We start from the raw sequence: 208160 nt of genomic DNA on the forward strand, positions 1-208160 counted from the left end.
GGATGGCTCCTCTCACCCCCGCCTGGAACGCCCCTCCCCGGCTCTCTATATGGATGGCTCCTCTCACCCCCGCCTGGAACGCCCCTCCCCGGCTCTCTATATGGATGGCTCCTCTCACCCCCGCCTGGAATGCCCTTCCCTGGCTCTCTATATGGATGGCGGCTCTTACCCCCGCCTGGAATGCCCTTCGCCGGCTCCCTATATGGATGGCTCCTTCTGGCCCTTCAGATGCAGCACAGATATGAGCTTCATCCTCGATGCTCTGAAGCTGGATTTGAGCCTCTCCTTAGGCTTCTCCCTGTCCTTATCATGCCCACTGAAATGAACTATCTGCTCACTAGAGTCAGGGCTTCCTAAGGACAGGCATTGTTTACCTGTCTCCCCAGTGCCTAGCACAATAAGTGCTAGGAGATCAATTGACATCAGTTGGATTGATGAATGAATGAATGAATGAATGAATGAAATCCAAAGATACCAAGTTCTGACAACAAGAGCCAACATTATCCCATCATCCATTCAAACTTTTGTATTCCTTAACTTGTGACTGCTGTCATTATCATTTAGTTAAGTTGAGGCCTCTCCACCGGTAATTCAGGTATGACGTAGCCTAGAGAAACAGGACAAGTGACAGCCCAGCCACTGATGAAAGCCCAGGACCCAAGGACTGTCCCCCACAGCCCAGGCTGGGAACTGAGCAACTATCAAAATCCATAACAACACCTCGTTTCTCTAATCCCAACAGTCTATCAGAACATACCTGTGTGAAATGGTATAAGGATAGTCTTGAATTCACTCTATTTTTTTAAGTAAGTCATTTCTATTCTATTTCTAGCAATATGGCAGACTAGAGATCTTGAAACTCTCTACTTCAGAACATTTAAGATTGCTTAATAAATGTTTAAAAACCATCTTCTAAGTGACTGGATGGCCTGCAAGACAGTAAGGGGAACGTGCTGAATGCAGGAATAAAACAGGAGCTGCACAAGGGCAGTGACTGGGGACCCAAGGCAGGTACTGGACCAGCAGGCCGGCTGTTTAGGCCACAAGGGGACTGAGGGACAAGTGTTAGCCTAGACAAGCAAAGAACCCAACTGAAGACCATTTTCCAAAAGTAGAGTCCCAGGAAGTGTCATAATCTCAGGGAAAGAGTGAGTTAGGAAGAAAAATATCTACTTTTCAGAAGACAACAAAAACAGATATCGGCTTCCAATAGTGTCTGACTTGAGAACACCTTGGACTGACTTTCTCTTTCCCCTGTTGAACTCTTCTCAGTCTGTCACTTCTGTTCCTCAGGATCATGTCCTAGAATAAAATATGCACGTAAACCCATGTCTCAGACTTTGCTTTCTGGGGGAAAACCCAGGTTAAGACACTGCTATGGCTTATGTATTATGTGCTCCCAATATTCCTATGTTGAAATCCCAGGACCTCACAATACGACCATATTCGGAAACAGGGTCAGTGTAGATGTAATTGGCTGAAATGTGGTCATACTGAAGTAGGGTGGGTCCCTCATCTAATATACTGGTGACCGTATAAAAGGCAGAAATTTGGGCCAGGCATGGTGGCTCAGGCCTGTAATCCCAGCATTTTGGGAGGCTGAGGAGGGCGGATCATGAGGTCAGGAGTTCGAGTCCAGCCTGGCCGACATGGCAAAGCCCCATCTCCACTAAAAATACAAAAATTAGCTGGGTGCGGTGGCACACACCTGTCATCCTAGCTACTCAGGAGGCTGAGGCAGGAGAATCGCTTGAACCCAGGAGGCGGAGGGTTCAGTGAGCCGAGATCGCACCACTGCACTCCAGCCTGGGAGACAGAGTGAGACTCCGTCTCAAAAAAAAAAAAAAAAAAAAGGCAGAAATTTGGACACAGACATACACAGAAGGAGAACACCATGTGAAGATGAAGGCAGAGATCATGACGACACATCTACAAGTCAAGGAACAGCAAAGATTGACAGCAAATCACCAGCAGCTAGGGGAGAGCCCTGCAGCAGATTCTCCCTCACAGGCTTCAGAAGGAAGCCACCCTTGAACTTGGACTTCTAGCCTCCGAGACAATCAGTTTCTGCTGTTTAAGCCAAACAAGGGAAAAGTATATGTCTCAGCTCTGACTCTGTATAGCTATTGTACAAAACATCGTCCCGAGTGAGGAACCTATACTACTTGTATGGCCCTAACAACAGTATGCTTAGAGTCATAATTTAAAGTGGACCAGGTCTCTAGCACCTGTCAGAAACTAACATAAATCACACCCAGAAGAACACACTCACAGTCTGGTTTCAAAGTATTCCTGCAGCTAGAGTTGCAGAGCACAGAATTAAAAATTATAAAATACATAGGAAAGCAAAGTACCATGAACAAACGCCAAGAGAAATCCCATGAAAAAAGTATTTTTTAAAAAGGCCAACTAAATTGAGTCAGATCTGTAAAGACTTTAGATATTGGAATTATGAGACCCATTTTTTAAAGTTATATCTAATTCATTTAAAATAATAAAGACTGAAAACATGAGTAATAAGAGACTATAAAAGTTGGCAGAAATATTTTTAAAACATTTATAAATAAAAATTTTATAATTAATAAATTTTAAACTCAATATACATGTAAAACAACAATTTTTTAGACAAAGCTGAAGCAAGATTTAGTGAACTGGGGGACAGGTCTGAAGAAATCACTCAGGAAAGGGAACAGGGAAACAAAGAAATGTGAAATATTAAAAAAAGAAGAGACATAGAAGACAGAATAAGGCAGTCCAACATACATTTGATCAAAGTTTTAGGAAAAAAATAAAAGGGAATAGGGTAGATACAATACTCAAAGACATAGTGCTAAGAATTTGCCAAAATTAGTAAGAGAAACGAACCATTCAATTCAGAAAGTCCAAAAAATCCCAAGGAGGGTGAATTAAAAAAAAAAAATCCAGACCTATATACATGATGATACCATAGGCCAAAGACAAAGAGAAATTGTAAAAGCAGTCAGAGAAAAAGGAAACAGCAACTAAACTAGCAAAAATAACTGCCTGACAGAATTAGAAGCCAGGTGACAATGAAACAAAATCCTCAAGTGCTGAGAGAAACTCTCTGACATCTCAGAGGTGAATAACCAGGAAAACTCTCTATCAAGGCATTTTCAGCTTGACAGTGGTTACACCAAAAGAAGACCCACAGTAAATGAGCTTCTAAATAAGGATAACCTTCAAAAAGAAGGGTTATTGTCTCAGCAGGAAGATCCGAGAAATACAGAATAAATGATAAACATATGGCCAGACGTGGTGGCTCACGCCTGTAATCCCAGCACTTTGGGAGGCCAAGGCAGGCGGATCACCTGAGGTCAGGAGTTCGAGACCAGCCTGGCCAACACGGTGAAACCCCATCTCTACTAAAAACAAAAAATTAGCTGGGTGTGGTGGCATGCACCTGTAGTCCCAGCCACTCGAGAGGCTGAGGCAGGAGAATCACATGAACCCGGGAGGTGGAGAATGCAGTGAACTGAGATCGTGCCATTGGACTCCAGCCTGGGCAACAGAGTGAGACTCCATCTCAAAAAGAAAAAAAAAAGATAAATATATGGTTAAATCTAAACAAATACTGATGGTATAAATGAACAGCAATACTCTTATGTAATTTGTGAGTTTACAAAAGACATATTATATGGAATTAAAAGTTATGCATAGAAGCTACAAGAGGGACAGCCAGAGGTATTGTTGACTCACTAGCAGAGATGGAGATCAAGAGTTAAGACAAAATTCTGTGAATAGATTTTTGTTTCTATATGCCAAAATTTGTAAATAATATTTAGTGCCATAGATAAAATATTTCTAGCTGGTTCTCCTAGCATCTGAAAGCCACCAACTTAAACCATACATAAAATGCTTAAAGGGTCATATTCCTTTCTCCATCATATGAATTTTTAAAATGAATAAATAATACAAGAAGGATTTTTTAATCAATATTTTAAGTTGTTTCATAGCAATATTATACAGCATTTGTTGTCTTCCATACAACCTGGCTGTAGGATTCCTTGCCTAAGTGCTTGTGTTACTTACCTGTCACATCCCAAGCACAGGTAAAAGAAAACACGATACTTATTATGACCACAGTAAAATAGCAGCTGTTCTTTTTTTTTTTTTTTGATGTTCTTTTCTACAATAAAGGCTTACAAGTTATAAATGTAAGAAGTAATAAAATCACGGTTCTATCAAATTGTGTATCACATAAATCTGAGTGTTTTCCTAAGGATAAATCATTTTATGTGTCTGTTTTAAAAGTGTTATGATATAATTTCTTTTGAAATATTAGATCTGACCAAGGAGCAAGTTCCCTTTTAAAACAAATCACAAATGCATTTGGAAGTGAACCGGAAGACTGCAAGAGATAAAATAACCAAGAAGAGCAACATTTAGTGGCTAATTTATGAAGCTGGGTATCCGATGCAAGCTAGAATTAAATCAACTCGGCCTTCTAAGGACAGGCAACGGGGAGGGCAAAGTGGCCAAAGGGACAAAAAAATTCTCCTGACTAGAAAATGACGGGAACAAAAACTTCGTATTAAGAAATGGAAGGCATGCCAAGCTGGGATGCTTTTATTTCTTTCTTTCTCTCTGCCAAGCCCCAGGAGGGACAAAGGAGCTGCAATGCCAAAGGGAATCACTTCTGCAGTTAACTCAGGAGGAGACCAGAAAACCCAGGCAAGTCTCTCTCACAGCATAAAAGGCGTCAGGGACTCTAATTTCAAGCCCTGGAGATCAATTTTCAAGCTCTAAAGCATAGGTTCACAAAAGAGAGAAAGGTTCTCTCTTGGATGACAGAGAAAGGAAAGGGGTTGGAGTGAGATGGGTGCTTCTCGGACTGTGACGCCCGCCTGAATGACACCGGACCCTGGACTCCTGCACCGCTCCCAGCTGACCCGGGCCTGCCACCCACTCCAAGTAGCCAGCGCTGAGGCCTTTTCTCCATTTAGGCAGCAAACCCTTGTTCACTGGGAGCCTACCAGGCACCTGAACCTCACCCTGGCCAGGTTCTGGCCATGCTGGACGTCACAGCAGGAAACTGCCCCGCACTCTCACCACCAGGCCACACCGATTCCATGATTATACAGTAGTGAGGAAGAGGCCCAGCTGTCTCCAACACTTGTCTGTCTCAGACTCTCACAAGCAAGTCAAAGTGGTACCCTTACATTTTTTTTTAAGTCATGTTTTTCTATTTGGAAATCTTCCTGAACCATAGTAGTCAATCATGGAATCATGTACTTTTCAAGCTTAATAGATCCTTTAAGACCTAGGCCAATCCCTCATGGTGCAAATAAAGCTCAAAATAGCACCCCACAGGGCCAACACAGAAAGAGGCAGGTTCCTGCCTTCCCAGGGGCTGAAGGCTCTTCATACCACACTGTGTTTTGTCAAATCAAGCCACCAAATTAAAGTTGTTGGCAAGGAAATTTAGTTAAAAAACATGCTAAATGGCCAGGTGCTAGTGGCTCACCCCCATAATCCAAGCACTCTGGTAGGCCGAGGCAGGAGGCGGGAGGCGAGCGAATGGCTTGAGCCCTGGAGTTCGCCAGTCTGGGCAACGTGGTGAAACCCCGTCTCTACAAAAAATCAAAAATTAGCTGAGCATGGTGGCAACCACCTGTAGTCCCAGCTACTTGAGAGGCTGAGGTGGGAGGATTGCTTGAGCCCAGGAGGTGGCGGCTGCAGTGAGCTGAGACTGTGCCACTGCACTCCAGCCTGGGCAACAGAGCCAGACCCTGTCTCGGAAAAAAAAAAAAAAAAAAAAAAAAAAAGACTAAACTATGTTAGAGTACAATTGAGTTGAAAGCACTTGCTAAATTCTGTTACTAAAACTTACGGGCAGGCACACGTTTTGGACGCTGAAGCCCCACAGTCCACCTGGGGACAGCTCACAGCTGCGGGCACAGATGCTGGGAAAACACCTCCTCCTCTGAGGGCTGGCCTGGGAGGCCCAAGGGACAGCAGTGTCAAGTGTCTCTAAAGAGCTTTCATCCAGAAACATTACTTTTGCTTCTTTGCTAAATTGTGGAGTTTCTAAAACATGATGAGTCATCTCAAGTCTCTGTGGATATGAAATCTCCTACAAAACAGGGGCTCCTGGCCCCCAGAATTTCTAAGAGTTTACAAACAAAAGCAGTTGATCATTAAACCACTCCCCAACTTCGCAAATCTCCAGCAACTTTTTCCTTTTTCTTTTTTTTTTGAGATAGGTTTTGTTGTGTCACCCAGGCTGGAGTGCAGTGGTGCAATCTCGGCTCACTGCAACCTCTGCCTCTTAGGTTCAGCCGATTTGTGCCTCAGCCTCCAGAGCAGCTGGGATTCCAGGCGCCCACCACCACACCCAGCCACTTTTTGTATTTTTAGTAGACGTGGGGTTTCACCATGTTGGCCAGACTGGCCTCAAACTCGCGACCTCAAGTGATCCGTCTGTCTCGGTCTCCCAAAGTGCTAGGATTACAGGTATGAGCCACCACACCTGGCCAACTTTTTATTCTTCTTCTAGTTCTCAGGTTGTCCTAGGCAGATTTTTAGTGCCGTTACAAAAACCATCCTTTCCACTTCTCCACGTTCCATTTATCTTCCTGGTTTAGAAAAAAAGTGTCTTCCTCTTGTTTCTCCAACGCAAAATGTACACCAATGTCTTCTACCAAGTTACCTCTCCAACTGGTACTGGTTTTATTATCAAATATTAAGTAGATAATACTATTTATAAATATATATATAGGTTATGTAAATAATACAAAGAACACTTGAGTACCCATCACCCAATTTAAGAAAAGTACTACCCTTACCAGTGATGCTCCCAGTGTAACCCTTCCCAACTCCCTTCCTTCCCACTGAGGTAGCCACTATTTTAAATTAGGCATTTCTCAAATCTGTGCTATTCTTTATAGTCTGACCACAAGTATGTAGCCCTAAAGAATATATTCTTCAGCTTTGCATATTCTTAAACTTTATCAAAATGCAGTCACATTGCACATAATCTACTGCAACTTATTTGTCTCCATATTGGTTTTCTAATCTATGTCCTTTTTTGCACATAGCTATAATTTTTTCATTTTCACTTCAACATGAATTCCACCATATGAACAGACCAAAATTTATCCATCTACAGTGGATGGAGGGTTGGACTACTGCCAATGTTTGTTATTACAAACATTTCTGATATGAACTTTCCTACCTGTTTTCTGGTGCACATATTTAAAGTGTGTGTTATATACATGTGTGGATATGTATATATGTGTATGCATAAGAATGCAATTGGCTGGGCGCAGTGGCTCACGCCTATAATCCCAGCACTTTTGGAGGCCGGGTGGGCAGATCACAAGGTCAAGAGATCGAGACCATCCTGGCCAACATAGTGAAACCCTGTCTCTACTAAAAACACAAAAATTAGCTGGGTGTGGTGGCACATGCCAGTAGTCCCAGCTACTCCGGAGGCTAAGGCAGAAGAATCACTTGAACCTGGGAGGCAGAAGTTGCAGTGAGCTGAGACTGTGCCACTGCACTCCAGCCTGGCGATACAGCAAGACTTCGTCCTAAAAAAAAAGAATGCAATAGCAGATCAGACAGTATGTTCACCTGTAATTTCATTAAATTTCTCAAAGTCATTGAACCAATCTGTGCTCCTATGAGCAATATATGAGAGCTTGATGGCCACAAATCCTATGACTTGATAGCCCCAGACATCCACATGTTTACCAATCTGGCTGGTGTGAAACCTTGTGGTTTTAATTTGCATTTCCCTGATTAAAATAGATGGATCACCTTTTCAATATCTGCGGGCCACTCATGTTGCCTCTACTATTGTCTTGTCTTTTTTTTTTTGAGACAGAGTCTTGCTCTGTCGCCCAGGCTGGAGTGCAGTGGTGCGATCTCGGCTCACTGCAAGCTCTGCCTCCCAGGTTCACGCCATTCTCCTGCCTCAGCCTCCCGAGTAGCTGGGACTACAGGTGCCCACCACCACGCCCGGCTAATTTTTTTGTATTTTTAGTAGAGATGGGGTTTCACAGTGTTAGCCAGGATGGTCTCAATCTCCTGAACTTGTGATCCGCCCGCCTCGGCCTCCCAAAGTGCTGGGATTACAGGCGTGAGCCACCACGCCCGGCCTACTATTGTCTTTTCAATCCTACTGCCCATTTTTCTTTTGGGTTGTCTATCTTTTTCTTTCTGATTTAAAGACATTCTTTTTTTGAGACAGAGTCTCACTCTGTTGCCCAGGCTGGAGTGCAGTGGCGCAATCTCAGCTCACTGCAACCTCTGCCTCCCAGGTTCAAGCAATTCTCCTGCCTCAGCCTCCCGAGTAGCTGGGACTACAGGCACGTGCCACCACGCCCAGCTAATTTTTGTATTTTTTTTTTTTTTGAAACGGAGTCTTGCTCTGTCGCCCAGGCTGGAGTGCAGTGGCGCAATCTCGGCTCACTGCAAGCTCCGCCTCCCGGGTTCACGCCATTCTCCTGCCTCAGCCTCTCCGAGCAGCTGGGACTACAGGCGCCCGCCACTGCGCCCAGCTAATTTTTTGTATTTTTTTTAGTAGAGACGGGGTTTCACCGTGGTCTCGATCTCCTGACCTCGTGATCCGCCCGCCTCGGCCTCCCAAAGTGCTGGGATTACAAGCGTGAGCCACCGCGCCCGGCCTGTATTTTTAATAAAGACAGTGTTTCACCATGTTGGCCAGGCTGGTCTCTAAACTCCTGACCTCAGGTGATCCACCCGCCTCAGCCTCCCATAGTGCTGGGATTATAGGCATGAGCCACCACGCCCAGCCTAAAGGCATTCTTGATGTATAAATATACCTTTGAGATTTGCAGGTTTGGTCCTGGACAAACTTAATAAAGCGAATATCACAATAAAGCAAGTCACACAAATTTTTTGGTTTCCCAGTGCATATAAAAGCTATGTTTATACCATACTGTAGTCTATTAAGTACACAACAGCATTATGTCTTTAAAAAACAATGTACATCTCCTAATGTTATCCCTCTAATGTAAAGGACAAATTAATGAGTGCAGCACACCAACATGGCACATATATACATATGTAACAAACCTGCACGTTGTGCACATGTACCCTAGAACTTAAAGTATAATAAAAAATATATTTAAAAAAAAACAATGTGCCGGGCGCGGTGGCTCACGCCTGTAATCCCAGCACTTTGGGAGGCCGAGGCGGGCAGATCACGAGGTCAGGAGATCGAGACCATCCTGGTTAACACAGTGAAACCCCGTCTCCACTAAAAATACAAAAAATTAGCTGGGCGAGGTGGCAGGCGCCTGTAGTCCCAGCTACGCAGGAGGCTGAGGCAGGAGAATGGCGTGAACCCCGGGGGGCGGAGCTTGCAGTGAGCCGAGATTGCGCCATTGCACTCCAGCCTGGGTGAAAGAGTGAGACTCCGTCTCAAAAAAAAAACAAAAACAAAAACAAAAACCAACGTACACACCTTAACTAAAAATACTTCATTGTTAAAAATGCTAACAATTATCTAAACCTTCAGTGAGTTGCAATCTTTTTGTTGGCGGTGTTTTATCTCAGTGTTGATGGCTGCTGGCTGATGAGGGTGGGTGGCTGATGAAGGTTAGGGTGGCTGTATCTTAAGACAATGAAGTTTGCCTCATCAATTGATGCTTCATTTCATGAAAGACTTCTCTGTAGCCTGTGATGCTGTTTGATAGCATTTGGCCCACAGTAGAACTTCCTTCAAAATTGGAGTGAATCCTCTCAAACTCTACCAACTGCTTTATCGACTAGGCTTATGGAATATCCTACATTCTTTGTTGTCATTTCAACAATATTCACAGCGTCTTTACCAGCACTAGATTCCATCTCAAGAAACCACTTTCTTTGCTCATCCATAAGAAGTGACTCCTCGTCTGTTTAAGTTTAACCATGAGAGTGCTGCAATTCGTCACATCTTCTGGCTCTGCTTCTAATTCAGGTTCTCCACTCCATCTGCAGTGACTTCCTCCACTGAAGTCTTGAACGCCTCAAAGTCATCCATGAGGTTTCGCATCAACTTCTTCCAAACTTCTGTTGATATTTTGGCCGTCTCTCATAAATCACGAATATTCTTAACGGCATCTAGAATGGTGAACCCTTTCCAGAATGTTTTTGACGTACTTTTCTCAGAGACCCATGAGAGAAATCGCTACCTATGGCAGCTATATAGCCTTATGAAATATATTTCTTTTATCTTTTTGTTTGTCTTGTTTTGTTTTTTAAGACAGTGTCTTGCTCTGTTTCCCAAGCTGGAGTACAATGGTAAAATCATAGCTCACAGCACCCTTGTACTCCTGGGCTCAAGCAATCCCCCACAGCTCAGCCTCCCAAACAGCTGGGACCATAGGCATGTGCGACTACGCCCAGCTAATTTATTTTATCTTTCTTTTGTAGAGATAAGGTCTCACTATGTTGCCCAGGTTAGTCTCAAACTCCTGGCTTCAAGCAATCCTCCTGCCTCGGCCTCCCAAAGTGAGCCACCGCACCCAGCCATGAAATGTATTTCTTATATAGTAAGACTTGAAAGTCAAAATTACTCTTGATCCATGGGTTGCAGAATGGATATGTGTTAACAGGCATGAAAGCAACTTTAATCTCCTTGTCCATCTTGATAAGAGTTCTTGGGTGACTAGGTCCATTGTCAATGAGCAGTAACAGTTTGAAAGGAATCTTTTGTTCTGAGCGGTAGGTCTCAACAGTGGCCAGTCAGTAAATCATGCTTTACACAGATGTGCTGTCATCCAGGCTGTGTTGTTTCACTTACGGAATGCAAGCAGAGCCGACTTAGCATAATTCTTAAGGGCCCCAGATTTTTCAGAATGGTCAATGAGCACTGGCTTCAACTTCATGTCACCAGCTTCACTGGCCCCCTAGCAAGAGAGTCAGCCATCCTTTGAAGCTCTGAAGCCAAGCATTGACTTCTCTAGCTGTGAAAGTCCTAGATGACATCTTCTTCTCCTAGGCGGCTGCTTCATCTACACTGAAAATCTGTTGTTTAGTCTAACTGCCTTCACCAATGATCTTACCTAAATCCTCCGGATAATTTGCTGTTATACCTTGTACTTCTATGTACGGAGACAGCTTCTTTCCTTAAATCTCATGAACCAACCTCTGCTAGCTTCGAACTTTTCTTCTGCAGCTTCCTTACCTTTTTCAGCCTTTAGAGAATCAAACAGAGTTAGAGCCTTGCTCTGGATTAGGCTTTGGCTTACAGGAATGTTGCAGCTGATATAATCTACCCAGACCATTCAAGCTTTCTCCGTATCAGCAACAAGGCTGTTTTGCTTTCTTATTATTCATGTGTTTGTTGTGGTACTACTTTTAATTTCCTTCGAGAACTTTTCCTTTGCATTCACAACTTGGTGATCTATTTGTTGCAAGAGGTCAGCTTTCAGGCTCCCTTGGCTTTTGACATGTCTTCCTCACTTAATCATTTCTAGCTTCTGACAGCAAGTGAGAGACATGCAACTCTTCCTTTCACTTGAGCACCTAGAGGCCAACGCAGGGTTATAAACTGGACTAATTTCAAAATTCTTGTGTCTCAGGAGATGGGGAGCCCTCAGGAGAGGGAGAGAGACAGGAGAATGACTGGTGAGTGGAGCACTTAGGACATGCACATTTAATAAGTTTGCCTTTGTATATGGGCAGAGTTTGTGGCACCCTGGGACAAATTACAATAGTGACATCAAAGATGACTGATCACAGATCACCATAATAGATATAATAATAATGAAAACCTCAGAAATGTGAGAATTACCAAATTGTGACACAGACACAAAGTGTCGATAGACTTACCTAAGGAGGGCTGCCATGAGCCTTCCATCTGTAAAAAGTGCGGTATCTGCAAAGTGCAATAAAATGGGGCAGGCATACACCTGTGTTTTGGATCCTCATATCTTATGTCAGTTATAACTTCTCCAGTTCATGACTTGTTGTTTGATTTTTTTAATGGTGTCTTTGATGAACAGAAGGTCTCAATTTTGGCCAGACATGGTGGCTCACACCTGTAATCCCAACACTTTGGGAGGCCGAGGTGGGGGGATCACCTAAGGTCAGGAGTTCAAGACCAGCCCGGCCAACATGGCAAAAACCCATCTCTATTAAAAATACAAAAACTAGTCAGGCATGGTGGTGGGTGCCTGTAATCCCAGCTACTCGGGAGGCTGAGGCAGGAGAATCTCTTGAACCCAGGAGGCAGAGGTCGCAGTCAGCCGAGACTACACCACTGCATTCCAGCCCGGGTGACAGAGCAAAAGTCCCGTCTCAAAAAAAAAAAAAAAATGAAGGTCTCAATTTTAATATGGTCAAATTTATCAGTCTTTTGTTATTGTTTGAGATTCACGTGTATATATTTTAAGATGGAAGGTTTAAGAAATTGTTCCCGTCACTAAAAGGCAGTATGTTACTCTTCTATGTTGTCTTCTAACAGTCTTAAGGTTTTGTTTTTCACATTTAAGACCACGTGTTCCTGGAGGTGTGGGGTGGGGGGGAGGCATTGGGGGTGTGTGTGTGCAGGAGACATGAAGGCAGACAAGAGTGTCCTAACCCACTGTTACTCACAGTGTGGTCCACAAGCTTTTTGTTATGGGTCTGCAATGAGACAAGGTTCTTGAACCAGTATGGAAATCAACATACTGCCTTTTCAGAGAATAGGCCATGCTAAAATTAAAAATTAAAATTATAAAAACTAGACAGCATGCTCTATGAACAGTCAATTCATACTGTTGTGTAAGTTCTTTATTTTGTCTTAACTGGAAAACAAGAGTTTGCAGAGTGGCACATTCTGTGGCACTATATGGGCAAAGGATGTGGGATCTGTACATGGTCTCGGGGTTGGAGGCAGAGGGGCAGTACTAGGAATGCAGCCCACTGGAGAACACAGAGAAGGCCAGCATGTCTGGAAAGGAACAGAAAAAAAAAAATTTTTAAACTCTAAGGTAGAGTCAGAGAAATGCAGGAGACCAGACCATGCAAGGCTTGGAAGCCACAATGCTGAGGACACTGAGCAACTGCAGTGAGAAACCACTGAAGAAGCTATTTAAACTCATGGGAATGACAGGATCTGAAAAATGGTTTTCAAAAATCCCTCTTGCTGCTGTGTGCAGAACAGGCTAATGGAGGCAAGAGGAGATGTAGAGAGATGAGTTATGTGCTCACTAGAGTTGAACTTGAGATGACAGCGGCTTAGAGTGCTGTATTTAGCACTTTGCTCCTCAAGAGTGTGGTCGGCGGACCTTTAGCAACACCCGAGAGTGTTTTGGAAATGCAGCATGTCAGGCCCACTCAAGACCCTACGGAGTCAGAAACTGCTATTACCATGACCCCCAAGTAATTCATGCACTCATTCAAGTTTGAGAAGCACTAGCCTGGGATTTATTTTAGGGAAATTCACATGGTGAAATCAAGTATGCAAATAGATATCCGAGCCTGAGATAAACCTGCAAACGTAAAGAGGAGAAGCCAGGGAGACATGGGAAAACCAGGAACGGGAGGTGACAAGAAAACAGAAAATCGGTCGGTACTGGGGAAGGGTCGCTGTGCTGAATGACCCCGAGAGACCAGGCACGTGCAGGCTGGAGAGGCCCTCCTGGCATGCATGTTTCTCGTGGTGGCAGAAGCCAGGCTGACTAGTGAAGGGCAGATGAGGAAACAGGAGCTCCACGCAGTCAACTTCACGAGCAGTTTCACTGCGTGAGGCAGGGAAGGGAGATGGCACCTGGAGGGTCTGGGGAAGTCACTTGGTTCTGAGATGAGAGAGAAGAATCACCGAGGAGCTGGTTAAAGACGCAAATTTCTAAAAAGGCAAAGCAGCTAATGCAAAATGTTTCTTCCAATCATGAGGAAGCATCAGATAAACCCAGTACCAGGAATGTTCTATAAAAGACCCGACTTTCAAAAATGCCAAGGTCATAAAAGGCAAGAAAAGACTGAGGAACTGAGCAGACTGAGGAGCCATGACAACTAAATGTGATGTGCAAGTCTGGATTGGACTCCAGAACAGAAGTGGAAGAACTGGTGAAACCCTGTAAAGTCTGTAGTTTCATTCATGGCATTGAACAAATGCAAACTTCATAATTGTGGTAACTCCACTATGATCATATAAGATGTTATTATTAGGGGAAGCCGAATGAACGGTATATGGGAACTCTGTGCATTAATTTTCCAACTTTATGTCTAAAATTATTGCAAAATAGACCAGGCACGGTGGCTCATGCCTGTAATCCCAGCACTTTCAGAGGCCGGGGCAGGCGGATCACCTGAGGTCAGAAGTTCAAGACCAGCCTGGCCAACATGGCGAAACCCCATCTCTAATGAAAATACAAAAATTAGCTGGGCATGGTGGCATGTGCCTGTAATCCCAGCTACTCGGGAGGCTGAGGCAGGAGAATCACTTGAACCCAGGAAGCGGAGGTTGCAGTGAGCTGAGATCGTGCCACTGTACTCTAGCCTGGGTAACAGAGTAAGACTCTGTCTCAAAAATAATAATAGTAAAATAAATAAAATACAATTCTTGCAAAATAAAAACAAAAATAGGTCAGTTTCTCATCAGGAAGTAGTGTATGGGTTTTTGTTGTTGTTGTCATTCTTACTGTTGTTTTGGAACCTATAATTGGAACCAAAGGGTGACTCAAATGACATCAAAAGAGCGAGAGCACTGCTGATGGAGTAACGTAAAAGAAATGATGACACCAAGGACAAAAGGGCCAGCAAGGAGCCCACAGGGCTGAGAAGGAAGGAAGGAATGGAACCTGAAGAGGAAGTGGGCTTTGATCCTCCACAAGACACAGGGTACCTGAAAATTACTACCATGGAGGACAGACTGAGAGAGTGAGTCCAGAGACCAGGGAACTTTACAGATTTACTTGTGAGAATTTGTGAGAATTCTGGTTAGAGGGCTTCTCTGGATACAGTATTTCCTATTTAAAAAAAAAAAAAACAAGTCCAGGACATCCACTGAAAATAGGGAGTGGTTGAGGGATGGGGCGGAGCACATCAGGAGAGCGGAGAATTCATGAAAGACCTGGAGGGGCAGGGGAGAGGGAGTCATCCACAGAAATGAGATACGATGGCCGGGCTCTGCCTGAAACTAGAAGACAGGTTTCCCATGTCCATGGGAGGAAAACCAGCTATTCCCAAATCAGTGTTTTAGGCTGTAGTTGGATATGGGCACTTAATCTCGCAACACAGAAAATATCAGCCTGGGAGTGAATGAAAAGTAACTGACTGCAGCTCATCCCCGCTGCTCTAAGTTCACAAATATTCTTAAACTTCATTTTGAAGTCTTCCTTTGACATCCTTTGTTTCTTGAGTTTTATTAGGTCACAGACAACATTAAAATGTTTGAATTGCCATATGTCACATCTTTGATTCCTGACTCAAATAAGAGGCACCATAGTGTAATAATAGAGAGTGACGGAGATGAGAGCTTGCAGACCTCGGGCCACATCCCCGCCTACCTGGAGGAGCCATTTCACATTCCTGGGTCTCAGTTCCTTCATCCTCTAACAAGATACGTGGTCCCTGAAAATTACTACCTGAAAAATGGGTGTTGACATCTGACTTCCCAAGTGGAAGGAAAACAGGACCCTATGTATATGCTATGAGGTTTTCTCTAACCCTCAAACCATAAGGGGTTCCCCAGAAAGAGAACAGGGAGCCCCCAGATGATAAATGGCCATGATACCAGCAGTGGGGCAGCTTCAGTTTTAGCTGGAAAAACACCAGCTCATAAAAAGCACAGCTCTTCAGCACTGGCAAAATACAATCCCATCCAGAGAGGGATACTGGGGCCAAAGTCTCCAGAACATTCCACAGAGAACACAACTGGGCGCTGTTCTATCTCCAACTTGCTCAGTTCCCCTGGAGAAATCCCTTGTAATTAGTCACCCCTTCCATTTCCTCCTCTAAAGATGGAACACAGATAACAATTAGTGACCTCACCCAAACATAAAGAGAACTCATGTGGAACTTCAGAAAACAATGACTGCAACCGAACAATACTGAAATACTAATACTGCAAGGCTTTTAAAAAATCCAACTCTTCTAGCTAAAACATCAGTTTAGGCTTCATGGTGGGGTTTGGAGACTCTATTTCTGTGCATGACTTTCTCATTTGAGGAGCTAAGGATATTAAAATGTTGGTTTAATTGAAGGCAAGATCCAGAGTATTTACCAGAAGATGTTCTGTTTTGCTTTGTTTTGCTTTATTCTTTCCTAAATAAAATGCAATCCTCTTTCACCAACCTAGAAAGCAAGACTGTCAGCACTGTGAGTAACCAAAACAAACTAAACTACTCAATTCACTAAGAACAAAGGCAAAAAAATTTCTCTGTCAGCCATCTGTTTCTAAAATAATTTAATTTAAAACACAGTCCTGTAACAACAGGGAAAAGGACACCATCAGCTTCCAGATAATCTTCTGTCTCCTATTACACTCAGAGCAGGAGTGGCACACGACATCCCATGACTACGCATAGGCAGGCACCTTCCCTCCCAACAGCAGGAGCCAGCGGCCATGAACATCCACAGCGATGTCCAAGCTGCCAGGAGACACCACTGCCTCCCTGGGGGGTATTAATTCCAACAAACAGTAAACAGCTTATGTGGCAGGCTCAATGCCTTAATTCGGCTCTAAATTAAGCTTTTATTTTATATCAAGGGATCAGGAGGCTTAAGAGAGAGAGGGGTCACGCCAATTGGAAGCAGCGGCAAGGACAAAGGCAATGCGTCTGGACAAAGTGGGATGTGTCTGCAGTAGTTGGAGAGAATAATACTAGAAAAGTTGGCCCAAGAGTGTGAGAATGTTGGCAGACAATAGGAAGGAATAGGATATTTTGAGCAGAGCAGCTTTTTGACCAAAGTTATCCTGCAGAAAAATCAATCTGGCAGAGTGGAAAGAAGCATAAAATAGTGCTCCATCATACACACAGATATGCATGGTTGATGGGGCAAGGAGTATGATCAGGATGGTGAAGGGAACAGAAAAGAAGTTCCAAGTCAGAGAGACTGCACTAAGGTAAAAAAGATGATAAAACTCAGCAGCCAGTGGAATGGATGGGGAAGACAGAACAAAAAGTCAAAGGTGATTCTAAGTCACAGTTACAACTGTCCACTAGGCAATTCCACTTGAGTATCCAACAGGCTCCTAAAAAAACCCTGACCCTCCCCCATATGCCACTTAATAGCTCGTGCCTGTAGCCAGGTCCTGCCAGCGCTGTGGACCCTCACACATCTTCCTCCCCACCGCCACCAATTACTTTAGGCCTTACAAAGACCCGCTCAGAGCCCTGCCTCGCACAACTTCTGTGAGAGACAGGCTTTCCAGGACACTGAAGCGCAGGAAGCAGAGATGTCCTGAGTCCATGGACATCGCCTGCTTCTTCGCTCACTCTGGGTTTGGTTTGGGAACCACGAAAGGCCACAGCATCCACAAACATCCTTTCAAATGGCTTCTAAAGTGTTTCCTGGGTCGTGTCTTAAGCCCCATATGCAAAGGGTGGCAGCACTTCCAGCATGACAAGTTCCCACCTAGTCCAAACAGTGTCACTAGAGAACTAGAGATGTGTGACCCCCCACCCCCCCACACACACACCCCCCCACCCAAACGGTGGTGCTGTGGGCCAAGGGAAGTTGTGCTGAGAAACCCTGTAACTGCCCCAGCCCTGATCAGAGGTGTGTGTTCCCGGCCATGGTAATCAGTCAGGGCTGTGGTTATCTTAGGGTGCCATAACCCACCCTAGGCTCTGCAGCCTCCTCTATCCCCTCCAATCCATCTGGAATTTTCTAACATGCACAGCTGATCAATCCATTCCGTATATATGAAGTTCATCCAAAAGGAAAGAAACAATCAAACGATGTCACCCCATTCTCAAAATCCTCCAGTGGCTCTTAAAAGCCTTCAGAAATCCAAAGCCCTCAGCTGAGATACAAGAGCCTTCAGCTTCCCCGTTCCCGCCTGTGCCATTAGTATTACCCTCCCCTACAACCAGCCCATGCCCCAGCTATTCGACGTGCTCTCTGACCGCCATGCTTTTGCAAAGACTGTTCCCTTTACTGGTACTGGCCCCTCCTCCTTCCCGTAACTCCTATCACACCCCAGAACCCCCTTTTCTGTCTTCCCCAGAACCCTGCATGTGCTTCTCTCTTGACACTCAGGTTGTATTCTTGATTTACTTATTACTCACTTGCCCCCACCACCCTACCCCAGACTGTGAGCTACTTGAAGGAAGAGGCTGTGTCTTATCAGTGTGCCTCCCATGTCCAGCCCAAAGACTAACATGTCCATTCATTCATTCATAAGTCCAACAAACACCCACCAGTCATGTGAGCTAAGTGCAGGGTATGAAGTGTTAGCCAAGATAGAAAGGTCCCATGCTCACAACTTTATGGCTGAGAAGAGGAGACAGACAATAATGATGAACAGAGAAGACTGGTAAGGAAATAAGCAAGATGCTGTGATGGACAGCAAGGAACGTCAGCAAAGGATGAGGAGCCGAGAGAGAGACAGGAAGGCTGCTCCAGGCAGAGGGGGTGGCGAGCGCAGTGGCCTGAAGCAGGAAGGAGATTCACAGATGTGGAAATGGCTTGTACGAATGGTGCAGGGTCACCAAGAGGAGCCTGTCGTTTGAGACTCACACAGAAGGTGAGGAGCCAACTCGGGGTGGATGGAAATGTGACTCTAGGGTTTGAGAGAGAAATCTGGGCCAACGATAGAGATTGGTGATAATCTGCAGAAAGATGATCATTGGGGTCAAATGATACCATCAAGAAAGGTGGGGGGAGTTTGACTTCCAAGCCCTCCAGGGACATGTTCATTTAAGAGTGCTCTGCCAGTCAGGAGGGGCCACCTTTAGCAATCATACTGCTATAATCTGAATATTTGTGTCCCCCTAAAATTCATATGTTGAAACCTAACCCGAAGGTGATGGTATTAAGAGGTAGGGCCTTTGGGAGGTGACTAGGTCATGAGGGCCCCACCCTCATGAACAGGATTAGTGTCCTTCTAAAAAAGGCCCGAGAGAGCTTGTTTGCCCCTTCTGCCATATGAGGACACACAGAGGGCGCCGTCTATGAGGAACAAGCCCTCACCAGAAACTGAGCCTGCTATGATCTTCATCTTGGACTTCTCAGCCTCCAGAACTGTGAGTGATAAATTTCTATTGTCTATAGGTGACCAGTCCAAGGCATTTTGTTATAGCAGCCCAAACGGACTAAGACACACACCAAATTGAGTTCTGGTTACATATACTTCTGGAATCCAATTCAGTCAAGCACACATATTATTCATTCTCAACCTTACTTAATTTATTTCCATTCACTGGTAATCTTTCCCAAAACCCTGTTCTGCCTGCTTATTGGTATGAAGAGCCTACTGATTAGCAATTATCCATAGCATTAACTAAGTGTCTATAATTATGACTTATCTTGGTTTATTTGAGGGCTCTGTGGGAATCCATGATAGGGAATGACATGAAGTTAATGTAAATACTAATTTGACAAGAAACTAACCAGATCAAATCTATAGATAAGCCAGAAAGCAATTTTCTAAAACTGCAGTCCCTTCCATGCAGAGTTCTATGCCTGTTTTTGCTATTCAATAAATTATTTAAATACTGCCAAACAACCCAATTTTGGCATTTTAAACTTTTTATTATAGGCCAGGCATAGTGGCTTACGCCTATAATCCCAGCACTTTGGGAGGCTGAGGCAGGCGGATCACCTGAGGACAAGAGTTCAAGACCAGTCTAGCCAATACGGCGAAACCCTATGTCTACTAAAAATGCAAAAACTAGCCAGGCATGGTGGCACATGCCTGTAATCCCAGCTACTTGGGAGGCTGAGGCAGGAGAATAGCTTAAACCTGGGAGGCAGAGGTTGCAGTGAGCCGAGTGAGACTCTGTCTCAAAAAAAATTAATTAATTAAACTTTTTATTATAAAATTTTCAGACATACACAAAAGTTGAAAGACTGGAACCCATTACTCAGCTTCGACCCCATAAACTTTTTTTTAAAACACAAATAGAGCAAATCCCAGACATCATTAATTTCTGTAAATACTTTAGCATCTCTGATAAGGACTTTAAAAAATTATAACCACAATATAATTATCACACCCAACAAAATTAAAAATTATTCCTAATATCATCTAATTATGCATTTCAAACTTGGTTTTCCTTGCTGGCCTCAAAATATTTTTGTATAACAGTACAATTGCTTTCTTCAAACCAGGATCCAAACAAGGTACATACAATGCTTTTGCTTCATGTGTCTCTTAGGTCTCTCTTACTTTATAACAGTTTTCTCCTTTTTTTTCCCCCTTCTTAAATCTCTCACTATTTACTTGTTAAAGAAAGGTCATTTGTCCCTGTAGACAGTCCACATTCTATATTTGGCTGACTATATTCTCATGGTGTCATTTAACGTGTTCTTCCCCCAAATTTCTTATAAACTGGTAGTTAGATCAAGAGGCTTCATTAGATTCAGAATCAATGTTTTTGGCAAGAATACTCCCTAGGTGGTCCTTTGTATTTCCACTGTATCACAGCAGGAAGTGCCTGGTTTCTGGCTGTTCTATTCTGAGTGATACTAAAATTTATCAAGGACTTAAGAGGTGACAGCCCTTTTCATCCATTACAAGGCTCCTCATCAACTCTTCACATAACAACTAAGCAGTCACTGATGATCATTGCCTCCATCCATTATTTCACTAAGGAAGTTGGGTTTTTTAAGCCTGCATTAATTAAAGATATTCCAGCCGGGCGTGGTGGCTCACGCCTATAATCTCATCACTCTGGCAGGCCCAAGCAAGAGGACTGCTTGAAGCCTGTGGTTTGAGACCAGCCTGGGCAACATAGCGAGACCCCATTTCTACAAAAAAAATTTTTAATTTTAATTTAAAAATAATTTTTTTATTATACTTTAAATTTTAGGGTACATGTGCACAACATGCAGGTTTGTTATATATGTATACATGTGCCATGTTGGTGTGCTGCACCCATTAACTCGTCGTTTACATTAGGTGTATCTCCTAATGCTATCCCTCCCCCCTCCTCCCACCCCACAACAGGCCCCAGTGTGTGATGTTCCCCTTCCTGTGTCCATGTGTTCTTATTGTTCAATTCCCACCTATGAGTGAGAACATGCGGTGTTTGGTTTTTTGTCCTTGCAAAAGTTTGCTGAGAATGATGGTTTCCAGCTTCATCCATGTCCCTACAAAGGACATGAACTCATCATTTTTTACGGCTGCATAGTATTCCACGGTGTATATATGCCACATTTTCTTAATCCAGTCTATCATTGATGGACATTTGGGTTGGTTCCAAGTCTTTGCTATTGTGAATAGTGCCACAATAAACATACATGTGCATGTGTCCTTATAGCAGCATGATTTATAATCCTTTGGGTATATACCCAGTAATGGGATGGCTGGGTCAAATGGTATTTCTAGTTCTAGATCCCTGAGGAATCGCCACACTGACTTCCACAATGGTTGAACTAGTTTACAGTCCCACCAACAGTGTAAAAATGTTCCTATTTCTCCACATCCTCTCCAGCACCTGTTGTTTCCTGACTTTTTAATGATCACCATTCTAACTGGTGCGAGATGGTATCTCCTTGTGGTTTTGATTTGCATTTCTCTGATGGCCAGTGATGATGAGCATTTTTTCATGTGTCTTTTGGCTGCATAAATGTCTTCTTTTGAGAAGTGTCTGTTCATATCCTTCACCCACTTTTTGATGGGGTTGTTTGTTCTTTTCTTGTAAATTTGTTTAAGTTCTTTGTAGATTCTGGATATTAGCCCTTTGTCAGATGAGTAGATTGCAAAACTTTTCTCCCATTCTGTAGGTTGCCTGTTCACTCTGATGGCAGTTTCTTTTGCTGTGCAGAAGCTCTTTAGTTTAATTAGATCCCATTTGTCAATTTTGGCTTTTGTTGCCATTGCTTTTAAAAAAAATTTATTAAAAAAAATAAAAAATAATAATTTAAAAAGATGTTCCAACACTCAAATTATAGAAAGAATAATAATTTGGGGTCTGGAACAATAATGTTATTTGTGTTTTGTAAGAACATTTAATATGTCACCTGATTAGGAGTTCAATACAAAGATGCCGATTTCTGTACTGTTCTTTAAAAAGATTACACACAAATCACTGACCCTGTGAATGTATTAAAGTCCCCCTCCCCCGCCAAGGTTCACCATTCCATAAAGATAGTAAAGAATAAGGCAGATCTTGGAAATTATGACACTTAAGAAGGAGGGAAGGAGGAAATAGAAATGTCAGAATATCTCAAAGCAGTGCATTTATTACAGCACCTTTCCAAAGAACAGATTAAGAAGTACTAAAATAACCTTAAGATACAATGGTTACACAGTTTCAAATTCCTCTTCTTCCTATACTAGAGTTTCTACAAAACAGCAAAAAATAATCTGAATCCTTTTCTCCCTATCCCTTACTCAGAGAAGTGTTAATAAACAGTAAAATACCTGTGCAAACAGAAGAATCCTCCTCTCTTCAAAAACAGAGGCTAGTTAATGCCTTCTGCATAATCACTTACTGACCCTGAGAAACCCTCTATTAATAGCCAAGCCTCACAGGTACCTGCACTTCCCCCTGGGTTAGAGCACTTCCACTCAGGAGAGCGATTAGCGCTCTGCTGAACTGAACTGCCCAGCCTGCTGCAAGAAGGTAGGGAAGGGAAGCAGGAGAGACATCAGGGATAACCTTCAGGGACCAGTAAGATGAGGGAGACTAAACTCTTCCAAAGAGGAAATAAGGAAATGTTAAGAAACTTTGCGGCCGGGCGTGGTGGCTCACGCCTGTAATCCCAGCACTTTGGGAGTCCGAGGCGGGCGGATCACGAGGTCAGGAGATCGAGACCATCCTGGCTAACACGGTGAAACCCCGTCTCTACTAAAAATACAAAAAAAATTAGCCGGGCGAGGTGGCGGGAGCCTGTAGTCCCAACTACGTGGGAGGCTGAGGCAGGAGCATGGCGTGAACCCCGGGGGGCGGAGCCTGCAGTGAGCCGAGATCGCGCCACTGCACTCCAGCCTGGGTGAAAGAGAGAGACTCCGTCTCAAAAAAATAAAAAATAAAAAAAAAACTTTGCAATGAATGCCACTGAACTGTACGCTTAAAAGTGATTCAAATGATAAGTTTTATGTTACGTATATTTTACCACATTAAAAGTCACGATGCTCAATTTTTATAAGCTCATGTGGCCAACAGCCACCCTCTCCCACGTGCTATGATCCATTATCCTTCTCATGTCATTGGTGAAAAACCCAAGGCTCCAAAAGATTAAGTAACTTGTTCAAGTCCCACAACTAGCAAGTGGTGGACCCAGTATTTGAACCCGGATCCATCCGCTGCCAGCACCACACTGCCTCTGGGCACAGCACCACACTGCCTCTCTGAAGACGTGCACTGAGATCTTGCAAAAGAAATTTCCAGATTATCATTCTTGAGCAGCTCTGTACAAAAATTTTCATAATTGAAGGCAAACGAGAATTCTAAGTATTAAAAACCGCTTCCCGGCCAGGCACGGTGGCTCACGCTTGTAATTCCAGCACTTTGGGAGGCCGAGGCGGGCGGATCACGAGGTCAGGAGATCGAGACCACAGTGAAACCCCGTCTCTACTAAAAAAAAATACAAAAAAATTAGCCGGGCGTGGTGGCGGGCGCCTGTAGTCCCAGCTACTCGGAGAGGCTGAGGCAGGAGAATGGCGTGAACCCGGGAGGCGGAGCCTGCAGTGAGCCGAGATTGCGCCACTGCACTCCAGCCTGGGCAACAGAGCGAGACTCGGTCTCAAAAAAAAAAAAAAAAGAAAAAAAAAAAACCGCTTCCCAATTTGAAAACTCCGCTCACTGCATCTCAACACAGGCCCATCAACTTCAGGAGGTTTAAACAACATGTAAAAGAGCAATACGGTGAAAATAGTATCTCGGATGCTAAAGCCAGAGGGGCATGAGGCTAGCTCCTGCAATCAGCTCTGCACCATGACTGCATGGGGATGCTGCCACAGAAAGACCTGGAACCTGGTTCCGGTGGCTGAGGCCCACAGGGAGACCCAAAGAGCAGAGGTATGAAAAGTTGGGAACTGTCCCAGGCACCAGCCTTCTCAGGCACTGCACTGGTGATACATGTGCTCCCTTATCAGCGAAAGTAAGTTGGAGGCTGGGCATGCTGGCTCATGCCTGTAATCCCAGCACTTTGGGAGGCCGAGGTGGGCGGGATCACCAGGTCAGGAGATCGAGACCATCCTGGCTAACACAGTGAAACCCTGTCTCTACTGAAAATATAAAAAATTAGCCAGGCATGGTGGCGGGCGCCTGTAGTCCCAGCTACTCGGGAAGCTGAGGCAGGAGAATCGCTTGAACCCAGGAGGTAGAGGTTGCAGTGAGCCAAGATTGTGCCACTGCACTCCAGCCTGGTGACAGAGCGAGACTCCGTCTCAAAAAAAAAAAAAAAAAAAAGTAACTTGGAGGTTGGACCAGAAGCAAGAAAATTCAAGCAACAAACACAATGGACCAAAGAGCTGCCTCCTGCCCCCCAGCAACCTACTAAGGGCTGCCTGGGCCTCAAACAACCGATGAGCAATCAACGTGTGTCCCTGCAGACAGTCTGCCCTCCACCGCAGAGGAAGCTAAGGCAGCTTGCTAGACCCACATGAGAGAAGGAGGGAAATAATCACAGATCTCCTTGTTTGTGACAACAGTGGCAACAATGACTCCAGAGTGTTTGCTTTGTGCCCAGATGTGCCACGAGTCCCCCTCGAGTCCTACAAAGCCCGATGGTGAAGGCACTGTTCTCATCTCCATTTTATAGCAGGGCAGGCAGCACAGAGAGGTCTGGTTTGCCCAAATCCCTGCCAGAGAATCTGGACTAGAGCCCTGGGCTGTCTGCCCCCAGAGCCCACAGTCTCAGTCACAGCACGTGAAACTCATGCCTATGGAGGAAAACACCGCCTAAATGAATAACTTTTCAAAAATTATTTATTTCCCTTATTCTTTTTATAATTGACAAAATAAGCTGTATATGTTTATTGTGTACAACATAATGTTTTGAAATATATATACATTATGGCATGGCTAAATCAAGCTAATTAACAAATGCATTACCTCGCCAGGCACTGTGGCTGCCTATAATCCCAGCACTTTGGGAGGCCAAGGAGGGCGGATCACAAGGTCAGGAGATCAAGACCACCCTGGCTAACATGGTGAAACCCCATCTCTACTAAAAATACAAAAAATTAGCCGGGCGTGGTGCCGGGCACCTGTAGTCCCAGCTACTCAGGAGGCTGAGGCAGGTGAATGGCGTGAACCCGGGAGGCGGAGCTTACAGTGAGCCAAGATCGCACCACTGCACTCCAGCCTGGGCGACAGAATGAGACTCCATCTCAAAAAACAAAAACAAAAACAAAAACAACAAAAAACCAATGCATTACCTCACACAGCTTAGTTTTTGTGGTAAGAACACTTAAATATACTCTCTTAGCATTTTTTTTTTTTAATAGAGACAGGGTCTCGTTATGTTGCCCAAGCTGGTCTTGAACTCCTGGGCTCAAGCGATCCTCCCACCTCGCCCTCCCAAAGTGCTGGGATTACAAGCGTGAGCCACCAAGCAGGCCTCTCTTAGCATTTTTTTTTTTTTTTTTTTTGTCTATGGCTGCATTTTTTAACATTACCATATATTGTTATTAACTGGTGACTATCATCACTACGTTGTACAATAGATCTCTTGAACTTACTGCTCCTAAGTGAAATTTTATATCCTTTGACCAACACCTCTCCAGCCACCCCAGCCCCACACCACCCTAGCATCTGAATAAGTTTTCACTCAAAAGCCATATAATTGCCAAGAAGTACATCGAAGGATGCTTAATATCATTTGTCATCAAGGAAATGCAAATCAAAAGCACAATAAAATACCAATTCATACCCATAGGATGGCTATATTTTTTAAAGTGAAAAATAAGTGTTGGTGAAAATATAGAGAAATTGGAACCCTTATACACAGCTGGTGCTTCCACTGTGGAAAAGAGTTTGGCGGGGATCTGATCTCTCAACAAGTTAAACATAGAATTATCACACAACCCACTAATTCCACTCCTAGCTATATCCCCAAAAAAACACTGGAAGCAGGCGTTCAAACCAAAACTTCTGCTTGAATGCAGCATTATTCACAAAGCCAACAGATGATATCAACTCAAATGTCCACCAACTAATGAATGGAAAAAACAAAAGGTGATATATTCATAAAATGCAATACTATCCAACCACAGAAAGGAATGGAAGACCAATGCATAGTTCAACACAGATGAACCTTGAAAACATTATGCTGAAAGCAGCCAGACACACAAACACATACTGTATGATTCCATTTACATGAAATATCCAGAAAAGGCAAACCCACAGAGGCAGAAAGCAGTTAGTGGCTGCCAGGGGTGAGGAGGGTGCAATGGACCCCTGTCCATTACCCTCTGTCCAGCCAGTCCTGTGGCTGCACACTACTGTGGATGTACTTACTGTCACTGAATTGAACACTTTGAAAGGGCTAAAATTGTAAATTTTATGTTATGCATATTTTACCAAAAAATAATTTAAGGCAGTCAATTGAAGGGTCAAATACAAAAACCTCCTAGGTCCAGTTAAATACCCTTATCCCAGTTTAACGTGGGAAGCTATTATTTTTCTAAAGTTCACTTATTTTCTACCAGTATAGTGTCTCTCACAGAGGAGTCCGGGGGATCTTTTTTAAAAATGGATCTCCAGGCCTTTCCCCCGACTCTCTGAGGGGGTGGGGCCCAGGAATGCACATTTTAACACTCACCCCAGGTGCCTTAGCGCCAGCCACTGTCTAAGACATCTCATCCCCATCCTTCCAGGCAGTTCTCAGAGCTTCTTGAAAGGAGTGTGTTAATCACCTCCTTACTAACGCTCCAATCCAGGCATGCTGACAGCTGTTGTCTAAGTACTACCTCTGGGCTGTTAGCATCTGCTGTGTTCAGCTCTCAGCTGCACTTTGCAAACCAAGCCCCTCACCTGGCAGAAGCTGACCTTGACCCCACTAAGTACTTTGCAGCTCTATACCACTTCTGGTCCACACAGGTGATTATTTGCTTTTGAGTTGAGACTGTTTGGCTCTCTGTACTCATATTTCATATATCAATTTTATGTATTTAAAGCACGAAGTCACTTGTGCCATCCTGCCCAAGACTGTGACTTCTGACCACCTGTACTTTAAAACCAGAATGCTAACACTTTTTTTATACGCATATTAAAATCATCCTTTAATACAGACCACTTTAAAAGTAGATTATAAAAGATTGGTTTTTTTTCATATGATGTGGTGATTTTAAAAATATATCCACAATGGCTGGGCATAGTGGCTCACGCCTGTAATCCCAGTGGTTTGGAGGCTGAGGCAGGAGGATGGCTTGAGCCCAGGAGTTCAAGGCTGCAATGTGCCATGATTGTGCCACTGCGCTCCAGCCTGAGTAACAGGATGAGTACCCCTGTCAAAAAAAAAATAGAATTTCCACAACTGAGGCCAACAGGAAGCTTGAAAAGCAGTATGTTCAAGAGGGTTCTCTCAACTAAGCTTACAAGTTCCCCTTCCCCTTCTCTCCTCCCCTCCCTCTTTCCCCACCCCTAAGGTCTCTCCACCCTTTGCCTGCCTCTCCCCAGTCCTATGTTCTTACTGCCTCTCATCTGCTCCCTTTTCTCCTTAACTGGTTTAACATATCATAATAATATGAAGTCACATAATATATTACGTTCATTGTTACATTTACTGAGTGAGGCTTGTTATTCTCTGCTTTTAAACACTGGTTATAGTTTTCTCTTTAAAACATTGTTTTCTGCTTGTATGTAAGCCTTAGTTGATTTCTGCAGAGGAACCAGTGGCCTTTAAGAGAAAAAGACTCTTGATTACTGACCCTATTTAGATAAGAAACACAGGGCATCTTCAGTGAAAATTTAAACCACTCTACTGTCGTGGTACAATTATTCTTTCTTTCGCTTGGCTATGCGGAGAGGAGGAAAAGTCTCACAGACTAAAGATATTCTAAAACAGAATTTTTTTTTAAAAGGCCAGGCCGGGCACGGTGGCTCATGCCTGTAATCCCAGCACTTTGGGAGGCTAAGGCAGGCGGATCACTTGAGCCCAGGAGTTCAAGACCAGCCTGAGCACTATGGCGAAACCCCGTCTCTACCAAAAATACAAAAATTAGCCTGGTGAAGTGGTGTGCGCCTGTAGTCTCAGCTACTCAGGAGGCTGAGGTGAGAGGATCACTTAAACTCTGGAGGCAGAAGTTGCAGTGAGCCGAGATCACGCCACTGGACTCCAGCCTGGGTGACAGAGGCATCTCTATAGAGACCCCCAGTTCTTTGGAATCCCTGACCCCACCCCCGTCTGTAATGCCTCTCCTCAAACTATGATGACAACAACAAATGCTCGCAGGCATTGCCCAGCGCCTCTGCAGGTGAGACTGCCCAACTGAAAACCGTCTGAGACTCACTGCAGCTTTACTGCGTGGCCTGGGGAGACAGGCTGACGGGAGCAGGTAAACAACCCCTGGTCTCCCAGCAGCCCCCACTGCCAACGGGTGCAGAAAAACCACAGTAGAGCATTCACTGGGATTTTATCTACCTCCATGTTCTCACCAAGCAGGATAATAAGTAAACTCTAGCTCCCTTCCATTTTAAGTCCATTAGTATAGAACCACTGTTCATCCAGTTGAGCAGCTGAGTTTCTTGGGTAATTTGCAGCTCCATGTTGACCAGATGACCCAAGATGAAACGTTAATAAAATAAACTACCATGGAAAACAAGTTAACTTACTAGCATCCATGATGGCTTCTATGTACTGAATGCCTACTATATGCCAAATTCTGGGAGAAGCACCTTCTCCCAGAAGGAAATTACATAAGTACATCACTTAATTTCCCCAGCCACCCACTTTACAAATGAGGAAACGGAAGCTACAGAGGTTGAAAAACCCGAAAACGCTGAATGTTAGTAAGACGTGGAGCTGGGGTTTGTATGCACCTGACCCCACCAAGCAGCCAGCCCAGGGGGTGGTCTCACACTGCCTGGGTCCACACTCCATTAATAAAAAAATTCCCAAGCACACCTTCACATATATACTTTGTTTTAAAATTATGCACACAGACTCTTGTTTTCATATGAAGAATCTTACAAAACATATACAATACCAAGTTTTAAAAGAATGAAGAAAACATGCAATGACTAACCTCATAATTATACTTGCTAACATCTGAAGGCAAAACCAAACTTTTCTGAGATTCCTTGATAATAACTGTAGATGTAAACTACACTTCCAGTCATTTTGATGCAACTGAATCTCAATATTCAGGGGCCAACTTTTTTGTTTTTTTTGAGACAGGGTCTCACTCTGTTGCCCAGGCTGCAGTATAGTGGCACCATCTCAGCTCACTGCAAACTCTGCCTCCTGGGCTCAAGCAATCCTCCCACCTCAGCCTCCCAGGTAGCTGGGACTATAGGCATGCGCCACGAAGCCAAGCTAATTTTTGTATTTTTTGTAGAGACAGGGTTTCACCACGTTGCCCAGGCTGGTCTCAAACTCCTGGACTCCAGCAATCCACCGGCCTCGGCCTCCCAAACTACTGAGATTACAGGTGTGAGCCACTGCACCCGGCCTCAGGGACCAGCTCCTTATCACATCCGATTAATCTCATGGGAGGAACTGTGTACGCCAAAAAAGATATTTTGGAGTCCTAACCCCCAATATCTCAGAATGTGACCTTACTTGGAAATAGGGCCTTACTATAAGCAATCAAGGTAAAGTGAGGTCACTGTGGTGGGTCCTAATCCGACACGGCCAGTGTCCTCATGAAAATGGGGGAATTAGGACACAGAGACAGACACACATGGAGGGAAGATGGTGTGAACACACAGGACGAAGACAGCCATGTGGCTGGGGTGAGGCAGCTACAGGCCAAGGAGTGCCTGGGCCTGCCAGCAAATGCCCAGGCCAGCCAGACAAACAGAAGAGGCAGGAAAGAATCCTCCCTGGAGCCATCAGAGGGAGCGTGGCCCTGCCAGCACCTTGATTTTGGACTTCTGGGCTCCAAAACCGTGAGAGTAAACTTCTGTCATTTAAGCCACCCAGTCTGTGGTACCTTGTTACGCAGCCCTTGCAAACCAATAGATACTGTCACTGTTTTTATGGGGTAATGAGGTTGACCTCTCCCTATAGCCAAGCAAAAGAGTCATTGTTCCATGACAGTGCAGTGGTTTATGGGGTTTATACTGTTTTTTTATTTTTTTTGTTTTCTGTTTTTTTGGTTTTTTTTTTTTTTTTTTTTTTGAGATGGGAGTTTCGCTCTCATTGCCCAGGCTGGAGTGCAATGGCGCAATCTCAGCTCACTGCAATCTCTGCCTCCTGGGTTCAAGTGATTCTCCGGCCTCAGCCTCCCGAGTAGCTGGGATGACAGGCATGTGCCACCATGCCTGGCTAATTTTTTGTATTTTTAGTAGAGACGGAATTTCTCCATGTTGGTCAGGGCTGGTCTCAAACTCCTGACCTCAGGTGATCCACCCACCTCGGCCTCCCAAAGTGCTGGGATTACAGGCATGAGCCACCGTGCCCGGCCAGGGTTTATACTGTTTTTATGGGGTCATGAGGTTGACAAAGAGCTCATACTAGGAGTAACAGCTCTGTCATTTCTTACCTGCTTGTGTTTGCACTGTTAAACTATCTCTAATCTACAAGTCTCCACTCTCTCGAAAAAAATTGTTTTGAGCCATTTGTCCACTAAGGGAAAATTTGTTTATATAAAACCTGGAATTATTTCTATAATTTGAAAATTCACTTAACAGAGTAGTCAGTACCCTCATCTACCCCAAGTCACTGAAAGATAAAAAAGTGACAAACTCACCATCAACCCCTCCATGTCATGGGATTTGTCTGTCCTCAGGACACTTTACTCTTCATATGTGACACAAAACGTTCTGTCATATAGACCAAGTGATGTCACGATCGACCCACATATTAGGTATTAGTAAAATTTAATTTTTATTTTTAAATAAAAAATCAGTACTTTTTTTAAGTAAATGGAAGTTCTAGTGTTTTCTTCCCACATCCAACTGTGGAGACCGAAAGCCTATTCTGCTGTCTCTCGGCATACAGCTAATGAAGAGACGGGGTTCCAATGCCAGCCTGCAGGACTCCACAAACACCTAAACCAGTATTCAAGCACCAACCACCTGAGTGAACAGAAGTCCAATCTGGCTCAAGCTTAACAGGAGAGTACCAGGAAATGTTTGCCTCAAGGTTAAAAAATTCCTGAAGTCACCAAACAGTAGTGTGGCTTCGCATGACTGCAGACCCCAGGAGCGCTGAGGACCTACGACAGAACCCAGGACTGCCTATGACACGCCAGACTCTCGGAGACCCACAGGTGGGTCTCACACTCCGATACATCTGAGCCAACCCCAGCAGGGGCCAGGGGCAGTTCACGCAATGTCATGAGAGCAGTGAATACACCTGACTTCAGGTCGGTGCCAAGCCCCACAATCTTCCTAGTCGGTGCCAAATTTTCAAGGAGATGGCTGAGGCCACCTTATTTCAGATCTGCACAGGAACGAGTTATCCCAGCACCACGAGCTAACACTTCGTGGTCTCCATTGTGTTAAAATGTGTGTATGGCAGGACTGCGTATGCTGATTTAATATTTCAGCTGGGGATGGTAGTAACTGGAAGGGGACGTGAGAGCTTCTGAGGGGCAGGTCATGTTCTGTTTCTTGATATTGGTGTTGTTATACAGCCATTCAGTTTGTGAAAATTCATTGTATACTTATGAATACTCATATATTAATACATTACATCTTTTACTATAATTGTAAAAAATTTCAGAATATATATAAAATTTCAAAAACTAAATATCTATCAAATTTGCAAACACACATCTAACAGATCCCCCTAACAAAGTTTGAAAGCCACTCAACTAAGCTGCTCAGAAAAGGAAAGCCTGACTAATTTCCCTTCCAGCCTTCCTTGTGTTTCAAGAAAGGAGAAGGAGTTGAGAGCCTTCATTTAAGCGTGCAGGGAGATGAATTCCTGAAGAGCTATGTGGAAACCCACCTCTGGAATACAAATTCTATTAAGGTGGTTTAGGGGACTCTTGTCATTTAAAGACTATTTGGTACAAGAATAATCACTTCAGATTTATCTTCCATGCTCAGGGCAACCCTCATATAAGTTCGGTTTGCTGCAAAAGGGACGCATCTTCCATGCTGCTCCCAGGCACGGCTCCCAGGCACCACTGACAGCAAAGGCGGCCGAGGCCTGCCAGGTCTGGCCCAATCCTGCACGTATGTCTTGGTATGGGGGTTCCCACCTCACTGTGGCTCCAGGACTCTGGACCTCCCCGGGGGCTGAAACCTTTCATCAGATGCTCCCTCTACCCTGCTGAGGTTATCAGCATCATGTCACATGAGGTCCCTGACCACCTCGCCACACTTTCATCAGACGCTCTCTCTACCCTGCGGAGGTTATCAGCATCATGTCACATGAGATCCCCGACCACCTCGCCCTCACCTCGGCCCAGCTGTCACCAGTTACCTCCCTACCTACTCCTTCATCCCCAAGGTCAGGCCCGCCCTAACACTCCCCATCCAATGCACCCTCTCTTCTGGTTTCTTTGTTTTGAGACAGAGTCTTACTCTGTCGCCCAGGCTGGAATGCAGTGGTGCGATCTCGGCTCACTGCAACCTCCGCCTCCCGGGGTCAAGCGATTCTCCTGCCTCAGCCTCCCAAAGCGCTTGGATTACAGGCATGAGCCACCATGCCCAGCCGCACCCTCCCTCTGAAGGAACCTGAATCCCAGACAGGGCATCACAGGATGCAGGGTTCACGGACGCTTCCCTCCACCCGCGTCTTCGCCGCTCCCACTTCTTTAGATCTTCTCTCTCACCTTCGAACATCAGTGGTCCTCTCTCCCTAGCACAGTTTCTCCTTGACCCTGCCGCCACCCTGCCACTATTTCTTTTCCCTTCCCTTCCCTGGGCATTTCCTTGAGTGCACAGTTGCCATCCTCTCCCCACACGTTCTCTCTGAACGGTCTGCACACACTGCCTATGTCTGTCTCTGCAGTTCAGTGAGCTGCTCCCCGATCATGCTAGCTTAAGGTATAAACCCACGTGTCAGATGATGACACCGGCTTTCCCCACAAAACTAGTGATTTTAAATGAGCACAGATTTTTATAAAGTACCCAAAACTTAACCAGTCACTCCTCTAAGATCATTCAGGGAAAATCTGAGTTCATAAAAATGCTAATGGGGCAAATATTCTTGAACCAACAGAAATTCTATACATCATGATGAGAAAACTATACAAGAAAAGAACATAATACAGATGTCTAGGCAACAGCCAGGAATTTAAAAGCACTTCATAAATGACCATTGAAGAGTTACCTTTATAAATACTATGGAATGCAACTGCTTGGTTTTAACCAAATAGTCTGGCTCCAGTGCATTAATTAAAGAAATACTAAAAGAATCACCTCTGGAATCAAGCGATCTGGATTGGAATCTCCATGAATGCTAGGTTAACCAATCCCGTCCTTAGTGATTCCGTCTATAAAATGAGGAAAAGAACACACAGGGTGGTTACGTGGACTGCACGGGTGAACACACGGAAGGCACTAACGCTAGCCGCAGGTCAGAGCCCCCGGCACTTTACCCATGCCTGGATCCACCCTCAGAGGTTCTGACTCAATGTGGCTGAGTATGGTCTGGAATTTCAAAACTTCCCAGGTGATTATAATCTGCACAAGGTCAAGAGCCACTGGACTGACATGTGGCAAAGCTTTCAAAAACAATGCCAGCTGTTCGTGTAATTATTAATAACATGGCCTAGAAAAATAAGAATCCAGGATTCTGGATCTAAACAAGATGAGGCACATCAAAGAAATCAGGCTAAGGCAAGAGACCAGTATTCTAATAATCAGGAACCCTAAGGGGAAATGGGTTTAAGAGCACAAACAAACATGTTTTCTTGTTCCTGTTCTTCTCAGACAGTAAAAATTAGGAAAAATGTAGTTCCCAGGAATAAAGTGAGGACTCTGCATATCAAATGGTGTTCATAAAGGTCACTCATCTCTACGCAGTAGGAGCTGTGAAGGGCTTTTGTGAATTCCCAGGGCCTGAAGTTCCAACCAGCTGCTAATACAATAACCGCCTAATGAGGCCTCTTTAACAAAAGTTGCATACTCAACTCTAAAAATGTATTTTTCATGCATTGAAATTTGTACTTGGCATTGGAGACACTAGCTCTGGCTCTGATCACTTGTTACTTTGTGATATCTTGAGATTTTCAGATCCTGAGGAGGCGTTCTATCTAGAAGGTTCTAGAAGACCTTTAAAATAAGCATCACCACCCCTAATGAGTGGAAACCCTTGGTAAATAACAACCAATAAGGAGAAAGCCCGGCAAAGAGAGGCCTGGAGGCAAATAAGGAGCAAGTGAGTCTAGACCGAATATTCAGAATATTCTCCTATCACCATTCTCCTATCACCAAGTGATGGATTCATCCGTAAGGACAAATGAGTCAGCTCTCTTTTAAGATGAGAAGTGATCAAATTTTGTTGCTTCAAAAGTCTGTTCTGAATCACCCATTTTAAAAGCAGCTGTAGCTGGGCACGGTGGCTCATGCCTGTAATCCCAGCCTGTAATTGGAGGCCAAGGCAGGTGGATCACCTGAGGCCAGAAGTTCAAGACCAGCCTGGCCAACATGGTAAAACCTCGTCTCTACTAAAAATACAAAAATTAGCTGGGCGTGGTGGTGCACACCTGTAGTCCAAGCTACTCAGGAGGCTGAGGCACAAGAATCACTTGAACCCAGGAGGTGGAGGCTGCAGTGAACTGAAATCACACCACTGCACTTCGGCCTAGATGACAGAGCAAGACTCTGTCTCAAAAACAAAAACAAAAACAAGATAAATAATAAATAAGTGCAGCTTCATCTCTACTTTTCTTTTCAAGCACAGTAATAATAGGAAAAAGCAATGATAAAAATAAGCAATTATAAAAAGATACATTTTTAAGAAGAGTCATCCCTCCTATATAAAACACTGCCAAAAAAAAAAAAAAAGTACACAAAAAAGGTTAAATCTACAGTGAAAAAACAAAATATGAAAGAAAACAGGTGAAATAAAATGAGGGAAGCTTCCTAAAGAAAGAACATATACTACAAGTAAATGTGCTGAAATCAAAAGCTATGTGATCCATATTCCCAAGCAGAGACTCAACAAGAATTTAATTGGGAATGTTTAAGTAATAAAATGTTAAGGCCTTTTCTTGCCATGTTTATAAATTTTCTCATCTATCTTCCATACAATACAAATATATACACAATAAAATAAACAAACACTTGTTTCATATCTATTGTGATTCATCCATTCTAAGACCTGTTCTTTCACATTTTAAGATATCTGAAATCAGGGTGAATCTAGTTATTGGTGCATACGGTTTAAATGGAAGTATTTTTTCTTCATGATCTTTCTCAGAGGTACAGAAAATAAATGGTGCATCACACTATTGATGGCATCTTAGTTTCAATGAAATATTATGTTTAGTAATCAACAGTCATATTTCTATGTGCAAAATGCTAGCAAGGGGCTAGTAAGCTATTTAAGGAGAAAGGATATATGCACAAAAAGTTAGATTAATAATAAAAATTGGCTTCTAACAACAGCAAATAAATATACGATGGTAGACAGAAATTGCTAAAAGAATATGAAGCAGAGTGCATTCATGCAATTTAATTCTATTGGTAAAAATAAGAGCTAAACTTTGCTCTGAAGATGGCCAGAATTTAGAAAATTGGGGAACCTGGGAAGGCACTCCCTTTGGGGAAAAGAGCGTGGGTAAGATATTAAAGAAAGAACAGAAGGCCTCACGGGACATGGCTAAATCATAATGTGGGCCATTCCTGCAGGCACACGATGGAGAATGGGTGGGTACTGGGGTTAGACTACAGAAGACCTGAACTGCCAAACTAAGCAGTGTGGATTTTATCGAACAAGCTGGCATCCCTATCAGCCACCCCCTGCCAAAGCGCAGGCTCTCTACGATAGACTGGGAGAACTCCTCAGGCTCCTGTTCTCTGGCCAAAAATGGTCTGGTTCCTCCTCCTTGTCTGTCAGGTAATTCCTCTGCCTCCGTGGCACCCCCCCCACAACAATGCCATAGGCAGTTTTCCACTTGGATCACCCCTCTGGACGTTGTCTCAGACCACCCTCCGGGCTCACGGAAGCCTCTGCCACTCCTGGGGAGGTAACTGGCCCATGCAGAGCGACTGAAGCTTCCAGAGAAGGGTGCTTGTGCAGGAACTGCAGGAAGATTCCCGTACTGCAGAAGAAACTGAATGATCTCAGATCAGGTGGGGCGGACCAAAGAGAAGGCAGGGAAAGAAAAGCAGCAGATGTGAGGGGCATCTGGAAAGGCGACCCAGGGGCTGAGGATAAGGGGGACAGGGAGACAGTAATGTCCTGGGGCAAGCAAGCCACACCGCCCAAGAGGCTGCTGGCACCACACAGAGCAGCAGGCCTCGGATTAAGTCCCCCGACACACACCCCTCCTCTGAAGCACCCTCTACTGGCTCTGCCATGTCTTCATTCAAACACCGATCGGTGTCCTACTATGTGCCAGAGACACCACTAGATTTCGAGGAAACTGAGGTGAGTCAAACACTGTCCCTGACCCCCACTGTCCACAGTCTGGTATTAAAAACAGAAGTGAAAAAATAAATCACCGTAATTCACAATAGCCAAAAGGCAGAAGCAACTCACCAACTGTCCACTGGCTGACAAATGAATAAATAAACGGTGGCACAAACACACAATGGAATATCACTCAGCCTCAAAAAGGAAGGAAATTCCGACACAAGCTACAACACAGGTGAAGCTTGAGGTCATTATGCGAAGGAACAAAAATAAATACTAGATGATTCCATTTATGGGAGGTACCTAGAGGAGTCAAATTCATAGAGACAGAAAGTAGAAGGGTGGCTGCCAGGGGATAGGGGAGAGGGGAAATGAGGAGTTGCTTGACGGGTACAGAGGTTCTATTTTGCAGGATGAAAAGTGTCGTGGAGATGGATGGTGGTGATGATGGCACAGCAGGGTGAAAGTATATCATGGCATGAAACTGTTTACAATACGATGAAAACTGCAAGATGCAAATTGTATACATAGCATGATCCCATTTTATGAAAAAAGTAAAGTCTCGTATACATATTTTGAAACACTAGGAAGATGCATATCAAACTGTTTATATAATAGTTATTGTTAGGTGGCAGAAATAAAGATGATTATTTTCTACTAAATATACTTCTGTACTTTCCAAAGTACCTACAAATGAGGACCATTTATAATCAGAGACAAACTTTTTTTTATCCCAACAGAGAAGGAACCACCATACAGGGAACTCAGGCACTGACAGCACTGACGGTTTTTTGTTTTTGCGGGGGTGGGGTTTTGAGACGGAGTCTTGCTCTGTCACCCAGGCTGGAGTGCAGTGGTGCGATCTCGGCTCACTGCAACCTCCGCCTCCTGAGTTGAGGCAATTCTCCTGTCTCAGCCTCCCAAGTAGGTGGGACTACAGGTGTGCACCACCATGCTGAGCTAATTTTTGTATTTTTAGTAGAGATGGGTTTTCACTATGTTGGCCAGGCTGGTCTTGAACTCCCAACCTCAAGCGATGCGCCCACCTCAGCCTCCCAAAGTCGGCACTGGGTTTAAAATGACAGCTAATCACCCACAGGGATTTAGTTCATGGAACAGGTCTGGGATGAAGATGTAGTTCCAGGTGATCTTCAAGAAAGGAAGGAAGGTGTGAAAAGGCATTCTGAGTTAGGATTCAGGAGGAGAAAGCAGCTAAGGGGAAGAGAAAGATAAAGAGAAGCCCAGCTTTATGAAGCAGCTTACAAATCCCGGGAGAAGCCACAGTACCGAATTCACCAAGTGATATGGTTCGGCTGTGTCCCACCCAAATCTCATCTTGAACTGTAGCTCCCATAATTCCCATGTATTGTGGGAGGGATCTGGTGGGAGATAATTGAATCGTGGGGGTGGTTTCCTCCATACTATTCTCGTGGTGGTGAATAAGTCTCACGAGATCTGATGGTTTTATAAGGGGAAACCCCTTTCGCTTGGCTCTCATTCTCTCTTGTCTGCCACCATGTAAGACGTGCCTCTCACCTTCTGCCATGATTGTGATGCCTCCCCAGCCACATGGAACTGTGAGTCCATTAAACCTCTTTCTCTTTATAAATTACCCAGTCTCAGATATGTCTTTATCAGCACTGTGAAAACGGACAAATACACCAAGTCGCTATTAATTCTGGTCTACTCAATCGTTCATATGATCATTTACCTATTTAATTGTTAACTCATAGAAGCATTCCTTCCTATACCCACCCACTTAATGATTCAACAAATATTTATTGAGGGCCTACTCTCTGCCAGGCCCAGTGCTAGGTACGGGGGCGCTTTAAGAGTGAATAAGGTACAATCTCTGTCCTCAAAAAGCTAGTTAGGAACAATCATAACACAGTGGTCGGAGTTACAATAGGGACAATGAGCATCCAAACCATTCTGGGATTTCTGGAAGTCTTCCTGAGGGAGGTACAGAATCAAGCAAATGAGGAAAAGAAGTGCATTCCACGCAGAAAGAACAGCATGTGCAAAGGCACAGGGGCATAAAACAGTTCAACACAGTTCCCCATATGGGGAATGACCATACTGCCAGAGCAATATGGTAACAGGAGAGGCAGGCAATGAGGCAGGAGAGGGGAGAGGAGGCTGTTGCAGATCAAGAAAAACGAAGACTGAACAAACCAGAGACACTGCCACGTGAGGCACCACACGGTCCTAATCAAGTGAACTTAGTGAACACACTGGCAAGGAACTGAGCTGAGGGCCCAGCAATAAGGGAACAAACAGAAACCCAAAGTCAAATCCTAAATTTTGGCCTACTACTTTCTTTTTTTTTTTTTTTTTTTGAGATGAAGTCTTGCTCTTTGGCCCAGGCTGGAGTGCAGTGGCATGGTCTCGGCCCACTGCAACCTCTGCCTCCCAGGTTTGAGCAATTCTCCTGCCTCAGCCTCCCGAGTAGCTGGGACTACAGGTTCGCATCATGACACCCAGCTAATTTTTGTATTTTTAGTAGAGACAGGGTTTCACCACATTGGCCAAGCTTGTCTCAAATTCCTGACCTCAGGTGATCTGCCCCTCTCAGCCTCCCAAAGCGCTGAGATTAGAGGCGTGAGCCACTGCACCCAGTCAACTTTCCTGAAAACATGTATCTATAGACCCAACTGGTGTCCCAGGGTCACTTGCTGCTGCCTCCTTATCTCTACTGTCCCTTATTCTTTGTCCACTTCTTCTACTCAGCCTTCCTTCCTCTCCAAGCAACCGTGCATTTCGCTATGGGTGCATACTCATGAGTCAGTGTGTCTGTATTCATGCATTTCCTTGTATGTGCATCTCTGCATATATTGCTGTTAACCTATACACTTGTACTCATGCATCTATGTTTTGTATTTTCCTGTGACAACATCTGTGAATACATATTTGTCTTTCCTTGTCTTTGCACGACTGTCATCCTCTGGATACATGCACGTTAATGATTATGCATGTGCCTGTGTGTGTATGCTGAGCACAAGTGGGCATGTGACCCACATGCGCGGGCCACCAGAGGGGACATCTGTGGGTTCAGCCTGCCTGGCACCTACCCCCACCCCAGTCTTGCCTTGGGGAACACTCCTTCCACCATGGCACCGGATCTAGGTGCCACCATCACTCAGGATGCTCATTCTCTCCTGACCAAGGGATGGGCAACTATCCCAAGCCCCAGGCTCTCTCCCCAAAATATGAATCTCAAACAGAATGATTAAAAGGCTGAAATTCATCCTGTTGGCTATGCCCTAAAGGAACAGTCTTCAACTCCTACAGCCTGGATCCCCAAGCTGCAGGCCCTGAGGCATCTTGTCAGGGCCACAGAACTGGAAACTGACATATATATGAATATTTACATAACTTCCCAGCTGTAAAGTTCTATGACTCGGGAGCTTAACAGTCTCACTTACATCCCATGATGACAGCCTTGCCTGGGACTGTCATTTAAATCTCTTTCTCTCCCCCTGGTTTAGCTTTTTACTATCCCACTGTCTCACATCAGCTATTCTTCTTCCCTGGTATAGAGAGGACTGGTTTCTTCCTAGCAACTCCGAACAGTAGACAACAATACTTCCTCAGGGTCACTCAGCAACAATCCAAGATGATCCAAACAAACCAGTATGATTCAGAAGTTGTTCCTGTCCAGGTACGTACCAATTACACAATTCGAGATATACAGATTTGTTTTTGCACTATGGCCAAAAGTTTTTTTTTGTTTTGTCTTGTTTGTTTTGTTTTTGAGATAGAGTGTCGCTCTGCCACCCAGGCTGGAGTGCAGTGACACAATCTCGGCTCACTGCAACATCCGCCTCCCAAATTCAAGTGATTCTCCTACCTCAGCCCCCCGAGTAGCTGGGATTGCAGGTGCCCGCCACCACATCTGGCTAATTTTTATATTTTTAATAGAGACGGAGTTGCACCATGTTGGCCAAGCTGGTCTCGAACTCCTGACTTCAAGTAATCCACCTGCCTCAGCCTCCCAAAGTGCTGAGACAAAAGTTCTCATACATCCTTTTTTAACCAAATGACCTTAATATAATTCTAAAAATCTGCTATATATTCATTCATTCCCTCTTGGCAATCAACTAAACATCAAGACTTAAATAGCACCACAAATCACAACCATACACAACTAGGGAAAGTCCCATTTATCTACATATTCATGCATCCATCTCTCACGCAGTACATTGTGCTGGACATTGTGGAATAAAAAGATGACGCTAACGGGGCTCCCACCATTAGGAAAAGGGAGTGGGGGGTTATGGCAGAGAGGCCCAACCTGCATAGGACAAAGGGTCTTTATGTTTATTTCCCATAAAAAGCCTGCAATTAACCTAACCCACATTTTACGAATGGAGAAAAATGTCATCTTTGTTATGATCATTTTTAACCCTGACTGTTGGTTATCAATTATTTCAGCATGAAATATGTCAGGAAAGTTTGGTCATAATTATTATTTATTTAAATTTACATTAAGTTAGAAGCATTACTTTTTTCTGGATTAGAAGATCCATTCACAAATCTCTTTATTATACATTTATGTAGATTTAACTGTCAAAGAGGTGTAACTTGATACATTCCTAAGAGCTGAACTACTGGGCCAAAAGGTGTCAACCTAACTTCATTTGTGAGGATCAGAGAGCAACTGTGCCTCTTAATCAGACCCGACCCCTCTTTAAACAGTGCTCTCAAGGACTAACAATTTTCAATTCCAAATGTCACACCCGTGTGGGATCAGGTCAGTTCCCAGGACTGGAGAGCAAAAGATAGACTACTGGTCCCTTAACACAAACAAGCCCTGAAATGTGTCGAAAAATTACTGCAAGATAGAGTGAATCAAACAGCAATCAGAGTGACAGCCCAACTCCAGTTGGTCAAAGGCTGACTGGGCCACTGAGGTCCAGGAGAAACAGAATTTGTGCCCTGGAGCTCTGTGGCAGAGGAGATAGTGTAAATACTGTGTCAAAAAATATACACAAGGCTGGGCACGGTGGCTTACATCTGTCATCCTAACACTTTGGGAGGCTGAGGCAGGAGGATCACTTGAGGCCAGGAGTTCGAGACCAGCCTGGGCAACATAGTGAGACCTCATCCCTACAAAAATAAATTTTATTTATTTATTTATTTATTTATTTATTTATTTATTTATTTATTTTGAGATGGTGTCTCACTCTATTATCCTGGCTGGAGTGCAGTGGCACTATCTCAGCTCACTGCAACCTCTGCCTCCCAGGTTCAAGCGATTCTCCTGCCTCAGCCTCCCAAGTAGCTGGGATTACAGGCACCCGCCACTACGCCTGGTTAATTTTTTGTATTTTTAGTAGAGACGGGGTTTCACCATGTTGGCCAGGCTGGTCTCGAACTCCTAACCTCAGGTGATCCACCTGACTCGGCCTCCCAAAGTGCTAGGATTACAGGCATGAGCCACTGTGCCCAGCCACAAAAATAAAAAAGTTTTAAATACATGCAAGTGTTTCCAACACCAGCAAAGGGCTGAACGTCCTAGCACCCCAGGCTGGAGCCCAGTCTGCCACGGCAGGCACCTCACAGAAGTGTATCTGCAGCCACTGGGAGTAAAGCTGCTCTCTCCATATTGCACGTGCTTTTCTCAAGAAACACTTTCTAAGGCCCTGTAGGACTAGAAACACACAGGGTGGTGTCTTCTGGATTTTCCAAAGAGATCAAACTATTATGAAGCAAAGTCTCCACGAACATAAATGATAAGAATGCTGGGAAATTCTAAAAGCACTGCAAACTCCACACAATAAGGGACATGAAAAGAGATGAATGGGACACTACATGTGTCTTTCCCCCATACCCTCATAACCTCTCCCTGTGCAGTTCTGACAGAAGGGCCCCTTGCAGGCCATCGGACAGCACAGCCAAGGAGCAGGAGCCATCTGTCCCTCACTTGGATCTGGGTGGCGGTCAATGCCCACATCCTCTTGCCCACCAAAGAGTGGGGTCTCCTCTAGGCACACACTGGGAGGTTAAAACCCCATTCTAAGTTGCTCCTGTTGTCCTCGGAGCAGTCTCAAGACTTGAAGTTTGGACTTGGAAGGCACCCAATTAAAGGTCAAAGTACGTAGGAGGGCTCCATGCCAGGAGATCTTGGCGTTCTTCTTTTGAAGTCTATGACGGAAATGCTGCATTTTGAAAGCTGCTGGGGGAAGTGTTGTGAGACTGAGGCAAACACAGCAGCTGGGCAGAAAATAGATCTATTAGGCTCCTACCGTGGGCTGAGAGAGCTGCTTTGGGATCGGCCCCATGATGCGCTTTCCCTACCCTGCCACGAGGCTATCATCCCCCACAGGGACCACGGGAGGCTGCTGCTGTACACAAAAGGTCCTCACCTCCCCCAGGCCTGGCCCACTCAACAATCCTTTCACAGCCTCCTGCTCTATTCCTTCTTCTGTGATCCACAGATACTATAATTATAAACTACTTTTTTCATGGAACCTGACCTGCTCCTGCCCCATCTCATTTAAGTGATGACCATGCCACTATCAAAAAGAAAAACGTGGCCAGGCACAGTGGCTCATGCCTGCAGTCCCAGCACTTTGGGAGGCTGAGGCAAGAGAACTGCTTGATATCAGGGGTTCAAGGCTGCAGTGAGAGATGATCACACCATTGCACTCCAGCCTAGGTGACAGATAGAGGCTCCGTCTCTTAAGAAAAAAAAAAAAAGAAAGGAAAAAGAAAAGAAAGGAAGAAATAAAGAAAGAAAAAAGCTATCAGACATCAACTTCCTCAATAGCATCATCCTCCCGCCCCCTTACCTGCATGCACCTAAACCTGTAGCCATCACTCCCCCTTCCCACCTGTCTCAGTGGAAGAGGCGCCATTCTCCCCGTGCAAGGATGCAATGGAGTGTGAATCTCTCCTCTCTCAATTATCAGCTACGTGACCTGAGGTGAGTTGCTTCATCTCCTTATAATTGTACTGGATAGGGTTATCAGGATTACATGGCTTAATACAATTAATACATATCAACTTCCTAGAAGAATGCCTGACATAAGTGCACATCAATTTTAGTTACCTATTATTATGTCTATTATTATTATCATTTATCCTAGTCTTCTCTGACAGCTTTCTCAAGTAATTGTATCTTTTCCCTCCATTACCTTCAACCATTTTGTGCTTATGGTAGCTGCTAATCTCCAAAGACGACCACCATCAATGTCAATGTCTAGGCTATTTCACCACTCATCAGTGGGTAGCCCTATTTCCTCCTGCCCCTTGTAGATTAGTCTTGTGATTTTCTCTGACCAGCAGAATGCAGCAGAGACAACTTTTGAGCCCCTGATCTTAAGAGGGCCACTAGCTCCTGCTTCATTCCCCTTAGAAGCCAGCGGCCCCATATGAAGTCCTACTATAAGGAAGTCCAAGCTGGCCACCTGGGAAGAGAGAGGGAGGGCATGTGGTGGAACATGAAGGTAGGAGGGGGGGTGAAACAGCCTCAGCCTTCCAGCCCAGCCCTGGAGCCAACCGAACACAGCCAAGTGAGTGACCCCAGCTGAGTTTCACGGAGCAGGAGAATTATCCATCCGAGACCTGTCCGAATTCCTGACCCGCAGAATCATGAGAAATAATAAACCATTACTGTTTTAAACCATTCTGTTTCGGGGTGATTTGTTATGCAGCAATAGATAACCGAAACGAGGCTCCCCTTTAGCTTTAAAAGAATGTTCCATCTCATATCCATCTTCAAACATCCCCCACAGTTCTGCGGTCCTACATCCACCAACAGTGACTGCCCTCTTTGTATCACCACTGCAGTCCTCTACAATAGCACTTCACATGCCACTGGATAGTCATTTACGTACAGAACTACTTCCCCTTGTACACGGAGTTGCTAGAGGGCTGTGACTGACTGCCGTATTTCTCTTAGTATCCCAACATCCAGCACAGTGCTCAGCACATGGCAGTGAGTGCTCCATCAACGTTGGCTCAGTCATGCAGACACGTGGGCATGGAACCACCACACAACTGGCCTGCCTGCAGGCATGCCTTCTGGCACTGGCAAACCCAAAACAAAGATGGAAGAACGAAAAACAGGACCCAGGCAAGCACACTTCCCAGAACCAGACAAGATGCAAAAGGTGCAGGAGAGAGACGAAGGGCAAGATCTGCCGGTGGGAGTCAGAAGTCACATGTGGAAAGCCACTGAGATTTGGAAACTGTTTCCACAGCACTGCTGGTTTACCCGGACTGACAGGGTACACATTCTACAGGTATATCTTGTTTTCCTCTCAGGGGAACTGAACACAATTGGAAGAGGGAGTAGAGGAACCTGAAGGCTGTCAATGAGTAAAGTCAATATAAACTACAACGAACAAAACAGAACAGTTGCAGGTTCAGGATTTCTGGGAAGTATTCAGAAGGTTAAACTTTATACCAGATCTAGGCAAGAACTCAAGGCGTTAATACAGTGTGTTTTATGAAGAACCAAAGAGGCTCAAGGGGCATATAAAACAAACGAAGTAGGACAGCCGGCTGTACCGGTTAGTTTTTGAACAAAGTACTTATTTTAAGGCATCGACTTCCTCCCACCAAAATTCCAAAGTAAATAAGAAATTGATTTTAAACCAGTGGTATACACTAACTTAATTAACGGAGAAGATGTATGACAACCACACACTTGGCTGTCAGAAACAAACAACAGAAAAACAGCACAGTCAACACAAAGCAAAAATGGTATCAAAACCACAAGGAAATGATCCAGGACGTGATAAAAGAGGAAATGAGGCAAGAAAATGTCACTCGGTATTAAGAAAAATATTATCCTCACTGGTGGAGAAAATGGAATATGGCTCATCATGGAATTTTAACTTTTTGAGTTTTTTTATTGTTAAAATGTTTAATCTGCCGAAATAAAGTAAAATGCACCACCACACAACACTGTAGGTTTTGAAAGCCTGCTTCATTCATTTCTCTTAACCTATGTTTGGTGAGCATCTTCTATGGGCTAGGCCAGGGTGTGACTTCACAGTCAGGGCTTCTAACAGGGACAGGGAGCTGGCCAGGGGCCACAGGTGCTCCGACTGGGGCTCTGTCCACAGAGCTCACTCTGCCCTGCAAGCAAAGCCTGTGAGTGGGCACTTCAATGGGAGAGACCACAGAGTCATTCTCTAACCCAGACCCAGAACAGAGGAGACCGCGGCTGGGGGTGCACATGCCCACCCCCTGGGTGGGAAAAACTCTTGCTAGCTGTGTGACCTTGAGCAAGTCAATGAACTTCTCTAAGCTTTATTTTCCTCATCTGTAAAATGGGGATCCTTACAGTACCTATCTCATACAATTGTTGCATGGATTAAACAAGAGACACTGTGTCATCTCCTCACACAATGTTGGGCACACAGCACGCGCTCTGTAATTGTTGGCTATTATTATTATTCCCAGCTTGGCCCTGAGACTGCTGCAGGAGAGGACCAGAGAAAGAAGTGCAAAGAGAACCTCATTCAAAGGCCCAAATGCCAATGAACCATCAGAGAAATGCACCTTTAATGGAGATATTTTTTACCTATGAGTTGGGCAAAGACAATAAAAGACTGGTAACGGCCTGTATTATGGAGGAGAGAAGCAAGCTGGCACTCTGATGCATTGCTAGAGAGAATGTGGATTGCTTCAGCCTTTCTAGAGAGCCATTTGGCAATATGCATCAAAATTTAATATGTGCATACTGCCTAGTCCAGCAAATCTATTTCTGAGAATTTATCTTAAGAAAGTAATTGGAAAAGTGTGTAAAGATGTATACACAACGATGCTCATAGCAGTGTTTTTTTTCTTTTTCTTTTTCTTTTTTTTTTTGAGACAGGGTCTTGCTCTGCTGCCCAGGCTGAAGTGCAGTGGTGCAATCTCGGTTCACTGCAGCCTTAACGTCCTGGGCTCAAGCGATCCTCCCTCTTCGGCCTCCTTCAGCAGGCAGGAGCAGAGGAATTACGGAGGCAGTTGCTAATTTTTTACATCGGGGTTAGGGAAGGCCTCCCTGACAACATGAGATTTGCGCAGAGACCTGAAGGAAGGGGCGTCAACTGTGTCGATCATATCTGAGATGAGAAAGTTCTAGGCAGAGGGAACAGCAAGTACAAATGATTGCAATGAATGCATATCGTTTTTATAATCAGGAAAAAGCCAATGAAGATATTGTATTCTCAAACTACAGGTGCGTGCCACCATGGCTGACTAATTTTTGTATTTTTTGTGGAGATGGGGTTTTGCCATGTTGCCCAGGCTGGTCTTGAACTCCTGGGCTCAAGCAATCTGCTCACCTCAGCCTCCCACAGCGCTGGGATTACAGGCGTGAGCCACCACGCCCAGCAATGTTTTCTTATAACATTGAAAGCTGAAGACAATACAATCACCCATCAACAGAGAACCAGATAAATGAAGTGTGGAACATCCACAGTGTCGAATAAAATCATGGTGTGGATCTGTATTTCCTGACAACTAAAGATCCCGTGATAAAGTGTGAAGCGAAAAAAAGCAAGCTGCCAAACAACATGTAGAATATGATACCACTGCTTTCTGTGTATGCGCCTGTACATGTGAAAACAGTCTGAAAGGAGAGATACTAAAATGTCATAGCAGTTGTCTGACAGGTAGGATTTGGGGTGATTTTTGCTTTCTAATTTACACCTTCTTTGTACCACCTGACTTTATTCAATGTGCAAGAAATTTTACATTGTCTCATCACATCACCCTCTGATCAAAACCCTCTATGATCCTCCACCCCTAGCACCCACCTCCCTTCGCACCTGAGTGCCTGCTACCTCCCGCCTCCACCCTCTGCTTTAGGTGCACAGGCCTCCTCTGCCTCCCCCAATACCAGGCACACTCCTGCCTCAAGGCCTCTGCACTGGCCACATCGTTTGCTGGGAACACCGTTCCCCCCAATACCTGCTTGTCTTGCCCCCTTGCCTCTTTCAAATGTTAGTTTAAATATCACTGTTATGGGGTGAACTGTGTGCCCCCAAAATTCACATGTTGAAGTCCTAACCCTAGAACCTCAGGATGTGACCTTACGTGGAAACAGGGTCATCAAAAATGTAGTTAAAATAAGGTCATACTGAAGTAGGGTGGGCCCCTATCCAATACAACGGTCCTTATGAAAAGGGGAAACTTGCACACACACACACACACACACACACACACACAGAGGGAATGCCATGTAAAGACTGGAGTCACACTGCCATGAGCCAGGAACCACCTGTATTAGTCAGGGTTCTCTAGAGGGACAGAACTAATAGGATAGCTATATATATATACACAGAGGAGTTTACTAAGGAGTATTAAATTCACACGATCACAAGGTCCCACAACAGGCCAACTGCAAGCTGAGGAGTAAGGAAGCCAGTCCAAGTCCCAAATATGAAGAACTTGAAGTTCAATGTTCAACAGCAGGATGCATCCAGCATGGGAGAAAGATGTAGGCTGGGAGGCTAAGCCAGTCTAGTATTTTCATGTTCTTCTGCTTGCTTTTATCCTAGCCATGCTGGCAGCTGATTAGATTGTGCTCACCCAGATTAAGGGTGGGTCTGCCTTTCCCAGCCCACTGACTCAAATGTTAATCACCTTTGGCAACACCCTCACAGACACACCCAGGATCAATACTTTGCATCCTTCAATCCAATCGAGTTGACACTCAATATTAACCATCGTGACACCAGAAGCTGGGAGACAGGCCTGGAATAGATCCTTCTCTAGCACCTTTGGAGGAAGCACTGTGCTGCTGACACCTTGATCTTGGACTCCAGAACTATGAGACAATAACCTTCTGTTGTGTAAGCCACTCAGCGTGTGGTACGTTATTATGGCAGCCCGAGCGAATGAATCCAGCCCCATTTTCAACGAGGCTCCCTAAACACCCAGATCAAAATTGCAACTCATCAGTCCAAGCTGTTTATCTGCTGCATTTACACATGACACTTACCACGGAGTAACACATGATATCATTAACTTTGTCCACTGATGTACCCCAAGGGCCCAGCACAGTGCCTGCACAGAGCAGGCACTCAAAGATTTGTGGAATACATGGACAAATGACACTGAACGACACAAAGTCAGCCCTGGTGGGGCCTACAGTCCAGTGAAGGAAGGCAGAATGCACAGACAAATATGTAGAAGACAATGATAAGTGTCATGGAGAGAAAAAGCAGGCAGGAGCAGAGGAATTACGGAGGCGGTTGCTAATTTTTTGCATGGAGGTTAGGAAAGGCCCAGGAGATTTGAGCAGAGACCTGAAGGAAGGGGCGTCAACTGTGTCGATCATATCTGAGATGAGAAAGTTCTAGGCAGAGGGAACAGCAAGTACAAATGATTGCAATGAATGCATATCGTTTTTATAATCAGGAAAAAGCCAATAAAGATATTGTACTCTCAAAAGGCATTGAGATATTTAAAAGCCCAATTCTAGGGGCTAGGAAAACTAACTAATTTTTCAAATTCCTAAGACTCTCTTCAGGCCCAGGCTGAAAACTCCAACCCATTCCTGGAGCCACCTTCCCCAGCCCAGTCTCCCAGCCCATCTCCATCAAACAGCTGTCCAGGAGAAAAAACACTCAACAGTGCAAGGATGCTGAGGTGAGGTAAGGTGAAGCAGCTCCAAGGTGGAGAGGCCCCGAGATCTCTGCTGGTGCTACAAAGCCAAGGGCAACAATCCTGACCACTATCCTGGCCACCAGTGGCTGATTTACCCCCCAACTCCCATCCAGATCTGGCCTGTGCTGTCCTGCACAGATGCCCCTCCATCCCAGCCTGTCACCTGCCTCCACTGCCAGTTCCCAAAGCAAGCACCTGTCACATGCTCCTGCTCTGCACCAAGACCACTGAGGCTCCCAGCATTGAGCAATGTCCACTCCTGCTTCCCTACCGGCTGGTTCCCACTCCACTGGGCACGGATGAAGCTGGAAGCCATTATCCTCAGCAAACTAATGCAAGAACAGAAAACCAAAGACCGCATGTTCTCACTTATAAGCGGGAGCTAAACAATGAGATCACACGGACACAGGAAAGGGAACAACACACACCAGGCCCTCTCGGTAGGTGGGGTGGGAGGAGGGAGATTATTAGGAAAAAGAGCTAATGTATGCTGGGCTTAATACCTAGATGATGGGTTGACAGGTGTAGCAAACCCCCATGGCACATGTCTACCTATGTAACAAACCTGCACGTCCTGCACATGTATTCCAGAACTAAAAATAAAAGTTTTTTAAAAATTGTGGTTAAAAATATAACATAAAATTTACCATCTTGTGTTAAACAGAAATTTTTATTTAAAGGCAATTCATTGCAGCAGCGATATACGTTTTTAAAAGGAAACAAACTAGAGGTCAGATAGTCAACAGAGCTTTATTTTTCAATCCATCTAGTACAGCCAAAGTATAAAAAGCTAAAAACCTTGTGCTCCAAGGCCGGGCGTGGTGGCTTACGCCTGTCATCCCAGCACTTTGGGAGGCTGAGGTGGGCGGATCACAAGGTCAAGAGATCGAGACCATCCTGGCTAACACGGTGAAACCCCATCTCTACTAAAAATACCAAAAAAAAAAAAAAAAAATTAGGCAGGCATGGTGGCGGGCGCCTGTAGTCCCAGCTACTGGGGAGGCTGAGGCAGGAGAACGGCATGAACTCGGGAGGCAGAGCTTGCAGTGAGCCGAGATCGCACCACTGCACTCCAGCCTGGGCAACAGAGCCAGACTCCGCCTCAAAAAAAAAAAAAACCTTGTGCTCCAATAATATTTTCTTCTTCTTATTTTCTTTAGCATCCTTTTTTTTAAACTTTATTTTAGGTTTGGGGTATAAGTGCAGGTTTGTTACACAGGTAAACAGGTGTCACAGGAGTCTGTTGTACATATTATTTCATCACCCAAGTATTAAGCCCAGTACCCAATAGTTATCTTTTCTGCTCCTCTCCCTCCTCCCACCATCCAACTCAAGGAGGCTCCAGTGTCTGTTGACTCTTTCTGTGTTCATAAGTTACCATTTAGCTCCCCCAAATTGACCATCTTAACCATTTCTAAGTGTACAGTTCCACAGTATTGAGTACATTCACACTGCTGTGCAACTGATAGCCTGAACTCTTTCATCTTGCAAAGCTGAAACTCTGTCCCCATTAAACAAAAACTTCCCATTCCCCCCTCCTCCCAGGCCCTTGCCATCCTTCTACTTCCTGTCTCTATGGCTTTGACTACTCTAGGGATCTCATATAAGTGGAATCCTACAGTATTTGTCTTTTCGTGACTGGCTCATCTCACTTGGCATAACGTCTTTGAGGTTCATCCATGTTGTAGCATGTATCAGAATTTCCTTCCTTTTTAAGGCTGAATAATATTCCACTGAATGGCTAGACCACATTTTTAAAAATTTATTTATTTTCAATTTTGTGGGTACATAGTTGGTATATAGATTTATGGGTTATATGAGTTTTGTTTTTTTTGTTTGTTTGTTTTTGAGATGGAATCTTGCTCTGTCTCCCAGTCTGGAGTGCAGTAATGCGATCTCGGCTCACTGCAACCTCTGCCTCCCGGGATCAAGCAATGCTCCTGCCTCAGCCTCCCGAGTAGCTGGGATTACAGGCCTGCACCACCATGCCTGACTAATTTTTGTATTTTTAGTAGAGACAGGGTTTCACTGTGTTGGCCAGGCTTGTCTCGAACTCCTGACCTCAGGTGATCTGACCACCTCAGCCTTCCAAAGGGCTGGGATTACAGGCGTGAGCCACTGTGCCCAGCCCATGAGATGCTTTGATACAGGAATGTAATGCATAATAATCACATCAAGGTAAACGTTATGTCCATCCCCCCAAGCATTTATCCTTTGTGTTACAAACAATCCAACTATACTAGCTGTTGTTAAATGTGCAACTAAATTATTTTTGACTATAGTCACCCTGTTGTGCTAGCAAATACTAGGTCTTATTCACTCTTAACTCTTTTCCTTTTTTAAAAATTTTCCTTTCCTATATAAAGGCAACTTATTCATTCTATTTTTTTGTGCCTATTAACCATCCCCACTTCCTGCCAGACCACAGTTTGTTTATTCATTCATCTGTCCACAGACATGTGGGTTGCTTCTGCCTCCGTCTCAGCTTCGACACCCTTTTGCTTCAACTATCTCCAAGTGCTTTTGTAATTCCTGACAGTCAACCACCCTAACACCTGCTAACACCAGCTCAGGAACTCAGGACTGGACTAAAGGCTTGTGACCATGCTCAGGGCAGCGGCAGTTCTCTGAGCAGCACATCCAGCCAGGCACCAGCTCAGCTCTGAACCCGCTAATGCTCCTACCCTCAGTTTTGCCTGACGGCTTGAGATCTGGGCTGCATTTTTATGAGCTATGGACTCTCCACTAATTAGATAACCAAAAATCTTTGAAATACACCCAACTTCAATGAGAAACTGCACAGTTCTGAGCCTCTCAAGCTTTGGTGTGCACACAAGTCACCTGGAGATGCTTTCAAGAAGTCAATGCAGTAGGTCCGGGGTGGGGTCCGACATGCTGCGTTTCTGACAAGCTCCCAGGTGATGCTGATGCTGCTGATCTGGGGACCACACTTGGAGCAGCAAGGACCTGGCAACCTCCCACCTGCTCAGACCTGTCTCCTGGGCTTTGCCCAAGTTCCCCTGGAAGGTGGCTCTATAAGATCATCTGTTTTGTATGTTTGAGGCTTCCCCCTTCGAAAGCTCCCCAACGGTATTTACCCAGTGTTTTAAAGCAGCTCTTCAGACTGTCTGGCTCCACAATTAATCCTAGCAACCAAAACAGTAAGTGATGAAGGGTTCCTTCCTCAGGCCCAAACAAGAGAACAAAGAAGAAAGAAGTGACAAGGAGAGTTTCCAAGTGACTCCAAAGGACTGGGAACCACCAGGAAACCATGAGGAGCAAGAAGCCTTCCCAGCTGCCTTGCCCTCGACACAACACACCGGGACCGCTGCGGCCTATCTTCCTCCAAGGTTCTGGGCCACCCAGGCTGCTGGAGGGACAAGCAGAGTGTCTGCCTGGACTGCGACCAAGACTGGCCTTCCAACTTCAACTGGGCCCTTGCCACTGCCTGGCAATTCTTTCACTCACCCCTTCTTGCTCTCCTCTGGAAGCCATTTGTGTTTGCTCAAGCTCCTGATCCCCCCACGCTGCTGTCCTCTCTCCAGATCTGCTCGCCTCCCACCCTCCACGAATAGACCTGCACTCCCCCATACATCTCTGTCCCCAGACATGCCACCTGTTTCTCCTTCTGTTTTCCTCCTCTCTCAAATGAACCCCTCCACTCTTGCCCTAGATCCCATCCCTTCCAAGCCCCCAGGAGCCTTCACTCCTGCCCTCTCTGCCTCCCTTTCCAACCCCACCCCAGATTGGCTTCTTCCTAGCCCTCACCTGCACAGATGGCCTCCACCTTACCACTCCCTCTTCCTACGTTATTTCACTCCTTGCACACACACAGCACCCTTCATGCTGCAGAAGCTGGCCCTCTGAGGGGCTGGGTCCTACTCAGTCAGCGGCTATCTGTCACAACAAAACCCACCCCTAGGGTTGAGAAACCGTCTTGCAGCTGGACCTCAACCTCGAGAGGGCAAAACTCAGCCTCCAAATCACATTACTTCCCTTCTCTTGCTGGAAAGATCTTCTTGGCCCCTTTCAGTACCAATATGCGGAATATTCTGCATCTTCTGTGCCCATTTTCCCACATCCTAGACCCCCAACTCCTGCCCTGTACACCTGCTATCTGAGCACACAGGCTTTGACTCAGACGTGGAGCGTAATGAAAACCATGGGGGCCACTACAGACAGTCAAGCAAGGAGGAAGTGACGTGACCTGTTTCTAGCAGGCCCTTCCCGCTGAAGGTGGAGGATGAATTGGAGGAAGCAAGAGTAGAAGTGGAGGTCGTGACAGTCACCTGGAGAAAAGAGGATGGGAGCTTGAAAGAGGGCAGTGGCGGCAGCAATGGTACAGCAGCTATATTCGAGAGACTTCCTCCCCTCCCATGCACAGTCCTCTGGGAACTTTCTTTCACTCACTGAGGGGCTGGTGCCTGGCTCACAGTCCCTTCTTCCTCTCTCCAGGCAAGTTCAACATCCACAGAAGTTATTCACCCCAAAGCCTTCCTCCATGTTCCACTTCAACAACTAATTCCCACCACTACACCCTACCCTATTCATTACCCAAGACCAAAACTAGAGATGACCCACTTCTGAAACTCGGCACAATGACACCCCAATCCCTCCCGCCCTCTCCCACCTCTCTCCCAACACCTGCCCTGGGATCTCAGCTGCACCCCCTCCTCCCAGTCCCTTTCCCACTGCTCCATCCATGGTTCACCCCCTACCTCATCCAGCCTAGACCCCATGCTACCTCATCCAGACCACCTCTTGCCAACTCCTTCAATCCCCTTTGGCTCTTCACACCTGCCCTGTGATTCCCCATCACTGACTTGGGCCAATGGCTCCCCTTTGCCAGACACACTGGAACGTCAAGTGCTAGAGGACAAAAATCACATGGCGGGTTCCCTAACATCACCACAGATACCCCCATTACCTTGGACTTCACTCCCAACCTTCCACCAGTCCCTCCGATTCCTTCTCCCAATATTACTTCTTCCTAACTCTTCTTAGGGTGGTCCTGCCTGCCCAGGTGAAAACTTCCTCACTTTTGGTAAATTAGCCATCAGGTTCTTCCTTCTACTTCCTTAAATTTTCAACCACTGTTTTTGTTTTGTTTTGTTTTTGAGATAGAGTGTCGCTCTGTCACCCAGGCTGGAGTAAAGTGGCGCAATCTCAGCTCACTGTAACATCCGCCTCCCAGATTCAAGTGATTCTCCTGCCTCAGCCCCCCGAATAGCTGGGACTGCAGGCACCCGCCACCATGCCTGGCTAATTTTTGTATTTTTAGTAATGGCGGGGTTTCACCATGTTGGCCAGGCTGGTCTCAAACTTCTAACCTCAAGTGATCTGCCTGCCTGGGCCTCCCAAAGTGCTGGGATTACAGGCATGAGCCACCGCGCCCGGCCCAGTCACTGTATTTTTACTGACTCTTGAAGCCTACAGACACAAGTCTAAAACACGTTTTTAAAACTTCCACCAACCCTCCTGCCACCATTAAGTTATAGGGAGTAACTCAAACCTCACCAGGCCTAAGAATAACACTAACAGCTTGCGGAACATTTCAGAAATACAAATCCTCAGGCATCACCTGTTTCAGTAGATCTGGCTTGACCATGAGTTCGGGTTTTTAACAGGTGATTCCGATCAGTTGGCCCTCATCCCATCCTTCAAGAAACAGTTTGGTATAGTAGCATCTGACATGCTGGATCACTTACCTAGAGGAAAACTCTCTTCTCCTCTCCTGGCTCTCACAGCACTATTTTGTCATGATGGTCAGTTCCTTTGTGTGCTCCTCTTTGTCTTCCCCTCTCCTTCATGCTGGTTTCAGGGTTTCTGTCCTCGGCCGCCTTGTCTACTAACTCTCCATGCTCCCCCCTCACTAGGGTCTTCCATATCTATGACTTCAACTACCATCAAGTGCAACATTTAACAAGCTTTTTTTTTGTTTTAAGTTCTTGCTCTGTCACCCAGGCTGCAGTGTAGTGGCACAATCCCAGCTCACTGCAGCCTCAACCTGCTGGGCTCAAGCAATCCTCCTGTCTCGGCCTCCCGAGTAGCTGAGACCACAGGTGCATGCCACCATGCCCAGCTAATTTTTGTATTTTTTTTTTTTGTAGAAACAAGGTCTCACTATGTTGCCCAGGCTGGTCTTAAACTCCTAAGCTCAAGCAATCCTCCCGCCTTGGGCTTCCAAAGTGCTAGGAATACAGGCATGAGCCACCGCACCCAGCCTAACTTTTTTTCTAAGTACTGGATCTGGAATAGATTTTTAAAAAATGAATGAATGTACAGGTGATAGTCAACACAGTTAACAGCAGTGGAGCATGAGCACTGACAGTCGGAAAGGGAGCTTTCTAATTTTACAGGCAAAGGATATGAACAGACATTTCTCAAAAGAGACACATAAATGGTCAACAGGTAAAGAAAAATTGCTCAGCATCCCTAATCATTAGGGAAATGCAAATTAAAGCCACAATGAGATAGCACCTCACACCTGCCAGAATGGTCTTTAGCCAAAAAACTAGAGCAGAGTCCTTGAGGCGCCTGCTGTGCTGAGCATTAACCTTTCAGTCACTGGTTCTCGGTGAGGTGGAGGGTGGCGGTGGTCCTTGGGAAAAGAGTCCTGAAAGAGGGCAGGGAGGCTCAGGGTACTTGGGGGTGGGGAGCAAGGAATATTCAGTAAAGCAGCTATTTACCAACTGCTATGGTAGTATCTCAGTGGTTTGGTTTTGTTTTTGGAGACAGAGTCTCATTTTGTTGCCCAGGCTGGAGTGCAGCGGTGTGATCTCAGCTCACTGCAACCTTTGCCTCCAGGGTTCAAGCCTCAGCCTCCTGAGTAGCTGGGATTACAGGCACCCATTACCATGCCCGGCTATTTTTTTGTTTTTAGTAGAGACGAGATTTCACCATGTTGGCCAGGCTGGTCTCGAACTCCTGGCCTCAAGTGACCCGCCTGCCTCAGCCTCCCAAAATGCTGGGATTATAGGCGTGAACCACCACATCCAGCCTGTATCTCAGTGTTTTTACAACCAGTCAAATGCTCGCAATGAATGAAAACAGCAGGTCTAGGGGACCATTCTAATCTAGTTGCCTGGTCAAATAAAATATGGCTCTTGCACACTATTCACACAGACTCAGTCCCAAAAGCAGGTGTCTCTCAAGGTCCCTGGAGATTTAGATAGCTCCAGAGTCAGTCCAGGCTGACTTAGCCTTCAGTGTTCCAACAATACCTATTCCCAGAAGGCTAGAACAGGAGGCACTTTACCTCTTAGCTCACTGCTTCCCAAACTTCAATTGTGCGTGCAAAATCACCAGGGGGATCTTGTTAAATGCAGATTCTGATTCAGAAGGTCGGGGGTGGGCCCCAAGATTCTGCATTTTCTAACAAGCTACAAAGCAGTGATGATGCTGAGTGTGTGGGGACCACAAGATTAGAATTTCACTAATGAGAAGTAATTGCCTGAAGCTAACAAAGGAGACGGAATAAAGAAAGAGACAAAGAGAAAGAATAAGAGAAAGCGAAGTATGTATCCTGAGTGTGTGGATGCAAGAGGGAAGAATAAAGGGAGTTTTTAAAAAGAAGAGCCATCTGCAATGGTGAGAGTGAGCTGCCTTCAGCAGGTCATGGGCCTAGAACATCTACCAGGCAAAGAGAAATGACACAACACCTAACAGAAAAGGGACAGATGCTGCTTATAAATGCATTCCAAGACATCCAAGATGTTGACTTGATATGTAGGAGCTACAGGGAGAAATGAGCTACAAGGAGCTAGAGGGTTAATGAGATTAGCGCTAATCTCAATAACCCTTTCTTACACCGAGGAGGAAACCCAGGACAAGGTAACTTGTCCATAGTCACAAAGTTACAGGCAGAAATGCACACACCCAGGTTTTTTAACTCACCTTTTAACAAATCCTGCTGCCTAACAACAAGAAAAAGAAATCACATCATTGTGAGCTCCAGATGAAAGGTGGGTGGTCACAACTTGAAAACAAATTAGATCAGTTAGAACAGTGTCTTCCTATCTGGGAAAATCAACCTAGTGTAATTATAATGACGGTAATTAGCTGCCTCTATCATTCAGGGCACTGATAGAAAACCTGTGGCTCCCAGGTCCCTAGTGACTTTTAACAACTCCCTGGCTGGGTTCTGTTTTCAGAATTAAGTGAGGCACTTCCTGACAAGCACTGCAGCAGCTGTTCCCAAACGGGCAGGAGTGAGCATTGAAAATGCAGTCCTCTGCACCCTTTCACTCCCAACCCAAACTAAACCAAGCAAAAATATGTAACAAAAAATGGTTATTTTATTCTACCTTATCTTATTTTATCTTATTTTGAGACGGAGTCTTGCTCTGTCACCCAGGCTGGAATGCAGTGGCGCGATCTCAGCTCACTGCAACCTCTGCCTCCCGGGTTCAAGCGATTCTCCTGCCTCACCCTCCCAGGTATCTGGGATTACAGGCACCTGCCACCACACCTGGCTAATTTCTGTATTTTTAGTAAAGACGGGGTTTCACCATGTTGGTGAGGCTGGTCTCGAACTCCTGACCTCAGGTGATCCACCCGCCTCGGCCTCCCAAAGTGTTGGGATTACAGGCATGAGACACTGCACCTGGCCTCAACATAACGATTTTAAATTAGCTGTTCTAACAGTGAAAAGACAATTGCAAGATATTAAATGGTATACAGTAGTCCCCCTCCTCCAAGGTTTCGGATACCGGAGGACAACTGCAGTCTGAAGATATTTTGAGATATTCTGAGATACAGCATATTCACGTTTTATTACAGTAGACTGTTAGAACTGTTCTGTTTTGTTATTATTGTTAATCTTACTGTGCCTCATTTTTTAATTAAACTTTATTGCAGGTATGTACATATAGGAAAAAACCACGGTATATACAGAGTTCAGTACTACCCAAAGTTTCAGGCATCCACTGGGGGTCTTGGACCACATCCCTTGCAGATAAGGAAGGACTACTATATCTTCAAAATACTGTTACTTTACTGGGTTACCATATCTGGATCAGTGGTTCCAATGCTCAGTGGCTAAAACTGAGCTGTGAACTTGTTAAAAGGAAGATTCCCAGGCACTGCCACCAAAGAGTCTAATTTAGAGGCTAAGAGTGAGTCTTAGACATCTAAATTCTTAACAAGCACCCCCACATCCCCAAATGATGTTGATGCAGGAGGCCTAGGGGCCACACTTTTGAAACATTTAAGTATTTGTTTGTCATATACTAAACCACTCACAAAGCATAAATATTCACCTAGAAATGGCCAATAATAAAATAGCACATTAAGAAAAAAATTTAACACACCATAAGCATAAATGCAATAAAAAAATTACTAAAAGAACGAATGGCAGATCTTGCTAATCAAAATAACCAAAAACTTCTACATTTCAAAATTATGTAAAATTTAAAAGAAATTCCTTTGGAAGGGGGAAAACGCAACAAATAGAAGGAAAAATGGTTGCTATCCTTCTAATACATAAAGATTTAAATACATATCTATGCCACAACAGGTAAATAAATCAAAATACAGAGAAAATTCACAGAATACAAATACAAAATAAAAAATATTCAATTCTAAAGCAATAAAACCGTGCAGGTTAAAACAATGTATTACAAATTTATTTAAACAAGGGCTTTTAAAGTAACATTCAATGCCAGTGATGAAGTGAATACTCAATGCAAGTGATAATGGAAGGCCCCTGCGTAAGCTTCAAGGGCTTATGTCAGCATTATAACTTTCAAAAATTGCTTCATTCAAAAATCACATACTAAGTACCTACTAGGGGCCCAGCATTTTGAACAAAACATGCAGAAACCCAGCCTGGTGGGCCTTACATTTTAATCACACTCTAATACCCCTTCCACAAATGTATACTCAAGAAAACACACACACACACACACACACATATACACAGAAAGAAACATATACAAAGCCTTTTTTTTTTTTTTTTTTTTGAGACGGAGTCTTGCTCTGTCGCCCAGGCTGGAGTGCAATGGCGCCATCTCGGCTCACTGCAACCTCTGCCTCCCTGGTTCAAGCAATTCTCCTGCCTCAGCCTCCCGAGTAGCTGGGATTACAGGCGCGTGCCACCACGTCTGACTCATTTTTGTATTTTTATTAGAGGCGGGGTTTCACCATGTTAGCAAGGCTGGTCTCAAACTCCTGACCTCAGGTGATCCGCCCACCTCGGCTTCCCAAAGTGCTGGGATTACAGGCGTGAGCCAGCGCACCCGGCCAGCAAAGCCTTTTCTATGTAGCTATTCATCAGCATTACTTACAGCAACCCAAAAAATGGAAATAAAAGAATAAATCATTAGTATAGAAAATTGTTTCCAAATAAGATTTAATGAATGGGAAAATGCTTAAGTTAAATGTAGAGTGGAAACGGTAGTAAATACAATTGTGCATATAATTGAATTCTTTTTTTAATGTTAACAACAAAAAAACGACAAAATTACTTAGAGTTACCTACAGGTTGTGAGATTATGGGTGACTGGTTTCTGTACCTTTCAGTAATTTCCAAATTCCCTACAAAGCAATCTATTTCATAATAACTATTACTTTTTAAAAACTTATCTCTGAATAAGGTGAAGAAACGGAGCATGATTCTTTGTTTTTATATTGTGGATGGCTAATCACTTAAGAGCAATGCATTCAAAAGTAAGTCCAAAGTATTACAAGTTGTTTCCACAACAGTCAATGGTTAAGACCAAACTTGTAAATTTAAAAAAAAAAAAAAATTCAAAATGCTGAATGAAATAGAAATAGACAAGAAATCGATTCAACATAGAGATTTAACCAAAGACTGTAATAAGGGGACCACCTGGAAGGTGGACTCTGTTGAACAAAAGTTAACAAGAGAAGCCAGCTGAAGGAGGAGATAGCTTTCAGATAGCCACGGATGGGAATGCTGCCTCACGTAGGAAGTCCAAAACAGAGCTAAGCCATGCCATTTTCTGACTAGCACTGCTTATTCCTCAGAAAGGGAACCAACCACCACGGCAGTGTTCAGCAAAGCTCTCCTATCTTCCAAATCTCCTGGTGAAAATACCATACTCAGGACTGGGAGCGCGGCCCAAGCAACTGCAATGCACCCTCTTCCCAGGATCAACAGCACCGCCCAGGCACCCTACACACACCCTAGCTACATCAGGAAGCCACCCTCCACTAAGATCGTTCCTCACAGTCTTCAAGAAGTAGATAGGGTCACCTCCAAGAGGTCATCCACAAGGAATCCTGCCTTTCCTGTCCGGGAATGGTCTGTGCAAGGGTTTGTACTTCCTTCACTGCTCTGTGTTTCCAGCTGGATCCTGGAGCACAGGGGCTGTGCCCTTTACTTCTTAGTTCCTAGTCTATGAGCCTGGCAGCGGCTGAAGCCAGTATACAAACTAGTGAAAGGATGAAGTCTCTGTTTCCATGATGTCAGGTCTAGAATGGAAATATTATTAATTTCATGTCTCCAGGTTGAATATTTGTATTGGGGGTAGAGGGGAAGCAGGAAAGGACTTCCAAAGAAGAGAAGGTTAGGGATGGGCAGTGCAAACAGCTTCACTATTTATTTTAAAGTTACCAGAAGAAGCACTTATATTCTCCACAACCTCTGCAGTACACCCAGATGGCCACATTCATATGGGTAAGCCATCAGGCACAGAAAAGAAGCATGTCATAGAGTCTGAAGCAAGCCAACCTAAACTCAAAGCCTTAGTTTCCTCATCTGTAAAATGGGGATAACTATTCCTAACTCACAACGTGATTGGATCGTGTATATAAAATTCAACACCTGGCACACAAAAAGCACTCAGGAGATGGAAACCACTTATCTGCTGTGTCTTATGACAGACGAATCCACGAGTATCAGATGGGCTCTCTTTGTTGACTAAAGCCAAGAGACCCCTGACAATGATCTCATCTCCTCTGGACACACAGGGCTGGAACTCGCAGGAGCAGGACTGAGACGGGAGGTACTAGGTTAGAGTAAGGTGTTTGCACTAGCTGTATACTGCCTAAAAGAGCCTCATTCTGTCACCCCAACCCTGGTTCCACCCAGCTATGGGAAATCTCTGCTGAGGCTTCAGGTGTGGATATGTCTATGGGCCAAGAGCTGGGGTGGGAGGCAGGGAAAGTGATGACTGTGACCTTGAGCAAGGCACTTCTCTGCCTTAGTTTCCTCTTTGGTAAGCAGAGTGAACCTGTTCCATGATCCCTGAAGTCCTCCCTGTGCTTCTATTGTACCATCCCCTCTAGGGCACTGGTTACAATTCTCACAAGTCCAAGGGACACCTTCAAATGTGTTCCAATTCCTCCCAGCCACTGAGTAGCCCTTTGGCCCTGCTCCCACGAGAAGGGAGGATTCGGAGCAGCGTTCACGGCTTTCTGGTTTTTGTTCTGTGTGCAGCAGCTCTCCACCCTAAGCTGCTCCTTCCACCTTTCCTTTTCCGCCTCAAAGTGGTCAAGTGCCCGTGCTGGGGCAATCGCTGGCCTGCAGTGTCAGCTCAGAGACGGTTTCCAGACCATCCTGTGTACAGGCTCAGGGTGGACAAATAAACATTTTGGAGAAGCAACAGGAATTAAATTATTTCTTCCACAACAAAACCTTCATAAATCATGCTTCTTCATTCCATACTGATGAACAGTCACTAAACTGCATCTGTTATAAAAACAGCCCTTACTCCTTTCATGCCCTGACACTTAAGAATCAAAATATTTTCACACTCCATTGTACTAATAATGCCTTGCAGAAGTAATACCAATAGCTATTTCCCTGGAAAGATCCGTGGCCAGGGAGCTCTCCAAGAGGTTTTCTTTGAATGTTCTTTGTGTCCTGCTGCACGGGGGGACACGGCTGGCCTGCCCGCATCTGGGGGACGCTGGGCTTGTCCCGGTAATGCAATACTCTTTTAAAGCACACCCGAATGCCCCCTTCGCCCCGACAATAAAGTATCTCAAAACATTCGATATGCCACATCATACAGCCTTGACAAAAAAGCACTCCAGTGCCTGCATTCTGCAGGAAAAACCAGGCACATTCTGAGATGAAGCCACCAGACCCGCTTCGGGCTCTATGGACAAGAGAACAGCTTCGCAGACCCCTCAGCAAGACCGGCCAGAAGCCGCTCGCTTGTTCGTTTTAATTATTTATTTCCCCTGTGCCTTTATTTGCTGGGCCCCAGAAGAATGGCAAAGCATCTTCCAGAAAGGACAGCGAGGGAGCTGGAGAATAAAAGAGGATGGGCGGGGAAAGCCGGGGTTTTGAAAACAGCAGCGATAAAGGCAGGCGAGGTCGCGGCCGCGTCCCGAGGGTCTCGGCGGGGCTTACCTGGGGCGCACGAGGCCGGCCGGGCCAGCAGCAGCAGCCAGAGGCCGGGGAGCAGCAGCCCCGGGCGGCGGCGGCGGGCGCAGCGGGCGGAAGGCCCTCGGCCGCTCGGCCCCGGGGCCAGCGCGACCCATGGCCCCTCGGCTCGGCCCGGCCCGGATTCCGGCCGCCGGCCCGGCCGGCTCCTGGTCCAGGGTCCAGGTCGAGGGCGGCCCTGCGGTGGGACGGGACCCCCCACCGGCCGGAGACCGGCGAGGGGGGGGGGTCGGGCCGGAACGGGACAGGGCCGACCCACCGTCCGCCCCCCCGCGGAGATACCGGGAACCGGGGCCGGGGGGGGGACACCCCTCCGGCGGCCGGCCCTGCCTGCCTGCCTGCCGAGGGCCCGAGGCGGTGGGGGCACTCCTCGGCCGGCAGGGAGGCCCACCCCCAGCGCGAGGGGCTCGGGGGGCCTGGGCCGGGCGGTGCCGCCCCGACCCGCAACCAACCCCGGGTCCAGCCGCCCGGGTCCCGCCGCGCGTTCCCCGGGGCGCCCGGATCAGGGTAGGCCGGCAAGCCGGGGGAGGGGGCCTCTCGCAGCCCTCTTGCTGCCCTCGCTCCTCCTCTCCCGCCGACTCCTTGCGGGCAGCAGGTGTGTGGGGCGCCGCGCTCTCAGGACAGCCTCGGGGCCGCGGAGGGGACAAAGCCAGACAAAGTCGGGCTCCTGCGCTAGAGCTCAGCGTGCAAAACAGGGGCGAGCAGAGCTTACGCAGCTCTCCCCCGCCTTCCTGCCTTAAGAAGGTGCGGCCACCTCTGCGGGGTCTTCGGGAAGCGACCCTGCGCTCGGCTCGGGAGGCCCGCGGGACCCTGCACTTAGCAGGCCTTGAGCAGGCGGCTGCTGAAGCGAATGGGCGTGGAGCTGGGGAGACCCGCATGGCCAGGCCGTTTTAGGGAAAGTGGCGCTCCTGAGAGGTGGAGAGAATGCCCAGAGAGCGTTTGAGGGTTGGAGTCCGCGGGGGGAATGAGGAACGGGAAGAAGGGAGTTGACATCTGTCAAGTACCTACTGTGTGCCAGGCACGTCACTCTGAAGACGCCCCGTGGCTTCAGGGTCTAGGGAGGAGGAATTGCGAGTTTTGAATCATTGCATCCCACTGGCATTGTTGCACCAAGCAGATATTAACGGTGTGTATGTGGGACACTATCTTATTGTCCAAAAAACCTATGGCAGACAACGGAAAATGTGAATCATTACACTGGCCGAGGGATCCTGGTGGCTATTCAGTCGGGTTCCCCTGCCAGGCCCAGCCCTTGAAGGGGCTGCCCAGCCTTGCAGCTCCAACTCGTCTGGACTCCTTGCCCTTGGCGAATAGTTCTTCCTAAGAATAGGACAGGGGCACTCTTTTGTAAGTACACACCTGGTCCTTACAGGAGGGTACTTGAAACCTGGTAGTTTCAAGGAAAATGAGAATAAAGGTTAAAAATAGCTTTTGTTGATGTTCCTGGTATTTTTACACGTTATTATGACCCCCCATCATACAGCCCCTATGTTTATTACAGTAACTGCTCCTGTCTCCCAAAGAGGGTTCTGCCTGCACACCCAGGTAAATACCTAAGAGAGACTGTCCAGATATGACTGGTCCCAGGACACCATGGCCATAGATCTGGGACCTCTTATTCACACACTTATCTTTATTCCCTGAACTCTGTATAACAGCACATTTGACCACAAACCACTGCCTTTGTGCAACTCTTGAATGGTCTTGTCCTGTTGTGTTGTTTTATCTTCTATGAATTTATGCCTTGCACACACAGCCCCCACCCCACCTCCAATAAATTAATATGAAGTTCGAATATGGTGCTGTCCTGCTTAGGATTTCTCATAGCCGCAGTAAGCCCTCAGTAGACAATTGTTGGTTTGAGCCAGAGCATGCATTCCCCCAGCAAAGAGGTTCCATCTTCGGATTTGGCCTCGGCCTCCTGCAAGCTGCCATCTACACTAGACCTGTTGGTGTCAGAGAAAAAAGCCTCCCTCGGCCATGCGCAGTGGCTCACGCCTGTAATCCCAGCACTTTGGGAGGCCAAGGCAGGCAGGAGATCAGGAGTTCAAGACCAGCCTGGCCAACATGGCGAACCCCGTCTCTAATAAAAATACAGAAAAATTTACCCGGGCATGGTGGCATGTGCTTGTAATCCCAGCTACTCAGGAGGCTGAGGCAGGAGGATCACTTGAACCCAGGAGGTGGAGGTTACAGTAAGCCGAGATCACACCACTGCACTCTGGCCTGGGTACCAGAGCAAGACTCCATCTAAAAAAAAAAAAAAAAAAAAGAAAAGAAAAAAACAAAAGAAAGGAGTCTCCCTCTCCATTCTCTGCAAACTCAAAGACAATAAAGTGTTTGCCCTGCCATTAAGAGATTGATCAGTTGGAAATAAAAATAAAAATTGGAACTTTGAGATAATAGAAATGACTCATGGACACCAAAGTGTCCATGGAAAGTGAGGTCCCTAGGGTCCCTTAGTCTCCCAGCTCTGAAGGCATAAAACAAAATCTTACCTCTGTTAGGATTTAAGGCATTCTGCCTCCATGTCTGGGAAAATGTCTACCAGGCTCTGACAGTCCAGCTGGTAGGTAGTGTCACTCTGCAGACCCAGAGGGGATGAGTGGTCCTTGGAGGTAGGGGAGTGTGTGTGTGTGTGTGTGTGTAAGATTTTAAAGTCGATTTTAGAGATTATCTCATCCAATTCTCATAGATAAAGAAACAAGCCAGAGAGGGTTAGTTTATTTCCATAGGCTCAACTCCAACTGGAATTGTCATCTCCATTTAAACCACACACCTTCCAGGGGAGGGGGAAAATTAACCTGGGTCCTCAATAGGCTTATAGTCTGGTCTGGGGACAGGGGGAGGTAGGCTCAGCACTATCCTTAGACCTAGACAAAGCGGGCCCCACTCTGGCCTTCTCAAACTGCACCTCTCTCCTCAGGACAGAGTCTGTGAAGCCCAGGAAGCACCCTCACCAGCAGCCCCTCTTCCCATGCTTAGGTGCCCAGGACCCCAGAATCCTGCCCATTTCACCCCAGGCTCATCTTCAGGCCTATGTGGCCTCTTCCTCAAGTCCATTCTCCCAAGGCCGCACCAAGGGTGTGTCTGGTTCCAAGGGATAGTTGTTTGCTGGGGAGTGGCAGAACTTATGCAGGAGGAGTCTCTAAAGATGCGCACATGCAGCCTATAGGAATGAAGCAAAGGACCAGGGGTGGGAAGAGAAGATCGGGCACGCCCCATATTCACATGGCAACCTGGCTGTGATGTTCTGCTCACAACTGCAGGAAGTCTGCGAATCCTGCCTGTGAACCAGCCTAACCATTCTGAAGACATACATTTGTTAAGGTAGAACAGACATATTTAATAGTTTGCTTGCTTGGCATGTAACTTGCTGATGAAAACATGGTCATCAATATGAAATTGGCCAAAATGGCCAAATGTGAAATGGGCTGCGTGAGCCCCTATTTGCACTCTTGACCTGGGCCCCTCAATTCTTAGGGTCTGGATAAGGATGGGACAGAGGGACTGAAGTTAGAGGATGGCCGGAAGTCAGTAGAGGGTAGTGTGAGAGTCCTGGAATAGGAATCAGGACAGCTGAGTTCTGCATTCCGCTCTGTCACAGAAAAGTTTATGAACTTGAACAAAATGCTTCACCCTACTCTCAAACCTCAAATGTTCTTATCTGATGATGGGCTTCACATGCCTACCTTGCTTAGCTGTGGGTTCTTAAGAGAATTATACAAAATAAGATGAATGTTCACAAAGGTCATTCATTAAATTCAATGAATATTTTTTGAGCATGTACCATATGCCAGGCACTGCAGTGGGCACTGGAGGTATAATAGTGAACAAAACAAAGGCCCTTCCTCATGGAACTTATGTTCTAGTGAGAGGAGACAGGCAATCAGTAAGTGAGCATTCGGCTGATGACAGCAATTTGCAGAATAACAAAGAGGGAAAAGGAGTGAGGGAAGGGTCAGTGTTACCGTGTTAAATAGAATAGTCAGGGATGATCACTCTACTAAGGTGACATTGGGCCATGGGGATAGCTGGGGAAGAGTGTGTCAGGCAGAGGGAACAACTGTGCAAAGTGGAGAAGTAGCCAGAACAAACATTCAAAAAATATTTACTGAGTCCCTACTAAGTAAGCGCCCCATAGAGTCATGTGCTAAATGATCAGTAAGATTAGTTAGGCCGGGCACAGTGGCTTACGTCTGTAATTCCACCACTTTGGGAGGCTGAGGCAGGTGGATTGCTTAAGCCCAGGAATTTGAGACCAGCCTGGGCGACATGGTGAGAATCCCATCTCTGTGAAGAAATCCAAAACATTAGCTAGGCATGGTGGCGTGCACCTATAGTCCCAGCCACTCGAGAGGCTGAGGTGGGAGGATCGCCTGAGCCTGAGGAGGTCGAGGCTGCAGTGAGCCGTGATCACGCCAGTGCACTTCAGCCTGGGCAAGAGAGCTAGACCCTGCCTCAAAAAAAAAACTAATTATCTACAGTTTTTCCAAGGAGCTTACAGTCTTATGGGAAAAAAAAACAAATTTTAAAAACCTATATGTTACAAAGTAGAACATGACAAATATCTGAAGGAAGTTATAAAAAAAAGTTCAAAGAAGGAGAAATCATATTTGGCACAAGAGATCAAGCAAAGCTTCAGTGTAGTGTTGTATCGAAGCTGGGTGTTGGGGGCGCCTAAAAAATGAAGAGGACTTGGACAGCTAAAGAGAACAGGACAGGTGTTCCAGGTGGAGGGAACAAACAGTACAAAAATATAAAGGCAGGAATGCATGAAATTTAGCTGATGGCCAGATCAGCTAGAGCAGTGGTTCACAATGCTGACTGCAAATTAAAATCACCTGGACACCACAAACAAAACAAAACAGAACACCCCCAGGCCACGCTTCAGACCAGTAAAATCCAAATCTCTGCAGACAAGGCTTGGACAGCCCCGTCTTTTAAAAGCTTTCCAGGACTCTGATGTGTAAGAACCATTGAGCTAGAAGTCTAAGAGTCAGGCTTTATAATCACTTACTAAAAGTGGTAAGAGAGGCGCAGCACAGAAGAGAGAAAAGGGAAGCTGACATAGAACAAGGAGAGCTTAAAGATCTGGCTGAAGGGTTTGGACTTAATTTTGTAGGTGATGGTGGATTATTAAAGATTTGTTGAGATATTATTAGAACTAGGCACAAGAAGGATTACTCTATTAAAATTATATAAGATGATTTGGAAAGAGAAAAGACTAAAAATGAGGAGACCAATTAGAACAAGATTTTTTTTTTTTTTTTTTTGGGATGAAGTCTAGCTCTGTCACCAGGCTGGAGTGCAGTGGCGCGATCTCCGCTCACTGCAACCTCCACCTCCCCGGTTCAAGCGATTCTTCTGCCTCAGCCTCCCAAGTAGCTGGGACTGCAGGCGCACATCACCACGCCCAGCTAATTTTTTTGTATTTTTAGTAGAGGCGGGTTTTCACCATGTTGGCCAGGCTGGCCTCGATCTCTTGACCTCGTGATCTGCCCGCCTCAGCCTCCTAAAGTGCTGGGATTACAGGCATGAGCCACCGTGCCTGGCCAGAACAAGATCTTAATGCTGCATGCATGAAGTATCAAGGATCAAAACATTTTTCACCATCAAACAGACAAAGCTTTTAAAATTTTGATTACATTCATTTGTGCAAGTGTATAGCAAAATAGGCACTCTCAAATTCTACTGGTGTAGCCATTTTGGAGGATAATTTGACCTTATCTATCAAAATATAAAATCAGCTCACTTCCTTTTCCTTTTTCTTTTTTTTTTTTTCAAGTCAAGTTTAATTCAGCTGGCAAATTTAGTCAGGTAATTTAATCAGATAAAATTCACCTTTTTTGGCCAGGCGTGGTGGCTCATGCCTGTAATCCTAGCACTTTGGGAGGCCAGGGTGGGTGGATCACGAGATCAGGAGTTTGAGACCAGCCTGACCAACCTGGCAAAACCTGTCTCTACTAAAAATACAAAAATTAGCCAGGTGTGGTGGTGCGTGCCTGTAATCCCAACTAGTCAGGAGGCTGAGGCAGGAAAACAGCTTGAACGTGGAAAGCGGAGGTTGCGGTGAGCAGAGATCACATCATTGCACTCCAGTCTGGTGACAGAGCGAGACTCTGTCTCAAAAAATAAATAAATAAATAAATAAATGTTCACCTTTTTTTCCAGGTTTTTAAAATAATCTTTATTTTTTAAAAGTTAATATGTACACTTTAGGAAACTGAAAAACACAAGAAGCAAAGAACAAAGCTATCCACAATCATAAGCAGTTTACAGTTTGATGAAAATTCACCTTTTAAAAGTGTTCAGTGAGTGTTGACAATTCTATGAAATCCTGTAGCTGCCACCACATTCAAGGTAAAGAACATTTACATTGCCCTTAAGGTTCCCTTGTGCCATCTTGCAGTCTATCCCCTACCCTCCCTCTGACAGCCACTGATCTGATTTCTGTTTCTACAGCTTCGCCTTTTCCAGCATTTGACATCAATGGAATTATATAGTATGTAGCATTTTGTGTCTGGTTTCTTTTACTTAGCATAATGTCTGAGATTCATCCAAGTTGTTGCATACATCAGTAACTTGTTCCTTTCTATTGCTTAGTAGTATTCTATTGAATGGATATACCACAATTTGTCCAGTCACCAACTGATGAACATTTGGATTGTTTCCAGGTTTTTGGTCATTATTAATAATGCTGCTAAAAACATTTGTTTTCAGGTATTTTGTGTGAACATATGTTTTCATTTCTCTTGGGTAAATACCTAGGAGTAGATCTGCTAAGTCATGTGATCAATGTAAATTTAACTGAGTGGCGTGATAAATGTAAATTTAAACTGCCCAACTGTCTTCCAAGGTGGGATATATTTTAGATCCCCACCAGCAGTGTATGAAAGTTCTAGTTGTTCCATACCCTTGTTAGCACTTGGTTTCGTTAGCCTTTTTAATTTGAACCATTCTAGCAAATGTCTAATGATATCTCATTGTGCACTTAATCTGCCTTGTCCTCATGATTAATGATACTGAACACTCTCCATGTGTTTATTTGCAATCAATGTGTCTTCTTTGGTGGCATGTCTGTTCAAATCTTTTATTCTTTTTACAATTGGATTGTCTTCATGTTACCAAAATGTATATTTATATATCCTAAATACAAATCTTTTATCTGATGTGTGTTTTGCAAATGTTTTCTCCTAGTCCATAACTTGTCTTTTCATTCTCTTAATGGTAGATTTCAAAGAGCAGAGGTTTTTAACTTTGGTGAAATACACTTTTTTATTATTTTTTTCTTTTTTGGTTCATTTTTTTTGTGTCCTAAAAAATATTTGCCTAGCTGGAGGTCACAAATATTTTCTCCCATGTTTCTATCTAGAAACTTAATGTTTTAGCTCTTATGTTTCAGTCTATTATCCATTTGAGTCAACTTTTATATATTTTGTGAGATTAAAGGGTTGAAGTTAATTTTGTGTGTGTGATGTCTAGTTGTTACAGCACCATTTGTTGCAGACTATCCTTTTGCCATTTAATTGACTTTATACTTTCTCAAAATTAATTGACTATGTATGTGTGGATTTATTTCTAGACTTTGTATTGTCTTCCAAGGAAGACTCACATATTACATGGGGATGGGGGAGTAAGATACTATATAGTATAATCCCACTAATGAGAAAAAAAACCGTGATTGTGACTGTAAATCCACTTTTTAAAAAAGTATGAGTGTAAACAGTCGTTACTACTGGGAAAGGAAATCGAGTTTGAAGAGGAGTTGGGGAGTGAATGTATGAAGAGGAAAATTCACTTTTTGCTCCATATAATCATACACCTGATTACAATAATATTACATGTGATTAATACACATCATATCATCTGAACTTTTTTCTTTATTTATTTTTCATTTATTTAACTCCACTCCTGTGATAGATTAGATAGCATTTGAATTTTTGACACCAACATATACTGCTTTTGTATTTCAAAATTTTTCTAAATAAAAACTTTGTGGGTTTGAATGGAAATTAGAAAATGGATGAGACACATTCTGGATGCTAAATGAGTCGGTGAGATATGAGGAGAGGAAAGAATGAAAGATGATTCAGAGATTTTGGACCATCTGTGGAAGGATAGGAAAAAAAGGAATTCAGCTGGAAAGCCTGGGTGAGAAGCAAAGATGGAGGGTTGGGTCCTGAGTGTGTTGGCTGTGAGGTGCTGGACCAGTACCAGGGAGCTGTGCTGATGCCAGCGATGGCGAAGGTGAGCTGAGGGCTTGGGAGATGTGACTCCAGATATGGAATCATTCGTACGGCGTCATTAGCTAAAGATGAGAGAGTAAATGACTGCCTAGAAAGAGAGGGGAGAAGGCAAGAAAAGAGGGCCAAGGAGAGCCCTGGAGAAAGACCTTCGTTTTGGAAAGGCTGAAGAGGAGTCCGTGAAAAAGGCAGAGAAAGATCTAGAAAGAAAGTGGAGAAGCACAATGGAAATGTGGTGTCACCGACAGTCTGGAAAACAAGTTTTAAAATAGGACAGTCAATGTCAAAGACAACAGGACTGAGAAGACCTCTTTGGACTTGCAGATGCAGTGGTTAAAAAGAGACTTTCCTTCTGTGCCTGGCTTATTTTGTCCTCCAGGTTCATCTATGCGGTATCAAATAACAAGATTTCTTTCTTTTTTAAGGCTGAATAGTATTCCATTGTGTCTGTATACACCACATTCTCTTTATCCATTCATCCCACCATGGACATGTAAGTTGATTCCATATCTTGGCTTTTGTCAATAAGCTGCAGTGAACATGGGGGTGCAGATATCTCTTCAACTGATTTCATTTCCTCCGAATATATACCCAGTAGTGGGATTGCTGGACCATAGGATAGTTTTACTTTGAATTTTTTGAGGACCCTTCATACTGTGTTGAAGTGAGGGGGTGGCAGGGGAGGAGAGGCAAACAAAAAGGGGTAAAAGAATGAGTGGGTTAGGAAGTAGTGGAGGCCACAGAAGATGGCGGGTAACAGGGTTGAGATATTTTTTAGGATAGGTAAGACTGAACATCCTTGTAGATTTAAGAGGTGTCCAAAGACAACGAGAGAATAAGATCCAAGAGAGGGATCATCGATAGAGCAAATTCTCAGAGCTAACAGCAGATGGAATCAACAGCAACAGATCATTCTTTTGAAATGGGAGCTTCAGCCAGGCGCTGTGGCTCACACCTGAAATCCCAGCACTTTGGGAGGCCAAGGCGGGCGGATCATGAGGTCAGGAGATCGAGACCATCCTGGCCAACATGGCGAAACCCCATCTCTACTGAAAATACAAAAATTAGCCTGGTGTGGTGGCACAAGCCTGCAGTCCCAGCTATACTCGGGAGGCTGAGGCAGGAGAATCACTTGAACCCCGGAGGTGGAGGTTGCAGTGAGCTGAAACCGCACCACTGCACTCCAGCCTGGCGACAGAGCGAGACTCCATCTCAAAAAAAAAGACATGGCAGCTTAAGCAGCCCAATGTCCAGTGTCAGGAGAGTGGCTTAATGGCTTGATAAAACCACCGTACAGTAACACGTGGGAATGTTATACTTCTGTGAAAAAACATAGGAAGTGTTTGGGTTATAATGTTAACTGGAGGAAAAAAACAAATATAAAATGGTTTATGAGCTGATATAAAACAATATGTATGACTGAGAAAGAACTGCACAGTACTTAAAATTGTTGTACTAAGATAATGGGATTATGGGCATTCATTCTCTCCTTTGATGATGATGTTATATTTGTCTTTTCAATAGAAAATGTTTACAAGAACGAACAATCTTCTTCCAGAAGAAGAGACAAAGGACAGATTAATCAAGGTAAAGGCCTTAAGTAGTCTCTAAAGTGATTTCTTCCCCGGCCGGGCGCAGTGGCTCATGCCTGTAATCCCAGCACTTTGGGAGGCCGAGGCAGGCGGATCACCTGAGGTCAGGAGTTCAAGACCAGCCTGACGAACATGAAGAAACCCCGTCTCTACTAAAAATACAACATTAGCCGGGTGTGGTGGTGCATGCCTGTAATCCCAGCTACTCGGGAGGCTGAGCAGGAGAATTGCTTGAACCTGGGAGACGGAGGTTGCAGTGAGCCGAGATTACGCCATTGCACTCCAGCCTGGGCAACAAGAGTGAAACTCCATCTCAGAAAAAAATAAAAATAAAAAATAAAGGCCAGGCGCGGTGGCTCACGCTTGTAATCCCAGCACTTTGGGAGGCCGAGGCGGGCGGATCACGAGGTCAGGAGATCGAGACCACAATGAAACCCCGTCTCTACTAAAAATACAAAAAATTAGCCGGGCGTGGCGGCCGGCGCCTGTAGTCCCAGCTACAGAGAGGCTGAGGCAGGAGAATGGCGTGAACCCGGGAGGCGGAGCTTGCAGTGAGCTGAGATTGCGCCACTGCACTCCATCCAGCCTGGGCGACAGAGCGAGACTCCGTCTCAAAATAAATAAATAAATAAAATAAAATAAAATAAAAAATAAAAAAAATAAAATAAGGTGATTTCTTCCTTTTCAACATCAATGTCTCAATGTCAGATGGCAGTATTTGGACTAAAACACAAAAATCCTAAAGAGGAAAAGATAGCATGAGCTAGAGTAAGTATGGAAGCTTTCACAGAGTACATGGGGCTTAACCTGGGTCTTGAACAATGAGAACAATGGGTAGCATTTGTTAAAGGAAGGAAAAAGAAAAGGGAGAGGAGGGGGTATTGTAGAGGAAAGCAAAGGCAAGAAGGTAGAAATGGACAGAATGTGACCTCAGACAGGGCTGCTTAACTAGAGGAAAAGCTATTTGGAGGAATTTGAAGACAAAAGAGCAAATAAATAGGATAATGTCAGATTTAGACCTGCCATGAGTTAGACCATGCCAAAGACTGCCATGATCTAAACTAGATAACTACCTCAGTCTACCTAAATCACTAGGGAAGACTTTCTGCCTGTCGGAAGGGAAGCCCGTGGAGAGAGACACATCCTGAGTGCCCATGACCATGGGTAAAACATTTAAACCAGGATCCTTGGTTGGATGAATTGGGCTGGAGATGTCTACTCCTCCTGCACAATTTGGTAGCAATAATGGCAAATAAGAGTGTTCTTGAGGCAGATCCCACGCCTTTCCTCCCTGTCTACTGCAGTTTTTCTCACCTCCTTTGTCTCTAAGCCCCCGCCCCCTAAGACACAAGCTGCCGCAGATCAACTGGCTCAATCCTCTGCCCACATTCTCTATGGTCATTTCCTGCTATAGCCCCAAACCCACGGGCAGCTCTCCTGAGGCATGCCAAAAATCCACATTAGAATCACGGCAACAGTTGGTGAAGGCTATTTTTAGAGTCACCCTCATTCTCTGGCATTATACTTACTCCAACTCACATATGACTGTGTTCTAAAACTCATCGACTCTGGCTCAAACTCAGAATGAGAAGAATGATGACAATCTAGGTCTTCTTGCTCTTCCATCTTGTCATGAGTTTCCATCAATTACATGAACAAAGCCAAACCCACATGAACTATACATCTGTCGCAACTTCTCTGCTTCTCTAGAACACCCCTTTCTCACCCAAATCCTCAGAGACAGAGTCTTCCTAGTATGGAGACGTCTGCTCTTGGGCCTCCTATAGTTGTGGGCATCACTTCTGCAGGAGGCCATCCCTGATCTCCTCATATTGCCCGTGACACCTGTCACTGCATTTACCGCATGGAGTTAAAATTGGCCGCGCGGAATTAAATCTTCATTGTCTGCTCCGCACTAGATTATAAGTTCTTCAAGGGCAGGGACCTTGTCATTTTCATCTCTTCATTCCCCAGTGCCTGCTGCAATGCTTGGCGGTCATAAGGTTCCATTAATACTTGTTGAATGAGTAAATGGAAGTACATATAAGTACTAAGCTCCAAGCTGGTCTCTTACCCCTCATCCTACCAATGCCTGCCCCCTAAGGTGCTGAACTAACTTAAGTGGGGAGCCTGAGCTTGCCCATAGTTCTTTGCTACCAAGGCCAGGAGGGAAGTACTGTGGCATCTGTGTATCCATCCTGGCACGGACACAGTATAACGTCTAGAACTTCCAAGAATGCCAAGAAATGCTGGATTCCTCTGCTACATGCTATGAAACCAACCAGAGATTGCTTGAGAAATATTAAGGCTGCCTCCGACATGACATTTGCTTGGCCTTGTGCAGAGTTCAGTACGCTACGGTAATTGGCACCAGCAAACACTTATTAAATTTAGTGAACTAAGGCTCTCCACAAAAATAGAGGAAGAACATCTCTGCCCTTTAGGAAATGACAATCTCCAAACAATAAAGTGTGTTTACCAAAATTGAATTTTATAGGCTCTTGGATAAAAATTGTGAGAAGCTGAGTGATAAAATTATCTGCCCACAAACAACTCTGTGTGGAAGTCATCCACCATTTTAAAGAGAAAATTAAGAAACTTCTAGACCGGCACTGCCCAGAAGAACTTTCTGAGATGGTGGAACTGCTGTATAACCCTGTGCTCTCCAATGAAGTAGCTGCTGGCCACAAATGGCTATTGAGCACTTGCAGTATGGCTGGTGCAACTTAGGAACTGAATTTTTAATGTCATTTAATTTTAATTAATTTTAATTTAAATATCCACATGTGGGTAGTGGCTACCATATTGGACAGTGTAACTCTAGACCATGAAAAAAAGTATGATGATGGCTGCTGTGCGGAAAACTAAATACAGAAACTGCCAACATATGACACATGATTCAGATCCGATCACAATTGCTGGACTTGTTTCATGATAGGCACTGATATCTATGGCAAACACAACTCTCCAGACCGGACCTGTGAAATGAGAATACAAATAATAGTAACTACCTTATACCCGCCTCAGCTTAACCAGCACTGTGTCCTTGTAACCTTCTGAGAATCAACTTCAAATTCACAGTTTGGGTTTGCTGGGCAGTCTCTGCCTGACATGTGGGCCAAAATCCAACTCAGCCACCATCACGTGTGACCACAGCAGATGTCTGAGAAAGTCCGCAAAATAAAAGACATCAGCAGATAAAACATCTGCAGTGAAAACGAACACTTCATAAATATAAAAGCAAACTTCCAAAGCTCCCCACTCACCCATCAAATAAAATGCATTGCTGAGCGTGCAGGCAAAGTTCTCAGACTCCTGCAGGGAAGCCCAGCTGGTGGGACTGTCCTTCCAGGTGCTGCCTTGGGTGTCCCCCGTGTCCCTCCCCCTTCACCCACCCTGGAAGCCCCGTGTCCTCCCTTCACCTACCCTACACCTGATGTGCTCGTCCTCACCCCAGCCTGCCCTGTCTGTCCTGCTCCATCCAAATAAGTAATTTTTGTTGGTCTCTTATTTCTTAGAGCTTACTAGAATTTAATTTTTTTGAACCCAAGAAGCAGAGGTTGCAGTGAGCCAAAATCACGCTACAGCACTCCGGCGTGGGTAACAGAGTGAGACCCTGTCTCAAAAAAAGAAAAAAAAAAAAGTATACCGTGCACCGTGCCTTAGCAGTATCTATAAAGTATTCTTCCGATGTTCACTATTCACTCTATTGACATGATGTAATACATCCAAAGTTTTCTTTTTGATCTCCTGGTCTTGTATTTGGAGATGAGTTCCACCGAGTCATGGTATGGTATACAGTGCAGGGGTTGAAAACATTGGATTTAGATGAAGACAGACCTGACTTTGAATATAGTTTTACTATTTATTAACTGTGTATCTTTAGACATAGTTTTTTTTCTAAGCTTTGATTTCCTCACCTTAAAATGGAAATGTTAATACCTTCTTCATAGTGTTGTATGAAAATAAGTTAGATAATCAGTTAAGTTTCCCAATACAGTAATTGGCATCTAGTTAAATATACAATGATGGTTATTATTGCTCAAATCTTTGCTGAAATTTTATTTAAGAATTTTTCAACTGTGTATGTAAATGAAATTGGCTTCTAATAGAAGTTTTAAGGAATCTTCCTTATCAGTGTTAATAATAGCACCTATTTAACTCACAGAATTAATTTGGGATCATGCCATCTCTCCTGTTTTTCTAAAAAAGAACTTTAATTTTTTATTACACATTGTAGAAAAAGCAGAATATACAGAGAAGCAAAATCATGAATATCAAAATGATCTGTAATCTCACCACCTCCAAAGAAGCATTGTTAACATTTGATTCGTCCAGACATTTTTAATGTATAAATTCACACAGACACACACAAAATGCTGACAGAAAACTGTGATCACACTGTACATAAAATTTTGTTTCATTCAACAATATATTATGAACATCTTTTCATCTTAATAAATAATACTTCCAAAACTTAAATTTTAATGGTGGCATGTATTCCAAGATATGAACCCAATGTAAGTTGTTTTGCAAATTCCCAAGTGTTAGACATTGAGGTGGTTTCCAATATTTTACCATTATAAGCAATGCCATGGCAAACATTGTGCTAGATCTTTTGAATAGCTTTCGGTCCATCCTCTCCCTTTCTCCACCATGTTGTTTGGTTGGGGAGGCTTCCTTGCCCTCTGGCTTCCAGTAGGTTTGGCCAATGGAGGCACCAGCAAGAAATCCAAGGATAGGAAAAAAGGGAGATCAGGATATTTCTGCCCCAAGCTTGCTCCCCAAAGGGCTACTAATTGGCTGTGTCCTTGAACTAGATGCTACCGCACCTGGTTGGAGGTTCTCTCCTACTGTTACCCTCCCTGGGTTCCTGTAACAGCTCCCTACCCTGCACCTTCATGCTTAGGGTGGTAAGGTGTCCCTCCTGTTCCTAGCCCCAGAGTACTCCACCATCCTTTGTTGATTTCCCTTAATCCTGCCCACACCTTTATAAATAGTCCTTCATTAAATTCACTTTGCTTTTCTAGTGTAAGTGTGCCATCTGTTTCTTGCCGGAAAATATAAACAACTTTGTAAGTAAATTTCTCTGCCTTTTTTTTTTTTTTTTTGCTATTAGCATATAATACATTTCTGCAACTGGAATTATTTGATCACACAGCATGTGTATTTTTAAAACCTTTTCTAATATAGCCAACTTGTTTTCCAGTATACCTTCCTCCAACAGTGTATGACAGCACCAGCCGTCAGGCCCTGTGTCCAAACCAGGTGTTAAAAATTTTATTTACATCTTTTTCTGTGTTCATAAACATTTCTATAATACGGGGATCATCTCATCTCTGAAAGTGTGTGTAGAAGGGAAAATTACCTATTAATTATCACAGTCTATTTTTTTTTTTGGTGTTTCTTGCATAACTTTCTCAATATTTTCCTCTGCTATGAGCGATTACAAATTGACATGCTAGCCCATACTTGGCCCCTAAGAATTCATTAAAATTGGCCAGGCATGGTGGCTCTTGCCTGTAATCTCAGTACTTTGGGAAGCTGAGGTGGGCGGATGACTTGATCTCAAGAGTTTGAGGCCAGCCTGAGCAACACAGCAAGACCTCGTCTCTACTAAGAATCATAAGATTAGCTGGGGCTGGGCACGGTGGCTCACGCCTGTTATCCCAGCACTTTGGGAGTCCGAGGCAGGCGGATCACCTGAGGTCAGGAGTTCGAGACCAGCCTGACCCCAACATGGTGAAATGCCGTGTCTATTAAAAATACAAAAAATTAGCCGGGCATGGGGGCACATGCCTGTAATCCCAGCTACTCGGGAGGCTGAGGCAGGAGAATCACTTGAACCCAGCAGGCGGAGGTTGCAGTGAGCCAAGATCGCACCATTGCACTCCAGCCCAGTGAAACTCCATCTCAAAAACAAAACAAAACAAAACAAATAAAAAAAAGATTAGCTGGGTATATTGGTGCATACATGTAGTACCAGCTACTCCAGAGGCTAAGGCAGGGAGATCACTCGAGCCCAGGAAATAGAGGCTGCCGTGAGCCATGATCACGCCACTGCACTCCAGCCTGGGTGGCAGAGTGAGACCCTGTCTCGAAAATAGTAATAATAATTCATTAAAATGTTAGCTGATTTTATCTTACCTATTTGTACTTGGGCCTTCTCTTTCCCCTCCCTTTGCCAAAGGTGAAGCCGTTTGTGCGTCACATCTCTCCTTGCAAGGCTTTGTCACTCTTTGGATTTCAGCGAACTTGGTTGCCTTGTAACCACAGCTCATTGATGGATTCAAGAAAAGTTATGATTTTGTAGGTTATCTGGCTTTTTCTTGTGACTTCCTGCATTCGGAGCTGAAGTAAAACTTCCCATTTAACTTTTTGAACATGCAATTAAATGTGAACATTTTAATAAAAATAAAACATAGAACTATATTTGATTCCACATTCAATATGCATGTAATTGCTAATGGAAGAAATTAATATCTTGCCTCTCACATGTTACGTAGAAAACTACTTATATAAATATTGAACAGTCATATGAATTGTTTGTTAATGAAAAATGTTCCCCAGACACCGTGTGCACTTGCAGTGAATACCGTTCAATTTGTGATTACCTCTGGAACTACCGATTCAAACACAGAAAGAAGAAAGGAAAATGGACGCTGGAAACTACTGGAGAAAGATACTTTATTCGGCAAGAATCTATTGCATCTATGCTATCTGAAAGCCATGACTTGACGAGTTAATTTGCCTTTGCCAACCTACATGTTTCCACCACTGAAATCCTCTGCAAAGTCCAAAACCATGTCTGTTTCCAATGCTGGCAGTGGTATAGCCCACGGAGCTACAGAGTGTTCAGAAGCAGTCACGTTTGGTTTTGAGGACACAGGATAAGTAGAGTGGAGAAGAATTTCCCTGAGGCTTGAATGGTATAAATCCTGACAGCAAAGGCCCTCTAAAGCAGAGACACAGGGCAGGGGCCCCTCTTGCCCAAGTCTAAGGGCAGTATTGATCTAACTCATCTCTGTTCTGATAATTAAATGAGGTAGTATATCTAAAGGACTTCACACAGTACTTGTCTCCCAGTAAAGCTACAATACAGGAAAGCTATAATACATGTCATTATTTCTTATCATTGATGGCTATTAGCTTGAAGTATCTTGAAGATACTGATTTCAGTCCCTCTGGCTTTTATTTGGATTCCAAGGTCCAAAATAATTCTATTTGGTATTTCTTTAAATGTTACCAACCCCTTCTTACTTGTATAAAGTATTCTTTATTATTGTCAAAGTTCAAAAATTAAAAATATGTATTCAGGTTCCTTTTTTTAATGTTTTGTTTGTTTCCCCGAGACTGGCTCTATCGCCCAGGCTGGAGTGCAGTGGCATGATCTCGGCTCACTGCAACCTCCGCCTCCCAGGTTCAAGCTATTCTCGTGCTTCAATCTCCCAAGTAGCTGGGATTACACGTGTGTACCACCATGCCCAGCTAATTTTTGTATTTTTAGTTGAGACGGGTTTTCACCATGTTGGCCAGGCCGGTCTCGAACTACTGACCTCAAGTGATCCCCCGGCCTTAGCCTCCCGAAGTGTTGGGATTACAGGTGTGAGCCACCACGCCCGGCCTCTTTAATTGTTTCTTGCTTAAGGCCGTTGACATTGTCAGGACAGTGAGGAGCAGTCTTTAGTACTGCCATTGATTTTCATCAGCTACATTGCTGAAACATTCTGGTCACAGCTTTTCTGATTGCGCTGTGACCCATTTCTGTATTCTAATATCAACTATTAGCATTGTCGGTCCAAAGTTATTTGGGCAACCTCCATCCCTGTTACTATTTCATTTGGTTTTGCGTGGGTTTTCTAAATATATGTCTATTCTACGTGATTTTACATGTTTAAAGATTTCCTAACCGTGTAAACACATTTTTATAACTGTACACCATCAATTTATTATTATTAGGGTATACTCAAACTTACTGTTTTCCTTTAATCTGTTTCTCCCTCCTCTTTTACATAATGAGTTTATCTTGCCAATACGACTCTAATATTTCGTCAATACTTCTAGCCCAGAGCCTCCTCCCCACAACCCTCTTGCTAGCTCTAAAATCTTTTTGTTTTTTCAGATAGTCGATACCGCATTGTCTCTCTACCTCACATGATATTGTTGGGTAAAAACGTACCTTCTTTTATATAAACTATAACCCATGACATCTCTACTTTGTCTTGGACCACTTATTTCCTATGCAATATTAAAATAGTTTAGTCTTCTGAGAACAGGTGGCGTTTATCCAGTTTTATGGATGACAAACGCCTCACAGAGAATTTTTTTTTTTAAGACAGTCTCGCTCTGTCACCCAGGTTGGAGTGCAGTGGTGCTATCTCGGCTCACTGCAACCTCCACCTCCTGGGTTCAAGCGATTCTCCTGCCTCAGCTTCCCGAGTAGCTGGAAGGACAGGTGTGCGCCAGCTTGCCTGGCTAATTTTTTATTTTTAGTAGAGAGAGGGTTTCACCGTGTTGGCCAGGCTAGATTCAAACTCCAGACCTCAGGTGATCTGCCCACCTTGGCCTCCCAAAGTGCTGGGATTACAGGTATGAGCCATCATGCCCAGCTGATTTCTTGATCCATCAAAGAATAAATTGAAGGCAGAACCAGAACCTAAACTCAGAATTCCAGTCCAGTGGTCTTCATATAAAACTATACCGCCTTCTACCCCCTGGATTTCTTGGTAGGTGAAAGGATCAAACTTGCGCTGTGCCAGAGAAGTTAGCTTTCTTTAGTCTTTACTAAGTCTGTCCTAACCAGAGGGAGAGGGAAAATACACACAAACCACAGAGAGGCTTTTCAAAAGACTCTCATGGTTGATTCCTTGAATTCTAAAGATCTTCAATCCACATCTATCTGAAAAGGAAGAATTTGGTAATTTACTTCTACAAACACTGCACAAAAGTAGTCATTTCCCTAAGTTTTCGCCTACTGAGAATTATTACTATTATTATTATTTAGAGATGGGGTCTTGCTCTGTCACCCAGGCTGAAGTGCAGTGGCTGCTCACAGGCACAATCACATTTCACTGCAGCCTTGAACTCCTGTGTCCAGTTGGTCCTTCCACCTTGGCCTCCTAAGTAGCTGGGACTACAGGTGCTTGCCACCATGCCCAGCTAATTAAAAAAAAAATTATTTTTTTAGTTGGGGGTCTCATCATGTTGCCCAAGCTGGTCTTAAACTTCTGGCCTCAAGCAATGCTCCCACATCAGCCTCCCAAATAGCTGAGATTACAGACATGAAACACGGCATCTGGCTCTAATATTTATTCTTTGTTCTAATTACTTTATGGACTCACGTGGAATGATTTGCAGGATAAATTGTTAAGTGAAAAAACGTATGGCCAGATATGCTGGCCCATGCCTTTACATAATCTCAATGCTTTGGAAGGTCAAGGCAGGAGGATCACTTGAGCCCAGGAGTTTGAGACCCGCCTGGGCACCATGGTGAAACCCCATCTCTGTTTTGAAAAATAAAACTAAATGGGCCGGGCGCAGTGGCTCACGCTTGTAATCCCAGCACTTTGGGAGGCCGAAGCGGGTGGACCACGAGGTCAGGAGATCAAGACCACGGTGCAACCCCGTCTCTACTAAAAATACAAAAAATTAGCCAGGCGTGGTGGTGGGCGCCTGTAGTCCCAGCTACTCCTAGAGGCTGAGGCAGGAGAATGGCATGAACCCGGGAGGCGGAGCTTGCAGTGAGCCGAGATTGCGCCACTGCACTACAGCCTGGGCGACAGAGGGAGACTCTGTCTCAAAAAAATAAATAAATAAAAAATAAAATAAAAAAATAAAAATAAATGAAAAGGAAAAAGAAAAAAATAGTGAACAAGTAAATCCCAGCACTTTGGGTGGCCAAGGCAGGCAGATTGCTTGAGTCCAGGAGTTCAAGACCAGCCTGAGCAACATGACGAAACTCCATCTCTATGAAAAATACAAAAATTAGCCAGGCGTGGTGGCATGCACCTGTGGTCCCAGCTACTTGGGAGGCTGAGATGGGAGGATCACTTGACCCCAGGAGGTCAAGGCTGCAGTGAGCCATAATCGCACCACTGTCCTCCAGCCTGGGTGACAGAAAAAAAAAGTTACCATTCTCTACAAAAAGAAAACAAGGTGGTTTAGGGCCGAGTTAGGGGACGGTAGTGTTTTGTTGTTTTTAAGAAAAAATTCATTCCAGGGCTGGTACAGGAAAAGCATAAATGAGCCTGAAACATCTCATGTTAAAAAGTAAAGACATGGCCGGGCGCGGTGGCTCAAGCCTGTAATCCCAGCACTTTGGGAGGCTGAGGCGGGTGGATCACAAGGTCAGGAGATCGAGACCATCCTGGCTAACACGGTGAAACCCCGTCTCCACTAAAGATACAAAAAAAAAATTAGCCAGGCATAGTGGCAGGCGCCTGTAATCCCAGCTGCTCGGGAGGCTGAGGCAGGAGAATGGCGTGAACCTGGGAGGCAAAGCTTGCAGTGAGCTGAGATTGCGCCACTGCACTACAGCCTGGGTGATAGAGCCAGACTCCGTTTTAAAAAAAAAAAAAAAAAGTAAAGACATGCTCAAAGAATGATGGGGACCTGTCAAAAGGACACAGGAGCTAGCTTGGAGAGACTCCCACTGGACAAATATAAGATAATCTATGCATCAAAAAAATAATGATAGTGTCAGAGGCGTGTGAACCACAGCAACTCTATCTTGAATAGGAGCTGGGTAAAATGAGGGTGAGACCTACTGGACTGCATTTCCAGACCATTAAGGCATTCTAAGTCACAGGATAAGATAGGAGGTTGTCACAAAATACAGGTCATAAAGACCTTACTGATAAAACAGGTTGTAGTAAAGAAGCCAGCCAAAATCCACCAAAACCAAGATGGCCACAAGAGTGACCTCTGGTCGTCCTCACTGCTACACTCCCACCAGGGCCATGACAGTGTACAAATGCCATGCGTCAGGAAGTTACCCTATATATGGTCTAAAACGGGGAGGCATGAATAATCCACCCCTTGTTTAGCATGTAATCAAGAAATAACCATAAAAATGGGCAACCAGCAGCCTTCGGGGCTGCTCTGTCTATGGAGTAGCCATTCTTCTGTTCCTTTACTTTCTTAATAAACTTGTTTTCACTTTAAGGACTCATCCTGAATTCTTTCTTGCGTGAGATCCAAGAACCCTCTCTAGGGGTCTGGATCAGGACCCCTTTCCTGTAACATCTTTCTGGCGACCACGAAGGGACTATAGTACAGAAACCCCTGATCCAAAGGCTAACTTCGGGTAAGTGTTGGTGTCCTGTAACATCTTTCTGGTGACCACAGAAGCAACTATAGTACGGAAACCCCCAACCCAATGGCTAACTTTGGGTAAGTGGTGGGGTCTGGTAACACCTTTCTGGTGAACCCTGAAGTGATGATATTGAGGAGAACCCCCCGACTCAAAGGAAATAGACTGCAGCACTGACTGGACAACTTTGGGTGAGTGGTGGGGTACCCGAATAAAGGATAGGATTGGGTTAGAGGCCCAACTTAGGGGAGTTAGAGTGTCTCCTAAGACAGAGAGGGTTAAAGGCTCCTCTCAATAAAAGGCAAGGATGCTTGACTGACCTTAGGTTATTAGAGGCCCGACTTAGGAGGGTTAGAGCCCCTTCTAAGATTTAGGGGGTTAGAGGCCCCTCTCAGTAAAGTCCCTCTCAGTAAGTAAAGTCCCTTTTGGCTAAGAACGGGTTTGGCACTATGGGATGTTAACTGCTATTCTCCTTGGATTAATCTGCCTTGTACTCTTTGCAAACGGCTGTGGGTGACAGGATTAGGCATGTACAGGATCGTGGGACATGGGGAGCTCTTTCCTCCCTAAAAGGGGAAACTTGAGAGCTGCTGGGACTGCTGGAAAAGATCCCTTCACTGCCGACAAGCAGCCACCTGAACTTTTCAGTGTCTCTGCAATGGGTGGGTCTTTCTCTGGCTTCTTTGAGCGCCTGCCTTTCCCACCTTGCCTCAGGCAATGCTTTCCTCTCTCTCTGTGCACACTGGTTGAATAAATGGTTAAAAAAATTATTGTTTATCTCCTCTGCTGTAAAGTTTTGATTAATGAAAAAAAAAAGGATTTATGAGGCTAGTCTTAAGCCGTAGGAAATCTGTTGTGTGTTTTTTCTGTATTGTTCTGTCTTAAAGAGGGGTAACTTAGGATAGAACACTGGCTTAGGACACCTGTAAGCCCACTTTGCAAAACAGCCCAGCAAACTGATCAGTTATAAACTTTGCTGCAGGTCCCTGAAAAAAACTAGATGAGGTTTCCTTCTTGTCTTGTATGTCCTTGGGAGCTTGACCTTGTAACCATGTGGCCATGCTTTCTCTTTTCACAATGGTGGCCTGGGTTTGGGGTTCAATTCCCAGCTTAGGGAATGATCTTTTACATTCTGTCTGTCTGTGTATTTGTATGTGTTGTGTGTATAATATAAAAGAGCTTTAATTAATTGGTTTAATAATAATAAGAGCTTAAATAAAATATTTTGTCAGAAAAGTAAAAAGTGTAATGCCTTTTAGTTCATGTGACTTAAGTAATCTTTGGGAAATAAAGATAATTTTTAAAGATTATTGGTAAAATTAAAATATCTTCAAAATGTGAATATTTGGTCTAAATTATGCAGGTCTAAATTAAGCATTTATTAAGTTTGCTAAATGCTTTAAGGTCATAAACTGCTTCTTTAACTTTTGAGCATTAGATTCTAGATAAGGCCTAGGACATGTGGAGTTAGCCACGACCTCTACCTATGCTGGACTCAGCCCTTATCTGCACTTCTGCCTGGTGTGTTCTAGGTTAGGCTCCACACCTAGTACAAAATTAAAATTGCTACTTACCAACATTTGTTACCAACAGTAAAAAGTCACTAAGGGTTAACACTATAACATGTAATTGAACTACTGAAGAAACAGTTTTACATGCAAGGTGTGTAAAGAAAGTGAAATGTGTTTTTGGTAAAAGATTGTAAGAAGTCATGGGAATGTGGACTTTTTTTCTTGCCTAGATTAAAAGGGTTATAGGATTGTTTTAAGTTAGATAGAAAAAATCTAAAGGTTTAGGCAAGTTGTGAAAGGTTTATTTATTATTAATCTTGTGAAAGAAATTCTGTGTGTGAACATATTGGCTAAAATTAAAGGGGCATTATTCAGTTTTTCATAAATTGAACATCAGAATAAAAGCACAACAGGTTTTTATTAGCGCAAAAACCTGCTTATGATCTGCTCTTTAAGAAAAATTTGTAAAGGGTTAAAAAAGATGTATGAAAATCTTACTTTATCATCAAACTGATTAAGATTGAATACATTTATCTATAAGGTTTCATTAAGAATTGAGTTTGACATCAACAGTGCACTAATGCAACAGTGACATTTGGCTTATTTGGTATAAAAATTATACAGGGAGCATTATCAAATATGAAATGGTGTTTGGCTTTCTTTGGGCTATATTTGTATAAATGTGTTATTAGCATACGTTCCCAAATTATGGGAAACTCCTAATTCTGATATGACAGTGTATGTTATTAATAATTATAATTGTTACATAAAATCATTGTATACTACAGAGGTAACAAAATTTATTTGTCAATCATGTTTTTGACTATGGCTTCCTAAAACATTTTGTCATCCACAAACAATTGTTGTCTTGTTTTAATCCTCTTTAGAAGGTGGTTTATAATTGGCTGTTGGACTCTAACAGGTGTTCTTGAATGCAGGTTTCTAATAACTTTGGAAATTGTGACATTAGAATAGAGGAAACAGCTTTCAGAACTCTCAGAGAGAGCTAAAATGTTCGTGAATATCAAGCAAGACAGGAGCTAACTAAATTAACTGAACCAATAAAAAAACTTAAGTAATATTTTTAACTTTGCTTAAAACATTGCTGATCTTTGCTTTGTTTTTTCAGAGTCAAGGAAACTTTTCTTTTGAGCTATTTACAGCTTTTAGCAATTGAGTAAAGCATACTGCTATGAACAAAATTTGGAGCATATTTGTTCCTCTCTTCCTGATTTCTCCAGAATTTAGAAACGATTTGTGAGTATTCTTAATTTATGGCAATAGTTATTTGCATAAGTGCAGTAAGAATCTGTTTTCTTTTGTAACAGGACACAATTGGAAAAATTGGTTATTTTACCAAGGCTTTGACTGGAATGGTGTGCTTTCATTTAAGGAATTAAACTTGACTTATAGAGCCAATAAAAGCCCCTTGGGAAACTGGCCTCATACCTTGCCTACATAGTCCCTGTACAGGGTTTCTGACCTGTGGTAAGTAAAGAATATCAGTTTCTCACAGGTCCAGGAGCCCCAGGTTATCTTGGAACCTCAAAAGGAGAGGCATTTACTCAACTCACAGGTATTTGAAAGTACACACCAATGGCTGAGCTTGGCTTTAAAAAAGTCTTATCTGAGATTCTTTCTCTGTAACAGAGTTCCATAAAAGCCAATTTAAAAAGAGATTATGTGAAAAATACTCTTGGTACCTTATACACATAATCAGGCCAAGTATAATAAAACAAATCAGTCTTGCCATAATTTGTCTTTAGTAAAAATGGGAAACTGGAGAGAGAAAAGTTATGTTTCAAAAACTATGGTATACTTGTTATTAAATTCTAGTCTCGTCAGTTGTTTTTGTTTCTGCAGTTTAGGCTAACCTTGCTTATTCGTGTGAACCAACTAGTGATCTCTGGCTGCTGCTCATAAGAAACCAGAGGGATGGGTAATGTAAAAATCTGAACCAATATTTTAATTCTGGGCACATATTGGAATTAGCTAGCAACCTTGTATCAGCTTGGTTCCAATAGTTGCCCAGTTCATGGAAAGCCTTCTAATTTAATTTACTTGGGATTATTTTACTTAACTTTTGTGGAATACATTGCTGTTGTACTCTTTGTGTAGGAATGCAGGACAAGCTTACTGAATGTTTTCTTAAACTGAACACTTATTAATCTTCCAGATATCAACCCTTGTCAGAACTCAAGAGTTATGAATGCCCCTCGCCATACTGATGCTTTCTGACTGAGTTCCTCTCTACCCTGAATACAACAGACCATAATAGTTAGGCAGGAATGTCATCACCCCTATTCAGCCTGAAGAAGTTACAGAAGATGGATCTCCATCCCTCTGCAACCCTTAGGATTAGGGTTCTCTTATAAAATGGAGGGGAGAAATGTCAAGAGGTGTGTGAACCAGAGCAGTTCCATCTTGAATAGAAGCTGAGTAAAATGGGGCTGAGACATACTGGACTGCATTCCCAAATGGTTAAGGCATTCTAAGAAATAGGATGAGATAGAAAGTCAGCACAAGGTACAGGTCATAAAGACGTTGCTGATAAAACAGGTTGCAGTAAAGAAGTCAGCTAAAACCCACCAAAACCAAGATGATGACAAAAGTGACCTCTGATCGTCCTCACTTCTACACTCCCATCAGTGCCATGACAGTTTACAAATGCCATGAAAACATCAGAAAGTTACCCTATATGGTCTAAAAAGGGGGAGGCATGAATAATCCACCCCTTGTTTACCATATAATTAAGAAATAACCTTTAAAATGGGAAACCAGCAGCCTTTGCGGGGCTGCTCTGTCTGTGGAGTAGCCATTCTTTTATTCCTCTACTTTCTTAATAAACTTGCCTTCACTTTTCTCTATGAACTCACCCTGATTTCCTTCTTGTGTGAGATCCATGAATCCTCTCTTGGGATCTGGATTGGGACCCAGTGGATCTTCATCCCTCTGCAGCCCTTAGGATTAAGGGTCCTCTTATAAAAGGGAGGGGTGAAATGTCAGAGGTGTGTGAACCAGAGCAACTCCATCTTGAATAGGAGCTGGGTAAAATGAAGGTGAGACCTACTAGGCTGCATTCCCAGACCATTAAGGCATTCTAAATCACAGGATAAGATAGGAGGTCGGCACAAAATACAGGTCATAAAGACCTTACTGATAAAGCAGGTTGCAGTAAAGAAGCCAGCCAAAACCCACCAAAACCAAGATGGCAACAAAAGTGACCTCTGGTCATCCTCATTGTTATATTCCCACCAGGGCCATGACAGTGTACAAATGCCATGGCAATGTCAGGAAGTTACTCTATATGGTCTAAAAAGGCGAGGCATGAATAATCTACCCCTTGTTTAGCATGTAGTCAAGAAATAACCATAAAAATGGACAACCAGCAGCCCTCGGGGCTGCCCTATGGAGTAGCCATTCTTTTGTTCCTTTACTTTCTCAATAAGCTTGCTTTCACTTTACTCTATGGACTCACCCTGAATTCGTTCTTGCATGAGATCTAAGAACCCTCTCTAGGGGTCTGGATCAGGACCCCTTTCCTGGACAATAGTAAACGATTATAACCATTGAATAAGGAAACCATGAGTCCACACTGATACTTAATAAATAAAAAGGGAAAATTATTCTCTTACAGTAGAAAGCCAATCAATAAAAGTTGAATAAAGTATGGAACTGGAAAATTACCACTTGGTAGCCATAATCATAATAACTGATTCTGGCAGGAATCATCAATAGATGCTGAAACTAATGGGTGACAGTTTGAAGAGTAACAGAATTTTTACAATATCTTACTTTAAAACTTAAAGTATTGCACCAGAAGAAACTTTGTAATGTATACTTGAACTATCTGATTCTCTGAAAAAGGAATATGGAAATCTCTAGAAGGTGCTATGGACTGGGTCAGATGGGTAATGATACTAACAGAATCTTATCTTGGGACTAGGTACTTGGCATAGGGTGGACAGGCAAAGAAATAGGGTTAGAGCCTGTTGAGAGTGACTTAGGCCTCACTGGCAATAGGGGAATGGCAGAAAAAGACAGTAGTGAAGAAAGCAGGCACTGAAGTTAGATTTCTGTGTTCAAAGCCCATCTCTATCACACATGAGGTATGTGGCCTTGTATGTACTCTAAACATAAAAAAAAAATTTTAAGCACCCCCCCGACAACCGACTGAATGAACCCCTTCTATCGGCCAAGGGGATTCCGAAGTAAACCTGAAAAACTAGTTCAGGCCATGATGGTAAGTAAGGTGAGTGGGGGATCAGACATGCCTCAGTATACCCTCCTCCCTTTGGAACTCAGGCACAACTGACCAGCATTAACTTGAAAACAGAGATCTTAAGACTGACAAAACAGACTCTTTGTAGCAATAAGATACCAAATTCCAACTTGACTCTACTATAATCATATGACGGACAGACAGCAGGCCCTGAAAAGAATTATTTTACCTCAAAACATTATATATATATATGTATATATACATATACATATATATATTTTGTTTTTTGAGATGGAGTCTCGCTCTGTTGCCCAGTGTGGAGTGTAGTGGCATGATCTCACCTCACTGCAACCTCCATCTCCCGGGTTCAGGCAATTCTCGTGCAGCCTCCCCAGTAGCTAGGAATACAGGTGTGTGCCACCACACCTGGCTAATTTTTGTATTTTTAGCAGTGCGGGGTTTCACCATGTTGGCCAGGCTGGTCTTGAACTCCTGACCTCAAGTGATCTGCCTGCCTCAGCTTCCCAAGGTGCTGGGATTACAGGTGTGAGCCACTGTGCCCAGCCTCCAAAATATATTTCTTTGATTTATTTTGAAATGGCTTTGCAAAGCTGTCTCTTGTAGGGGAAATTTACATTCTGTAGAGAATCCCCTTCCCTCTCTAGGTCTTTTCTGACACTGAAGAGATAAGCTGAGAGTCTAGCACTTTTTAAAGATCTGAATAGGAAACATTTGCCATCTATTTATTGCCTGTAAGGGTGGCCGCCTAAGAGACTTTATCTACATAATAAGACCTTGGTCGCCACAGCCCCTTATCTTAACCTAGACATTCCTTTCTACTGACTCCAATATTTTAAATAATAACTCTATCAACCAATTGCCAATCAGGGCCAGATATGGTGGCTCACATCTGTAATCTCAGCACTTTGGGAGGCCAAGGCAGGAGGATCACTTGAGCCCAGGAGTTTGAGACAATCCCGGGCAACATAACGAGATCTCATCTCTACTTAAAAAAGAAAAAGGAAAAGAAAAAAGAAAAATCAGTCAGGCATAGTGGCACACACCTGTAGTCCCAGCTACTCCGGTGGAGGAGGTGGGAGGATTGCTTGAGCCCAGGAGTTAGAGGCTGCAGTGAGCTATGATTGCACCACTGCACTCCAGCCTAGTCACCAGAGCGAGACCTAACCCCCCGCCAAAAAACATTGCCAATCTGAAAATCTTTAGAACCACCTATGACCCAGAAGCCCCTCCCAACTCTTTGAGTTGTCCCACCTTTCCAGAACAAACCAACGTACACCTTAAGTGTATTAGTTGATGCCTGTCTGTAACTTCTGTCCTCCTAAAATGTATAAAATTAATCTGAAACACAACCACCTTGGGCACATGTTCCCAGGACCTCCTGAAGCTGTGTCATGAGTCATGATCGTCACATTTGGCTCAGAATAAATCTCTTCAAGTATTTTACAGAGTTTGGCTTTTTGTCAACAGTACCCTGTTCCTCAGTGTTCTTATTTGTAAAATGGGGATAATGCTAATAGTACCTATTATACCAGGTGGGTTCTCATGCTTAAATGAGATATATATATAGTATCATTTAGCTTTTGCTGTGTAACAAACCACCCCAAAATTCAGTGGCTTCAATCAATTAACATTTATCATTGCTCACAAAGCTACAGGTCAGCCTGGCAGTTCTTTTAATCTTGGATGGGCTTGCTCATGCACAAAATGGTCAACTGCAGGCTGAGTAGGCAACTCTGGTAATTTTGGCTGCTCTCTCCCATGTTAGGGGGACAACAGGCAAGAGGCTGGTATAGGATGGCCTCCCCTGGGACAACTGGACTGTCCTCCATGGGATTGTTACTGGAGCGGGGTCCCAGTCCAGACCCCAAGAGAGGGTTCTTGGATCTTGTGCAAGAAAGAATTCAAAGCAAGTCCGTAAAGTGAAAGCAAGTTTACTGAGAAAGTAGAGGAAGAAAGGAATGGCTACTCCATAGACAGAGCGGCCCCGAGGGCTGCTGGTTGCCCATTTTTATGGCCTCCCCTTTTTAGACCGTATAGGGTAGCTTCCTGAAGTTGCCAGGGCATTTGTGAACTGTCATGATGCTGGTGGGAGTGTAGCAGTGTGGACAACCAGAGGTCACTCTGGTAGCCATCTTGGTTTTGGTGGGTGGGTTTTGGCCAGCTTCTTTACTGCAAGCTGTTTTATCAGCAAGGTCTTTATGACCTGTATCTTGTGCCGACCTCCTATCTCATCCTGTGACTTAGAATGCCTTAACTGTCTGTGAATGCAGCCCCGCAGTTCTCAGCCTCATTTTACCCAGCCCCTGTTCAAGATGGAGTTGTTCTGGTTCAAACGCTTCTGACAGGATCTCATATCCCACAACAGGCTAGTCTGGGTTCCTTCATATGGGATTCAAGAGAATGACTGGAAGTGTGCAAAGATTTTCAGAGGGGCTGAGAACTGGTATGCCTTCACTTCCCCTGCATTTAATTTGTCAAAAGAAGTCATGTGGCCAGCCCAGATTCAACGAGTGAGGAGACTGACTCTATCTTTTGATGGGAGGAGCTGCAAAGTCACATTGCAAAGGATGTAGATATAGGGAGAGGTATTGAGCCATTTTTGCAACCAATCTGCTATTATTACAGGTGTCTCATACAAAAGGCAGGCAATCCACAGCCAAGTGACCACCAGCATATCACCTAGTACTGGATTTGAGCAGATAGCTAATGGTAAGCCCTGCCCAGGAAGGACTGAGGTATTTAAAACATTGTATTAACTAAGTGTCTTATTGGTTTCTGTGGCCAGGCATGGTGGCTCACACCCGTAATCCCAACACTTTGGGAGGCCAAGGCAGGTGGATCACCTGAGGTCAGGAGTTCAAGACCAGCCTGGCCCACATGGTGAAACCCCGTCTCCACTAAAAACACAAAAAATTAGTTGGGCGTGGTGGTGGGCACCTATAATCCCAGCTACTCAGGAGCCTAGGGCACAAGAATCACTTGAACCTGAGAAGTGGAGGTTGCAGTGAGCCAAGATCATATCATTGTACTCCAGCCTGGGCAACAAGAGCGAAACTCCATCTCAAAAAAAAAAAAAAAAAAGTTTCTGTACCTAAAGTTTTATCATTGAGGCCTTGTTGACTAGAAAAGGACGGCCCCTCTCAGGGTTACTGGATTCCTAGCAATAGAAAATGACTCCTTCAAAAGCACCTTTCATCAGACTAACCAATCCTTCCAGCCCCCAGCTCCTTCCAGTCGCATTATTGGGCTCTTATATTGCAGGACACGATTCCCCTGCCCTAATCATCCCAAAGCAAGCAACAGACAGCTTGAGGCAGATGCTATACCACAGAGCCCACAGTTATTATTCAAACTAGTGAGGACTAAGCTTTGGTTGTTTTATCTTGTCCAAATTCCTGTATAAGGGGTCTGGAGAGTCATGCTCTACAGACCGTAAGTTCTCATCAGATGGGTTTTATTTAACCTGTATTAGTCTGTTTTCACACAGCTGATAAAGACATACTGAGACTGGGAAGAAAAAGAGGTTTAATTGTACTTACAGTTCCACATGTCTGGGGAGGCCTCAGAATCATGGCAGGAAGTGAAAGGCATTTCTTACATGGTGGTGGCAAGAGAAAAATGAGGAGGAAGCAAAAGCGAAAACTCTTGATAAACCTGTCAGATCTCATGAGACTTATACACTGTCATGAGAATAGCATGGGAACTAACACCCCCATAATCCAATTACCTCCCCTTGGGTCCCTCCCACAACATGAGGGAATTCTGGGAGATACAATTCAAGTTGAGATTTGGGTGGGGACACAGCCAAACCATATCAGATGGGTTTTATTTAACCCTATATATCGTGACTTACTTTCCAATCTGACTCTGGCATAACATTACAAGACAAGGAAGAAAATCAAAATATTTTACCCCAAAACATGTTTCTCTGCCACATCTTGAAATGGCACTGCAAAGCTGTCCTTTGTGGGGGAAAATTTGCATCTCTAAAGAATCTCTATTAACATAGCTAGATCTTTTTCTTCCAGGCCCTCCCAATTCTAAAGAGATGAACTAAAGTCTAGCACCTTTTAAAGATCTGAATAGGAAACACTTGTCATCTATTGTCTCTAAGGGCAGCCACTATAAGACTTCAAAGGTAGCTCATACTTGTAATCCCAGCACTTTGAGAGGCCAAGGCAGGCAGATGACCTGAGGTCAGGAGTTCGTAGACCAGCCTGGCCAACGTGGCAAAACCCCATCTCTACTAAAAAAATACAAAAATTAGCCAGGCGAGGTGGCAGATGCCTATAATCCTAACTACTCCGGAGTCTGAGGCAGGAGAATCACTTGAACCTGGGAGGCAGAGGTTTCGGTGACCCAAGATCGTGTCACTGGGTGACAAGAGCAACACTCTGTCTCGAAACAACAACTTCAAAGGAACTTTGGTCTCCACAGTCTTTTATCTTGACCTGAACATTTCCTTTCTATCAATCCCAGGTCTTTAGACAAACTCAACCAATTGTCAACCAGAAAATGTTAAAATTTACTTATAGCCTGGAAGCTGGACGCCCACTGCCTGCCCCCGCTCTTTGAATTATCCCTTCTTTCTGGACCAAACCAATATATTTCTTAAATGTATTTGATGGAGGTCTCGTGCCTCCCTATACTGTGCCCCATCCACCTTGGGCACATGTTCTCAGGATCTCCCGAGGGCTGTGTCACTGGCCATGGTCATTCATACTTGGCTCAGAATAAATCTCTTCAAATATTTTAAAGAGTTTGACTCTTCGCTAAAACTAGCCAATCCTAAACCTGCCTCGCCTGCTTACCCTGACTCACCCATTTCTTCTCTCTCTCTGTGTGTCTCTCTCGTGCCTGTGACCTTGGTGTTCTCTTGTGTGGCCTTGCATGGCATGGCATGCTCCCCTCCTCTTGGGAGCTGTAATAAACTATCTTTTCCGTGGCAATCATCTCCTAATCTTTTGGCCTCACCAACTCCGAATATAAACAAAACCTACATCTACATGTTAAAACAAATACTGTTTGCCTTATACGCGGGAACAGTTATGGGCCTGGTTAGGTCTTCAGGTGGGCAGGCCAATGAGTAGACTTCAGTTGTGGGTAACAGAAAAAGACGGTCACTTCTGACAGAATAAGGGCTGAGCACAGAAGGCAAACAGGGTCAAGTTTGATCCGCCGGCAGACTCAAGACTGACACAAGGACCTGCAGACAGGATTAAACCGGTAGTCACTAGTGTGAATAAAAGTCATCCAAAGCCAAAAGTCAGGAATGAAGATTAGGCTGCAGAAGCAGAGTACTGTACAGCATCAGGGGGCAGTGACATGGATTTCGCTGTGGAGTAATTTAACTTATCCTGGTGAGTTGCTTCCTTCTCCCTTGAGACTTAAAATTGGGTATGGCTATCAGCAACTTGTACTGTGATGCCAAAGCTGTCAGAATTAGAGCAGAATGGCCAACATGGACTGAAGCAAAAAACATAAGGAGGGAGTTGGCAGGTAAGCAAAACTGGGGGCAGATATTTTTAGCATATTAGTGGAATCAAGATAATCCAGAGGGGAGATAGGGAGGAAGATGAGCAGCATATATATGCATCTATAGTTCCAACTCCCAAAATAGGTAATTCAGGTTATGACTGCTCCCATTACAGAAAAATTCATAACATGGTTCCACCAATGATGAGTACCTTCAAGGCTCTTATGTATTTATAGATCACTAGCTACTTGACAGGGAGGCCATGGGACACAGAAAATTAAAATGAATATGTTCAATACACACTAATCCCAAAGATCAGATAAAAATAAAAATAGAACACTTCCGAATAGGGGAAAATGGAGTTTGATTGTCTTCACACCCAGCGTATACAAAGTGTATACAGTTATTTTGCAGTGTAGAGTTATCATAAGGAAGGTGCAGAGAGGAGGTTCTGAACAATCTCTGATTGCTACATGGGTAAAACACTCAGATGTTTATAAGACATATAATCTCTCTGTTTTGTTTTTTTCCTCACTTGTAGTAGAAGTTTTGGTAGCAAACATAAGCCTTTCATCTGTCAAATATACAGATTTCTTAGGGCAAATATAAACTTCTGCCTCTTTCCAGAGACCAAAAAAAAAAAAAAAAAAAGGGAACAGTGCCTACAGGTAAATTGATGATTTAGCTTCAACCCCTCCCAGCCATACATATGGGATGCTCCTGGGGTATCAGCCACCGTGGTTGGAATCCACCCCTCAGGGAAGCTGACCTTGCTTGGTGTAACTCACGGGGCTGGAACAACTGTCTTCATCCAAGTTGATAGGAGAGGCAGCAGCAAACATGTTCTCAATGGAAGAAGTGCCAGATTTTGTTATTTACAAACTCCAATGTGGAGCAGTGGGAGATGGACAAAGCAACTCTCTTATGTGGAGATCATGTAGCAGCAGCAGTTCACCTCCAAAATTCAGCTAATATTTTCCTTCTTGCCATAGAATGGTGGGCAGGGCCAGGTGGACCAGCACCATAGTCAGTGACGCGGTGGTTAGGAAGTCCTTGGAAGTGCAAACCTTCTCAAAAAAGTAGATGGCAGTGGCTGGTGCACATGGAGGTTCAGGACAGGGCGGAAGAGAATGCTTATCACAAAGCTGGTGACAGAGGAGGGGCTGAGGAGGGGCCGATGCACAGGTCCATGATGAAGTCCTTTTGAGGCTGAACCGTTGGCATTCAGCAGTGATGAAGAAGATGGTGTCTCAGGAAGCTCTGGATCTTGACCTGCCATCTGCCAGCCGTCCCTGCCCTACTTTCTTACTCAGAAATAGAAACATAAGCCCTATAGTGAGCCATAATATGGGAAATGGTCAATGCCACTTCTTCCATGTGGGTGGCATTGACCATCCCTCATATTGTGGTTCCTTATAAGACTCTGTTCTTCATAGGATATCCTGTAGTGATTTAAAAGTGGCTCACGCCTGTAATACCAGCACTTTGGGAGGCCGAGACGGGCAGATCACGAGGTCAGGAGATCAAGACCATCCTGGCTAACACAGTGAAACCTCATCTCTACTAAAAACACAAAAAATTAGCTGGTGTGGTGGCGTGCGCCTGTAATCCCAGCTGCTCGGGAGGCTGAGGCAGGAGAATTGCTTGAACCTGGGAGGTTTCAACCCGCCACTGCATTGCAACCTAGGCGACAGAGTAAGACTCTATCTCAAAAAAAAAAAAAAAGTAGCATCTATTTCTTCATTATCTCATTATCCTCATCATATGAATAAGTAATATCCATTCCCACAGGAGGTGGATGGCATCTTTCCTGAGAAGTGGGCACTAGAAAATAGATCAGCCATGCAATGGACTCTTAGGATGGGATGATCCCAGCAGGGCACTGGAGGCATTGATTTCAACAAGGTAAGGCCAAATTGGACTGACGAATACCAGGAATAGGACATGATTTCTGTTTTGAGCATCTTCTCTTTTGAGTGTTTTTCCTGCTAAAAATAACGCATGCTCATTGCAGAAAACCTAGAAGGTCCAGAAGGGTGTGAAGAAACACCCCATCCAGAAACAAACACTGTTAATATTTTTCCTCTTCAATTATTATTTGAAGTCATATTGAAGATATGATTTATTTTGGTTTGCTTTGCCCCATTTAAAAATATCCTAAGAGGCTGGGTGCGGTGGCTTATGCCTGTAATCTCAGCACTTTGGGAGGCTGAGGCAGGTGGATCACCTGAGGTCAGGAGTTCAAGACCAGCCTGGCCAACATGGTGAAACCCTGTCTCTACTAAAAATACAAAAATTAGCCAGGCCTGGTGGTGCGCGCCTGTTGTCCCAGCTACTCGGGAGGCTGAGGCGGGAGAATCGCTTGAACCCGAGAGGTGGAGGTTGCGGTGAGCTGAGATCACACCATTGCACTCTAGCCTGGATAACAAAAGCGAAACTCCATCTCAAAAACAAAAAAGCATTCCTTTTTTTTTTTTTTTTTTGAGACGGAGTCTCGCTCTATTGCCAGGCTGGAATGCAGCGGCGCAATCTTGGCTCACCGCAACATCCTCCTCCCGGGTTCAAGCAATTCTCCTGCCTCAGCCTCCCGAGTAGCTGGGACTACAGGTGCACACCACCACGCTCGGCTAATTTTTTGTATTTTAGTAGAGACAAGGTTTCACCATGTTGGCCAGGAGATTGGTGTCAATCTCTTGACCTTGGGATCTGCCCACCTCGGCCTCCCAAAGTGCTGGGATTACAGGCGTGAGCCACCATGCCTGGCCAAAAACAACAACAAAAAAAATCTAAGAGTGTTTAGAAAACCCCTACTTCTTTTTTAGAGTAAGAATGGGAAAAGTGTGTATGATGATTTTGGCATGCCAAAGCAATGAAACGGCGTAGGCATTTGTCATTGTAAATCCTCATGTGTTGAATAAGTTCACCTCCTCTGAAGTGGAGCCCATCTCCCACTACAGAAGCTGGAAATTCCAGAGACTTTCTCATCTTTCCTCGCAGCTGGGGCAGAGTGACATGATATAGATTCTACCCCTCAATGCTGTACGCCACAATGCTGTACCCCAAACAGTCTCACTTTGAATCAGAAGCTGGTAATCCAGAGAAACAAAGACTGTACAGAATCGTTTGGACACTGGGTGGCAGCAGTTCAGCTTTCAGGATGTCACATCCCTGTTGCTGGCAATGCTGCCTGCAGCATCCTGTTGGGTGTCTTAGTGGACTGGTTCTTAAGCAAAACTTGGTTCCAGCAGCACAGCCTCCGAGCTTTCCTCTACAGCTCTTCAGAGTCTATGAGCCACCCAATATTCTTTTAACAAATTCCTTCACTTGCTTAAACCAGAATTGCTTTCTACAGCCTGCAACTACAACCATTGACTGAGAAAGTATACGATTGGCATGTTTAGCCCTATTTCTGTTACTTTGTTTTGGATGCTCCATTTTGTTGTTGTTGTTGTTGTTGTTGTTTGCTTGCTTATTCTTTTTGTGATGTATTAGACAAATTGTATCTGATTTTATTTTTCTATAATCATTTAGGCAGTGGCATCCTGTTTTTAATTATCCTTAAGGTCATCAAATATATTCTGAAACACATATATTTCTAGTTATCAGAGCTAAATGAACATTTAAAAAATTCTTCTCTGAGTGGGCATGGTAGCTCACGCCTGTAATCCCAGCACTTTGGGAGGCTGAGGCAGACGGATCACTTGAGGTCAGGAGTTCAAGGCCAGCCTGGCCAACATGGAAAAACCCCATCTCTACTAAAAATACAAAAATTAGCTGAGTGTGGTGGCACATGCCTGCAATCCCAGCTACCAGGGAAACGAAGGCACAAGAATCTCTTGAACCCGGGAGGTGGAAGTTGCAGTGAGCCAAGATCGCACCATTGCACTCCAGCCTGGGTTACAGAACGAGACTCTGTCTTGAAAAAAAAAAAATTAAACATCAAATAAAATAAAAATTATTCCCTAAAAACAATAAAAAAATGAAAACGAAAAATGAGTTTCTCCCTGGGGAGGCAGAGGCTGCAGCGAGCCAAGATCGTGCCACTGCACTCCAGCCTCGGTGACAGAGCGAGACTCTATCTCAAAAAAAAAAAAAAGAGCTTTTCCTTTTCCAACACACAACACACACACACACCGCACTTCCCAGGCTTTGCTAATTCAGTCAGGGATTATGTTTGCCACAATGCATCAGCTCACCTCTTCAACTCTGCTTCAAAGGAAGTCTGCATTACTGCAGAAACGAGGCAGCACAAAGAACGCCTCAGCTGTGCCCCACACTGTCGCAGGAACCCCCCTCTGTCCTGGGCATAGGGGGATAGTTGGTCACCCTGGCCTAAGCCATACCCCAGTCTGAAGGATCGTCGGCTCTGCCCCTCACCCATGCTGTTCTTAAATTAGGAGCTTAGTGCTGGTCTGGGTCCCTCTGGCCAGAAACCAGAACTCTTGTGGTGTCTTGGTTGACCTCTGTTGTCAACACATTGGCAATGTTTGCTGCTTTTTGGTTGAGACAATAAAAGTCCACCATCAGAAATCCTACAGCATCCTTAAAGGGAACTCTGCCTCCCCAAGGCAGCACAAGAAAGGCCACCTGCCTGAGCTTCCTCCTTGGTGACTGCATTATGTTGAAAATATTCACTGCCCCTTCCTGAGGACGTATTATTGTCCTTGTCCATTGACATTAAACTTGGTCATGTAACCTGCAGCGCCCCTCCATGCAGGATTATACATCCCCACCCTGTCGAACACAGGGTAGTCATACGACTTTCTTTGGCCAATGCAATGAGAATAGAAGCTTGAAGAGCCAGCTATGGTCTTCCCCTGCCGGGACACCAGCACTGGTCCCAGTGGGGGATGCTCAGTCAACCTGCGTCTTAAGTGAAAATGACATGGAACAAAGCTGAAATTGACTATAATGAACACAGGAAAGAAATAAATCTTTGTTGTTGTAAGCCATGAGACTTGGGAGTTGCTCATTGCTGCAAATAACCTATCTTGGTCTTTACACTCTGTGTGAGCCCTTATTGTCCCTGTATCTTTGACTTAGAAAGGCGTGGACAATCAGAGGACTCTCTTCTGAGTCTTAAGTGGAGAAGACGGAGAGAATGGCAGGCTATACTGTCAGAGGAGCTGTGATGGGGACTCTCCTCTAGTCTCCATTACCCAAACAAGTAACAGAACAATCCGCTCATGTTTTCTGGTTTGATTTTATGAACCTGCAGAAAAGTTTGAGCCAAAGGAAGGTTTTATCTGAGGCTTTCCCAAGTTTACCTTTTTTTTTTTTTTTTTTTTTTTTTTTTTTGAGGGGTCTCACAGTGGCATGATCTCAGCTCACTGCAAGCTCCGCCCCCCTGGTTCACACCATTCTCCTGCCTTAGCCTCCCAAGTAGCTGGGACTACAGGCTCCCGCCACCACGCCCGGCTAATTTTTTTTTCTTTTTTTGTATTTTTAGTAGAGACAGGGTTTCACCATGTTCACCAGGATGGTCTCGATCTCCTGACCTCATGATCCACTCACCTCGGCCTCCCAAAGTGCTGGGATTACAGGCGTGAGCCACCGCGCCCGGTCCCCAGGTTTATCTTGAAAGTAGGTAGTCAACTCAAGTTAGCAGACATTCCTTCATTAAACTGAGAGCTTGCTATATATGCCAGACGAGGCAGCATCTCTTCTGAGTAAACTGAAAATGTATCTAGGAGATAAATATCTGAGAGTGAGCACCTATAAGGCACTATGAGAATAAAATATTACTTTTAGAAGGCTGTGTGATCAGTTCACCAAAAAAAAGTGACAATGCAAACATAAATCCAAAAGGAAATCTCAGTAAAGACAAAACATCAGAAAATGTACATAATTTAATCATGTTATTGTATAACAAACATTAAAATATAGCTCTGGTTGGGTAAGTAAGTCAAAATCAATATAAATGTATTTTTCTAAGTATCTGTCCAGAAGAACCCCTTAGGAAACAAAATATATTCTGTGCCTTTCCTGGGAATGTGCTTTCTAACACAGGCTATCGAGTGTACTGAGATAGGCAATTCCTATGCTGACGATGAGTGTTATATGGTGCAGCTATTCTGGAAGAGAGTTTTGAAATTCTTTTTGAGTCTTTATCCTATTCACATCTTCTGGCACAGTATAATCGCATCTAAAAAACTGTTCTAAAAAATAATCGGAAATTGGCTGGGCACGGTGGTGCACACCTGTAATCCCAGCACTTTGGGAGGCTAAGGCAGGCGGATCACCTGAGGTCAGGAGTTCAAGACCATCCTGACTAACATGGTGAAACTGTCTCTACTAAATACAAAAAATTAGCTGGGCGTGGTAGTGCATGCCTGTAATCCCAGCTACTCGGGAGGCTGAGGCAGGAGAATAGCTTAAACCCAGGAGGTGGAGGTTGCAGTGAGCCAAGACTGCAGCATTGCACTCCAGCCTCGGCGACAAGAGCAAAATTCCATTTCAAAAAAAAAAAAAAATCAGAAATTCAGACAAAGATTTTTGTACCATTAATGTTACAAACAATAAATATCCAACAATAGAACTATTATTAAATAATACTTTAAAAATATAATGAAACCATCATGTGTAATTGTAAATGCTTTCAATTACATAGGGAAATGCTTACAAAATAATATCAATCCCAAATGGCATAAAATTGTATGTATAGCATACCTTCAATATTTAAGGATATATGCATAAAAAAGACTGAAAAAAGCCTGGGCCTGGTGGCTCACACCTGCAGCCCCAGCACTTTGGGAAGCCAGGACTCCACCTGGGAGGCAGGTGGATTGCTTGAGTCCAGGAATTTAAGACCAGCCTGGGCAACATGACAACACCTTGTCTCTACAAAAAAAAAAAAAAAAAAAAATTAGCTGGGCGTGGTGGCACATGCCTGTAGTCCCAGCTACTCAGGAGGCTGAAGTGAGATGATCACTTCAGCCCGGGAGGCAGAGGATGCAGTGAGCTGTGATTGTACCACTGCACTCCAGCCTGGGTGACACAGAGAAACCCTGTCTCAAGAAAAAAAAAGAAAGAAAAAAATACAGTATTAAGAGTGATTATACAGTGGTATTATGAGATGATTAATATGACCTCCTTCATACATTCTTGTACGCTCTAAAATTTCCACAATGATATATTTTCAAAAAATAATTTTGGAATAATATTCCTAAATAATAACAGAGTAATTCAAAAATACAATAATACAATTATTTTTTAAATAAAAATGGCATTACAAATCAATTTACAAAAACTCCAGACAGTACTTAGAATAAGATTTATACTTTGACCATATGCCAGTAAAAATAAAAAGGAAATTACTACATACACACATAAAATATAAATGAATTTTATTTATGAATGTTTAGATGTACAGCAAATAGGAAAGATAATACATTAAAAGAACGTATAACCAGGTCGAGTTTTATCTCAGGAATTTAAGGATGTTTTAATATTACAAAAACCCTTATTTTAATCATATTAGGCAATTTAAGTGATAAAAATGATTGTATCAAAAGATACCAATTCCTTTTATCAAGCTTTTAGCTTCCAACAAACAAGAATAGATGTTATTTCTGTTATCCTAACAAAGAACATTTGTTTAAAACCAACAATTAACTTCATATGTAATGAAGAAATATCAAAAAAACTTACTACAGTTTTATGAAACACAAAAACAAAACAGAAATACCTATGATTTTATATTTAGAAAAAGCAAACAGGCCATCTGAAACTGTTAGAACAAAGACAATCACCAAAAGATACATATTTTAAAAGTTAATAGCTTTCTAATAATAGAGATTCCCATGCTGACAGCAACATAGATATAAAACAGCCAAGAAAGAATTAATTAAAGTATATATAAAACCTAGACAAAAAGAAGAATCACGTATAATGAAAAAAATCAAGAAACATGACAATAACGGAGACTAAATCCCTCGATGGAAAGAATTATTATCATAAATGTAAGCCTTAAAGAGTTAACTTCAGATGTAGACAAGTCAAATTGAAGCACTAAAAAGATGCTGACCTTATGTAACACATTCTTTAGGGGGAAAACAGATTTTTTAATATTGGAAAAAATATGGTTAGGCATAGTGGCTCATGCCTGTAATCCCAGCACATTCAGAGGCCAAGGCAGGAGGACTGCTTGAGCTTAGGAGTTCAAGACCAACCTGGACAACATAGTGAGACCTTGTCTCTACTAAAAACCTAAAAAAATTAGCTGAGTATGGTGGCATGCACCTATAGTCCCAGCTACTAGGGAAGCTGAGGCAAGAGGATGGCTTGAGCCCGAGAAATCAAGGCTGCAGGGAGCTATAATTGTGCCCTGCACTCTAGCCTGGGCAACAGAGTGAGACCCTGTCTCAAAAAAACGTAGAAGGAGGAAAAACAATGAAGACCAATATGCTACTGATTCGCATGGATTCAAATACAAAGTAAAATCCATTATATGGCAAAAAATGTGTCTTCACTACCAAGTGTTACAATTACCAAGAATACATAATGTTTTGCTCAGAGCTAACACACAGCATTGCAACATAAAGTAAGTGCTATGTTAGGCCTGTAAGAATGCTACAAGAGTCACCTCTTTTCAAGTCAAGAAAGGCCAACCTGGTGTTTTGAAGAATCCAATTTTGTCAGGTTGTGAAGTAGGAAGAAGGAAGAAGGAATGGCACTTATAAAAGAGGGAACATCAGGCTGAGTGCAGTGGCTCACGCCTATAATCCCAGCACTTCAGGAGGCCGAGGTGGGCGGATCACTTGAGGTGAGGAGTTCAAGACCAGCCTGGCCAACATGGTGAAACCCCATCTCTACTAAAAATACAAAAATTAGCCAGGCGTGGTGGTACACGCCTATAATCCCAGCTACTCAGGAGGCTGAGGCAGGAGAATCACTTGAACCCAGGAGACGGAGGTTGCAGTGAGCTGAGATCATGCCACTGCACTCCAGCCTGGGCGACAGAGTGAGACTCCATCTCAAAGGAAAAAAGAAAAAAAAAAAAACAACCAGGGAATATCATTTACAGAGAATCACAAGACAAAATAGCACATTCCAGAAATTCCAAGTAGGTCAAGTACATACAATGTTGGTCTGCATTTTAAAAACTCGACTAAAGTCAATATTCAATCAGAACATTTCTCGTAACAATTTGAATTTCTGGCTTCTTTTTAAAAAACTGGGCAATATGACAAAGTGGGCCCACATTCCCACATGGATACAAGAGGCAGGCGTCCCTTTTAGATGGGAGGGTTTGCCATAGCACTTCTCCCTTCTCCCATTTCTCTTGAATCCAGTTCACTTCATCCATTTAACTCACCTTTCTAGTCCCTGCAGGCCTTTGAGTTTACGAATACCACCCTACATGACGGGGACCAAGGAAGGTTTCAGCAGGAAAAAAGCCGTATGATTAGGTTTGCTTTCAAAATATCAGGCAGCCAGACGGAAGGCAGAAGTGAAGAGTGGTAAGGAAACCAGTGAAATCCACAAAAGCCTATTCTATTAAAGATTAAAACAGGGCTACCATCACTGCAGTGGGAACCGGGCACCTTTTACCAAAAACTCCCATTAACAGATGACTTGAAAACCATGGAGTTTATGCATCTGTAGGATATATGCAGGAAGGTGATGAGGGTTTGAAACAAGGCAGTATGTACGGGGTGGAAAGAAAGGGGCAGAGAAGGATAAATATTTGAAAGGCTTTTGAGGGGAAGAAACTCTCCAACACTGGGTAACTAATTAGACAAAGGGAACAAGGAGAAAGAAAAGTATAGGACAATTTACAGCTTTTTGCCTATGTCATTAGGTAGATAGTGGTGACATTCAAAAATAAGGAAATAAAAGGAGGAACAAGACTAGAGGAAAATTCATAATTCAATTTAGAATACCTTGAATTTGTAGAGTCTATAGACATGTGACTTGACATCAAAAACCCGATAAATTATCAAAGAAAACTCTTCTCCAACTATAACGCGATAACTTTCTAACAGCTGAATCATGAGTGAAAATCAGAGAAAGACAGGCATGGTTATATAAAATATTTTACAGAATAAATACCAACAAAACTAAGATTAAAGTAGACTATTATAGAATTGAATAAAACACTGCAACAAAGATGACAGAGGACCAATAACTTCACATATAAAAGCATAATGATAACATATAAACAGAACATAAGTAAAGGTCCAGCAAGTCTCTCAATGTAAAGGAAATGCATTTATACCCTACACTGTTTCCAATAAAGATTTAAGATAGCTTACTACAAAAATATACATAGTAAAATGATAAGTGTAAATAATAGTAATAATTAAATGTAAAAATTTTTTTAAATTATCACCAGGAGAAATCTGGACTAGAAAAAAAGAAACAAAATATGCAGAGCATAAGGGCTTTCAGAAATATTGTTGACAATGAAAGTAAAAAGGTCAACACAAGTGGCATGACTCTTATTATCCATTAGGAGAAAACACAGCCATTTCTCACTTTAAAAGGACATTTTTGCTTTTTCCCCAATTGAAAAGATAGCATTTCATGATAAAAATTTCTCTACATTAATTTAGCTTTATGAAAACTTATTACATTGTCTCTGTTTCTCAAATGTTATGTTACTGCAGGACAGCTGAATTAAAAAAAAAACAACGATGACATTTTACACAGTGACATTTGGGGATGACTACAATAAACAGAAAAAAAATTTAATCGCATAAAGCTGCTTCTTGTGGTACCCCTTGATGAAAACAAACCACAAAATATTGAAATGTAACTCAATGAACACAGCTGGGTAGGTGGAGAGCAGGTAGGAAGGGAGAAGGGAGAAAGGGGAAAGAGAGCATGAAATGGGAGAGGTATACAGACTTCTGATGGTCCATCCTGAGCCACAGGAATAATGGATACAATTTAAGGGAGTGGATACACTGCTCATCCTTCGAACTATGCAACTTGGCTTTGGTAAAAGTTCAGCAAGAGATGAAGAGCAGACAGAGTCTCACGCCTGTAATCCCAGCAGTTTGGGAGGCCGAGGCAGGCAGATCACCTGAGATCAGGAGTTCGAGACCAGCCTGACCAACATGGTGAAACACCGTCTCTACTAAAAATACATAATTAACTGGGTGTGGTGATGCATGCCTGTAATCCCAGCTACTTGGGAGGCTGAGGCAGGAGAATTGCTTGAACCCGGGAGGCAGAGGTTATGGTGAGCTGAGATCGCACCATTGCACTCCAGCCTGGGCAACAAGAGTGAAACTCCGTCTCAAAAAAAAAAAAAAAAAAAAGTAGACAGAGTGAGGTAGAAGTCTCTGGAGAGAACCCAAAGGTTATATACTCTGTACTATTGGCTGAGGATGGACCTACAAAAATTGAATATCATCCAAGCACAGTATTGCTGAGGTCCTTTTATGAAAATTGCAAGGCCTCGTTAAAGGCTGTCCCACATCAGCATAGATCAGGGCCCCATTAATAAAAGGCCAAATATAAAATGAAAAAATAAGGACAATCAGAAAGCAGACACGAGGAAACTATTCACTCATACATATATTTTTAAAAATGCAAATGACAGTATCCTTTAGCATCTATAAGCTAAGCAAAAGTAAAAAATAGCTGGGAAAATTCAATATTCTGCAGATTTTAAGACAGGAATTATATTCAAAATTTGTTAGAGGCTGGGTGCAGTGGCTCATGCCTGTAATCCTAGCACTCTGGGAGGCTGAAGCAGGCAGATCGCTTGAGCCCAGGAGTTGAAGACTAGCCTGGGCAACATGGCAAAATACGCTCTCTACAAAAAAAAATACAAAAAATTAGCTGGTCGTGGTGCATACCTGTAGTCCCAGCTACTCAGGAGGCTGAGGTGGGAGGATCACCTGAGCCCAGGAAGTCAAGGCTGCAGTAAGCCGAGATCACGTCACTGCACTCCAGCCTGGGCAACAAGCAAGACCATCTCAAGTAGTTAAACAAACTATGATATATTAATGTATCTGTGCAAAAACATGATTATGTATGATGTGGACAAATATAGAAAGATGCTTGAGACAATATTAAGTAAAAAAAAAAAATAATGTGTGCAAAGTACTCTATGATTGCCACAATATAAATTGATAGAAAAACAATGGTGGACCACAGAAGTCAGCAGAGCTCCATCTACCCAGCCTGAGGAAAGCACCTAGGAGCTGCAGGTAGAAGCTGCCATCTTCAGCACTCGCCCTGGACTGGCCCCATCTGCACTCAATTTTAGCCTCTCTTTGCCTGCTCAATGTCCAACCCCATCCCCAACCACCCATGCCCAACTGTATTCTTCCAAAAGGACATTTTCTCCTTTTCCATCTTCTTTACTTCTCACAACACACTGTGAGGTAGATATTATTATGACCATTACAAATCTATCATTATATGAATGAATGGTTACAAATTAAAGCTAAACAGAAGGCTTGTTTTCAGATCTTCCAAGCTGGACAAGCTTCTTCTTAGTTCACTGACCCCCTTTAAGGTTTACCTGGGCAGGGCTTCTTGGCCGACTGAGCGGGGACAGAAGCCCGAGGACCAGCTTCTGCAGCTCCAGCTGCGTGCACTCCTTGCTTCTCAAGGCCTTGTGAATGCTCAGTAGAAGGTGATGAATTATCTACAAAGAGGAAAGGGATAAGTTTTCCTACGACACCCCAACTTTCTTTTTATGTTGGGAGCAACAGCCCAGCTAACCAGACATCAGACAAGACTCCCAACACCTGGATTTGGAGAGTTCATGTCTTCCAGATTTTAAAAAATTGTATGTGTGTGTGGATACAAAATAGACAGCAAGCGGAAAGTCACTATGTCACAGGAGAGACTCACCAAACAAAACCAGATGAAGACAATGACAGGCCCTAGACACAGCATAGGGTAGAAGGTACCTGCCACCATTCACGGTTCCCTAAACAGCCCCTGACACTGGTATATGCAGAGCCCTCCCTGCCTGCACTCACTACGTCTGACACTAACATCCCAACACATGAAAACTCGATGGTGAAAGCTCAGCAACTTCGCCTTTGGTGATTTACTTTTCCCAACAGCAATTCTCCTAAGCCTACCACCTACTGATTTCTAGGTACCAGCAAATGTAACAGAATAAGTAACTGAATGCATTATAATTAAAAGAACACCAAGCCACACTTTGTAGACTAAAAAACTACTAAAGGCCAGGTGCAGTGGCTCACGCCTGTCATCCCAACACTTTGGGAGGCCAGGGCTGGAGGACTGCTTGAGCCCAGGAGTTCAAAACCAGCCTGGTCAACAGAACAAAACCTTGTCCCTACAAAAGAAAAATTTTAAAAAATAGCTGGACATGGTGGCATGTGCCTATAGTCCCAGCTACCAGGGAGGCTGAGCAGAAAGATCACTTGAGCCCAGGAGTTCGAGGCTGCAGTGAGTCATGACTGTGTCACTGTACTCCAGCCTAGGCAACAGAGCAAGATCCTGTCTTCAAAAACAACAATGAAACTTACTGAAAGACTATGGGAATATATTTATAATGGGAATATGCAATATTCCTAGCAATATGGGAAAATATGATGTTGTATAAAGTAGAAATTTAAGATATTAAATTAACATATACTTTGAGCACAGCTGGATTCGTGTTTGTATATAACAGAATTGAAGGGCCTATAATAAAATTGTAACAAGTATAGTAGATTAGAGTGAGCAAAATCATATACAATTTTCATTTCCAGTTGCTATTTTCCAAATTGTTCTGTAATGTCGTTAAAATTACTTAAAAGTTAACAAAGCCAAAAATCCTATTTATGAAAAGAAAGCCATCCCTACATTAATCTTACTTTTCCACTCACTGGCCCATTTCCTTCCTCTTTTTCCTAACCATGCCGTGAAAACTTCTACCAGGCCGGGCGTGTGGCTCATGCCTGTAATCCCAGCACTTTGGGAGGCCAAGGCAGGTGGATCACGAGGTCAAGAGATTGAGACCATCCTGGCCAACATGGTGAAACCCCGTCTCTACTAAAAACACAAAAATTAGCTGGGTGTGGTGGCACATGCCTGTAGTCTCAGCTACTCGGGAGGCTGAGGCAGGAGAATCGCTTGAACCCGGGAGGCAGAGGATGCAGTCAGCCCCGACTGCGCCACTGCACTTCAGCCTGGGCGACAGACAGAGACTCTGTCTCAAAACAAAACAAAAAAAACCTGTTCTACCTACTTCCTGACATCCAATTTACCAACAAGCTACTGTTCAATCACTTGGGTAGATCCTAGTAGCTGGCAGTGACAATGCTAAAGATAAACTCCATCCCTTCCCTCCTTTGGTTTGGATCACCGTTCTATACAGTAAAACGTTGCCTGTTCTAAACTTTCCCAAGAACAAAGCTGAAATTAACATAGGAACTGCTTTGCCCCCAGACTCACTTTCATGTCACTGTTCTTACTTCTTTACAGTGAAGCATCCCAAAACTATATTGCTGATACTTCTCTGTCCTCCTTGGATATTCCTACCTGTATTTTCAAGCATCTTGTGCAGCTTCATATGCTTGTAGGTGGAGATTATCTGAAAATTAACAACACTTGGAATATTCAGTCCTTGGTCCTGTAGCAGCTTCAAAGATGCAGCATGGATAAGCTGATGAGACCGTTTGCAGGTCTGAAGTTTGCATTCTCCCTTGACAAAGGATTTGCACACGTGAAACTTGTTGCATTTATCCTTGAGGTTGCAGTAGCCATAGAGGGCTTCCCCTTTGTTGTAGAGCAAACAGACCTGGTACAGAAATGAGGCAACACCTGAAATATTAGTTTTCTTTTTTTTTTTTTTTTTTTTTTTTTGGTGATGGGGAGATGGAGTCTCGCTCTGTCACCCAGGCTGGAGTGCAGTGGCACCATCTTGGCTCACTGCAACCTCCATCTCCCGGGTTCAAGCAATTCTCCTGCCTCAGCCTCCCAAGTAGCTGAGAATACAGGCATTCACCACCACAGCCAGCTAATTTTTGTATTTTTAGTAGAGACGGGGTTTCACCATGTTGGCCAGGCTGGACTCCAACTCCTCACCTCAGGTGATCTGGCCACCTCGGCCTCTCAAAGTGCTGGGATTACAGGTGTGAGCCACCACACCCGGCCAATATTAGCTTTCACTCTATCTTTGAAGCCAAAAGACTATAGCTTCTCTAGCTAAACTGAAGACTAAATGACATCTTCTGATCACCAGTGGCTGTTAAAATCTTTGGGTGAAAGCCTGATGATAGTGTAGTGGTGCTAACCATACTCCAGCTGCTGTGGGCATTGGCTGCTCGTGACTCACAGCTGCCCCTCTCTTACTTTACACTCTCAGCTGACCTGCCCTCTGTCCCCAAAGCCTGTAGCCAATGAATGACGTAGATAAAGCTAAAAACAATGCTAGAGTGCCTCAAAGCTAGACTCAGTGTGATCTTTGTTCTACAGCTCCCTATGAATCAAGTCAAGGCCAGACCTTATGTGCTTGTAGCTTTTCCTTCCTTAGACCCTGCTTCCCTCTCTCCCACACTGGGTTTTCCTGAAAAGCCCGCCCTCAAAAAGATCACATGTACCTGGGTCTCTATCTCAGGCTCTGCTTCCAGGGAAACCAATTTCAACGGATGGCACAAAGATATAATTTATGATCCAGACAAGGGCATTTTTAGGCTGCAAGGGAGCACTATTAATAATCGCACTGGGACAACTAACATAAACTGGGTCTATCCCAGACACATCAAGACCACACTGATGGGGAACTTTATAATGATGGGATCAGGCTGTTGACCCTGAAACCACACATCAGTCTTAGCCTCTCACACAAAGATGACATTATATGCCTCCTGATGTGATGCAACAGGAAACAGAACTGTCCAGGTTTTACTATGAAAGTCTGACATCCCTGGCAACCCCTCAGTCCCAGGCAAATGGGATGGTGAGTCACACTAACGATGCTGCACATGTAAAAAAATTCTTGCTATAAAATAAATCCTGGCCGGGCGCAGTGGCTTACACCTGTAATCCCAGCACTTTGGGAGGCCAAGGCAGAAGGATCACCTGAGGTCAGGAGTTCATAACAGCCTGGCCAACACGGTGAAACCCCGACTCTACTAAAAATACAAAAATTAGCCAGGCAAGATGGCACACGCCTGTAATTCCAGCTACTGGGGAGGCTGAGGCAGGAGAATCACATGAACCGGGGAGGTGGAGGCTGCAGTGAGCCAAGATTGTGCCACTGCACTCCAGCCTGGGCAACACAGCAAGACTCCGTTTTAAAAATAAAATAAAATAAGGCCGGGCGCGGTGGCTCACGCTTGTAATCCCAGCACTTTGGGAGGCCGAGGCGGGCGGATCACGAGGTCAGGAGATCGAGACCACAGTGAAACCCCGTCTCTACTAAAAACACAAAAAATTAGCCGGGCGTGGTGGCAGGCGCCTGTAGTCCCAGCTACTCAGAGAGGCTGAGGCAGGAGAATGGCGTGAACCTGGGAGGCGGAGCTTGCAGTGAGCCGAGACTGCGCCACTGCACTCCAGCCTGGGCGACAGAGCGAGACTCCGTCTCAAAAATAAATAAATTAATTAATTAAATAAAATAAAATAGAGGCAGAGGTTGCAGTGAGCCGAGATCGCGCCACTGCACTCCAGCCTGGGCGACAGAGCGAGACTCCATTTCAAAGATAAATAAGGCCAGGTGTGGTGGCTCACGCCTGTAATCCCAGCACTTTGGGAGGCCAAGGCGGGTGGATCAAAAGGTCAGGAGTTCAAGACCAGCCTGGCCAATGTGGTGAAACCCCAACTCTACCAAAAATACAAAAATTAGCCAGTCGTGGTGGTGCCTGTTAATCCCAACTGCTTGGGAGGCTGAGGCAGAATTGCTTAACCTGGGTGGCAGAGGTTGCAGTGAGCCGAGATTGCACCACTGCACTCCAGGCCGGACGACAGAGTGAGTCCCCATCTCAAAAAATAATAATAATAAATAATAAATAAATAAAATAAAGTAAAATAAATCCTAAATCTGATCAAAATTTGAGGGATACAGGAACATGTTCAATAGTACTACAGGAATGTAATCAGTCAAATCTAAAATATGGGAAATCCTACAAGACACGGATGACCTGGTTTAAAATGAAATAGCATCCTATTTATAATTGTGATGCCAATTTCCTAAAATAAATTCATAACTTTAATGCAATTTCCACCCTTCTCAAAGAATTCCTTTAAAATAGTTTTAGGAATTTAAGTGATTCTAAAGCTTATCTGGAAAAGGAGACACGAATTGATTAAACAAACAAAATTAGGCAGGCACAGTGGCTCATGGCTGTACTCCTAGCACTTTGGGAGACCAAGGATGGCAAATTGCTTGAGCCAGGGAGTTCAAGACCAGCCTAGGCAATACAGCAAGACGGTGTCTCTACAAAAAAATTTAAAAAGTTGACTGGGCACAGTGGCTCACGCCTGTAATCCTAACACTTTGGGAGGCCAAGGCAGGCGAATTACCTGAGCTAAGGAGTTTGAGATCAGCCTGGGCAACATGGTAAAACCCTGTCTCTACTAAAAATACAACAAATTAGCTAGGCATGGTGCCACATGCTTGTAGTCCCAGCTACTAGGGAGGCTGAGGCACGAGAATTGCTTGAACCTGGGAGGCAGAGGTTGCAATGAGCTAAGATCATGCCACTGCACTCCAGTCTGGGTGACAGAACGAGACTCTGTCTACAAAACAAACAAACAAAAACAAAAAAACAAAAAAAAGTATCTGGGGGCCGGGCGCTATGGCTCACGCCTGTTATCCCAGCACTTTGGGAGGCCAAGGTGGGCGGATCACTTGAGGTCAGGAGTTCAAGACCAGCCTAGCCAAAATGACAAACCCCATCTCTACTCAAAATACAAAAAACTAGCTGGGTATGGTGGCGAGCACCTGCAATCCCAGCTACTCGGGAGGCTGAGGCAGGAGAATCACTTGAACCAGGGAGGTGGAGATTGCAGTGAGCCGAGATCACGCCACAGCACTCCAGCCTGGGCGATAGAGCAAGATTCCGTCTCAGAAAAAAGTAGCTGGGTGTCGTGGTGTACACCTGTAGTCCCAGCTACTCGAGAGGCTGAAGTGCAAGGATTGCTTGAGCCCAGGAGATCAGGGTTGCAGTGAGCTATGACCAGCCTGGGCAACATGGCAAAACCCTGTCTCTGCACTCCAGCCTGAGTGACACAGCGAGAACATGTCTCTAAAAGAGTAAATAAACTTTAAAAATGAAAGATAAACTAATTAGTATGATAGTGGTTCAAGAATTGGAGATCATGGAAAATAGATCCTAGACCTACTCCAAATATTAGAACAGCCTGTTCCTTATAGATTTGTTAAAATTAAGGAGAATAGGGATATGTAGGTCGAAGGGAACAAAGTTTCAATTAGACAGGATGAATTTCTGGAAATCTGCTGCACGGCAAGGTGATTGTAGTTAATAATAACATAATGGCGGGGCGCGGTGGCTCACACCTATAATCCCAGCACTCTGGGAGGCTGAGGCGGGCAGATCTTGAGGTCAGGAGATTGAGACCATCCTGGCTAACAAGGTGAAACCCCATCTCTACTAAAAAAAAATAGAAAAACTTAGCTGGGCATGGTGGTGGGTGCCTGTAGTCCCAGCTACTCGGGAGGCTGAGGCAGGAGAATGGCATGAACCCGGGAGGTGGAGCTTGCAGTGAGCCGAGATCACACCACTGCACTCTAGCCTGGGTGACAGAGTGAGACTCCATCCCGAAAAAAAAAAAAGAAATAAATAAAATAAAATAAAATTAAAATAAAATAAAATAAAATAAATAATAAAATTAAATTTAAAAATAACATACTGTATACCTGAAAATTGCTGTCCTTACCACACCCAAAAAATAATAGCTATGTGAAGTAATAGTATGCTCATTAGCTTAATCGTTGCAATCAATTCACAATGTAAATATATTAAAACATCACACTGTACACTGTAAATATAAAATTATTTGTCAACTATACTTTAATAAAGACAAAAATTTGATAGAATTCAACTATGAAACTATCTAAGCCTGGCCAGGCGCAGTGGCTCACGCCTGTAATCCCAGCACTTTGGGAGGCTGAGGCAGAAGGATCACTTGAGGTCAGGCATTTAAGACCAGCCTGGCCAACACAGCGAAACACTATCTCTACCAAAAAGTACAAAAATTAGCTGGGCATGGTGGCACATGCCTGTAGTCCCAACTATTCAGGAGACTGAGGTGGGAGAATCACTTGAACTCAGGAGGCAGAGGCTACAGTGAGCCGAGGTGCTTCCATAGCCTGTGTGAGAGAGTAAGACCCTGTCTCAAAAAAAAAAAAAAACAAAAACAAAATAACAAACTATATAAGTCTGATGTTTTCTTGTGCAAGCCTTCTAACTAATGCTTTGAGGTTTAATGGTTTTATTTTAAAAATTTTTATGAGACTATTTTGGCTTTCCGTTTCTTCTTGAATTCATTTTGACAAGCTGTATTTTTCTAGAAATTTGTCCATTAATGCACCAGCATGAAACTTTACGTATTTGTCTATTGTCTTTTTTATTGAGAGAGTGGTAAAAGCAATCATCAGGCATTTCATACAAGAGATGTGAGGCACCATTCTTGCCTCATGCACTGGTTTTTCCACAGTCCCTGCTGTCCACATGATCACGTTTTGTGCCACATGTCACCTACTTCCAGTCCCAGGTGATGGGGACAAGTGGAGGCACAGGGGAGGCTCCTGTTGTAAGTGCAGCCAACCCATCAGCTGCTCACAAAACACTGAAGTGTCTAATATGACAAGGTGAGGCTGGGCCCAGGATACACCCTAAAAAAGGGCACACCAAACAAACATTCGATAGATTTGACAAAATAAAAATACTAAGCTTCTATAAATCAAAAAGTACTATAAAATTAAAAGGCAAATAGCAGCGGCACCACACCTTCTGAGAGAGGAAGGACTGGACCCAGCCTCATAGCTGCAGCCACCCTCCTCACCCTTCCTGCCAATAACCTGCTTCAGCTAGCTTGGATCTACTTTGGGCAACATGGTTGGTTGGAATGCATCTGGCTCACAACCATGACATACCAGACTTGGCTTCAATGCTCAAAGAAATGAAACAGGTTACGCACGTCAGGAAGAAACCACTTGTTCCTGAGATCAACTCCAGGACTGCCTTCTGGGTACAGATGCTGCTGCCTTGAGAGCAGCCTCTGCCACCTGCACCAAAGGCTCCACCTCCTACCTCTGGTCTTGTGGCTATCTTCCTTTCTAGACGCTGAAATGCCTTAGAGTTAAAATCAGGCCACAATCATCAACTATCCTCTGTGTTTTCTCAACATCTCCCCTTCTTCCCATCCCTCTTCTGGCCAAGTGGAGGTGTCTATGATAGCATCACTGTGCTAGATTAGAAAACCTTGCTTTTAATTGGTGGTCTTAATTGATGTTCCAATTTTCTCTTGTAATTTGTACAATTTTTTTTTTTTTTTTTTTTTGAGACAGAGTCTCGCTCTGTTGCCCCAGGCTGGAGTGCAGTGGCGCAATCTCCGCTCACTGCAAGCTCCGCCTCCCGGGCTCACGCCATTCTCCTGCCTCAGCCTCCGGAGTAGCTGGGACTACAGGTGCCTGCCACCATGCCTGGAGAATTTTTTGTATTTTTAGTGGAGACGGGGTTTCACCGTGTTAGCCAGGATGGTCTCGATCTCCTGACCTCGTGATCCACCCGCCTCGGCCTCCCAAAGTGCTGGGATTACAGGCGTGAGCCACCGCGCCCGGCCATACTATTTTGTTTTTAAAACTTCTTTGTGTATGGCCAAACTGAAACAAACATACTATTTCGCCATGGTAGCAATTATAAAGGGTACCTTTAAAGCATTTGAAACTGAATCATGTTGCTTCAAAGCAATTAAAATTAATATATAAAGCCAAAAGAAAAATAAATGGGGAAAGTACTTGTAACAAATGTGACATGAGGGTGACTCCTTGGTGACTCACCTCTGGTAAAAGACAGGGGTCATTCTGCAAAAGCAGGATCCGAAGCTGGTTTTCATTGAGACCAAAAAGTCCATGGTTTTTCAGGACCTGCATGTTGACAGGTGTGTGGATATCATGGGAAAGGGTACAGGTAGACCTAAAAGAACAAAGCCCTCGGTCAGATGCCCAGGTGAAGAAGGACCAGTCTGTCCAATTCCTTGCCTTGAGCAGCTTTCAATCTAATACATGTGAAGTTAAGTAATTTTCATGAAACCGGGGATAGTATGGCCTAATAAGCACTGATGGAAAATAAGAAAGTTGGGTTGAAGCAACTCCTCTCCCAGGGTCATTTGAATTTTCAGTAGGGATGCTTTGAAGCCAAGGGTCGCCCACCTCGCCTGAGGATGCGCATCTGTTCTGTAGGCGACTGCACCTGGCCTTCTCCCCGGCAACAGCTGCCACAGTCCACCAACGTTAAAAAGAAAGGGCCCCTATCCCCAGCACCGCTTTGGCAGGGTGTGTGGCTAGAGACAACCAAGGAAAATTCGGGGCTGTGAAGCACAGCCTGGGGTCAGGGGACGGCCCCGAACCCCAGCTCTGGCAGTCAAGAACCACAGGGCCTCACCCAAGTCATCCAGCCCTGTTTCCTGGGGTGAGACTGGCTCAGCGCTGTTAAACCTAGAGGGCGCAGACCCGCTTCTGCACAAGTGTGTGGATATGGGGGAACGGCGATTTCCGGCTAAAGGATCCAGGGATCTCACGGGATCCTCAGACGCCCCTCGCCCCCCACCTCCCGCCAAAGATCACCAGAGTAAGTGAACTCCGAAGTCCCAGTCCGGATTTAACCCGGCCGCGTCGCGCAGGATCCGGGGGGCGGGCGGGGGTAGCAACTTTTCTGGCGGGGGCGGTTGAGACGTCTCCATGGAGAGGACCTTCGCGCCTTTCCGCCCAGCTCCCGGGAGCGCGGGAGAGGCCGCCCAGGAAAGGCCTGCGGGAGGGGGTCGTCCAGCCCCGCGTCCCCGGCCCCGGGCAGGACTAAGCCCCTCTTCCCGTCGCTCCCGCTTCCAGAAGGACGGCCAGGCCCGCAGCCAGCGCCCACAATCCCCGCCCGCCGCCGCCTTCTCACCAGCAGTCCCGGTTGGGGCACTTGCCCAGCATGTGCCGGCGGCAGAAGTGCAGCTGGTCGCAGGCCTGGCACTCGCCGCGCTGGTAGCGGGCGCAGAGGCGCACAGAGGACACGGCCACCACCCTCCAGGCGGAGGTGCCGCCACCGCCCACCGCGCCGGCCGCCGCCTCGGCCTCCGCGTCCCCGAGGCCCTCCTGCGTCTCCACCTCCTGCAGCAGGAAACGCTCGGGCCCGGCGCGCTGCAGCACGTCCCGGAGCCTGGCCTCCGACAGCTCCACGTGGCCGCGCAGGTCCCTCAGGAACATGCGGCCGCCGTGGGCGCACAGCACCTTGGTGAGGAATGAGCACACCGTGGGCTCCGCCATGGTCGCTGGCGCGGGCCCCGTGCGCGCGGCGCCGCGAGCCCGGGCGGGCAGGCTCCTCCCAGTCACGTCCACGATTTCCAGCGAACATCCCGGGGATGGGCCTGGGCCTGGCGAGGGGTGGGCCTGCGGGAGGCCGGAAGAGGGGCGGCCCCGGCGCGTGGAAGCAGGGTACGGCGCCTGCGGATCCCCTGGACGCGGACTCAGGCGGGGACAGCGTTGATGGAGCGTCTGATCCGCCCGAGCACCGTTCAGGGCGAGGCCTGGCCTTGAGGGGCTTGTATAATGGGAGTCGCAAAGGACTCGCCAACAAGTAAGACAACTGATAGTGCTAGGGAGGCCTGCGGAGAAGGCGAAATAGATAAAAGGTGGTAGGAGGTGAGTGGCCGGTCTGCTTCGGGGGAGGTGGCCACTAGCCACATGTGGCTGCTGAGCACTTCTGGGATTTGTTGTTGTTGTTGTATTTTTATTTTTGGAGACAAGGCCTCACGTTATCGCCCAGGCTGGAGTGCAGTGGCGCTATCATAGTTCGCTGCAGCCTGGAACTCCTGGGCTCAAGCGATCCTCCCACCTCAGCCTCCTGAGTAGCTGAGACCGAAGGTTCGCATCACTAATTTTTTTGGTTTTTGTTTTGCTTCGTAGAAACGAGGTCTCCTCATGTTGCCCAGGCTGGTCTCGAACTCTTCAAGCGGTCCACCTGCCTCAGCCTCCCAGAGCACTGGAATTACAGGCGTGAGCCACCCCATGGGGCCTGGTGAGCTTTATTGGAAAGTGGCTAGTCCGAATTGAGATGTGATGTAAGTGTGAAATACACACACTAGATTTTGAGGACTGAGAATGAAAAAAAGAATGTAAAATATCTCATTAACTTTATATGAATCACATGTTAAACATAATATTTTGGATATATTTGGATAAATAAAATGTTATGACAACTTCATGTGTTGCTTCTACTTTCCTAATGTAGCTATGAGGAAATTTTACATTGCAAATGTGGATTACCTTATTTTTGTTGAGCAGCACCAGTCTAGACCTGCCTTAAGCATCCATGCATTTTGTCCAACACCTTGCTTGTTTAATGAACATTTGTTGAGCCAACTACTAACGCAGTGACAGTACAAAGATGAATCAGACCATCAGAGAACTCAGCCAGCCTAGCTGCTATTTTACAAGGTTCTTGTGAGGATTAAATGCATTAATGTCATGTAATGTAAAGAAGCTGGAGAGGAAGACAATTGGCCAGATGCCAGAAGACCTTCTCTGCCATGCTGTGAAATTTGGACTTATATCCCGAGAACTTTGAGAAGTCACTAAAGGATTTTCATCTGGGAAGTGTGGATGTCTCCTGAATGCCACTCAAGGTGTGTCATTCAGCTCTGAGCTTTAATGTCTTCTCTTCAGCAAAACCTTTCCTGACTTATCAAATCTAAAGTAGCTCCCCAGTCTGCATGGAACTTGCCACTGATATTTTTCTTCTTTATTGTTTATTTATATATTTAGCTATAGAATTCAGGCTCATGAAAGCAGGAACCTTGTTTTGTTCATTGCTGTATCCCTACCACCTAAAATAGTACCTGGCCATATTGTAGGATAGGTGTTTTAGAAAGACCCCTGGCAGCAATGAGAAGAATGGATTTCTAGAAAAGCAAGACGAGGTGGGGAATAACAGAAAATAAGCAAGATTTGAGGGACTATAACCCAAATGTTATTTATGTTGAGTTTGCAGTGGACAACCCAAGGTAAGATGCTCAACAGGCAGGTGTATTCTGTGTACAGGTCTAGACCTTGAGGGACATGAGAAGGGAAGGGATGTAGAGTTGCGTGACATCAGAGTATTAGGTAACTGAGAGTTGAGAGCTGATAAGATCACCCGGCAAAAATGAAGAGTGTGAAAAAGCAGAGGTGGGGGGAAAGAACCTTGGCAAATACCCACATTAAATAAGCAAGTGGGGGAAGAGAAAAATAGGCAGTCGCCTACGTCCCCTTGGCACTCAGCATTTGTTCCTGAACTCTCTGCCTAAGCTTTTCCAACAGAAAGAGCAAGCAGCCAGCAGGAAAGGCAGGCTGGAATTACCAAGGAGCCAACACCTCCAGGAAGAGCACTCATCCAGGGATGTTGGGGAATTGGTGGTTTGAGGATGCACTCTCAACCCTAAAGTTGGTATGAGGATTATTTTAAACTAAAGACATGTAAGATTGAATAGAGGCAAAAAGAAGCCTTCTTGAAGCTTCCTTTATTTCAGTAAAAGCAGAACCTTCTGGGAATGAGGCTGCCATTCATCCCCTCTCCAGGGGTTTATGGACATAAAACAGAAGACCACGTGCACCTGCATAAACAAACATGATCACAAACTTCCTTATCTCCTGTTTGTTCCCTAGAAACCCCTTTGTTCTTTCCATAGGAGCCTTTTTGCCCCCCTCTCTCCCCTATTAAGTTAGGTAAATAAATCATCGTCAGTTCTTTTGTGCAGTGCCATATGCATATATATTTTTTCTCTCATCAGTTAAATTTGCAGCCCCTCAGAACTGAACATAAGAGAGAGCAGGAAAAGTTTTTCCTCCCCAGCAATGGATCAAATCGCCCAACTCGTTATTCCTCATGTGGAACCACTTGGAGGTGTACATTCCATGGTCTCCCAATGTTTCCTCAGTGGAACTGAACCCCAGTTGCCCACAGCCACACCTGCTCATTAGCACTCCCCATACCGTCTTCCTTTCCTTGCCCCACCTCCCCATTCCCCTGCCAGTGTTTCTTAGGATCACCTCCCAAGTAAACCGCGTGCATTCAATCCTTGTCTGATTGCTCCTGAGGGAACATAGCCCAACATATAAACTGATAAGGAGAGGTTAGAGAAAAATGAGAGTCATTCATGGACACGCAGAGGAGAGAGTTTCAAGGAGGAAGTGATCAGCATAGTGAGATACTACAGGGAGGAGCTTTCCTACAAGGGAAAGCTTGTAGGCAGTGATAACCTAGGCAAGTTTATTTCAGAGGAATAACGAGAAAAGGTAGATTTCTGGAGGTTAAAAAAAGAAGAATGGAAAAATCCGGGACTTTAGACTACTTCTAAAAGTAAGTAAGGTAATGATAATAAGAGGAAGACACAAGACTGAGAAAGGTATTTTATTATAGGAGAGACAAGAATAGTTACATGCTGAGTAGAAAGAGCCAGTAAGGCCGGGTGCAGTGGCTCACGCCTGTAATCCCAGCACTTTGGGAGGCTGAGGCAGGCGGATCATAAGGTCAGGAGATTGTAGACCATCCTGGCTAACATGGTGAAACGCCGTCTCTACTAAAAATAGAAAAAATTAGCCAGGCGTGGTGGCGGGCACCTGTAGTCCCAGCTACTCGGGAGGCTGAGGCAGGAGAATGGAGTGAACTAGGGAGGGGGAGCTTGCAGTGAGCCGAGATTTCACCACTGTACTCCAGCCTGGGGGACCGAGCGAAACTCCGTCTCAAAAACAAAACAAAAAGAAAAGAAAGAGCCAGTAAGAATGGAAAGTTGAAAATAAAGGAGGCCAGGCGCGGTGGCTCATGCCTGCAGTCCCAGCACTTTGGGAGGCTGAAGCAGGAGAATCACTTGAGCCCAGGAGTTTGAGATCAGCCTGGGCAACATGGTAGAACCCCGTCTCTACTAAAAATGCAAAAATTAGCTAGGCATGTGCCTGTACTCCCAGCTACTCAGGAGGCTGAGGTGGGAGGATTGCTTGAGTCTAGGAGGTCAGAGGCTGCAGTGAGCCAAGATCGTGCTACTGCACTCCAGCCTGGGCAACAGAAAAAGGTATGAAGGAAGGGAAAGGAAAGAAAAGGAAGGAGAGAGAGAAGAAAAAAAGAAAGAGTATCAAGGAAAGGGGAATGGTAATCAGCGGGGGATGTTCATAGGCAGTGAGAGAGAATGGGAGACGTCAGAGGAACTAACCTTCGACGGGAGGGGAGATGCTTCTTCCATTCATACAACAGGAAAGGAGACAAGGATTAGAGCATCTAAAGACAAGTTTGTAGGCTTTGTTTTGTTTTGTCTTTTTAAGTTTAAGGCAAAACCAAGAATGGGTGGTGGAGAGTCACTTGAGGAGACCATAAAGGCTTGACAAAGCTGACTTGTGGAGTGGGGAGAAGCCTGACAGGTAGGACTGGTGGGCATGGGGAGGGCCTTGCCAAGGCCACAAATTGGCAGTGGCATTGATCCAAACAGTGCTGCAATTCTCCTAAAAGCTTTCAAGGTGTAAGAACAGAATTTGATTCACTTTTAGGTTTTGCCAGTGGATGAGACTTAAGGTCCAAGGTTCTGGATGATTGAAAGTATGAATTGAAAGAGTGATCAGGGAGCTGGGTGCAGTGACTCATGCCTGTAATCCCACCACCTTGGGAGGCCAAGGCAGGTGGATCACCTGAGGTCGGGGATTCAAAACCAGCCTTAGCAACGTGGTGAAACCCTGTCTCTACCCAAAATTACAAAAATAAGCCAGGTGTGGAGGCACATGCCTGTAATCGTAGCACTTTGGAAGGCTGAGGCAGGGGGATCACCTGAGGTCAGGAGTTCGAGACCAGCCTGGCCAACATATTGAAACCCCATCTCTACTAAAATTAGCCAGGCATGGCAGTGGGTACCTGTAATCTCAGCTACTCAGGAGGCTCAGGTGGGAGAATCACTTGAACCTGGGAAGCGGAGGCTGCAGTGAGCTGAGATCGCACCACTGCACTCCAGCCTGGGAGACAGAGTGAGGCCCTGTTTCAAAAAAAAAAGAGAAGAAAAGCAAGAGTGGTCAGGGGCTGAACAATGGGCTGGAGACTAGGTAAGGGAGGAGTGAAGACAGCAAGGGGCTGTATGTGAGCAGAGAAAGAACATGTATGAAATGTAGGAGGGCGAGAGAGCTAAAAAGCAGGCTGGGGTCAGAGGTAGAATATAGAGGTTTGGGATTTCAGAAACAGCAGTTCTAGGCCAGATGCGGTGGTTCATGCCTATAATTCCAGCACTTTGGGAGGCCGAGGCAGGAGGATCAGTTGGGGTCAGGAATTCAAGACCAGCCTGGCCAACATGTCAAAACCCATCTCTACTAAAAATTAGCTGGGCATGGTGGTGGGTGCCGGTAATCTCAGCTACTTGGGAGGCTGAGGCAGGAGAATCACTCGAACCCTGGAGGCAGAGGTTGCAGTGAGCTGAGATCACACCATTGCTCTCCAGCCTGGGCAACAGAGCGAGACTCTGTCTCAAAAAAAAAAAAAAAAAAAGCAGTTCTAGAGTAATTCTAACTGATGACAGTGGGGTGATGGCTATTGGTTCCCCGATAGTGAGGACAGTGAAGACAGGTGTTAATGACATCTAAGGCTAGGGGTGTTGCATGGGTTGACCATAGTGAACACTGAAGGAAAAGGGAGGATTTTAAGTGGAGAGGAAGACTATGAGGCAGAGTGTGGAGAAGACTCCAAGAGTAAATGCAGGAGTTAATGGGGGATGAGTGGGGAGGTGAGAGGGAAGAGGTAGAGACTGTTCCTACAGATACACACTTAACCTGCAGACTCTGCAGCTGAACTTCTGGGTTTAGAATCTTGGTTCTGGTACTCAGTAGCCGTGACACCATGCACAGGTTATCTGACTCCTCAGCAGAGGTATAGATCCTGGAGTCAGAGTGTGTGACACTTGAATCTGGGAATAAATAAGACCATTCATGGGGAAGTGCATAGAGGGGTAAAAAGGAAAGATCCCAGAGCAGACTGTTTATTGAAGCATGTGGATTTTTCAGGAAGAAGAGGGTGACATTAGATGCCGGGCAGGTTCACAAGGGAATGGAAAAGAGAAAACAGGAGGTTGAGATTGGGGGTGGTATTTTAGGATTGGAGCTTTTAAGACTTAAGCACTTCCTGGAACGTTCTGATGTCTCCTCCCACTCTGATTCTGAAGCTCATTCTCAAGCTTATGGTCACTCAGGCACACATCTGTAGCACGAGCTTTGGAGCAAGTCACTCCGGGGACATGCACTGATATCACTGTTATAAATTCATCTGCTCTGGTCTTAACCTTCTAAATGAAACCTGCCCGTTAGCCCCTGAACTCTTTCCAAGACATGTCCCAGAACATGGCCCCCATGGCCCCAGACACACACGCTTAGCACTCAACTAAGTATTGCGTTTCATGGCAGTTCTCTTTACAGTAGCTAAGGTATGAGGGTATGAGTGGAAAGTGGTTGCTATTTAGCTTCATTTCTTTTTTCCTTTTTTCTTTTTGAGACAGACTCTTGCTCTGTCACCCAGGCTGGAGTGCCATGGTGCAGTCTTGACTCACTGCAACCTCCACCTACTGGGTTCAAGCAATTCTCCTGCCTCAGTCTCCCAAGTACCTGGGACTACAGGCGTGTGCCACCACGCCCAGCTAATTTTTATATTTTTAGTAGAGACAGGGTTTCACCGTGTTGGCCAGGATGGTCTCTATCTCTTGACTTCGTGATCCACCCGCCTCAGCCTCCCAAAGTGCTGGGATTACAGGCAGGAGCCACTGCACCCAGCCATAGCTTCATTTCTACCAAATGCCGGACTCAGGAGTCCACCAGAAACTAGATAATGGCAGGTTTTCTTGGGCACATTATGACAAAGTAAACAAACTCATAGAAAAAATAATAAAAAAAAACTCCAGGATCTGCTCATGCTTGGTTTGATAGCATTTTTGTGTGTTTCAATCCAGGTGCTTTGACAGCAATGACTCTGCTTTATTTATATTGAGGTCCAAGTCAAATGGCAGTTATACCTTCACTTTATCAAATCTCTGCTGCTGTAGAACTTGCTCTCCCTCTCCATTTCCCTCACTCTCTCCCTGCTCTCTCTCCAATGAAAGCTTTGTGATTAAAAAAGATAATGAGGCCGGGTGAGGTGCTCACACCTGTAATCCTAGCACTTTGGGAGGCCAAGGCAGGTGTATCACCTTAGGTCAGGAATTCAAGATCAGCCTGGCCAACATGGTGAAACCCCATCTATCCTAAAAATACAAAAACTAGCCGGGTATGGTGGCAGGTGCCTATAATCACAGCTACTCAGGAGGCTGAGGCAGGAGAATTGCTTGAACTCAGGAGGCAGAGGTTGCAGTGAGCTGAGATTGCGCCACTGCACTCCAGCCTGGGTGACAGAGTAAGACTCCATCTCAAAAAAAAAGAAGAAAATAATGAGTAGAGAAGGGCTTTTGGAGAAGGAATGGCTGATAGGGTAATTCTGCTTATCACCATTTATATTTTTAACTTTTGTGCCTCAGCCTGGCCCTGTTCACATCCCCGAGACTAAAGGAAGAAAGGTGTATTAGCAGCTTTCAGCCCTTCCCTCTCGAAGTCCCCAGACAAAAGATGTGGGGGACATCACCACCACTGTGCCTTGCCCAGGTGACTTCGTCATCGAGCCCTGGAATGATAAAGCTGGAAGGGGCAAAACACATCATCTCTCTCCCATTGAATAACTGGTGTCTGCAGTTGATGATGTTTTTGGAGATATCTAGAAATAGATCAAATAAACGCAGTAGAACCAAATTAATTACTTCTTTTTATTAGACAGTTCAAATTAAGCTTGAAGAACAGGAAGCAATACAACTCAACTATTGAAATATAAATAGTTGAGCTTAATTTATTCAACAAAATTTACCCAATAGATCAGTGTACAAAGCATGCTGCTGGGCTGGGCGTCAGGCGTGGCACAGCGAACAAGACAGACTGACTCAACCCTCAGGGGGCTTACATTCTAATGCAGAAAGCAGATATTTCAGATTGGATACATAATACAAATTATCAAAGCAAGGCGCAAAGTGTTTTAAAAATAAGGGGTTTGGGAGGCAAGGATCTGACCTATTCTATAGAAGGACTCCTTAGGGAAGTAACAGTTGAGCCGATCTAAGGATGCTAGATATTCGCTAGGTCAGTGGAAAAAATCAGTGGTTCTCACTGTGGTCAGTGGGTTATTGGTGGTTTCATAATAACTGGGGACTACTCCCGGCACTGAGTGGATGCAGCCAGGGAGAACGATGTCCTGCAGTGTGTGGGTTAGTGCCACACAACGAAGAATTATTCTGTACCCTGTACGACTGTTTAATGTCCTGCTGAACATTTAGGTAGGACCTACAGCTTGTCTGAGAGAGTAACTCATTTGTTTTCTCTGAGACAATCTGTAATTTGTCTTGTCCTATTATCCTTAAGTAAGGTAATTTCGCTCTTTCTTTTCCCATATACAGATTATGTATATGGTCTGTTTTGTCTTTACCCTAACACTGGTTTTCATTCTAGTGTCCCCCATCCCTCTAGTTTCATTTTCCTGTACTTGTTTACAGGAAGTAGCCTCTAATCGGCTCTTAAATCCAAACCTACTCATTACAAGGAAGAGTAAACATCTCTCTGTTTCAAACAGCGTAGTCATGCCTGAGCATTTACATAATGAAATTCATATTCTTTTCTTTATAAATTTCTTCTTTTCTATTTCTCCTTAATAAGAGAGATAGGGCATTAAATTGATTTTTTAAGAAATTCATGTGTGTAAGTAGATTGTATTATCTATGAGTCATTTCAGGACAGCAAAGAGAATGTTACAAAATACCTGCTCTGAAAAGGGTGAATAGATCTGATAGGGTTTGTTGTTGTCACCATGACTGGGCGTGGGGGTGGGGGCGTTACTAGCATTTAGTATGTGAGAGCCAAGTATGCAGAACATCTTGCAATACATTGGACAGTTCCTCACAATCAGAAATTATTCTGAACCCTATACGAATTTTGAATGTCTCACTAGACATTCATGTATGACCTATAGCTCGTCTGCAAGAATAAATCCTCATTTTCTCCACTTCGACAACTGTACATTTTTTTGCATAGTATCTTTATTTCAATAAAGGTTATTTCGTTCTTTCTCTTATATACAAGTAAGTATTGTCATATGCAAAGAAGTTATTATATCCCTAGTTTTTATTCTAATGCCCACCCATATCCCTGTTTTTACATTTTCCCACATATGATCTGATCTCCTACCTTCTAAGTTCAAATCGATGCATTATAAATAGTTGTAAGCATCTGACTACTTCATTAGGTCTTCAATTACGGTTGTGCCCAAGTTAGGTACCTTTTATTTCCTCTGTATGTTCATATTAGTTTTATTTAATTTTTAATTTATTTCTAAAATTGTGTGTAGGTGGAGTATATTACCTCTGAATTGGATTTGGAGGATAATAAAGAAGATGTATTTCTATTTGTCGTTTAGAAAAAAAAAAAAAAAGGCAGAAATGCCCGTTGAAAACCACTGAACTAGCTAAAAACGGGAACCACAAAACTGTAAGAAAGCCAGAGTGGCTTACGCAGAAGAAACTAAATGATAGAGGGGTAGGGGAGGGAGAGATCACTTGGGGCCATGATAGCGGTTTTGAACTTTATCCTGAAGCCTTGATGTGTGTTTTGAATGTGCACTACTAAGTAAATTTTAAAAAATATAACCTTCTTGCTCTGAAGAAAACACAGCAAACAACTTAGAAGGGAACAGAGATATTTAAGAGGTAAAACTAGACTTAGAAACTGCTTAGATGTTTATCAGGAGGGAGAGGAAGGAGTCAAAGATGACTTCCAGATTTCTGCTTGAGCCAATGGGTAGATGGTGATGCTATTCACTTACATACAGATCCTGAGAGAGGAACAGATTCATGTGAGGGAGGCAGATGGAGAGTTCCACTTTGGACATGTTGAATCAAAGATGCCTGTGAAATATCCAGCTAGTGGTGTCTAGTGGGCTGTTGGAAAGAGTTGGACGAACTGCAACCTTACAATATGAGGGTCAAGTTCAGAAAATGAACACTCCAAAACGAAAGCTACCATGAAAGAAATAAGTCAATGAGAATAAGCATCTGTGGTAACCCTCCCAGAAAATAACTCTACTCTAAAAAAACTCTCTATTTTTTTTTTTTTTTTTTTACTGGTGGAGCTGTTTAAGCCAAGGAGTTGTGGAGATCTCTGTGATGATCCAAAATCTGACTAATATAAAATCAACTCTGATGCTACTTAAATCTGACTTATAACATGTCTGCTAGAAGAAATTATAACAGGAAACTTTGGTGACTGGTAAGGAATGTTGAAAAGGGAAAATCAGAAGGAAAAACCTGGTTCATAAGAAGGAAGGAAATATTGGTCCAAGCACGTCAAGGGCTCTAAGTAAAAACCGATGGCACTACGATTCCACATAATCCATTACATTTGGAAAAAGAAGCTCCTGGTAGACACAGGGCCTCTTTGGGATATCGTTCTTTGTTCTGATTCTGTGCTCACCAGGAAACAAATGTCATCTCCGTAGGGGCCCCGTCCTTCAGTAGGAATGGCCCTGCTCCTAGGTTCTTGGCTCATTTGCCAAGATTACAATAGCACTCGCGTTTATCAGTTATGCTTGTGTGAAGCTGGTTATTGCAATTCATTGTTCTCAAAATACTTTCATGAAAAGCCTGACCTGAGAAAAAGCCTTCTCTGTAATCATATTAATTAGAACATAAATGTCTACTTTGCCATAATTATACAAAGAGCCCAAATGGGCAATTAACTCCAGTTGGTTGCTTCTCTCTGAGCCTTACTTGCCAGCTCTTATTACCGCATTCCAGAGAGAGTCAGCCTGGATGGAGTTTGTCCCCTAAATAAATGTAGCGATAAAGAAAAGGGTGCTCCAAATCAGTTTCATCAGAATGATAAGGTACAGCACTGCAGCTATGTCTGCAATAGCATTTAAATTTTACTTTTTTTTCCCCTAGCATGTCCTTAAGCATTTTCTCCCCAGCTTTTCACAATCTTTCTTCTAAGACTGTAATGTCTTATATCCTTAATGGGCATGATTAGACTTCTCCCAAATTTTCCAAATTAACTTTCTTTCAATGTAACAAAGACAAAACCATGGCATACAGTAAACTAAAAGGGTAGACAGGAGAGAAAGGCTGCTGCAATTACAGATAATGTAGAAATCAGCCTTTACCAGTTACATCTGAGACAAGGTAAACTTTCCAACACATTGGAATTATCAGAAGGGCTTTAAAAAATACAACTGTCAGCCGGGCACGGTGGCTCACACCTGTAATCCTAGCACTTTGGGAGGCGAAGGCGGGCAGATTGCCTGAGCTCAGGAGTTTGAGACCAGCCTGGGCAACACAGTGAAATCCTGTCTCTACTAAAAAATACAAAAAATTAGCTGGGCACGGCAGCGTGTGCCTGTAGTTCCAGCTACTCGGGAGGCTGAGGCAGGAGAATTGCTTGAACCCGGGAGGCAGAGGTTGCAGTGAGCTGAGATCGCGCCACTGCACTCCAGCCTGGGCGATGGAGTGACTCGGTCTCCAAAAAAAAAAAAAAAAAAAATACAACTGCCTGGCGCTGACACCTAGAAATGATTTCATTGGCATGGGGTGTAATCTGGGCATCAGAATTTGTTTAAAACTTCCCAGATGATTCAAATATGTAGCAAAGTTTGGGGACCACTGATCTAAGACATTAGATAGCTGGGCAGGAAAATATAAAACTATAACTCCTGTCTGGGGCAATTTAGTTCTGTAAGGGAACAGAATGGTTATGGCATCCTTCTGACGCTGTATTCATCGTTTTTTTTTTTTTTTTTTTTTTTCCATCGGTTCTAACTAATCACGCAGGGTTTGTCTGCTTCAGTATATTCAATTACATATTGTGGGTAAATCTGATCTTTCTGAAAGATGACGAAAACAGAGGGATTCAACCTGGTATCCACACAGCTGTCGCACTGTGGAGGAGGGCTCGTGCACGTCATATTTCCTTCAATAAACTTTCCAACCAGAACTTGGGCTACAAACATAATGATGTTTTTGGCATCATACGGGCAATTTTTATGGGAATAGATGGCATCTTTTGCAAAGTAAATTCCTAGAAAGAATCAGAAAGAAAAGTCAAGAAATATTATAAAAGCAAGTATACAGTTTATAAGATTAGTTATATACAAGCAGATGGGCGTGGACTAAGCATATGTCAATAATACCTTACTGATACTTATAAACTTTCCTTTGCACTTAAAAACGTGTTTATGATGCAGGTGAACTTAAATACAGTATATAACCCTATAGAAATGACTGAGGAATATTTGCTACAGTGCAGAGCTTATGCTGATAGTGTGAGCCATTGGGTGCAATGACCAAATGACAATGACACAGTGGCCCAATTCATGCAATTCACCCAGTGTGAGCTGAATGAGCCGACTTGGAACTGATGAGTCGGTTGATGCTTCGTGCTCAAGTCTAAAACAACCTCAGATAATGATTGCTGCTTCCATACACAGCAGACCAACAATTTCCTGCCAAGTTAAAATTTTTATCATTGTCAAGTGCCACTCTGGGCAGGTGTAGTGGCTCATGTCTGTAATCCCAGCATTACGGGAGGTTGAGGCGGGTGGATCACATGAGACCAGAATTTGAGACCAGCCTGGGCAACATGGGGAGACTCCATCTCTACAAAAAATTTAAAAATTAGCCGGGCATGGTGGTGTGCACTTGTAATCCCAGCTACTCAGGAAGCTGAGGCGGGATTGACTGAGCCCAGGAAGTCGAGGCTGCAGTAAGCTAGGATCACACCACTGCACTCCAGCCTGGGCAACAGAGTGAGACTCTGTATCAAAAAATACTAATAATATTTTCTAAGAAAGCTACTCTGTCATTTTAAAGACCATGAGTAGATATTGCAAACTCCTATTTCCATGCAAGAATCAATAAGTAAAATGAATTTGTTTTATTTGTGGTAACAAATGTTTAATATACTTTCCATTTACTTTGTTTTTGTTCTTTTTATCATTTTACAGTTAGATGTTTGAATTCCAGAAACATTGCTTATCCTGATAGGTCAGATACTAGATATACTGTGCAAATTATGTTCTACTATATTTAAAGTAAAATACAGAAGTCTACCTATACTGACCTACCACGTCCAGTCCCACCCCCCTTCCCAAAACAGTTCATGGCTGGTGGGAATTCTTTCACACCTGTTTCTATGCATTCACATACGTATATGTGCATATACTCTAATATAGTTTTATGGTGGTTTATTTGTTCATAAATAGGATCATAATACATGAACTGTTCTACAACTTTTTTTCCACTTTAGTCCTAGAAATCTTGCTATGTCAGTACATCCAACTCTCTCTCTCTCTCTCTTTTTTTTTTTTTTTTGTTGTTGTTGTTGTTGTTGTTGCTGCTGTTTTTGAGACAGGGTCTCTGTTGCCCAGGGTGGGGTGCAGTGGTGCAATCTTGGCTCACTGCAGCCTTGACGTCCTGGGCTCAAGCAATCTTCCCGCCTCAGCCTCCCATTCTAATCGGTGCGAGGCAACAGCTCATTGTGGTTTTAATTTGCATTTGCCTGATGATTAGTGATGTTGAGCATTTTTTCATGAACTCATTGGCCATTTGTATTTCTTCTTTTGAGAAATGTCTATTCAAGTCCTTTGCCCATTTTTGAAACTTCTATTTGCATGTATTTTATGCTGAATTTATTCCTGTGCCATAATTTTTGCTTCTTCAGTATCTTCTGGGATAGCTTTTTCTTCTGTGCACCTCCTCTTCTGGTTTAGGAACACGGTGTTCTTTTTCAGTGAAGATTGTCTCTGTGTGGCAGGGGGAGCTCAGGCATGAGTTAATCCAACCATGAGCTCTGGAAGTCTGGTGGCACATCTTGGGTGCTTTGTTCACCTGAATATCCTCAATGACCAGAGAATCTACAGTTCAACCCTTAAGTTCAGCATTACTCTCTGCATTTTTAAGTGTATACAGCAAAACTTCAACTCTTTTGGGGTCACCAACTGCGTGCTCAGCCCCACCGTTTGGTCTGGGCACTCCTACGAACTCCACCCTTGTAACGTTGGAATGGTACACATTGTTTCTATACAGTGACATCTTTCAGACACTTGCTGGCTTTTCACATAGGCATACTCTTGATGGCCTGGGCAGTTTCATGGGTGTCCTTAAAGTGAACATGAAGATTTGAACCTCTTTATTTGCATGATTTCATGGAGTTTTCTGGGTCAAGTGAATAGCGAACCATTTTCACAGATCACCTCAGGCCACTTATGGGAACAGCTTGCCCATTTTAAAATCGGGTTATTTGTTCTCTTTCTGTTGAATTGTTTGAGTTCCTTATATATTTTGGATATTAATCCCTTATCAGATGTATGGCTTGCAAATCTTTTCTCCCACTCTGTGGGTTTGTCTGTTCACTTTGTTAATTGTTTCCTTTGCTGTGGAGAAGCTTTTTAGTTTGATGCTATCTCATTTGTCCATTTTTATTTTTGTTGCATCAGTTTTTTTTTTTCACACTTACATAATCTGGAATCTATATTTTCTTTTTTAAAATTCCCTTTATTGTGTTAAGAAAGTTCATTTCTATTCCTACATTTCCGAGTGCTTTATTTTTTTCTTTTTTGAGACAGAGTTTTCCTCTGTCGCTGAGGCTGGAGTGCAATGGCAGGATCTTGGCTCACTGCAGCCTCCCCTTCTTGTGATCAATCAACTGTCCTGCCTCAGCCTCCCGAGTAGCTAGGACTACAGGCATGTGCCACCACGCCCAGCTAACTTTGTATTTTTATTAGAGATGGCGGTTTCACCATGTGGTCAGGCTGGTCTCGAACTCCTAACCTCAGGTGATTCACCCACCTCGGCCTCCCAAAGTGCTAGGATTACAGGAATGAGCCACAGTGCCTAGCCTAACATTTCATTTTTTAGGATAAATATTTGTTTGAATTCTAACACAGGATGGACCTGTAAGAAACTGATGGGTTTTCATTTCACCTATTATATGTCACTTAAGATGGCTACTACATTTCCCATTTCCTCCAAACACTTCTAGGTAAGTTTTACTGATACATTTAAACTTAATAAACTTATGAAATCTCATCAATAAATTCATTCCCCAGCTTAAAACCTTTCATTAGTTTCCCATGCCCTTACCGTCAAGTTTAGCTCTTTATGGTCATATCTTGTTCCATTTCTCCCTTTTCCACTATGTGGTAACTCTACAAGGCAGGGGAATCCTACTCTATCTGTATCCTTGGGAACACCTCTCTAGCTGGGTTAGCTGTCCACAGGACATGTTCCTTTTTTTCTTTTCTTTTTTTCTTTTTGAGACGGAGTCTTGGCTGGTGTGCAGTGGCACGATTTCGGCTCACTGCAACATCTGCCTCCTGGATTCAAGCAATTATCCTGCCTCAGCCTCCCAAGTAGCTGGGATTACAGGCACGTGCCACTGCACCCAGCTAATTTTTGTATTTTTAGTAGAGACGGGGTTTCGCCATGTTGACCAGGCTGGTCTTGAACTCCCGACCTCAAGTGAACTGCCTGCCTCGGTCTCCCAAAGTGCTGGGATTACAGGCGTGAGCTACCGCGCCTGGCCTGGACCTGTTATTTTTCTCTATAGCAGCCCAACATTTGCAATCATTTAATTTTTTTTTTTTTTTTGAGACAAAGTGTTGCTCTGTCGCCCAGGCTAGAGTACAGCGGCACAATCACAGCTCACTGCAGCCTCAAACTTCTGGGCTCAAGCAATCCTCCCACCTCAGCCTCCTGAGTAGATGGAACTACAGGCATGTGCCACCACGCCCAAGTAATCAAAAACATTTGTTTGTATTTAAAATAAAATATTAGACAGGGTCTTGCCATGTTGTCCAAGCTGGTCTCCAACTCCTGGGCTCAAGTGATCCTCCCACCTCAGCCTCCCAAAGTACAGGAATTACAAGTCTAAGCTACCATGCCTGGCCGCAGTCATTTAATTAATTATGTAAGATAATTATGCAAAATTTGTTTGGGGCCATGTCTAACTTGTTCACCACTGTGTACCCACCATCTAGTGTACAGAAGACACTCAAAAATATTTGCTGACTGACTGATTGACTTCTTGCCTTTTGGGGCAAGAATTGAATTTAATCCTAGTCGTATGAGTTGAACTCACTTTGAATCTGTGATAAACTATTACTTATTTCCTAAAGATGAGTGATTCTTAGTTTGGTTTGTTTGTTTTTAAGAGTTGCATGCAGGCCGGGCACGGTGGCTCACATCTGTAATCCCGGCACTTTGGGAGGCCGAGGCAGGCAGATCCCCTGAGGTCAGGAGTTCTAGACCAGCCTGACCAACATAGAGAAACCCCGTCTCTACTGAAAATACAAAATTAGCCGGGCATGGTGGCACATGCCTGTAATCCCAGCTACTTGGGAGGCTGAGGCAGCAGAATCGCTTGAACCAAGGGGGTGAAAGTTGCAGTGAGCTGAGATGGAGCCATTGCACTCCAGCCTGGGCAATAAGAGCGAAACTCTGTCTCAAAAAAAAAAAAAAAAAAGAGTTGCATGCATCCAGGAGCGGTGGCTCACGCCTAAAATCCCAGCACTTTGGCAGGCCGAGGTAGGCGGATTATTTGAGCTCAGGAGTTGAGACCAGCCGTGGCAACATGGCGAAACCCTGTCTCTACAAAAAATACAACAACAACAAAAAATTAGCTGGATGTGGTGGTACACACCTGTTGTCCTAGTTACTTGAGGGGCTGAGGTGGTAGGATCACCTGAGCCCAGGAGGTTGAGGCTGCAGTGAGCCAAGATTGTCACCCAAACTGGGTGACAAAGTGAGACCCTGTCTCAAAAAAAAAAAAAAAAAAAAATTGCATGCAAGAGTTTAGGAGCAAAAAGAAAGAGCTATAAAGATTTTGTGTGTGGGCAGACCTGTGACACTTCAGACCGAGGTGACCCAGTGTGGCCTGAGATGGGGAGAGGCCTCTTCTCCCCGTCTTTAATTAAAACCAATCTGTGACAATTGAAGCTTCAGATAGCTTCGCAGTCATGGACATGGGTTCAGGAAGAGCCATAGCCAGAAGTGAGTAGTAATGGTAGACAACAAAACCAACAGATAGAGTAGTTTACAAGCACATATGAAGACTTTGGTCACTCCCAGAAAGAAAACAGAAGACAGGAGTGGGACTAAGGTCCAGCAATCAAGCTCCAAGTCAACTGATTCACTCTCATTTGGGCATTTGATATTACCGTGAGCTTATTATCTCTCCAGGACCACTAGAGCCTGGACACTCTGGTTAATACAAAATAATTACATATACCTCCTAATAGAAGCACGTATAAAGCCCGAGTTATGACTCTACTAGTTACGCTTCTCTATCCCGGCACTAACCTTTTCCATATCTGTTTTCATGAGTTCCATGTAGGAAATAGTCAAAATTATTCGCACAGATAGATTCCACCCAGGCACGGCTTGTCGCATAAAATAGGAGTTTTCCTTCTTCCTTCATCTGCGATTTCTTCCTAATATAAGAAATGTGAGACTTAACACTGAGACATCCCCTTCCCACTCCAGTTCATAACATTAATCCCAGCTAAAGTCTAATCATCTAAAAATTTCACTCCATCAGCTTTCACAATGGAGCTACTAACTTTAAGGCAGCAGCTGTACAATAATAAATTTATGAAAACTTTGAAAAGATAGACACATGAAATCATTGAATTGTGAAACAGTAAGGCTGAGAGAGAGAAGCCGGAGTTGATAGAATGAAAAAAAAAAAAAGACTAGAGCCTGAAGGAACTGTTAACTACTAAAATAAATCAGTGAATATAAATCTTAAACGACAGATATTAACTAATCCTTTCCAGTTTTATGTAAAGAAACATGATAACGTGGCCACCAACCGTGTAAATTTATCCAGGAGCTCTGAGTTCTCGATCTTCTTTATCTTTTCAATCTTGAAATTTTTCATGGAAGCTTTAAAATGCTCACTTACTTTGACATATTCTGGATGTAGGTGATGGATCTCTGACAACTAATAAAGTTTAAAAATATATAAATGTGAAATAGGAAACATTTAAAGCATGATACATCCACATATGTGCCCCCTTATGCCATGAAGTATTGTTACCAGGGTACTTTCTAACAGCAGATAGGATGAGCTGGCTTAGGGTTCCCACATCTGCCAACTCATTCCCGTAATTAACTAGAGAGGCAGCGGGCCTGTCTGTCCAGGCCAACTTAAAGCTAGCAAAGCACTATGCCTAAGGGAAAAGGAAGTCCCCTGCAGTCTGTGTTAGTCCAATAACCTCTTCCCAATGCAAGGGAAGAGGAATTGAGGTGCCATGCAGTCCAAGCAGACCAGCCTGCACAAAAGCTGAAGCCAGCATGGGGAGGCTAAGCCATCTAGGAATAGTTGTGTTCCAACTAGGTTAAGTGACACAGTGAGACACAGTTTGTTTGACTCCCATAGAAACTTGTTAATTGTAACTAACGGACAAGTCGCTTTTACTCTGTGAGTTCTAGTTTTCTTGTCCATAAAATAGAGATGTTAATATCCATTTCACATGGCTGTTGTGAGGATCTGCTCAAATGAGACTGTGTGTGGCCGAACTCTGGAAACAATGAGGTGCCCTATAGCAGTTAGGTGATCTCTGGGAAAGAGAACCATTAGATGACTGCCTTTCAACCTTGATCTAAGAGTGTTTGTTGTTGTTGTTTGTTTTTTGGAGATGGAGTCTCGCTCTGTCGCCCAGGCTGGAGTGCAGTGGGCAGGACTGCAGTGGCGGGATCTCGGCTCGCTGCAACCTCCGCCTCCCGGGTACAGGCGATTCTCCTGTCTCAGCATCCCAAGTAGCTGGGACTCCAGGCTCATGCTGCCACGCCCGGCTAATTTTTTTGTATTTTTGGTAGAGACAGGGTTTCACCGTGTTGTCCAGGCTGGTTTTGAACTTCTGAGCTCAGGCAATCCACCCGCCTCGGCCTCCCAAAATGCTAGGATTACAGGGGTGAGCCACCGCACCCAGCCGATCTAAGAGTTTTGTGGGAGCAATTCATTCATCCAAACACATACACTTGTAGCAAAGTACTTTTTCTAACTTTTAACAGATTCATCCACCAAACATGTAAAACCAAGTACCTTATATTTCTTTGAGGATAGGAAGCAAAGGTCCTCCTGAGGATGAAAGGTCGCAGTTAAAGATACTGATGAGGTCTTTGCTGGCTGATGGCTACAAATAAAGAGAAAGAATTCACTTAACTCTCTGCTCCACAGGCCCAAGTGACGTTTTCTCTCAACTTCCAGCCACTAGGCCAAGGATGCCTAGAGAAATACACAATATTTATTTCTGTATTTTTCTCTGGACTACGTCCTTGCATATTCCTGGTATAGAGGTACCAGTTATCATGTCTTTTAAAAATGCTGCAACTATTCATAATCGGTCAATTAAATGCCATTTTCCTATTGACTTAAAATGTAAAAGTATGGACTCTTTTTTATATTTCTGCTCAACTGTCAAAGGTCCTAATGTGTTAGCATTAAGCAAATGTGTCTTACAGCTTCTTGGTCAAAGGATAAACAATTAAATATATTAGGAATTTAGAGGAAAGAATTCTGCCTTTCCAGTATGAACTGTATTTCAGGGTAACCATCTATTCCATAGAACCTAAAGCTACCAGAAAAATTCTTCTTTATAGATGAATCACACTAATACTTGCAAAAGAGTTGATGGAATTAGAAAATCACCATTTGGCAATACCTAATGATCTCATGGTTCTAAACAATCATTATCATTAGCTACTAAAACCATTAAGTGAAAGATCAGATGAATAGTGTATAGTGGAATGATCAGACTGGAATGACCTGAACCTACTCTGTGATCTCCATCGCTAAAAATAGGACAATCAGACACCGTATATCTCTTCATAAGTTGGGACAGAATGACTGGTACGAAGCCATCAATTGTATAGTATACTTGACTCAAAATTGAACCTAAATCTAATCAGTTCCCTAAATCTAATGATCAATTTATGGAAATTACACATCAAATGATCCCATGAGGAAATAATTTGCTGATCTGTTTTGAGAAAGAGTTTCACTCTCACCCAGGCTGAAGTACAGTGGTGTGATCATGGCTCAGTATATCCTCAACCTCCTGGGCCCAAGTGATCCTCCCACCTCAACCTCCCAAAGTGCTAGGATTACAAGCGTGAGCCAGCATGCCAGGTTAATTTTCTACATTTTGAATTTGGCAAATTCTATAGGTCAAATCACCTAGTCGCTGTTTTTATTGTTTAATTTTCTTTTTCTTTTTTTTTTGAGACAGAGTCTCACTCTGTTGCCCAGGCTGGAGTACAATGGTGCAAACACAGCTCAACCTCCTGGGCTCAAGTGATCCTCCTACCTCAACCTCTTGAGTAGCTGGGACCACAAGTGTGTACCACCACACCTGTCCAACTTTTTAAAAAGTTTTTGTAGAGATGGGGTCTCAACTCACCATGTTGCCCAGGCTGGTGTTGAACTCCTGGGCTCAAGCAATCCTTCTGCCTCGGCCTCCCAAAGTGCTAGGATTACAGGCATGAGCCACCACACCTGGCCTATCTAGTTTCTTAAAAAATGAAATTGCATGAAAAAAGTAGAGGAGGGGAAACTGTAGTAGACTAAAAGATATTTATGACACAAATCAACCAAACACAGTGTACAGACCCTGCTTAGATACTGATTTGCAATACATCAACTCTAAATAGTCATTGTTTAAGACAATGGGAAAACATAAAACGTGAACTGGGTATTAGATGATATTAAAGAATTATCATTAACTTTGTTACATAGGTTAATGATATTGTATAATGTTTTTTAAAACCTCTTACCTGGTAGGAACACACCTAATATATATACAGGGAAATGATAACATGTATTGGATTTACATTAAAATATTCCAGCAAAAGAAAAAAAGTTAGGCTAGGTGTGGTGGCTCATGCCTATAATCCCAGCACTTTGGGAGGCCGAAGCAGGAGGATTGCTTGAGCTCTGGAGTTTAAGACCAGCCTGAGCAACACAGTGGGATCCCCCTCCCCATTTCTAGAAACATTTTTTTTTAATTATCCAGGTGTGGTGGTGCATGGCTGTAGTCCCAGCTACTCAGGAGGCTAAGGCAGGAGGACCACATGAATCCAGGTGTTTGAGGCTGCAGTGAGCCATGATTGCACCACTGCATTCTAAACTGCTGCAGAATGAGACTCTTTCTCAAAGAAAAAAAAAAGTTTAGAGGTGATGGTAGTAACAATATTGTTGCGACTACTACAAATATGTTACAAAGATAGTAAAATATTGACAGTGTTTAAGTTGGACGATAGGTACTCAGGGGTTTATTATCAATTCTTTGTACTTTATGTTTGAAATTTTCCATGATCAAAACAATTACATTTTAAAAAATAAATGCTTGAAGGAAAAAACTCTTTAAAGAAGAAGATGACTCATTAGAATGAGAAAGATTGGCCCCAATTTATCTCTATGTTAAGGTCAGGTTTCCATTCTGGATTTGTATAACGTGGGATAGATTGAATGAATATGTTGTAAGATGCCCATGAACAGTGATGTGTGCTATAGTTCACGTCCATATCCCACTGTAGTTCAGGATAGTACCCCAGCCCTTATTCTATCCTACAGCAAGTGTGTCTCCTTGGGCTAGTGAGAGCAGGATTAAAGTTGGTTCTCTGCATGACCCACCCTCCACCCTCCCCCACTAACATGTTTTTCTAATTTATTTTTTTTATTCATGTGGCTATTTATTATCACTATGTGACATGCATTATACAAAATATTCCAAGACAGCCTGGGCAACCTGGAGAAACCGTGTCTCTATTAAAAAATACAAAAATTAGCCAGGTGTAGTGGTGTGCACACATAGTTCTAGTTACTTGGGTGACTGCAGTGGAAGGATCACCTGAGTCAGAGGTTGAGGCTGCAGTGAGCTGTGATTGTGCACTGCACCGCGGCAACCTAACCCCCTAACCACCCCCCACCAAAAAAAAAAAAAAACAAAATATTTCAAGAGCTCTGAGGAGCTGATAATTGAGGTTGGTGGGGTGGGAGGGGGAAGGGAGGAGGAGGGAAGGTTGTGCTAGAGACATTTACATGAATAACTGAATCACAAGGTAGAAGTGGGTAAGTACTATAAGGGAATCTCGAGTGTTCCTGGAGGGCACAGGAGAATTGGAGGAGAGTCACAAGGAATGTTATAGTATGGGAAAGTGGCATTCCAGCTAAATCATGAGGGGTGCTGTATTCACGTGAATGACGGGAAGGAGTATTCCTGGAGAGGGGAAGAGCAAATGGAAAAGCATGAAGCAACTCTGACATATGAAAGTTCTTGAGATTGACAATGGCTGACTACAGAAGCTATCTGGAAATGCCACAAAGCAATTTTTCCCCTAGAAATACATGTGCATAGAAAAAACCATCCAGCTTGGAGTCAAGGTTTACTATACTTTCCACAGTTCCTGCTGTCTGGAAGGGCCACAAAGCATGGTCTCACTAGTTGAGACTAATTGGGAGTACCTGAATTGTTAAAAAATCAAAATTACCGGAACTTTAAAAAAAAAATGCAGTTTTGTTGCTTTAAGGAAAGACAGTTCCAACACACTTTTGTGAAGACATCCTGCCAGAACGATTGTAACAAATGAAAAGCAGCTCTGATGATCTCATTCACTGGCTGAATGTGAACAGCCCCTCCTCATCCTCCTACTCTGCCTTTTTTCCCCCACCTAACATTTGTCAGGAACTGAAATAGTTATTGCCTCATCCACCAGAATGTAAGCTCCCGTGAGGGCATGAGCTTTATTCCTCTCTTCCCTAAACCCTGAAATATTCTTTTTACTTTATTAATTTGAATATTTAAACTACGGGAAGGGGCCAAGTGCAGTGGCTCATGCCTGTCATCCCAGCACTTTGGGAGGCCGAGGCAGGTGGATCAACTGAGGTAAAGAGTTTGAGACCAGCCTGGCCCTCATGGTGAAACCCCGTCTCTATTAAAAATACAAAAATTAGCTGGGCATAGTGCCATGCGTCTGTAGTCCCAGCTACTCAGGAGGCTGAGACAGGAGAATCACTTCAACCAGGGAGGCAGAGGTTGCAGTGAGCCGAAATCATGCCACTACACTCCAACCTGGGTGACAGAGTAAGACTCTGTCAAAAAAAAAAAAAAAAAAAAAATTACTCAAAGGGACTTTAGATAGCTACACCAATCAGATTCTAATTCTTGGGAAATCAACTTGAGAAATTCAGAGCAAATTAGGCAGTTAGTGGCAGAAGATAAGGCTGAAGGGATATCCCTTCAGGTTGGAATTATGAATTAGAATTAAGTCAACTTAATTATATATATAGTTACTAAGTCTATTAATAGCAGGGGAATAAAAATAATAATAATCAGAGCAGTTAACATTTTCTGAACACCCGATGAGTGTTTGGAATGTGTTACCCAAGCAACCGTGAGGAAGGTATTATTATTAAGCCCATTTTACAGATGAGGATATACAGAGTGATTCATTTGTCCAAATCCACACAGTTAATGGGTGGCAGGGTGGAATTTGAACCTAAGTGAGCTAGATCCAGCATCCAGGCTGCTAACCTGGTCCCAAGAAAGAATCTTTGACTCTAGGCTGCTCCAGTTCTAAAGCAGAATTGGAAGCAACTCCCCTTCCTGAGGCCCTGATATAGCTCAGTTTCCATTCTTAGATTCTTGCGAGTTGTTTTCCATATGACCTCATAGTTATTTATCTTTTTAGCAACTTCCCTTTTTCATCAAATAGCTTGAATTCTTACAACCAAAAGAACCTAGTTAGAACACCTTGACTTTATACTTCTCTTGAAGCCTGTTTTACGTAATCGCACATCGCCCAGAAAAAAAATATCCAACTCCAAAAATGTTCATGAACAATGCAGAGTTTACTGAGCAGTTCACAAGGAGAGTTACAACGAATCCCCCACAGCAACATTTCCTTTAAAATCCCTTCAATCAACATTATCTCTCGCCGAAGCCCTTGCTCTAACAGCTAGCTTATCCCTTTTTTCTATCTCTTTCTCCGCCCCTCATCCTCTATAAATCGTGTAGGAAAACAAAAGACACACAAAAGAATCCACAGCAAAGCCAGGCACGGTGGCTCATGCCTGTAATCCCAGCACTTTGGGAGACTGAGGTAGGCAGATCACTTGAGCTCAGGAGTCTGAGACCAGCCTGGGCAACAAAGTGAGACCCCATCTCTAAAAAAAAAAAAAGAATCCACAGCAAAAGAAAAACCCAGTCCATGTGATTATTCCTTAGGCATACTGCATCAATCCAGCTCTTAAACAGCTGGAGAAGCTAAAGCCCAGAGTATTTAGGAGACTTGCTCAGACTTCCCTTTCAGAAAGAAAATTCATTTTCTGATCTAGCATCCTTTCAGTCACACCATGCTGCTTAACAAGCATCTTACTCATCGATAATGCAAATGGAAACTGCAGAGTAATGCAAGCAGGAACTTTTCAGGAAAACAGGCTCCAGATTCACGAGTGACTTGATGAGCCCAGGGCATGAACATCTCAAGCATCTGTCAGCAAACAGCTGCTTCGAACACTTACTCTGGCCCTCTCTTCATCTGCTGCACATACCACTGAGACACAAAGGTTGGTCTTCTGATGACATCCTTTTGAGTTTTGGAAGCTATGTTTGTCTGAATCATCCCTTTGGACAGAAAAAAAAATAAAAGCAGTGAGAATCAGGATCAGTCCTAGAAAATGACTTCTTGTTATTTTGCAGAGGCTATTTACACAGCAAACATTCAAGACTGACCTGTATGGATACGAATAGAGAAAATCCTTTGGGATGAGAATTGCTCACAGTAAAAGACTTATATCCTTCACTGCCATTAGTAGAAGCCTCAAAGCAAAGGAGTGAATGAATATTCAGGAATTAATCTAATCTTCAAATCCAAGTTGGATGGTAAAAGAGGAGAGCTGGGGCAGCCAAATAACAAGACACCATCCTTGCAAGCTTCCCTGCACCAGACATCAGTGATTACGGGTTGGAATCTGGTAGCTGTCTTGACGGGCTCTTTTCTACATCAAGTGTGAAAGATCATTTTCAATTCATGCCGTAAACCTCAGTCCAAACTGCAACCAGAGTGATCCCTTCAAAAAGTAAGTCATAATATATTGCTAGTGAGAGTGTAAAATGAAACCACCACGTTGGGCCGGGTGCGGTGGCTCATGCCTGTAATCCCAGCACTTTGGGAGGCCGAGGTGAGTGGATCACGAGGTCAGGAGATCGAGACCATCCTGGCTAACACGGTGAAACCCCGTCTCTACTAAAAATACAAAAAATTAGCCGGGCGTGGTAGCGGGCGCCTGTAGTCCCAGCTACTTGGGAGGCTGAGGCAGGAGAATGGCGTGAACCTGGGAGGCGGAGCTTGCAGTGAGCCGAGATTGCGCCACTGCACTCCAGCCTGGGCGACAGAGCGAGACTCCGTCTCAAAAAACAAACAAACAAACAAACAAAAAAAACCCACCACGTTGGAAAACAGTTTGGTGGTTTCTTATACAGTTAAATATTCACCCCTATACGATTTAGCAATCCCATTTCTGGGTATTTACCCACGAGATATGAAAACCTGTATCCACACAAAGATGTGCATATGAATGCTCACAGCAGCTTTATTATGATAGCCAAAAAGGAGAAATAACCTAAATGTCCATCAGCTGGTAAACGAATAAACTATGGAATAGCCTTACAATAACTTATTACTTATTCCTCAGTAATAAAAGAGGAACAACTACTATACATGGAACAACGTGGATGAGTCTAAAAAACATTATTCAGAGTGAAAGAAGTCAGCCACATGCAACGTGCCTACTGCAAGCATTTATTAATATCAAGTTCTAGAACAGGTAAAACAGGGACAGAAAGCAAATCAGCAATAGCCTGTGATGGGGATAAAGTGAGGTGTATGTGGTGTTGCTGGGGAGACTGATTGCAAAGAGACATAAAGAAACTTTTGGGATTGATGGAAATGTTCTATATCCTGCTTAGGGTGGTGGTTACATGCATTTGTCAATACTCATCCAACTGCACTCTTAAAATATGAAACAAACATAAAAAACCACACACACACACACACACACACACACACACACACACACACACACAAAAAGCAAATCAGATCATGCCACAACACTGCTCAAAATCTTCCCAGGGCCTCCGTCTAATAAAATATCCAAGTTTCTATCTCTGCTGTCATCTCTTACAGACCATCTACCTGTTCTGTGAAACTTCAAGCTGGTCTGTACCTTCCAGCCTTAGCCTTAGTTCTTCCTCCTCCTGGAGCACCCTCCTTCCCGCAGGCTGAGGCTGCTCTATAAAAGTAAGTGCTGTCCCCTTCGAGGCGGGCGGATCACGAGGTCAGGAGATCGAGACCATGGTGAAACCCCGTCCCTACTAAAAATACAAAAAAAAATTAGCCGGGCGTGGTGGCGGGCGCCTGTAGTCCCAGCTACTCGGAGAGGCTGAGGCAGGAGAATGGCGTGAACCCGGGAGGCGGAGCTTGCAGTGAGCCGAGATTGCGCCACTGCACTCCAGCCTGGGTGACAGAGCGAGACTCCGTCTCAAAAAAAAAAAAAAAAAAAAAAGTAAGCGCTGTCCCACTGATTCCTCCATTCTCTGGCTGCTTCCTTGCACTGTTTCATTTTCTCAGTAACTGTTACCACTTTCTGAAATGGCCTCACTTGTTTACTTGACCACTATCTCTCACTGCCCTTTTGAATATAAGCTCGAAGAGCAACTTCACCACTATATCCCAGCACCCACAGCAGGAGCCAGTATACAGCTGGCACTCAGATACTAGCTTAATGCATGACAGAATACACTTGCAGTCTAGTTAAGAAATAGAAAAAGGCAGCCGGGCGCAGTGGCTCAGGCTTGTAATCCCAACACTTTGGGAGGCTGAGGCAGGTGGATCACGAGGTCAGGAGTTCGAGACCATCCTGGCTAACATGGTGAAACCTCATCTCTACTAAAAATACAAAATATTAACCAGACGTGGTGGCACACACCTGTAGTCTAGCTACTTGGGAGGCTGAGGCAAGAGAATCGCTTGAACCTCGGAGGTGGAGGTTGCAGTGAGCCGAGATTGCGCCTTTGCACTCCAGCCTGGTGACAAAACGAGACTCTGTCTCAAAAAAAAAAAAAAAAAAAAAAAGAAAAGGCCATTTGGAACACTATAAACTGCTCTGAACTGGTTTCTATGAACCAAATAAACAGAAGTAGCTGGACAAATTGCTCTAGATTCAGGAACAAAGTCTATTGGCTCTCATCTCTCCACCACCCTTTTAAACCATAAAAAAAATACAATACCATCTAAGAATTTTTTTTTGATTTAAGTCATTTTTAATTCTACCACCCAATCGAAGAGATTTTAGTTTTTCATTATTATCTTCCAGTCTTAGCCCACATGCATGCATTGCTGCAATTATCATGCACACTGATTTTTGTTTTTTTTTTTTTAACTTTTCTATTTTAAATATAAACAGAAAATTTCAGAAACATAAATCCGGGGTTCTGGCTGAGCACTATGGGTCATGCTGTAATCCCAGCATTTTGGGAGGTTGAGGTGGGAGGATCGCTTGAGCTCAAGAGTTTAAGATCAGCCTGGGCAACAAAGTGAGACCCCCATCTCTACAAAAAAATTTAAAAATTAGCTGGGCATGGTGGCATGAACCTGTACTCCCAGTTAATTGGGAGGCTGAGGTGACAGGATCGCTTGAGCCTGGGAGGTTGAGGCTGCAGTGAGCCGTGATGGCGTCACCACACTCTAGCCTGAGTGATGGAGTGGGACCTTGTCTCAAAAAAAAAAAAAAAAAAAAAAAAGTGTTCTGCCTTTTTCATTTAACAATACCAAATTTTGCTTTTCCTAATTTTCACAATCAAAATCTTTAACAAGTGCCAAACACACCACTGAAATTTAATACCTTAATTTATTTAGTCACCACTGTACTGGTACAGACTGGTCCTACTTTTAGTACTATAGATACTGGTTTTGATCTAGTATTCTTGGGTCACACCATGCTGCTTAACAAGCACCTTACTTTATGCCTATAGCTTTTTTCCCCCCTTCTTCTAGTGAATTATTTCCTAAGAAAGGTTCCTGAGGGAAAGAAAAGACAAACATATTAGCAAATTTTAATGTTACTTGACATGTACTGCCAGATTGTTTTTCCAAATACTTGGTATAATGGTCCTTGTAAAAGCTACATCATCTAATGCCCACTAAGTGGTACAGGATCCAACTGCAGGTACCATCTGCAAATTCAGGGACCTAAGAAACGCTCCTTTACCTCTTCCAAAGCACCTGCAAGTCCCGAAAGGGCAAGTACTTGATCATGTGCAGGGGGTGACCAATGGGATGGTACCTTCAGAAGGAGGGCAGTTCCTGCCCTGATATCTAACTAAACAACAGCAGGTAGATTGGCAGCAGCTCACCAGAAGACCTTTCTATAGTAGCCCTAATAAACATGGTGGAAGGCAAAGTACTTTCACCATGTTTACTGGAGCTACTATAGATGGATACTACATCTATAGTAGTAGTATCCAATTCATAGATTGGGTACCAATATGATGATGGAACCACTGACCTAGATGATAAACCCTAAAAGAAACAGCAGGTTTCTAAAACTCTGAAGGTGCCCAAAACCCCAAGGCCTCTACCGTAGTCGCCAGCACCTGAAAGATTGCCTCTGCCTGGGCAGCTGCCCACCCAGAATCAGAAACAGCATGGCAGAGCTGGAAGTACCCCCAAGACTACTTAGTTTGAGCCCCTGATTTTGCAGTTGAGAGAAGTGGGCCTAGATAGGCCAGGTGCCCCTCTTAGGGTGGCAGAGCAAGTGTTGGTCAGAACCAGAGCTCTAGAACACAGGTCTTCTGATGGCCACTAGCTTGCACTCCACCGCCTTGCTAAATCTTGACCTTGACCCTGGCCATAGCAATGCATACCCACTCTGCTCCCACTCCCACATGTACACTGCAGGCAGATTTCAATGACACACAACACTGCCAAACATAGAAACTCACCTTGGAAACTCAGCTCATAGTTCCGTGAGCCCGCCTGAAATGTCACAACTCCCCTCGGACAGGATTGATAGAGAGACTCCAGGTATGAAGAGTCGATGTTTGAACTTTTCCGTTTATCTTTCTAATTGAAAAAAAATAAAAGGTAAAGAGTTCAGGGTAGGCTTTTAGGAAATCTCTACTGTTATATGATTTCATTTTAGCAATGGGATGTGAACAGGAGTACATTTTGCTTCCCGAACCAGATTGTAAGAGCTTCCAGCTCAGGGCTATGTCACAGACTTCTGTGGTCTTCTCCATCGTGATACCTAAGACAGACAAGTCTATCCTGCAGAAACTCACTACACACTTGGGGGAGGCCTGAGAAATGTAGCTTTTTGCAATACTCTTTTACAGCCTTCCATAAAATACGAGCCAAATGTACAGAGCAACTTGCATCCCCTCTTTTGTGATGCCGCGCCAGCATCCGTCATCTAACAGAATCTGACACTGACTCTTACATGAAATAGAACATCGTGGGCTATTCTAGCCACGCACAGTTTACAGTAGTCTTGAAGGGAAGTAAAGAAAGACCATCTGCTCCTCGTCCAAACTCCAACAGTTGCAGTGTTCAAATATAAATAACCTAACCCTCTCCTCTGCCCCAAACCAGAGTAAGTAAACAAAATTGGCCAAGCCTCCTGCTGGCCAAATAACTGAAAATGCACTTGGATTTGCCACTAACTGGAGCTATAATGAAAGGGATGAGGTGGCCAGGTGCAGTGGCTCACACCTGTAATCCCAGCACTTTGGGAGGCCAAGGAGGGTGGATCACGAGGTCAAGAGATCGAGACCATCCTGGCCAACATGGTGAAACCCCGTCTCTACTAAAAATTCAAAAATTAGCTGGACGTGGTGGCACATGCCTGTAGTCCCAGCTACTCGGGAGGCTGAGACAGGAAAATCGCTTAAACTCAGGAGGCAGAGGTTGCAGTGAGCCGAGATCGTGCCACTGCAGAGCCTGGCGACAGAGCGAGACTCCATCAAAAAAAGAAAGAAAAGAAGGGATGAGGCATACCCCCCAAATGTAAAGCTATAATCTCTAGTCTCAAAGCATATAGAAAGCATGCAAACATCAGAATGTGTAGGTAAAAGGGAAATGAGTTGATTTTAGCAAGGGGCAGGCTAGGCTACGGATCCACCGCCCTTATTCCTCATTCCGTGGCCAGGGTGGCCAATCAGGGCACACTAGAAGTACGCCCCTAGCAGCAGGGGTTCCCAGTATTTAATGGTGAGGAGACACTTGTTTCCTGTGATCTAGAACAAAGGAGTTAATGACAGCAAATTTTTCCAAGCAGCCGTGGTGGGGAGGGGCTCACAGTTCCTTTTTTAAATGACATTCAGCTGGACCTACGCCCCTTCCTCTTCCCTAATGGAAATGCCTGCTGGTTGTAAGCAGAGGGCAACAGAATGTACGTGTCCAAGGAAAACGTCCTGGACAGAGAAAGGCCTGAGCTGGGTCTCTTTATCCTGGAGTGGAGCATGGTGGGAGCAGAAAGCAGTGTTCAAATATTTGTACACAGGGCAAAGTAGGAATAAACTTGAATGTGTTTCAGGAAGTAGAACCAGTACAAAGGGTGGAAAGGACAAGGACGCTGACTTTAGCAGAACGTTCTGACTTACAGCAGCCAACAATTAAGTCATATCATGAAGATGCTAGTTGCCACAGCTTTGTGGATAGTATCTATCAGAGTGATTGTAAAAGAGCTTGCTGCCGTGATTCGATGGTGCCTGGTAAACCCTATGCCTTCCTCGGGCCAAAGTGGGCAAAACACCTCTGGCATGATGTGGGGCGGGTAGAACCGCTCTAGCACCTTGGTATCCACTCATTTGACCACTAGCTGAATCGCTTCCCAATTTCCCATCCCTACAGTTGAAGTCCTATATGCATCCACTGCCTGCTCAGCTCTGTAAAACCCACTCTGTTCCTGGTTTAAAAGGCCAGAGACTTTCAAACATTGACATACATGTGAGTGCCCCAGAGATCGTATTAAAGTGCAGATATCATTCTGGGAAAGTTGGGGACGATTTAGATTCCATACTTCTGCCAGCTCCCGGGTGACGCTGAGGCTGATGCTGCTGGTCTGTGGACCTCACTTTGACTAGCAAGTCTCTAGGGTCTAGACCAGTGCTATTCACTAGAACATTCTGTGGTGATGAAAATGTTCTCTGCGCTGTCCTATATGATATGTAGGGGAGGCAAAATTTCTTTCTTTCTTCTTTTTTTTTTGAGACAGGATGTCCCTCTCCCTCTGTTGCCCAGGCTGGAGTGCAGTGGCACAATCTCGGCTCACTGCAACCTCCGCCTCCTGGGTTCAAGGGATTCTCCTGCCTCAGCCTCCTGAGTAGCTGGGATTACAGGCGCATGTCACCACACCCCAGCTAATTTTTGTATTTTTAGTAGAGACAGGGTTTCACTGTATTGATCAGGCTGGTTTCGAACTCCTGACCTCAGGTGATCCGCCTGCCTCGACCTCCCAAAGTGCTGGGATTACAAGCATGAGCTACTGCACCTGACCAGGGAAGCAAAATTTCATCTCTACCCTTTTACAGTATTTTGGCTGGACCTGAGCATTAAATTGACATAAGACCACAATAGGAATGACAGACAATGGAGAGTCAGAAGGATAGGGCAGGTTGGGAGGGGAGTAGATGATGAAAAATTACTTAATGGGTACAATGTACATTATTCAGGTGATGGACACCCTAAAAGCCCTGACTTTACTACTAGGTAATCTATGCATGTAACAAAATTACATTTGTACTCTATAAATTTATATACAAAAAGACCAACAGGAGAAAAGCATACACGTTCATTTAATACAAGTTTTATGTGGCACAGGAGCCTTCACAAGAAAGTGAAGACCTTAAGCTGCAGTTAGAGATAAACACTTGTATTGAATTAGACAACAAGTCATAAATTATGAAAATGGGATGAGGCAAAGGGGCTTCGGCTAGGGAAGTTAATTGGGTGGAGAAGTGTCCAGGAGGATGAAGATTTGTCTAATAGGATTTGTTTGCACAGGTTTCCTGGCTTTGATGATAAGAATGCTACTTTCATTCTGGTATAGGGAGGACCTCTTTCTTTATTTTTTATTATTATTATTATTATTTTGAGACTCAGTGAGTCTCTGTCACCCAGGCTGGAGTGCAATGGTGTGATCTCAGCTCACTGCAACCTCCACCTCCCGGGTTCAAGCGATTCTCCTGCCTCAGCCTCTCGAGTAGCTGGGATTACAGGCATGAGCCACTACACCCGGCTGATTCCTGTATTTTTAGTAGAGATGCAGTTTCACCACGTTGGCCAGGCTGGTCTCCAATTCCTGACCTCAAGTGATCTGCCCGCCTCAGCCTCCCAAAGTGCTGGGATTACAGGCGTGAGCCACCACGCCCAGCCTAGGAAGAACATCTTTCACATGAGAATTTCATCTCCTGCTTTTAAGTAACAGAAGGTCAGAGTGATCGTCTTGCACCTGCTGTTTTTCAAGTGCTTTTAACTCAAAATAGTCAGTATGCCAGGGTGGCATATTTTTAACTCCTTCAGTAGCGAAGCTATATGTGCCTATACAGCACTGAAAATGTGACTACAGTGACCATGGAACTGATTTCTTAATTTTTTATGTGTTTAATTAAAGTTTAAAATGAAATTGCCACATGTGGCAAGTGGTTGTCATACTGGACAGCGCAAAGCCACTAAGTCAGTGTCTGAGCATCTGCACAGCCTCGCATGGCTCCACACCGACCTTCTCTAGCCTTGCCCTCACACTGCGCTTGTCATGTTCATGAACCCTGATAGGTGATGAAGTCCTCAAAGGTAACATTTCCCCTTGGTTTAATCCACATCAGAGAGGAGTCTCAGGCACTGCTTGATGTATAGGCTGGTTCATTCAACCCTTGCTATTGTAAGACTAACAGGACAGCGGGAGCATGCCCATGTCATGGGTATGTTATGGTCAAGAGGTCACGCAACTGACTGATGGTCCAGAAGCAACTCTCAAAGTCCCTCTCTTGTTCCTGTGTGTTGTCTGGGTCAATTACCAGGTGCTTCTATTGTAAAGGTATCCTGAGCTATTCTTGTAAGGATAAGTCCTTTTTGTGGTATCTGAAAGTCAGTCATATCTGTGCTGAGCTGGCCCCAGTTCTTTGGCAATCCTAAGCTACGGTTGTCCATACTCTTAAGTGATAGGTAGTGACAGCCTTGCAAGATGTCTCATTAGACCTTTTAGCTACCATTAGTTTAATAGCCATAATGTGTCCTAGAGTACAGTGCTGTTACTCCAGGTCTGAGTAAACGAATGAATCACACAGCCGTCAATTATTTATTCCCCACAAGACTTGAATTTATGTTTCAGTTGCAGTAAACAGGTCTTAGCTTTTATCTTGTGTGTCAATGATTGCCTCAACCTTGGCTTTCTAGAGCTGTGGCTTGTTCTTGCTCTGAGAGGGTCTCTCAGGCCATAGCTGGTTCTCAACACCAGCTTCCACAGCTGCTAAGCTTAGCTACTTTGCTGGTAAACATCTTCGAGGACCTGAATCTGCACTCCCTACCTGGTGCACATTCAACGACTCCCAGGCTCTACCCTCCTGTCAGCCCTGCTATCACTCTACCCTACACCATTGCTGCCCAATTGCCCATCGATTCACTCATCACTTCTAATACCACATCCTCTCCCTGCCCACCATCTATGTAGGTATGAGTCCTGGTTAAGTACATCAATTTCCATAAAAGGATATCTATTTTACCTCCCAGAGAGCTCATAATCAAAGCATATGTGCCTACTCTGTTGGCAAAAATTTCTACACCTCAAGTTCCTCTTAGGGAGGTTCCAACCCAGAACTCTTAGTTGCCTGACTTATTCAAAATTCAGTTACAAGAAGTAAAAGCTGTGGGGCACTGGCTGAAGGCTTCACAGTCCACTCTTTTCTCTAAATATTCTAGCCTGTACACTGGCTCAAGGCAGGTCACCAAAGAGCTGCAAACTTGGACCATAATGCATTGACCCATGAAAGAAACCAGGCTGCTCCTGATATGTGGGGTTCAAATCTCCTGGAAACATTATTTTAATTTTACTTGGACTCCCAGCAAGGAAAACATTAAACCCAGGGCCTGATTTTTCCTTTTTTTTTTTTTTAATAACTAGAGCCAATTCAATTTATATAATGATGGGTCTTATTAGTATGAGACAGTAAGAGTTCATTCACATCTTCAGTGAACATCCAACAAACCTGTGTCACATTTAATGAATACAACATTCATGTGTTTGCAGATTGAATGTTACATTCTAAAAACTCTACAGTTTTCATGGGAATCCAGAATATAAAAATAAAAATAAATAAAATAAAAACTCTACAGCTAACACAGACTAAATGTCCCAGTGAGAACTTTGTATTAAAAACCTCAGGAGGCCGGGCGCAGTGGCTCACATCTGTAATCCCAGCACTTTGGGAGGCTGAGGCGGGCGGATCACGAGGTCAGGAGATCGAGACCATCCTGGCTAACATGGTGAAACCCCATCTCTACTAAAAATAGAAAAAATTAGCCAGGTGTGGTGGGCGCCTGTAGTTCCAGCTACTTGGGAGGCTGAGGCAGGAGAATGGCGTAAACCCAGAAGGCGGAGCTTGCAGTAAGCCAAGATTGCAGCACTGCACTCCAGCCTGGGCAACAGAGCAAGACTCCGCCTCACAAAAAAAAAAAAAAAAAAAACCTCAGGAAGGGCTGGGCACGGTGGCTTACACCTGTAATCCCAGCACTTTGGGAGGCAGAGGCAGGCGGATCATCTGAGGTCAGGAGTTCAAGACCAGCCTGGCCAACATGGTGAAACCCCATCTCAACTAAAAATACAAAAACTTAGCCAGGCATGGTGGTGGGTGCCTGTAATCCCAGCTACTCGGGAAGCTGAGGCAGGAGAATTGCTTGAACCTGGGAGGCAGAGGTTGCAGTGAGCCGAGATCACAACATTGCACTCTAGCCTGGGCAACAAGAGCAAAACTCTGTCTCAAAAAAAAAAAAAAAAAAAAGTTCAGGAAGTTTCTTGATGTTTTATTAGGGAACATGATTGAACTTCTGTAAATTTAAATTTAAATACAATCTCTTTCCCCAGAATAGTTCTTTTTGGTTCCTGAAATCTTTTTTTTTTTTTTTTTTTTTTTTTGGAGTCTTATTCTGTCACCTAGGCTGGAGTGTAGTGGCACAATCTCGGGTCACTGCAACCCCTACCTCCTGGGTTCAAGTGATTTTCCTGCCTCAGCCTCCCAAGTGGCTGGAATTACAGGTGCGCACCACCACTCCCAGCTAATTTTCTGTGTGTATTTTTAATAGAGACACAGTTTCACCATGTTGGCCAGGCTGGTCTCGAACTCCTGACCTCAGGTGATCCACCCGCCTTGGCCTCCGAAAGTGCTGGGATTACTGACATGAGCCACCACGCCCGACCTCCTGGAAACTTGATGTAACTAGAATGCAAATGTTTGCCAACCTTCCCCTTTATATCTTACTGAAAATTCCAATTATTTGACATAAAAACCATCAAGACCTATAGCTTATTTTTATTTTAACCAAGGCTAATTAATTTGGGTTCATAATTTTATTTCCACAGGTGTCTGACAGAATCGCTTATTTGACATCATCCTTGGCTTGAGCATACAAAGAATCTGTGCAAAGTTTAATATCACAGGTGTTTTCACACACACAGGAGTTTCAGCAGAACTCTGTTCCACAGAGATGCTACATGGGCCACCACAGGAGAGAGAAGAGCAACAAAGAGGGGCCCAGGAGACGGCTCTAAGCCCATATCCTATTCCACCAGGGCAGCCCTGCTCTACTCTAGTTGGCTCGTTTAGGGTCTTTGAAAGATGGTTTGATAAAATGTATCTGCTGCTAAGACAGTTTGGAAACCAATATGCTGCTGAATTCATGGTAGGGCTGTTTGTGGTTGAGGACCTCACCACAGCACACAGGGTTCCCGCCATGTGGCCCACTATAGAAAGTGTTTTTCTCAGGCCTCACTAACATTACAGAGCAGTGCCTCTCCCAAGTATTTTGTTTGCTTTGGCAGTTAGGCAGCTCAGAGCCAAATGTATAGCCCACTGACTCGTAACTATTAGTTCGGTGCAAAAGTAATCAGTTTTTCCCATTAAAAGTAATTACCACCAACCCAAAAGTAATTTTACACCAACCTAAATATGTAGAACCTTACGCTGCCATTCCTTTGTCCCTGCATTATCTTTTTTTTTTTTTTTTTTGGAGTCTCACTTTGTCACCCAGGCTGGAGTGCAGTGGTGCAATCTCGGCTCACTGCAACCTCTGCCTTCAGGTTCAAGCGATTCTCCTGCCTCAGCCTCCTGAGTAGCTGGGATTACAAGCACGTGCCACCACACCCGGCTAATTTTTTGTATTTTCAGTAGAGACAGGGTTTCACCATGCTGGCTGGGCTGGTCTCGAACTCCTGACTTCAGGTGATCCACCCCCATCGGCCTCCCAAAGTGCTGGGATCACAGGAGTGAGCCACCGCACCCAGCCCATGCATTATTTTTGGCTTCATTTTAATCTCTTGCTTTCATTTTCTGTTTCTCATCACCCTGATTTCATTACCTGCTTAAGGTCTGTTTTCTCTCTCTCTTTAATCCTATGAGTTGAAGGGAGCAAGGGACACTGAGACGGAAGGACAGAGGCTCTGCTTATCTAAACTTCCATCCCTGTTACTATGCCCCCACTATGGGTCAGCCTAGGATCTTCTAGTTCCAGTCCTTTAAGTCCATCTAAATCCAGACTCCGATTGAATAGTAGTGACTATCTGTACCAGATGTGGTTTCACTGCTTGAGTGAATTAACACATGCCCTGGTCTAATTAACCATGCCATCATCCATACGGTCCTTTAAGTTCTCACTCTTGCCCTCTTTTCCAGCTCAAAGCAGTAGTCTCTGTACATTTTATGTGTTTATACATAGAAAGCTATCTCAAGGTGCCGCCCTCCCCTCTGATGGTGAGGAAAGAGGGAAGTGCAGCTGACATGTCTCAAGCGGTTCCTTAAAAATAATTAATATATGGCCGGGCGCGGTGGCTCACGTCTATAATCCCAACACTTTGGGAAGCCGAGGTGGGCGGATAACCTGAGGTCAGGAGTTCACGACTAGCCTGTCCAACATGTTGAAACCCCATGTCTACTAAAAATACAAAATTTAGCTGGGTGTGGTGGTACGTGCCTGTAATCCCAGCTACTCGGGAGGCTGAGGCAGGAAGATCGCTTGAACCCAGGAGATGGAGGTTGCAGTGAGCCAAGATAACGCCATTGCACTCCAGCATGGGTGATAAGAGTGAAACTCCATCTCAAAAAAAAATAAAAATTAAAATTAATATATACTTTAATGTATGACTGCAATTGGAGTGCATGCTTGCTGAAAAAATATTGAATATAGCTGTGTACAAAGTAAAAAAATACCACTTCCTCTACCACACTCCATGGGTAACCACGTAGGCTTCAAACATTTCATTAATAGTGTTCTTTTTATTTTATTTATTCATTTATTTATTTAGGAGACAGAGTCTCACTCCATCTCCCAGGCTGGAATGCAGTGGCGAAATCTCAGCTCACTACAACATCCATCTCCCGGGTTCAAGAGATTCTCCTGCCTCAGCCTCCGGGGTAGCGGGGATTATAGGCGCCTGCCACCACGCCTGGCTAATTTTTGTATTTTTAATAGAGATGGGGTTTCACCATGTTGGCCAGGCTGGTCTCGAACTCCTGATCTCAGGTGATCCACCTGCCTCAGCCTCCCAAAGTGCTGGGATTACAGGCGTGAGCCACCGTGCCCAGCCAATAGTGTTGTTTTTAAGTTGACAAGTTTAAACAAGAGCCCCCTACAAGGAGGAACAGTGCTCACCTCTTCTCCATACTGAATCCATGTGCCAGATTCATTCTTCCAATACCAAATCCATTTGGTGGTGAAGACAGAATTGGCTGGCTTGGTGACAGAAGAAGGAGTAGAGAGGCGTCGGATGGGAAAGAAATCACTACTCATTTCCCGAAAATTGATTGTATAAACTCCTACAGAACAGCTGAGAGAGAAAAGTATTAAGTTAACATAATGCTTCATTGACCCCTGTTTTCTACAATCTCGTCTTCCCTAATGAGAGCACAGAATTAAACTTTCAGGGCTAAAATCGATCTTCAAGTTTTCTTTCCATAGCTCCAGGTCCTACACATAAAAGAAAAATGGAAACGCAGAAGGGAAAGTGACTTGCCTGCACCACATAATTAATGGTGTTACATAGTGTATACCAAAATAAAACTGTGCCCACAAAACTCCTGATTGGCTCAATGTTATAAAGTAAGTTAGAAACTCACATTTGGTCCATTTTTAAAATTATGTATTATTATTTAAATTGTTATCAAAATGTGGAGACCCTTGCAGAAAATTGGCAAGGTTAAAGTTATTTTCATAATAACATTAAACATTATTTGCTTTTTTCACTTTCATTCTCTCAGGAATACACGATGAAATTTTCCAGAGGCTACACAATATATGATTTCACAGCAGATTGAATAAAGAAGCAGATATGAGAATCTAGTTATCTTCTATTATGCCAGACATTAATGTGCAAAAATATAAAACTCCTCTCAATAAATTTTTTGTTTTGGAAAACAGTTATTTTATAATTATCCATATAAACATTTATATAATTAAACACATAAATAAATACACACAGTTATATACCTGGGTATGTATATTAAATGGATATACATGAATATGTATATAGTATTAAATATAGTTACATGAAACATGTTCATTATGTTAACATATAGCAAGCTTATTCTTATTTTTAAGTGAATCAAATATATAATTGTTCTCAGTTTTAATTTTTAATATGGTAAATATTGATAGCTATATTCCACATAAACAGAAATTCTTTGGGATCCTGAATACATTTTAAGTGTCGAGGAGTCCTCTGACCAAAAAGTTTGAGAATTGCTGCTCTAAGAAAGACCTCTTAGATCAGTGGTTCTCAATCAGGAACGATTTTGATCTCAGTGGGTATTTTACAACATCTGAAGACATTTTGGGTTATGACAACCAGCGGGGCTGGTCGGGGGGTGGTGCTTCCTGTCATCTGTGGATTGAGGCTAGGAATAGTGCTAAACACAATCTGGCCCAAAACGTCAGTAGTGCTGAGGTTGAGAAACCCTGCTCTCAACGTGCCTGGGAGCGGAAATAGAGACCTAGCAACAAGAAAGTAGCTGATGTCGCCCTCTAGTGGTAAAAATCCAGCAACACAGAATCTCCACCCTCAAATCACTAAATTCTCATATGATGAAAAGTAATGTAACTTTTCCCCCTTACGAATTTCCTTGTAAAACTGGGATGTTTCTTATATCCCTGCACACCATAGATAAATACGGTCATATGGGTATCACCAATTTCAGCTCTTCCAGAAGGAGAAATGTTTTTACTTATTTATTTTTGAGACAGGGTCTCACTCCGTCACCCAGACTGGAGTGTGGTAGCACAATCACGGCTCATTGCAGCCTCCACTTCTTGGGCTCCAGTGATCCTCTCACATCAGCTTCCCAAGCAGAGTAGCTGGGACCACAGGTGCGTGCTACCATGCCTGACTAGTTTTTGTATTGTTGGTAGAGACAGGGTTTCCTCATGTTGCCCAGGCTGATCTCGAACTCCTGAGCTCAAGTGATTCTCCTGCCTCAGCCTCCCAAAGTGCTAGGATTACAAACATGAGCAACCACGCTCGGCCAGAAGCAGAAATGTAAGGTACCCTCTTAGATGCCTCGATAGAGAAAATAGCAAACATAAGGAAGGTATTAAATGCTAAAGTATACAACAAAATTCTACACTAAAACTATATGAAATTATTCACATCGTGTTTTTAAATTATGAAGTTAAACCAGAGGCTCTTTTGTCCTAAATCATTTAGTACTTTAGAAGTTCTGTGATGAACTGATCAGGATACAAGCCTCACTCTGCATTGTGCTTTTCTGCAGGACACAGACAACTATCAACTAAACAAATAATCATGTCACTGTTCATTTCATTTGAGTTAGCAAACATTCCCAGGATCTCTGGTATTAGCCAGGCTCAGTGTGACCTCAAACCCACCCAGCTGTGTTTTTCCTTCATTAACTCGGCAGGCATTTGCCATTTTTATCTCAAGAGGTATTTCACACTCGAATGGGATTCCGATGGAAAAGTGTTTTTTTCTTCTTCCCCTGAGCCTAGCACTAATGCTTCCCTTTGGTAATGTTGGACTCTTGAAAGCCAGAGTACGGCCACCAACTTACAGGTGGATTCCGGGGTTACAGTAGTCTTTTTCGATCATCTCCATGTGCTCGAAGTCCGTCCAGGTTTTACCAATAAGCATCTGCCACCGGTAAGGCAGATGGAAGTGGACTTTGCTGCAGCTACCTACAAAGACAAACAAGGGGTCTGAGGGACTGTTGAGCGGGGATTCTAACCAATTCAGTCAAGTTCACTGCCAGCTTTCCCCATCCATGCCTGCCCTGCCCCCTGCCAGACAGGTCCCATCTATACCGGCTGACACTGCTGTGTGTCCATTATCCAGGTTCTTTCATTACCTTGGAGACTCATCAGAAAACAAAAATTCAGGCAGAGTGGTGGCTCACATCTGTAATCCCACCACTTTGGGAGGCCGAAACAGGCGGATCATTTGAGGCCAGGAATTCATGACCAGCCTAGCCAACATGGTGAAATCCTGTCTCTACTAAAAATGCAAAAATTAGCCAGGCATGGTAGTGGGTGCCTGTAATCTCAGCTTCTCGGGACACTGAGGCAGGAGAATCACTTGAATCTGGGAGGTGGAGGTTGCAGTGAGCCGAGATCACCCCATTGCACTCCAGCCTGGGTGACAGAGTGAAATTCTGTCTCAAAAAGAAAAAGAAAACAAAAATTCCCCACTCCCCGCAAAATCACTCTACCCAGATAGAAATTTGAGGTAATCAGAAATTTAGTTACCCTTTCTGCGCCCCCCCAAGTGTATTAAGCCAAAATGCTCTCCAGCAGAGGCAACAGCCTTTATTTCCTTGAAGCCTTGGCCTACAGTTCATCTCTTCCAGAAAGATTCTCTTAACGAATCTCACTCCATCCCCATCTGACTTGTATTTTTTGCATTGCTTTAGCCAGTACCCAATACTCAGTTGGGGGTTAATTTTTTATACGTTTTTACTTACTTCACACAGTTTTCCCATTTGCAAATTTTTTGTTTGTTTTTGTTTTTGTTTTGAGGCAGAATCTCACTCACTCTGTCGCCCAGGCTGGAGTGCAATGGCGCAATCTTGGCTCACCGCAACCTCCACCTCCCGGGTTCAAGAAATTCTCCTGCCTCAGCCCCCCGAGTAGCTGGGATTACAGGCATGTGCCACCACACCCAGCTAATTTTTGTATTTTTAGTAGAGATGCGTTTTCACTATGATGGCCAGACTGGTCTTGAACTCCTGGCCTCAAGTGATCCACCTGCCTCAGCCTCCCAAAGTTCTGGAATTACAGGCATAAGCCACCGTGCCTGGCATTTTATGGATGTTTCATGCCCTACCTTAATTATAAACTTACTAAAGAGAAGGCTGCACCATGGTTTAGCTTACATCCCCCTTACATATTTGGCACAGGGCTAGCCATACAAAAGACAGCCATTGCAGGAATGCCGGCTAAAGAATGAATTGATGTTATAAGCTACAGTACAGGAAGACAGAAAATAGTTCTGTTTTTCAAAATTTGCCTTATGTTATGTTTAAATTGTTTTGAAATATTCAAAATAAAGATGTGTGACAACTTCAAAACAAACAAAAAAGACAGGTTTAGACACTGCAGGGACACCCGTAGAGTGGCCCTACTTGAGACTTGGCTGACTGAAAAGTACACAACCACTCATTATAGTCCACACCTCACACTTGTTAGAATGGCTGCTATCAAAGACAAACAGTGTCTGGGCACAGTGGCTCATGCCTGTAATCCCAGCACTTTGGAAGGCCGAGGCAGGTGGATCACTTGAGGTCAGGAGTTCAAGACCAGTCTGGCCAACGTGCAAAAACCCCGTCTCTACTAAAAATACAAAAATTAGCCGGACATGGTGGCACACGCCTGTAACCCCAGCTACTTGGGAGGCTGAGGCAGGAGAATCACTTGAACCCAGGGGGCAGAGGTTGCAGGGAGCTGAGATTACACCACTGCACTCCATCCTGGGTGACAGAGTGAGACTCTGTCTCAAAACAAACAAAAAAGGCAAACAAACACACACAAAAAGAACAAGTGTTGGTGAGGATGTGGAGAAATTTGAACCCTTGTGCATTGCTGGTAGGAAAGAAAAATGGTATAGCCACTATGAATAATAGTTCCTCAAAAAAAATAATTAAACATGGAAGTACTGTATGATCCCCCAACTCCACTTCTGGGTATATATCCAAAAGAATTGAAAGCAGGGTTTTGAGAAGGCATTTGCACACCCAGGTTCATAGCAGTGTTATTTACAATGGCCAAAAGGTAGAAGCTTACAGAAAAGTCCCTAGGTTACTCACCATTAAGCGGACAACCCTTACACAGATGGTCAAGACAAATTTCCTTTGAGTCATGATCATCCACCCTAGAAGATGTGGTACTTGTGACATCAGACAAAGAATCTATGAAACAAAAAAGGATGCATGTATGCTGATCTTCATGTTTAAACCAAAAATCAAGGCACTTGGTCTCACAATGGGAAAGAATATCTGAAATGGGGGCCATGTTCAAGAAAATTCCTATGATTTATGTGTTGCTCATGAGCGTCTAGACAGCCCCTCCATAGAACAAAAATGTGGACCTCAGAGTCCTGTGAAAGCTATGTTTATTTCTTAAATCATAGTTGAAATATTCCTAAGTCAATAAATGTGGCAGCTAATTCCCTGTGGTTCTACTGGTTGGCCCTTCCCTGTCTTCACTAGTCAACCTCCTCACCAGACCACCCCGTAACCCAAACCCTCTAACTCTCTACCCTTTAAGAACTGGGGAACATCCAAGGAAAAACCACCAGCCATAGCCACTCTGCTGCAGACTCAAGACACAGAGGCCCCTTTGTCCTTCAGTGACTTACACTGAGCAGACCCTGTTGTCTTCCTTGTGAGCTCGCTGGCAGAGGAAACAGGAACCTGGGTGCAGTTCTGCCTTTGGGCCCCCCAGACTTCAGCTCTGTTGCTTGAGGAGAGGGCAGCAGGTGACTGAGGCAGAGTGCTGACCTGTGCAGGGGCAGTGGATTCCCCAGGTGTGGTGGGGACCGGGTTCCTCAGACTCTGACTTCCAGTACGTAACACACCTTTTTCTGCCTTGACCGCCATTGTTAAGCCAAAACCAGCGGCACCAGTTTTTTCTACATCAGTAGTTTTATCCGCCACTTGACTAGAGCCATTTGGAGTATCGCGAACAAATGTGCCAGCCCAAAGTGTCTTCCCTTTGTATTTACCGTTAACAAGTGCTACTCCTGGGTCAGCATCATCTGCGATTCTGCCAGTGGCCTGGACATCTCGGGAAGCAGCTCCGGCATCCTGAGTCCTAGGTGATGATATTTCTCTCTGACCGCTGCTAGTGCTTTTGTAATTTAAGGACCTGGTAGAAGTTATATCTGTGGCCACTCCATCAGCATTATTATTAAAAAGAGGGCCAGGCTGGATGTCCTGAGTTCCACTTTTGCCATCGATGTTCCTGTAGTCTGAGGAAAGCAAGCCTGTGCCCTTTCTGTTGGTCGCAGCTTCAGGTGTTTGCAGAGAGCCAAGAGAAGAGCGGGCGGCAGGTAGCGTGGGAGAAAACACAGTCTTTCTCCTGGCGCCTGGGTCATTCGTCCAGGATGTGAGGCTCTTCCAGTTGGGGGCTGGTGTTGAATTGGAAGCAAGGTAAGCGTTGCCTGGATTTCCGTGCAAGAGGTCCTCTTGACTGCCGTTCTCTAAAAACCTCTGGCTTGCCCCGGCCTGACTTTTTGCTCCAAGATCAGTAGCCTTGGACGAGCCCGAGGGAGGCCGAGCGCGATCCTGACTCTCCAGATACGTGAACTTGTAGGTGAGATCGTCCACAGGTGCGTCCTCCAGGGAAGCCCTGTGGCCGATGTGATCTGGACTAGGCGTGCAGGACCTCTCGGCAGACGCTGAAGCAGACGCAAGAACTTCTTGGCTGCCCTGAAAGAACCGATCTCTACTTTTGCTTCTAGCCCTATATGCCGTGTTTCTACGATGTGAAGAAGGAGCTAAGGGAAAAAAGCCAAAATGAAACAAAATAATGAACATCAGAGTTAACGTGACTGAGTTCCTACCACCCTTCCTCCTCTTCGCTTTTCTAGCTTTGCTATCCAAGTGCTATCAAATTACTTGGTCTACTCTGATGTGTAAAAATCTTGAAGATGGGTGGTTTGACAATGATGGGATTTTTCTTTTTTTTAAGAGATGGAGTGTTGCTCTGTTGCCCAGGCTGGAATGCAGTGGCCCAACCACAGCTCACTGCAACCTCGAACTCCTGGGCTCCAGCGATCCTCCCACCTCAGCCTCCTGAGTAGCTGGGACTACAGGTGCTCACCAACTGTGTCAGCTGATGAAAGAATCTTGACATTCTGCCTGCACGGCAGAGCACGTCATTCCATGGCCTAGGATGATAGTGAGAGCCTGGCTCTCTTCTGGGACTCAAAGTAGCCCCCAAACCCCAAAACTTTTAGGTGGGGCTGTCCACTATCTCCTGGTCCTGAGTCAACATTCACCACTATGGTCAATGGAGAGATAGGTTAGGGCAAATCAGAGAAGATTTTCCAGAAAGCATTCGATTTTGCCCACATTGTGATATGGGTGTACGTGGCTATTGACAGATTCACAACGCTTCAAACAAACCAACAGAAAATGAAACCACTGTCTAAAGGCCTGACTTTGTTTAAGCTGGAAATTTTTCCAGTTTTCTTCATCCCACTCCATAAGGCCAAAGTATATCAGAAGTCAACATCAACAAAGCAGTGTGGCCTGGAGGGAACTGGTCTTCCTCTAGAAACTTGATAGGTCACACCCTTCTGGAAGCAGGGAGGAAGGAAGGAGTACGCGTGTGTTTGTGAGCACGTGTGGCATGTGTGTGGCGTGCATGCATGTGATGTTTATGTGGGGTATGTGTGTGTGCTGGGGGTACATGTGGAAGACGTGCATGTCTGTGTTTGAGGCACATGTGCACGTGTGGTGTGTGAATGTGAGGTGTGCACTTGTGCTCTTGTGTGTGTGTGAGTTGTGCTTTTTTGTGTGGGGAAGGGGTAGAAGAGACATTTTTTTTCTCTTCCAAACCCAGGGGGCAGCAGTAATGTAGTGAAAGCAAACACCCTCCTCCTGTCAACTCAGGAGATTAACTGGAAGTGAAAATCTATACAGATCTTTCTCATTCACAATAAGTTTACACTGAGAAGCCACCAACAAAGCCCATCCCTCCAGACGTTCCTCTGGTCAGAGAGAACCGTAGTGAGAGAGAAAAAACATTAGCTATGGGATCAGAACATGCACTCTGCTACTTTCTAGTGATGTGAGGCCTTGAAAATGTTACCTTTTATTTCTTCATTACATTATCCTTCATTCTTCTAAACATGAGCTGAGGCTGCTTGCAATAAAAGTTGCTTACTATTTCTGAGCCTCAGTCTCTTTACCCCCTTAAGTAACGCTAATAAATGACATATCTACCTTTCTTTGTGGTTTCACTGTGACGAACAATGATGAAATATTTATTTGGGGTGAAAGTCCCGTGTAAATGATAAACCATTTCCCAAATATAAGGAGGTTTAATTGTTCATTACTTTGCACAGAATCTTAGAATCATGTATTCTATCTGCTTCATAAAATTCATCTTTTCTACATCCACTTCATAAAGACATTAAAAATGAATGCCATTATGTAATATGAAAATGCTTCAGAAATAGCAGCACTTGGCTGGGCACGGTGGCTCATGCCTGTAATCCCAGCACTTTGGGTGGCTAAGGTGGGTGGATCACTTGAGGTCAGGAGTTCAAGACCAGCCTGGCCAACATGGTGAAACCCCGTCTCTACTAAAAATACAAAAATTAGCTGGGCGTGGTGGCGGGCACCTGTAATCCCAGCTGGTTGGGAGACTGAGGCAGAAGAATCACTTGAACCCGGGAGGCGGCCGGCCATTGCAGTGAGCCAAGGTCGCACCACTGCACTCCAGCCTGGGTGACAGAGCGAGACTCCGTCTCAAAACAAGAAAAAAAAAAGTAATAGCACTTCATACTCCTTAGGATGGCTATTATTAAAAAAAAATTCAGAAAACACAAAATGATAGAGGATGTGAGAAATTTGAACCCATGTGCACTGTTGGCAGAAATGAAAAATGGCACAGCTGCTACAAAAAACGGTGTGATCGTTCCTCCAAAAATTAAACATAGAATTACCATATGATCTAGCAATTCTACTTCTGATTATATACCCCCAAAGAACTGAAAACAGGGTCTCAAAGTGGTATCTGTACACCATGTTTACAGCAGCATTATTCACAATAGCCAAACTGGAAATGATCCAAATATCCATCGACAGATGAATGGATAAAAAATATATAATTATATACATACAATGAAATATTCATTCTGACATATGCTATAACATGGATGAACCCTGAGGACATCATGCTAAGTGAAATAAGCCAGTCAGAAAAGGATAAATATTGTACTATTCCACTTATGTGAACTACCTAGGGTTGTCAAATTCATACAAACAGAAAGCAGAATGTTAGTTGCCAGGGGCTGGGGAAAGGAGGGAATGGGAGTTATTGTGTTTTTTCTAGAAATTTTAAAATACTGGGTTTTTTTTTAAAGAAATGGCACTGAGGACCATAAATTAAATTGTACATAGTTTTACATCAATAATAAATTTTCTGCCGGGCGCGGTGGCTCACGCTTGTAATCCCAGCACTTTGGGAGGCCGAGGCGGGCGGATCACGAGGTCAGGAGATCGAGACCACGGTGAAACCCCGTCTCTACTAAAAATACAAAAAATTAGCCGGGCGTGGTGGTGGGTGCCTGTAGTCCCAGCTACTCGGAGAGGCTGAGGCAGGAGAATGGCGTGAACCCGGGAGGCGGAGCTTGCAGTGAGCCGAGATTGCGCCACTGCACTCCAGCCTGGGCGACAGAGCGAGACTCCGTCTCAAAAAAATTAAAATAAAAAAATAAAATAAAATAAAATAAAATAAATTTTCTGTATTAATTGTCTTGTGATTATGTAAGAGAATGGCCTTGTTCTGAGGAGATACATGCTGATATATTCAGGTGTGAAATGTCATATTTACATATATCAAATGCTTTAACCACTAAAATGTTCCACGTGTGTGTGAGTAGCTGCATGTATACATAGAGAGAAAGAAAGCGCTAAAGCAATTGGGCAAAACGTTGACAGCCAATAAATCTAAACAATTTTATGTTTGTTTCTTTTCCTTTAAAAAAAAAGCTTTATTAATTAGTTTTTAGAAATATGATATGCACTTTTTTAAACCTGGGGGGGCAATAGTGCTAAGCATAAAAATTGAATTGCAAACATTGCATGTATACTACCATTATAATTATGTAAAAATGGTATATACATATGCATGAAGTTTGGAAGGGAAAATGCCGTTTTACATGGCAAGGTAGAGTGATTATGGCAGTTTTTCTTTGCTTGCGATTTCTGCTGATTTGAAAGTTCACACAATTGGCCAGGTGCAGTGGCTCATGCCTGTAATCCCAGCACTTTGAAAGGCTGAGGCAGGGAGATTACCTTAGGTCAGGAGTTCAAGGCCAGCCTGGCCAACATGGCGAAACCCCGTCTCTAATTTATACAAAGATGAGCTGGGTGTAGTGGTGTGCACCTGTAATCCCAGCTACTCGGGAGGCTGAGGCAGGAGAATCACTTGAACCCGGGAGGCAGAGGTTGCAGTGAGCTGAGATCACGCCACTGCACTCCAGCTTGGGTGACAGAGAGACTCTGCCTCAAAAACAAACAAACAAACAAAAAAAACAAAAGAATTCACACAATTGAAAAAGAAAAGGCCTTTACCTCTGGGCCCCGGGGGGTTCTTCTGCATGTGCTTGCTGTTGCAGATGTCCTGGATGTTCTGGACCACATCGGGGCTCAGCCCGTGCTCCCTCATGATGGCCAGCACCTTTCTGTCCATCAGGTTATGGGACCGGAGGCAGTTGGGAAAACGACAGTTCCCTCGGGTGAAGTGGTCACAGATGTGGAGTCTTGAACACGGTGGCTGCTGGTTACAAATCTGCTGCCGACCCTCTCCCTTATAACTTTTGCATATCTACAGAAGGGAGAAACAATAGCCAGAGTCAAAACACCTTCTTGTATTTGCCAAACATTCATTACGGCAAGCTCACGTGTGCAAAAAATCTCTGAAGCAAGCAGAGATATACCAAAGGGGGAAAAATACATGCAGATTCTACAGTCTTTGATGAGTCACATTCAGTTGGTGATTTACTTGGGGCAGAAGAGGTCCACAGACTAACTAAAAGATACTGATCAATTTGACAACACTTGGAAGAATCAATGTAAGCTTGTTAGCTACAAACAGGACCCAAAGTGAGCCCTATATCATGAAGGAACCCAGCACAGAAGGCTCATCTTTGGTTATCAACTCACTTTGCAATGAAAAGGACACATAGGTCTTACCTGCAACTGTTTGGAAATCCAAAATTTAGTCTCTGCTAGGCAGAATGACATTTCTCAAAAGATTGCCTAAAGAAGATAAGGTTTGTATTTCCATCTAAATAGATACATGTACGTGACTAGCTCTGAAGAGATGTAGTCCCTACTGGAAAGAGGGCAGAGAAAATACTGCAGCTGAGGCCAGGCCATATGACACAGAACTGGAGGATGCTGGTTTTAAAATCTGAGGCCCCCTGGAAGCAGCTGTGTGACCTCAAAGGATGCCTTACCTACTCTTAGCCTCCGTTTCCTTTGCTGTAACAGGAGGAAACGATTTGTTCTGTCTACAAAAACCAAGTTGTTAAGCAGACTAAATAACAAAATTTGTAAATGTGTTATGCAAAATATAAAGTGTGATGCACGTGTTTGAACCATGAAATGAGGAAACCAATATAATTAGTAAGAAACCCGAATTTCAGACATTTTAATGAGTCACTTCAACAGACTCTGAGCAAACCAGATCAGTATGGTTCACTGTGATCTGTCTAGATGGCAATGCCATGATTCAAACCCCACTAGCAATGATTTAGCCACATGGACAATCACTAAAACCTGATTCAAATAGATATACGTAACTGCTATCAAGTCTATTATCCAGATTCTAGACTCTAGACCAGCGATTCTCAAAGTGTGGTCCCCGGACCAGCACAATCAGCACTACCTGTAAATTTGTTAGAAATGCAAATCTTCAGGCACTTGCCCATATCTATAGAGTCTGAACCATCAGAGGTGGGGCCCAACAGTCTGTGTTTTAACAAACCTTCCGGGTGATTCTGATGTCCGCTAAAGTTTGAGCTGTAGCAAAAAAGCACCATTAGCAACTTCACAAATGATGTTTTGTTAACATTCCTATTCCCACGCTGATATTAAGCAAGAATGCTCCTGCCTTCATTAGGCCAGAACAAATGAAAGTATTTCTTCCTTTAATAAGCCCATTTTCAATTGTACAAGTTTATATACCAGGCAGTCAGGTTTGCCTGATCTTTTTATGTTCTCACAAGTCAAAGCAAAATGAAAAAGTGTGAATATGTAGTTTTTTTTTTTTTTTGAGACGGAGTCTCGCTCTGTCGCCCAGGCTGGAGTGCAGTGGCGCAATCTCGGCTCACTGCAAGCTCCGCCTCCCGGGTTCACACCATTCTCCTGCCTCAGCCTCTCCGAGTAGCTGGGACTACAGGCGCCCGCCATCACGCCCGGCTAATTTTTTTTGTATTTTTAGTAGAGACGGGGTTTCACCATGGTCTCGATCTCCTGACCTCGTGATCCACCTGCCTCGGCCTCCCAAAGTGCTGGGATTACAAGCATGAGCCACCGCGCCCGGCCGAATATGTAGTTTTTTAGGGCTGGGTGTGTGGATTCCCACTGGTTACCTCCAGTATTTTAACATTGTGACTAACACTTGCGGGTGCTCCTAAATATTAGTTGAATGAATGCAAAACAACCAATGAAGTGACTGGAAACATTCCACTGTGGTCCCCATCTCACACCCCCTAAACCACAAAGCTGTTTCTCTGCACTGCCTCTTACACTTAACTTCGCCCCTCTCTTCCTCCTCTTCCTTTCTGATAAAATCCAAATCGGCCAGGCATGGTGGTTCAGGCTGGGCACGGTGGCTCACACCTGTAATCCTAGCACTTTGGGAGGCTGAGGCGGGAGGATCACCTGAGGTCAGGAGTTTGACACCAGCCTGGCCAACATGGTGAAACCCTGTCTCTACTAAAAATACAAAAAATTATCCGGGTGTGGTGGTGTATGGCTGTTAATCCCAGCTACACGGGAAGCTGAGGCAGGAGAATCGCTTTAACCAGAGACGGAGGTTGCAGTGACCTGAGATTGCACCACTGCACTCCAGCCTGGGAGACAGAGTGAGACTCCATCTCAAAAAAGAAAAAAAAAAATCCAAATTGCCCAAACAACAGCTGCAAATCTGCAGGGATAATTCCTCCATCTTTAGAGAGCCATCCTGGACCAACTCTTCTTGAAATTAGCTGAACTCTGGCTGACTCCTCCTGCCAAAGCCCTATGAAAAAATTCCATCCTACTCCCCTAAGTTAAAACACTCCTTTAGAGCCTTCTCTCGCCCAGCATTCTTGAACAAAAACTTATACCAACAGTACTAAGTCATGCTAACTCCAGAAACCAGCTCCCCAGACCTCTATCTAGTTCAGGAAATAATGCAGTCCCCCGTTCTGGGATCTTAACTCTGATGAGTGGAAAATGGCAATTGAATTATTAGCCAAAAACAAGCTTCAGGCAAGAACCTCCCCACCCCACCCCATCCTCTAATTGTGGGTACTGAATTCTAACAACGGAAAGGGAGCCTTGGGTGATGCTGACCTCTTCTTTGCACTGTTTGATAAAAGCATGATGAGAGCATTTTCCTATAGGGACCCTCACAGCACTGTAATCAATGGGCTCTTCTGGGATCCCTTACACAACAGCGCCTTGTCTTAGGTTCATATCTGCCGACCTCCTCCCTAGAGAAGGGAAGTGATATGGTTTGGCTGTGTCCCCACCCAAATCTCATCTGGAATTGTAGTTCCTATAATCCCCACATGTCATGGGAGGGACCTGGTAGGAGGCAATTGAATCATGGGGGCAGTTACTCCCATTCTACTGTTCTCATGATAGTGAGTTCTCACAAGATGTGATGTTTTATAAGGGCCTCCCCCTTTGCTTAGCACTCACTTCTCTTGCTTGCTACCATGTAAGATGTTCCTGTTTTGCCATCCACCATGATTGTAAGTTTCCTGAGGCCTCCCCAGCCATGCAGAACTGTGAGCCAATTAAACCTCTTTCCTTAATAAATTACCCAGTCTCAGGTATGTCTTCACACCAGCATGAAAATGGACTAATACAGGAAGATTGTCCTTATTCTCCAGGGACTCAACATAGATGTGTGGACTGATGTTAAAAGTACCTGTTGCTTTTGAAGAACTGAAGCAGCGATCAGACATGATGAATGGCCTTTCTAAGCCTCCGGGTTAACACTAGACTAAGGATAGACCACAAAATACCTTCTCTCAAGTGTCATGGCAAGACTGCATCTTGTCATTCCCTCAATGAAAGGAAAAGGATGGGCTGTCTCTGATGGTCGGGGTGAGCTTTAACGGGGTTGATGTGTAAGGCATTTTTCCCATGCTGGTAGTCATAGGGTACTGGGCTAGTACCTAGGTCAAGGGCCATAGATATCCCAAGACAAGACCTTTAAATCTTGGACTCCTGGAAATGAGACAGAGAGAGACAGAGAAAGAGGGAGAGAGAGAGACAGAGAGACAGACAAAGACAGAGAGAGAGAGACAAAGACAGCGAGAGAGACAGAGAGAGAGACAAAGACAGAGAGAGAGAGAGAGAAACAAATCCAAGATCTAGATAGAAGAATGCATGGGGCTGGAGAGCAAATGGGACATATTTTCCTCCCCTAACTCCCAACAAGTCTTTATAATGTGTCTTTCATTCGTATCTCTCCTGAGCTCAGTGGCCAACTCAAAATCACTTCTCATGTTATAAGTTTTTTAAGTTCTTAGGGAAACACACTGAGCTCAGAGTCAAAAAGTGTTTAAGCCTCCGGAAGTCCCCAACAGCTATCTCACTGTATATAAAAGTGCATCTGAGCTGGGTGCAGTGGCTCATGCCTGTAATCCCAGTACTTTGAGAGGCTGAGGCAGGAGGATCGTTGAGCTCAGGAGTTCGAGACCAGCCTGGGCAACATAGTGAGACCCTGTCCCTATTAAAATTTAAAAAAAGTTAGCCAGCTATGGTGGTGCATGCCTATAGTCCCAGGTACTTGGGGGGCTTAGGCAGGAGGATAACTTGAGCCCAGGAGGTCAAGGCTGCAGTGAGCCCTGATCATGCCATTGCACTGCAGCCCGGGTGACAGAGCAAGATCCTGTCTCAAAAAAAAAAAAGTGCAACTGAATTTCAACTTTACTTACATTTTCTTAATCCCTTCCACTCACCCATTATGTTTCTATGACTCTCTTTAACTGTGAGGCTAACTTCTCTATTCATGGATTTTATCGGGCCAGATACCAGGCTTTTTCTTTTTTTTTTTTTTTTTTGAGACGGAGTCTCGCTCTGTCCCCCAGGCTGGAGTGCAGTGGCGCAATCTCGGCTCACTGCAAGCTCCGCCTCCCGGGTTCACGCCATTCTCCTGCCTCAGCCTCTCCGAGTAGCTGGGACTACAGGCACCCGCCACCACGCCTGGCTAATTTTTTTGTATTTTTAGTAGAGACGGGGTTTCACCGTGGTCTCGATCTCCTGACCTCGTGATCCGCCCGCCTCGGCCTCCCAAAATGCTGGGATTACAAGCGTGAGCCACCACGCCCGGCCGATACCAGGCTTTAAACAGTATTCTCTGATCCTTAAGTCTATATTCCTGAGTGGATGAAACTGTTAATTATCCACCATTGTCCCCGTCTTTCTTCTAGTAATAGAAGCTCCCAAGTTTTAGGTAGACGCATGGTTTCCCAGACAGAAACTATATTTCCCAGACTCCCTTTCAGCTAAGTGTGACATGTAATAATCTCTGGCCAATGTGATTGAGCAGATGTGCCATATACAATGTCCACGTCACATCTTTTAAAAAAGGAAACTGCTTGCCTTCCATTTACTTCCTCTCTACATTTCCACTGGCTAGAAAATGGTGACAGTGAGTACAGACTCATTGTACACAGAGACGGAAGCCACATTTTGAAGATAACAGAGCTGACCTACTGACCTGAATCCCTTGATGACATCATTGAGTCTAGCTGCCTGACAACTCAGGCTACCCCCCTGTCCATATCCAGGAAAGACCAAGAGTTGGCAAACCTTTTCCATAAAGGATCAGATAGTAAATATTTTAGGCTTTGTAGGCCATTCTGTTTCTGCTGCAACTACTGAACTCACCCTTGCAGGGTGAGAGCAGTCATAAACAAATAGGTGTGGTTGTGTTCCAATAAAACTTTGTTTATAAAAACAGGCCGGGTGCAGTGGCTCACACCTGTAATCCCAGAACTTTGGGAGGCCGAGGCGGGCAGATCACTTGAGGTCGGGAGTTTGAGGCCAGCCTGGCCAACGTGGTGAAACCCCATCTCTACCAAAATATAAAAATTAGCAGGGCATGGTGGCAGGCACCTGTAATCCCTGCTACTTGGGAGGCTGAGGCAGGAGAATTGCTTAAACCAGGGAGGCAGAGGTTGCAGTGAGCTGAGATCACGCCACTGCACTCCAGCCTGGGCAACAGAGCGAGACTCCATCTCAAAAAAAAAAAAAAAAAAAAAAAAAAAAAGGTGGCAGGCCAGATTTGGCCTCTGGGTTATAGATTGCTAACCCCTGACCTAGATTATCAAGTGATAGAGAAACAAAATTACATGTTATTTGAATCACTGTATTTTGAGGGGGTCTCTGTTACAACAGCTTAGCCCATACCCTCATCTTCCCAACCTCATTCCAAAGTCCATCTCCTCCAAGAAGCCACCTTGATTTAAAGCATCAAGTAGTCTGACTACTATCAGATCTTCAGCTCATACTTACTCACACAGGGTTCCCTTGCAGCCCAGTGGAAGAGATATTCCAGACTCAAATTCTTATAAAACCTCAAATAGTCCCAGCACTTTGGGAGGCCGAGGCGGGCGGATCACGAGGTCAGGAGATCGAGACCATCCTGGCTAACACGGTGAAACCCCGTCTCTACTAAAAATACAAAAAATTAGCCGGGCGTGGTGGCGGGCACCTGTAGTCCCAGCTACTCAGGAGGCTGAGGCAGGAGAATGGCGTGAACCCGGGAGGCGGAGCTTGCAGTGAGCGGAGATCGCGCCACTGCACTCCAGCCTGGGGGACAGAGCAAGACTCCGTCTCAAAAAAAAACAAAAAAAACAAAAAAAACAAACCTCAAATAGGAGAGAAATTTCTGGGACCTCTTAGTTTACTCAACAACAGCTTCGACTGCCACCTGCAGTACCCTGGCATTAATTTTGAATTTTCTCTGCTCCTACTCCAAAGTATCTGTGACACAATACAGCCAGTAATATTCTCCCTCCTTAAACTGAGGAATCACAACTTACCTCGGGCATAAAAAAAGGATCACTTTGGAGGAGCAGCACTGCTAATTCCTCTTTGTTCAGTCCAGAGAGTTCGTGATTTTTCAGGACTCTGAAGTTCTCTTCTGAGAGAACCTCATGAGAATATTTGCATAAATTCCTGGAAGAAAACACGACAATGGTCAGTATTTCTACTCCATAGATGCAAAGAAACAGAAATCAGCCATTAAACTTTCAGTCAGCAAAGACCCATGCCCATATTCTTTGATAACAGACACAGGTTGCTTCTGCTTAAAGAATACACTTTATTTATTTATTTATTTTACTTTATTATTTTTTTCTTTGAGACAGAGTTTCACTTGTCGCCCCAGGCTGAAGTGCAGCGGTGCAACCTCGGCTCACTGCAACCTCTGCCTCCTGGGTTCAAGCGATTCTTCTGCCTCAGCCTCCTGAGTAGCTGGAACCACAGGCACGCACCACCACACCCGGCTAATTTTTTGTATTTTTAGTAGAGATGAGGTTTCACCATGTTGGCCAGGCTGGTCGCGAACCCCTGACCTCAGGTGATTCGCCTGCCTCAGCCTCCCAAAGTGCTGGGATTACAGGTATGAGCCACTGCGCCAGGCCAAAAATACACTTTAGTAAAATAAATTCATGAAACAGGTAGATGGGAGTATGGTGTATCTTCTTCAAATATATACATATATCTGAGTTTAAATTATTGCAATACTTCTTTAAACAGCATTTCCTCTAGTATACATTAAGTTATAATTTGTGTATTGCTCAGAAAGGTCAGAAGAAGAAAAGATTGGCAAAGAAACTAAAACCGATCTTTTAAAAATGATTGCCTATCAAGAAAGAGAGAACAAATTATGAAAACACATCCAGGACTGCAGTAAAATCAACGGGACAAAAGAATTCCATTTATCTAACCTTTTCATTATATAACATTGCTCATTGCTGTATCTCTTGTATGTCTCATATACCAATGTACATACTTATTTGTACATACAAAGGAATGGAACAAGGTCTTAATTGTTTCAAACAACTCTACAGAAAAAGATGTAACATCCCCTTCACTTTGAGACATTAATGATTTAGTTCAACAATGTCCAGTAGAACTTTCTATAATCATGGAATTGTTGTATAATATAAACTTTCCAATATGGAAGCCATAGATGGAAGCATGATGGAGCACTTGATTTAATCACATTAAAGTCTGAGAAGCACTGATTGAGATCTCTGAGAAACACTAGCAGCACTTTTGCTCTTACTAGACAAACATAATTTGACAGTTATCAATGTCCATATAACAAACTCATTCCACTTTTTTCCTTTTTGTGGAGACAAGGTCTCACTCTCTCCCCCCAGGTTGGGGAGCAGTGGTGTAATCAGACTCACTGCAGCTTTGACCTCCCCAAGCTCAGGTGATCCTCCCACCTCAGTCCCAGCCGTAGCTGGGACTACGGGCATGCGACACCACACCCAGCTAATTTTTAAATTTTTTGTAGAGACAGGGTTTTGCCATGTTGCCCAGTCTGGTCCCAAACTCCTGGGTTCAAGTGATCCAACCACCTCAGCCTTCCAAAGTGCTGGGACTACAGGCGTGCCAGGCCTCATTCCACTTTTTTTTTTTTTTTTTTTTGAGACAGAGTCTTGCTCTTGTCACCCAGGCTGAAGTGCAATGGCGCGATCTCAGCTCACTGCCACCTCTGCCTCCTGGGTTCAAGCGATTCTCCTGCCCTGGCCTCTGAAGTAGCTGGATTACAGGCGCCCGCCACCACACCTGACTAACATTCCACCTTTTAACTTAAATATTCTACATGTGATAGTGTCAAAGTCCTTAGGTTTAAGGCCTTAGTAGTTATTAATATGACCACAGGCTGGGAGCAGTGGCTCACGCCTATAATCCCAGCACTCTGGAAGGCCGAGGCAGGCAGATCACCTGAGGTCAGAAGTTCAAGACCAGACTGCTCATGGTGAAACCCCGTCTCTTAAAAATACAAAAAATTAGCCGGGCGTGGTGGTGCACGCCTGTAATCCCAGCTACTCGGGAGGCTGGGGCAGGAGAATCACTTGAAACCGAGAGGTGGAGGTTGCAGTGAGCGGAGATTGCACCATTGCACTCCAGCCTAGGCAACAAGAACGAAACTCCATCTCAAAAAAAAAAATGACCACATATTAATATTTTCTAGTTTTCACCACAATTATCAAGTTGTCAGGTAGTTGGGTAATGCCCAGATTTTCACTAGTATAATGTGGCTACAATTATTTTTACACAAATAACCTTTCTTCTTTTACATTATTTTCCTGAGAGTTATTCCTTTGGGCATATTGCCTTAAAGAAAACAATAATTTTCTTGGCAGCTTGTGGTTCATTTTGATCTACTGTTGTCCAGAAAACACACCAGCAATCTAGGAGTGTGTCTATTTCCTACACAAGCACATTAACATTGAATTTTGTTACTATGCCACTTCAATAGATATGAAATACAAGTAATTCATATGAAAGACTTTTTTTTTTTTTTTTTTTGAGATGAAGTTTTGCTCTTGTTGCCCAGGCTGGAGTGCAGTGGCAAGATCTCAGTTCACTGCCACCTCCGTCTCCCAGGTTCAAGAGATTCTCCTGCCTCAGCCTCCTGAGTAGCTGGGATTACAGGCATGCATGTGCCACCATGCCCAGCTAATTTTGTATTTTTAGTAGAGATGGGATTTCACCATGTTGGTCAGGCTGATCTTGAACTCCTGACCTCAGGTAATCCACCGCCTTGGCCTCCCAAAGTGCTGGGATTACAGGCATGAGCCACTGCGCCTGGCCTGAAAGACATACTTTTATTAATTCACACTTTCATTATTAGCAAGACCAAAATATTCCCAAATGTTGGCTTCGTGCTTGTGTTTCCTCTTATTTATACTATTTGTTCATATCCTTTAACTGTTTAATAGAGAACAGGTACTGACCTACAGATTTGTAATTGTTCTTTATATTTTTAATATTAATTTTTGCCAGCTTTATTTCAAATAGTTTTGTATTTCTTCCTTTTTATCAAGAGTTGATTAAGATTATTATTGCTAAATTTTTATATGATCAGGTCCTTCCAATTTGCCATTTATAATTTACCCTACTGCTTTATTTTATTCATTTATTTTTATTTTTATTTTTTTTGAGACTGAGTCTTTTTCTGTCACCCAGGGGGATGCAGTGGCATGATCTACCCTCACTGCAACCTCCACCTCCCAGGTTCAAGCAATTCTTGTGTCTCAGCCTCCCAAGTAGCTGGGATTACAGGTGCACGCCACCATGCCCAGCTAATTTTTGTATTTTTGTAGAGAGGAGGTTTCACCATTGTTAACCAGGCTGATCTCAAACTCCTGACCTCAAGTGATCTGCTCGCCTCAGCCTCCCAAAGTATTAGGATTGTAGGCACGAGCCACTGCACCCGGCCCTAGCCTATTGCTTTAATACTTGCAAAATTAATTCACCCACCACAGCTTGATAACTATTACATATATACTAATTAGTTTAACTTTAAAAGAGATACTTTCAATATTAATTCTTTAAAACATCTGGAGATTAGTAGGCCAGGCGTGATGGCTCACGCCTATAATCCCAGCACTTTGGGAGGCTGAGGCGGGTGGATCACGAGGTCAGGAGATGGAGATCATCCTGGCTAACACAGTGAAACCCCGTCTCTAATAAAAATACAAAAAATTAGCCAGGCGTGGTGGCGGGCGCCTGTAGTCCCAGCTACCCAGGAGGCTGAGGCAGGAGAATGGCGTGAACCCGGAAGGTGGAGCTTGCAGAGAGCCGAGATCATGCCACTGCACTCCAGCCTGGGCAACAGAGCGAGACTCCATCTCAAAAATAAAATAAAATAAAAATAAAAATAAAAACATCTGCAAATTATTATAATAAATGACATCAGAGGACATAAGTGTTTTATATCAACTTTTCTCAATTACATCTATTAAATATGATTCCTTTCTTATTATTTTGTTATCCTAGACTTTTTTTTTTTATTAAACTTTTATCAAGTTTACAACCACTGGGGCTGTGCATGGTGGCTCATGTATGTAATCCCAGCACTTTGGGAGGCCAAGGCAGGAAAATCACTTAAGGCCAGGAGTTTGAGACCAGCCAGAGCAAAACAGTAAGACCCATGCCTCTATAAAAAATTTTAAAAGTTAGCACAGCATGATGGTGCGTACTTGTAGTTCTAGCTACTTAGGAGGCTGAGGTGGGAGGGTCACTGAGACTGGGAGTTTGAGGCTGCAGCAAGCTGTGACTGCCACTGCACTCCAGCCTGGGTGACAGAACAAGACTCAGTCTCTAAAAAATAAATAAATAATTTAAAAAGAACAATTGTAATCCCTACTGTGTTTTTAATCAATCTACTGTTCTGTTTAGAATCTAATATCATACAATTTATCATATAATATCATATCAATGTCTTTTTTTTTTTTCAGACAGGGTCTCACTCTGTGCCCAGGCTGAAATGCAGTGGCACACTCTCAGCTCACTGCAACCTCCGCTTCCTGGGTTCAAGCAATGCTCATGTCTTAGCCTCCTCAGTAGCTGGGATTACAGGCACGCACCACCACCCCTGGCTAATTTTTGTATTTTTAGTAGAGAGGCGGTTTCACCATGTTGGCCAGTCTGGAACTCCCGACCTCAAGTGATCCACTTGCTTTGGCCTCCCAAAGTGCTGGGAGTACAGGCGTGAGCTATGTTAACTTTTTTTTTTTTTTTTTTTTGATGTAGTTTTGCTCTTGTTGCCCAGGCTAGATTGCAATGGCAAGATCTCAGCTCACTGCAACCTCTGCCTCCCAGGTTCAAGCAATTCTCCTGCCTCAGCCTCCCGAGTAGCTGGGATTACAGGCCCCACCACCACACCTGGCTAATTTTTGTATTTTTAGTAAAGACGGGGTTTCGCCATGTTAGCCAGGCTGGTCTTGAACTCCTGACCTCAGGTGATCCATCTGCCTCAGCCTCCTAAAGTGCTGGGATTACAGGTATGAGCCACCATGCCTGGCCCTTTGTTCACATTTTAAATATACTTTAAATATTAACAGTAATTTTTCATATCATTGGCTTACACCTTTTCAAAAAACTCTTTAGTGTGCTTAACTATTATTTTCTTTTCTTTGATCCTCCCTCCTTGGCCTCCCAAAGCACTGGGATTACAGATGTGAACCACCACACCCAGCCTATTATTTTCATTATAAACATTTTATTAGGGAATAAATTATGTCAATTTCCATAAAGCAGTATATTGGGAATTTAATTTCTATTAACTCCATAAATTAGATTGGATATTAAGTATATCATGTTAACTTCATTAAATCTTCTGATTCTGGAACAGAAAATATCTCTCCATTTATTCTGTTTTTTCCTATTGTGAATTTAAATTTTTATTTTAATAGTTCTCCTTCATTTCCAAAATATTGAATATTATCTGTTGCACTATTATTTTTTGTTTGTCACTGGTAAATAGAAATGCAAAATGATCTTATTGAAATTGATGAATTTTTGAAAATGTAAACATCTAGGTAAAAGTTATTCTCTAAGAATTAATTTTTAAAAGTCACTTATTCAATGCTACTATTTGTGTGTAAATCGTGTCTGCAACTCTCTAGATTGCCCTCAGATCTTACAGTGTAACCTCATATGAAAAAAATAGAGAATCAAGGACTACGTCAACCAGGAGCCGAGACCTTGAAACCCGGCCAGCCCTCCGTGTACCTTGCCTCCTGGAGAAGTCAAGGCCAGTCACTCAGGCTCTAGCAACAGCCTCTATCCTTGCCATTCTCCCAGGCGGACCCTCTCCTTGCTTTCCCCACCCTGTGACCCTGGCTTCCTGGCACTCCTTGATAAGGTCGACCTCAGCTTTTTGGTCCTGCACTATGGTTTCAGATAACCAGTCCCCACCAGCCCCCACCCAGAACCCTCAGCAGCTGGGCTAAGACTCCACTTTATCAATCCCGGAGGAAGGACTCCTACAGCAAGAAGGGCCTTTGAAAACTAATCCCCTTCAGCCAGCCAGGCGCGGTGGCTCACGCCTGTAATCTCAGCACTTTGGAAGGCCGAGGCGGGTGGATCACGAGGTCAGGAGATCGAGACCGTCCCAGCTAACAAGGTGAAACCCTATCTCTACTAAAAATAGCTATAGTCCCAGTTACTCGGGAGGCTGAAGCAGGAGAATGGCGTGAACCCGGCAGGCGGAGCTTGCAGTGAGCCGAGATCACGCCACTGCACTTCAGCTTGGGCGACAGAGCGAGACTCTGTCTCAAAAAAATAAAAAAAGAAAGGTAATCCCCTCCAGCCTCCACCTCAAAGCAGAAATCCTCTCTACGTGGATTGACCAGATGACTGTGAGCCCCTTTATCTCACAAGGATCTTTACCTCACTGTTCTGATGGCCATTACCTTTAATGTTTTCTTTTCTTTGAGACAGGGTCTCACTGTTGTCCAGGCTGGAGTGCAGTGGCACAATCACAGCTCACAACAGCCTCGAACTCCTGGGCTCAAGCGATCCTCCCACCTAGGCCTAGGTGCTGGGATACAGACGTGAGACACCGTGCCACCCTAATATTCTTCTTGATATTGAGCTGAAAATGATCTCACTGAAACTTCCCACCTCTAGACAGGTTCTGCCCTCTGGCTCTGATATATTTAGCTGTTGTACTTGAGCGAGTTAGAGAAAACTCCACACTTTGAGACGAATTAAAAGTCCGTTTATTTAGCCGGCGGCCAAGAGATGGCTAACGCTCAAAGATCTTTTGGCCCTGAAGAAGGGGCTAGATTTTCTTTTATACTTTGATTTAGAAAGGGGGGGTTCTAGTTAAAACAATTTTACAGAAGTAAAGTAGGCAAAAAAGTTAAAAGGATAAATGGTTACAGGAAAGTAAACAGTTCCAGGTGCAGGGGCTTTAAGACTATTACAAGGTGATAGACGCGGGGCTTTGGGCGTTATCAATCAGACGAATTCCTGGGAACTGCGGATATAGCTCGCCACTGTATCTTATCAGTTAATTGCATTCTTGTATGTGCTGGGAGTCAGCTTGCACAAGTCCTTGAGGAAGGGGCTGCCAGTGAAAGAGCCAAGATGGAGTCTGTCTGGCTCTCTTAGCTACGGGAGAGTCAATTCAGGTGGAAACAAGGCGAGGTGATTAAAGGAAAGGGAGAGTCTAAAAACAGGGTTAGTAAAAACAAGGTTGGGCATTACATAGCAACTTGTTAGTCAGAAGGAATTAAGAATCTTTGCTTCCCTTTAGCTCCAGCCCAGACGTCCTGAACTTAGAGCCAAGCCTACGGCACCTCTGCAGGTCATGACGAGATGCAGAATTGTTCCTGTCCTGTCCTAGCTGAGGAGTGGGCACTTCCAAGGTCCCTGAAGTCAGCACTTCCTCTAAATAACTACAGGAAGCCAGTAGCCTAATGGGGAGCCCTCTCCCTGGAACCTCAGGTGTCCAGGCTTTTCCAAAGGTGCTCATGTCTGAAAGAAAAGTCAAAGCTAGCCCATGCTGCACTGGCTGGGGTCCATGGTGCTGCCCACCTTGGGGCCTGGTTTTCCTTCTCATTTTTCATCTCCATCCTCAGGCAAACTTCTTATTCCTCTAGATTCTATGATTCTCACCCTGAACCCAGTCTCAGCCTGCAACATCTCTGTCTTGTCTTGGTCTGACCTACAGCCCCTTCCCTGGCAAATTCTGCTTCATTTTCCCACATTCCCTAGACTTCTCCCCAGCGGCTTCTTAGGGGCTTTATCTTTGCCCTAATTTCAGGATATTGATCAGCCACGAAGGTGGGGCAGTTTACACTTACCTTCTACTTGGGTTAATTACAGAAATTAACATTTATTACGCATTTACTAAGTGACAGGAACTTCACCTATGTTATTTTAGTAGTCACGATAATCCTACTTTGGGAAACTGATGCCTGATAAAATGAGAAATCAAAGGTGACTGAGATAAGAGGAAGATCCAGTAATGAACACGCATCCCAAAACACAAGCCAAAACCTAAGCTGGAAAAATGAACAAAAACAGATCTGAAACTTTTTCAAACCAAAAAAGTTTAAATCGGCATCCTGAATTATTTAAGCCACTGTTCCCCCAACTATTTAAGCAGGGTGCAAGCAGAGATCGTGGACATAAATCACATAAAGGGTGTGGTAGGAACACATTATGTGATAGGCACTATTTGTTGTGATTAGTGTCAGGCCTCTGAGCCCAAGCTAAGCCATCATATCCCTTGTGACCTGCACGTATACATCCAGATGGCCTGAAGTAACTGAAGAATCACAAAAGAAGTGAAAATGGCCTGTTCCTGCCTTAACTGATGACATTACTTTGTGAAATTCCTTCTGGCTCATCCTGGCTCACCCCTGCCCACCAGAGAACAACCCGTTTTGACTGTAATTTTCCACTACCTACCCAAATCCTATAAAATGGCCCCACCCCTATCTCTCTTCCCTGACTCTCTTTCCGGACTCAGCCCGCCTGCATCCAGGTGAAATAAACAGCCTTGCTGCTCACACAAAGCCTGTTTGGTGGTCTCTTCGCACGGACACGAGTGGAAATTAGTATTGTACAGACAAGCTCAGCAGCATGGGCCACGATCAGAGCTTGAAGGGGGTCATGTGTAGGTTTCAGGTGGCAGAACCTTCCTTACGACTTTCTTCTGATCACTCTTTCCCAGCTCCAGGTGCCTAATATTGGCTAGTGGGCTTCAGCCAGGACATAGTGTGAAAGTCTCCCGTGGCCTTTTGGGGTTTGCTAAGCTAGCGATGCTGAAAATTTGGTCCCTAGGCCAGCATCATCAGCATCACTTGGGAGGTTGTCAGAAATGCAAATTCTCAGGCCCCATCCCAGACATCCCAGGGTGATTCTCAATCTTTTAGGATGCATCAGCATCACCTAAACAGGCGGTCCGTTAGATTCCTGGGCCCCCACCCTGGAGTGTCTGAATCAGTAAATCTAGGGTTGGAGGCCAAGAATTTGCATGTCTAACAATCTGGTTTTACGAACATACTTGGAGTATAGGCAGCTCAGGGCCACCTCCCCAAAAAGGACAACAGGTCCTACAGAAGGTTGGTTAGAAGCTGTGGGAACTCCCCTCTCGCCAGTACAAAAAGAGCTCTCCTACTAATTATTATGAATTTCCCAGGACAAAACAAGCGTTTGCAGAATGCTACCCACACCTGGAGCAGATAAACCTCAAACAAAAAGGGCGAGTTGCGGTAGGAGGTGATAACTTAAAAAAAAAAAAGAGCAAAGACATCCTTGAAAGGAGCAGAATTGTCTCTCTTTAAGGAACTCGGCCAAAAGCCTAAAAACAAATGACCTTTTCACTTTTCTCTTCCAGCCACAGAACAAAATGTTATTTTAGCCCAGGCAATAAGCGCTCTTTCTCACCACGGGTGCAGTCTAAACAACTAGCCTGCACAGTGATTCTCATTCCTGGCTACACATAATGATCAACTGGGCAGTGTTGAAAATAACCTAAACCTGGGCCGCACCCTGGAGACTGGCTTCGTTTGACGGGTGGGAGCCCAGGTGATTCCCATGTGCAGTCAGAGCTGAGAATCGCTGGATGCGCTTGTCAGATTCGATTCTGGGTTAGATTCCTGAACTGGATGTTCACCTCTGAGCTTGCACTTCACAAATCAGTAAACACAGGGCTAGCTCTCAACTCAACAGTCAGACCAAAAAGAGACAGTAACCCGAGTCTTTTTTTTTTTTTTGGACAGTAATTTATATCGAAGTACTCCTTCCCTCCTCTCCTTCATCCCCTCTGCTCCCCAACACCTAATAGGGTTGGCAAAAACAAAAAGATCGTTGATTTGTATAGAAAACAGGAAATTACTCATCATGATATAAGCCAGGTAAAAAAGGAACCAGGATGTGTGAAAGATAAAATCTAGAGAACATTGAGCTAAAGAATAAAATGTCATCAGTCAAAACCAACCCTAACGCGATATTATTTTAAAGCCACGAGGCTCCTATTCCCCATGTTTGTACTTCTGATATTCAAGATTAAATTGCCATGTTATTAGAGGGTAGGGATGGTTCACTGCCTCTAGAGCCCCTAGTAAGATGGAGGAGAAACAGAATGGACCAGACGAGATCACATGAGCGGGGTAACAAAGGATGTGGGGAGAGACAGAGGGTGGAGCCGAAAAAAATGAGCTTGCTTTAACCACAACCGTATTACCCAGAACACACCAGGCACAAAGAGAGCCCCAGCTCACTGCAGAAAATGGTGACCTTAAGGCTGCAGCCACAGCAAGCCCCAGCCTGCACCGAGGGAGAGGAAAGCACCAAGGGCCTTGCAAGACTGGGCAGCACAGCAGGCTGGGCCCACTGAGGATAGGGGAGGCCGGAGGCCAAGAATCTGCACATACCCTACGGTTGTACCAAGAGTGGGACAAACAGCGCCGGTGCCACCAAAATACCATCTTTCTGTTATTATGGACAGTCTCTCCAGTCTTGACTTCTCTAGTCCCCTAAGTTCATGGTTCACAAGCTTTGTTGCCCATTAAAAACCATCTAGGGACTTAAAAAAAAAATCCCAATGTCCAATTCAAACTCTAATTAAATCAGAATGTAGGAGTCGGGCATCAGTATTTTTTAAAGATTTCCTAAGTGATCCCAACATGCAGCAAAGTTTGAGAAACATCGCCCTAGGTCCACATCAGGACTGAGAAAAAGGAGAGTAGATGGCCACAGGTGGTGGCATTACTGCTACAATCTTTTTTTTTTTTTTTTTGAGACAGAGTTCCAGTCTTGTTGCTCGGGCTGGAGTGCAATGGCGCGATCTCAGCTCACCGCAACCTCCGCCTCCTGGGTTCAAGTGATTCTCCTGCCTCAGCCTCCCGAGTAGCTGGGATTATAGGCATGCACCACCACTCCCGGCTGATTTTGTGTTTTTAATAGAGACAGGGTTTCTCCATTTTCGTCAGGCTGGTCTTGAACTCCGGACCTCAGGTGATCCACCCGTCTCAGCTTCCCAAAGTGCTGGGATTACAGGCGTGAGCCACCGCACCCGGCCACCGAAATCCTGATGATCAGAGAAAGTAGTTCACACAAGCCCCCTCTCCTCTCACAGGCTGGCTTCTCCCCACCACCTGCCACAATACTTCCCAGCATAAGTCCCTCTGAAAGTTAACAAATATTAACCAGAGAGAGATTAATTAACTGGTTGACGGTATTTCAGGATCCTGTGAGTGACAAAGGAAGGGGTAGAAGCCTCTAGAATTGTCTACCATTTGTGACACAAAGTTTGTGCTCAATAAATATTTATTGACCTGGTGCCTAGGATGCCAAAAGTTTCCTATGTCTTTTGGTCTGTCACATAAAAGTCATAGAACCCCTAATCTCTGAGAAAGATCACTTAAAGAAAAATCTTTCATTCATTCAGAACTAAAAAATTCATTTCTTTTACTCGCTCCCTCAAACTCGAAAGCCACATAAAACTTTGCATTTGCAGTCTTCCAGGAAGTGTATCCCCAAGGAATTATATGTTTCTGAAAGTGTGGTTTGACCCCTGCAAATGGATTCTTTAGGGTGGTATTTAAAATGCAGATCCTGGGACGCAGTGGCTTACATCTGTAATCCCAGCAGTTTGGGAGGCTGAGGCGGGTGGATACCTTGAGCTCCGGAATTCAAGACCAGCCTGGGCAACATGACGAAACCTTATCTCTATTAAAAATACAAAAAGTTAGCTGGGCATGGTGGCAGAGGCCTGTAATCCCAGTTACTTCAGAGCTGAGGTGGGAGGATTGTTTGGTGAGAGGATTGCTTGAACCCAGGAGGCAGAGGTTGCAGTGAGCAGAGATCATGCCACTGCACTCTGGCCTGGGTGAGAGAGGCTCTGTCTAAAAAAAAAAAAGAAAGAAAAAATAAGAAGAAAAATTTAAAAATAAATGAATAAAAACGCAGATTATCAGGCCCCAACACACCTCTACGGAACAGAATTTCCAATAGGTGACTTGGGAACCTGCATTTTAGTAGACTGTCCCATGTGATGAAAATGCATGTCAAAGTTTGAGAAGTACTGCCCCAAAGCTAGGTAACTACATCCCAGAAGCTACTCAAAACAATCCATCATGGATGGAAAAAAATATTGGAACTCCATATATATATATATATATTTATTTATTTATTTATTATTTTTTATTTTTTTTTGAGATGGAGTCTCGCTCTGTCGCCCAGGCTGGAGTGCAGTGGCGTGATCTCGGCTCACTGCAAGCTCAGCCTCCCGGGTTCACGCCATTCTCCTGCCTCAGCCTCCCGAGTAGCTGGGACTACAGGTGCCCGCCACCACGCCCGGCTAATTTTTTGTATTTTTAGTAGAGACGAGGTTTCACCGTGTTAGCCAGGATGGTCTGGATCTCCTGACCTCGTGATCCGCTCTCCTCGTCTTGCCAAAGTGCTGGGATTACAGGCATGAGCCACTGCGCCTGGCCGGAACTCCTTATATTTTTTAATGTAAAAAAATATTTTCAGCCCAGAAAAGTATTGCATGGGCTGAAAGGGCTGGAGGAGGTGGGGGGGACTCCCTGGTTAACTGAGAAGGGGCACAAGAGAACCTTTAGGGCTGATGAAAATGTTCTGTATCTAGAGTGTTGATGGTTACGCAGAGGCATCCATTTATCAAAACTCTTTAAACCATACACTTTATTTACCTTTTTTTTAAGATGGAGTCTCACTCTGTCGCCCAGGTTGGAGGGCAATGGTGCAATCTCGACTCACTGCAACCTCCACATCCTGGGTTCAAGAGATTCTCCTGCCTCAGCCTCCTGAGTAGCTGGGATTACAAGTGCACGCCACCATGCCCGGCTAAATTTTTTTGTGTGTTTTTTAGTAGAGGTGGGGTTTCACCATGTTGGCCAGGCTGCTCTCAAACTCCTGACCTCAAGTCAGCTGCCTGCCTTGGCCTCCCAAAGTGCTAGGATTACAAGCATGAGCCATCGCGCCCGGCCTCCACTTTAAATGGGTACATTTTATTGTATGTAAATCATACCTCAATAAAATTGATTTTAAAAGGTTTTAAAAAGTAAAACAGTAAATAGTATACAAATTAAGAAATTTCCATCATAGAATGTTTAAATAAATGTACACACATTAGGAGTACATGCTCAAAACATTCTCTGCTGATAGGCATGCAGGATCAAAATGTTAGGAAACGATTTGCCTAGATGACCTCTTGTAGCTTGATTTTCTAAATTGGTCTAAAACACATTAAAATATCTTCTCAGTGCCAGGAGTGGTGGTACACATCTGTAATCCCACCTATTCAGGAGGCTGGGGCAGGAGGGTGGCTTGAGCTCGGGAGTTTGAGATCAGCCTAGGCAAAATATTGAGACCCCCGTCTCTATTTTAATAAGTAAATAAGTAAATAAAAATAATACATAAAAAATAATAAAATTCTATCTCTTCCCTGTATGGGAAATAGGGAAAAGATCATGAAGTAAGTCTCCCCTCTCTCCTCCCAACCTGAGACCAGCTCCCCTGCTGCAATTTGGTTAAAGTGATTTCTCACTGGGCCTGAAATCCTAGGTGCTCCTGAAACCTTTTACCCCCTTTTCACCCCCATGTTATTATGGCTTCTTCTGTTCCAAAGTAGCCGTAGGTAAAGATCGCGGATACCTGGTTTGGAAGTAAATAGAGGCAGAAGCAGTAAGCAAATTAGAACCATTTAATGGATGGAAAAATATATCTACTTATTTTAAATGTGTAATTTTGCCGTCTCTGCATTATGTAAAAAGTAGAAAATATTGTGTTATCACATGCTTCATTTGTCACTATTTAAGATTTTATCATGGTTCACAATATTACAATGTCATAACGTTTGTTAGCTTAATTTCTAAAGAAAATTGCAGACACTGAGAGTCAAATTTGATCAGATTAAAAATTTGAGATGTATTGATTGTGAAAAGAGAACAAAAATTCCCAAATGATTCTTACAGGGCGCACCCTTTTGTGTCATGATGTTGCAGAAAACAGCATGTCTCTAAGGCCACCAGTCCGACAACAACATGACTCCATGGACAGTGCAGAATTAGTTACAGAAGGAACTTCAGGAAGACTTCTCCTAGATGAATATGCCCACACAAACAACATAGAACATGCAAGAGTAAAACGCAAATCATTTTTCCTTAGTGAAAGAAGCAGACACAAAAGGCCACATCTTATTAGATTCCATTTATAGGAAATGTCCAGAATTGGAAAACAAACGAAAAGTAGGTTAGAGATTGCCAGGGGCTGAGGAAAGGGGAGAATGAGGACTGGTTCCTGATGGGTGTGGGGTTTCTCTTTGGGGTGATGAAAATGTTCTGGAGTTCCAATAGTGGTAACAGTTGCACAACATCATGAATATGCTTATTGCCACTGAACTGTACACTTTAAAATAGTTTTACTTTGGGAGGCCCAGGAGGGCAGATCACCTGAGGTCAGGAGTTCAAGACCAGCCTGGCCAACATGGCGAAACCCTGTCTCTACTAAAAATACAAAAATTAGCCGGGCATGGTGGCACGTGCCTGTAATCCCAGCTACCTGGGAGGCTGAGGCAAGAGAATCGCTTGAATCCAGGAGGCGGAGGTTGCAATGAGCCGAGATCGCACCACTGCACTCCAGCCTGGGTGACAGAACAAGGCTCTATCTCAAAAAAATAAATAAATAAATAAATAAAAATCGTTTTAGCCATTTTTAAAATGGTAAAAAACAAACCAAAAAAAACTGTTACAAACAAAAATAGAGTGCTATGATGACCAAAAAAGTAAAATGCAAATAAGAAGCAACTACTAAGATGCCAAGTAAGACAAACTTAAAAAACGAGTAATAAGACTTAAAAGGGCTAGAGGGCCGGGCGCGGTGGCTCATGCCTGTAATCCCAGCAATTTGGGAGGCCTACGTGGGCGGATCACGAGGTCAGGAGATCAAGACCATCCTGGCTAACACGGTGAAACCCCGTCTCTACTAAAAATACAAAAAATTAGTCGGGCGTGATGGCGGGTGCCTGTAATCCCAGCTACTCGGGAGGCTGAGGCAGGAGAATGGCGTGAACCCGGGAGGCGGAGACTGCATTGAGCGGAGATCCTGCCACTGCACTCCAGCCTGGGCGACAGAGCGAGGCTCTGTCTCAAAAACAAAAAACAACCAACAAACAAACAAAAAAAACCACAATGAGATACAATTTCACATTCCTTGTATTGGCACAAATTTTAAAAAGCTGATGATACCACTTGACCACGATGTGAGAGGCAAGGGAAGGCTCTTATTCTTCTGGTGGGAGTATAACTTGGCAAACACACTTTGGAAAACAATTTGGCATTATCACATAAAACTTTAAGAATCAAAATTCCACTACTAGATCCCTAGGGAAACTCATGTACATGTACACAAAGAAGCATATACCGAAATGTTCAAAGCATAATGGTTTAATAGCGAAAACTTAAAACAATATCAATTTTACTTTGTTTTTTCAGAGGCAGGGTCTCGTTCTGTTGCCCAGGCTGGAGGGCAGTGGCGCGACTGCGCCTGACCGCAGCCTCGTCCTCCCAGGCTAAAGTGATTCTCCCGCCTCAGCCTCCTGAGTAAGTGGGACTACAGGTGTGTGCCACTGTGTCCAGCTAATTTTATTTTTTAATGTTTTTGTAGGAGCTATGTTGCCTGGGCTGGTCTCGAACCCCTGACTTCAAGAGATCCTCCCACCTCAGCCTCTCGAAGTACTGGGATTACAGATATTAGCTACTGAGCCCAGTCTCAATTTTAATAATAAGAAAATCAATATATAAATTGTGTACATTCATGCAAAAGAAAGCAATGAAAACATTTCAGGGAATCAGAGTAGTCCTTCTCTAAAATTGGTGGGGCCCAGAGCAAGGTTATAAATGGAGGCTTGGATACAAATGTCTAAATATTTAACAGTAATAAATCATGCTGAGCTGGGCTCGGTGGCTCATGCCTGTAATCCCAGCAGTTTAGGAGGCTGAGGCAAGAGGAATGTCTGAGTCCAGGCACTGAAGACCAGCCTGGGCAACACAGTGAGACACCATCTCTACACACACACACACACACACACACACACACACACACACACACACACACAAATTAGCCAGGTATGGTGGCATTAACCTGGTCCCAGCTACTGGGAGGCTGACGTGGGAGGATCGTTTGAATCCAGGAGGAGGAGGCTGCCGTGAGCCATGTTTGCACCACCATACTCCAGAGTGGTGACAGAACAAGATCCCGTCTCAAAAAAAAAAAAAAAAGTATATATATGTATATGTATATGTGTGTGTGTATATATATATATATGATATATATGAAATAAAAACTTTAATACAAAAACTTTTAAAATTTGTTATAAAAAAATTTTTTTTGAGACAGAGCCACACTGTTGCCCAGGCTGGTGTGCAGTGGCATGAACATAGCTCACTGTAACCTCAAAATTCCTGGGATCAAGCAATCCTTCTGCCTCAGCCTCTAGCGTTGCTAGGACTACCACCACACCCAGCTAATATTTTTTATCTAATTATTTTTATTTTTTTATTTATTTTACTTTTAAAAAATTTTTTTTTATTTTTTATTTTTTTTTTGATGGGGTCTCACTATGTTGTCCAGGCTGGTCTTGAACTCCTGTCCTCGATCCTCTCATCTTGGCCTCCCAAAGCACTGGGAGTACAGCCATGAGCCACTGCACCCAGCCCAGGAAAAAAAAATTTTTTTATTCAAATGATGACTATTTCAAAGCCTTCTGATTGGCATAAGCCAAAAAAGTCTGATAACACCAAGCATTAATTGGCCAGAAAATGAGGAAACTGGGACACTCAGACATATAAATTGGAACAGCCACCTTTATACTAATTTGTCAGAATCTGGAAAAGTTGAAGCTATGTAACAATTCAAACCAACAATCCCACTTCCTAATGATCTACCCTGGAAAAGCTCTAACCATGAACACCAAGAGACACTTGCATGTAAATTCTTGGCAGCACAATTTGGTACAACAAAAACCTGGAAATATACCATATATCCACTACTGGGGTGAATAGGTAACTGAACTGTGGTATAAATCCTATGATGAAATACTTTTCAACTGTTAAAATGAATAAAGTAGGTCCTTGTGTAGCAATATGAATAGATCTCCAAAACACAGCATTGAATAAAAATTCTAAAACACATAAAATACTACATTTTGTATATGGATACAAATATACACAAGAGGAAATTATAAAATTATGGGAAGGGTAAGATACACACCAAAATCATGATTGAAGCTGCTTCTTTTTTTTTTTTTTTTTTTTTGAGACGTAGTCTCGCTCTGTCACCCAGGCTGGAGTGCAGTGGCGCAATCTCGGCTCACTGCAAGCTCCGCCTCCCGGGTTCACGCCATTCTCCTGCCTCAGCCTCTCCGAGTAGCTGGGACTACAGGCGCCCGCCACCACGCCCGGCTAATTTTTTGTATTTTTAGTAGAGACGGGGTTTCACCGTGGTCTCGAGCTCCTGACCTCGTGATCCGCCCGCCTCGGCCCCCCAAAGTGCTGGGATTACAAGCGTGAGCCACCGCGCCCGGCCGAAGCTGCTTCTTAGGAAAGGGAAATAAGACTGGGGATGAGAAAAAAATAACCTTAGGTCTGTTATGATTGTTTACTATATTTTAAAAGAGGAGCAAAATTGAAAAATGTGAACACTTATTTATTCTAGGAGGTGAGTTATTAACTTGTATGGGTTCAGAATAAATATTCTCTGATGCTTGTTATATTATTCTTTGCGTTTTTCAGTATTCTATTCAATTTGCGAAATAGTCAACTAGTCCTCTTCCTATCTACCCACCCCCACCCAAAATGTGAGTTAACCGAAGAGGAAAGACACAAACAGGAAAGAACCCAGAGGAAACACCCACACTGGCAAAAACCGCAAAGCAAGGTAAAGACGCTTAAGCAGCCTGCTTGAAACAGTTAAACAGAAATCATGCAGGCAAAAAAAATTTTTTGAATTAATAACTTCATATAGTTACTGGACAATGGAAGTAGCTAGTTAAAAAGTCAAGGCCGGGCGCGGTGGCTCACGCCTGTAATCCCAGCACTTTGGGAGGCTGAGGTGGGCGGATTGCCTGAGCTCAGGAGTTCGAGACCAGACTGGGCAACATAGTGAAACCCCGTCTCTACTAAAAGAAAAAAAAGAAAAAAAATTAACCAGGCGTGGTGGCAGGGGCCTGTAGTCTCAGCTACGCGGGAGGCTGAGGCAGGAGAATAGCTTGAACCCGGAAGGTGGAAATTGCAGTGAGCCGAGATTGCACCACTGCACTCCAGCCTGGTGACAAGAGTGAGCCTCTGTCACAAAAAAAAAAAAAAAAAAGTCAAACAAGGCCGGGAGCGGTGGCTCATGCCTGTAATCCTGCACTTTGGGAGGCTGGGAAGATTGCTTAAGCCCAGGAGTTTGAGAGCAGCCCAGGCAAAATGGCAAAATCCCATCTCTACTAAAAAATACAAAAATTAGCTGGCTGTGGTGGCGCATGCTTGTAATCCCAGCTACTCGGGAGGCTGAGGCAGGAGAATCGCTTGAACCCGGGAGGCGGAGGTTGCAGCGAGCCAAGATCACGCCACTGCACTCCAGCCTGGGCGACAGAGTGAGACTCTGTCTCAAAAAAAAAGAAAAAAAAGAAGTTAGCCAGACATGGTGGCGCCCACCTGTAGTCCCAGCTACTCAGGAGGCTGAGGGAGGAGGATCATCTGAGCCCAGGAATTCAAAGTGGCAGTGAGCTATGACCGTGCCACTGCACTTCAGCCTGAGTGACAAAGCAAGATCTCATTTCCAAAGAAAAAAAAAAAAAAGGAAGTCATGCAGATTTAGATTCAAATACCAATCCTGCCAGCTTCTAGTTATGTTACTTTCAGTAGGTTTCTGAAAGACTCTATGCCTGAGTTTCCTATAATAAAGATGGGACTTAAAATACTACCTTAGGAGCTATCCTAAGGACTAACCTGGATATCATCTCCAAAGTGCTCATCATAGTGGTTGGCACATAGTTACTTGTTCGATAAATAGTGATTATTTTTGCATCAGAACTGGGATTAGAACTCCATGTGTGGGCATATATTTCAGCAAAGCAAATAGAAATATCCAAACCGATTCACCAAAACAATTATCCAACATCGAAGCAAGCCGTATTGTCAACAAAAATGTATCACTAAAAACATTACAAAAGAAAAGACAGGAACTACAGAATAGACAGGATAAATCCTATCTATAAATAATAGTACCACAGACACAATTTTATACACCCAGCACAATGCAAATCGTTCCCCGGTAAACAGAGACCAGTTTACTGAACTGAATAGTAACGTCAAGATGGGTATCAATTAGTTAACAGATCCCATTAACTGGTAATCTACAAAGAAAGTTCTTAAACTCACAAGTGGCAAGTTTTGGAAGACAAGGTTTTATTACTTGCTAAGAGGAAAATATTTTTAAAACATACGTAGGGAGGAAAAAAAACATGTTTTCTAGGACCCGAGGACAAAAAAAAAAAAAATTCTCCCAGAGGTCCTTATTATAACACTTTATACATTAATAGATTAAAAGTTTGTAATTCCCAAATTCAAAAGTGATGTAAAACGAAATTAAAAATATGGCTCGGCCAATAAACGTTAGGAAATAAGATTTTATCACTCTACTACAAAAAATAAACTTTACTGAATTCTCTGGAGGGTCCATCCAAATTTAGATAGACCAAATAATCCCTATATTATATATATTCTTATAAAAGTGGGGATTAACAACCCAATTAACGAGTTTAAAACAGTTTTGCTGTTTCAAACCAGGGAAAAATATACCATAATAAAATTCATAAAACTAAAATTTCTAAGCATATTGCCTACAACAAATTGAAATAAAGTATTTAAATGTTAGATATGTAACATATGAAAACAATTATAAGCCAGGTGAGGCAGTGGCTCAGGGCTGTAATCTCAGCACTTTGGAGGCCTAGGCCGGCAGATCGCTTGAGCTCAGGAGTTCGAGACTGGCCTGGCCAACATCGTGAAACCCCATCTCTACTAAAAATACAAAAAATTAGCCAAGCATGGTGGCACACACCTATAATCCCAGCTACTTGGGAGTCTGAGGCAGTAGAATTGCTTGAACCTGGGAGGCAGAATTTGCAGTGAGCTGAGATCTGGCCACTGCACTCCAGCCTTGGGTAACCCTATCTCAAAAAATTTTTAAAAAAAAATTTTTTTTAAAGGATTATGTCTATGGAGCCTTTTTCCTGAAAATAAAAGTTGGATTTATAAGACAATCAGGGAAATCTGAATACCAACTGGACATTAGATGACATTAAAATTGTAACTTTTTTTTTACAAAAATGTGATCATCGTACTGTATTATGTTAATAAAACATAGTTCTTATCTTTTAGAGATACTAAAGTACTTAGTAATCAAATGGTTTCTGAGATTTGCTTTAAAATAACACATTGGAGTTGGGGACACATGGGGAATAGGGAGAATAAATGAAACAAAATTGGCCATATTTTGAAAACAGTTGAAATGAAATGATGGGTACAAGGGGCTTCATCATTTTTTTTCTCTCTACTTTTGAGTATGTTGAAAATATCTATAGTAAGAAATCAAAAAATAAAAAGCATATGTATTTCAAACTAAAAGTCAACACTAGTTGGTGAAGAATTTGTCATAATAGAAAAGATAAGAAAAAAAACATAACAAAGCCTTCCAACCATGTTCTTTGGTGTAGTGCTAGAACGTGCTAGAATGTTCCTTCCTTTTCTATCCTCCACCCTCTGCTCTCTTCTCCTTCTCAGAGATTTCTTCAGTGACCAGCGATGACTTAGATGATTTCCTCGATACCCATAACTCCCAGCAACTCAGAAACAACCTTCAAATTGTTGCCTCGCAACATATTAAAGAAATTTTTAAATAAAGGAACATATTCAAGCACTTTTTAAAAACGTTAGAGTGAGCTGAAAGGGTTTTTGCTGTAAATAAATTTAAAAAAATATATATTGTGTCCTCTACCTCATCCATCTAAAACACTTACCTTTGTGTGTTTTATTACACGTACATTGAGGGTGAGTGACTAGAGTTTCTGTTAGGTGCGTGATCAATAGTTTGCTGACCAGTCGGACGCGGTGGCTTATGCCTGTAATCCCAGCACTTTGGGAGGCTGAGACAAGTGGATCACGTGAGGTCAGGAGTTCGAGACCAGCCTGGCCAACATGACGAAACCCTGTCTCTACTAAAAATACAAAAATTAGCCAGGTGCTATGGCACATGCCTGTAATCCCAGCTACTCGGGAGGCTGAGGCAGGAGAATCACTTGAACTTGGGAGGTGGAGGTTGCAGTGAACCGAGGTGGAGCCACTGCACTCCAGCCTAAAAAGTTTGCTGACCACCATTTTAAACCCTGGGACACAAGTCAAAGTGTTTAAGAATGGGCCAAGTGTAAAAAGTACTCTATCGAGAAAAGTAATTGAGCAGAAGCACATAATGACAGAAAGGGTGGGAGGAAAGACTGGCCAGAGAGAACCATTCATTAATTCAACAAGGCATTCATTCAATTCATTCAGAAATGAGATGGGAAGGCGGAACCCGACAAGAAGGGAAAGAGACTTTACAAAAAGGACTTGATGATGACAGATTGTGAGGAAGATTAAAACCCTGCCTGGGGGAAAAGATGAGTTTGACTCTATGGACAGGACACACGCGGGAGAGAAAGGGCTTGGGATCAAGGGAAAGGCCTGGGCAGCGAATGTGGACCTGGAAGCCATCTTTTTAGATGTGCAGCTGTCCCCGAGGGAGCAAGCTCTCTTAGGGAGAAACTGGGAAGAAAATCACTCAAGATGCTTAACCCAAACCTTGCAGTACATCTGCATTTAGACGAAAAAAAAAAAAAAAAGGCAAATGGAAACAACAGAAGCAGTGGCCCGAGAGGTGAGCCGCACTGCTTCAAAGGGATTTAAGAGAGTTATCCCAAGGCAGGCGGTCAACTGCGCGCGCCAGCGTGGAGAGACCACCCGGAGGCAAGGCCCGCGGCTGCTACAACTTCAGGAACCTGGAAAAGGGCCACCCCTGCTACGCGCCAGGCATCAGAAAAGCGGTGATGAGGGGCATGGGGGTGACCAGGAAGGGAGGAACAAGCAGAGAGACCTGCGGCTCGCTCCGGCTGAGACGGACCGGGGGCCCAGCGCGGCTGGGTTACTGGCTCCGCCACGTCTAGGGAAGGACGTAGTAGGGAGGGAAAGACTCAAGATACCAAAGACTGGAGGCTCTTTCCTTCTTTCCCAAACCTGCCTCCCGCTTCTCTAGGCCCTGGCTGGCTCCAGAGCACTTTATTCTTCTGATTCGTGCGGGCAGGTGGGGAAAGGGGTGGAGGTTGAGCCTCGTCTCCGCCAGGCACTAGCATTTTAGCCATTCTCGAGAAAACGTCTGGAGGTGCCGGAAGGAAGGGAACGGCAAAGGCAGAAGCGCGGGCCCTGCAAAGGCTCCCAGAGGGGAGCAGAGAAGGGAGTGGCTGGAGGCAGAGGCTGTCAGGTGCGGGGTCCCGGCGAGGCCGTGCCCCTCCCAGAACAGTGCCCGCCTGGACAGTCCACCCCGACCACGGCTGCGGACAGCGCCCCTCCCTCCGGGTGCACTCACCGCTCCGACTGCGAATAGTTGCACCGGCCCAGCAAGTTGAGCTTGCAGAGATGCAGGTTATCGCAGGGTCTCTGGCAGTACTTGCGACGGCAGACCCGGGCTCGAGTGGTGGCCACCACCGATCGGGTGATCCCGGCCTCGCCGCGGGTCTCCAACACCACAAAGCGGTCGGGCCCGGCCACCTGCAGCACCTCACAGAGCTGCAGCTCAGACAGCGCGATCTTCTGGAGCAGCGCGTCCAGGGCCATGCGGCCCCCATGGGCGCACAGGATTTTGGTGATGAAGCAGCACACCTCCGGGTCCGCCATGGCGCGCTGGCTGTGCTGGCTCTGCCGCGGCGCGGGACTGGGTTCCGCGGAAATCGGAAATCGAAACTTAACAAGTGTCCAGGGGCGGGCGCGGGCGGTGCTACTGCTGGGCGCGCCCGGAGTCAGCGAGGGCGCGCTCTCCGTCGCCGTTAGCCCAGCCCAGCGATCCACTCTTGGCTCTCAGGTCAAGAGGCTAGATCTCACCGACTGGGTCCTAGTGGCAGGTTTACAGCCGGCCGCAAGGGCAACTGGGTGGAAAAAAAGAGAACGCGCGGGCAAATCTGCTGGTGACCGCCTGGGGTAGCCCCCTCTCGGTTCTAGGCTCGGCGAGGGTGAGGTTCCCCAGCCGGGCTCCGCGAGGCTTCTTTAGAAAGAAGAGAAACTAAAAGCGATCTTGGGGCTCTGGCCGGTGTTTTATAAGCCAGCCGACTGAGGCGCGTGACGCAAGTCTTGAGAGCCCTGTTGAGGAGTGCGCACCCCACCCATTCCCGGAAAGAGCAGACCCTAGCGAGCGCTTCCTGTGAGCCGTGCGCTCTGCCTCCGTTGGTAGTGAATCTTCCCAGCAACTCCACACGGTAGATACTATCCTCACCCTGAACTTGAGGAAGTAACTTGCACGAACACGCACTGGCATCAAGCGGAGCCCAGATGCCACCGAGTTTCCCCAAATCGCGTCCCCAGGCCCCAGATCGTGGTACCCCAGGCCCCGATGTGCAAGTTTCTTCTCCACTACCGTGCCCTCTTAAAGAACAACGATTGTCACTCTCCCTCGTTTCTGCCTTTTCACGAACTTTTGGACGAACCAAGAGACATGGTGAAACCCTGTCTCTTCTTGACATGGTCTTGCTTACCTAGAATCGCTAACTTGGTGCCTGAACCACTGCTTGTACCTCAATCGCGATGGACATGTTAAGACATATCCCAAGATTTCAGATCGGTTCCTCCCCGTAGAGATTGGGACAAGAACTTTTCCACCGTGGGGACGTACTTTGACCCCCAGAGTTGACATAAAGATTGTTTTTAAGTGAAAACATTGAGCTACAGAAGATATAGAAAGAAATCTTAATGAAACTTCCCTTATCTGACTAAAGCAGAACCTCCCGAAAACATGGTGCCATTAAAAGCCTCTCGGAGTATTCAGCTGCCAGGAAGACAGACTGTCCCATTACCATTAGCACCAAAAAAACCCAATGGGCTGGGTGCTGTGGCTCAGCCTGTAATCCCAGCACTTTAGGAAGCCGAGGCAGTGGGAGGATTGCTTGAACCCAGGAGTTCAAGACTAGCCTGGGCAACATAGTGAGCTCTCTTCAATAATAATAATAATAATAATAACCTGGGCATGGTGGTGTACACCTGCAGTCCCAGCTACTCGGGAGCCTGAGGTGGGAGGATTGCTTGAGCATGGGAGGAGGCTGCAGTGAGCCGGGATTGTGCCACTGCACTCCAGCCTGGGCGATAGCACTGAGACTTTGTCTCAAAAACACAAAACAACCCAATCAAAACTTCCAAACTCTCCTACTGAAGCCCTAAAAATTTCCTTTTTGTTAAGTTGAGGTATATAAACCTTTACTTTTGAGTTTTCTCTTACCGGAAGCTCCTGCCTGCATGTGTAAATAAACTTTGTCTTTTCTCCTGTTTATCTGTCTAGTGCCAGTTAATTTTTAGGCCCCCAAAGACAGGACACAAGTTGAAGAGGAAAAAGGTTTTTTGTTTTTTTTTTCCAACATCTTCAAATAAAATAGATGGGTCATTGATCAGATAAGAAATACATCTTTTTAAAAAATAATAGAATCTGGTTGCCAACTTAGAAATACTTCAAAATGATTCATGAGAATTCTCCTCAGTTTTGTCATTCATGGTATATAAACCCTCTTTCGGGAATAGAGTACTTTGTTATGAAAACCAGCCAAACATGGGGGCCACATAGGATCATCTTAGGATGTCTAAGAGGGACATCTTGTTCCCTCTAGTTGCTGCTTCTATAGTTGTCTTTTAATCCACTTGGCCTTATTTGTGGTCTGACAGGTTCCCAGGGACCTTTTATTATCAAATCAACTAAGTTCTAGATGTTTATTGACTATCTTCTATGTGGTCTTTACATTAGTTAGTAATGTAAGAACATGCAGAAGTTTAAGAAACAGTCCCTGCACTCAAGGAGCATGTATGCGAAGACATGAAAAAATGCATGGAAATATAAGCAAATTCATGGGTAAATACCCCGATGGGAATATAGAAGATGAGAGACCGAAGAGTCTAGATTGGCTACAGTGGTTGGGAGTACAGGCATAGAATTTCCTCCAATTTGAAGCCATGAAAAATGATTTAAGGGCCAGGTGCAGTGGCTTGTGCCTGTAATCCCAACACTTTGGGAGAACAAGGCAGGAGGATCATGACCATCCTGGGCAACATAGTGTGAGATCCACCTGGGTAACATAGCAAGACCTCATCTCTACTAAAAATAAAAATTAGCCAGACATAGTGGTATGTCCCTGTAGTCCCAACTACTTGGGAGGCTGCGGGGAGAGGATTTCTTAAGCCCGGGAGTTCAAGGTTGCAGTGAGCTACAATTGTGCCACTGCACTCCAGCCAAGGCAACAGAGGAAGGTCCTTTTGGAAAGGGAAGAGAAGAGAAAGGGAAAGGGAAATGGAAACAGAAACGGAAAGTGAAAGAGAAAGGAAAAGGGAAAGTGAAAGAGAAAGAAAAGGAAATGGAAAGGGAAAGGGAGGGAAAGGAAAGAAAGGAAGGGAAAGGAAAGGAAGAGAAAGGAAAGGAAGGAAGGGAAAGGAAAGAAGGGAAAGGAAAGAGGGAAAAGGAAGGAAAAGGAAAAAAGGAAGGGAAAGGAAAAGGGGAAAAAAGAAGGGAAAGTGGAAGGAAAAAAGAAAGGGAAAGTAAGAGAGAAAGGTGATTTAAGGAGTTCTGGGAAGGGAAAAGGAGACATTTTGAAAAATTTTGAAATATGTGCCATCAGAGATTGGGTTCTCCAGGAAGGAGATCCTGAAATGGAGTTAAGAGTGCAGAACTTTCTCTGCACTTTTTCTGGGGCATAATGCCAGAAAAAGTCAAAGGAAAAAGCATGATTGATCCATGGGGCCTATTAGACTTTGGTGCGGACCTGACAAAGTCTCTGCCAGCCCAGTGAGGAGCTCTGGAGTAGGAGTCCAGCTTTGGACAGAAAAGGCTAGGCCCTTGTACTGCCTTGCTCAGCCACTGGTGGGGGCCACCGGAGAAGTGGATGACTTCAGCTCTAATGCTGGGGCAGATCTTGAAAGAGCTAAAGCTGGAGGATTTCAGCTAAACATGCTCCTCAAAGCTGGGCTGCAAGCTTGACCTGAGTGCCACACTGTGTCAGCTGTAGTCCACCCTTTGTACCACATGGCTTTCTTTATCCATTTGTATTTAGGGAACAGGCTTTTCAGAGTCGCTCTTCCTACAAGGAAGCTTACAAGAGGGAAATTAATGGAATGAACTATAGTCCTTGTCACTGTAGTTGGTCTCAAGACCACAGTTGGTGGTCTGGTCCTCATCATATCCCTCCACCACTATCCATTCCAATCCCTCTCACCCTTGGCCACCACCTCAGCTGCTCTCAGTAGCTTAATCTGGTCAGGTGCCCTATTTGTAAGTGGTCTGAGCACATCTCAGGCCCAGCTGGGCAAAGGATTACCAAGAGGCACCAAAATAGGTCACCAGAATTCCATACATATTCCACCTGCCCACATTGTGTAACAACAGCCACACCTCCTAGTGACAAGCAACAGTTACCTCGGATAAGATGGCCATTCCCTTTCTTACTTGCTAGTCTCTGGCCATTAGGAGGCCAAAGTACCTGGTGACAGCCATCACTGTATTCCAGTGGGATCTCTGCTGTATCTCCAGGCAAGAGTGTGCCCCTTTGGGGAACCAGGACCTCTAACTCTGCAGAGCCCAGCATTTCAGGGAGAGGAAATTGCAAGGGGTCGTTGGAATTATAGTAAGTAGGGCCACTCAGGCTTACCCATTCTTTCCAGACTCAAGTATGGACACAGTACCATACTAACTTGACCGATTCAAGGCATATACCACAATGTTCTGGAGTCTATGTCATCATTGTAGGGTATCACCTCCATGCTGGTGCTTTGACTCCATCTTTAACTGGCCATTCCAATACTTTATCCTATAGCTACTGAGTGGTGAAGTGTGTGATAGGACCATGGATACCATGTTCATGGGTTCATACCCTCCACTTTCTGTGCCATGAAAAGATTCACCTGATAAGATGCTATGTTAAGTGTGATTCCATGTCTGTGGATCGGGCAATCTTTAAGGCTCCAGAAAGTGGTGCTACTGGCTGGGCACGGTGGCTCACGCCTGTAATCTCATCACTTTGGGAGGCCAAGGCAGGTGGATCACTTGAGTTCAGGAGTTCCAGACCAGCCTGACCATCATGGTGAAACCCTGTCTCTACTAAAAATACAAAATTAGCTGGGTGTGGTAGCACACGCCTGTAATCCTAGCTATTTGGGAGGCTGAAGCAGGAGAATCGCTTGAACCCAGAAGGCAGAGGTTGCAGTGAGCTGAGATCGCACTATTGTACTCCAGCCTGGGCAACAAGAGTGAAACTCCGTCTAAAAAAAAAAAGAGTGCTACTACTGAGGCTCTGCAGGGAGGAAGGGCAACCCCAAATCCAGAATAACTACTTCTTCCTGTGAGAACCACCACTGGTTCTGCCAGGACAAAAGGAGCCCGATGCAGTCTGCTGGTCACCAAGTAGTCTATTGGTCTCCTTTAGGAATAGAGCTTAGCGTTGGTCTTTTTGGCTGGAAGATCGGACATTCAGAGATGGCAGTAGCTATGTTCATTTCGGCAAATGATAATCTATGCTGTTAGGTTCTTGCATCGCTTCCATCTTGGCCACCATGGCCTCTTTGTGCAGCAGTGGGAGAGGGGGCCTCTCACTAAGCCTGGCCAACATTAACTGGCCTAGTTATTTTGTGTAGTTGGCATATCTTTTGTGGGTCTTAATGTAATATGAACTGCCCACTTCCATACATCTATTCATGTGCTTCCTTTTACTCTTAGGCTCCCAAACTCCCAGCCAGGCCACCATCACTGCCCATGAATCCATGTATGTTCTAACCCTAGGCCATACTCCTTCCATACGAAGTGATGACTAGGTACACTCTCAAAGCTCCTCCCGCTGGGGAGATTTTCCCTTACCACTGTTTTTCAAGGCCTTCCCTGAGTGAGACTGTAATATAGCTGCCATGCATTTTCAGCTTGTACCCACATATTAAGCTAGCCTATCATTAACCCAAACTTGGTCTTTTTCCCTCCTCCTTTAGCTGGTTGAATGGGACCCCCTCACATGACCACAGGTGAGGCTGGGGGAGGGGTGCTGGTGCAACTGTAGTGAGTGACATGGAAATCTGGGCTAATTGCTCATGCAGCTTGCGTGTGCATGTGCCCTCTGGTCCCACTTGTGTTCAGTCCCAGATGTACCAGTTTTACCCCATGATGGCTTTGATAGTGACCCTGCCTGACCTTATCACTTGGTGTATCTAACAGACATAGCTGACGGCAGCCAGTTTTGAATCCATGATCACTTGGTGTCTCCACCAGGGCCCAGTAGAAGCTAGGAGCTGTTTTCTGAAAGGAGTGTAATCCTTCACTGCAGTTGGCATGACCTTGTTACACTATCCAAGGAGTCTGCATTGTGATTCCTCTATTGGGACTTACCATAAATGCCATACTACATCTTTTTCCATCACTGACATCTCCAACGTGAGAAACTGTGCCAGATTTTATGGTCCAAGCAAAACAGCTGCTTGTATCACAGCCTGGAGAGCTCTTTCCTGTTCTGAGCCCCACTCAAAGCTGGCAACCTCTGTGTAACCCAGTGTATGTGCAGCAGCAGTATTCTTAGGTGTGAAATGTGTTTTGTCGAGAACCCAAAGATTCCTAACAGACTTTGTGCTTCCTTCTTTCCAATAAGTATAAATGAGGCAACAACTTTTGTTTTGCCTTGGAAGGAATGTCCCAGCACACTGGCGACCATTGGACCTTTCAAATCGTTAGTGAAGTGGCAGGTAACCGTATCTTTGTAGGATTTATTTCTCACTCTCAGGAGCACATGTGTCATACCAAGGCCTCTACCATGCTCTTCACCTCTTTCTCATCCTGCCTGAGCAGCATGACATCCTCGATGTGACGGATCAATATGATGTTACATGAGATGTCCAAATGCTCCAGTTCTCTTTGGACTAGATTATGGCAGAGGACTGAAAGGAACATAGCCCTGTGGCAAAACTGTAAAGGCTTGTTGCTATGCATTCAGTATGAATATGAACTCTTTCTGATCCTCTTTCTTGATTGCAATAGAAAAGAATGCATTCACCAGATCAATGGCCTCAAACCACTTCAAACTGCATAAATCTGCTCTGGCAAAGATGCTATATCCAGTACAGAGCTACTACTTCCTTGCAGTAGTCTGAAGTCATTCTCTAGGAACCATCCCATTGCTGCAGGGTCCACACTGGCAAATTAAACAGAAACATGATAGGGACCATGCTTCTTCATCCTTTAGATATTTAAGAGTGGCACTAATATCTGCCATCCTCCTCATCCTAGACTGCAAGGCTATTTTGTAGTTACTACATTGGCTGGGGTGGGGGACAGTTTCAGATACTTCCACTTAGCCTTCCCTACTGTGATAGCTCCCACTCTACAAAACCAGGATGTGAGAGTTAACCCAATTCCCAAGTATGGCAATCCCAACCACATATTTGGGGATTAGGAGGACGATTGGTGGGTTCATGGACCCAGGGAACGCACTGTAAGCTGGACCTAGTCAAGACTCCATTTGCTCCCACTCTAACATGGAAGCGATGAGAATGCTCCAGTTCTCTGGGCATCAGTTGACCTCTGACCTTGTACCCAACAGTCACCAAAATGTCTGCATATTCTCCTATCCCCAGTGTTCCGTCACTGGAATAAATATTGTAGATCTCTTTGGGGGAAGAATCAGAGGAACTGTGACAATACGTTCTTGCCATGGTGTTACAGGTCCTTCATCTTGGTGACTTGGCCACCACTTCACTCAGTGGGTTCTGAGTCTGAACATTGGTTCAGGAATGGAAACCAGGCAAGGAAATGTTTTCTCATTGTCCTGCTTATTAATTCTTTTATTTTAGATTATACGTATGAAGCAGGACAGATGCTCCTTGACTTACAATGGAGTTATGTCCCAACAAATCCATCATACATTGAATATACTGTAAGTAAACAATGTATTTAGGCCAGGCACAGTGGCTTACGCCTGTAATCCCAGCACTTTGGGAGGCTGAGGCAGGCAGATCACTTGAGGTCAGGAATTTAAGACCAGCCTGGCCAACATGATGAAACCCCACGTCTCCTAAAAAAAAAATAACAAAAATTAGCCAGGCGTGGTGGCTCACACCTGTAATCCCAGGTATTCGGGAGGCTGAGGCAGGAGAATTGCTTGAACTGGGAGGCGGAGGTTGCAGTGAGCCTAGATCACCCCACTGCCCGCCAGCCTGGGTGACAGAGCAAGACTCAGTCTCAAAGAAAACAAACAAACAAACAAACAAACAAATCTATTTAATGCACCTAACCTACCAAATATCATAGCTTAGCCTAAGCTACATTAAATGTGCTCAGAACAATTACATTAGCCTACAGTTGAGCAAAATCATCAAACACAAAGCCTAGTGTATAATAAAGTTCTGAATATCTCATCATGTAATTTTTGAATTCACTACACTGTACAGTATCAGTTGTTTACTCTTGTCATCATGTGGCTGACTGGGAGCTGTGGCTTGCTGCCACTGCCCAGCATCACAAGAGGGTATCATATGGCATATCCTTAGCCTGGGAAGAGATCAAAGTTCAAAATTCGAAGTGCAGTTTCTACTGAATGCACAACAATGGTGAGGCAGAAAAATCATATGTTGAGGGCCATTTGGACTTTTTGACTCCCCATGCGTCTATGTTCTTCCTAGAGAAACTGTGTGCTATTTACAATCCCTACAACTCCCGAAAAGTCAGGTCCTGTTAGCTGCCACTCTGATTTGGTGGTTCCGCCCTTAAGTGCCATCATTCTGGAGTCTAGTGCATCAGGGTCCCATCATCTTCATTGCTGTCAGTGAGCCAAGTTCCAGGACAGCCCCTCCTTCCATCAACTATGTTCTACTGGGGAAAGCACCACTGAACTTACTAGCGATGTTGCTGCCCCTCTCACCAATGCGTTCCCTATGGCCTTGATGAATATGGCTCCTTGAGCCATCCTATGCGACATAATCCCCTGGTGGGTGTTCTGGCCTAACCTTACATCTGTTTCAGCATGTCCCCTTTTCTGAGACTTTTAATCCTTTCCTCTGCTGCCTGACATAGCAAGTTAGGCACTTCAGACTCACTCTTCATGAACCAGCACTTCTCCAGGATTCAGGGAGCCACCCTAGCAGCAATTTTGTACCATCTCCTGGTTCTTTTTTTTTTTTTTGAGACAGAGTCTCACTCTGTCACCCAGGCTGGAGTGCAGTGGCGTGGTCTGGGCTCACTGAAAACTCTGCCTCCCGGGTTCACGCCATTCTCCTGCCTCAGCCTCCTGAGTAGCTGGGACTACAGGCACCCGCCACCACGCCCGGTTAATTTTTTTGTATTTTTGGTAGAGACGGGGTTTCATCGTGTTAGCCAGGATGGTCTCGATCTCCTGACCTCATGATCTGGCCGCCTCGGCCTCCCAAAGTGCTGGGATTACAGGCGTGAGCCACTGCGCCCGGCCCATCCCCTGGTTCTTGCCAGGATGCTCAACCTCGTATCCTGAGATGTGCCCTTATATCAATAAATTCTCCTGTATACAATCTCATATTATTCCAGCTCACTTGACAGAGCAGTTCTCTCAGAATGCTGAAGTTGGAAATCAAAGTGTGTGAAGTAAAGAAATAAAACAATTGAGTACAGAACATTCATTTTAGAGGATTGACAGAGAAGGCAAGGGAATGGGAGGGGAGGAGAAGAGAGGGGAAAGATTGTTCAGGTAATGAGAGGGAGAATTTTTTTTTGTTCAATTGATACTTGCCCTTGTTTTGATTTTTTTTGTTTTTGTTTATTATTATTATTGTTTGTTGGTATTTTACTAGAAGATCTGGGTATTTGTGAAAGTTTCAATGAAATAGATCTGAGGAGAGTGCAAAGCTGAAGTTGCTAGGGCATGTTAGGGTGACATTGAGCCATATGAACTTGTTGAACCACCGATCAGAGAGGGAAGCAGAAAACACGCAGGCTGCAATGAGTCAGCTATGCTAAGTCATAGAAATGAAAAGTACATAAACATCAGAGAGTTGAGTCAAATTTGGACATTTGGAATGTCCAAAGTCCATGCCAAACAGGTGTTCTACAGGAGATATGGGAGTCGAGAGAGGCATTAATCAAAGGTCAGACAAATGGGGGAAAGCTGCAGTGGGGGGCAGGCACCAGGGATTTCCCTAGCTCGAACCTGCATCACTGCAAGTGCCTCCGGGAGTACTGTACTGGCAAGGGAAGGAATTGCAGGTATACTTTTAGAGTTGGAGAAGGGCCATATTCCTCTCAGAGGATTATTTACAAACTTTGTTTTGGTGGTGTTAAAATGAGGCTGCAACCCTTCTTCCAGTAACATATCTGAGAGCACAGAAAATGGGGATGTAGAAATCCAGAGGTGGGGTTAACTTGGTGATGATGGCCTGATGTGGTAACCAGCTGGCTCCCAGTGGGTTTTACCCCCAGGTATTTGTACCTTTATGCACCCTTCCACACTAAACAGCACAGATCTGTGTAATCAATAGGATACTGTCAAAATAACAGTGTGACTTTCAAGACTAGGTCATAAAACAACGCTGTGGTTTTCTCCTTGCTCTGTCTTGGATCCCTTGCTTTGGGGAAGCCAACTGTTATGTTGGGTGGACACACAAGTAGCCCTAGAGAGGGGTCCATGTGGCGAGTAACTAAACCTTCCCACCAATGGCCAGCACTAACCTGCCCAGCATGTGGGTGAGCCAGTGGGAAGGGGAGCCTTCAGCTCCACTCAAGGCATCACATGACTGCAGCCCCAATTAACTGTGACCTCACCGAGACTCTGCGCCAGAACCACCCAGCGAAGCCACTCAGCAGAAACTGAAAGAGATAAGAATGTTGATTGCTTACATTATACTGCTTCATGCTTATGTATCTGGTGAGTCTTAAGAAAATCATTGAGGTAAATTTAATTACCTCGACTTACAGAGGAGAACACTGAAACTCAGGTTAGCACACATTGGAGGCAGCAGAGGCAGGATTCAAATCTGGGTCTTGCTGACTCCAAGGCGTACAACCCTATGTCACCTTCAGTTCTTGCTAGCAGCTGCCTTCAGCACTAGAGGAGGAAGTGAACCACGCAACACAACAGGGCCTGGCACCTCAGAAGCTAGCTGACATAGAGGGGCCCTCCTTACAGGGCTCCCTGCATTGGAACACCTGATGTTTTCCCGTTAGCATCCTTTTATGTTTATATTGCTTTCTGATTTCTCAATCATCTTTCTGCCAAATAAATGGTTACACTAGCAATTACAAGTTGAAAATTATTTTTTATAGTATCCTCACACAAAGCCACTTAGTTTTTTTGTTTTTACTTGTTTATTTTTGAGATGGGGTCTCTGTCACCCAGACTGGAGCACAGTGGTGCAATCTCAGCTCACTGCAACCTCTACCTCCCGGACTCAAGCGATTCTCCTGCATCAGCCTCCTGAGTAGCTGGGATTACAGGCACACACCACCATGCCCAGCTAATTTTTGTATTTTTAGTAGAGACGGGGTTTCACCATGTTGGCCAGGCTAGTCTCGAACTCCTGGCCTTAAGTGATCTGCCCACCTCAGCGTCCCACGTGCTGGGATTACAGGCGTGAGCCACTGTGCCCAGCCCAACAAAGCTACTTTGTTTTAACTGCTATGAAGATAAGTCACCAGGAAGGGCGTAGTGGCTCAGGCTTGTAATCCCAGCACTCTAGGAGGCTGAGGCAGGAGGATTGTTTGGGCCAGGAGATTGAGACCAGTCTGGGCAAAATAGGGAGACTTCATCTCTACAAAAAAAATTTAAAAATTAGCCAGGCATGCTGGCACATGCCTGTAGTTCTACCTACTAGGGAGGCTGAGGTGGGAGGATCGATTGAGCCCAGGAGGTTGAGGCTACAGTGAGCCATGGTTGCACTACTGCACTCTAGCCTGGGTGACAGAGCAAGACCCTGTCTCAAAAAGAAAAGAAAAGAAAAGAAAAAAAGATAAGTTACCTTTTATATTGAAATAAATATTGACTCCCATATCTTTAACTCATTTCAGTTAAACTTCGACCATAAAGAAGAATTTGGGAATTTTCTTTTTTTTTTTCTGAGACAGAGTCTCGCTCTGTCACCCAGAGCAGAGTGCAGTGGCCAGATCTCGGCTCACTGCAAGCTCTGCCTCCCGGGTTTATGCCATTCTCCTGGCTCAGCCTCCCCAGCAGCTAGGGCTACAGGTGCCCACCACCACGCCCGGATAATTTTTTGTATGTTTAGTAGAGACAGGGTTTCACCATGTTGGCCAGGATGGTCTCGATCTCCTGACCTCGTGATCCGCCCGCCTCAGCCTCCCAAAGTGCTGGGATTACAGGTGTGAGCCACCGTGCCTGGCCGAATTTGGGAATTTTCAAATAAATTTCTTTTTAATTTTAGATTACAGAAAATTTCTACACAAAAACAGAATAGTACAATAAATGCCCATGTACTCATCATATAGCTTCAACAATTATCACCTGTAGCTGTCTCTTCTGCCAACGTACTCATAGTTGAGCCACAACATGGTTATCCCTTAGCACTTGTTAAATCATTTTTTAAAAAGCACCAAAATGTTAACAGGTGTTGTTTCTTGGTTATAAATTTTACAGATGATTTACATTTTCTTGATTTTACTTCTCAGTACCTTTCCAAATTTCCACAGTGAACATGAAGTACTTTTGTAATAAGAGAAAATGCTATTTTAAAATGATTGAAAAAATGTCTTTTTTTCGGCCAGGCACGGTGGCTCACGCCTGTAATCCCAGCACTTTGGGAGGCCGAGGGGTGTGGATCACGAGGTCAGGGGTTCAAGACCAGCCTGACCAACATGGTGAAACCCCGTCTCTACTAAAAATACAAAAAAAATGAGCAGAGTATGGTGGCGGGCGCCTGTAATCCCAGCCACTCAGGAGGCTGAGGCAGGAGAAATGCTTGAACCCGGGAGGTAGAGGTGGCCGGAGGTCACAGTGAGCCGAGATCGCGCCACTGCACTCCAGCCTGGGCGACAGAGTGAGACTCCATCTCAAAAAAAAAAAAAAAGTCTTTTTTTCTCTTTTCTTTTTTTTAGAGAGGGGATCTCACTATGTTGCCCAGATTGTAGTGCAGTCATTGTTCACAGGCATGATTATAGTGTACTATAGCCTTGAACTCCGGGGCTCAAGGGATGCTCCTGCCTCAGCTTCCTGCGTAGCTGGGACTACAAGTGCACGCCATGTCACCTGGCTTGAAAAAAATGTATTTCTTTAAGGAGTATATTTTCAAATGCTTGGTCCAGGAGTCATTCTTGTTCTTGCTTGGGACAAGCCATCAGTAATCCTTCCCCATGATTTCATATAGTTCACTTAAGAGGGAGCAGAAAAATATTTGGGCTTTATTTTTGAGACAGGGGCTTGCTCTGTCATCCAGGCTGGAGTGTAGTGGTGTGATCATAGTTCTCTGCTGCCTTGAACTGGGCTCAGGGATTCTCCCACCTCAGCTTCCAGAGTAGCTAGGACTATAGGTGGCACACCACTGCACCCAGATAATTCTTTATTTTTTGTAGAGCTGGGATCTCACTATGTTGCCCAGGCTGGTTCTTGAGCTCCTGAGCTCAAGCAATCTTCCCACCTCTGGCCTCTTGAAGTTCTGGGATTATAGGTGTAAGCCACTGTACCCAGCCAAAATATGGTTTTTAAAGCCTTCTCTTTTTTCAGAAGGAACAATCTCTATTAAGAAAAAACAAAACATTCTTTTGGTTTTTTGGTAAGGCAGAATATTTGTAAACCTAGCAAACAAAAA

The 208160-nt window shown here is 44.2% G+C and overlaps 2 protein-coding genes across 3 annotated transcripts; both read right to left on the bottom strand.

Annotated features, from left to right (window-relative positions):
- Window positions 1-102451: 102451 nt before the first annotated feature.
- On the bottom strand, window positions 102452-117494 carry ZC3HAV1L (zinc finger CCCH-type containing, antiviral 1 like). Its single transcript, XM_032761884.2, has 4 exons — window positions 117130-117494; window positions 116025-116160; window positions 109541-109799; window positions 102452-107684 (listed from the first exon to the last, which is right to left on the bottom strand). The coding sequence occupies exons 1-4, from the start codon at window positions 117492-117494 to the stop codon at window positions 107548-107550; spliced, it is 897 nt and encodes a 298-aa protein (XP_032617775.1). The 3' UTR covers window positions 102452-107547.
- A 9199-nt stretch (window positions 117495-126693) lies between these two features.
- ZC3HAV1 (zinc finger CCCH-type containing, antiviral 1) lies at window positions 126694-195452 on the bottom strand. 2 transcript variants are annotated; one of them, XM_032761888.2, is made up of 13 exons: window positions 194755-195452; window positions 172119-172254; window positions 165418-165670; window positions 160833-161606; window positions 159916-160017; window positions 157669-157792; window positions 155258-155432; window positions 146341-146461; window positions 141861-141963; window positions 136383-136473; window positions 135148-135278; window positions 134636-134766; window positions 126694-129356 (listed from the first exon to the last, which is right to left on the bottom strand). In XM_032761888.2, the coding sequence occupies exons 1-13, from the start codon at window positions 195060-195062 to the stop codon at window positions 129094-129096; spliced, it is 2712 nt and encodes a 903-aa protein (XP_032617779.1). In that variant the 5' UTR covers window positions 195063-195452; the 3' UTR covers window positions 126694-129093. The 2 variants fall into 2 exon arrangements, with proteins under 2 accessions (XP_032617779.1, XP_032617777.1); XM_032761886.2 differs by having other exon boundaries at window positions 160467-161606; window positions 194755-195433.
- Window positions 195453-208160: the final 12708 nt, after the last annotated feature.

This window comes from Hylobates moloch, unplaced genomic scaffold, assembly GCF_009828535.3.
Source record: "Hylobates moloch isolate HMO894 unplaced genomic scaffold, HMol_V3 SCAFFOLD_1, whole genome shotgun sequence".
NCBI lineage: Eukaryota > Metazoa > Chordata > Mammalia > Primates > Hylobatidae > Hylobates > Hylobates moloch.

Coding starts and splice junctions, on each gene's coding strand:
- ZC3HAV1L (XM_032761884.2), bottom strand. CDS start 117,494: ATGGCGGAGCCCACGGTGTGCTCATTCCTCACCAAGGTGCTGTGCGCC. Junction 116,161..117,129: donor TGCCCCAACCGGGACTGCTG/GTGAGAAGGCGG, acceptor TTGTTCTTTTAG/GTCTACCTGTACCCTTTCCC. Junction 109,800..116,024: donor ACCCCTGTCTTTTACCAGAG/GTGAGTCACCAA, acceptor TTTCTGTACCAG/GTCTGTTTGCTCTACAACAA.
- ZC3HAV1 (XM_032761886.2), bottom strand. CDS start 195,062: ATGGCGGACCCGGAGGTGTGCTGCTTCATCACCAAAATCCTGTGCGCC. Junction 160,018..160,466: donor GACAACAGGGTCTGCTCAGT/GTAAGTCACTGA, acceptor TTTGTTTCATAG/ATTCTTTGTCTGATGTCACA. Junction 136,474..141,860: donor CAGATGAAGAGAGGGCCAGA/GTAAGTGTTCGA, acceptor CTTTATTTGTAG/CCATCAGCCAGCAAAGACCT.